This window comes from Calonectris borealis, chromosome 1, assembly GCF_964195595.1.
Source record: "Calonectris borealis chromosome 1, bCalBor7.hap1.2, whole genome shotgun sequence".
Lineage (NCBI taxonomy): Eukaryota > Metazoa > Chordata > Aves > Procellariiformes > Procellariidae > Calonectris > Calonectris borealis.
The window spans coordinates 81,938,642-82,226,999 of record NC_134312.1 but is presented as its reverse complement, the minus strand read 5'-3'; the positions used below and the strand labels follow the sequence as shown (position 1 = coordinate 82,226,999).

Sequence of the window (288,358 nt, the reverse complement as noted above, 5' to 3'; positions counted from 1 at the left end):
CGCTGCTGGCGGGGCGCCGAGCCGCGCCGTCCCGCGCAGGCCGCCGCGAAGGCTGCAGCCCCCCGGGGCCTGCCGCGGAGCCGGCGAGAGGCGCCCCCTTCGCCGCCCCTTCTGGAAGCACCGGCCCGCCGGAGCTCACGCAGCGCGCCCCCGGCGGGAGCGGCTCCCCGGCGCCCCGGGCCCCGACGGCGGCCCTCCCTGCGCACCCACACCTGTGCGCCGCGGGCCCGGCCCCGCGGAGGAGCGCAGCAGGCCCGCCGTCCCGCCTCGGGAGGGGCGAGCGCTCCCTTCCCCGGAGGTCCCTCCTCCCCGTCCCCCTCGGGTCCTAAAATGGTGGAGCCCTCCCTCCCCTTCTCCCCCCGCTCCCCGAGCCTGCCCGCCGCCCCGGCCCCGGGGGGCAGCCGCCCCTCCGGCCCGGCCCGGGCTCCGCGGGGATCCGGCGCCAGGCCCGCGCCTCACCCCGCCTCTCCCGGGAACACGGCAACGCCGCTCCCGCCGGGCCGGGCCGGGCCGCGCCGCCCCCGCCGGTCGCCCTTACCTGCGCCGGCCTCACATCGCCGGGCCGGGGCCAGCGCTGCCCCCCCCGGCGCCGCCGCGGCCCCCCGCCCTCGGCAGCCGGCCGCCGTCTCCCCGCCGCCCGCGGGGCCGCAGGTATGTCATGAGTGCCGAGCTCCCAGGTGAGCCGGGCACACCTACAGGAAGGCAGGCGGGCCGCCCTGATTGGCGTGCGGGGCGCAGCCCGGCCGGCAGCGGGCCGCGCTCCGACGGCGCGGGGCAGGGCGCAGCCGCCGCCGAAGGGCTAGCGCGGGACGCGGCGGCGGCTCCGGCTCCTGTCCTCGGCCCCTGTCCCCGGCGGGGCGCGGCCCTTCGCGCCCGCCTGCCCGTCCGAGCGTTAAGGTATTTTGCCTTTTTTTTTTTTTTTTTTTTTTTTTTAATGGCAAGGGGAGGCAATAACTGCGTCTCCCCCGGGTTTGGGGGTGAAAAGGAGCTTAGCGCTTGGTTGCTTTGCCTCCAGGGCAAAAGCAGAGCGGGTACACCTGCCCCACTGATCCCAGGTACCCGGACTGGCGCAAGAAACAGAAGGGCTTTTTTTTTTTTTTTTTTTCATTTTTCTTCATTACCTGAGTCTCTTGTTTTCCCGCTGATTAATGTAATTCCTTAACTTTGCAGGCGTGAACCCTCCTGCTTTGTATTTGCTCCCAACAGGCAGCCCGGGTTTTAAGGAAAAGCGCCGGGTGTCGGGAGAGTCGTCCTCGCTACACGTGGCGGGGCTTTGCCTCTGCAGCAGCAGACCTCGGAGATCTCAAGATTACGTCCGAGATCGTTAAATAAATGTAAATGAATTAAACACCTGGATTCAAAGGAAATTGAGCAGGATGTGGGTAGAAATACTCTGTAGGCTGTATTAAAAATCTGAATCCACAGCTACCATTCTCAGGCATCCTGTCTCTCCTAGGTACACAGGTAAATATCCTGAGGAGCCCTACCTGCATCAAAGCTTTCTCTGGTTGCTGTGCTCAGCTGTGGACTGAAAGGGGACAGCATAGCAGTTCCCAATAAAGGAAATTCTGTCCTTGTCTGCCAGCTTGACTGTAGCGATAGGGGCACACAGTCTGTAGCGAGACTTCCCCTATGTGGGAGAGTGGAACTGAGCCTGGCAGAGAAAAGACATGAATAAAGGGAAAGAAGAAAAGGGGAGGACAACTAAATGCAAGGCAACATGCGTTTGGGAGTAGCAGGAAAAAGGGAAACCCTAACACAGCTGATTATTGTGACCATGAAGAAAAAGGGACAAATTCAGAAGTTTTGGGGTTTTCATTCCTTGGCAAAATAAACAAAGTAGGTTGCTTGGTTCCTCATTGCCCCAGTTTTATTATTTGCAGCACAGATGCCTGGATTTGCTTAAAGGAGTACAGGATTTATGTGAGAATGAACTTTACTGCAGTATAGATCTTTGCTTGCAAAGAATGCAAGGTGAGCAAGGAATTATGCTAGACAGGTGACTGAGGAAGGAATTACCTATGTTATATTTTCTGTCTCCTCAAATTGATATCCAGTGCCATCTGTTTGCTGAGTCTTTTTTTTCCTAATCATTTTGTGAGGCTTGCAGGTGTGTATCCTCCAGGACGTGCTCCGAAGAGTTCAGCAAAAGAGAAGCAGGATTTTGTCCCAACCACCGGAGAAATCCTGTGCCCCACACCCAAGCAGTCCTCAACCCTCCCTTCCCTGCATGACTCGTGCAGGGTCTCCCAGACAGAAAAACTCCCCCCAGAAGCGGCACGCTGAAAGCTCTACCCAGCCAGTGACAAAATCGTACTCGTGCTTGCTACTGCTTTCTGATTCAATTAATACTTTCATTCACTTGTGTGGATGAATTATTTCACCATAGTGAATCAGCTTCTGCAATTGAGATTCCTATTCCGCATCACTGCATTTACAATCAACGGAGAGGAAAGGGATGCTTCAAATTCCCACAAGCCAAGAGACTGGGGAAATCAACTCTGGATCATGTGTCTCTGGGTTGGTGCTCAAACCTCTGGGACATTACATAAATAGGCGATGCCTCTTCCTGCTGCATTTTATAAGTTCCTAGCAGCTGGCAGCGGGCTGGAGTTGGGCATCCTCACTGGAAAATGGCACCTCTGTCATCCAGAAAAGGACAACTTATTGTCTGAGGAGGACTTAACCTTTACCCCTCTCCTTGGCACCTCTAGCAGCTGCAGAGGCAGTTTTCTGTTTGCTTTTGTGAATCACATCCTGAGGTACCTTGCTTTTGCTGCCCATTGCACAGAGAGTTTGAGTGCCTGACTTTTCTTCATGCATTACATAGGGTGAAGAAGTGCCTGAAGTCATAATGTGCAGCTCTCGGTATCAGAATATCTACATCCTTCTGTGGGCCAAGCTCTCCTTCCCTAACTTGGTGGGAACCGGACTCTTAACTTCTCTGCGGACCCATGCAAAATTACTGCAATGTCATTGAAGTGGTACTTCTGCTAGTGGCGTGGTGGGAAGGTCGATGAAGAATAGGTGTGCTATAGAATTGCTGAGGCTGGCCGGCACTTCTGGAGATTATCTAGCCCACCCCCTGGCTCAGAGCGGGGTCAGCTGGAGCAGGCTGCCCAGGACTGTGTCTAGTCTGGTTTTTAATACATCCATGAATGGAGACTCCACAATCTCTCTGGGCTATCTATCTGGTTTAACCACCAGTTTAACCACCCTCATGGTAAAAGAAAGGGTTTTCTTATGTTTAGAACATCTGCACATCTGGACCACTGCACAGAGGTCCTGTCCCACGCTGGGAGTACTTCCCCTTCTCCTTTAGGAAGGTGAGCTACAGTGAGTCCATGTTTTTTGGCCAGTGGATCCCACAGCGCAGGAGTCCTCTCCCAGCAGGATGAAAGTCAAGAGCCAGCATTAGTGGGACACAGGACAGAGAGCAGCACAGAGGTGTCCCAGGTGGATTGGGCTGCATCGTTTCTTATCTCAGCCCACCAAATGCTGGGCTGCATCAGCTAAGTACCTGGCATGACCCTTTCCGCTCCAATGAAAGACTCCTACTCCAAAGTAGCACCAGGATCAGGGTCCTCCTGTACCCTGATGTGCTCCTACTTCCTGCAGTGCCCTGTACTATCTGAGCACGCTGCGACCTTGGTGGGCTGAGAGGCAATTTGGACACTAGCCTCCCACTCACACTTCTTTTCCCTGTGTAGGCATCCTCCTCGTGAACATCCCATCCAGCTAGAGTCCTCTGTTGTCCTCACCACTCCATAGCAGACCTTATTCTGAGTTTAACTTCTACTATATGCAAAGCACATGGTTGTAAACGTAAAAAGCCAGGTAGACAGCAGGACAGAATCTGGTAGTTTTAGTAAGTCTTAGTTAAGCTGCTGACGTGTCAGAAGTACCACGGGGGATCTAAGGGTCTTCTTAAATTTAACTAAAATCATCTGGTGAGCCCTCACTCCTTGGAAAACCAAATAACTTCCCTGGGTGTGTTTAGCGGCTATATCTTCCTCCAAGCAGATGCAAACCTGTGTATAGGGCAAGAAAACCCCTTGTAAGAATGGAAGGAAACAGAACACTGAGCTTGGAAAATGAACCAAAGTAAGTTTATACAAGCAGCAAGTAAAACACCCATCCCCAGTGAGTCAGGTCCTGGCTGTTTCCTTTATTTCCTCCAAGGCTTGCTGTGAACATCCAGTGGTAACGGTCCTTCTGAAATTCAGTCATCTCTCTTCCTGCCCCTTATTTATAGCTTGCTATCAGCAGTTAGCAGAGTCCCAACATCATTGTGGATGAAAAGCTGGGCATGAGCCAGCAATGTGCGCTTGCAGCCCAGAAGGCCAACCGTATCCTGGGCTGCATCAAAAGAAGCGTGGCCAGCAGGCCGAGGGAGGTGATTCTGCCCCTCTACTCTGCTCTCATGAGACCCCACCTGGAGTACTGCGTCCAGCTCTGGGGCCCTCAGCACGGGAAAGACATGGACCCGTTGGAGCGGGTCCAGAGGAGGGCCACGAAAATGACCAGAGGGATGGAACACCTCTCCTATGAAGAAAGGCTGAGAGAGTTGGGGTTGTTCAGCCTGAGAAGAGAAGGCTTCGGGGAGACCTTATTGCAGCCTTGTAATGCTTAAAAGGGGGCTTATAAGAAAGATGGGATCAGACTTTTTAGCAGGGCCTATTGCGACAGGACAAGGGGGCATGGTTTTAAACTAAAAGAGGGTAGATTCAGACTAGATATAAGGAAGAACTTTTTTACAATGAGGGTGGTGAAACACTGGAACAGGTTTCCCAGGGAGGTGGTAGATGCCCCATCCCTGGAAACATTCAAGGTCAGGTTGGACGGGGCTCTGAGCAACCTGATCGAGTTGAAAATGTCCCTGCCCATGGCAGTGGGGTTGGACTAGATGACCTTTAGAGGTCCCTTCCAACCCAAACCATTCTATGATTCTATGATCCAGCACTGCATTTCCACAGGCCCCTCTCCAGCACACCGAGAGAAGCGCAGACTCTGCCAGACCTCAGCTCAGCTTTGGTACCACAGGTCCCGTGCTCTTGTTGGATTTGTAAGCGCTAGCACCTTGTAGAGCTACAGCAGATACTGGAGTAAAAGAGGAAAAAATGTCAGATTTGCACAGTTCACTCACGTTTTTGTTTTCGTCTTGGATACAGCTTTATTATTGACAGGGGTTTGGGCCTGTCTTCACCTGAGAATCTGCTCCAGTGACAGTCATGGGTGCAGTTATAATGGTGAACTCCTACTGTTGTCTGGCAGAGCCGTCACTTATCCCAGGAGTTCAAGAGACTATGGACTTCACATAGACAAGTACTGCTTTCTGGGATCTTTCCTGAAATTTGCTCCAGCATGTGTCCAGGAACAGGTGGCCATGCCAGAAAGGATTAGGAAAATACGGAACTGGCAAAGTCCTTCAGGTGATACGGCTAGAGACGCTTTCCTATGTGAAACTAGTTATAAAACCACATTGCTGATATGATCTGAGCTAGTAACAAAAGCCGTGAGACAATAACGTGTATTGTCAAAGAGCGTGTACATCCCGAGAAGAGCAGTCACAGACTGAAATGGGCTTCCCCCATTTCATTCTCACCTGCTTTCTCTCCTGGGAATTCCAACTAGCCTGCAGCCAACAAGTGACCTAGACACAACACTGTGTTTGCTCTTACAGAATAAAACCGGGAGCAAAATAATCCACTTAAATTATCTATCTTTATAATCCTTATTCAACCTCATCCATTTTTTTTCATACAATAAGCAGTAAGGACTCTTTGTCCAAATGCATACCTACATATGCGCCATGGAGTGATAGTTTTATGTCATGATGAACTATGTACCAGTTACTATGAAGGTCTACATTGGCAGGATGGATTAAGAATGAATGGGCCATTTAGTGTGTTGTACAAATTTCTTCCAAAATAATAGCAGTGGTCTTGCCTGATGTGCAAATTGGGCCATTGTCCTAAATGGGTTGCTTGCTAAACCCCACTTTCTTACAGGTGCTGCCAGGAAAATGTAAACAAATGGACAAGACTTCAGACTGACAGTCGGAGACAAAGGCTGCTCTTAGAGGCACGAGGGTAAGGGCTTGCTTGGAGAGTCCCTGCCTGTCAGCTGCATAACGTGGAGAAAGCGTATTTTTATTTGCACACATCCATTTAGTCTGACATTACCCAACAACTCGCTTGATTATAAGCTACCGCCTGTTTTAAAAGGCAAGAAGGTCGTTCTTACTTTGTGGACGTGGGCCTGGCGGAGCCAGAGGGGCTTTCCCAGTTACAGTCACAGTTGCAGCTCTTTCACTGCAACCCAGACTGGTGTCAAGGAAAATGACTGCTTATGCCAGGGCTTCAGAAATGTGTGGGCTTCACACGTGCAAACGCTGGTTTCCTTGGCCTTTCGTGATTTTGGTTGAATTGGAGCTAGGAATGGCCAGTCTCCAATAGAAAAAGTAGGCAAAATAGCCTCAGATGTTACTTTTTTTGCTGAGAGTGCAAATATTGTCAACTGAGCAGAAGGCAAGACAAACTACTGTGAACAGCTCATAGCATTAGGTACAAACCAAAGAAAGAAGAAGAAAAAAAATCCCCACAGCGTATTTCCTACACAGGATTTCATATGATTAGCTACAGCAAAACACAACCCAAAACTCCACATCTATTTCCTTATATACTGTTTTAAAAGACAGAAGGGAATAGCTTAAAGCTTAGTCCAATTCAATTAAACATCCTTTTATTCAAGATTAATAAAATATGGACTTCTTGCACAAGCAAGTAGCTCCTTTGAATAAATATTGGGGGAAGAAAAGGAGCTATAACTAAATGGGGTATAGTCTCTGGAGCAGTTATCCAACCTTTAACGATACATACTGTGGTCAAAGCGACCTGTGTCCTGCTCACCAATAGTATTTGGCAACTCAGGGACTGCATTTTCAGTGAAATAGTAGTAAGCTTTTACATTTCTAGGAAGATTTTCCTCAGCCAAAATTGCAAAAACTTATATTTGATATACCTAATGCAATATGACATCACACTCCTTCCTGTTGAATATATGGCTTTTCAAGCCCTATTCCCACCTGATTAATATACAGAGATCTATATGGAAGTGTCCCTGCAGCTAAATAACATGAGCTTGAGATATACTTTTTTTCCAAAATGTAAAGCTTGAACTAATGCAGGGAAAATAACAGCAATGAGGGCATTCCTTGGTACTTTACGCTGAATGTCGGTATAGGTGTCTTTCACTGAGTAAGACCGTTGCAGTAATTTCTGGCCTGTTGTCCACACACATCAAGAGGTCCATGGACTACCTGAAGAGGATTCACAAAAGGTAACTAAGAAATACAAAGCGATATCTGTAAACAAGGATCCTAAAACAAAAAACAGGTTAAAAAACAGTGCTACATATTGTTAAGATGCCTCCAAAAGGACAAAAACTCATTATGGAGAAAAACATTTGTATTGGGGAATGAGCAGTCAGACAAGGAGAAAGATAGGAAAGATTTTAATGGGCTTTGCCGCTACTCCATCATCAAAAGTGACAATTCCTGGTAATCCAGAATGCGCAACATTGGTCTTACTGTCCAGAAACACAACAAACAAATTTTGAAAAATCTTAATGAAAGCTGGTTATGCAAACATTTCCAAACAGCTGTTCTTTTACACCAATTGACATAGGCAATTTCTAGCTCAGTTACAATTTTAAGGAAATCTTCGAGCTTACGCTTTCTCCCCACTGAGATGCTACGTGCAAAGGATGCTCCAGTTATTGCTTGTTCCTGGCAGGTGCCTCTCACAGACTGAAATCCTCCGTTGCAGCTCCCAGGGAGGCTTTAGGAGGCAGCTCTCCGTTTCCTGCAGCGCTCTCAATTTCTGTGTTTGTGATTCTGAATGCTGCAAGAGGAATGCAAAGAGCTATTTTTTCCCCAAATCCTTTGGTGATCTCGGATACACGTGGCCTTCGAAGATCTGTGAGAACAGCTGAGAACATTGTGAGCTGCAGCGCAGGGGAGCAGCAGCTTCCTGAGGATATTGCGAAGTCTGGTCCAGGCGGTGAGGCTGCCGCGATGCCTCTGCAGCTGTCTGGCTGGAATCCCATTCTTAAGAACCCCATCTTGAGTATTACCTCCCCTGAATAGGCGACTAATTTGCTAACAGCTTTGCTCTTATCTGCTCTTCTTTTTCTGGGGCCCCATCCAGAGCTCTGGCTCGTGGCTGTAATTCATAGCCTTGATACCTTAAAGGTATCGTTTCCTCTCTTTACTCCTGCAGTACTCTCGATCCTACGGACGTTTAAGAATCAAATTCTCCCTGCAGGCTGGTGGGGTGGATGGCCTGTGAACTTGGCCTCTTGGGATGGAGGAAGTTAGTGCAGATCAGCACCAGCAAACAGGCAAAGGGGAATTTGCCAGTGTCATCTCCAGCCATCCTTCCTGTACCGTGGCAGCAGAGGGACAGGGAAGGCAGCTGCGCAGAAGGAAACTGCTTGAATTAGATGCAGCTAAATCCTTGTACAAAGCTGAATCAGAATCCTAATGCTATGTCTTGGTGCAGTAAATTGTTTCCCAGCCCACTCCATACACACCTCTCTCTCTTTCACATACACATGCAGATAACTGCTGGATTGGAGTCTCTAACAGCCTTGCCCTTTACCTGGACCTCACACGCTGATGTTTCCCCTCCTTCCTTAGGAGTGAGAAAAGGCCTAAACAGAGAGGATCAGTGACAATGGGTATTTTCTCCTTTTCTCTTTCCCCAGCATCCTTTGAGAAGCCCAGAAGAAGGCTACTGGACTCTTAAAATACTTCCACTCCATTTGCCAAGGCAAGAACTTAAGCAGGGTCTTCCTCTGTACTTTTCTCATATATATGGGCGTTCATGGCAATAACTTAAGTTAGGTGTGTGTGTATGACACTCAAAGCCCTCTGTAGAAAGGATGCTGACAACAAATAAATCAATTTGCTACCAGAACAACTAAGAAACTTCATTCCCCCTTTCTGCTCTCTTCAGATTCAGGCAGGCCAGTTATTGAAGAAGCATTTCTTCAGGTTTTTTCTCAGCTGTGAGCTCTAGAAATAAATTACTGTAAGGGAAAGGTGGAATACGGACAAAGCCCCACCACTGCAGGCAATCTTATTCTAGCCCATAGCGGCTCCAAGAGTGAACTATAGTTAGGACCTCAGCAAAATTGAGCATGGAGAGCAAAAATGAAAGGAGAAGCATGCTGCCTTCGAGGGGCTTGCCAAATAGTCCTCCGGTTCAACCTGAAAGGGAGGATCTTGCTGTGTGGGAGCTGGATACAGAAAGCACGGCACATGCATATGTGCAGGGTTTTACACATGCAGGCAGCTGCAGCACCTTAGCGTGTGCAGCACGGGTGGGAGGATGACATTTAGATGCCTTCCCCTGTGCTCAAAACAGCAGCGCTGCCTCTGCCCCAATTCCATCCTGCCCGTCCCTGCTCACTCGGAAACCACTGTGCTAGGAAGCTACTTCTTCCTAGCTGAGATCCTCATATGATAATGTCCATCTGAATGTTGTTGCTTGTGGTATAGGTCAGTAGTTATGACTCAGACCAGCCCTTCACTTTCCTTCCTCTTGTTGGCCAGACACAAAATGCAGCCCACAAACAAATTAATCTGTCCCATGCACCAATAAAGATGATTCCCTGTTAATTAACAAATTGCACACAGAAGTCCCTGGCTTGTATTAAGAGACTCTTGAACGGCTGTGAAATCAAGCACTTAATAGTTCAGAAATTCAGAATTCTCCCTGCGACCGGGATGTAGGGTTTGGAGGTTTTCTTTTGGCTTTTTTGGTGGATATAATTACGCATAATAGTGTAACTTTTAATGAGATAAGCGTAGTAATTTTTCATCAGCTTAGTTTTTGCAGAGGAGGACAAAGAAAAGCTGCAATGTGCCTTCCCCCACGTTCGGTGTCTCTGCACGAGACGAGTCCTTGAGGTGGGGCTCTCCGAGCCTGTGTAAGTAATGACGTAGTGCCCCCTGTCGGGAAGCTGTTCTGACGCTGTCTCCCGGCTGCCTCCAGCGGAGAGAACATTCACACGAATACCAGACTGTTATACATGCTCCTGTACGTCGGTGAAGGCTGCACAGCGTCACAGCAGCAGGTTTAAAAATCAGCTCACCTTTTCCTCCCTCAGATATTTTTTTGTTAGGCTCGGGGAAGCAGTTGCGCTGGTTAAGGCTTTCTGTGAGTGTTCAAGAAAGCTCTACCGTTTTATTACAGTTTCAGCTTTTTAAAAATAAAATCTCTGTGATTTTCGCCACAGAAGGAAACGAGAGCCCCTCGTTCAGCTCAAGGCACATGAGCCAAGCTGGGTCACGTCAGCAGGGAGATGTGTGGGGCTGCAGACGGCTGCTTACTCCGGGTCTGTGGATGGTGGAGATCAGCTTTAGCCCAAAGAAACAGTCCCTCGTCTTTGCCCGGACAGAGAGGGGTTGTTGGGCACAGGAAGCAAATCCTACCCTTCCTGTAGCGCAACAGTTATTTCTCCCATTCCAGACAGCAACAGGAGAAACCCCTCTCCTCTGGGCTTTGCTTGATCCCTCTTCCTCCCCTACCCTGCAGAAGCAGAGCCAAGGTTGGCCCTTTATCTCCCACTCCATCCTGCCATCCTCAACATCCAATCCTAACCATACATCGATGAACCTGCTCCAAAAATTGCAATGAGATTAATGCTATGGTTCTCCAAAACAGCTCCACTATGTTGGCCCAGGATAACGTAACTTGGCAGGGTCTGCCTGGACAGCACAGCCCTGGTCATAGACATCTTCTGTGGGACCAAACCCTTACTGTAACCCAACTCTCACCTAGTTTCTGATCCTTAATATCAGTGACCTTGTTAGGCCTTGAAAATGCATATGTTCTCGTCTGGCCCGTGCTAGCACAAGACCAAAGCGCAGCTAGGCCACCTATGGTGGCTTTCCTAAAGGCCCTAAACTTAACACGAATCCTATAATGGCGCACAAATTTAACAACAGAAAAGTGAGCACATGTTCCTGAAATCACCTCCGCAATGTTGGCCCGTTTTACACCAGGAGAGTATCCCCCCCCCACTTCCCTCAGTGATGGAAAATTAAACCTTTCCCATATGATGGGTTGTAAAGATGGATGTGAGTTTGCAGAGAAATACGACCATCCACACAGGGGTGAGGAAGTATTGTTTGTCTGGAGCTATGATGCTATTGTTGGAAGGGCAGACTGAAGCAGGATTGTTTCGTATGAGCAAAGGCACATTTTTCATGAAATAAGCTTTTGTCCTTACCACACAAAAACGGCCTTTTTTGTGATTCACACTGTGTGATATTTTCAGTTTTCTTTGCATTTAATTAAGAATGGCACAAGAGTAATACTGCAAGTAAAACATAAAAGCAGAATGATCCTATAAAAAGAGAGGTTTTTCTACCTTAGGAAAAAACCTCGCTACATTGCATTGAAGGCTTAGATTGTAAACTGGCCGAGTAGGGACCACATCCTTGTCCTGTGCTCGCAGTGCATTTGTCACAGGGAGAGTGTCCTCTGCCTCTTCTGAAATTTTCACATCTACTGGGACAGGTGAGTTGCAGTCCCCAAAGCATCTGAGAGAATAAAGAAACAAAGACCAAAAAGTTGTTTAAAGGTCAGCTTGTCACAACTATAAGTCGGTGGATATGAGATCTAGGTGTTTGACTTTTGCCAAGGGACAGAACAGTCAGGGAAACAAACCCTGTAAGGTCTTGTGTAGTCTAGGATCTGAAGTACTTACAGGTTACAGCTAACAGTGACTAATGAAGTGCAAATAATGATTCATAGTAACTCTGGAATACGTTGTACTATGCTTTCTCAGAACAGAACATGGATAAAGTTACCTTCTTTCTGTTTTGGGCAGGTGCTCCAGATGCTCAAGTTAACTACTAACCCAGCACCCAGATAGCTCTCTTAACACCCCAAAGATGTCGTTTGCTGTCCTGCTGACTCCACTCATCCTGCTCCTTTTCTTACCTCTTCTCTTTCTCTCTCACCACTTCAAGGCTTCCCTGGACCTCCTCCTCCTCCTGCAGGTCGCTGCGCGGGAGCAGAAGATAACAGAGGAGAAAGGTTGGTAGCAGGAAGGAGGTGCGATGAGGTATGACAGAACTAGTGCTAAAAGATCTTGCCAACATTTACCTGCTCAAGAAATGCAAGGCAATTTCTTTGACAGGAAAGATCAAAGTTTGCTATCCAAATGATATTTTGAATTTAAATGCTTGTATTTGTAGTAGTAAAATTAGGATTTGTAAAACTGTAGTAGTTTTTTAATCCAAATGCTAAACTTTTTATTTATCACCCATACATTTAATGACCCATACAATATTATGGGGTTTTTTTAAATTTTATTTTTGAAAAGGTTAGATGGACTTTTACTTTCCAAAGGCTGAGAAATAGCATGGCAGTCCATCCTTTACTGAGAGAGCACGGTGACATTTCGTTAACTTCTTACAACTTCCGGTGAAGCAGGTTTCACAACCTCCCTAGCTAATCTATTCCAGCACTGCCTTACTCAGAGAAAGTTTTTGCAACATCTAGCCTTTTTCTTTTTCCCTTCTTCTTTTCTTTCCTGAAAATTAAGCCAATTAGATCTTATCTTTGTCCTTCCAGCAATGTAATCGCTGCCTCTCTTAATAACAACCTCTCATGCACTGCAACTGCGTTATCATGTCCTGCCCTTCTTCCAGCCTTCCCCTCTAGACTCAACAAACCCAGTTCCCCCGCTTCTCCCCAGAGACTGTGTTCCCAACCTCCTATCGCTGCAGATGTGCTCCCATGCCCATGCTCCCTGCCTGGACCAGCCGGGCTGCTCGCTGTTCCTCCGCGTAGCTTCAGTGGTGGCTTCTCGCTTCTCTCCAGCCGCATGCTGCTGCCCCACAGCCCCCAGCCTGGGCACCCCCTTCCCCAGCCCCGGCGGCTCGCCCGCGGTGGGGGTTGGCTGGGATGCTTGCCGGGGCCAAGCGAGGGTGCTGCGTGGGCGCGGGGGCCCCTGCCGGGCCAGGTGCTGGGAGCACGGGTGCCAGGCCCCCGGGCCCTGCCGAGCGCAGGAACTGGCATGTGCTCTTCACTCCTTACCTCCCAGCCCTGCCAGGAAACCAGCGTCCTTGCTTTCTGGGGTTTGTCCTGAATTCCCAGGTTCAGGAAAATCACCAACTCTCTCCTCAGGTGCTCTCAGATCATAGGATCACAGAATGGCTTGGGTCGGAAGGGACCTTCAAAGATCATCTCGTCCAAGCCCCCTGCCATGGGCAGGGACACCTTCCACTAGACCAGGTTGCTCAAAGCCCCGTCCAACCTGGCCTTGAACACTTCCAGGGGTGGGACATCTACAGCTTCTCTGGGCAACCTGTTCCAGTGTCTCACCATCCTCATTGTAAAAAATGTATTCCTTATATCCAATCTAAACCTACCCTCTTTCAGCTTAAAACTGTTGCCCCTTGTCCTGTCACTACAGGTCCTGGCAAAAAGTCTCTCTCCATCTTTCTTATAAGCCCCCTCTACATATTGAAAGGCCACAATAAAGTCTCCCCAGAGCCTTCTCTTCTCCAGGCTGAACAACGCCAACTCTCTCAGCCTTTCTTCATAGGAGAAGTTAATTAATTTCTGATTAATTTCTGGTAATCTGCTTTGGAAATTCTCTTAGGAGGCAGAGTTCCCCACATTCTACGGGATGTGAGCATTTCAGGAACTCCTGGAGAGGAAGGGCTACCAAAAAACAGATGTAAGTCCTCTCCATCATTTTAGGAGCACCAGCTTCCAGGCTCGGTCGGAGTTATCTAGCCCCACATTTGGCTCTTGACAGTCCTTGTATCAGCTACTTCAGTGGACAGCAGTGGAAATCCTGGTCATGTGCAGTGTTACAGAACCAAATCCTTACAGTCTAAAGACCCCAAAGAGTATATAGCTCATTATTACCAATATTCCCACTAATACTTTATTACAAAAGTGGCACATTCTGCTGTTGGTTATTTCAGCCTGAAGAAAAGAAGCTTATTAGCACTCCATCCTCCCAGCAGCCCTTTCCCCCCAAATCATCCTTATGTCCCTCCCACGTTCCCAACAGATTCAGTGTCCCTAAACCAAATATTTTGACCTGCTGCCTGGAGAAGATATTACATAAACTGCCAAACAACGTGGATAAGCGCCAGTCTCTCCCTGCTGATCCTCCCATGGGGGTGCCAGTAAGAGTCCTCTGCTGTACCCAGCCACTGCTCTCTGGCTATAGGAGCATGCTCATCTTTGATTCCTCTACGTGCATGTTAAATTTGACTGAAATGAGCCACTTGGTTCCTAAGTGACTAATGGGGGACTGACAGTGCGATAAAAAAGCCTTATTTCCTCAAGAAACTACAGAAAAAAAATCCATGAGCCTGTCAAAAGCATATCATGAAATTGATCACCAAATCTGAAAATACATATTTTAATAAAGATCAATCAGAGCTTTTGAACTGTCTTCTGGTTTTGAAACTTCTGTGTCATTCTGAATATATCTAAGTGGAAAGAAAATTTAGGATGAGCAGACTGACCCTGTATTCATAGGGAAGAGGGGGTAGGAAACCACTTTTTAATTCTCTTTTCCCACTTCATCCAAAACCTCTTGGTTCTTGAGGGGAGGGGTGGGACAGAAGAGCTCTGCCCGCTTGCTGCAGCAGCTCTCATTGAATGCTTTTCTTGAGAAAGCTGGAAAAGGGCAAGCAAGCAATCGAAGGCACCAGGCAGAACTTTTGCTCGCCTTCCGTCAAGGGCCTGCTTCTGTGGGGAAGGTCCTGCAGAAACTGGGGTGCATTTGAGGCAGGCCATCTGGGTGAAGACTGGGCTGGTGTTTGTCTGCCCGCGTCTCAATAGCCACACTTCGGGTGTCCCCATCTGAGTTACGGTCCGGGCTCCCTTCATAGTCACTAGAGAGAGAAATGGACGCTGTTAGGGGGTGATTCATCTGACCTATTTTAGACGTCTACCTTAGGAATAGGTGAACCATGCCCTAGAAATGCTTCTTGAATACTTGAATAAGGGGCCTTTCTTGTTTTGTTCGATGACTTATTCTCAGTTTGTTATATGCAAGTTTTCTTGCTTTTAAGTAATATTTTTTAATTCTTTTCATTTTTAATACAGAGTTAATCTTTGCTCAAGATGAGGATGTGCTGATAAGACATCCCCTCTGAGAGCCGGGGTTTCAAAAACTCAGCAGTTTCACTCCTGTGTTTTTATAGTTTGTCTTCTGGAAGGGATGTGTGGAATAGAAACGACAAAGTATTAAGACCAAAGAAGACAGAAGCCCAGAGGGGAAAAAGATGAGCAAGTCAGAATCTGAAACAACATAGTTAGGAAACACAGATGATGTGGTTTCTGTGAAAAGCTTGTTTGTTCAGTTAGAGGGGAAGGGAATTTGTGTATGCATAGCTGCAGTTTAATTAACTGTAGGAATCCCTGTGTATATACAAAAACGCAGATTAATTTATTGGATAGACTATCCACTATTGTATTATTATACTGGATATTATATGATATAGGGATATACTATTATAGATTTTATGTGTGTGTGTGTGCGCGCGTGCGTGTGTATGTGCTGTTGTAGACTCCAAATGCATGTGCATAAGGTGGCAGAGGAGCTTGACAGAGAAGGGTCTGTGTATAGAAAATGGAAAGCGGTGGAATAAAAAATTTTTTTGTTACATCAAATGATCCACTAAGTCTGCGGTTTTTAAAGTTGCATTTCTAACCCTTCAGTATAGCTAAGAAATACTGGAAGATTGGATCTGGCTTCAGAAATCGTTCCCTAATGTAAAGATACCTTTCTGTAAAAGTTAAGGATGATTTTTTTCAGCTGCCTAAATTTTCCCTCTAGATCTCTTCCGCACCAGGGCAGAACGTGCAACAGGAGATCGGCAGCTGCTGTATTTTGAAATAAGTATGTAGGGATGCTACTGGGTGCTATTGCTCCTGCCCTGCTGAAGGTGTCAAGGGTTTGGTATTGCTTTCTCTGTCTTCTTGCTTTTTCTTGCTTATTCAATCAGCATAGGATCATGCAAGGAGCAATGTGGGAAGTGGTTTAACTAGGTGGGACATAGACCTGAGCTCTAATTCATGTTCCTATGTAAACATGGTTGTCTCCTAGCTATAGGCCAGGTTTAGAGGTTCTTCATCACAGACATTTTCTTCTCTCTATTGTATTTGCTTTCCCTCCCGTTGAGCCCTTGTCAAGAGCTACGAATGAGCTGCATTCATTGTTCTTTTTATATGTTGTGTGAAAGCTGTATTTTAAAGTATATGTCATATAAAATGTGTCTGTATAAAATGTGTTTATAAACTTTACTTATGAAAAGCTTAAAATAGACTGAGGTATAAAAGAACTTTCATTGGGCAGAAGACAGAACTTCATTTACAATGGATAAATGCATTGTTGTTACTCAAACTAAGCAGCATGCAAGCTATTCATGGAATGGCATTCATCTTTAATAAATATTTTACATAATACATGCAAGTTATTCATGGAATGGCATTCATTCTTAATAAGTGTTTTATATAATGCTGACCACTTGGGACAATCAGGAATTAAAGATTTGGTAACAGTGTGGTCTCTCATCTTCTTTTCCTCGCTTTTGATATCAGTGCTATAAAAGTGGTTGTAAGGTTTTTTACAGTTCCAGACCCGCTGAACATTTCCAGTGTATTGGTAGACTGCTGTATAATACATGCAAGCCTATTAATAGATCTTTGCTTTTCTTTTCATAGATTCCTCAGTACTAGTTTTCACCCCCCCCAAAAGTCAAAGGCTTGTAAATTGAAAATTTGCGGTGTATTTGTGATGACTTCTATTTTTGCGAATATGGGATGCTATTTTAAAACATAATGTAATTGGGAGTGCTTTCCTTGTTGCAGTTACTGATGGCAAATCACCCTGGTCCCTTCAGTAGTTCAAACATTAATCTTTGGGAAAAGTGAGTGTCAGAAGCCTGGTTATGAAGCCGTGGGGCCATTTATCGGCTGCGCTGACACTTAGCCTTTGCTGGAGGTAGGCGTGAGGCATAGCAAGCTTTGGCCAGGAGGAGCAGAAGATGTTTTGCATACTGAGTCATGGTATTAAATGTGCTTTTTACAATTATTTACAGTGAAATTCGTTGTAAGAATGAATCAGGTCATTGGTATTTAATCTGAACTAGAGTTGTGAAACTTCAAATGACTCTGCAGGAGATAGGTTGCTGTGATGACGTGTATCATCCAGGGCTGTATAGCTCTTCTAGGCAAAACATGTCCTCGTGGTTACGCCTTTTTTTGTATTTCTTCTTGCTTATGTAGAAAGCCTGTATGTGTAATAATTTGAAAAATGTGAAGGCTTTTAAAATTTCTTAAATAAAATTATTTATTTATAAAGAAATGTCTCAATGTAAATATACATATTTGATGATAATACATATTATTATAAATATAAATATATAAATGCGTAATTAGAAGACAATGTAATAGTCCATTCTCAAATGTTTTATGTCTGTAAGAGGAAGGAGTATTCTGAACTGAGTTTTTTGGTGGCTGGTTTTACGGTAGTATCATGTGCAACATTTTTGGTTTATACAGTAAGGCAGGGGAGGGAACACTTTCTTCTATTTTTAATTTTGTGTCTTAACGATACAGATAATTACAGTGGTTTCTCTTGTATTTTTCTCAGTTGATGGTACCTAATGCAGTCAATTCATGAAATATGTGTATTATGGTGGGATGAGACTTTTGCAGCGTGACATGGATCATCAGTATTTAAACTCTGACCTCTAGGTTTGATAAAAATCTTTTTAGATCAGGTGTTACCCACAATGATAATAATATGTAACACACAAAGCTGAGCTTTCACTCCTTCTACTATCAACTTTACAATTACAATGTGTTTAAAATATTTGTACTAAGGGTTTCTTGCTTTCAGAAAAAGTCTACATGCTGTTTGTTTGCAAAGGAAAATGTGAGACTTACAGCTGAAATCGACGTTTATGTACAAGGGCATTTTTTTCCTGTTTTATTTGTTTATTATTTGGTTTAGGTAACATTGCTTTATCTAAATCTTGTACATGATTTATTAGTGAATGTTAACTACTCAGTAATCCTAGTAGAGAAAGTATTGGCCAAGGAATTTAGACTTAGTTCTTCAGCTCAGAATATAGTATTATAAAGAGTTCACATTGGGTCCTTTTTAAATTAAATTACTTATTATTCTATAGAGCTTCCTAGCCAGTTTTCTTCCTTTTCTATTTAATTTTTTGGGGTTGTTTTGGTTTTTTTACCCCTTGCTGCTTGTCAACCCTGGATGCAATTCTGAGATCAAAAAAGCCAGTATTTGCACAGCTTTTTGATTTCCTGGGACAAAGTCTAAATATGTAAGTGGTGGCTTTGTTCACAGCTTCAGAGACTGGACTTTGCTGCTGCAGTCATGATTATAATAAAGGAAGGAAAACAGACCCAAATGCACCATGCAAACTAAGATGGTTTACGGTTGGACTCGATGATCTTAAAGGTCTTTTCCAACCTAAATGATTCTATGATTCTATGATCTATGATTCTATGACTGGTTGGGGGTGGGTTTCGGGGGTTTTTTTTGTTTTTTTTTTTTTCCCTTGGTTTTAAAATACGCTTCCCACCCCAGTTCTGCTTTTTCCATTACCTGTTGAAATTGGAGTGGTAACCTAAGCCTAGCAGAATGTTAAATTTCCTCTGCCAGGTGCCATGATGTTCCAGCTTTTGACCTGTGCAATACTGGAAAAGGCCACACGAGGGATATTGCAGCAAGGTCGTTGAGACGCTTCATCAAAGCTGTGTGGTACTGATGGCTGACACTGGGTCTGAAAGAGTCTAGGCAAAAGTCCACATGCAAGTCTAGCTAACTCATTAGACTTTAATTTTGTTATATGAGGACTTAATTAGGTCCCCTGTAATAATTCCAGAACCCTCACAAAAAGCTAAAGAATGACCCCACATAGTCATTAGAAGCCACAAAATACCTGTGTGAGTCAAAAAACCCTACCCAAGGAAGGGAAAACTCTTAATCTACAAGTAATTTCTAAACGAGTCCACATGAATGTGTGAAATCACTCCTTTGACCTTGGCGATCTCCGAGAAAAGTCACGGGTCTCTGCAGTTTCTCTTAGAATCATAGAATCATAGAATCATAGAATCATACAGGTTGGAAAAGACCTCTAAGATCATCGTGTCCAACCGTCAACCCAACACCACCATGCCCACTACACCATGTCCCTAAGGGCCTCATCTACACGTCTTTTAAATACCTCCAGGGATGGTGACTCCACCACTTCCCTGGGCAGCCTGTTCCAAGGCCTGACCACTCTTTCAGTAAAGAAATTTTTCCTAATGTTCAATCTAAACCTCCCTTGGCGCAACTTGAGGCCATTTCCTCTTGTCCTATCGCTAGTTACTTGGCAGAAGAGACCAACACCCACCTCGCTACAACCTCCTTTCAGGTAGTTGTAGAGCGCGATGAGGTCTCCCCTCAGCCTCCTCTTCTCCAGGCTAAACAACCCCAGTTCCCTCAGCCGCTCCCCATCAGACTTGTGCTCCAGGCCCTTCACCAGCTTCGTTGCCCTCCTCTGGACGCGCTCCAGCACCTCCATGTCCTTCTTGTAGTGAGGGGCCCAAAACTGAACACAGTATTCGAGGTGCGGCCTCACCAGTGCCGAGTACAGGGGCACGATCACCTCCCTGCTCCTGCTGGCCACACTATTTCTGATACAGGCCTTAGGCTAAGAAAAGAGGTGCTGCAGCTGATAGGAGGGTCTCTGCTAGCAGATGACAGACTGTTGGAAAAGTCGGCGAGCAGAACGCTGCGCACACACCGGCGCAGCAAGGAACAAGGCTAGCTGTCACGTATTTCTGGCACCAGCCAATTATTTTTTTTGTTGGAAGAACAGATACAGCCTTAGGCTAGTAAGGTATGTTTTAGGTGTGACTCCTAATCATGATTCTGTTCAAATCGACTTTATCTTTATTTCAAAATTTTTCAAATTTTATTTTAAATTGATAAGATAAATCAAGAGTTAAAACAGGGTTTTATTAGACTCAGTGCATTACCTAGGAAAACATGCAGGATTCAGCCAGCCTGCTTTCTCCTGCAATTAGACTTAAACCGATGGATCCTCCTCTGTGGCTTTAACAGCACCTGAACGTTTCTGGCCCTCCATGGAGGTGAATGAACATACTCAGTTTCTTTCCTCTGGCCTGAAAGTAATTCTGGGCTGGTTTGCCTTTGTCAGCCAGTCAACCTGGTTTCTTGGGGACCATTTTTCCCCCCTTTCTTTTCAGTATGTGTGACAGGGGCTGTGGCTCCATGTTAAGAGGTTCCCTTTTCCAGTTTCATCCCTTTCCTCACATCCCCCTGCCACATACCACAGCTGAATGCCTTCTTCGTTACAGGCACTCAATGGCAGGTGCGACTGGCCTGTTGTGAATAGTTCCCTATTGAACAACATGGGGGGAAAAATGGATGCTAACGTGTTGTTGCTTGGAGGTAGGAAGGATTGGTTGGGGCCAGGTAAGGACAGAAAGCTTGCTGCCAGAGCGATTGCGCCATAGAGTTCCACCTTCAGAAACACTAACATATGAAACAAAAAGATGCCTCATGTTTTCCCTTTTAGTCCCATTTTATGCCTGCTAAGTCCATAATAAATCACTTAAACAACAGGCGGTGCCTTTCGCATTGGTGCCTGCGATCAATCCAGCCCCCAAACAATTGCCATGCCAGTTTTCTGCTTTGGTTTCCCCCATCTATCTGTGACCGATCTTTTAGCGTGACATTTCCCTTCTGGTTCTGCCCAACCAAGCCTCGCAGCAGCCAGACCCCGGGCAAACAGTAGCATTCCTGCACTCTCAGCTACCCCCGTGCTTGCTGCAAGACCACTCTCCCAAGAGACAGGATGCATTTCTACACAGATAAATGACAGTATTCCTCATAATTGCCTCATTATCTTCCTGAGAAACTTTTTTCTTGACAGCAGACGAAATCATGGATTTTTGCATATCTTTTTTTCTGCAGTCTTAAAGTAAATGCTCTAGGAGATCAGGTGTTCTGCTGAACCATCATTGCTGTGGCATTTCTTCTTTGGCTGACAACTCTACATATTATTTTGAGTGGAATCTAGGCAGAAGTCGCTACTATTGCATGAAATGGTGGTGAAACACTGGAAGAGGTTGCCCAGGATGGTGGTAGATGCCCCATCCCCAGAAACATTCAAGGTCAGGTTGGACAGGGCTCTGAGCCACCTTATCTAGTTGAAGACGTCCATGCTCATTGCAGGGGGGTTGGACTAGATGACCTTTAGAGGTCCCTTCCAACCCAAACTATTCTATGATTCTATAAAGCCTTTCTGTACTTGTGCCTTTGGGTGGAGCAAAGTCTTCATCTAACAATATCCCCATCATTCCTTGCCCACAGCAGCAATTGCTCAGGAACCCTATAGAAGGAGCATACCATATACCCCAGTAAGTGATTTTAATTGACTAAGCAGAATTTTTGTTTCTGAATTGTTAATTATACTTTCCATTTTTAAACTATGCTTCAGAATTACTAACTGTCTTTCGGTAATGGTCAGTATTTAGCACGTGTCTCAGGCATGTTACTTAACCATTATATAATGCATCAGCAGGGGCTGGCTAATTGGAATTCACGCTTTTTTTTTTTTGTGGATTTTGATGTAGTATCATTAAATAGTACAGAATTACCAACTTTGTCCACAGAGTCCATCTCTGGACACATGCTCAGGTTCGGGCAGCTCTTTATTTTTCCCTCAACATTTTGCAGTGGAATACCTTCCCTCCTTCTTTTTTCTTTCAGTCTCTGCCTCTAAGACCATAGAGGTCTTTGTCATCTTCACCAGCTTTCTAGCACACATGGTCCGTTGCATATGTGTTGTGGTTTAACCTGGCAGGCAGCCAAATATCATGCAGCCGCTCGCTCACTCCCCCCTCCCGCCCCAGTGGGATGGGGAGAGAATCAGAAGGGTGAGAGTGAGAAAAACTCGTGGGTTGAGATAAAGACAGTTTAATAAAACAGAAAAGGGAAAATAATAATAACAATAACAACAACAACAACAACAACAATAATAATAATAAAATAATATACAAAATGAGTGATGCACAATGCAATTGCTCACCACGCGTGCTGACCGATAACCAAGTAACGATCGCTACTTCCTGGATCACGCCTACCATTCATATACTGAGCATGATGTCACATGGTATGGAATACCCCATTAGCCAGCTGGGCCGGCTGTCCTGGCTGTGCTCCCTTCCAACGCTTGTTTTGTTTTGGTTTTTTTTTCTTGAGCTAAATGTCCTTGACTAGCAGGGTACTTAGCAACAAGTGAAAACATCACTGTGTTATCAACATTCTTCTCATACTAAATCCAAAACACAGCACTAGGAACAAATTTAACTCTATCCCAGCCGAAACCAGGACAATATGCTCCATCTGACATGTTTTCACTTGAGTCACTCCTTCACCCGAGGTGTGGGTGCTGCAATACTGTACTCCAAACCGAGACACAGATGCTTTAATCCGGACTGCATGGCCAACTGTCTCAAACGGAAGCTAACATTCATGTTTAGAAACCAGGCAAAGTATTGCTAAATGAAGAAGGAAAGTAATTTCAATTTCTGCTGTGGGCTGAGGTCTTACCTTTATTTTAGCTCTTATTACGCTTGGGTTTTAATTAAACTTGTAGATAGGTCATGTTATTGAAAAAACAGTATTAAATTAAGCTTTTTGTATTTGTAAGAAATTTATCCTAAACCGTGTTTTGCCCCGGAAAATTACCAGCGCAGCAACCCCTCCCATCTCTCTCTTTCCTCTTTCTCTTTCTCTTTTCCGTGCCCCTGGGATGTCCCGTCCTGCCACAGCTCTGGCTGCTCTCCCCCACTGTCTCTTAGCCAAACCTGTGCAAGAGGAGGGACTTGGTCCTCCTGCTTCAGATGGTCCTCCTTGCCAGGGAGACATGGTTTCTGCCGTCTCTGTCTGCTGCCTGCTCTGCGGCTGGGACAGGAGGCTGCAGGCAACAGATGTTCAGACATGGGAACTTCCTTTCCCTAATTGAGTCCCCAATTCTAGGTGGAGGATGTACCAGCTCTCTGGTTTTAACCCGCTACTGTGAACACAAAAAGAAGATGCTTTTCCCACAGAAGGCAAGATCACTCCAGGGTAACGGTCCCCATCAACACAGGCAGAAATCAGCCCTGACTCCCCACCCCTTCCCTTGTCCTGTCTGTCAGAGCATGCCACTGGAGAAGGGCACAAGGAAGTAGGAGAGAGCATCCCCGCAGCAAAAGGCTCAGGGAAGAAGACAACAAAACCCAAAATCTATCCATGTTACATCAAACGGCTTGTGCCAAGAAAACAAACTTTCACGTCAGGGCAACTGCACGTGAGACAAAGCCAAGCTGCCACAACTCGGTAAGGACTTTTCTTTGTTTACCCAATCTGCAAGTGTGTACTGGATGGAAGAAGGGAGCAGGAAGAGAGGTTGAAGGAGTCAGGGCTACCCTGAGCCCCAGGGTACGAACGTGGAAACCACTGTTTTGCAGAGCTGAGAAGGTGCCACTGTTTTTTTGTGCCACAACACTTAGAGCATTTCAAAGCAAGCCACATGTTGCTTTAAAATGCCAGCAGATCATCTCTACAGCGTTTTCAAAAACACATTTTCCACAATTCTCAATAACTGCTCATGGCTGGTGTCCAAACAAACTACGAAGATGGCAAACTTTGACATTTAAGTGCACAGGCTGGCAAAACTACGAGCAGGTAACCAAGCTATGAGGAACCCTCGCTGCTATACATACCAGCAGACTTGTTTAGTCTCCCTGCATTTAGCTTCCCTTGATTCACTGAGAAAGGCACATGCTAAACCAGACACAATGCCATTTCGTTTCTGTGGCACAGACTTGTGAAGTTCCCTAGGCCTTGTTTCTTGCATAAGGAGTAAGACAGGTGAATGTAGAGAAGTTTAAATAATTGCTGCTGGGCATTTAAAGCAATCATTCGTGACTGCGGTTTCCCATTTGGTACCAGTGATGATTAAACTCGTCTAAGCCTCTCCTCCCCTCCCCTCAAACATTTTCCGCCTGTCATACTGACACAGCTGTTTGTGTGTCTGTACAGTGGATTGGATCAGGAACTGATCCGGCTAAAAATAACCGAGGGTAGAGTGGGGAACTATTACTCTTCAGCCACTGAAACGTTCCGCTCTGCGTCGTGATGCAGTTGTGCACACAGCTGCACTGGCACAGGGAGGAGAGCATGGGAGTAAATGACCACGAGGACACACAGAGGAGGAGATGAGGGACGCTCGTTTTGCTTTTGAAAGGAATGCAGGTGGAACCACAGCTTCAGTGGGTAGTACCCACCTGGCAGCTCCACTCCTCAAAGGTACTTAGCAAGAGATGAGCACCAATTCCAGCTGTGTAATGTACATTTGGAAAATAAAAAATTCATAAGCTGGTCCTCCTCCGGAAATATTTCTTATGTGCATAAAAAAGGTAGAGTTCTGTTTAATGCTTTTGTTCTGCTTTCTTTTAACTCGTCGCTGTTCCCCCAGGGCTGTTGTTTCATGACGTGGATTGCATGGTGGCAATACCAATTTAAGGAACCACTGAGCTCCTTGGATGTTTGTTACCACCCACCCCAGACTGCAATTTTCCCTCACTCGTGCCAAGCCTGCTGTTTGTGGAGCTGTGCTGAGCGCTGGATCAGGGAAGCAATCCAAGTTAAAAATAACCCAGCGGGTGGCTGGGGATGGCAGGAGCCTCAGCCATCCAATGTAATCTGCTGTCACAAGTTAGCGAGAGCTGTTTGCAATTGCAGGTAGTCACGAAAGCCCAGCTTCGGACATATCTATTTGCTACAAGAAATATGAAATTTTCAGCCAGTTGAAGGAGCCTTGTGAATGAGGATGCAGGAATCCTTCACCCGTGTTCATAAGGGACAAGAGAGCAAACTCACTGTGCACAGATGCCAGCACAAAACGTCTTCACACAAGCTTTACTTTAGCGGTCCTTCACATGGCGGTTTTGCAACAAAAGCTAATGGCAGTGTCCGCTATTCAGCTGATGTATGTTGTTTATTCTGTGGATTAGGGAGAAAGTTACCATGGTTTTTAATTTTAAAGTGCTGGAAGGGTACTGCGGCTATGGGGGCTGCGCCAGCACCAAGCAAGAGAATAGAAGAGTATTCTTCACAGAATAGCTTCGTGTTACAGAGAGAGGTACCAATTTGCAGATGTATTCCAGAAGAATACCTCTTCTTCTCAGCTCTGGAAAAAACAATACCACCACTGTGATGCACCAGCACTAACCTACATGATCACAGCAGCAGTGATGTGATTTTCACCTACTCATAGGCTTGCAGGGGAGCATCTGTAATTACTTACTCTCTCTTGTATTCCAAGCCATATCTGGGTTTCTTCTGGCTTCTCTCTTCAGTTCATGGTTCATGCCTCCTGGGTTGAGTATTTTTAAATACCAGTCATTTCCTTTTTCTCCCCCTCCTACTTGTGACTTGGCACTTCACTGCTTCCCTCCCCAGGAATGCCCCTGCTGGGAGCTGGCTGCTTTGAGCGCTGATGGCAATGAAGGTGAAGCATCAAGGGCTTCAGAGCCTGAGGAATTTCAGGATCTTCTCAGGTTACATTTCTTGAGAAAGGAATTCACTCTTTCTTTACATGCATTAGTGGCTCACTGAGGTGGAAGGTGCAGTTGAAACCCACAGTTTCGTTAGCAGCTATATCACATATTAGCCAAATGAAAGCAAGTGCCTGAGGCTTAAGGTAGGACGTGGCTGCCCTAAGACAAACTCTGAATGCGCTCTCACCAACCTCTGTGCTCAGAATAGGCCTGAGACATAACATCACTGTCAACCATGCCAGGCAACTCCTTAGATTTCAAGGGTCCAGAAGAAGTACCATCATATTTTGCCATCTTCTTTCAACCTTCTAAGAATGTGAGGACTCGTGTTCAGTGATTTTAATTCTTCTCTCTCTAGACTCAAGGAAAAATGTTCTGTTCTACCCCCCTGCCCCCTGCATTCCCATTGCTGCTTCCCTTCTTGTGATAATTGTTAAAAGATCTCTATTTTTTTTTTTTTTACAGTAAAGCAGCTTGTGGTTCCTGTTTGACCCTAGGTTCACATAAAGGTTTGATCATATGTCCAATGAACTGGGAAGATGTCTGCAATCTCTCTAATGCATACTATATGTAAACTCTGTTTTTCCTGTTTTGCTCAGTATTTGTGCCTGCCTGAAAGCATAGAGAGAAATCAAAGGTCACCTGTTAGAGAAATAAGGCAAGAAAAGAAAGCAGCTGACCAGCAAAAAGGCATCTTCTTAAGCACAACAGCCAGGTGCAGAGCTGTGGGAAGAAACATCTCAGACCCTGTCCTAGAAAAGAAGATCTTCTGCTAAGGCTGGGAAAAGGCAGATCAAATCACAAAGGCCTGTCAAAAGTTCTGCCTTCTGTAAAGACAGATCATTGTATGTGCTTTGGGGTGATTTGGGGTAAGCAAGGAGAGACTGCCCTTTTGTGAGGGAAAACATTGACAGATTAGGGACTGACACAGAGAAGCCTCCTCTGTGGTTCTGTGCTTAAAGATGGGAAAGCGCAAACACCTGAACCATAGCTACCTAGAGTTGAGCAGTATTTTGGTGATGGGCAGCCTGAGGTAGAGACGTAGCAGCCAATAGCCCAAAGCAACATATGACCAGCAGCAGGAGAATTGCAAGAGCTCTGGAAAACAGAAAAAAAGAAGTCCAGATATGAGGGAGCAATTACTTGGGGGGTCTGAAGAATGGTGACCCTTCTCCCATGCAGCTGTTACCACCTCCAAATCACCTCATCTTCCCAGCAGCTGCAGGAAATCCAAGTCCCCAGTCTTTCTTCCTAGTTGTTCATCCCATTTCAATCTCTTCTGCTTACCCTTTCCCTCACATAGTGGCCTGGTTCAACCCTTCAGCTTTGCGATGGCAAAATGCCTTGCGACACCTTTACTTTGGCCGTGTCGCCCTTCTTAATAATGCCGTGCCATTACCCTTACCCTTACCCATGCGCAGGGCAGGGAGATAGGCTTGCGCAGGCCAGTTGTGCTTGCAGTATTACCAGAGAAACCTTTCTGAGGAAGCTTTGTCAGGGGTCAGACCAGCTGCATTTCCAGGCAGAAGAACCTTACTTGGCCTGGCCTCCTGAGGGCTGTTGTGAGTTCTGCGAGTAGCTTTGCTTTTTCGGATGAAGGTTACTTTGGTCAATTCCTCGAGGCTGTGCAGCCAAGGTTTGCTGTGGTATGGTAGTTATTTTGAACTGCCTGTCCGTACGGCTGTTCAGACAAGTCTCTTCTAAGCAACGCCGACTTTTACATCCAATGGTGCTGTGCTTTGCACAGAGAGGGCCAAAGGGAAGGGAACAAAGGAGCTTGCACATCTTCACACTCTCTGCATCTGTGGGGATGTTTGGACCTGGTATGGCCTGCTTTAATCGATGCGTGCTTTCACTTACCCTTGAAGGGTTACTGTGCTCTGACCATGCTGTCCCACCCATCCCAACATGTCCCCCAGGCATAGTCAGCTAACCACAGCTACAGATACCTCCATAGCAAGCCTCGGGAAGAAAGAGGAAAATTTTGCTTCCCCTAAACAGTCTGGCTCCTTTGCTCTCTGGTTCCTAGGCTCTCACCTCAGAAGGAGTTCACGTGAATGAGTGTCCCAAACAGGCCAGGCTTATGAGAAGACAACCAGCCAGTTGCCAAAGTCCATCAAGACTGCAAAAGCAGTGTTATCAGGTGGATTCATGCATTTTCTACTAAGAAAGCCAGCAAGCACTTGAATGAGAAAAGGGAGGGGACAGTTGAGAGGTGGATCAGCCTACTTGTGAGATGAGCAGGTCTGGCATGGAAAGGCTGAAGGCCCTTCAGAGCTTGGGACACAAGGGCATAAGCAGCAAAGCAGATGCCTCTTTTGGCCTCTGTTTGCTCCAACTCTTCAAATATCCTGTATTTTCCTTTTTTTCAGAGATGGAGGCTCCTGCTGTTGCGTCTCTGGCTATTCAGACCAGTGTTGCTGGGGTAAAGGGGAAACAGGGCCAGAAAGAACAGAGTTTGCTATGTGTGCAGTTTTGTTTGTTTGATGTATCTCAAAAATTGCTTTAGAGATTACGCATTAAATACTTCTAAATTTTTATTAAACACGTAAAACACACCTCTTGTCCAAGATCAAAATAAATGCGTTTTCCCGGTCATAAACAATGAAGCAAAGAGGAATGTAAAAGAAGTTGTATTTCAGTCATCACTATTACATATACTTTGTCAGCAGGGCACTGGAAAACTGGATCCCATACAACTCAGGGGACAGAACTGGGGAGATAATCTCCTTAGAGCAGCTGCAGCTCTGCTAGAACCAGGTCCACCTACCAGCGGGACGGTGTGTCGCTGCAGAATAAGGTTCTGCCACTTTCTCTCGTAAAGGAATGGTAAGCACTGTGTGCCATCTTCTGGCTTTTCAGATTCATGCAGAAATGTTAGATGAAAATGAAGACCAATTCTAAGAATATCCCTCACCTTATCTGCATCGCACAGCAGCTGTGCTAAGTAATAGTCATCCCTCTGTGAAGGATGACACATGTATTTCCAAACCTGGTCCTGCCAGGGGCCAAGAAACTGATGCTCAGGAGGTCACTCTAGGGAAAAAGAAAGAAAAAAAGATGGGATAACAAAGATCACTGGAGTGAAAATTTTTATTTCAGAGACGTCATTCATCCATTTGTCTATCTTAGGTATTTCTAAAGTGCCATAGTCTCACTTAGTATCTAAGCACCATTAGCACAATAGGAATTTACAGTATTCTACAGAGCTCCCTCAGCTGGCAGGAGGATCTGGGCACCAGCTGGTGACCACGGCTCTGGGATAGAGTGTGCTAGGGATGGTCTGCTGGAATGACAGTAGCTAATTACCTTTTGCTTTTTCCAGTAGTCTCCCACTATGAGCCTGAGAGAGGAGACGACTGGTATAGAAGCCTGTGAGCTAGCTGCTGTGAAAGTAAACCTTCTGGTTCTTGACTTTTTGCACATGCCCATACCTCTGACTTCTGAATTTGGCTCGTGAGTTTCTGCTGCCCACAAAGCGATTAAATCCCTGGAAGAAGAGGAACATACCCTGAAACTTCTGCAACAGTGAAGGAAGGGTGGTGCCCAGATTCTCCTCTCCAGCTAGATGATCACAAACAGTAAAGGGCAGACAGGCTAGGGGAAGTGAATTATTTCAGCCAAGTGACACTGAACAGGGAAAACTAACAGTGGCTGTGGAAAGGAACTCCAGAAATGTGCTTACACTGGTGAGCAATCCAATCCTAGCCACAAAGACTAGTGCGCTGGCAATGTGCTGTGAACCCTAAGGCCACTTTGATTTGGCATACAGTTTTGAATAAGTTCATGAAGATCTTAGAAATAAATGCACGTCAATCCTTTTAATTTATAGAGCACTGTTAAATATACACAGCACTTCACAAAGCATGTAGAAAGGAAAAGAAATGCTCTGAGGACTGCTGCAAAGGCATATTCAGGGGCAGCTGGTTCTCAAACCAGAATCTCGATGTGAGAGGGCTTCCCTTTGAGCTGAGCTCAGCTATGTGCAGACCTGGGTTCAATTTCATTGATCTGCGACTCCGTTCAGCTTGCCAAAAGAAAAGTTGCATTCACAAGATGCCTTTCCCTGGCAAACAGGGCTTCTCAGCCAAACAGACAGTTTCAGTGCTGTAGATTTTCTTTAGGAAACTTAAAACTGGAATTGGACAGACACACACAAATTGATCAGTTCTACAGCCGGACCGCAACATAACCTTTGAATTCAGTTAAAAATGAGCCTACCAACTGAGAGCTGTAGTATCCCTTCTGAAAGTCTGCTAGCAAATGAAAATCTTGACGCTTCTGGAACCAACTAGATGACCATTAGTCACATTTCCAAACCACTTTCCAGAAGTGGAATAGAAATCAAGAAGTCATTGGTTTGAAGCTGTTCATAAAAAAAACCCAAACCAAACACTAAGCTAAAAGCAAAAATGTGCATTCGCAAACGAAGGCTTTGGTTCCTGTGTAAACAAAGCCCACCCCATTTCTGAGAGCTCCTTCTACTTCCCTGAGCAGCTGCACATAAAGGTGCCTTGTTCCTCTAGGAGCTGCAAACAATTTCATGCTCCCCCTACAGCTCCTTTTTATTAAACTATATGAACATTTTATCAGCAGTTGAGGCGCTTGCAGAAAGGATCCCTGCAATCCCTTGGAGAGAGCAAGTTCTACAGAGTAAGCCGTTCACAAGCATCCCTGGCCAGCAGCTGCCATGGATCTTCTTCGCATCTTTATTTCCTTCATCTCTTCGCCACCACAGCTCCTGTCCTTTCACTGGCTTCAGTCTCCATTCCTTTTTCCAGAGACCTACTGAAGCCATGGAGCCAGCTGCAGGATTAGTAAGGTACATTGCAAAACCAGCAATCTTTTCTAAGCTCCAGCAGTGCTGGATAAGCACACCAGTCGGTATTGTCACTAAAACGATCAGCAGCAAAACAGTCAAAAATATAAACAATGTAAAGTCTTGCACTGCAATTCCTTGTAGTTAAAACCATGAGGGGGGTACATCCTACAACTGCCACTGATATGTACCTGTGTAAAATGAGGGGGAGAGCACTACGAGGAAGTTGTTCCTCGCAACCATAGGGGCCACACATTTTTATATAGATATATAAATAAACCGACTCAATTCCAGATCTTATACACACACACAAAGTAATCAGTGTAAAACTGAATGTCCTGATGTGAAAATTCAGATGTTTTGGTAAAAAAACTATTTCTCCCAGCTTCTTATTGAGAAATGCTAGTATATACAGTATGTTTAGCGTTTCGAGAAGTACTGATACGGTGTAGTGTCACACAGCTGGCCATTTTGACCACTGCCATGGTGTGTGCACGCATGATCGCTTACATGAGAGTGTGAAGATACACTTAGTATAAAAGCTAGTTCATACATATAGATGTTATTTACACACACACACTGGTCAAAATGGGACTTAAGAAATACTGGTACGGAATCAGGTCAGTCATAGCACACTGCTGTTCTGTCCCATTTTGCAACACAGCTTACGCCATCCCACTTGAACCGTATCTGTGAATCTGAATTCTGCAGCACAAGGAGGCTACCAGTACAAACTCACGGCGACCTCCATACACCTGTCAAGTTGCGTACCACAGTCTTAGCAGCAGCAAGTATAATTCTGATTTTTTTTTTTTAAGCTGCCAGGTAGGTATGATAGTTTTCTACACCAGTTACCCACCAGTTCTGAGATTCCAGAACAGGCCATGTCCCTATCCTGCAGCTCCCTCGTTGCTAACATCTAAGAAGCATTTGCAGAAAACCTTTGCAGGCATGCCTGCCTTCTCTGGTTCAGGGTATGCCTACATGTTCCTTTTACAAGCAGACTCAAGTGGTCTTTGCCTGTGCTTCAAGCTGGCCTGCACGCTGTACATGCATAACACAGAGTCTGCAGCTTCTCAGCAGGACTTACTTAGCTTTGACCTTCCCAACTGCTGTGTGAGATGCAGAGCTGGCTTAGACCACAAATATGGTGAGCTTCCATAGACTTGTGCAGTATTATATAGGTCACAACATTTCAGCTGCGAGTGGAACAATGCCCCTTAAGGACCCCATCTCCCATCTTATTTCCCTTGACACGACCACACATGCATATGTTGCATGACCAAGCAGCTTCTTATCACGTGACCTGACGTTGTGCGTTCCCTCCTCAGGCTCCCAGGCAGACACCTCTCATGGGGAGGTGGGAGAAAACATCTGCACCTTGGCCACGTGGCAGATGGCATCCGATTCTAGTACCGGGGAAAGAGGATGGCAGGACTTTGGGATGCAGAACCACCCACCGCAACCACTGCTCACTTTCTGTCCACGCCCCAGGTGCGCTGGGAGGAGGAGGTGACTGAAAAGGACAACATGGGCCAAAGGCATTACTCTGGCCAGCTGCCTATAATCCAAGTGCCCTGGTGTAGTCACACCCTTGCCCATCTCCTTGTCCCTTAGGCACGTTTTGGTCAGGCCTGGACACAGAGCTGCATCCTAGATCACCCCCAGACCACACCTAGTGATGCTGCCTACCACACATGCACCCGCTGGTGTGAGACTAAGTAGGAGTTGCGACTGAAGCTCTTCCCACAGTGGGGGCACTTGAAAGGTTTCTCCCCCGTGTGGGTACGACGGTGACGGATGAGGGTAGAGTTGTCACTGAAGCAGGTACCACACTCGGCACACTTGTAGGGCTTCTCCCCAGTGTGGGTGCGACGGTGCTGGACAAGGTGCGAGCGCTGGCTGAAACTCTTTCCACAGTCAGGGCACAAGTATGGCTTCTCACCTGTGTGGACACGCCGGTGGATGACCAGCTTAGAGCTCTCGCTGAAGCACTTGTTGCAGTCAGCACACTTGTAGGGCTTCTCGCCTGTGTGGAGCCGCTGGTGGGCAATGAGGTTGGAGCTGTCGCTGAAGCGCTTCCCGCACTGGGGGCACTTGTAGGGTTTCTCGCCTGTGTGAAAGTTGGCGTGGCGGAGCAGGCCTGAGTTCTGGTAGAAGTTCCTCCCACACTTGGCACAGACATAAGGCCTCTCGCCAGTGTGGTTGCGCTGGTGCTGCACCAGGTGAGTGCTCTGGCTGAAGCTCTTCCCGCAGTCCTTGCATTGGTATGGCCGCTCACCCGTGTGGACACGCTGGTGCTGGATGAGGTGGGAGCGCCGGCTGAAGCTCTTGCCGCAGTCAGCACACATGTATGGCTTCTCCCCGGTGTGGATCCGCTGGTGGCGGATCAGGTCAGAGCTGCGGTTGAAGCTCTGCCCACACTCAATGCAGATGTAGGGTTTCTCTCCCATGAATGCTCGCTGGTGCACCACTGTCTCCTTCCGCTTCCGAAAGCCACAGCGAGAAGTCTTCTCCGGCCCCGTCTCTGAGGAGAGAAGGTCTGGCCTCGGACGGGACAATTCCTGGGTGCAGCCTGGAGAAGCTTCCCTCATGAAAAAGTCCGAAATGGCCCCGCAGGGTTCAGCTGCCTCCAGCCCGTCTTGCTGGAAATCCCCCTCATTTTCACTCATGCTCCCATCACCTGCTGGGACAGGAGAGTCCAGACACAACCAACACGTTTAGTCACGGCCCGCACCTCCTCTTCTCCACCTAGCCTGGGCACCGCAACCGCCCCACACGGCCCCCGGCCAGGTGCCGCGTCCTCCCGCCTAGTCCGCCCCAGCTCCGCCGCTTCTAGGAAAGAGGCGAAGGCGTCGGGACCGGCTCCATCCTCCCTCTCTCTCTGCCACCCGCCTGAGAGGCCGTCCCTGTCACCCCCGACCGACATGGGTGCCGGAGTGGGGACGCACCCCGCACCCGCCCCTACCGCACCCCTACCGTCCCTACCCGGCAGCTTCCCCCGAAGAGGCTGGGTGAGCCGGGCCGGGGCACGGGAGGCCGAGGCGCCGGGTCAGGGAAGGAGCTGCCGGCAGCAGGGGGAGAAGGCGGAGCGGGGAGGCCGGCAGGCAGCGGCGGGGCCTGGCGGCGGCGCCCGGCCGGCCCTCCCGACTCCCGCCGCCTATCCCCCGCGGGCAGCTCCGGCGGCGACGCTGCGGGAAAACCAACCCCCGCTCCCGCAGCTCAGCCCCCGGCCCCTCAGCTGCCCCCGCCCGGGGCCGGTGACCCGCCGTGCCCGCCTCACCTCCGCCCGGTGGCGCGGCCCCGGCCCCGGCCCGGCCCGGGCGGGGCGGAGGGGGCGCCGGGCGCAGCCCCGGCTGGGCGCGGCGCGGCCAGCGGCCGCGGGGAGGGGAAGTTCCCCCGCGCGGGGCCCGCCCCGCCGGCACTTCCTGCGGCTCCCGGGCGGCGGCCGGCCGGCCTCTATGGTTGTAACCCTTCCGGCCCCGGCCCGCCCTGCCCTCCGCTCCTCACCGCGGCGGCCAGAGGTTCCCTCCTGGCCGGGCGCGGGGCTGCAGGAGGCCCCGGCAGGCGAGGCCTGGCCCGGCGGCTGGGCTCGGCTCGGCTCGGCTCGGCCGCCGGTGGAGCCCCTCCTCGCCGGCGGCGTCTCCCGCCGGGCGCTCCCGGGCCGGGACGCACCTCGCAGCCTCTCCCGCTCCCCCAGGGGCGGCCGCCGCACTGCCGAGGCCTGCCCCGCCGCCGGCCTCACCCCGCTGCCCGCCCCGGCGGACTGCCCTTGCCCCAGCTCCTGGACCCGTTCAGGGACTTGGAAGGAAGGAGGAGAGGCTGGAGCGGGTCTCCGGCCAGGCGCCACGCCGACACGGGCCGCATAGCGGGGCCTGGGCACGGCCGGACCTAGCCGTAGGGGTGCAGCCCCGCTCGCTGGAAGCGCAGCCTCTGGGCTTCGTCGGGGACCTCGGGGCAGTGGGAAGCAAAAAGGACCGAGGTTTCGTGGGCCGCCTCAGTTGGCCGTCCTGCTCCCCTGCCCGGCCCCTGCCATGGCTTCCAGTTCTCGCAGTGCTGTCCCGCAGTCTCTCCTCTGCTGTGCAGCCTTCGCAGGCTTCCTCCCGCTGCCACGTTTTTCTGTTGCCTCAGTTGTTTCCTTCACCTAAGGCTCCCTGGTATGTCTTTGTATCACAACTGTCTCTGTTTCCTCCCTCACATTTCTTTATTCTGGCTCCAGAATAAAGAGAAGGCTCCTGGGAGAGCTTGTTGTGGCCTTTCAATATATAATGGGGGCTTATAAGACTTTTTACCAAGGCCTGTAGTGAGAGGACAAGGGACAACAGTTTTAAACTGAAAGAAGGTAGATTTAGATGGGACGTAAGGAATACATTTTTTACCATGAGGGTGGTGAGACACTGGAACAGGTTGCCCAGAGAGGTGGTAGATGCCCCATCCCTGGAAACATTCAAGGTCAGGCTGGACGGGGTTCTGAGCAACCTGATCGAGTTGAAGATGTCCCTGCTCATTGCAGAGCGGGGGGTTGGAATAGGTGATCTTTGGAGGTCCCCTCCAACCCAAAGCATGCTGTGGTTCTATGATTCCCAAATTCCAGCACCTGACATGTTCCCAAACTACTCTATAAATGGGGAACGGTGGCTGTTTTGATGAAAGGAAACTCAGAGCACATGGGAAAAAAATAAAAAAAAAATTGCATTTACTAAAAGGTGAAAAAGAAGCCTAGATTTTCATGAGACTTTCATGCAGTTGAGTCACATCATTTGGAAATAGTGAGTCAACCAAGAGGACATGACACACTTATTTTTGGCTCTGGATGCAAAGGTTTGCAGAACCTGAACTGATACTTGTCTTTGTGCTTAAATACTGACATGAATATTCCTTAAAAAATTGACTACAATTGTTACATAATTGGTGTTTAATACTAGCATTTTCCACAGTGGTTGAAAGCAGAAGAAACAAAAGACTTTTTTATGCTTTGGTGCCCTTGAACAAACTTACAGCTTTTCCTTCTGACCTGATACGGTGGGAAAACAGTTCTGTTGTCCCCACTGTGCTTGCTGAATTGTTTTCTGATTTGTTCCCAGTCCCTTTTAAATGGCTCTGTCTAGTAATTGTTATGCAGACCTTATACCCAAATGTTGCTTCGTTGAGATAAGTGTCATCGACCAGGAGATTTAGCCATTGGAAGAGAGAAACTAAGTTGTGTAAATAAGAAAATGTGTTCCATGAGATGGAAAAACAAGAGGAAGGATCAGTGAACTACATACCCGCAGAGTGTCTGGTATAGTCAGCTGGAGGAGGGGAAAACCTTTGCTAAAGTCTTTCACAGGGGCTGTGAAGGAGCATAGCTTAAAATCTTGAAAAATAAATTTTAAGGAGCAAGTGGTAAACGGGAAAAATGTGGTAGCGATTGTGTTCAGCCTGTTCTCTGCAAGCTGGAGATCTGGGACTCGGGATGTATACCTGGAACATAATCACAGGTAGGGAAGATGGAACCTGGGATCAAATTGTCAAGTAAGGCAGCTGTAGGAGCACAGCACAGAGGAATATTTACGTGCCGATGCAAAAGAAGGTGCTGATCCTAGTACAGGACAACATCAACCTCACAGAGGGTGGAGGCACAAAGGAAGTGGGTATGAAGAAGGCAGACAACCTATAGTTGTTTGGGAATGTGTTTTTTCTGTCTCTCAGGAGAAGTACTTCCATATCTTTGGAGTGGCATGGCTGAAGGAGATGGAAATGAAGCCAGTCGCTCGCTGGGTAAGGGAAAGCTGGGAAGATGGCCAGGGACGCATTGCTAAAAGCTTTGAAACATAATACTCACAGAGGTGAGCATCATCAGAATAACAGCAATAAAAGGCTGGAGGATGACAGCAGGATGGTTTGCTGTGAATAATTTATAGTAGTTTAATTCATACCAAAATAATTTATAATAAGGATTTTAATCATAGTTTAAATCACTGGGCAAATTTGCATTAAGTAAGCAATGTTAATCATATTTTGTAGGCATACTTTTTAAGGGTTCTCTTCACTAAAGGAAAGATTGATTCTCATTGTTTGCTGAACACTCAGAAATCTTAAACTAAGAGTAATCTTTTCACAAAGTAAGCCTTTTTTTGTTAGCGTCGAGAATACACTACATATACACACAAGTAGTTCTATAAGGTAACATGCATTTATTTATTTATTTAACCCACATAAATTTTCAATGTCATGATTTTGTAAACTGTTGAATTACACTTCCTGTTTATTAAATAATTCCTTTGTTTATTCCAGACTTGACAAGATGTTTGTGGAATTGGAATACTTGAAAAAAATAGAATTTTCAATTTGTCTTGTAAGTGAAATATGATGAATAGATCTAAGAAATGCTTTATGTTTAAAGTTGAGATATTTATTAAACAAAGCCGAAGAAACTGTGATGATAATTGTAATAAATCTCACAACTAATGATTATTAGGATGGGAAGGGGAAACTAAGCTTTCTGGCTTTAATATTGTCTAAGTTTGTGGTTGATTTTCTTTTAAGACTTTGGCAACAGGTATACTGTGCTTCAATTTATTTTTCAATGTAGTATAAGCCAAACTATTTTTATTGATTACTGTAAATCTGGGCTTTAAAATGGATGGCCATCTTTTTGTGTTTAATTTAAATAGGTTTAACTGGAGAAAAAATTACACTCAGATGTAAAAAGAAAAAACACAGGAAAATATTTCTAGTTAAAAAAACAGAACCACAAAGAAAATACTTATTAACAACTTGGCTGGCTGCTCTTGCCTTCACACCATTCCCTTCCCAGACTCTCTCCCACGTCAAGTGCTCCATGTCCTCCGATATGTTGACAAATAACATGCAGCCTTCTAGTTCCCAAACCAAACTGTCTTGTTACTAAGATAAAGTCTTACAGAAGGACTGGGTCACAGATACTGGCTTCTTGATAGCTTCCCAAGTTCTTCCTTCCTCTCCTCCTCTTTTGAAATGCTGTGCAGATTCCTGTCTCCTTTTAGCAATTCATACCGTGTCATGTGTACCAGTCTGCGGTGGTTTGCCACGGGTCCCGGGGTACGATCCGTCACAGGTTTGTGGCCATCCACTACATTCAGCTGTGGCTCTCCAGGTCTCACAGAGTGAAGAATAATGGTCTTCAAACCGGTTTCCCTTTTCTTATTTGTGTTGATGGAGAATTTCCTTCTGCCCACTGCAGTTCTCCTGGTTGTATTGGAAGGTGTCCTTTTGGTTCCCTGTAGACTTATATTTGGGATTTTGAAGTGAGGTGAGGGTTGAGGCTTTTTCAGCACTCTATTTTGTCATGGCTCTATCTGTTCAGATGTATTAGCTGGTTACTGCTACTACTTTGCTGTGGATTTATACCCACCTCTTGCCCTGTGTTGGTTTGCTGAAACTGCTGTGCTTGGTGGTTACTGAGGTAGCTATCTGTGCGTGGTGTTTTGGGTCTGTTGCTGCAGAAGGCACCCTAGCTGAGAAACCTCTATCTACCTTGTGGTATTAGTCTTTAAATCTGGATTAGTGATTGCTCCTCTTTAAACAAAACCATGTATCAGACACATAATTTGTACTTCACACAGAGGAGCAGGAACACTTGCTCCTTACCATAAGGTGGCATGAAAATTTTGGTCAGTATCATTCCATGCTGTTTGAACTGTGGAGTCCTCCACACAGTAATAATCTTGTCATCTACATTCTTGATGACCGAGAGTCTTTCTTATGCCTGGGTTCAGTTTTCCCATCCAGAGTTCAGCTGATACCGTTACGGGCAGGTGTAGCTAGTGAATGATTGCCAGCTGCGTAGATGTCTTATGTAGCTCAGGATGACAGAGTTAATTTTTGATCTCACAGGCAATGTACAGTTTGCACCGGATACGTTAGGTCATTTTTTTGTCAGTCCTTGTCCTTGTTCTTGCTCCGCTCCACTCTGCTCCTGGAATAAGGACCTGGAGCCTTACTGTGCGGAAGGTAAAATACCTCACAGTCTTAGACAAGTTATATTCACAATCTTAGACAAGTTACCTCTTCCCTGGGAGGTAAGCAAATGTGATTTTTACTAATACCTGACTGGGGAACAGAGACTAAGGTCTAGTTGCACCAGTCAACAAATGCTTAAACATTAGTGTCTTTGGCACTACACAGCTTATGCAAGGTGCCACTGGCAGAGCAGGGAAATGAAGCTGGCACTCCAGAGCCTGGAGGATGCATCCCAAAACACTTCTCTCATTTGTGGATATGAATGTTATTATTAGTGTATCAGTCTGTGCCTTTTCTATATGTGAGACTTGTAGCATACATCAACAGCGCTATAGTCCTGGGGAGCGAGTCCCAGGGCAGCGACACTGACATTTGCCCATCAGTAGGTACTGCTAAATGCCTCAACTGATTTGTTATCTAAACTGCGAGCAGATCCTAATGTAACTGAGCACCGGTGTACTGTGTACTGACAGGGCTGTAAGCAGGTCTGTGTGTTCAAATGTATTTGCATGTGACTACTGAAGTGTGTGTTGAGGCTTAGATTTATGAGCTTCTGTCTTCATTGGAGAATCTGGGACAGAATCCTACTCCCCTTTTTTGTTGAATAAATAAAGAGAAGGAATGGGTGGTGAAAGTCAGGCTTCATACAGTGTCCCTAGATACCTGTTTAGTGAAAGAACTCCCTCTCTCTCTCCTGTATTTTGGTCCCAATTCAGCCAGAAGAAATTGATTATCTAGGAATGAGCAAACTTTGAGAAACATTATCTGGAGAAGCAGGCCTTCTGAGGACTTCAGGCATGAAATGAGGATGCATCTGCTGGATTAAAGCTAACAGCACAACGCTATTTTTTTAATATATATATGTGTCACAACAGGTTTATCTTTGCAAGTAAGTTACATGCTCTAGTATGCAGGTGCAAATGAAGATATGTCACTATTTCAGATCAAGGCTTTGTTGGGCCAGGCTGTGGCTTCAACTCTGCATTATCATCTACCCCGTCCATGATTCTGTCTCCTGAGTCATCATGATGGCTACACCAAAATCAGTGGTAGTTTCCAATAATTCTCCTTTCATTCACTTTCTCTAAGCACAAAAGAAGAGGCTCTTTTGCTTACTCTGACCCTAAATCCATTTACTGGCTTCTTTACTGGGAGGGTGGCAAATCATTTTCTGGTCTTTATATTGCTTTTTACTCGTGCACCTTGTAAGTCAAACTATACTTTGGTCTCAGGACATACAGGGTAAACGTGGGATGCGAGTGGATTTCTGCTGAGAAGCCGAGGGATTCTAAGGGTTTTCGATCCCCAGGTGCCACTGAGATTTACCTGGGACATGAGACTTCGCCTAGATGCCTCTGAAGTTCCTGACAACACTCTCAATGCTGGGGAAATCCTACCCGGCTTTTCAGAATTCACCAATGTTTTCAGAACCCTCTGGCTTTTCAGGTGGGACATTTGAGAATTGTCCCATGGCTTCGGTGGTTTTTTCCTGCCAGACCTGGCAAGACTGAGAGCAATGTCTGCCTGCATTTCACTGAAACGCAGTTTCCTAGATTGCCCAGGTGGTGGCAGATTTGGAGGATATTAAATCAGTCTTTCCAACCTGTTTCGCGATGGAACTAAATTGTTTCCTACGTGGGTTAAAGATGCCCTCTTCTGAAATTGTTACTCTTTCATATCTCTAAAGCCATTTAAATGGCTTCCATTTAAAATGGAAAATCTCTGCTTTCGAGTATAATCAGTCCTTAACACAAGTGTTATCTGCCGTTATATTTCTTGTTAAATTTCTGCTCAATCAAAGTTTAATGACAGACTTGTTGGGGAAAGGCTTTTTATTAATTTGTCTACTTATTTAAACTAATGAAGTGCTTTTGATTTACAGAGTGTGTGTGTGGAATTAACTCCTGCGTCTGTTGTACCACGCAGAAAACCCACAGGTTGGCTGTTCCAAAGTTTCTGGTGGGTCAGAACTTGTTCCCAGAAGGAAGTGTCTCTCCATTGGTGCTGGGAACGCTCCCTGAGGCTTTTAAATGAGAACCCCCCACATAGCCACACAGTCTCCCTGCCTCACTCCTTGTTTCTTTCTGCATTTTCACCCTCTTCCTGCTACTAAAGTTTATTCAAGCCTGCAAGGTTCTGATATCTTTTATTTATTAGTATTTCCATAGATTTTAGGAGGGTACTAGCAAATTAAGTGCCACAGGGCTTTGAGCAGGTTGGGTGGGCAGAAAGGATGACTGTGATAGTTTGACTTCTTGCTTAATACATGCCAAGGAACTTCTTTGTATTAGCTCTTTCTTCAAACCGAGCAGCTAATCTGTTACTGCTGTAGTAATTGCCTGAGTAACAAATATGGGCTGAATATTTTGAGTATCTTTAGTTTTATGCAGTATTCCCTGGTTTATGCTTCTGTGAGTTGTGTTAGCCGTTTCACCCCAGCATCACCGGGAGCTTATGTTCTGCTGATGTTCACCATGGCTTTTGAAGTCTTCTCCTGAGTCTGTGCTTCCCATGATAGATTCTCCTATCCTGTAAGCATGGTTTACAATCACCAAAAATCAAATCCTTTGCATTTGAGAAACTCACTTCATTATTCTTCCTTGAAAAACAAGAAAATCCTCAAAACCAGGGAGCCTGCCAAACTCCAAAACACATCTACAATATAGTACCAAAACCAAAATGCATGGAGTAAAAATAAATGTGGTGAATCATGCTTTAATCCTAATCTTAAACTCCTTTAATGCTTTTCCAATTATTCGTACATTACAATTTTTCAAGTGTTTTTAAGTAGCGTTCTTGGCATCCTCAGTTATTCAAATAGCCATACTGTGTATAGCCATGCTTTGTGTAATTTCTTAGTTTCCTTGGGAATGTGGTGAGCCTTTTTTTTCCTGGATGATTTTAAAAAGCTGAAATTTGGGCCGTATTCAATTACAAAATGGAGAAAATATGCAATAAATCATGCTAGAGTTTATTATCTATGAAAATGCTTTCCATTTGAGGGAATTGCGTTAATGCTACTCTAGACTGCAAGTTGTTTGTGGCAGGAAACACCGTTTGATTTTGTATTTGTACAATACCAAAGTACAGTCATGTCTCGGTCCAGTACAAGGTCAGGAAGAAGCTATTGTAATATAAATATAGTACAATAGTAGTTCTCCACCTGCTGGTTTTCTTCGTACATTACATCTAAAATTAGACTGAACCACTGAATTTTAAGAGAGGAAAGAATTATTTTGGCCATAACTTCTGCTTCTTCATTTAAGGAAAGAAAGGACTGTACATAATACTCAAGCTGACAAATTTGTTATCCTCTGGTGACCTGAAAGATGCCACTGAGATCCTGGGCACCTGCACATTCCAAATAGCTCTCACTGCTGAGATGGAAAAGCAACCAGTTCGGCTTTTCATCGGGGAAGATGATGAGTTGCAACACAGTTTTGTCTCTGTTCTCTATTTAAGCTCTGTGTAAGCAAAGAGCAAATACACAGGTCTTTCCCTTGCCGTTGTTTTAAGCTTTATGTGGGTAGAAATACAACAGTTTGTAGGTTACAGCAGGAGAGTCTGTGGTGGTTGTACTTGGAGGATTATTATGGCCATAATTATTTGCAGGTCACTCTTGGATCGGTTCTCTGACAGATCAGTCATGATCTCTACTTACATGGTGGCTGCTTTATTTGTCCTGTAGTAGGTGTCGTGTTTCAGAAAGAAAGAAGGAGGAACTGTAGGGGAAGAAAAGGCTCCTCCAGAGGAAAGAAGGGTTATCAGCAAGATTTAGTCTTCCTTTGAACCTGTGCCTCGAGAGTAAGGTGAACTGGTGCCTCCTGGGAGAATTCTTTAATTTTTTCACTGAAGATGAGGGGAGTAAGAGATGTGGTAGGAAGGGAGTGGCATTTAATTCTTGTGGCCTTTGCAAACAAATACAATGATATTTTATGTTTTAACTTAATTTTTGAAGTTAGGCAATTATATTTGACTTTCAGGTGTAATTACAAGGAGTGTTTTTACAGCAAGTATTTCTTTTTCTAAAAACTATTTTAACAAAACTGAAATACTTTTTTTGGAATATATCAGCTTTAACAGACTTTAACCACCTTTTGGAAAGGAACAGCTGTCGAAAGCAAACAGAACATTCTGTTATAATGTGCGTGTGGAGAATATTTTGTTTCCCCATTAGAATGGAAAGATGCCCACCGTGTTCACTGAGCTCTTGATCTATGTGCACATGGTATGGAAATGAAGGTCAGTGAAAAAGAACTGAGGATATCGCTGGATAAAACAGAACTATGGGGCAATTTAAGCTGTGGAAGAGGCCAGCTTGTGGAAAAACTGCGGGTGAAGCTCAGTACGCAGAGAACCCGGGAAAGGAAGGAGCAGAGCAACAGAATCCTTTCTCCTGCCCTTCTCCGCTCCCAGCCTGCAGCATTGCAGTTGCAGCACGTGCAAGTCCGTAGACCACCACCCATCCAGGCATGTTTTGGAGGAAGCGTGTGCTGTTAGGGAGATGTGACTAATTCACGGCGCTCGGGGGAAGGGTGCGGAGCACAGCACCCAGCAGAGGGCGGTGATGCCTTCCAGCACGTTTCCTCACCCACGGGTCCTGCCTGCCGGCGAGGGAGCCCGAGGGCAGGGGAGGGGAGCAGGGGTGCCCCGAGGAGAGGCGCTGCTGGGTGGTTAGTTCCTGAAGCTCCATGTGAAAGGGTGACCACCATGTCCATCTGCCTGTCTGTCGTTTCAGGGCCCTCTCTTTGCCGTGGTAGCTGCTGCATGTTCTCCGTTGCGACAGGGCAGGTCTTCCTCTTTGCCTCCCTTTCTCACCTTGCCAAACTGCACCCCACCAGCCACAAAAGCCCGCGGAGAGAAGCTAGCACTTCTACCAGGGCAACACTGTCCATGCTCAAAGGGGGTGCGGAGCTTCGCTTACGCTCTGTGCCGTGCAGGTGCTGGCTAAAACAGCCGCCCTCTGACAGCCGCGCCACGGTGAGGGCTGGACGAACCCGACGAGTGACCGCGGGCAGAGTCCAATGTAATGGAACCACAGAGTCACCAGAGAGCACTCAACTCCCACCATGGGACAATGAAGGAAAAGCCCCCGCCGTATTGTGAGGGGGTGTCGATACCGAAGGGCAAACCCGAGGGGTGCCTGGTGAGCAGGCAGCAGCCAGGGCGCTGCCCCGCCGCGCCGAGCCCAGCGGCCGTTACCCCCGGCCCGCGGGGGCAGCGGCTCCCCACCTCTCGGCGGCGCCACCGGGGCAGGGCTCTCCGGGGGCCCGGGGCGGCTCGGCAGGCTAAAGTCGGGGGATCGGCAGCCCTGGCCGGGCGGCAAGCCCCGGGGGAGGCGGCCCCGAGGCTGCCGGGGCCGGGGAGCAGCCCTGGCGGTCCGCGCCCCGAGGCCGGGCCCGCCGCCCTGAGTCTCCCCCACCTCCCCCGGCCTTTCGGCCCCATGCAGGAGGGGCGGGGTGGGGCGCCCCGCTTCCCCGGTGCCAGTCGCTGCCTTCCCCTCGCCAGGGAGGGCCAGCAGCAGGCCCGGGGAGGAGCAAAGCCTGAGCCCCTGGTGCAGCAGCAGGCCCGGGAGCCCGCGGGAGGGAAGGTAGGGGCCCGGGGCAGCGGCGGGGAGGGGGTCGGGCTCACCCGGCGGCCCAAGAGCAGGCTTGGGGTGCTGCTCGGAGGCTTTCGGGGAGGGGTGGGGCGGCTCGGAGGGAAGGGGGAAGCTGTTAGCCGGCGGGGGTGTATTAAAGGTTGGGAAGAAGCGCGAGGTCTTGAGGCTGAGAGGAGCGGGATCTGTGCCAGGAGCCGATGCAGCCCTCGGGCAAGGCTTGTTGGTGTTGCAAGGGAGATTGAGGCTGGATAGCATTGCTTTTTATCACACTGGTCTCTTGATTAAGCTCTTCAGCTTGCAAGTCTCCAAACTTCAGGTCGTCCTAGCAAACCGTCATCGCTCTGTTAAGTGGTGTTCAATAGCACGTGCAGGTTTGCCCCTTTTAGGCAGCCAGTGGGCACTGCCAAAATGCACTGCACCTGTGCCTGCCCCTCCCCCCCGCTTCTCCTCCCATCTCTGTGAGGAAGTTTTCACACTCCAGGTCTCTTCTCCTCTCCTCTTTTAGATGGAGCCAGTAATAGAGTCCGTATTCTCTCTTCCACTTCTCCAGGAGCCTGGGAAAAGTGATATTGCAGGATATACAGGTGAGAAGTAAACTCTGCTAGTTGAATCACGGAGGGAGGCTTGAGGCTCCACCAAGTGGTGCTGGGGACGTTGGGTTCCTTCTTCTCAGCTGGCTGCTCTGTCCTGGGGTGCTAGGATGGTATGGCATGCTAGGCCGGGGCAAGGTGGTCAGTGGTATTTTGTGTTTCTTTCTGCTGTGGGTTTCTAGCAGCGGTTTTAAAATAAGAATACAGTTCATTCGGAGTGAAGGAAGGCCAGCACACTTCTCTTTTTCAGGCTTTTTCATGGCTGAGGAAGGTCTGAGGGAGTTGCACAGCTGCATCTGAAATGTGTGACTCCCCAGCAGTAGCTCTGGATGGGAATGGAGGGTTGTTTGGTTCCCATTTCACTGTTGGAGACCTGGGGTCTCTGCATGGGCCTCTGGGAATAATCAGCAGCTTTGCTGTAGAGCGAGGGAATGACTGCTCCTGCGAGAGGGAGTCTTCTTCATCCCTCTGGGAGAAAGCTACCTCTTGGGTGTAATTCCTTGATGTAAGAAATGAGCCTCCCTCCCCCAGTACGTATGTTTTTCTTTTATTGCTGCTATTTAGACCTTGGCAGTTGTGGCTGTGTAAATAAAGAGCATTTTGTGTCTTCAAGGGCACGTTACTTAAGAATTTTATTTCTTGGTGTCATAGAGGTAGGACTAAAATTGCACTGCAAGGTTTTACCTTGAATGTAGAAACCCTGTTTTTTTGTTAGTGGAATAATCAAACTTGACATGTTAAATGGAAGTATATGTAGTGTGAGTAACTGAGTATTTTAATGCTAAATCAGAGATGGTAATGCCTAAGTCCTCTACTTAGGTAGCAAACATCTTAAGATGTTTGCAAAAATGAAGCTCAGAGAAGTGTGTGTCAGGTGATACTTATAATTCTGTTAGTGCTGAACTGAGATAAATATAAAATTTACTCAGCAGAGTAACGTAACCAAAACTTACTGTGGGGTGCATGATCATACATACTCATTTGTGAAATAAATAGGTTGCATTCTTTAGGAAAGAAAGGGCCATGTTTGAATGTTTCCTGTGAGTTTCCTTGGAATGCAATTTATTTACCTTGAGAAAGACAAGACAAACTACAAGAAAATTAGGTGTCATGCTAGATCTAGATATGAAAGACATAGTAATAGTTAATTGGCAATTAGTTAATTTTTTATCAATAAAAATCTAACTTCTTTGAGTTCTGATGCATAAATGTACAGTATCCCTATAATAATTACAACTGTTCTTGTGATAATTAGGGAAAAAACTTGACGTGCTGACCTGTAAAAGAAGTAATTTAAAAATTTTCAGCAAATATTAACTAACACAAGTGAGAAACAACCTCCCTATTGATTTTGCCTAAGTTAAGGGGACTTTTTTTTGTGTTCAATCATCCCTACCCAAATGCACAGCTTTAAAACAGAGTTTTAATACTAATTTAGCAGGCTGGAAGGCTTTTGAGCAAAGTCTGCAGGAACAAATAGTTAAAAGTAGGTATTTGTGACAGGTAAGACATTTCAGCGTGTTCCTTTTCCTTCCTTCATTTTGGCAGTCGTCTTTTGCAATTCCCTGAGGGGAGGAAGAACAAGGAAATGGGGAGGGAAAGGAAGAGAAGAGGTAGATTTTTTTTACCTCTCTCTCCTTCCCTGTACCATTTTTTCTTTTCCTTGTCTTCTTGTCTCAATCTTCATCATTTCCCTTCCTCTTTGGAAAAGGGGAATCTGGTGCAAGTTGATGCTAGGCCTGAGAAATTCAGTTATTTTACAAGGAGCAGCTTAATCTGTCTTAGGGAAGGTGGAGTGTCAGATTGCTCTCTTGCTCCATCAGGGGACTGCATTTTGAGTGACAACGAGGAAGAGCGAGGCATCCCCAAAGACCTTAAGGAAGATGAACTGCCGCAGCTACCTGAAGCCCACAGCCGAGACTGGGGGGCAGCCAGTCTGCAAAGGCAGCAGAGGGCAGCCTGTAATAAACCCCCTCCCCAAAAAAGAGGCTCCAAGAAACTTGCCCTCATCGCTGATGGCCAGAAACTGCACACAGAAGATAAACCCTACAAGTGTGCAGAATGCGGGAAGGGCTTTAAGGGGAGCACCACGCTCCTGAACCACCTGCAAACCCACACGACAGAAAAAATGTTTGAGTGTGTAGAATGTGGGAAGAACTTTAGCAGGAAGGCCAACCTGCTGGTGCACCAGAGAATCCATACAGGAGAGAGGCCTTACAAGTGCAAGGAATGTGAGAAAACCTTTAGCCGTACCTCAAACCTTATCGCTCACCGCAAAACCCATGCCAAAAAGAAAGCCTCTTCCTGCACCACGTGCAGGAAAAGCTTCAGTGGAAGCACAGCTCTCTTCCAGCATCAGAGAGTCCATATGGATGAGAAGCCCTATAGGTGTACCGAGTGTGGAAATAGCTTCCGTCTGTGCTCAAACTTCATCAAACATCAACAGATTCATTTGACAGAGAGACCCAGTGAACACACAGCAGGTAACTGAATTAAGATCTGTTGAGTTTTATTTCAAGCTGTACAGACTCACAGGGGATGTATCAGATAGTGTGGTCTCCATTTTTTCCTAAACACTTCCCCCTCCTTGCTGTGGATATGAATGGGGTTTTTTTGTTTGTTTGTTTTTTCCCTTCCTATATACTATATTTATTTCTGTCATTTGAGGAAGTGCCTTGAAAATGCTGAAGTCGAAATTTAGGCTTTGCCATGAAGGCTGCCTGGGACCTTAGACTCTGCAAAGCTCTCAGATCCCACTAATTCGTGCTTCATAGTGTTGCTTGATGTCTAGCCCTACATCTTCAGAAGTGCTTACCCAACTAAATACTAAGCTTAGGGAAGTGGAAGGGATTTAGACTATGAATCAGGGCCTTGGTAATCTCTAGCAGCTAATTTTTGTTATATGTGGATGTTAAATGAGCAGCTTTTTGTTGTCTGCAGTGGGAAGTTTCTGCTAGCCACCCCTCTGTAATGCTCTTAGCATAGCATAAGCTGTCAGGCAAGGTAATTGTTTTAAAGTAGGGAGTTTTCTGGATTTTGCAATATTCCGTGTTCTTGTAATGACCAGAAACTCTGGGATAAAAACTGACATGGTGTGTTTTTTCTGTTGTTATACCTTTATATGGGCAGTCCCTTTATACTTGGTCAAAAATGTTTTAACTTTTAATCTTGGGTCTTGCCTAGCCACCCGTAGAATTGTTCTGGGTGTTGGGGTGTTGACCAGCAGATTGTGCAACAGCAGGGCAATTAAGAGATGAGGCCATATGAGAAAAAGGTGGTTTTGTGTGTGATGTTTTTCTGATTTTTTTGGTTTGGTTTGGTTTTCCTCCTGAAAAAAAAGAAGAGCCTTTCATCTTAACAATGGAAATAATAATGAAGTTATAATGAATAATAGTGAAGTTACAATGACATGGCAAAACTGAATTCCTAAGGCAGGGTTTGAGACCTCTCAGTCCATAGATACAGACAGGTGGCCTAGTAACTCTGCTAATGAGCCTGAAAGATGGGCCTTTACACTCCTAAGGCTTTTTTTCTTTTTTTTTCTTTGAGGGCTTTTAATAGTTTTTAGATGTAAGAGTTCATAATTCGTAGAAAAAAAAAAAAGATGTAGGCTCATTTTTACCTTGGCAGTTGGCCAATAATTAGTATCAGATCAACCTAATACTATACCTGCTTCAAAAGAAAGTGTGCAAACTTATTCTGGAGTAACTATTAGCTACTGCATCATTGTAATTGAAGCTCCATAATAAAATTGCTTTTATGATCAAACATATGCCACATTGGCCTTGCAATGTGTGGATTAGGAATGAAACTTGATTTCTGTATCTGATATAATTTCAAAGAAGAGGTTTACATATTTATAACTTAAGTGTATTTTTACTAAATCCCAGCTGTCCTATTCCTTAACAGCTCCTGTGCTCCAGCTTTCCTTGCTCCCCAACCCCTGCTCCCTGGCCCCCCCTCCCCCCTCCCCCCCCCCCCCCCAAAAAAAAAAGGTATGGGGGAAGCAAGAGGAAGGTACCTTGATTGTGATAAAACCCAAGTCTGTAATGTTTCAGGGGCTATATCTGCCTAGTCTTTGTTCTGTTTTGTCTTAGTTTGGCCCAACACGTGATTTGAATGAAGTTTTAAGTTTAAAATGTGGGTGAGAGGAAAGGTTGTTACTGAGCTGCCGTTTCGTTGTGTGAAAGCATATTTAAATGCTCACCTGGCAATTGGTGATAAAGTGGGCTCTTGACTTACGCTATCATCCTTTTAGATGCAAACCATTCTGAATTTACATCTCTGCATCATAAAGAGCAGCAAAGGTGTGGTGCAGATGAACGTGAGACAGATCACTTGAATCTTGTTCTTGAAGAGTGTAAGTATAAAAAGGCTTCTAAATTGCCATGTGAAGTATTTTTACATAGCAAGCATTAACATTCTTTTCTCTTTGTACAGTGAAGAAGATGAGGGAAAATATGGATATGCTGCTTCTGAATCAGCAGAGTCAGCTGCAGGTCCTGCAAGAAATTCAGAAACAACTGAATATACTCCTCCCAGGCAATGATCTCATTAATTCAAACGTCTACAGCTTAGGACTTCTGCTAGGACGGCAGGCAGCTGCAGCGGCGTCTCTGTCTTTTCCCCTTCTTAATCCCAGCAGCCTCCTCCCTGAAAATGCCAGTCTCTTATCCCAGTCATCTGCTCCACCCACCACTCATCTCCCAGACTCTCAATATCCTGCAGCGTCTTCTTGATCAGCTTTGTGCTGTAAATGTGTCCAATGTAAACAAATGTGACTACTGTTTTATACTGTTTTCTCACTCAAATGTGATCTCTGTGTCATAATGTTGAAATTGTAGTACCCATGAAGATGCTGACCACACACTCAGACTTGGAAAGATACATGCCTCAGGTGCGTCAGCAAACAGCAGTTGATCAAATCCACTGCCCATTCATTCGTTGCAGCATGCAGACATTTTGGCCAGTAATGTATTTTGTCAAGGCAGCTTGAGGGATTATCACCGGGGAGTGGTTAAGTGCAACATCCTTATAAGATAATGCATAAAACTTAAGCATATTTTTCTACCTGATATGTCTTTAATATGTACTTGGGCAACTGGACCTTTCCTAACAAGCTGAAGCTAATGTTAAAATCATCAGGGATGCTTTAAGCAGCTCCTGTTAAGTCTGATTTATATAGAGGTAAGCAACATGCTTATGTTAAGGTGTTCAATTTAATTGCACCTCTATTCCCACAATCCATTTGCAAAAGCTTTCTTCATTCAGGAAGGCTTTAAATGAGGTGACCTTAGCTGATTCTTAGGCCAGCATCACTACTAAAACTACAAAAAATATTTTCTGATTTTTGCTTAAAACAAACAGCCCACCCCGCACCCCCCCCAAAAAAAGAAAAAAACCACACCCACCACCCAACAAAATACCACCACTCGGGTCTACCTTGCTTACTAAGAGTTTATGAGGAAAAGCCAAATTGGTTTATATGACACTTGTTCTTTTGTTCGAAGGTGATCTCACTTGTCTCTGTTTTTAGATGTTCTGTCATATCCTATTTGGATTATTACATGTTGTTGACTGTTATGTATTAGTTCGTTGGGGGTGGGACTGGGGTAAATAATTAACATTTGGGGAGGAACACTGAGAAGCTCAGGTGCGCCATCTTGTGAAGTCTGGTGGGGGGAAAATGATATCCCCCCCCCCCCCCCCCCCGCAGGACTCTAACATGGGGCCTTTTAAGGCTAGTAAGTGCAGAGTTTTAAGAAGTGTTAGTCCTTTCTACCTCCTTGTTTCTATCAGTGACACAGGCTAGTAACAGTGTCAGAGCCTTTGAGCTTCAAAAGTGCAAAAAAGCTAACTGATTGACTTTTGAACAGCTGCTGGGATAAAGAAACTTCAGGGCTCACGCCTGTGCCAAACAGTCTTTCTCTTGAACTGACGTTGTGTTTGTGGGTTGTTGGTTTTGTGGTTTTTTTTTTATGATGTCTTGTTAAAAGGATGCACTGTTAGTAATTAATAAAAGATGATTTAGATTTTAAGAATGGGAAATGCTACTTCTCTTAACAAGTCATCTTGTTGGTGACAGTGCAGTGGTGTCAGATTCTGGCCCAAAGATAAAACTCTGTGGGATCAGGTATAACTCCTTCTGTGTGTGTGAATACAGACTCTGAAAATCACACACTCGTTTTTGTTATGTAGAATTTTTATTAGTCTTAACTCGGTAGTATATCATTTAAGCCAAGTTGAGAGGCCTTAAAGGGCATTCCTTCAATGTGAACTTGTACTGAAATGTTTGGGGTTTATTTTCCATCAGTTGAGCCTATCGGAGTCGTAGCTCTAGACTTAAGAGCTCCAATAAGAGTTCCTAACGTTCTATGGAAACTCTGGGGTACTGTTCATAATTTCTTGGATGTTTAATTTCATTTTGCCTAGAAGCAGAATCCCCTCTTCAAAGCAATGGTTAAAGTTTGTATTTTAGTGGTTTTTAAGATGTTAGTATTAAAACATTGCATTTTTGTTAGAAATAAATCTTTGCTGAGGTTCTGTCCTTTAGTGCTTAGACTTTGATACCTGAACTGGAGTTCAGTTAGTCTAATGTATGTGCCTTGCCTGGCTCCTTCTGCTTTTCTCCTTCTGTCTTCCCCTTTCGCTGCATCTAGGCATCTCCTTACATGTCTGTCTTTGGAAACTCCTGAAAAAGAAAACATGCCTAAGTCTGCCACTTCCACATATTAGACCAGGTAGGAGGAATCTCTTAATTGAGGGCTTAGGTAGGATTTTTGCCTGTCGGGAGGGAGTTTGCATATGATGTTTCTGTTTGTAGCTGGCAGGCTCAGGAGCAGTTTGTAGCAAACCTAAGGCAAGCTACATCCTTTTGTGTTGGTGTTCTCTAATGTGTTTGTTGGGCTCCATCTGAACTTGAGGATAAAGTCCTAAAATACCTCTGAACTGCAAGTGTACTGGTGACTGGAGGAAGTGTTGATATAGAGGAGCACAAGAAACCATCATACTTCCTATTTTTGGGTTACCTCTCTCTCCTACATAAGTGAGAGTGGACACTAGAAGTCTTTCTCCTCCTACCCCCCAAGCACTTAGGTGGTTCTGAAAAGCACCTCTGATGCTAAAAATACACCTATTCCTAGGTGGGGTGGGGCTGGGGGGCTTCTTGCCCATGTTGGGAGGTATCTGGAGTGCTTCTTGCCTCCTTTTCTTCCTTGCAGTGCTCTGGCATTGATGTAAAAGGGTGTGTGGGGCAATACCTGATAGTTTGCCAGGGATACTGGAGAGCTTTGCGGTCTCCAGGAATATGTAAGAGGATACCACAGATGCTCTCCTGGTGAACTGCGAGTCTGTGGTCTGTGCAGGTGTATTTGATGTTGTGGACTGGACAGCGTGTAGACAAGTGAAAGATAATCTGAAGGAGATGTGAGCTTCTCTGACAGCTGTCATGCCCTAGAGTTGGAGGTTTAGTATCTTAAATCGTGTCCATCTGCTTCTCTAAGGCACGTTAAAAAAATCAAGTGTCTGTACGCAAGGAAAGGGCTGGAATTCATTCCATGCTCAAAATGTTGGAGTTCTGCAGGCAGGAAAATATAGTCTTCTTTACAGTCTGCTTTTCAAAGGAAAAGTTTATTAATAAACATCCTGGTTTTAGCCATGTGAAGGAAGTGGGAGTCTAAGATCACGTTTATCTGTTTCCATTCCATTTTAAGTTATAGTAGCTCAGGAGCTTGGCACCAGTGAGAAATGTATTTGTAAAAACAAGTGCTCTCACTGCTTTAGCGCTGCTCGTCTGACAAACTGTAAATAGCTTGCTCAAGGACTATTAGAGGTGGGGATTTGATATTTTCCCTCACCTCAATTCTTCTGTGATTAACTTGTGTGACTCTGCTCCAGTCCTGCTTACCACTCCAGTCCTGCAATGATTTTTTTTGTTTTCCCTTAAGCTTTTGGTTTTTTTTTGTAAAAAATACCTGATAATTGCATGACATCAAGCAACAAATCAGTACAAATCAAAATTCAGTGCCTAGAAGGGGACAGTGCTGTTTCCAAGTCAAGTATCAGAGCAGAGTTGCCATATGTGTGAAGTCCTTAGAGAGTCAGTGGGCCCTGAGAAGAGGGGTGTTGTGTTGGAGTTTAGAGACACTCTTCTCTTGTCCAGAACTCCTCCTTGGTGAAGTCCACTGCCGTATCACCGATGACACTAGTACCTGCAAGAAGGAGCATGATCACCGATCAGGCCTGTGCTCAGTGAATAATCCCACTGTACGGGCAGTATGAATACTGTTGTCAGTGCAGCAGAGGAGCAGTACCTAGCTGACCTAAATGTGTCTCTGGCCCTGTTTTGTGCAGGAAGGTATAAAATAGGTAGACAAGAAGAATGAGAGGCTATGGGTAGGGTTGTAACAGATACAGAGAGATAAAGACAAGAAAAGTACCAAATATTGATAGTTTAAAAAAAAAATCCAACTAATTACGGGAAACAATGTCTTTCTATTTGTCTGGTCATCTGGTAGCTTTCTTCACTGTGGGACAGCTCAAGAACAATCTCTGCTCTCTGATGCTTATTCTGGACTATTTTGGGACTATTGTTGGCTTTTTATTAAGTCCCATTTGTAGAGTACCAGTAATGTATTAATCCTTCAATCCCATTATCAGTTTCCCTATCAGCAGGTGGACTTGCCACACCTCCTGCAATCTTAGCATGCTGTCTTCCTCCAGATATCTGGAATTTCAATCTTGAGTAAGTAAAGGTGATAGCAAGATCTTCAAGATTTGCTAGATTCTCTCTGGATGCAGAGCTGCCTAACGAGAAAAAATAGTAGGTTTAGCCCCAATGGTAACAGTTTTCTGTCATAAATTATTAAGAATTTAGTTTACAGCTTATTAACAGCACTCTCACTGATTTCATTCCTATAATCTGTTATTAAGATCAGTGGATAACTTTCACCAGCATTACACAATCCCTTGGTGACTTACCTGGAAATCAGAAATAAAGTTAACGCTAACCTCACATCATTGCATGTCTACATTTTACTTGTATTATGCAGACTGGATATATTTCACCATACTTAGTATCATGCTCACTAATAGTTTTCTGATGAAAGCAATGTTTTTGATAGGTGACTTTTAGATTTTTGCATCATCTGAAGAAGACAGCTTTGTTAGTCCACGTGAACTATACTCCAAGACAGACATGCCAAAGTAGGTACCAGATAATCTTGAGGGCCTTCTCAGTCTTAGTTTCTCTAAGATTCCTCAAGAACTGCAACACCTTTGTCTTCATCAGTGTCTGTCTTTAGGGATTCTTAGAGGGGTTTTGCTGCTGTCCTGAGGGTCTTTTTTTCTTGAGTTACCAGACTTGATTTCACCTTTATGAATGGGATGCAGGATATGCGTAAAAACTCCCCTAAATTTGGCAGAATCTAACCAGCATTTAACTATTGTAGGAGGAAGGTGATGCCTGTCTTCTGTAACTTACTATTCTTTATATATATTCTAGTTAGGTGTTACAGTGCTTTACTGCTGTTCCTATCACAGCAAAACTAGCGATTGGTTTGCCCCCTTTTTCTGAACTCTACAATTTCTTAGTAAAAATAGTACTTCTTGTTTTGAAGAGAAAGCCATTCTTTACGGATTTGTAAAAAATCATGACAAGTGTTTTCATGGGAAAACATGCATATTCTCTGTGTGCACAACAAGGCAAAGAAAGGAAGTGAGGGAAGAAATAGGAGAAGGCAGCATAGGAGGAGCAGCCTCAAGAAGCCTCAGCTGTATTGGGAGAAACAGAAGAGGAGATGTATATTGCCTCCAAACAGCTGAAAAAGGAAAGTATAAGGACTATAAAATACTTACCCAGTCAGTAATATGTACATTATACCTGCACTGCTAGCTCTGTGTAGGTAGCTTTTCTTCTTGATTCCTGCAGGAGAGTTCAAGCTATAGGAGGTAGCACTGTAAGAAAGCTGTGGTGCTTTCAGCCAGCATCCACTTCCCCTGTTCCTGGCAGCCCCTTCCCGGTTCCCTTAGCTGAGCAAACCACCCTAATGCGTGGCTGAGCTCTTGGGGTCCCACCAGTCCTCCCACAGGTCACTCGCCCCTCACGTCCTTCTCCTGCGGCATCGCAGCCTGGATGGTAGCCCACAGGTACCTCTTCCTACGTTGGGGCTGACTTGGAAACACACTTCAGTGGGCAAAACTCTTGATTATGAGAACAGGAACAGCTGGGAACAGAAATCCTCTGTGTGGGTGCAGAGCTCTGTGGTTTAACCCTGTTTCAGCCTGGGTATAAAAAAGCATGCAGAAAACACTTCCAGTGGAGGACAAGTAATCACAGTTTTCAGTGTTCATTGCAATATGCAAAGCACATCCTTTCTTCCTTAGGACTGTACAGGAAATCCTGAGGATCTAACTTGTGAGGGCGTTAGGCATGAAGCATGCAGAGCTGAGAGTTACTTTTAAAAAAAAGAAAATTAGGTGTTATAGTAGGCTATTGGCAGGATTTTATGCATTTAGTTAGTGCTTGGATGCATCTGTTTTTGTTTTTTCCTGCTGATTTGGTTTCTGTACTTGGAGACCTAGTATCCTCTGAATAGAGTTCTCTGGCAGCTGAAGAATTATTATTTCTAAATACCAACATAGTGAAGACAACTCTTTTGCATGCTTTTCCCTCCAGGTGTGTAGATCTTGTTAAAAATACTCTGTAGCTCCTCTTTCAATAATAAGGCTTAATTATTATTATTTAAGTATCTTCGAATGCAGACTTTAAAAATTTTAATTTCAGTACTCTGAGGGCAAGTATTGAAGAGCTATTTAAAAGACTTCCAAACAGACATCTTTTTTTTTCTTTTTGTTGAAGTCTACATATTCATAGAAATCAAAACTGTTAGAAACAATTTAATTTAATTTAATTCCTGTGGGAATGCCAAGAGGTTTCAAAATCCGAGTGATTTCTTCCAGCATGTCTCCCTGATGACTGAGCAATTGTCCTGGGATTTTGACGCCCTCTAGCTCAGAGATGCATATTCGGATGTTCTTGTCTTATGTCGGCCTCTTCTGGTCTGTCCAAATTTATTTTTTGATCCTCCTTCCCTGGTTATATCATCTTTCTTCCCATATCTCTCAGATTCCCTTCCTTGCTCCCCAGGGCAACTTTGGGGTCCTTATCTTCACTTACAAAGTAATAAGGTATTTTAATTCTTACTTACTCCTGAAGTCTATGGTTGCAGCAGCTGGAGGGGAGGGAAGGTGAGCTTGGATACAGATAGAATTCTTAGTCGGTGCAATTATCACAGCATAGAGGCAACTGAAGTGGGTTAATGCATTGCCCTGTCCGTCTCCTAGGAGGTAATTAGGTGCTAAATCCCATCTGGAAGGCAGTGAAGGCTAGATGCATCCTTGATGGAGGACCTGGGCTTCCTTTCTAATCTAGCTGCCTCTGTGCTTTGCAAATGGCTTTGCACCGTTTTGTATCAGCACAGCTGAAGTGGTACAGCTTCCTGGAGGAGAAAAGTCTGTACTGAGGCTATGTTGGAGCTGTCAGATGGCCTACATTGCTATTCAGTGGCTGAACAAGCCCCTTACGTCTCTGTTGCTCATTCTGAGAACTTGTCTTGCAAGGATTTGTTGACAGGCCTTTTTGTATGAGGCAGCTGAAGTCAGTGACAGAAGACTTTCATTTTTGCTGGCAGCATTCACACAGGATCCCAAATGGTGTAAAATATGCTCCATTTTGCTACTTCAGCTCTGCCCTTCAGCGGGGTTGCACGTGCATAGCTGTGGCGTGCTCCTAACAAGGCAACTTGTGGTGGCCAAGCTCTAGCTCATTGAGTAAGTGGCTACAGATTTTGCTTTTGCCCCGTTTCTGGAAGTACTTGGTCCCCGTATTTGCTTATTACTCCGGTTTACCATTAGTTTAGCTGATCCCTCTCTTCCGCTTCTCATCAGTTCCAAACCCACCTCTGTGTCACTTGCTTATTGCTGTGTTTGCCTTGCAGTATTTAGTCTGCAAGGTTTCCGGAACATGTTTAAACAGCAGTTCCAAATAAATAATTGTTGACCATAATAACATCCTCTGATAAGGTTTTGGGGCTGTTTTCTTCATCTTTTGTTCACGTGAAATTACTCCTATTATTATTTCTCCTTTTTATATACTGTTACGAATCCACGTATGATGAAATCTGTAAAAAGTAGTAAGAACTGCAAGATAAAAATTCATTCATTTACAGTAGCCTCTTGGAACCAGGCACAACTGAAAGAAAAGGGAACAAATAAATCAATAATCCGATAGCAAGGATTGTCCCTTGTAGTATCGCCCTGAAAGCAAATAGATCTTTTCCCAAAGAGCAATTAATATTTTAGCAACTGAAATCAGCATAGAAGCAGAGCTGAAGGAACTGCAAGCTTCAGTTACGGAAGTTTGGATAATCATTGGGAATCTAGAGCCTTAAACAGGAAGAGTAAATATCATCCCTGATAATAATTTTTCATGTGCAGGACATTCCTCTTGCTTGTGCGTGATGGGGGGTGTTTTGTTTTTGTGGGTTTCTTTGGGTGTGTGTGGGTTTTTGGGGTTTTTGTTTGTTTGTTTTGTGGTGGTGTTTGTTTTTTTTTTTTTCCCCAGGAATAGGTGGACCTTGAGAGTTTTAGGTAGGTCAAATAAAAATCTAATTATCTATCACAGTCAGTCAGGTTTAATTTCCTACACTTCTTTCATCTCTGAAGCCCGGCTGTTTATCAGCATCCATTGACTAAAAAAAATAGAAGGAAAAAATCCTTGCTTTCAGGCCTTTTCTAACAATAAAAAAAGCAAAACAGCACACAAATTCTGGTTTTATTCTTTTTCTGCTTATCTTTAAAGATATTTACTATTTCCACCATGTCACTTCACACAAGTATCATCTTTCAAGAGACTGTTACACTTTGCATCTGTAATTGTGTTTTGTCATCTTTCCTTTCCTGTGCATTAATGTTTCTATTTAAATGATCCCAGTACGCATTTCATGGTCAGTGCAAGTGCCTTGATAGTTAGGGCTCAGCTATTTCAAAAAGCAAAGCTATTTGAAGAACTTATTGTTTTGCCCATGTTTTAACAAGTTTCCTCGAGAACTTCTCCTTGAGTCTTTCCAGTGTTCCCATGTTGTGGAGCTCCAGTGTTTCCCTTTCAGTCCCTGTCTCCTTGTCTAACACATCTGATCTCAGTTTCCTTTCCCACCAACTCGTTTTCTGTCCCCACTGCCCTTTTTTCTTCCGTCTTGGTCACCCTGTTTCCCTCGCAGGTTCTGAATTTCAGATGTCTCGCCTGACTGCTATCAGTTGTTCAGCTTTCAATCACAGTTTATTTCCTTGCTGTCCGAGCTTCACCACATCAGTACTGCTACCTCCAAAGGCTTAAACTGAGAGGTGAGTAAGACATAGGCCTTTTGGGAAAGACAGCAGCCTAACTAGGCAGAGCAGGAGGGAGGTTGGCGGAGCAGGGAAAACAGTGGGGTGCTGTTTAGACTCAGCTGCAGCAGTGGATAACGTAGAGGACAGGTGATGATATGGTTATGCTCACCAGCAGCATCTTCAGCCTGAAGGACTGGTGGCACGTGCTGGCAGTGTGGCGGGACTGCCTCATCAAGTCCCCAAAATGACACTGATTTGGGAAGGGGAGGTGGAGCTGATTTGCTCAAGTGCAAGGCTGCAATTCAGGAGGACCTAGTGAGGCTAGAGGAATGGGTTAACAGGAACATCCTTAAATGAAAAAAATGCAAATGCAAAGTTTTGTACCGGGGGTGGACTAACCCCATGCAACAACAGGGGCCTGAGTGGCTGCGTAACAGCTCTGATGATAAGGACTTTGCCAGCCCTGGCAGCAGTGGAGGATAACAGCTTTCTGGGCCCTTTCAACACAAATGTAGTCATTATTCCTTTTTTATTTGGCACTTGTTAGACTTCATGTAGCATGCTGCATCCAGTTTGGGGGCCCTTAATACAAGTAATATATTAATAAACTTCTGTGAGTACAAGGGAGGTCCAAAAAGGCACTCAGCAAGTGACCTGTAAGGAGAGGTGGAGGGAACTGGGCTTGTTGAATTGGGGGAAGGGGTGGCTTTGGGGAAGGCATAGAAGAGACCTAATAGCAGCCTTCCACTACCTACAAAGTATTGAGAAGATGAAGTGAGAAACAATGGTCATAAATTGATACAGGGGACATTCCTACTGTATGCAATAAAAATAATATCTCACCAGGATATAACAAAGCATAGGAACAGGTTGCCTGGAGAGGTAGTGAAGTCTCCACCCTTCAAGGTTTTCAGGACCTCACTTGACAAAGCTCTGAGCAACCTTGTCTGAATTGAGTGTTGACCCTGCTTTGCATAGGAGTTTGGACTAGAAACCTCCTGAGATCCCTTCCAACCTGAATGATTTTGTTAGTCTGTGAAACGGAATGGGAAGTCCTCACCTGATAGCTATGGTATATCCATTATCATAGCATCTTGAGAACCTCTGTAAAATAGACTTGGAGAAGACATTGTCCAAACTCTAGGAGAGGAGCTGTTGCAGTGATCTATTAAGCTAGTACTGGCACAGCCATTAGTGGTGCTGGGATCCTTATCCAGAAGGTCATTGCCCAGACCTGGGCAGGGGTGTAATAACTCTGGGGCTATTGCTGGAAATGCTGTGGGCTACAGAAAATTCCCGACCGATCCAGCCACGCCAAGGAGGAGCATGCCCCTTCTCTGTTCTCCTGTGTTAGGGGATGGTGCACTACTAGCCCTAGAGGCTGAACATGTTTATGGAACATTAAGTGTCTGGGTGATTCAACAGCACAGATCCTGGGGACACACCTACTCTTAGAGGTAAGAAACTTCTAAGGTGTTCTGAAACGCAATTCAAAAAGACCTCTGGGACAGTGCTTTTTAGCTGGGTCCTGGTGGCTCATTGCATTTGTGAATAAAGGATTGTGGAGGGAGTCACAGTCCTTATTTCCCAGTCCCATAAGCCCATCTTTGCTCTGACAGCCTTTTTCTGCCCTGTGGAATCATGTCTGATCCTTGCAGACTTTCTCTTGCTTATGTACAAAATGGTGCCATGATACAGCTATATGTATATCCTGCAGTATATCCTGCAGCTGAGTAAATGGCGCCAAGTCCCTTCTGCTTTTAGTGGTAGCCACTCCTTGGTGCTACTCTAAACTAAGGTTATTGTTTTGTTCGACTTCTGGTTTTCAGGGCATTTTCCTTTATTTGTTAGGATTGTGTTTGCTTTGTGGAGGACGTGACTTTTTTATGGCAGTCTTGGGTGCTGCTCGTTGTTCCAGCTTTTCCAGGTCTCATTCTGCAGTGGCTAATTCCCTGTGTGCTTTAGAGTATCTAGGTATCCCATTCAAGGTTGCAGATACTACTTTGCAATAAAACTGGATTATTTTCCCTGGACTTCATAGTCTACGATAAAAATGTTAATGAGCTTGTTGCATTGGACACTACTGATTGTCAGTAGACCTTTATGCAGCATCTGAATCATAGAATCATTAAGGTTGGAAAAGACCTCTAAGATCATCGAGTCCAACTGTCAACCCAACACACCATGCCCACTACACCATGTCCCTAAGCGCCTCATCTACACGTCTTTTAAATACTTCCAGGGATGGTGACTCCACCACTTCCCTGGGCAGCCTGTTCCAAGGTCTGACCACTCTTTCAGTAAAGAAATTTCTCCTAATGTCCAATCTAAACCTTCCCTGGCGCAACTTGAGGCCATTTCCTCTCGTCCTATCGCTTGTTACTTGGGAGAAGAGACCAACACCCACCTCGCTACAACCTCCTTTCAGGTAGTTGTAGAGTGCGATGAGGTCTCCCTTGAGCCTCCTCTTCTCCAGGCTAAACAACCCCAGTTCCCTCAGCCGCTCCTCACAGGACTTGTGCTCCAGGCCCTTCACCAGCTTCGTTGCCCTTCTCTGGACACGCTCCAGCACCTCAATGTCCTTCTTGTGGTGAGGGGCCCAAAACTGAACACAGTATTTGAGGTGCAGCCTAATATTGACTCTTAGAGCAGCTCAAATAAATCACATTCCAGAAAAGTCTGTTCTTCCTTGCAGGGAAAAAGGGAAGCCTAGATTAACTAGCTTCAACATGTCTGAAGTTGGTGAAATGATTAATATTCCCAGTACCTAAATGAATCTAGCCTATAGGTATTGCAGTAATAAGTGTCATAGAAAAACAAATAAAGAAATTAATTATTTTGTTGGCTTAACAGAGTTTGAACTGTGTGGCATGATAGCTTGTAAGAGCACACATAAGTAATAGAGGCTCAAAACAGATCTTGAAGAGTTTCCCCATTCATCCATCAAGTTGACTGAAAAAAAACAACGGTTCTTCATGCAAAAATAGTATGCAAGTAATTAAAGAGCCTGTCATAATACATCAGTTCGATAGAAAGCTTTGATATGGCATTTTTTAATTTTAAATTCTTAAGTTTGGAAAATTAACAATGTTCATTTATATAAAATCCTTTCAAAACGATCTCTGAAATTAGCCTAATAAACCCCTATTAGATATCCGTGCAAGTATTTTTAATTTGAAAGACATCATTTTCACTAACTTAAGTAGGAGCCCTGTGTTCCAATTTAACAGGAATATTCTGTGTTCTAACCAACCCTGCCGTCCACAGTGCTTGCAGCCTTCCCACCTTATGGTCAACTGTGGTTTTAAAGAATATACTCTGTATCCCATCATTCAAATCATTAATGAATCTGTCGAATCTTTCTGGTCTGGGGTAACACATAATATAATTTCCCAGGTTAGCATTGAATTGCAAATAAGCATTGTGATTTTATGACAGGTTTTGCATTAATTTTATAGCATTCTCGCCTCAGAGAATATTCGTGAGAGTAATCATGTGAGATAGTACCAAAAACCTTTTAAAGCATAGACTATATGCCATTTTCAACTCCTCTGTTTTTAACAATGCCTCTCACTCTATTGTAAGAGAAAATTTTTGATATGATATAATTTGGCTTTGTAAATCTATACTGTCTGTTATTTTCCTTTTTAACTGGTATGTGACTGCGAAGTCTTGTTTCATTATTGTTCTTGCATTGAAGTCAGGCTCACTAAAAATAGTTCCCAGGTTCTTCCTTTTCCTTTCGTATTTCCTTTGGTCTATCTTTTACAATCTTACCCATCTTTCCTGAGCTCTCCATGACATCTACCTACCTCAGCCTACAGGTGACATTAAAAAATCTAACCTAAGTACTCTCTAACCTCTTCTCTATCTGCTCTAACTTGAGTTCTTACCCTTTTGTTGCTGACATTAATTGTGTTAATTGTGTAATTTCTGCAGTTCTTTCTAGCAAAGACACAGATCTTGATTTCTTCTGTTGATGCTTCCCCCATCTCACCGAACAGAGAGTCAGCTCTTCCTATAGTCTTTGTCTTCCAGTCAGTAATATTATAGAATGCTTTCACACTATTCTACTTTCTGGTTACATGACCTTTTGTTGCTTGGCCCTGTTTGTAGTTGCTGGGTTTTTTTGGTTTTTTTTGTTTTTTTTTTTTTTTTTCCACATTATCTTATGTAATCTGACCTACTTGTCACCTCCTGTGCGGTTCCTGTTCGTGATTTCAGACCAGTGGGGAAATTTGTGGCTTGTCAGATTTATTCTCTTCACCTTTTGTCCTTCCTCTAGTTTGAGATAGTGCATACTTGAGCACTTGATGTCATTTAAGAAACTGCTAATCTTCCCACTGCCTGTTCTCCAAGGATTTACTTGCCTTAGGATCTTACTGTCAGTTCTCTGAGACTGCAGATATCTAATTTCTGGAAATACAGTGCCCTTACTTTATTGTTCTCCCTCTTTCCATTGGTTCAGGCACATTCCAAGAATCACACAGCTCCTCTATAATGGTTATAGTGTAGGCTTAAAAGGGACAAATACTACAATCTTGCGGTGAGGGAAATGCAACTGATTTCATATGCCTTGGAAAGTGGCAAAAAAAAAAAAATTCCAGTAATTTTATGGTACAATGCTTAAAGACAACATACAACTGTCAGTCTAGCAAATACAGCATCTAGTAGCTAACTTCCGATACTTCACATGAAGATATAAAATCTTTCCATGTTCTAGTGGCTTAGTAATTATTATAGAAAGATGGAAATGAAATAATGTGTGTTGGATTCTTTTCTTTAGATATGTTTGCATTTTAAATATTTACTTAAAATATTTCCTGTGTTATTTCTCTGTATGAAAATACTTGTGTGTGCTACACCTGCTCTATTTTTCCATATCCTTATTTGTATATTCATTATCATGCAGCCAAGTGTTCAAACGACAGCATCTTTAAATATATTCCTCAGGCATTTACACAATGTTCTTATATTTAGAGTCACTCTACAGAGCATTTATAATAATATGTATAAAATGTTTTCCTCATATCTGTTTTATAGGGACCTTTTTAAAAAATACATAATCTTCTCAGTGGCAATTTTTTCCTTCTCCAGATATCTCTCTCTGTTTGTTTTCTATATGATCTGTAAGTACAAAAATAAAAAGTTAGAAAAGCAAATAGGTGGCAAAATAACCATTTCTACTAAATATACTTAAATTCTTTTCCTTTGCATTTTAAAGCCACCAAAGCAAGTCAACGTAATCATGTCTCATTATTTTAAGATTAAAATACATTGTTTATGTAATGGCCAATACTAGCATTGCCTGATATGTTCACAAACGTATACAAAGCCTGTATTATAAATGTGAAATACAGCCAGACTAAGAAATACAGAACTGTCAAATCTAAATTTTAAATAGATATTACCACAGATGGACAGAATGAACACCAACTTGTCAGTAATCTTGCTGCTTCTGCAGCTGCCAGGGTCTGAGCTGTCAACCTTTGGGTGTTCTCGCCTGCTCTTTGCGAAATATACCGTCCTTTTACCATCCTGAACTGGACAAACTAACTTCTTGGAAAGCTGCTTTCTGTCCAGCTGTTCTTAAATGCTTTCAAAATGCTTCAGAGAAAACCAAAAGTAGTCCAACTGCCTTTTGGTAAGGAAAAGCTACAGGAAAACTGCCCATCATAATTAATTTCCTTGCCCTTTTTATTTTGGCTTTTCTCAGTGTTCAGATCGCTGGCTCCCAAGGATAAACACTGAGATTGCTTTGAATTCCTAAGGTCTAGAATTTTGAATAAGGAAATTACAAACTTTTTTTTAAATGTTTCATGCTTCACCTTCCCACCTCACTTCATCGCTTTTTTTTGTTAAACGCTTTTAAGTCCTTAAAGATATAAAATGGTGTTTCTCATTCTTTAAAAAGTGTGGGGGTGGTTGTTTTTTTTGGTTGTTTGGGGTGTTTTTGGTTTTGTTCTTGTTTTTTTTTACATAGGGTGACACAAAGCCTCTGACCTTTAGAAATAGCAAAACTAATACTTCCATAGCAGAAAAATGTAGTCTTATTTTATTCAAAAATTAAAGCTAGGGAGATCAGTGTGTAATTGCTACTATACAAGGCAGCATTATCTTTAAATTAGGAATTACATCAAAATCAAACAAAATGTGAAATATTATCAATACATTTCTATAATTCTACAAGCTAAGTAACACATTAATTTCTCCAAAAATAAATACATGCTACTTTTTAAAAATCAGCTAGGCCTTTTAAATTATGATCATTGGCTATTCTGTTGGCATTGTTCACATTTTTGTGACAATGGTGATTTAGATTTTTTAAAAGCTTCTTCCCATCAGCTATGCACAGCTTTTTAAAAGAAGAAAAAGACGAGAAAAATTAAAACAAAAAAACAACAAAAAAAAGGCACAGTCACCAAATATTCTTGTCATAGAATTATGACAAAGAATTATGCCAAATTTTAAGATTCTGGAATGCATAAAGGACTGTCACATCAAGGACTTGATTCAGTTCACTCATTTCTCCTCTGCAGTATGAGGAGGATGGTGAGCAGCCTTTGCTTTGGTGGATATGCATTTTGTATAGCACAGAAACGTAATTCATTCACTGCTGAAGTCGGTGGGAATTCTGCCGTTAAAGTGTAACAGCTTTAAGTGTACATAAGCTTCTGATTACTTAGCTGCAATCTGGAGAAAAAATAGCTTAAAAAAAGGTAAATCTAAGTACCTTTCATTAGAAAGTTTGGAAGATCATTTTATATGTTTGCTTTTTATAGTAATCCCCTTTTCTACTGAGCAAGAGAATGTCTTAGAATATTACTGGGATTAAAAGAGGGCTCTTGCTTAATTCATTTTGTAAGATTGAATGATATCCTCTATTCCTTATCCTGTAGTAGTTCTCTGTATCACTAATGCTCATCAATCATTCTCTGTGTCAGCTGCTGCCCATTTTCTACCTTATCACAGGAAAAGACAACACGGCATTTTCCTATACCATGGCTTTCCTTAGCACCAATTCGGCCACGTCATCCATTTGCCATGTAGCTAAGAGCTAATGTAGGAAATGAGTGTAACTCATTGTGGGAGTTTATGGAAATGGGAAGGTGTTTTGCTGTTGGTTTTGTTGTTTTAATTTTTTAATGAATTCTCTAAGCAATTTGCTTTTACTGACTCACATTCATTCTTGCATGGATTTAATTCACTCATACTCTCACACACATGTACTCACAAACACCAAAATACATGTGTCCCAGGTGTGGCCTGGCCACAATCACATATGTGCAGCGTGAAGGCAAAGGGATGGCGGATATCAAGTTCTCGTCGCGTGTCTTGGGTTCTTCTTGAGCAGAAGTGAGGAACAGACTTCCGACTTGCCTTTTGTCCCCTGTAGCAGTGGATGTTTATCTGGGATCTTTTCTCTCATTATTTTGTATCACTTCCCATAAGTCATAGGCAAAATTCCTGAATTTCACCGTTCTCCTGTTTCCTTATGACATTTGATGGATCCAGTCCTGTTCTCTGTTTTCTTGTTACCTTATCTGTCGGTAAATTTGTTCCTCTTCTTTTTGCTATCTGTCATTTCCATGAGAGCACACAGATGGCGCTTTTTTATCAGAACACACTGAATGTAAAGAGAAGGCGTTTTAAGGAAGCAAAAAGTGACCTAAATTTAAACAAATACACACAATTTTTCAAGTAACTTTTTCTAGAAGCAGAATCACGGCTTTTTATCATGCATATTTCCTTCTTTTCATGAGATGGTGGCAGTTTTGGCATGTAGCCTCAGGAGTGATGGAATGATGTCAGCACAGAGACTTATATCTTCTACAAAAGGGAATGACAGGTCTTAATGTAGTGATGAGACATGCACACTCTTATCTGTTTATCTACATCATGTTGATCTTCTCTGTGAACCTGGCTGATTCCAACAAGTTCTTTCTTGCAGCTGCTTTGTGGACAATACAATATGATGGTGACTAGAGAAGAATATCATCACGTCAAAGCAGGTGGATTTCTTTCTCAACACCATTAAACAGCAGGGTGCTGGAAGCAGGAGAATTGGGGTGAATCCTAAGACATGTGAGACTCCTCCTTAAGGCATATGATCTGTTAAAATCTTACAGCTGATGGACAAGATAAACATCTACTGTTCTCATTTCTCTGGTAACTAAGAAGCTGAGAAAAGCCATGATGTCCTGGCATATAGAAAGAGTCATCTTAGTGGGGGACTTGTTAGGTTGATGATCACAATATTCTAGCTGATTTTCTGGACAACTAAACTGTGCAGTCTAGGTTCAGCATCCTGAACTGTGGCCTCCTCAGTCAACTTTCTCAGTGCAGGGCCATGTTCACAATCTGGTCCATTTTTCCTCCAAGGCTTTTTCCTGTCCTGAAGTATTTGGCGGTTATAAACTGGACCGACCCCTTTCCACTTCCATGGGCAAGTTGGATGTCATTCAGATAACCGGAACAGAGCAGAGCAGAGTGTGGAAGTGTTCCCACTCTCTTCAGTCACCTCTGTTCATCATGGTAAGTATTTCTGGAGGAGGATAAGAAGATGCAGATGTCCTCTCTCATTGCCACACAGCAATGACACAGGCCTAGCTGGGGAAAGTAGCTGCTTATTCAGGACAGGGGCTGACCAGCATTTACTGTCCAGTGGAGGAAGCCAGTTACCAAGATCATCTTCAACACAAAACCTGCTGAGAACTTGTCCTGGTTTCAGCTGGGATGGAGTTAATTTTCTTCCTAGTAGCTGGTATAGTGCTGTGTTTTGGATTTAGTATGAGAATAATGTTGATAACGCACTGATGTTTTAGTTGTTGCTAAGTAGTGCTTATGTTAGTCAAGGACTTTTCAGCTTCCCATGCTCTGCCAGGTGCACAAGAAGCTGGGAGACAGCACAGCCAGGACAGCTAACCCAAACTGGCCAACGGGGTATTCCATACCATATGACATCATGCTCAGTATATGAACAGGGGGGAGTTGGCCAGGGAGCAGCGATCGCTGCTCAGGGACTGGCTGGGCATCGGTTGGCGGGTGGTGAGCCATTGCATTGTGCATCACTTTTGTGTATTCTATCATCATCATTATTATTATTATTTTCCCTTCCTTTTCTATTCTATTAAACTGTCTTTATCTCAACGCACAAATTTTACTTTTTTTTCCCCAATTCTCTCCCCCATCCCACTGTGGAGTGGGGGAATAAGCAAGCGGCTGTATGGTGTTTGGCTGTCTGCTGGGTTAAACCACAACAGAACTCCACACAGAAAACCTAGACCCTTTGCTGAACCACTGGCAGCAGAAAATGACAGCAGTAGCCAAACTGCCATGTATGTCAGGACAGTCAGAGAAGATTGTTGTGGAGGGTTTACCCTCCACCCAACCACATTTGTGGTCACAAATGGGGGTTAAGTAGGCTCTGTAGTATAGACACTTGAAGAGGAGACCTGGAAATTCATGCATTGCAATTCCTCTGCTTCCATTCAAGTCTGATGTTTTGGCAGGTCACTGTAGGGCTTGAAGTGGGTGATTTTTAGACATGCTGAAATTTAGACATGCAACTGCCAATATGACATCCCTGCTCAGCAAATGCCTCATCTGGAAAATGCCTAAACTCTGTAGGAAACCCATTAAGCAGTTACTGAAAAGAATGAATAGGTAATAGCACAGTCTCATCACTCTAAGGTATCTGAAGCACTGAACCACCACGTTTTGAAAAATACCTCCATTCTTCCTACTTTCCTTCCTTGCTTTTCCTGTGAATCCCTGATGGTGGCATAATGACATAGCCTTTCTTTAGGAGTGAAATCCTATCCCATCCCATCCCTCATTGAGATCAGTTGTCAGGAGGTTGTGTAAAGTGAGTTCATTCTTGAAATGTCATTACAGCATCTTTGTTCGGGATTAATTCAGTCTTTAAAATAGGTAATGACATTGGGTGGTCCCCAGCATTGCTGAACTCCATCAGTTGCTTCTAATGTGCTTTATCAGTCCAGTAGGCATGGAGTAAAAGCAGCAGAGCAAGAGATGACAGCATGTTCTAAGAACAATTAAAACATTGCAAATTTTCTGCCTAGGGGGAGGATGATAAATTATGTACATCCACTTACCATGTTTGCCATAATTCAATTCATAATAATTCAGCTTTTTATTAGCGATTAGAGAATAAGAGCTGGGCTTTGCCCTGGAGCAGTCTTCTGGCAGTGAACTTGTGTTCTTACTGAGGTTTTCACCTGCAGGTAACAAAAGGCTGCTTTCTTTGCACCTTCACTTCACTGATATATGGGCAAGGTTTAATCCCAGCTGGCTGGCCACCCGCTGCTGTTTATCACCATCTTAAAAGAATTTCTATGTTCAGACTGATTTTTTTTTCCTGGTTTCTTTATAACATTAAACTATTTCTCTATTTTTTCATTCAATATTTTTATTAGATTATTTTGACTTTTCTAGACAATAATGAATATTTTTAAGTAATATTGTTTGAAACTTAGTTCTTTGGAATGCTTTTGTGTTTTTTTCTTTTTTTTTTTTTCCCCCCTGAACTTGTGTCGGTGAGTGAGTAGAATTAGTGCCCAGGTAAGGAACATTTGCTTCCAGCTTTTCTAGGGCCAGGGATTTAAGGATTGTTCCCTCTTGTTTAGCTGAATGAGAAATTGTGGACTTCGTGGATAAATCATGGATAACTGATTCTCTTTGCCAGGAGGAACAGGAAAATATTCTTCATGTTGTAACAAAATGAATTTTTGTTCTCTGTGAGGGAAATGGTTCTTCCATATATGAGATGGATTGAATGTAATTTTTACAATACTAGGCACATTAATTAAATTAATGAAAAAATAATAGTGCAACTATGTATACATGGACACTTAAGGCAGGAAAAGTGGGGAATGTAAGGATCTATTATATAGAAAATTCTGTGTGTAAAAAAGGCATATCCAAGGCAATATCCAAGGCATATGACTTTAATGATATTTTTATAGTGGTGACTGAACTAAGAGTAGTCTTACAGTTTCCATAAGTTTTACCAGAGAAATGTGGGGTTAGAATGGGTAATTTCTGCCAGGGAAATTTGATTTTTTATGTGGAATGCTGCAGGCTAAATGATACTATAGAAAGTAATTAACATACAAAGATCTTGCGGTTGTGCCACACAAAAAACTAGAAAAAGTTCAGTGCCAAAATCGGTGTGCTGAAGTGAATTCCACTGTTATCTAGGGATAAACTTGTAATTAATTGTTTCATTTTATAATGACACATATGCAGACATTCATGAAAATACATAATTTAATTGCACAGTTGAAAGGTGAGATTCTGACAATGACAAAATGCCCGTACAACGTGAGATTTAATGCCTGGTTCCCCAGAGTTGTGCCATTCAGCCAGGGCAAGTTCCATGCCCCTAGCCAGGGCTAGCCTGGCAGGAAAGCGAACATTTGGTTGTAGCATCCTCCGTTGGTACTGAGGGTGCGGTGCCATGCTGCCTCAGGTTTGGAGATTGTCCAAGCCATATCAGCCTGTAAAGTCATGTTACTTTGCAAATCTCCTAAGAATGATACTTAAATATGCACTGACGATATGCTGAAAAAAGTATCGTTCAGTCATTTTTTGCTAATGACAGTGATGACTGGATCTTGCAATATTTCTATGTCTCAGAGCCCAGTTAGGAAAATCTGATCTGTCTTCCCATGAGAACGCTATTTCTGTCTCTCTGAATTTGCCATGAGATCTAAGACTTTGCTCTGATATTTTGAGTCTAACTGGTGTAAAAAGGTGTGGGTAGTGAGTATCTTAACCTCTAACTTATGTTCCTGCATTTTTTTTTGTGTAACTATCTTGGTTCTTTACTTGATCATAGAAGACTGCCAGTGCGCACAGAGTCAGAGGGTTCATGCCCATTTTTGTTGCTGAGAAGTAAGTAAAAATGATATATGTGTCTAGTTTAGTAAAACTTCTCAACGCTTCAGTTCCATATTTATCATAGAACATAGCACTTCCAAATAAAATCCCAATTGCTGTAGTAAAACAAATCCTGACAACTTATCAGCAGAGAATTCTTGCTTTACATACCAAAACATACTTGCTATTTTGTATTGCTCGTTGGCTGGTTGTATACTGCTTTCTAAGGCTAAATACCTTGATTAGAAGAAATACTAATAGAAGCTAGTTTTAACTTGATGCATACTAGATCTAGTTAATTCTTTTGCTTTCATGTTCTTTATTTTGAGTCAGTAATCATGCAAATGAAGCCTAGGAAAAATATTTTTTTAAAAATTCTTTATAGAAATATTAGACTTACCTTAATGCCGAAGATTAAAAAATAAATAACAATAATATAGCTATTGCTTTTATTATCCCATCACTGGGATTGTCTTTTATCAAACATCTAAGCTCACATTCTCTCTCCCAGCTTTCTCCTTCCTTTTGCTGTTACTCATTAAAACTTTTCAGAATCTTGCTGATGGAGGGATTGCTTGGTCATGAATCAGGAAAATACCATCACTTTCTTAGTTTCATCTTGTTATCTCTCACTTTCACTTTTTTCTAAATAAATCTTAACTTATAGAACTTTAAAAATTCCCTTTCTTATGGTTTGATTTTTAAACATCAGCTGCTTCCATCCTAATCTTCAGCATCTTTCCATCCTCTTTTACCCACTGATGTACAGACCATCTGATCGCTTTGAGACCTAACAGGGTATATTTTGAGCTGTTACCACTGACCCTCAGAAGTAGTATTCATAACTGAAACCTAGAAATGGAATATACTGTAGTAATAACAAAAAATAAGTAGGATGTTGCTTCTTGTCGTGAATGAGTGGTTTTGAGGCCGCCTAAAGAAGCACCAGCAAAGGTATCAGCAAAAGGTGATTTTAATAGAAATTTATAAAAGCGCGACTTAACAGAATTCAATGGCAAGGTTCACTCTATTACTTATTACACGGATTAAGTATACACAGGGAAAACCGTGTCAGAATTGTGTTGGAATGATTTGTGCAGAGATTGAGGACAAAAAGGGTAAGGGAGACCCTCCCCGTTGAGTCACGAGGTTCAGAGAAGAGCCGGCTGGATCCAATCTTAGTCTCAGACTTGGACAATGGTTTATATCTAATAGGAGAAATATAAGGAATAGGGAAATCCTCCTGTTGAGTCACGAGATTCAGAGTAGACCCCCTTGCTTTCTAAACTCCTTCTCAGAGGGGAGTCTAGGTGCGGCTGGATCCACCCCTAGTCTCAGACCTGGTCGACGGTTTATGCCTAAGGGGTTATATGTGTTTAGCAGCGACCTGAAGTTCATGCATAGTTTTAAGGTAGATCACAGGATTTTAACAGCACTTAATCATTGACTAATTTAGCAGTTACAAGGTGAGGTAATCAAGTTTAGTACATCTACTAAAGTGACTTGATTACAGATTATGCTTATTACTGGTTATCTAAATCAATTCACACAAACACAAACACACAAATGATCTAGATCAATTCACAAAACTAAATAAACTTATAAAGGCCTACAGCCAGATGAAGGTACCTGTTAAAAATTCCCCTCGAGTCTGTGAAATACTCACGTTAAATGCCTTGGCATTTCTCAACGGGCGAAGGGTTGAGCCCTGAGGAGTGTCTCGGCCGAGGAGTGTTTCAGCTCGGGTCCCGGCGGTCCTCGGAATATCACAAACTCGAGAGTTTGCAAACCCTGAGAGGCGTTCCACTCAGAGGGAGACTCTGGGCGCAGCCCGCTGCGGTCCAGGAGAGCTCAGAGGGTCTCGCTTAGGACCACTGTTTATAGGTTTGCAAGATGATGGCTTTAGTCATCCGTGGCAATTCTCAGGATTCAGCAACAGTGGTGCCGTTCCACTTGAGTTAAGACTCAGATAGGGGTGTCAGGGAATGACGAATTATCCCTAATTTCGTCCCCCACCTGGGCTAGGTAACAGACGTTCTGGTACGGTCAGTGCTGTTCCCCCACTTCAGCCATGCAAGAGTCCTGGGAGCAGTCAAGGGACGCTTCACCGCCCAACTTATTACACAAAGGCCAAAGTTTATCGGGAGTTCCTGAGGTCATAGAGTGGCCCAGGGAAAAAGCCAGGGGGAGAGGAACGCACCACCACAATCCACCCCGTGACTAAAGTCAATCCATCTCTTTCTCACAGAGTGGCGGTGTGGTCGCCTCTTGCCTCTGTGCCTATAAACAGATCAATGCCATATTCCAATTACAATTTGAGGGAAATTTTTGGTTGGTCTACTTGATTGTTAGGGTTTTGTTAAATGTGATTGAGCAATGTTATATATGCGAGGAGGTTTTGGTAACAGCGCTATCTCTCTAGCTATCTTCCACACTGTAACATATAGAACAATGTTCAACAACAAGCACAATATAACAGAAATTAGTAAAATTACGACAGGGTGTAAAAGTCGATTCAAAGTCCCTGTTGCAGTTGGTGACCATGCAAATAAGGTGTCCCACCAGGGATGTTCTCTGTCCTTCTTTACTCTTTCTAGGACATAGTGTATCTTCTCTGCATCATGATGTATGGTAATTGGAGCTTTTTGTCTGTGATTTCGAATTCATTGTAGCACTTCACTCAGGTCTTCATGTTGCAACAGTTTTCTTACCAATGTAAGATCTATCCCAATGGGGGTAGGTAGTAAATCTTGATAAGATGTATAGTTTGTTTGTAGCAGTTGGTGGGTCGTGACAGGAGCTGAATCGTTAAAGTCATATCCCATAATTTTGGTAAGATTACAAATACAGATATTTGAGTGATTACATGTTTCCATAGTGGTGTTGTCTGTAAGTATAGAATTACAAAGAGTTCTCATACAAACACATCCATTTCCAACATATACAAGTACAGTTTCAGGGGTTTCATCAGGGTGTATTTCAAAATAATAAATATTTTGTTCAACAAATGTCATGGGCCTTAATGGTATTGCCTTCACAAATAAATCCTCGTTGTTCCCATACAACACATGCATCCACATCAATAGTTTGCCATTTATTTCCATTTTGTTGGGCCCGTACTCTATGTTCTAACAGATAGAGTACAGTTCCATTGTGATTTAATCCCAGCGCAATGATTTGGTATATGGTGTATACCGAAGCATTGCGTATAGTCAAGACAAATGCTGTCACTTTGGTGTCAGTGGGGTCATAAGTGAAATTAATTAGATGCCACCAGGATTGGAATGCCCTTTCAAATTTAGTTGCATTATCCCAGATTACCTTTTGAATTTCAGTGGGCAAGGTGCCCTCATCACCTTCCCTTATAATTGCTGCCACGGTAGATTGTGTCCACAGTTGAGCTTGGATGCAGCTAAGGGCTAGAGAAACATTATTTTGGGTTATGCCAAATGCACCTACAATTAGTTGGTGGTCCTTTTCACTAAGTCTTTCCCACTTGGGTAATATATTGGCTATAAGCCATTGACTAGTTCTTAGTTTTGTCAAAGAAGATCATAATGGGTGCTCTAATTTATGCAAATCACTTGTTGCCGAGCTTATCTTATTTACTAAAACTTCAGCGTCTATGCTGTTCAGTATTCTTAGTCCCATTCCCAGGATGCCAGTCATATCTCTCCTTGATCGTTTAGGAGAGGTGAGGGTTCGTCCATGCAGCCACGCTAACCATCCTGTATAAGATGTATCCAGGAATGGTGAGCAGGTGGGTTTAATTGCGGCGATATTAACTTGCATTGATAGTTCCACTCATTTAAGGGACCGTGATGGATTTAAATAGCACTTCTTGTTGTCCTATATTTTTAATTCTGTAGGAACCAATGTTATAAACATGAGGAGACAATTTGATAGGAGGTTGAGTTGGTGAATATGGTTGTTTGACATAAATTTTGAATTGAAAGCCTTGGCTGGAACGAGAGTTGGGGTCTGTCCAGAGACACATTACGAGTGCTGGATGGGATATAATAAAAGTATACCAACATTCAGGTTTAAATGAACAGGTATGTATGTTGTCTTTTCCTTCGATATTGCTTGTAACAATGTGTAAGGATGCTGTCATACATTTAGTGTGATTCTCAATTCGGCATCCTATCAAAATGATGTCTCCTTTGGTTCCCTTTAAGGATGGAGTTTGTTGATTTTTACTCTCATCTTTAGGGATCCATGTCCCGATCCGATGTCGGGAATGTCCCGATCCGAAGTCGGGGGAGGTTTCGATATGATCCCAAGAGCGAGATTAAGACACAAAACGAGATCAAATGCCGTATACCCAAAACAGCAACTTTTAATATCAAAAGTAGAAAATCAGTAGCGATAGGATAGAACAGAGTAAAAAGACAGAAGTCAAGCAGGTATTCAGGATAGATTTGCAAGAATAGTCCCCACCATGGATCCGTGGCATCCCGGGGGTCCAAGTCTCTCGGTGTTCCGGCGGTGGGCGGTCGCTCCGGGGTCCGCAGTGTTTCGGCAGGGTCGGCAATCGCACTGGGGTCCTCTTGGCAGTCCCTTTTATTCTCGTTCGAGGGCTGCAGTTTCCATGGCAATGACATGTCTCCGCATTCCTGAGTCTTGACTGTCCAAGCACGTGCCAGCCGGAGATCTTTCACACCTTACTAGCCGGAGATCTCTGTGGCCTTGCAGCCATTCTTATCATATTCAGCAGCCAAAGGAATCCTCGCCCAGATAAGCAGTCTTTGAGACAAAAGTTCTGTAATTCAGTCTTTCACAATCCACTCCTGCCTATGAAAGGTGATGTTATTGTGTAGTGCTATTACAAATAAATTTAGGTTAGGTGTAGGTACATCAACAAGTACATATGCGTCAACCCATGGCCACCCTGTCATACGCAAATTCCACATGTTGCACTCGACAATCATAAAATCAAACAATAGGTCTACACCATGTTTACCCTAGAAGCAAAATGCGAGTACAGGTTGTGTAAAAGTGAAATTGTACCAACAATTTGGTTCTGGAATTTTATAGCAAGATTTTTCGTTATTTCTGGGGTTAGAAAAATCAGTGTAATGTATTTTAATTTCGGTGGGTTTTCCGTGGGTAGATCCATTGATTGTTTGGCACCCTATTTTTATTTTTTCCACTGGTGTGGCTTGAAGAGCTAATATTTGATAAATGCTATTTTTATTGTGAGATATCTCAATTCCTTTTGGGTATAGTGTTTTCCATCTCCATTCATCCTTTAGATATGCCTCATTTCCATGTATAATCAAAACAGCAAGGTTCAGGTTTGCCTTATCTTTTGGTGGGATTCTAATGCTTCTGGTATAATTTAGTAATGCATGGTCCCAAGGATCTTTTGGCTGAGTTGGAAGGATTATACTTATTCCGATTAAGAGGCAAAGCAAAATTGGGTTAGGGGCATGCTGCTGTTGTTCCTTTTGCCATCGATATGGATTCATTTTCTCCTGTCAAAGAAAAGAAAGGAGATGTTTCGGTAGGGAAGGCCAAACGGGTTACCCCTTTTAGAAAGAAGGAAAAATCCATCTAGTGCTGATTCTGTGTTTCACACCACTGCTATCAGTAGCTTCCCAGGCAAGTGGGCCATGGGGTTTGGTTAGAGTCATAGGCACAATTCCAATTTGTGGTAAATTTACCGTAACAGGTTGTCCTGGCTGTAACTTTATGGGACATTTTCTTTCATCAGCAGGGGGAGTATTAGGCTTAGCTTTTGCAACGAATGCTCTGATTACAGGGCTCCCAGTGGGTCCATACCAATTATTTAACTGATGAAGTACTTTGGAAAGTTGAGTATCCCACTGGGGCTCGTGTGGCTTAAGGCTCTTTTTTAATAAGCCATTAGGTCTTTCTACTATCTCATTTGATTGAGGATAGTAGGGGGTATGGAATACCCATTGGATTTCTTCCTGCTTTTTCCATTCTTGCACTTCCTTACATTATCACTTTGGATAGTATCAGGAGTAGGTAGGTTTGAGAACCAAGAAGGTAGTCCTTGTACTGTATTTCGTCCATTGGCTTTTTGACACTTAGTCGCCATCAGCAAGCCGGAGACTATTTCTACTCCTGTGAGAATATTTCTAATCCTGCAGAAGATTTGAATTGCCCGATGTAATCAATTTGGCATGTAGACCATAAAATTTTTCCTTGATTGATATGTAGGGGTGGTGCTTTACCAGGGTGATCTGTTTTCAATTTTAGTCTGCATTGAGGGTATTCTATGAGAGTAACTTCACAAGTTTTCCTGTCTAGGGGACAACCCTTACTCTGTGCAGCAAAATAAAGTGCTTCTTTACCTGTATGACCTAATTTCTGATGTAGCCATTCTCCCAATTGATACCACTCAGAATGTAAGGAGTTTCCAATTCTTATCTTCCTAATCTTTGTCAATTCATCTACGTTATTGTTCCAGTTTGTGGCTGGCTTATTATCTTCGGTGTGAGCTTTCACCATCCCATCTTGAATGGAGTTTTTCTGGCTATATCTAATAATAGTTGCCAATCTTGAGTTCTCCAAACTGGAGATCTGTTTACTTCCCAATTTAGGATTTCCCATTGACAGAGCCATTGTGTGGCACCTGCCCATACGGCACAGGAGTCGACATAGATAACTTTTGCTCCGTCTTGTACTGCTAGGACAACTGCCCTTAATTCTCCTACTTGTGCACTACCTTCACCTTCTTCTATAATTTGTTTGCCAGTGTTGATGTTTAATGCAGCAGCTTTGTATTGCCATTTACCATCTATCCTTTTTGCTGGGGCATCAATAAACCAAATGTCTTCTGTGGTGTTCTCTCAGTGAGGGGAGGTGCATTTAAAATCAGTGAGGGTTTAAAAGGTTGTTGTAATGCCAATGGATCTGCATTTATAGGCATCTGTAATTTGGAAACTTTAGTATGTCCTTCAGTTAATTTTATCTCCTCTGCAATTCCTGTCAAATAGGTATACCATTTTCTAATTGTAGGCTTTTGTGCAACTCCTTCTAGGGGAGCAGTCCCCTTTAGAATTGTTTCTAGTAAATTGAATGGCCCTCTGGTTTGAACAGGTTGTTCCTGGAGTATTTTCTCAGCTTGTTTCACTGCTCTGACTAAAGACAATAGTCCCTTTTCCCACTTCCTATACCTCTGTTCTGTTTCTTTAAATGCAGTCGAGCTGAACAATAAAGGTCTTTTCGGTCTGTCAGGGCCAGTTGGAACAAGTTACAGTAAGTACCATGTTCAGCAAAACTCCATTGTGCTATAATAGGGTCGTGGGAGTGTACTGGTCCCAAGGACTGATATGTTTTTAATTCCTGTATTAGAGTTTTCACTGCTTCTTCATGTTCTGAATTCCATGTCCACTGTTTTCCCTTTCGTAAAAGTGAGTATAGTGGGCGAGCGATGACAGAGAATCCAAGTACATGTTTTCTCCAATATCCTAAAGTACCCATAAGCTGTTGTAATTTTTTCTTAGATTGGGGCATCTGCAATTTTTCTGTTTTACTTAGGGTGTCTGGTGGAATTGTTGCGTTACCTGCAATCCATCAAGTGCCTAAAAATTCTACTTTTTTACTCGGTCCCTGACATTTCTCCGGTGGGATTTCAACTTCTGCTTTATGTAGCGCTTGCCGTACTGCTGTTGCTGCTTCCCCTACCACTTCAGAGGAATCTCCTCCAATCAGAATATCGTCTATATATTGGTACAGTTTCACATTCTGAGGAAGTGAGACTGTTTGTAAAAGTTCAGCAAGCGCAGCATGAGCAATTGTGGGTGAATGTTTATACCCCTGTGGGAGTCTGTTAAAGGTGTATTCTATACCTTCCCAAGTAAAAGCAAATTTTTCTTTATGCTTTTCCTGCAAGAGGACTGTAAAGAACATGTCTTTTATAGCTAGGGCTGCCATCCATGGGTGTGCAGCTGCTTACAGCTTGGCTATTAAAACTGCAATATTGGGTACTGCAGCCATTAGTGGAGCTGTGTTGGCATTTAGGCACCGATAATCAATTGTTAATCGCCACCTCCTGTCCGGTTTTCGGACTGGCCAAATTGGTGAATTATAAGGGGAGTGGGTTCTGGAGATGATCTGTTGTTTTTCTAAATCAGCTATTACTTCAGAGATTCCAGCTCATGCTGCAGCAGAAATTGGATGCTGCGGGACGTTGGTGATTTTTGAGTCAGGGAGTGCAGGGGTTGCGCGGAGCAGGTGCACTATAGCCTCCCGCTTTGAATTAGGGTTAGGGTCAACATTTGAACCAAAGGACAATACGCTGCCATCCGGCAGATGCCAGGTTTGGCCATTCAAAACGTCGAAACCTAAAATATTTCCATTGTGATCTTTAACTGCAAAGCGAGTAGACGACATGCGCTTCTCACCCGGGAGCCATAAATTAACTTTTGCAGTTTGGCACATAACGCTTGCTCCGTTCACTCCAGTGACTTTAACTCTTTGCCGTCCAGGTCGTACACCCAGCTTCTCGGCATCTTGTTGTGTTAGTATTGAAATTTGTGCTCCTGTATCTATTAGAAATTTTACCAATTGCTGTCGAGGGCCAACTGGAATTAAAATGTACGGGCCATTATCATTTATCCATTGATAGGATTTCACTTGCTGGACAGGCAGGCCCGTTTGCCGTCCTGGCATTACTCGTTTTTTGATCTTGAATTTTGGGGAAGGAAAGGGCTTTCACTCTTTCTTGGAGCTGGTGATGGCATCTGAGTGTTTGGAGAGTTTTCTCTCTGATTGCTATCATTGTGTCTCTGAAACCCCTGAATTAGACTCTGGAAAATGCCAGCAGAGCGCCTTCGAATTGCAACCCTCGGAATGCCAATGCCAATGCTTGATTATATAGTTCTCTCCACCTCCGGGTTCTGGATTGCTGATCAATGGGTTCTAGTTCCTGAGAATTATTTTGGGGTGTTTGTCGAATTTGTCTGACATTACGACCTGAATTTTTGGTTCCACTAGGTAGATCACTCCATCCCATTTCTCGCCCATGATTTATGATGTCATGCATCAATGTTGCCCAGGTGGGGAGATTTCTGCGCACCAGGGCTTCTTCCTGGTCGTCAGCAACGTCCCCTATAGCCAATAGGGCATTGAAGTCTGTGTCTCTCCTAATTTCATCTCGTTTTGCAATGAGGTAAGGTTTCAGTATAGCAGGGGCTCCTTTAATTAATGGCTTTAGCATGTCATGATTTACAGTTGCTGTTATGGGAACATTAAGAGGGTTGCGCTCATGCATGGCCTGGATACAGGCAGCTTTGGTAACAGCTGTGGAGAGCTCGTTCAAGGATCTAATGGGTATTACTAGAGGCTCTCCTCTCTCCAATATATCTATTCTGCCAGCCCAGTATGCCACCCTACTTGTTATCGAGTGGGGATCGTTTGGGGGTTCAGGGCCAGAATTTAAAAAGACACCAGGACCCCAAAATCCATTGGCTTCGTTGCCATTTAGTAAGATTCTGTCTCCCCCAGTTAGACATACTCGCCATAAATATTCAGTTCCAGTTTCGCCTGGCTTACGGCTATAGCGTTCTTGCAAATTAGCCATCTGAATGCGATCAAACGGGGTCGTTATTCGGGTACGATCTCCTGCTCCACCCCGAGGTCCAGTTTCTTCTGTTTTTATAATGGGTCTGGCTTCATATTCAGGGGGATTTGAAGGAGATAAAGAATCATTTTCCCCCGGTTTGCTATCATTGGGGTCACCCCACAAGTTTCCATCCCATTCCTCAGGGGATACAATTAATTTCCTAATCTGTACAATGTCAGGGGGATTGGGAGCCCGCATAAGCATCGTCTCAACCTTTTCTTCCAACTTTTGGTTTCTCTCCTTTTCTTCCTGTAACTGTTTCTGCAGCTGCTCAATTTTCAAGGATAGTATTAATTCAGCTTTTTCCTTTTCTTCCTATAACTGACAAGTGGCTTCCAGGCAGGTGTCTAACATTTTGCAAATAATTCTTTTTCCTTTTCCATCTTTTATATGTCCCCTAGCTATTTTAGTTGGTTTTCCACAGCTTCCCAATCATGCCAATTATCACAGGCCCATTCATCCAAGAATTTGGGACTTTGACTTATTCCATGTTTTTGTAAGTAATCAGTGATACTACTTGCCATCCTGCTGACTACGCCAGTTTGTCACGAACAAGTGGTTTAGAGGCCGCCTAAAGAATCACCAGCAAAGGTATCAGCAAAAGGTGATTTTAATAGAAATTTATAAAAGCGCGACTTAACAGAATTCAATGGCAAGGTTCACTCTATTACTTATTACACGGATTAAGTATACACAGGGAAAACCGTGTCAGAATTGTGTTGGAATGATTTGTGCAGAGATTGAGGACAAAAAGGGTAAGGGAGACCCTCCCCGTTGAGTCACGAGGTTCAGAGAAGAGCCGGCTGGATCCAATCTTAGTCTCAGACTTGGACAATGGTTTATATCTAATAGGAGAAATATAAGGAATAGGGAAATCCTCCTGTTGAGTCACGAGGTTCAGAGTAGACCCCCTTGCTTTCTAAACTCCTTCTCAGAGGGGAGTCTAGGTGCGGCTGGATCCACCCCTAGTCTCAGACCTGGTCGACGGTTTATGCCTAAGGGGTTATATGTGTTTAGCAGCGACCTGAAGTTCCTGCATAGTTTTAAGGTAGATCACAGGATTTTAACAGCACTTAATCATTGACTAATTTAGCAGTTACAAGGTGAGGTAATCAAGTTTAGTACATCTACTAAAGTGACTTGATTACAGATTATGCTTATTACTGGTTATCTAAATCAATTCACACAAACACAAACACACAAATGATCTAGATCAATTCACAAAACTAAATAAACTTATAAAGGCCTACAGCCAGATGAAGGTACCTGTTAAAAATTCCCCTCGAGTCTGTGAAATACTCACGTTAAATGCCTTGGCATTTCTCAACGGGCGAAGGGTTGAGCCCCGAGGAGTGTCTCGGCCGAGGAGTGTTTCAGCTCGGGTCCCGGCGGTCCTCCGAATATCACAAACTCAAGAGTTTGCAAACCCTGAGAGGCGTCCCACTCAGAGGGAGACTCTGGGCGCAGCCCGCTGCGGTCCAGGAGAGCTCAGAGGGTCTCGCTTAGGACCACTGTTTATAGGTTTGCAAGATGATGGCTTTAGTCATCCGTGACAATTCTCAGGATTTCAGCAATAAGTAAGACTCAGATAGGGGTGTCAGGGAATGACGAATTATCCCTAATTTCGTCCCCCACCTGGGCTAGGTAACAGACGTTCTGGTACGGTCAGTGCTGTTCCCCCACTTCAGCCATGCAAGAGTCCTGGGAGCAGTCAAGGGACGCTTCACCGCCCAACTTATTACACAAAGGCCAAAGTTTATCGGGAGTTCCTGAGGTCATAGAGTGGCCCAGGGAAAAAGCCAGGGGGAGAGGAACGCACCACCACTCTTCTGCAGAAGTTCTCATTGGAATAAATTAAAACAAAACAATGATAAGCTGTAGTAAGTTTGGACAAAGCAACTGGAGTTGTTTCTAATAAAATGGCTTGCTTTAACTAATGGTATTGTACCTGTTAAATATTTGGCTGATAATTCCACAGTTCTTTTCATTTACCTGGTGGACCTAAACTTTCACTAGTACATTGAGAATATTTGTTCATATTTCATATTTATGGTAGTATTAGGCTACCAACCTAGAACTAAGCTTGTTGTAGTTTGGCTGTCCTTGTTTTATTTTGTTTTGTTTTGTTCATTTCTTTGTTTGTACCCTTCTTGCCCCAGTGGTAAGCAAAAACCTACATGAATTGACTTAGATCAAATAGATTTAAGCAAAATCCAGGCTGGCAATTCAGTGCCGTATAGGTAAGTATTCTCCCAGAGCCTTTAGACTTTGATAGGCTAGAAGTCCTAGCTTGAGGTTCAGTTTTACTTTGTCCATCTCTGCAAAGAGAAAATCAGAGCAGGTAATACTGCAGCCAGTGTAACATCAGAGAAGTTCTCAGAACCTCTGATGAGCAGGCTCCATCCACTAAGGAATTAAGCACAGTGTGATATATTGATTTTCAGGCTCTCTGACGAGAAAGTGTTTTGATCCCTCAAACATTGTAATGACATGTTACTTTACAGTAATAACTTACGCTGGTAAGGGAGATGCTGGATCACACAAAGATAGGTAATAATATAGAATAAGGTGATAGAGTAAAAGGACTATGTCTAAAATGTTTTTCTCTCTTTTATTTATCAAAATAATATAAACAGGACCAAAAATGATTACTGTATAAAGGTAAATGGTTAGAAGTGCAGTATTTTGATTTGAGGGGGAGGGTTAGTTATCCCCTGGTTGTGCATTATGAGCATATTTTAGAAAATGGAAAGCTTGTATTAAAGTCTGAAGGTTGGAAAGAATTTTTTGATAAAAGGGTTTTTCTTTCTAAGACTTGAAGTTAAAACCTTCTGAAAGAGAAATTTTGTCAATTCCTGAAAAAAAAAAATCCTCTAATGTTTCAGTTTCTGTTCTGCTATGGCTTGTATGAGTTCCTGAACTCAAATTCACATATAATTCAGCAAACTAAAGGAAAAAAGAAATTGAGTACATTTTACAAGTGATTCAAACCCCAGACTTGGGAAAGATTTTAACCTTATTTCTGATGCCATTTAGACATATGTTTTGACTCTTACCTTCCAGGGACACGGAACGACCTGGGTCTTTTTCTGGGACGGCTGTAAGTGACTGTGTAGAGCTCCACAAACGGAGGGCCCGTGCGTGGTGGGTATGAAAGGCACCCACGGTGAGGCCGTCTACGAGAGAGGCCAGGGCTGCGCTCCCCGGGGTGAGCGTGGAGGGGAGATGTGCCACACGGCCCCGAGCTGATCTGCTGGGCGGGGGGCACCAGGTGAGTCCGGAGCTGGAGCAGGGGGAGCAGAGCAGAGGGCTGGGCAGACCCGACCTGGCGCAGGTGCGGGCTGGCCGGGGAAAAGCCTTTTGTGTTTTTTGGGACCATTCTTGGGGTCAAGTCCTTATATGTTGGGAGAAATCCTCAGAGGCTGTGTAGCTGTTGGTCGTGTAGCATGGGAGTGAGCTTCATTTTCTCGGCTTTTCTGTTTCTCCTCTTTGCTGGCTTCTCCCTCTAGTGCCCCAGCTCATCCAGTCTGCCACACCATCTCCTTGCTCTCTGGTTGAACTGGTCACAAGGAAACTCTTCTGCTTGCACGGCTTTGCTGCTTGCACATCTTGGGCTGAGCCACCATCATCCCTTGTTGCAAAGGGTGTTTAATTGTCCTGAACCTGGCAGTCAATGTATGTCCATCTGTACATCTCTTTGTGCTTGTGGTTTGAGATGGGACTGGTAGGGCTTCCTCAACCTGCTCCTTCCCTCAAGAGAAAAAAGTTGCCCCCATGTCCTCAGCTACTCCCCACAATGTCCACTACCACTAGTGCAGCTGCTCATCTCCATCCCCACTAGCAGCTGGATCATAGTCTCAGACAGCCCCATGGTGGAGGGGCCAAAGCTGAACGTTACATCTCCTGGTTTCAGTGTGGTCCCCATCTCAAGGCCATGACTCTTGCCACTTTCACCGTTCTCCACTGCATCCCACTTTATTTTCCCAGAAAGAGACCTAACTTCCCTTACTGCTACTTTGCTCCCATGTTTTGTCCCCCTCTCCCTTCCCCTTGTTTAGTGAAAAATTGGGAAGGCTTCCCTGCCTTTTGTATTTATCTTTGAAGTAGTAGCTGTATTTCAGCCGTGCTTTGTTTCCCCTGGTTTTGATAGGCAAATACCACCCAGCTGGCTGCCTTTTGGGAGACTCTCGTCTAGTGGGAAGGGGCAGCTGCCCAGAGGCACACCAGCCGTTCACAAAGCAGCGTCGAGCCCTGTGAGGGGAGCTTTAATCTCAGCCTGCCCGAGGCTGGTCACACGCATGCCGATGAGTGCAGGCAGTGTTACTTTGGGAAGAGGCTCGATGCCTGTGGGGTGAGTGGTGGCGGGAGGGCCAAGGAGGGAGGCGAGGTGGGATGGTGCGTGTGTAGCTGTGCTGGCTGGGGAGGGATGCGTCTGCAGCGGTGGGGGGGGATGGTGCTTGCACCCACGAGCAGCTTTGCAGGGCGCTGTCGTCTCCTGTGGAAGAGAACAAGGGTTTGTGCTTGGCCCATAGCAGCTGAGCACAAGCTTCCCCATGAAGGACGTGAGGGTAGGAGGGGGAGGATAAGGGAGAAAAGGAGTCATATGGGGAAATGAGAGGGTTTGGCGCTGCCTAGGAGTTTAATTTATGATCGAAATGTTGGAGTACGGTGTGTGCTTTTCAACTTTGTAGATGACATCAGGCTGGCAGTGAGAGCTGAAACATAAGAGGGTATGATTAGAATTTGAAATGACCTTGATGAATTGGGAAGAATGCCCTGAAGACCTCGGAGATGATTCAATACAGAGATGCTCAGGCGTGGTGCTGAGGTGGAAATAATGAGCGGCACAGCTCCAGGAGGGGAGTTGAGGTAAGGAGGCCTTGCAGTGGCTCACAGGGGAGAGAGAGTATGTTACCAAGCTGGAAAGTGAGTGTGGTGGAAGGAGGGAAAAAACCACTGGAAAGGTGATTACAGTGTTTGGTGACTCAGGGTAACCTGAACTGAACTGAGGCTAACTGCTGTGCTTAGCTTTCATCTTATTTTCAATATATTGTCACCCCACGAGCTTTATTATGAAGATAAGTGGGGTGGTAGCTAAACTGAACATAAACAAAATCCTTTTGCAGGTGTTGATGCACCATGGATCAGGCTGTATCACAGAACTCAGCTTCATCAGGGTTTGTTAATTCTCACCGTATAAAAATCTGACTGGATTTACAAAACACAAACAAATTTTTCCCTCACAGCAAAGGAGAAACTTTAAGCCTCTGACGTCTTTTTCCATGGTAATGTAATTAAAAATATGAATCAAAACCTCAACAAATACAAAACCAATGCAAGATTACAATGTATTTTTCAAGACAGCATACTGGGAATGTGTGGCTCAGACTGCCCTGAAGCAGCCGTTTGACCGACTTGTCGGACTAGATACAAATAGATGTAATTTTCTTTAGAGCTGCTGCCTAGCTAGTTACTTACACATGTGAACATCTGCTAGGTCCCAAAATTGGCTTGTGAGGTTTGACTAAGGAGCTCCCCATCAGAGGATGCAGCCATATCTATGGAAAGTCACTCTTGCAATGCGATGAGTAACTTTGAGTGCTTTTGTACCGGGGGACTGTGGTATTTGGGAAATGCAAACCTGGCTACTTCCCAGACTATGGTTAGATGATGTGGAGCAGGGTCACAAATAAAAAGGGTGGCATGTCCTGCACAGCTCCCTGGAGGTTCCTCACTTCAGCTGCTGAGGCAGGCAGCTGGCTTTCTAAGACCCTAAGAAATCAAAGAGAGTAAGGGCTGGAGGGATAGGCTCCAGGAGCAGAGCAAGGGGTTTGGAGGACGTCTCTTCATCTTGTCTCTCTCTGTGGCACTGCAGGATATAAAGGTATCTGGACCCAAAGGAGAAACATGTGTTTTCTAGCTCCCCTTCCTTGGTCAGCTTGGATGGAGGACACGTCCAAGTTCCCCAGGAGTTCTGGGAGGAGATGTTCAGATGTGTTTGGGACATGACGATGCACAAAATTACAAATTGTTCTGTGCTCTGACTTGCTTATAAATGAGTTGGCTTTCATTTGAAAGCATTATACTTGGGTTAGTGCTCTGCCAAGCCAAGGCTAGGATTTACTGCCAATGGGGCTGAGGACACTTTTAGCACTAGGTGGTATAGCCAGAATCACACAGCGGGGTGGCCTTGTCTCCCATGGGGATTGTGCTTCCTTAATTAACCTATGTGGGAGCAGAGCTGTGCTTACCCGGCTGCTAGACTCGGGGTGGCTCATGTGAAGCATTGGCAGTGCGACTATGGGGCAGACAAAGTGTGTGTGTGGAGGTGCTCTATGGGTGGCTTCCCAAATTAATCATTACTTAGCATTACAAAACGCAGAACTTTAAAAGTTTTGTTTATGACACCTTGCTTACAAGTGTCACAGCTAATAAAAGGCCTGTTGTCCGGCTGGAGTTATAAACTGGCACGTGAAGTCAGTCTGTGTTACTTGAGTTTACTAATAAATGGAACTGTAAGTCATAAGTAATATGGTTGTGTATATCTGCTTTCTTTCACTGGAGCAAGATGAAAAATTTGTTTATTTCTCTCTTTTACTTTCTAACTTATCTTCCCTGGCCCTGCTTTTGTGTAATTGTTCTCCTGACTTGAGAATGTCAGATCCCCGACTTCAGCCTCACTTGCCTTTTCAAGCTAGTTTACCTTATTAGTCTGTTCACTGCTGAATTTGCCTGTGTTGACTTAATCCTTCTTAGTATTTTTCTTGGCATATCTTATCTGGCAGCCCTTTATTTATCAACAGAGTTTCCCCAGAGGTGTTAAGTGGTAACAAACTTTCCAGAGACCTCCATAGGCAACTGAGATTTCTCTTTTCCCAGACCAATTGTCACATCAACCTCTGCTGTGAGGGGAGCAACAAAATGTGCTAAAATAATTGGTAATTATGAATTGTGAAGACAGGACTAACTCAGGGAAAAACTTCCCCTTAAACTCAGTGTTGCATAAACAGTCATTGTTGAATAAGTTACTGCCATTCACGCTTCCAAGTAGCCAAACTTTTATTTATAACTCTACAATTACAAACTCTAGTTTTTACTATCTATAGTTGTAAATTTTTCTTTAGCTCCTCAAGTTCCAAAATGTCTTCATTTTTGAAGGCCTGAGGCAATGAGAAAGAATAAGATAGAGACATTTAAATCCACCTTCCTTTCTCTGCAAGATTGTGCCATACTATAGCTTTCTATTACTTTCTTGTCAATATTTAACTAGCAGAGGCACTGGGGTACTCACCCCTTTTTTGGGGGGCTTTTCAATGTCTTTTACAGCAAATACTGTCAGAAACAGTGACAAATGACAATGGCAAAGGACCAGCATTATAACTAGCAAAACATTTGCCTTGCGTACCTCAAATCTTGCCTGTTCTCTGATTACATTTACTGGCACAACCTCTTCCTGCAAAACTTTTTGCTATTTTTGCTGGCATTTTCGCCAGCCCTGATTTCTCTAACCAGTTTATATACACTTGGTCCAATTAATTATGTTGCACTTTGGCAGCAGCTTTCCCCAAGTACCTTCCTAAGCCAGTGGTTCCCAAGGGGTTGTTCTCTTGGGAGTGGTTATGAGCCCAACAGCTCATTTTTGGAGAGGAGGAGCTTGCAGTGAGAAGTGAATCAGAAATACAGAAGTCGGGTCACCAGCTGAGGTGGGAATTTCTGTTGAAAGCCCTCTGCAAAGCTCTCTGCATACCCTGTTCAGGGAAAATTGGGGAAAGGTGGATTTTGCTGAGCAGTGGTTTTAAAAGTCACTTTCTTCCCTGGCCCTGAATTGAGTTATGTGCAGACTGATCTCTGTGCAGGTAGACTGTCACTTGTATCCGTGTGCCTGCAATCCCCGTCAGTGGGCCTTCATCTATGATGTTCTTTTTTCACTCCCTCCTCTTCCTCAGTCGTACCCGAACACATATCGGGACATAGACAAGGCCAGTGGGTAGGGATGCAGAACAATGGCGTTAAGGTGATCTGGTGTGTTTTCCCCTGTTGTGTTTTGTTTTGGCAGCCTACGGAAATCACTACTAGGTGGCTTTTCAAAGGCAGCTTCAGAGCTATTGCCTTGATGCTGTCTTGCCTAATCTTCATTCTGGGTCATTTTTATAGAAGGTGCATTTCTTTGATGTGTACTTTTGATGTGGCTTTTACATCTGGGTCTGGGTGAAGCTCACGTGATTAGCGGCGTAGTTTGTGCTGTTCCCCTGGAAGGAGCATGTCACCTCTGAGATTGCAGTGCAGGGAATTACGGGAATTTGTATCATCAGGTCACTTCTGGCAAGAGCAGTAGACGAGCGTGTGCCCCTCTCACGGCTCTGAATGGGACATTCAGCTGACCTGCAGGCAGCCATCGCTTCCTTTGCTTTGGTATCCCGTTCAATAGGTAGGGCGTGAATGCCAGAAATCCACTTTATCACTGTGCCATAGCACTTTTCAGAGTCAAGTAATCCTGATTCAGGCAGTTATGAAGTGGGACCTGTGGGATCTATTCTTAATGAACAACAGTACCTTCTGGTTGTCCTTAGTTGAGGGAGATGGGGGCAATTGGCTGGGATCCTTTCCCTTGAGACCTGGTGCTTCTTCTGTCATTTAAGCTATGGTGTATCAGCTAAGGATTGGTTGTCCTACATTACATCATTTTCCTCCTCCCTGATTTGCTTCTCTTAGAAAATGAATAGTAATACAATTTCCCTAGATTATTTAATTGATTATTTGGCTTGGTAACACTATGTCATCAGAATGTCAGAAGAAAAGCTTTAAATATTGAAGTCTGCAGGTTGACCTTTAGTCTTTGTTCTTTAGAATGAATTTGAACTTTCTTGCTGATGGCTTTAATTCATTGATGCATCTTAATGGAAAATAATTGATTTTTTTTTTCTCCCTGAAGATCACATTTACATAAAAAAAAAAGGAAAATGATATTGTAAGAAAAGATTTGCTAACAAAATGAAAACAATGTCTTTGATGTATGCCCTGGGTTTCAGGATATGAAATAATTTTCATTGAGGAAAGGCTCATGATAATGCTGTGACTTTTTCTCTCATTAAACTCTTCGCTACATTGCAAGGAAGTGAGAGATTATTACTAGACATTATCTATTCTTGCTTTACCAAAGACCAACATCATGAGGTGCATTCTCTGTCCTTTGTTTTCAAAAGTAGTAGGGCTGAAAGGCTTATCCTCTGTTTGTTCTCTAAAAAACAAATAAACCCCAGAAACCAACAAACAAAAAGCCCTCAACATCCTTCTCTTTTTTTATTGGACTAGGACACATAGTAGAAATCTTACAAAGCGTAGAGCAAGACTGGCAAAACACCGTTCTGATGAAAGAGCATCATTATAAAGTTAATACCACGTGCCACTAGGACTGCCATTTACTTGAAAAGAAGAATGAAAAAATATTTCTTTCTAATCTGAATAGCATGGGTCAGATTTTGTTTTTCATGCTAAATTCTGTTAGGCAAGACTGGAATAAGGTTGTGGTGGCCATAGCAGTAGCAGGAAGCTGATCCAAAGGTCGAGACAAACACATGCCTTTTGTCTGGAGTCCTTCAGTGCAAACTGGGGCAGCTCCCCTCTTCTTTTTCTCCTTACGCCTACTTTTGCTTTAGCTTACATCAGCTATGGACCAACAAGTGGATATTCTCAAGGGGATTGAGAAATGTCAAGCTCAGCCCTCTTTCTTCTCCTCTCACAGTGAAGCTGTGATGAGCCAGTTTCCTTCTAATCTTAGCCCACAGACACCCAAGGGCCACTCTGGACCCTCTTCTCTTTCCTCCTCTTCTCTGATACAGAAGATACTCTTATCATAAAGAAATTGTAATCAAAATGTTTTGAGATGTGTGTGTGCGATGGGGAGAGAGAACAGATTGTGAGGAGGGAGGAAATTTGGGAGCTGCGTGACTTCTAGAAGAATGTGAAAAATGTGAAGTTGGGGTAGCAGAAGCATTGTTGGGGTTGGGGACAACAGAAGGAGAGACAAACTGGCTGTTTTGGCAAAGAGGTGCCTTTGAGAAATGTAACGGTGCGGATTTGGCCCTAGTGGTGGTGCGAGTCAAGTTCCCTTGCCTGCAGCAGTGGATTAGACCTGCAGAATTTGTTGCACCCACACTATATGTATACATACAAACACACACACGTATGCATGCACACACATATATGTGTGCATATATATACACACACACACACACGAGTGTTTTTATGTCTATTTAGCCTGTGTTGTTGAAAAGAGGTTGCTATCTGTATTTGCCAGCACTCTATGTGCTGTACGTTCCACAAGATCACTTCTACCACAGTGTTTAGGAGAAATCGGCCAACTGATGATGAGTAACAGGCTGCTTGCGTGGTTGTTTACATGGCAGGAAGAAAGACTTCTCATCTAGAATCAGTCATACGTGCTAAATACCACCTCAAGCTTCGTGCCTTTTTTTCAGGGTTGGTCTGGTTGCTTCTTGTTTTGCTTTTATTAGGGTATTCTTAGTTTTTCAATTAAAAAAAAAAAAGAGAAAAGCCTTTTGGAGAAATTTAAAGGAAAATATATTTGTGATTTGGTGAAATGAGTCCAAGATCACAAACTTTCTACAACAAATATGTTTTTTTGGAAAGGAGTTAGTAAAATGATTTCTGACTCGACAAAAACATTTTTATCAATAATATATAGTGAAACTATTTCATAGTGTGCTTTTTGATAAACAATTCTTTTGAAAACTAATGAATTTGTAGGGGTTTTTTTTATAATTTTATGATAACGAAATGCTTTCTTCTTGAATAGTGTTGGACAGAAACTGAAAAATACTAGTCCATTCACATCTACCACCTCCAAGTCTTGGTCCCCCATAGTCCCCTTGGAATTTAACAACAGACATTTTTGAAAGGCATTTTAACTTTTAGCATTCAAAATAATGTCTGGGGAAAAACCCTAAAGTTTTGGTCACTGCGTATGTATGATTTTAAAAATTAGGTAAGACATGGCTTACCTTTGTACTGCAATTAAGGTAGCTCTGGCTACATTTTCTGTTAAATTAGTTTCCCATTACATTCGCTGGCAGTGCATAGCAAGCCGCTATTTACAGCACGCTTGCACCTTGCTACCCTCCTGTTACACTTAATTGTAATGGCAATCAATGTTACAACTCCATTCCTCTCCCTTTCCAGAAACCCAGCTACATGGGGATTTGACTCTACGCAGATTAGTTCTGCCCTCTTCCCCTGCCTTCCAAAATTGTGTGTGTGTGTGTCTGTGTGCACTCGTATGTTCATCCATAGATACATCAATGCCAAATATCTTGACCAGTCCTGTCGTATACACATATGTATCTAGGAATATATACATTTATGTATTTATAAGATTAAAAGTTTCTGAAAATGAATTATTGCAAGGCATTGCAGTCACTAGAATTAAAATGGAAGTGCTGAAACACAGAACAATTACAGTTTGTGCTCAGCGCTCAGGGTGTCTGATCCCGCTGTGCTCCTGCTGAGCACTGGAAGAAGCTCAGATAATCTGCCTATCATGAATCGTCGTGAAGTGTTGGGGAATGAGCCAAGATCCAGCAGGCCAGCTAGAGGAGATGCGATGGACTGGTGGTAGGCTGTGCTCTGCATATGCATTTGAGAACGGAATTGCTGCAGCAGCCAAGGGAATGGAGGTGTTTTGATTTCAGGCTCTTCCAATGCAGATAGCTGGAAACATTTACTAGACTAAAGCTTTAATGTTAAAATATAAACACTTCCCCCCCTCCTCTTCCCCCCGCCCCCGAAGACTTGATAGCGGAGACCTCTGCGGGATGTGACATTCTCTGTGTCTACAAATACACTGACAGGGCGCCTGAACTCAGACCTTGAGACAGTGTTTTTGCTTTGGGCAGCTGGAGATTTTTGACTATCGAAGTTCCCAACTGTGAAGATTTTATTTCAGCAAGAAAGATTTTTTTTTTTCCCCCCAGAACTAGAAAAGGTAAGAACTGTTCTACTTGTAAAACAAACAAACAACTTTCTAGTTAGTCCTGCCATTTGTCAAGGTGATTTCATTATCTTGCTGTGCAGCTGCTTCCAAATGGCCTTGGAGACATCATTTGAAGTACAGTGAAGTATTTGTGATAGAGTCAGAATGTTCTTGGCAATCCTGAGAATTGCTAGATTAAGAGCTTACCCAACAGCCTGCAGTATTATTGTGTACAGTTCTTGGAAATGTATATAAACCATGATTATTTCCCACCCCCCACGCATGCCTATGCAATAACATCCTTAAACATTTCTTGCTGTATGGTAGGGTCTTGAAATAAAAGCATACCCTATTTCTCTGGACTTTAAAAGCTCTTTATGCCAGAAGAGCATTATGGTGTTAACACCAAGAGTAAATTAAAGTCCTTGCCTTGTAAAACTAAGAATTTGGGATAATATTCTCAGGTGCAAATGGTATGTTGTTCCGGAAGTTATTACCAATTTGTCTTTGCTGAAGACCTGTCCCTATCACTTTCTGGAGGACACTTATCAGAGATGGACCCTTCCAGGTCATACATATCTGGGTTAAAGCCTCACAGTCATTACTTTTAAAGTTTGGGATTTCCCCTCCGTGTTTTCCCTCTCCCTGCCCGTGCAGCGGGTCCTTGCGCTGGCAGCTGCCTGTAGGTGGGGCTGGCGTTCCACGCAGGCTGGGACACCGGCAGCTGTGGTACAGATGCGTACAGATGTGGTGCAGATGCAGCCTGTGCTGAACTGCAATGGCCAGAAATTAACCATCTCCTTTAGCAACTGAAGCGATGCAAAGTGGCCATAGTTTTAAAATATTTTGTTTTATTAAATGTTTAAAATAACATAAACATCATATTAACAATTTTATGGCTGAGGTTCTTATAATTTGTGAATTTACCATTTTATCTGATTTGAGAGCTCAAAAGATTACACCTTAGCATTAGAAACGTTGTAATTAAGATTTATAACAGTAAGTTGTCTCATAGCTAACAAGAGAATAGAAATAGCAGATAGAACCGTATAAATTTTTGACAGTGGGAGAGTACATATTTTACTATAAACTGGGGTCTGCCAAGATTGTGTAAGGACAGGAAACCTTTTATAAGCAGTTTCACGTTAATCTGAACAAACCAACTCAATTCATAGTTGACTTTTAAGCAATAGAGAAAAGTGGGATAGTACATCTTTAATTATTCCCCAAATACGCTCTTTTTTTTTTTTTTTTAAATTCTCTTAAGTAAGTCTGTGCCACCTTCATACTGATATTTAGCACCATGTAATGGGATATTCACCATTTAGCTTCTGGGGAATGTACAGTATGTTATTTACTCTGCGCTAGAATAAAGGGTCCAATTGTAATAAAAGTTCATCCTTGCTTTCTGCGGTAAAACGTCAATGCTGGAAGAGCAACAGCATGCTTTCGACCATGAAGCTGTAGCTTATTTACAAACAAAAGAACGCCCCCCTCCCTCTTTTCCCAGTTGCTTAGTCATGATGATGATTTAATTAATAGTACTACAGTTTAGGTTTCCTTTACACTGGAAACTCGGGTAGGTTTTAATCACTTCGTCTTAAACTGGATTGGAACAGTGCATACCAAACAAGAACAGCCTGGCATTTCAATATGAGCTCTGCTATTTTTACCATCTTTGTATGCTGTATGAGAAGACTGGTGGTGAAAGATGTAACCATACACACAGGCATATATAATCATGTTTTCTCAGAAAATGTAAAATAACAAATTTCTTGAGGAGGTGGGTAATATGCCAACAACCTGTAATATACCAGTATGTCTGTTACCACATCCCCCCGCCCCCCAAGAAAGAACTGTGTTTTCTTAACAAAGTTATTGGGATAGAGAGTGGAGGAGTAAGAAATTTTATTTTGTTGGTAACAGACATGCTGGAGATAAACAGCTTTGGTTGTCAGTCAAAAGGCAGTTTAAACTCAGATTAATTTTAGGGATTTGGGTTTTTTTGTTATCGCAATTTAATAAAAAAAAAAGATAATTCTTAATTGCAAGCTTATGCCCATTGCTCTTTGACAGCAAAATGATATTCAGTGTTTCATTGCTTTCGCACAGCAGTTCATAGCTATAGCCTACAGACTAATGTATATGCGTAGTATTAACAAAACAGTACATCGGGTTCAGCAGTGGTCCATGTTATTTCTGTAGCAGCACTGCAGGCTTCTGGCACCGTGAGGGGTAGATACACTGCAAGTTCATAGGGTACAAACAATTACAGAGGATAATCCCATTATACTGTCTTGGCAGATATTTTCTTTTGTGGCTGTGCAGAATGACTGTTAATATTGTTCTCTATGCTGCCTGTTGGTAGCTGGGGAAAGGACAGAGGAGCCTTTTAGTTGATACATTCTATTGCAAGAACCCAAACTGATAACAAAATGCTGATGGAGCTCTTCCCCCACTCCTTGGGAGGCAGAGTCCTCCAAGTTTGGCAGCTCATACCTGTCTGATCCCTTGAGTCTCCCTTTCCTGGTTGAGCTGGATGCTCTGTGCCTAGCAATGCTTCCGCTGTCTATGAGCAGAGGCTGCAGGAACGCTCCTCCTACTCCCCTCTCCTCCCCATAGCACTGACCATGCTACCTCTGTAGGGAAGAAAAAGCCTGAGTCCTGCTTCAACCTTACAGGTATTAAAAGCTCTAGCCTTCAGCCATGAGTAAGATCCACTCCTGAGTTGTTCACGTTAATTTGTGCACCGTCGCCACAGGACCTCCCATTTAACTTCATAACAACTGTATCTGGCTTTTCTTTTGTCAAAAGCTTGTGAGTATACATGACAGAGCAAGAGAGAGAATAGGGAAGAAAAGAAGTGGCTGTCACTCAGTATTTTCTTTTAGATATTTTCCCCAAGGCTTGGGTTTCTTCAGAGCACGTACAAATACACTGAGGAGCACACAGTAAAACATCAACGATAAGTCACTGCTTGAGGTGAGAACAAGTTCTTATGCCAGGTCCAGCTCTCCATGATGACAGTCATGACTGGCACCCAAAGGCCATTTGCCACGCGTCAGTCTCTGCATTGAGGTTTTTCTGAAATATTTCTGTGGTTCAGACAATCACCTGAAAACATCTCAAGCCACAGGAAAATGGATTAAAGATTCAAGTTTCACTGCATGTTATGTCTGTGTTAAGAAAAGCTAACAGCCTGATCCGCGCCCCAGGCAAGGCCAGAGCTCTGGAGCCAGCTGCTGGCAATGCTGTGTGGGCTACGAAAGGTCTCCAGAAGAGCATACACCATCTGCAACAGCCACGTTTCTGCAACATCCCAAGCAGCTCCTGCTGTTTTTTCAGGGCTGAGTAGTAGCTTCACTGTGGCTGTTACCTTCAGCAAAATGCTGAAGAGCTTTAAAACGTGATACCACCATTGTTCTGAGTGAAACCTGAAGTATTGTTTTGCACGTGCAGAAAACACGTATGCTCCGGATATGCTCAGGTGAGCAAAGATACATCTCAGACTTGTTGGGACAATACAGCCTGTGTAAACAACTGTGAATGCCGACAGGCATATGTGCGGAATGCACGGCATGACTAGCATTGGGGAAGGGAAGGCAGGACACTTTACTCATAGCACTGACTGATGTAGACCAGACATTGTAGGTGTAGCAGGTCTGCAGTATTTGACTCTTCTGTGAAACTCAAGTTTTTGTCTGTCATGTGCACAGCATAAGACTTATGATCCCCTTAGCTGTTGCTTCTCTTTGTACAAAAGGCAGGCACTTGAAAAGACTTTTAGGATATGAGTTAAAATTCTTTCCTACTTTTTTAATGGAAGTTAGTTTCAAAATAATCTGCAGTTTTGTTTTGTTTTCTTTTTTAGCCTTTCCTATGAGAAGACTGGAAGCTGGCTGATGACCTGATTATGTACTTGAGGGAATGCAGTCTTTCTAGAGGAATCCCTGCGGCAATCTGCCTCACCCCACCAAGGTAGCCACAGTCTCTGCATAGCCAAGTTAGGAAAGTATAATGCAGCTAACCTTCACCACATGCACTGCTACGGAAGCACTGTACATGAAATGTCTGGTCCCCAGCGCCCGAACCCATAGCTCCTAGTTTCCCAGGCAGTGACACCTTGCTAAGGTGCAATGCGCAGCATGCGCTGCCAGCTTTCTGAATTTGGAAAACACATAGCTAATGACCAGCATGGTTTCATTTTGAAAGTATGTTTTCAAGGCAAGAGCTTAAAAAATTTGCATCTTTGTAAACTGGGTGCTTGACCTAATTAAGCATAGATCAGAAGTAATGTGTGACAAACACAGGGGCCTTTGCTAGGGAATGCCAGAGCCCTGCCATTCGGGACACCATGTTTCTGGTCAGGTTCTGCTGCGGGCATCCTTTGGCAATTGCTTGAAACAAGACCTCTTGGGCATATGGGGGAAGATTAATTCCTTGCACCTTTAGAAAGACTTTTGAACTAGCTTGGAGGCCTAAGATATAAATATACTGTTATCATAACTCACTCTTGCCTTCACGGCCAAAAACAAGTATAATTTTTGAAGAATGCCAGCTTTGTAAATACTCTGCTATTCTCAGCTCTCAAAAGAGCAACTGTGTCATTTTTTTGTGGTGTAGCATTACTTTTTCAGACAGCTAGCATGACACGAGTAGAGAAATTGGATGCTGCATTGTTTCACAAACTAACTGCTTTAAAGTCCGGTAATCTTAAAGTGCTTATTCAGTGTTATCTCACTAAAAAATATTCCAGTATTAGATTTGAATTTGAAAATCTGATAGCATGATAAATTTGTTGCTGTTGCACTAAGGCCGTTGTTGCACCAGCTACTTTGAAGAAGGCTCTCTCTCTCGCTCTCTTCCCCCCCACAGGAATTCATACTTCACTAGGTGAAACAAGCCATGAGCGTCAGGAAGATCCTTGGGTTCCTTTCTAAACTGCAGTGTAGGACAAAATCCGTTACCTTCACAATGCATGACTGTTTTTACACAGAAGTCAATGAAACCTTTCCTATTCTCAATGAAAACAAGTTTCAGACTTTTTAATTCCTACTGACAGGAGTGGCAGCAGAACTGGCCTGATGGGATTTCCTCCATACATGTCTTCACACTTTCTTTGCCAGTGGAAGTGATCAACTGCAAAATGATTTAGCTGCAATGAAAGCGTGAAGGACATTATCGGGTTGTTTTTGAGCTACAGGGAGAGAGGTTTTTTGCAGACAAATCCAAGGGGGAAAAAAACCTATTCCTCAAAAATAATAAAGAGTTTCTGAATTCTCCTTCAATCTTTTAGGAAGTCTTATCTTCATTCTCAAAGTAAATACGGCATTTTTCAAGCCAAAAAAATGCTCCAAGCAAACGTGATAAATGCAAGAACAGGGCTTTTTAATAGACTGCGACCTTAACCACAGAGAGAAAAAATACCTCTCCATAAGAAAGCAGCTTGTGAGTAAGTAGAGTTAACACAGGTACATGAATTCTATGGGTGCCTTCAGTTATGGCTTGAAAGTATCAGTCCTCAGTAGCAATATAAGACAAGATCTGAAAACTGTTCAGTGTGTTCACTGGCCTAGTGTAACTTACTTTTTTCCCCTCAAAGTTTTGAAAAACTGAAAATGTGAAATCATGTTTTTCAGTAAGGTACCATTTCACTGAAGGAGAATGAAGGAATAGCCTCTTTAGAAAGACCTCTTACAAGTTAATTTCCTTGGCTGGGTCTTCTCCGATGGCATCCTTTTCTTCCAAGGTTGTATGCTTTAAATTTGCCTCTTCTGAGGAAGAAGATGGGATTAAGATAGCCTAGGTAGTACATGGGAAGACAATGACTTTGGTTAAGCCTTACTCTTGCACATCAGACTCTAGATGAACGGTTCCAGCTTGACCTGTTCCTAAAGCTTCAGTTATGGCTTTAAAAATTGGCCTGGTCCTACGGAAGAAAGACCACCATGTATTAAAGCATTAGTTAAAATTAGAAAGATGAACATGTAACAGTGCACAATAAACGCAGGCTGCTGTTGGAGGGAGAGGATTTTTCTGCTACTTTCAGACCCCGATGCCCATAGTTGCTGATTAGAGGAGATGGAGGTCCTTCTGGAAGAGGCTGGTTCCTGATGGACGGCTTCAGTGCCTGAGGGTGCTGGATGCCCTGAAGTAGGAAAGGAACTTGTAGCAGAGGCTCACCACAAAGTACCAGATGTTTCGAGCCATCTGTGACCTAGCAATGAAAATGCGCCAGATGATCACAAGGAGGGTGGTGTTGAATGCATATCGGATGTTCCTCAGCCTGAGAAAGAGAAAGAGGCATCTTATGGAGGACGACAAAAACAACAAAAAGCTTACCAGCTCGCTTCGTTTGCTACAGGTAATTTTGTAAGAAATCCTGTTTACAAGTGGCCCTTGGCCTTTTTGCCATTCCTGTTTTAGTGAAGACACTGTGCCTAAGATGTCCCTACCGTCTTGCCAAGGACTGTGTTGAAGTTAGGGTATAGTGAATAGTTAATGGGATAGGTGGAATACCTGTATTGCAAGTCTGTCTTGTTCTGTGTACTGTCATTTCAAGCCAGAACAGAAGTCATACTGAGAGTTTTTTCTTTATGATAGTCTAGGTCCAATACTTTCTGCTTTGATTTAGTATATTGGCTATTTTTTACTTTGCAGGATTTGTGGCAGGCTAGAGGACCTTTGCAGGAGCTGATGAATAAGGTTCTCCTGTTTGGATGAAACCTTGCCTTTAATGTTGGGAAATTACTCAATAATCATAAATGGTCTTCACTTTTGCAGTACTGCAGCATTGGGGTTTTGAAGAGGGCAGTTTACACCATATATTTAAATGGTATTATTGGGTCTGATTGGGTTAATCATCTTGTCCTCTTTCTGTCAGGCAAAAGTTTCTGCAGTTCTCTAATTGTCACTTTCCCAGTGTCTGACCAGAGGAAGAAAGCTTCATACCTTGTGTCCCCAAGACTGGTTTAATTTTTGTAAGAGTCTTTTTTTCTTTTTGGTAAACTTTATCACTGCACTATACCACACTGCCTATTTGGAGGCAGTTACTGGCCTGTTACAAAGGTTCTTAGAAATGACCCATGAACGAAGAACTTGTTTAGGATTCCTTGCTATGGCTTTTTTATGCTTTTAGTATTTACAGTGCACGAGAATGGTTTTCTTAAAGGAAACAACCAGGCTCTTACTCCAAGAGAGCTTCTCCTTCTCCTTTTGCCTGCACTTCTCAGAAGAAGGGCTAGAGAAGACAGGAAGAGCACAATCTTTAACTGAATAGAAGGGCAATCTCAAACTGCTCATTCAGACTCTCTTTAACTGTCACCAGGAATCGAATGTATAAGCTCTCCACTGATTTTGGAGAATTTTTGCCCAGTCCCCCCAAGGAATTAGAAACTTCAACTTTAAAATGAAATTTAAAATCATACAAATGCTTGAAGTTTTTATGCAATATCTTTGAATTGCTAAAAACTTCTAGGAGCTTCACAAAATCTAAATTTGACCGTTATTTTTCTATTGTATTTCTGAATGGCCAAGATCTTCTGCCTTCATGTATTCCTCTTATGTATTGTAACTTCATTACTTGGTCATCTGCTGGGAAGGCATAATACCTAGCTCCTGATTGTTAGTGTCATCAAAAGTCCTCTTTTTCTTAAAGAATGGAAAAATGAAATACTGACAACCCTCTGCCATAAGGAATAAGCTATGCTATATTTATCTCCATATTATTCAACAATAATTATTGCACTGTAAGTAGAATAATTTTTCTCAAAAGACATTCAAGGTAGCCAGGAGCTCTTGTCCTTGTTACTGGGTATGACTTACTTTCGTAAGTGCTGCTTTGCTGCTGGAATGCCAGCCATGTCCTCATTTAGCAAGTACTTCTTAGCACCTAGGCAGTAGCTTTCAATGTATTCTGACCAGTGCAGCTGACGCACATCAAAGTTGTATAACTGGGATTTAAAGACAAAGAGCAGAAGTTAAACGCTAGAGTTCAAAACAAGTTCACTTTAAGCATCAATCCTTCATTGACCTCCGTTCCCGACAAGGCCCTCTCTCTGAAATTCTTAAAGCCACCAAGTTTCCAAGAAGACATGGGCACTAACAGACTATATTTCACAGCTGTCGATTAATGTCTTACCCAGCTGGGAATCTGGCAAAGCAGAAATTTAGTGCTAGCTGGCAGAAAATAAAGGTAAGTTTGTCTTTCAGGTGGCAATTTTTGCATAAATACATGTATTTGTACACACACACACACACACAATATCGTGGAAGAAAAATGGCATTCCACTCAGGTAAATGGATTCATATGAAAACGTCCATGCAGTTTTTAACGTGTCACTAGAATTATGTGTAAATAAATGAATTGGACATTGAGTCAACAGGTGCCTCTGCATCAGTATTACTCTCTGCTGTGCTGCATTCTCTCTCAGGAGCTAGACGGACAGAAGTCCAAGAAATGGGTTACTCTGCTGTTTGGCATCAAAAAATCTCATTGCAGACCTAATTACCCCGGTTAATTTCAGATGCTTATACTGGAAAAATTGTTAGCAAGCTCTCAGGCAGTTGTCTGTCTATTAGAGCAAAGAAAGGATATTTAAAGAGGAAGAGGTTTTCTTGTAGAGAGGGTTTTTTTTAAATGAATGAGTGAAGTGAATCGCATTTCTTACATACAGGGTCTTAAAAGGGAAGATACTCAGAAAAATACCTTCCTTTCACCCCCATGCCAATCCAGGCCATTTGCTTTGGTGCAAGAGCTTTGGTATGAGACCAGCAATGACTTGAGCAGAGAGGGGTTAGCTAACTCTGTCAAATACAGGGGGTTAGCTACTGTGCAGATCCCGGTGTGTCTGTCAGATATGCACAGAGATGTGTGCTGCCCATAAACTGTCTAGCTTGAATACTGCTCACAATGCAGCAGTGGCAACACTGGGTGCGGTGCATCTCACAAAGTTCTCATAAGCAGCTTGGTAAGCCTGAAACTGTCTAGCTTGCACTAAGTCCTTGATGCTGTAATTTTGTGTTTATCTGCCTCAGAACTAGCTGCTCTCATACTATATATGTTCCCTCTACATCTGCTGTAGTCACGGCAGTGCCACTGCCCTTAGAAGTTAGAATTTGCTGCATGCACTCCCTCCCCAGACTAGGGAAGAAAACTCTTGATTCTACTACTGGGAGTCTGTGCAAGAATTTCATTATGTGAGGGAGACCAGTTTGATGTGAATGCCTAAGTATCTCTTTGCAAGGAGATACTGACCAAAGGTGCATTCAAGCTTATCACAAATCTACTCTTTGTATTCCTTCAGTCTTTCAGTTACAATCCCATTCTTGAGGAGTAGCATTTCAAACCTATAAAGACTACAGCAGAGCTTGACATCCTGCAAAGTAACTGCTCTCTGGGGACTTAAATAAAACAGGAACTTTTTTCATATTGTTCAGGGTAAGATACTATGTGTTAACTAAGTGAGTTTCCCTGTGCAGTGCCCATTAAAACCAATGTGGATGAAAATGTCAAAATCTTTCAAGTAATTCCCATCTAGATCACCCACCAAAAGCTAGACTGCCAGAAGAGATAAGGGAGAAAGTGATGTTGTAAAGGAGCTTTCTAGTTTTCCAAGAGCGAGACACTTAGAAAATTAGGATGAGAAGATATTGGGAATGCTACACAGTTTTTCAGTGATTAATTAATTACAATGAAACGCCCCATAGCACATGGCTTTGTATTACCATTGATACTGTCTTTCTGGGTACAGCACGTTAGTTAAGATGGTCATATCACCCCATGAAAGGGGATGCCTGAAATTCTCAGGGCCCAGAGCTGTGATGTGAAAACCAGAATTGACTTTTTCTTCTTAGAAAGAGAAATATCATGTGTCCATCAAAAAAGGAATGTCCTTAGCTTTCCTATCCACTGGGTATTCCAGTCTATGTAGCCAGCCACATGAAAGGTAGTAAAGTGATCACTGTTACATATGATGCCTTTAACTTCTTCAACTCAAAGGGCTGAGTACAGCTGGGTCATAAACTGAGGATATAAAGTTATGTTCCCTTTGTACAGCCCATTTTGTCTGTGGAAACAAATCTAGATTGTTTACAGGCTAAATAGAAACCTGAGAGCAAAAGGTAGAGAGGTGCCATGTTAACTGGAAAGGCTGCAGTGATTGACCTGTCTCAGAAGAAAGAGCAATACACCTCAGGAGAAAACATTCTCCTATAATAAATCGAAGGTTCCTGACAAGTTATTTAATAAAACAAGGAGAAGATAAATTATTTCAAGTTAAAGTCAATTCCAGTCATCTAGGCAGATGTCATTCATAAGCTCAACAGTACAGCAAAAATAATTGCTGCAGATGAACAGAACTGGAGTTTAGCAATCCATATTCAGCACATACTTACCTTTTTGTCCTCTGTGTTAAGGTGACTCATTAACATATTCATATTATCTGAAGACCAATCCCAGGACTGGGTGGAGAAATACTGCAGGAGCATCATAGACTTGTGCAGTCGATTGATGATCTTCATCATTCTGAAACAGAGGAGGAGCGTTAGAGGTGGATAGGAAGTTTGACCTTACGCGAAAGCTGTCGGTTTGCTCTGTAGGTGTTTTCACCAATCCAGATGACTAGGCATTGCAATTCCTGATGAGCACTGCACTGGTGCTCACCAGGCTGAGAACTTGCTCAGCGAGTCTAACTGCTCCAGCTGAGTCTTGAGCCTACAGCTAGCCAGCTTTTATTGCTGGCTGGAACATGGGTGCAAACATGCATATCCCAGAGCAGGACTGATGCCTAACTTACTGGCCTGAACTAATAAGGGTTGGTGGCCATATCTACATCATGTAGCACGTGTGAGGTGAAGAGCCCATCTGAACTAGTATAAAGTCAGCACAGCAGATTGCAAAATGACAAAGGTATATTGCTTGCCTTCCGAGGTGGATATTTCTCTTTCTACCACACAAATGCTCTTCTGTTCTCTGAGTTGGCTCCTGAAGCAAGGCTCTGATTTTTGGAGTTAGCTCCAGTACAGAAGTGACTGCATCTGGAGTATGGACAAGCTTTGAAGTCAATTGCTCAACTTCAGTTTTCAGCTAGCACCATAGAATGGTTTGGTTTGGAAGGGACCTTAAAGATCACCTAGTTCCAACCCCCCCTGCCATGGGCAGGGATACCATCCACTAAATCAGGTTGCTCAAAGCCTCATCCAACGTGGTCTTGAATGCTTCCAGGGAGGGGACATCCACAACTTCTCTGGGCAACCTGTTCCAGTGTCTCACCACCCTCATAGTGAAGAATTTCTTCCTAATATCTAATCTAAATCTACCCTCTTTCAGTTTAAAGCCATTATCCCCTGTCCTATCACTACACTCCCTGATAAAGAGTCCCTCCCCATCTTTCTTCTAGGCCCCCTTTAAGTACTGGAAGGCTGCTATAAGGTCTCCCCAGAGCCTTCTCCAGGCCAAAACACCCCAACTCTCTCAGCCTGTCTTCATAGGAGAGGTGCTCCAGCCCTCTGATCATCTTCATGGCCCTCCTCTGGACCCGTTCCAACAGGCCCATGTCCTTCTTATGCTGGGGGCCCCCAGAGCTGAACACAGTACTCCACGTGGGGTCTCACCAGAGCGGAGTAGAGGGCGAGAATCGCCTCCCTTGACCTGTTGGCCACGCTTCTTTTTATGCAGCCCAGGATATGGTTGGCTTTCTGGGCTGTGAGCGCACATTGCCAGCTCATATTCAGTTTTTCATCCACCAATACCCCCAAGTCCTTCACCGCAGGGCTGCTCTCAATCCACTCATCGCCCAGCCTGCATCCATGTTTGGGATTGCCCTGACCCAAGTGCAGGACCTTACACTTGGCCTTGTTGAGCTTCATGAGGCTTGCACAGTGGGCCAGCTGGTCAAGGTCCCTCTGGACAGCATCCCTTCCCTCTAGAGTATCAACCACACCACTCAGCTTGGTGGCATGCTTTTCATGTCTTTGGGCTGCTTTGATCGCTTTCTCTCAAAAAAAAATTGTTTTTCTTAAAGGCCATTCCTCTCTGTGTATAATATATTGGCAGTTTGGAATGGTTTTTGTGTCCTTCCTTCTTATACAGGAAGGGTTTGACAGCATGCACTCCTGGTTGATGACCTTGAAATCATCCAAGTCTTTGGTTTTTTTTGGGGGGGTTCGGTGGGGAATTGTTTGAACATCTTCCTGGAGCATGAGTGTACTGATAAAGATGAAAGTGCTTCAGGGGCACAGCTGCTTAACAGGGATTTTGGAAATGTAGGTTCAGGTCTCTCATGCATCTTGGTCTTTTTTTATTATTCTTTTTTTATATAAAAGGGGATGACAGTAATGCTGTCCTACCTTCCAGGATTATTTTATAGTTGTCCCAATGGTCATAAGTACAAAAGGCCTCTGGGAGGCAGTTGTTTTAAAGTGTGATGTACAGTGCTTGGTCAATTTTGAGAGAACACCACGTTCTCTCAGACTGGATAAGGGCAAGAGAAAGCATTAAAAGGCTGATTTTTGTGGAAAACAGAGCTGTTTTCATGAGAAATTTTGAGCTGCCCAGAGGGTAGCAAAGTCGCCGTGACAAATAAAAGGCAGCAGTCTGGGGAAGAATGGTGCCAGGCTGCCCTCTCTCCATGCAGATGTGACTGCCACAACGATAAGCACTAAGCACAGCAGAAAAAGACACAATGAGTACATCAATTCAGAGAATTGTGCAGCTTACCCAAAGCGAACTGAAAGAGCACTAAAACCTTACATAGGCATTCCTACTGAGAATTAAAGTGGCTTTTATTCTAGAAGCAAAGCAAACCATCAGATTAAGGGAACCTTCATTCTGAATAATTATGTGCACATTGATTGAATGCAGTTTATCTAAACTACTTCAAAATTACTTCAGATTAATCTTCCTGATTGTGCCTGTGTAAGGCAAGTACTATGGGGCTGCTGTGGTTTAACCCCAGCTGGCAACTAAGCCCCACACAGTCGCTCGCTCACTCCCCCCCCGGTGGGAAGGGGGAGAGAATCGGAAGAGTAAAAGTGAGAAAACTCGTGGGTTGAGATAAAGACAGTTTAATAGGGAAAGCAAAAGCTGCACAGGCAAGCAAAGCAAAACAAGGAATTCATTCACTGCTTCCCATCGGCAAGCAGGAGTTCAGCCATCCCCAGGAAAGCAGGGCTCCATCACACGTAACGGTTACTTGGGAAGACAAACGCCATCACTCCGAATGTCCCCCCCGCCTTCCTTCTTCTTCCCCCAGCTTCATATGCTGAGCATGACGTCATATGGTATGGAATATCCCTTTGGTCAGTCAGGGTCAGCTGTCCCAGCCGTGTCCCCTCCCAACTTCTTGTGCACCCCCAGCCTACTCGCTGGTGGGGTGGTGTGAGAAGCAGAAAAGGCCTTGACGCTGTGCAAGCACTGCTCAGCAGTAACTAAAAATCCCTGTGTTATCAACACTGTTTCCAGCACAAATCCAAAACATAGCCCCATATTAGCTACTATAAAGAAAACTAACTCTATGCCAGCCAAAACCAGCACAGGGGCAAAGCTCTGTGAACATTTTAATACCTTTTAGGAACTTGGGAAACAAAGTATATGGCTAGATTGCAAAGATCTGAAGTTGCCCCTCACATTGGCTCCCCAAAAGTCATCAATATCTTTAAAGTGCTGAGGGTTAATGGAATCCATCAGAAAAAAAATGATAGGAGAGTTAACTGTGTGTCCCTACTTTTGTTTTGAAAAATAGGCCTCCTGTCAATGTGGGCAGAATAAGCTCTGACTGTAGATCTACTCAAAGCAACATATCTGAGCAGCTAAAAGTAAGGGTCAAAAAGAGAAATGAAGCATCTAAAAAGGTATGTATGAAAACTGTGGTTCATGCTGACTGATTGAGGTCAAATGTTGTGACCACATTCAAAATATTTACTAATTTGGATGAAGGAATGGGCTACTGAAAAACATCAACCGATTAGAAACATGCTTTTCTGTAGCCGCTGAGAGGCTATGGCAAAGATTTCTTACAGGAAATCTCATTCTTCACTGTGTAGGAACTGAGAGGAAAAAAGCAAGTATTAGCTGTCACTGATAGCCTTATTAGCTACACTTCAGAAATGCATCTTGTCTTCTAGAAAACTGTTTACAGCAATGATTTCTTTATTTACTCCCATACTGAGTCTTGCATGAGCAGATTCTCAGATGTGACAGATTGCCCCAAGAGACTACTAATGATATAAAACACATTATTTTCTAAGTCATGGATGGATGTGCAGCAATAACAGTATGACATTTAGGGCAGTTTTGCTAGACATCTGGCAATTTATGTGAAATGAGCTAATACTTAAAGTAAGCTTCTCAGGAGAGGCAGTATATAAAAGTCTGAAGCTGAAGGAGATGACTTTTGTACCCACCCTTTGGTAGATGGGGTACTGCGTGTGATAACTACAGGAGGAATTACAACTGAGTTCCTCCGAACTACTCTGCAGTTCAAATTAGTGAAGGTCATAGGCTGGTCCTGAATAAAACAGTAGACTTGCAAAACCATAACCAGCTCCCAGATAACCTATTCCATATGATAACTCATCACCTTATGATGAGTTGAGTATGGATACAGTAGAGCACTGAAGCCTGAATCTTCATCCTGGCAATACACCAGCCAGGGATTTCCCTGCAAACAGCCGAAGCCAGCTTTCTAACTAACAGAGGAGCACAGAGCGGCTGACATCAACACAGTGCTGGCATACGGCTCCTGTGTTGCACAATAAATTCCCCTCTGTGGTGGCAGGGAGTAAAGGAGGACGTTGTCTGAGTTATGTTATTTACACCTGGACTCCTTCCACACAGGACACGTGTGCCTATGTTCCTCCAAGCCATGACACTGCCAAGGCTCAAATACCAATTGTAATGGTAAACTGTCCTTGTAAATACAATTCAGAATTTATTCATACTTAGAAACGTCCTAGATTTCAGTGTGCTGGGCCAGTGCTGGCAACTGCTAATTATGCATCTGATTTATGGGAAAAAAATATTAGAATGTTCTAAACCTTACCCGTCTCAAGTCCTTATGCAAGCTTGAGTCTTCACTCATGACAGATAGATGCAATCACATCAGAAAATTGCAATGGTGGAAATCTTGCTATACAGAGGACAATGTGACTACCAGTCCTCTTCTTCTGGCTTGGGAACCCCCGAGGTGTGTAAAGCTGAGTTTAAAAATGCGCTGTCCCCCAGGTACTGGAAAGAGTGGGAACCCTAGGTTATGCTTAGCTACGGCCATGCAGTTCCTTTTCTTTTTGAGCAATCTCCTCAAGACAAGGCCTGGAGATGGGAAGAAGACCAGGGACTCCAGGCTGAGGCAGCCAGTTCTCAGAACTTGTTAGAGATCTGCTCTCCATAACAGTGGCAGGTGTGCAGGAGGCTCAGGGAATGCGGTTTCTTACCTGGGCTTTCTCCCTGTAAGCCTCATGTACAGGTCGTAGAGTATGGCTGGTGCCTTGTGACTGACGGTTATCCAGTACTGGTTTATCAAATAGTTGGATGTCAAGTGAGCGTTGGGTGTTCGGAAGGCCTGCTCCAGCGGGTTCCTTTTGAAGGTGGACATGACACACTGCTCTGTAAGGGAATAGGCATTTTACTTAAAATCAGGCACTTAATTTCAGTTGAGTTGGGCACAACCGTACCAACATGCTGCAGTAAAGCCCAAGTTACAGTGCTTATCACGTTTAACCTCCAGTTCTGCAAACTACGTAACCAGGCGTTGGACAAGATCATCTCACGGTCCCTTCTGGCATTAAAATTGATGACTCCATCTATTGCCTCTTTGAAACACAATCTGACTCTAGACTTAATAGTGGCAGACAAAAACTTCCTTATCAACATGCCAAAACGTAATGGAGGAAAAGCAGGCAGTTGTAGCCTAAAACGCTTCAAACCAAGGAACTGCAGTTCTGCTTTCACCTGCAGTAGATGTAGAAAAAATTGGTAAGTGTTAACATAATGACATTTCTAAGAAATAATAACAAAAATTTCTAATTTCTAATGAAATTTTTAAAAGGGCTGGTGTCAATACTTACACACATAGGGTGCTGCTTCTAGAAAGACTTCGTTATATCCTTTCAAACCACATCTGACCCACAACACCAAATAACTCAGCCTGTTTTCAGAGGAGCTCTGGATGCACTAAAGCAGCAAATTGTCTTGCATTCTTAACTTGAGAACTAATGATAGGGTAGTAATCTTTCATTCCCTTTGTATGTTAAGGCACAAAATATGTTGGGCCTGATTCTGAGCTCTTGCAATGGCACAGTGCCACAGAAGTGGCATCTAGATGTGCATATCTGGGGCATTTATATATTGCAGAGGCTTAATAGAACTGCAGTAGTTGAATATAAGACTACCATCCTAGGGACTGATAAACAGATGGTGCTCCTATTCCTGAGTGCCAGTGAGCTCAACAAAGAAGAATATGTGGGCTTATTTTACTTTTTTAAAAATGAATTTGAGAGTTACAACATCAATCTGTGCTCATATTATAGTTTACTCTCTAAGCTTATGTTACAAATAGAAAATCAGATGAGAATTTACAAGTCACAAGAAACATCCAGATCATCCTTAGATAAGCAGATTCCAATCATAATATTTAGACAGTCCTCTTGGGTATCTGCAGTCAGCTCATTACTGCACTTCAGCTGGTGATTTTTGCTGTACTCGTCCTAAGTAACAGCAACTAGAGGAGACTTGTTAGCCACTTAGCTGCTAAGTTTAGACAACAAAGACTTTTAAAATAGTACAATTTAGTTTTAGTGCAAGTTCATTGTTAATTTTTGCGTCCCATACGCGGCAAGTTTAATGGCTGAAGACCAGTTCTCCTGAAACTCATCTTGCATCTGAATAGCTAGAACGGAGTGCCATCCCTCCTTATTCATGTAGCCACGCTGCAATGGTATGGTTATCTTGTGGTCATCCCGTGGGCTGCAGTATGGAAATCTTATCCTTTGCAGCATGTTCTCTCACTGATATAAATGAAAGGTGCAAGTGTCAGAACTGTTGCTATATAATCAGAGGTGAAATTTTCTAAAAGAAAAATTTCCTTCTGTCTTTTCTCTCTAAACCCCACAGGTTTCTCCCTCAAGCCCCAGCCTCTGCAGCAGAGGGTAAGAACATGGATTATTTTTTTAAAGAAACAGAGAGTTTATTTACTGTTGTAGCTGCGCTCACCACGTACAGGACCCACAGCAATTTAACGGGGAGCGGACCGGGTGGGCAGGGGAGAGGCTGCCTCCACGCTGTGAGCACCTGCCAAGAGCTTTCATACCACGAACGCGCTGAGCGCACGCATCTGCAGAAGAGCATTTGTGGAGGAGAAGCACAGCATCAGCCGCGCTGCCAGCCCCGGGAGTGCGATCCACACAGGGTGCCGATAAATATGTCAACAGCTTTGCCAGCTGAGGAGAAGCTACTCTTCCCAGTGGCAGATTTACCACCCTGATTGCCACCTGTCCCAACTGTGCTGGCAGAGCTGTACATACGCACGCTCTGGCAAAATGGCAAGGATTAGCAAAAAACTCCTATTTAAACTTTCCCATGTAGTTATGCCTGGCAGGGAGGGCTCACTTCTTTACTGAAGATTTGGAAAGGTGTTTACTCCTGGCAGGGGAGTGGCGATAAACAGTTTGGGATGGGCTACTGGGAAGGAAGCCACTGTCCCGGGCCAGCTCTTGGCAGAATTTGTGTCTGGCTAAGCAGTGCGTGAGGAGTTTCTTTCCTCTGGGTTAGCAGCATGGCCATTTACTATGATTATACTGTGACAAAGCCCTAGCTGGCTTAGAGATATCTGCTCCCAGTTTGGAGAGGGCTGTATGTTTGTGCCCATTCAAGTAGCTGATGCACAGGAGAGCAATCCCATGAACTCTGCTGCTTCTCTCTGTAAGGAAGTTTCTCCAAGAGACACTTTAAATCCAAGTTTACTTACAAACTCTCATCTGCTTATCAATATTTAAGTTTAGTTTCTTTTGGTCACTTGACTTCCTAATGGAAACCTATCAGCTTAACTGGGAGCCACTGATATTTTGGAATTGCGATAGTTTTGATATTGTCTGCAGCAGATGTTTATGGCTCTGTTTATTCAAATCCTGATGTTAATATACTGCAAATCTAATTTTCAGCTGTAAACTGGTTGAGAAGGTTTCCCTTTGGAAACACATAAAAGACAGTACTGCCTTTCTTTTCTCTTTGCATTTTTGGCATCTTTGGTCAGGATAGCAAGAAAGAACTATCAGTAAGAGGAAAATGCAGCCCTTGTCATTTCAGATCATCGGCCATACACCAAATTCACACAAATCAGCAACACCTTTATCGTGGTTACTTAAGGCTTGCAGAGGAAAACGCAGCTGTGGTAAAGCAGCTGCAGCATTATGCTGTGATACTACTCGGTGCGAGAAGCACATATGAGATGCAGATGAGATATCTGCTGAAAACTCAAGAAAAATTCTGAAAGCCAGGAATGAAACCGGTTTTGTTTTAAAAACCACATACAAAGGCAGTGAGACCAACCTGAAAGACTTACTGTAAGGAAGTCCAGTAAACACCAGTTTTGCATAACTTGGAACAGTTAATGCTATGGGCATTTTCTTTACGAACCTCCCTTACCCTGGCTTGCACTGACTCAGCACAATTGCACAATCTCCCAATTTCTGGAAAATGTTCAACTTTGCGAGTGCAGCAAGTCTCTTATGCTATAAGAGTTTGTTCTAGAGAGAGAGAGGAAGAATCAGACAGACAGACGGGTCAGGCAGGCAGAGAACCCCGAACCAGAAACACATCACCTCTCGGAGCTACTGGAACGACTTCGCGGGTGGGTGGTCTTTCCCTCCGACCACAGCACAAAACCACAGCAGCAAATTCTACAACTCAAAGGCAGATTTAGCAGGGGGAGAATCAGACACCAGTCTCGCCTAGGTAGACTGTCAAGGATAAATTGAAATTAAATTCTCCCATGCTGAACACCATTTTAAAGCCTGCTTTGAGGTTTAGTTTTGAGCAGAAATTGCAAAATGTACTTCACAAAGTCAGACCAGCAAGACTTACATTGCAGCCAAGCAGAATACGCTTCTTCAAATTAATACTCAGTTGTCTGACCACATTTTGGTAATAGCAGGGAAAATAACAGCAGTAATGGAAGACAATAAGAAAAAAAACCCAAGGCATAGCATTATTTAGAAAAGAAAGAAATCAGTTAAAGTCCCTTTTAACACTAGAGGTTTGTCTGTATCTGGAGATTGGTAGAATAAACTGGTCTGCAATGGATGTTTAAGCATAAGCTCTTAGGTAGACATGTATTTTTCAAATAATTCTCTTCTAGATTCTCTTTCTCCTCCCTCCCTCCAAGGTCATCACCTTTGTACTCAGAATGTTCCCATTGCAGTCACTTCTGTTCCCTACCCAGGGCATCTTCAGCCCACTCCTGTCTCAATTTCTCTGTTTGATCTTTCTCTCCTTTCCTCCTTTCCCCCCGAAAAATCCCTACTTTGTTGTGTTCGCCTGTCCTTCCTCCAGCTGGTCCCGGTGTAAGTCTCCCTTACCAGGTAGCCCAGGTCCTCCCCTCTGCAAATCCCCCGTTTGATTTGCACTAAAATGCTCAGTCCCACGCCAGATGACTCCCATTCCCCACCCTTGTTTCTCACCAGCTTCCAGTCTCGTTCTCACAACCCTCCGCCTGGATGACCAGTTACAGACCCTGTGCCAGTCCGGCCTCCCCAGACTCCTGGACAGACTCTCTTTCCCTCTGCCGATCCTGTCTCTCCTGTATGTTTGCATCAAACAGCTTCTTTCATGCTGGGGAAAAGGAAAAATTCTGAAAAAGCTGAAAAACCACTGGAGGTAGAGACCTGGCCTCAACTATTTAAACCTGAAAGGTTGGCAGAGCTAAACACAGTTGGAAACAGGCTTTCGAAAAGAGAAGGTGACAACTCGAGTAGCAGATGCTGCCCCACTGCGAAGGAGGGAACTGGTGGGTGAAGTTCAGTCCTCCCGTGCAGGGGCTGGACTACTCAGTGGTAGCTCTTATTTCAGAAAGATCATGGCTCTGAAAGGCCTGCTGGAAGTGCATGCCATGAGACTGGCTGCCTAGAAGCTAAGTAAGAGTGAGTAGACAGAGAAAGTAGTATGAATGGGTTGAGAAAGTCTGTCGTGTATATAAAGAAGATTTCAGAATTGTATGTATTTACCAAAAAGAAGTTGGTGGAAGACTGAATTGAGAATTCTAACTGGATGGCTGCAGTCGTAACATCCTAATGCGATAAACCCTTCCCAAACCCACTTCTTAAACCACGCAACATCTTTAAGGGCAAAATTTTGCTCTTCAGTACTCCATCCTAATTCCTGTTCATGAATCTATACCTAATACCCTTCTGCAGCCTGCTGCTCTCGGGAAAACTGTGGATACAGCATGCGGTAGAAAGAGCTCCACAGTGTCACCCAAGGAGAAAATTTTGCTTTCAGTCCCATCACACAGCTGAACTGCTTATGCAAGCTTCTGCTGCACCCAGATGATTTCATTGCTAAATCCACAGTTATGAGCAACACAACAGAGTAAGATCAGTTACAATGCACTAATACATTGTTGTTTTCATCAGTAAAATTACACTGAAAATGGGTTAAGAAAGGCAAACCTCAGGCAATAGTGCTGTGGTGGCTGTTGCCTAAAGTAGCAACCTGTGAAGAGTTTTGCATGTATTCCTGTGAAAAAGCCACAGAAGATCTGACTTCACATGTTATGGAGATTGGCTACATTCTCCAACAATCATCTATGAAGCCTCACCTTCTCTCAGACTGTGACAAACCACAATGTTAGATCTCTCATAAAAAAATACGTTAGGAACTTGGTGTGATTTTTCTCACCCCTCAGCCAGTTGCTGAAACCTCTTCCCTGCTAGATCACTTGATCAAATCTCATGGTAGGGCATTAGTAGGATTTTCAGATAAGCCTTGTTCTGAAAATGCAATTATGGTCTGATTCTCTGCTGACTTACAGTTTGCCACTTAAATAATGCAAAGACAAATGCAAAGCAAAGGCTGAGAGGCGAAACACCACAGTAGTGGTGGATACAGTGCCAGCATCCTGTATTTAAGGCACAAAGATACAAATTAATGTATAACAGAAAGTGAATCAGACCCCATACATCTGTCCATGAATGTACTGACTGTATGCAGTATTTATGCTGCTTAGCTTCAGCATGAGTTTTCCACTGTAAGGGTGTCAAGATTTGTCTCCCTTTCTTTCAGCCCTGCCTCGGAAGCACATCCACTTGAAGAAAAGTCAAAAATAATTTGAATTCTTCCACTGACAGAATTAATGATCAAAAGGCAAACTGTTCTTGAAGCACACCTGTCATTTCAAGGTTTGCCTTCTCAAGCCTACCCCAATTATTTCTGTTTAGAATTTTCTTCACCGAAAGAGGAAGAAAGGCTGCTCTGCTTCCTCAGTATACTGGTTTTCTGTGTTCTAAAAGTTAGAGCTTCCTTTATAAGAATACAAGATTCACTATCAAGGTTCTCCAGGTGATTTCAAAGCACAAAAAGAATCCCTAACCTAGCAACCCCAGCAATCAGAAGAGGAAGATGTCTTGTCACAGCTACGCAGAACATCTTCTCATAGAATTAAGGGACTGGTTCTCTATTCCTTTTTCCACCACTTTAATACCTCAGTGCAGCAAAGCACATACTTTGCTGGGTTGTTATGTGATTACGCCCACAATGAAAACTGAATAGACGCTTTCCTGAGCTGAATGCTCAGCACCAGGAGCCTCTGCTCACAGGACCCTCACTGACTGCCATTGGGCCTCCCACATGCAGTTTGAATAGCAGACGCTGAATGCCACCTAAATATAGGAAACCACCTTTGCAAAGCCTGGCCAAAGAATACTATTAACGTTTGACACATTCTAGGTTTAAATTAGACCTTACGTATTTCTCCCCAGAAGAAAGGGTTGATTCCACCTGTTGTGCAGTTGTACACCAACATGGTTTTTGGTCTGGAAAAGAGAAAGAAGTATTATTTTAAGGTGTGAAGGAAAGCACCCAAAGCTTTATTAATGGAGCATGAAATCTAACAGCCCAAAAACCAGTAACATCAGCTCGCAAAAAATGCAGAAGAGGTCATTTTTCATAAATATGAAAATATAGTATAAACCATGAAGTTTTAATACGATTCAGTCAAATTCTGGAGAGCATATGAAATTCATAAAGAGAGGTGGGGTTTAAGAAAAATCATCCATATATCACGTATCAAAAATTATAAAAACAATAAGGAAAGCATGCATACTGACAAATTTCTGGTTGGTTTTGGTTGGTCAAACAATTGACCCAAGTCAACCTCAGAGACACACTGTGTATTTTGCAATCATTTACTTAATGAGTATGATTTGTGTTACTTTGAAACTCCAGTTATCAGGGTGGTGATTACAAATCAATCCATTTCAACAAAATTCTCATTTTAATACCACATAAAGCTTGGTCGTTATTTGCGCATGGAACTAAACATAGATCATACTGGTTTTATTTCTTCCTTTGATAACGAGGCAAGAATTAGTCAAACAGCTTTTTTGATCTAAGCCTGCCTTGCTAAGGGTGCAAGTGATGCCATCAATACGGCATTTTTCTTACTCTGCATTAGCAGCTGGAGCCATCTGCCAAAATGCTAAAAGAAGTGAGAACTGGCCTTGAACAGGGCAGCTTGGGTGGAGGACACAGCACCTCAGAGCTCCTAGGGTGCCTGCGGTGCTCAGAGCCTTTCTCCACTGGAGGAGGCTGGCTACGAGGAACTTTTCTTTTCAAAACTCCTATGACTGAAGAGACGAGGTGATAGAACCCCTAAACCTGGGATAGGAAATCTCGCACAGTAATACTTGAAAACTGCATTTGGATACTGCACAGTTTTAATGGTGCTTTTTTTAATAATGCTTTGAAATCATGGCAATATACAGTATATTGTCATTATTACTAATCCTTAGCAGACTTCTAGGGATGGTTAGGACTAATAGACATGTATCAAGCTCTGAATCCATGATCGCCTGTAACACTTAATTACTGAGTAGAAGCCTAATAGGGTGCTAAACATAAAAATGCACAGTAGTGCTTAATGTGGGGAAACTCTGCATTATGGAAATCAATACGGCAACCCACTAAGGACTAAATCTGTAATATGTATCCTTATAGAAAATCCACCTGTAATATGTATCCTTATAGAAAATCCACCTTATAGAAAATCCACAACATACAGCCTGTTGCAAAGTGCACTGAAGTGAAAGCACAGGCTTCCACTTACTCCAGTGGGTCAGGCCCATTAAACGCCAATGAAGATGATTTCTCCATTTTCCCAGCTTCCGGAGAAGAGTCTCTCCCTGTTGATTTTTTTCCATTCTCCGCCCTCCAGCTGAGTCACTGACCTTGGTAGAGTATAGAGCTTCTACACTAGGTAATGAAGATTGCAATTCTCTTCTAAGTTTTAGAATCTAATTTCCCTCAGTAATGTCACCTGCCCTGAAGGATACTGACTTTCTAATTAGATGATTTGGGAAAAAAAAAAAATTTAAACCACACATGCTATTCTTCAGGACAGCATCTAAACCTGAAACTCTCTCAGAGAAATTAAATTTACAGAAGGCTCAGGCTCTTGTTTTTTTATTTACAGATTGCTAACCTTGGGGTTGTGCCCAGCTAGACAAAGCTTTAAATCAAGTTCTGTAATTGCTCCTTTAGCCTAATAATTATTTGTGTGGGAACCAGATTAAAAGCATGTATCTTTCGCCAATGAAAGGTTAGAAAAAATGGCACTTTTCCTACCATGGCCAGAGCCAGGAAGTCTACCTGCGTGCTGATATACTGCTCCTCAGCACGTCTTCATCTCCTTTTCCAGCTTTATGGACAGGCTGTAGCCCTCTTCATCTGGAGGCTCTCAGGGGGGTGTGTGTGTAAGGGGAAGCTGTATTTATTTTTCCCAGACCGTGCTGCTTTGTCTGTTGCTGATGGAGGGGGGCAAAACGATGAGAAAAATAAATCTGAAGAGCTGGTAAGCTGCCTTTTAAGATCCTTTTAGGATCCCCGTATTTAGGTTACAGTATGCAGCTCTTTTCTACCCTCAGCTCAGAGGGCTTACTCTGTCCTTCAAAGTAAAATATTTCTGCCTTTTATTTGCCTGGTATTGATTTCTCAGAGTTGCATAAACCTCCAGAATAATTCATGTGGTTTACTCTGTAGCACTTCCTAACTAAGGATTAAAGGTCAGAGCCAGAGAAAGAAAAGATCTTAAAACCTTAATGTCACTTATACATACCCTTCTCAACAGCACAAAGAATTTTTTTTTTTTTAAATTATTTCCCCCATCATATGAGTCCATACTATATTTATATCGTGCAGTGTTTTCCAAGGAAAATACACAGAGCATTTTCACCAAGGAAACTCTAGAAGCCACTTGAAAAGCGACTCAGTGTAGCTGCCTGAGAAAGGAGGCCTAAAAAACGGCTGCTGAGAAGCTGCAGTAAAGCTCTTGGACTTCAGAAAAGTGACTTCTAAAGGAGAGACTTATCAGCTGAGCTTACGTTGTACTGAGAAACAGGCCCCACCTGTAGCTTTAGCGATTTCCTAACTCTAAAGCCTGCCTTTATTGCTTCTGCTACACTCTTAGTCCTTGCCAATCCGGGGAAGAAAACATGAACCAGAAAATGAATCAACAAGGCTCTTGCACAGGTTTTCAATTAGCTTCTGGTTCCCTTTAAAGTCCTGGTGCAGGCAGTAAATGCCCAAGTCCGGCAGAAGCAGGAGTGCCTTCCCACCTGTGCACGGCAGTGTACCACCCGGCCGCAAGGGTGAGGTTGATGGCGACGTCTACTGGAATCATATCTGCCACCGCTTCGTTGTTGGCGATGACGGTCCGCAGAATCCCTTTGCCTGCCTGTGGGACAAAGGAAAACAGTCACGGATGTAAGGCCATGGTAAGATTTCATCAGCTTGGATTGAGGACAGACCGTCACGTTAGCACTTTTCAAGCCTGGTACCTGCTGCAGAAGATTATTTGGTTTCTGTGAAAACAAAGATAGATCCCACCTGGATCCCACTGTTCTGTGTTCTCAGAGGAAGTCTAAAACATGATGATATCTGTGCTGTGTATAACAAGAAAAGCTGTGGCTCTTAGTTAACTCAATATGAAATAAATATCTTAAAAAGAAACACATTTGAATTTACTGCAGTAAAATTCCCTATGACACCTGAAGTTCCATTTTCTTAAGTGACCCAGGCAGAGAGAGGTCTGAGTGTCCCTCAGAGACAATAGTCACTTTGGAAATGACATCAATAGGCTTTTTGAAAAGTTCACTCCCTTTCTTTTGGATGTGTTCACACCCTCCTGTTTTCCAAAGCTGTGTCTGTTAAGCACAAAAATACAGTCAAGACACGGCCCCTGCCTTGAAGAGCTCGCCACCCAACGAAACTCAGGAAATGAATGAGCGAAAATACAAAGTATTTTCAACATTTTCATTTTCAACTACTGACAACCAAAGAGAAGAGGTAAGCAAGAACAGAAGATTTTCATTTTGCTTTGGTTGGAAGTACATTTGTCAGGGGTCAGGCTCCCCAAAATATATATATTTAACCTGAATGCTTATCAAGGGGTTTTCCCGATGACCAATTAGTCTTTGGAGGTTCCACAGGAGAGACATGGCTGGAAGAGGCTTACATGAACAGATGGCATCAACATGGCAGAATTAATTGGACAGGACAATTCAGAAATACAGAAACGTGGAGGTGAAATGGGGTGAAGGAACTTAACCTAGTGTGTCAAATATGAGGGCTGAAGAGAGCAATTAAAAAAGGAAACCCCAACAGCAGAGTCAAGGTTGCAGTCAAGTTATCTAGTATGTGGGAAATAAAATGCAATGAATTTGAGTTTGAAGTAGAAGCTGAGGACGCAGTGAAAGAACTGGGAGGGTAAAAGAGCTAGTGAAGCAAGGAAGAAAAAAAAGCTCTTCTAATTTAGATCCATGTAAAACCAAAGGGAAGGACTGAGTGAAGGGGCAAAGGAATATGCTCTACAGATCCAAGAATATTAAAAGTCAGGGCAAAGGAATTTTATAGCAAGTTTTTCTTTTCTTCCAACCTGAGACTCCCATTTCATCATGAAATAGCTCTCCAGCTGTGAAAGATGAAGCTTTGCTACAGCAACTAGACAGGAATTGCCCAGTTGTGCAAAAACACTTGCCTGAAGTCTGGGGAGAAGAAAGATGTGATGAAAAAAAGCATTTAAGACTTGATATTAACTTGCAAAGCATATGCCATTGTCTACTGGTAATTGATGGATTTTCAGGGACACGGCATCCCCTGTTTGGGAGGTGTTTATCTGGGTTATTTTATTCTCTTTCGCTCCCCCTCCTTTCCCCTTCTATAGTCAGACGGTTTTGTTACATTTCACAGCTTGCAAGTAAGGGAATACCACTTATGACTGATTAATTTTCATGAGCAGTCACATCTCATCCTCGGTGCAGCTGGCAAAGGGATCGTAGACAGACAGACAGACTCAGAGGCAGCGATGTAAGCTTCCCCACATGACTCCAAACACCCTCCTCAAACCCACGGCCTGCAGTTAACCTCTGCTGCCTTAAGCTGAATCGCAGTTATGCTTAGACATTAAAACCTTAACTTGCAACATCACTATGTTTTTTTTTTTTTTGTTCCTACTAGTGATTTTTCAAGGGAAAAAAAGCAAAAAGAACCAAAGGAGGCAATCAAGCTCAGCTATGAATTTTCCACTGCTGTGAACACATGCCCACTAGAGACCACTGTGTGATCCACTATCACGTTTTCATAGGTACACTAAAGACCTTTTTGAGGTCAGGCTTCAAAACTAGGAAGTTTGATGGATGTGCTGCAAACATACCTGTATTCAGAACAGCTTGCGATGGTCATATGCATATGAATGAATTAGATATTTAATATATTGTGTATTTAATAAAGACTTCAGGTTTAAATGTTTTAATTTACTTTTTACATTGGAAATGGTTTGGTACTTTTTTATCAGGTATGGCTTGATTTCTATTTGTAGTTGCTGACATTTTTCTCTCTTTAGTGAAACAGAAGCTACTTTAGTGAAGCCTCTGAAACCATTTGGTGGTCTGAGTCACGTTTCTGGACAGCCTCCCAGCTGCAGCGCTTTGGGGCCAGCCACTGTCCAGAACATGAATTAAACCACGGTTCTGCCCTACAGTTTCACTGCCTTGCAGGGAGGAAGGTCTTTACGTGTAATATGGAACAGCGAGACAAAATGCCTCAATTACAGTCCAGCAGAAATGTAATTAATTTCACTTTGTTTTTCAATCAACAAAGCTTCTCCCCACAGCAGCTGGAGCAACTGTCGGTGAAACAAACATAATTAGACTATCAAAACCAACTTGAACTCCCATATTTCATGAATATTTAAAAGAAATATATCTGTCTGTGGAATGAAGTGATCAGACTCAAATATTATAGTGGTGACTGAGGGGGAAAAAAAAAAATCTTTGCAAGGTTTGGAGTTCAGATTCTGCCCAGATGATCCCAAAGATCATCTGAGCCAAATCTGAATCTGAGGGTTGTTCTCTGAATAGGATGAGCTTGGGCTAGAAGTTGAAAGTGAATGTTTTAGTATGGGGGGGACTTCAAAAAAACCCCCCACAAACACCAAAACATTTCCCTTTTGCTTTTTCCATCCTTAATTAAGGCTAATAAAGGTACTTGACTAATAAATACAGTTTGACTTGACTTTGAAATATAGTTGGCCGAGACAACTGGTTGTAATCACACAACTTCCAGGTAATCAAACTAACATATAACTCACATGTTCAAGGGTTAATTTTCAAACTACCAAACAGGATTTACCAATTCACCATATCCAAGCACATTAACTCAAAACATGTATTTATTTCCGCACCACTCCCAGAAGACCAAAAGTCTCTTAGGCTCCCTAATAATAAATACCTTTCACTTCCAGAAAACTAGTACCAGTCCAACTAAGTTCAGTAGCAACTGCAGGTAGTACAAGACAAATAGTGTCTGTCAGCACTGGCAGTCCCCCCTCGCTTCTCACATCAGAGTCTCTGCTCCTGACGGATGCCAGCCAACACCGCTGCCTGTGGGGCCAAAGAGCCGTGGGACATGGACAACGACCTCGTCTCTACACCCTGCCCCTGTTGTCATTGCTTTTTGTCTTTTTCTTGGTTCAGTCTCAATATAGGTACATATCAAATCATCATCTTTCATCTGTGAAGAGCTCAGTGCAGATGACATGAATTTCATTGTCTTTTATTTCCTGTATTGAAGAACCTCAGAGCTTCAGTCCAAAAAATACCACCTCTATTTCAAAATTATTTCAGTACAAGTCAAAGCTTTTATATAAAAGGGAAGTTATTTACTACAGTGGCCCTAGAATCTCAAAAACTTCACTTTCCATAGAGTTAATTTGGAGGTAAAGATACAGGCTGGCGTCTGTGTGTGAAACCTGGCCTAAGTGAAACCACCGTTACGTTTGCTGTTGCATTCAATAAGGCCAGAAATTTTTGCTTTGAAGAAAGAAAATATTAGTTACTGGTATGAGTGGCAAAGGATAAGCATGTAAAATATATGCAAGCTCCAGTGTAAGTTCCTAAAGCAGACACTATTAAAAAAGACTGACATATGGGCAAAATTTCCAAATACTTAACCATTAGGTGTTTTTTACTTGTTGACAGGTTAAAAGAAAAGAAACAAGGATGGGGAAAAATGCTTCTTAAATGACAAAAGATTTGATGAGCATGTTTTTATATGGCTGAAAGCATATGAATTTGGCCTGTGTTTTATAACGTACTGGCATACGATACATGTACGACAGCAACTTGCTGTAAATTGTTACTTAGGTAATTCACTTGTGGGGAGTAAACAACAATGCAATGGAAATCTTTTGTACAACATCCTTCTTGCAAGCTAACTCTAGACAAACTTTCGTGACAGACATTTTTAATGCTCCAAAGTCAACATAAAAAACTCATGGATATTATTACAAAAGTTAGAGCCTGTCACATGAAAATATAAGGAGTGGATCTAAAAAAATTAAGGAACTGTTAAACCTTTATCGTGATAATGACAAGACGTCTGCAAGAACACAGAAAACAGAACAAGATGCTGTGAGCAGAGCAGAGAGAGGCAATACAAGCTTTATGAGCAGTCAGCAATGAGTAAAAGGCTGATAGATAATTATTTTAAAGAAACTGTGAGATGAATAGGAGCTAATAGCACTTTGTGAACACAAATGATGCGTTTGAGGGCTTTTAAACGTCTCTGAAATGTGTAACTGGGGTTTCAGATAAAAGCATTAGCTGGGATATACCCAGTAATTTCGCTAGTCCTGTGGATTCCAGAAGTAACTGTAACAGTTTCTATTTACGCTCTACTTCAGGTACAAATGAGTTTTTTTAACAAGATGATATTTGGATTTTATTGTCCTCTCCTATGATTGTCGACTACTAATCCTTTTATATACTGCATCAGGCTGATTACAATGTAGTTTTTACAAAGCAATCAAGGTGGACAAATCATACGTGAACAAAAATACCTGCCCATAGCTATACAGCATTATGCATTGACAAATAGACCTAAGGCAGCGATTTTAGTTCAGAAAAAAATATAAGCCAGGAGAAACGGTATGCAACTTTACTGTTTTTGTATGTTAAATTGTAATGATTGTTTTCATATTACAGGGAATATCTTATTAAGTTATTATTCATCTTAGGGGTTTGTTCCTTGCCATTTTGCACAGTAGTTATTTACATCAGTGTTAAGCAAGAATATAGTGAATTATCTGTGGGACTGGCAGAGTCTGAGTTGATAGTTACATACATTATTTAGATGTACTCTGCACATGGAGAACTCCTGTACAAAGCAATGGCAAATGAGACCCCGAGTCTTTGTTATTATGGAGTGGTCACAAACTATAGCAGTGGACTTAGAAACAATACATATGAAGATAAATGAGAGTATAAGTAATGCTGCCTTGTAGCAGTAATCTGGCCTGTAAAATTAAGTTCTGTTACAAGATTCAGGCTTTGACATCTGAATTACCCCTAGTTTCAATGATGCATCTTTTGCCCTTTCTTTGAAAATTTGGCCAAATTTTCCAAAACTAAAAACTGCAATTCATGTTTAGTGAACCAGCAACATGAATACTTTCTCAATGTCCTTTTTTGAGCGGAGCATACAGACAGTCTTCTGGGTCCTACAAGCATACAGATGTATGGCAAGTGTGTGACATCTTTCTACCAGATTCAGAAAATGGCTATGATCCTTTTTTGCACACAATTTCTAAGTGGGGCTTTAGAGTAACTTTAAAGTTGCTATTTTAGGAACTCTAACTCCACTTTAAGGGGAGCTTAAATAGTAACTAGACATACCGCAACAAGTATTCCACTCGTCCCGTTGAAGCTGTCAATCCAACCCTGCAAAAAAGAAGAATGGTTACTATTTCTTTCAGCGACATGTTGCTTCCACCGGCTTCGAAATGGTGAAAGGGCTGCAATGCTGTGCTGTAGACAAAGAAGCAACGAGACAACAGTTAAGACGTATGCCAGCCTATCTGGGACAGCTGCCAGGAAGCTAACCAGTACGAAGTACCTAATTGATTTTAAATAGGGGATGCATTGTATGATACCTCATACTGTCTGCAATTTACCCATGAACGACAAAAACAAATTTTGTTTTTAGAAACTGCTTCTGTCCTATAATAACTTGGCTACAGGAATAAAGTCTGGCTTTAAACACTACGGTGTCTTGGTGCTGTCACACTTGCTGAAAACAGTGTCTGCGTTATACACCCTCCAACATACAACATGCAGATGTCACTGAGACCGATTTGATTACTCCAACTAATTTCTAAGGCAAGGCAGAAAAAAATACCACTCCCCTTTTGAATCCCATCCTACTGCAGGTCAGGGAAACTGGCACTTGTGGGAGCTGGAGTTAAGAGCAGTGATGAGCTGTCTGATTCGAAATGGGTTATGACACATAACAGAGTTGGCCTTGTCTTTCCAAGATGGGGAGCTTGGCCCAGGGCCTCGGCTATATCTCGGTCATCTTTGACACACTTTTTGCTGCATGAAAGCCAAAGGTGACTTTATGTCGCCTTTCCAATCTGGCTGCAATGTTAGGGCACGTTGTTCCTACTAGTATATTTAGCTTAGTGAATTATTTCAGTCTAAAATTTAATTACTGCATGGCTGACATTTGTATCTGCAACAGGCCCATACAAGTGTGAATCCAGTGAATTCAACAACTACCAACATAAGACAAAGATGCTAGGTAACTGCACATTACATTATCAAATCCTTTCAGGGACCACGTGAGGTCTAGGGTGCTCATCAGGACCTCATTAATAGGCTGACTAGACCATGGAAAGACTTGAACCAGAATGCATCAGGACTGTGACCGACCCTCAGATCTCACGTTTCCCCAGCTAGTACAGAAACTCCCCCGTGTGTCTGTCTGGGCACCATCCTCTGCGTGTAAGACTGTCAGTCGCAAGTCCAGCATTTTGTACTATTATTATCCCAGCTCTTCTTATTATTGCTTAAATATGTTCTTTTCACTTGCAGGCAAGAGTCTTTCCTGAAGATGCTGATGAAGGCTTGCTCTTCTACTCCAGCACAGGTCCTCCACCTCTTCCATGCACTTCCCTATGAACTGTGGCACCTGTTTCTCAAGCAGACACTGCTACAAGTAGGGACAGATTCCTGACAGTACTGCAGCTACAGCTGTATCACAGGGCTCTCAGTAGAGAATTGCTGTGTATTCATGCTTACTGGGAAAGGCTCATGCCAGCTAGCTCCCACGATGGATGGCCTGATGATAGCAATGTTCAAGTTTCCTTTCTCTTGCTGTATCAGGTATTCGGACAAGGCTTTGGTGTAGGTGTAAGTGTTGGGCCACTCTCCAAGCAGCTTGGGTGTGATGTCTTGAATGATAGATTCATCCAACCACCTACAGAAAACAAGGAGAACATCATTATCCGCCATGCAGAGAGAGAAAATACTGAGGCAAAAAAGACCAGTGAGACAGGAATTCTCACCTGAAACAAAGGATAAGCAAGTCAAAGCTATTTAAGACAAAGCAAGGAGCAACTGGTTTGGATTTAGAACAGCTCTCTGGGGGAAAGGTTACTTTTTTCTTCAAAGTGCAAAATAACCCTGGTGAGCCTCATGCTACAATGTCCAGCTCAACTTCAGGTATCTATACAATCTCATTCTAAAGCAATCTGTTGTGTGCTTTACGCTTCACTGCAATCTGGAACGTAGATATAGCCATGGTCTACAGACTGATGGAGCATTCCAACCTAGCACTCTCACTAGGTAGCGCTCATCCTTAGCCAACACAGTCCCTATATACTCCCAAGCATATTTCAGGAGATTCTTGGTAACCTTGAGTTACTGAGTCGAGTAGCATTACAAAGGTCTCAAAAGCTAGAACAACGTACTACAGAGATATTATTCCAGGAGCACAATTTACAATGATGTTAGGTGCTCCTTCCTACTGGTTTTCCACTGGCTTGTTCATGTAGGAAATTAAGAAACTGTCAGTGTTAGCTGCTTTAAAAAAAACCCCACCAAGGGTGTTTTTTTTTTTGTTAAGGTATTCAAGTATCTGATCTATCAGAAGTAGTTACATATATACTGTTAAAATAGTGTCCGTTACCACCGTGGTGCTGCAGCAAGGGCCTATGGCTCAGAGGCTCTTCCCTGGCACACCATCAAGACATCACTGGTCCTGCCAGCATTTGGGTCTAAAGGACAGGAACTGGCTGTACTTCCAGGGCCCTTGCACACTGCTGCCAATCCCCGACAGGCTTTCAGCAGCCTGGTGTTACACCACAGAATCACGGATTAACTCCTATAATCCAATTTGTAATTAAGTCAATGGACTTACAGTTCAGACTGAATGGGTGTGTCCTTCCCAGGGGCATTGCAAGGATACTGCTTCCTGCAGATCCTCGCTTCATCCCTCCTTATCTTGAATTTCAGAAACAGGTGGAGGTCAAGGGGAGAGGAATAAGGCGGAGACTGTTACACCTGGAGAATTACTTGATCATACCAACTTAAACATGCAAACACCTGATGGCTGGTGCGCACTTTTTCAGATGGCTCGCATCAGACACAGATGGAAATATTACAGGAAAACTATTGTACGAGAAAACACTGATTCACTGAAACTGTGAAACAGTTTGCAGGGGAGGGTTGAATTCAGTGAATCTCTCAGTTTTGGAATGAGTTAAAAAGAATCTGGCAGTTTTTAGTAAATAGAAACTATTTTTTTTTAAATAAAAAAAGCGTTACGGAGGCACAAATACTTTCCTTTGCAACCTTAGCCCCATGCTTCAGAAACAAGGCAGAAAATACGAAGTTGAACTACATACACAGAGGCTATAAGCAGCACACGATATTGACTTAATTTACAAAGCCTGTTTAGGCAGCCATTGAACCCAGTCTCCTCAGGGTCTCAGATAAATTGCCATTTGCCATTTTTTGAATCTGTTGAGTAATTAATTACCAGCCTACCAAAAGGAGATGTCTATTTCTGCAGAGCCTGGAGGAAGACTAGGTTCATTTGGGAACTCAGATTAAGCTGCATACAAGTCTCTTCTCCCTCCTCCTCCCTTTTTTTTTTTTTTTTTTTTTTTTAAATAATAGGGGCTTACAGGTTAGTGTTTCTCACAAAGCAAAGACAGGTGTAGAAGTACAAGGAGAAGCAATTTCCCCTTGCTCTCATTGTTCCAGACAACCCTTTCTGCATTACTTTAAGTGGTCATCAAGAGGACCACACTCCTGTCTGCCTCTCACCCTACCAGGTGATTTGATCTACCAGCATTACCATCACAGGAATGCTGAACTGATAGTTCAGTGAAGCAAACCATTCCTACTCCCCTGTGACCTACTTTGAAGATTTTGAAATGCTAAATCACAAAGCTACTGCTTTTGCTCACTGCTGCAATTGCCCCATAGAAACAAGAGATGCAAATTAAACAATGAGTAACATCCTCTTTCATCACATATATGCACCAAATTACTCTGCCATAGGAAAAAGTAACTTTCGTTGTTAATCACTTAGCATTAATAAGACACTCTCTTTCTTGTAAGTGATGACAGATCTGTATTTTCTGCAATAATGAAAACAGTTCTGCTTCAGCCCACACTTCACTGTGCGCTGTGTTCCTTACCTCAGCACACCCTTCAAAGCTGATTTCACTCAGCTTTAGATTAAGGCAAACCTTGCTTGATGTGGCAGATTATGTGTTTCCTCTATTGGCCTGGCAGCACTTAGAAGTGTGACTTTTGGTTTACACAGATTAGGCCTAAGGCTTTACTTGCAGGTTAAATATCAAAATACTGAAAAGCAGGGATATAATAGGAGGACAAGAACAGAAAAAGAAACAGCTGGGAGCCCAATTGGGATTTCAACTGAATAAAGAATCATAAGCATATAATGATGCCAAAAGCATCATTAAATGGATCTGTTACTGCATCCAGTTGTGTGATCATGCCTCTTAATGCACTTGCAGAAAAGCACTTTAAAACAAGGGTTGTTTATATTTCCTTGTCTCCTTTTTTCCCTCCCCCACCCTTTTGAAGGTAACATTCCAATATCTGTTCACCTCCTTTCTCTGAAACCTTCTGTACCCAGATATCCACATACTATTTCTTCCACTTATATAGTGAATAATAAAAGGTGCATCTCTCCCTTCTCCTTCCAACCCTGCTTTGTCTTCTCTCTGTCCAAGCAATCCCCTTCACAGTCTCTCAGAGTTTTCTCTATCCCATTCTGCCTGTATTATGTTGTCCCAACATCACAGGGACTTTCCCCATCCTGCTCCTCCACACACTCTGCAGCCCCATGCATCTCCTTCATATGTCGCCTTTGATTTGCAGAACACCTTCCAAATCAATGACCCTGAAGACAGTGATTTTCAATAAGGCCCACCTGATTTCAATGCTTTTGAAGGCAGCGGTTGTCTTTGCTGTGAGCAATTATAACGCTACCTGCAAACACTGCAAAGAAACAGATGCCATCCTCGCTGAGGGCATGCTGTGACTTCTGTCCCACTAAAAGTACCAGAAGTTTGTGAACTTCTGGAGTATAGGACATAGTAAAAATTCAAAAATCTAGTAGAAAAGAAAACCCATCTCTAATTATGTGACTAAGAAAAACAACCAAACATACAACCAAGATAAACATATCAAAGAACACACCTGAAAGCCCATCCTCTGTCATTCAGCCTTTCTTTCAAACATCTTCCTCCCTGCTGCACATGCAAACTACAATAAAAGAATTCTTAGTGTCTTATATGAAGCAGCTGAAGTTGCAACCTCTGGGGTAGCCACGCACTTCTACACATTTCTGATTAGCATTCAGTCCTTTGCTGGAGTCTTTTTTATCTGAGCCATCAACGCTAATTGCTTCCAAAGTTGCAAGTGATGGGAAGCTTTTCGGGGCAGTGAAATGTAATATTGATAGTGATGAACTCCAAAGGACGTCGTAAAAACTGAACCAGTGGGCAAAAAGGTGGCAGATTAGCTTCACCGTAAATAAAGGTAAGGCAATGCATTTAGGGAAAAGCAGTCTAAACTGGTCTTAGAGGTTGCTGAACTCAGAACTGGCTCTTGGAAGCATAGCTGACAGCTTTATGCAATTTCCGAGTCAATGAGTAGCAGCAGACAAAAAAGTCAATGAATGTTGGACATCATCAGGTACTGACAACAAGACCAATGGTGTCATTTTGAAGCTATTTAAATAAAACTTTGAGTGACCACACCTTGAGTACTGCATGCGGTTCTGTTTGGCCCCTGCACCTCAGGGAGGGAGTGGACTTAAAAAAAGGCAGAGAGGAAGGGCAACTAAAATCGTCAAGGAGGCAGATCAGTTGGCATATGAGGAGACAGTAAAAACGCCGGGACTCTTCAGGCTGCAGAAGAGAAGGTCCAGGGTGAATGCAATACAGATTTACAGAACTGCAGACATAGCGAATAGGGCAAATACTGCAGATACTGCAATGCTGCAACTACGGAACATGTAACAGAACTACTAGCATGACAGCTTGAGACAGGTAAAAGCAAGCTTGTCTTTATGCAGCAGTTAGTTAGTAAGCTTCTGGAAATTGCTGTCCCAGGGGGTTGAGAGGCAGAGTACCAGAAAGTTCAAAAAGGGATTAAACAAATTAATGAATTCAAAAATGGGTCAAAAACTAGTAGGATGTAACACCCCTCATACTACAGTTCTGGTTTCTGGGAGGCTGCAAGGGGAATGGATTGCAAGAAGTCTCCAGGCTTCTGTAGTTACCCTAAACAGCATCTCCCAGTGCCACTGCTGAGGGCAAGATATTGGGCCAGGCAGTCCATTGCTCTAATGCACTAGGGCATTTCTTTTGCTTTTATCACGCTCCACTTGCTGAATAAATAATAAATGATAGATGACTACTAGTTGGAAGTAAACTTATCCAAGAGTATGGGCTACTGGAAAAATTAAAAGAAGAAAACACTGATTTGTACTAAATTTTCTGGTTTTGGCAAACAATTTTTTGATATAAAACCTCAGCGGTTCTCCTGCTGCACATTAATTCATCTCATCTCCTATTACCCTAAATCAAGGAGAAGAAAGATTTTATACCAGCTCTTTGGGTTACTAGTTCACAGGTCAGTTGCTTATATCACACAAGTGGAATACCACTAGAAAATAAATTAAAAGAAAGTTACATTGTGGGAAAATTCTTCAAAGAGGAAGGTGTCCTGGGGCCTTTATCAGCAGATTTTGTTACTCTTTCTAATTATTCTTCATTTCGGTAAATTCAGTTAAACAAGCCTTTTTGTTGTTCCCTTGAAGTCCTGGATTCTCACATTGAACTCCTTCTAAAACAGCCTGTTTCTGACTCATCCCCATATAACTCCAGTTTAATACCACAGGATTGTTGAAGTAAGTGGAAACAACATTGGGAAGCTGAAGAGATAAAGACATGAATAAAAGGTATATGAAAAATTTCAGTTCTTACTAAGGTAGCAGCAGAGCTGAGTCTTACAGAAAGGAGCATCACAACTCCATTCCTGATAGCAATTGCACTCGTGCATAACTTAGTCAATGCTGGACTCTCAAGAAATCGCACAGCCTTTTTTAAAATGGTGTGTGAAAAAATTTAGAGGTAGCTGAAATCACGGGGTTATTAAGGGTGGTTTATGCCATTTTCTAAAATTTTTGTATTTGGAAAAGTATTGTTAAGCTCAACCAAATGTTTATAAAGTGTGACTTCAGCAGCTCTCCAGAAAAAAAGGCTCCAAAACAGAGTCTCTATTTCTTCTATTTTCAAAAAACCTCAGTAAAGCTAGTTTCAAGGGAAAATCCAGAAAGGACAGACTTACTGGATGGCATTCTGTGGAAAGTACCCCTCAAAACCACTCTCTCTTCCCTTGGTCTCACTCTTACTATGGCCAGCATTTCTTGCTGGCGTGGTGCATACAGACAAGCCCATGCAGCAATTACAGCAACTACGAACAGAAGTCCCACAGGACAGGTTATATGAACAGTTCGGAGGTCTTCTGAAGAATGAAGCAAAAGCAACGTCAGAAGAGGTGATGCAGTTCCTACTTACTCTACTAAATCGAAGAGCTTCTTGGGTTCAGCTGGGGGTGGGTAGATGACTTCGTCTATGCATTTCCGGACACAGTTTGCATAGGCGGTGGAGATGTGGATGAAGGCCTCGAGGCTCTGCATCTGCCGGGCCAGCTCGAGGAGCCGCTGCGTGCCCATTGCATTCAGTTGCAGGGCATGTCTAGAGAGGGCAGGGGAAAGAAACAAAATGCATTTCACTGGAAAGAATATAGCAAAGCTGAGCATTATCCAAACCCAAATAATGAAAAGGCAAGTAAGGGAAGAGAGGGGGTCACAGCAGAGCAGAAAGCTTCAGTGAAATGCCAGGGCCAAACCAGCTTTCAGAGCAATGCTGTTGGATTCGCTGTTCTGGCCACAGAATGCCTCTCAAATGTTTTTACTCAATTCAAAGGATCAGAGGTAACGTTTCACTAACATCTCTACATCTGACATATTGGTCACCCCTTTCTGGAACAAATATTTCCAACACACATGATCACTGAGGCGTTAGGGTTCCTAAGGTACTCATTCAACTTTCTCCTTAAGGGACCACTGCTAAACCAGATAAACACATGGTTTCAGTAAGCAGCAAAGTAAGCCCAAAGTCCTTGGGTCCAGAAAAACAGGTTCATACTGAAAGAAGACACAATTAGAGATAACAGCTTGAATTCCCAAGGAATGGAGAAGAGAACTGATAAGCATAAGAGAAAAAGAGTCCTCGTTAGCAAGGTTGACTTTGAAGCACCCAGCATAGCTAGAAGTTGTCCTAGAGACTATCTGCAATGGATCTCGGTGAACAGACGTTCAATTTTGTTGCACGCTTTGTACTGAAAGTAAGACACTTTCCTGCACAGAAGGGAAAAGGCTAAGCAATACGCAATCTGTTCAGCCCAGGAGTAGAAGCTTTCAACAACACGTACAAGATTATGAATAATGCTATTAAGTACAGTGTACACTAAAGAAATTAGTTACACAAACGTTGAAGAGAAATTGTAAATAGTCCAAATGAATGAAAACAGAAGCTAAGAGTATGATTAACGTTTGGATCACAATATCTACAGCCAGAGATCCTTATTTTTTTTTAGCGCACTGCTATTAGAGAATAGCATTTTCTATAGATTTTTATTTCCTCCTGCCCTTCTAGCAGGATGAATGCTTCTACTTCAGCTACCCTTCATATGAAAGCTACTCTTCCATGTACATTTCTATTCAATTGTATCCCTTCTGAGAGGGGGTGAACAGAATTGCGCTGAGAATACAGGCCCAGCACGGATTTCTGCTGAGACGTTCAGAGTTCCTTTAGCCTTCTAGGGGAATATCATCTAACAATGGTGATTTGTTACTCTTTATTTTTTCTATTTATATTAAAACTGCATCTACTAATCTTTCAATATAACACAGTTTCTCAGATTTCTGCCCTCAAGAGTTCCATCCGGAGAATTCCCGAATGTACTGCATGTTGATGCCAATAATTAATTTAGTTTCTCTGTTGCTGCTTTTCTAGTATCTTCATAGCACTGCTTTTGCACCTCCTTTATCTATCAGCTCTACATATTCTGTGGTAGGCTTTGGACTTCTGCCGTGTTCAAAAATTTTTTTTTTTTTGTGTCATTAGCAAGTTGCTGCTCAGAATTCTTATTTGAGCAGCAATATTGTGCTTTCACATTTAACTTGCTAGAACTTTTACAAAGCATATGATGTATTTTATTATTCAGACAGGAAAAATTTGATTTTAACAACTTCTCGTATTTTGCCGTTTAATCATACTGGATTTTCCTTGTTCTGTTAGAGAGATTTTGACAGGTCACATGCAATCAGCCTTTAAGTAGTTGCTACACTGCCTACAAGCAGATGACCATTTTAACTTTTTCTTTTAACTTCTTTCTAGCTATCCTTATTAAAACGGTAGTTTCCCTTTGATGTTACATGCTACTGCAATGTACTTTTATAGCACGTTCATTCACGTATTGATTTAAGAACATTTATGGCTATTAATGCAGTGTAGTTCTTTGCTACTTATATCTTGAGCCAGGTTCTACATATGGCTCGAGATTAAATCAAGAGCTGCTTCCTTTCTGGTGGGTTCTGTAATCAGTTGTTGCAAAAAGCAATTATTTATAGTGAACACAGTGGATATCTATTTAGCCTACATACAAGCAAATGAAGATTGACATTAATAATTGTGTTTTCTACTCTCATAGCTTTTTTCAAAACACTGTGAAGATCTGGCAATCCAGATCATCCACCACCGTTTGGTGACCTTTAGGATTTGCATAGAAGCACTTACACATCCAGTTTTAGTTCAGTGGCTTGTTTTTGCCATTCTTCCTTAATGGAAAGCCTGCCCGGACAGGCACTCCCAAGGGAGCTCCTTCAGAAATCAAGCATTTATTTTAAACAGTTAATTACACGGAGTCTTGGATATTTTAAAGCTTCTGATAGGCTATTTTCTTAAACAACATCTCATTTCCCTCTTCAGTTACTCAATGACAAAGGCAGGCAATTAACACTAGCTTTAGAGACAGACACAACATAGTTTCACTTCAAGCTGTCTCCAGCTAGTTCTGCCAAAACATATCCCTCTTGACCTAAAACACACTCTTCCCTATCCCAATTTTAGGTCATACTTTACTCCCTTACTATATCGCAACCCAAGCTTGCAGTACTTCCTTCTGTTCCCATGGAAATCTGCCAACATACTTCACTTTCGATGCGCATATGCACATGACATTTTCAGAGCATTTACATTGCACGTTCAGCGCAGAACCACATGTAGCATGAAAACGTAAATAGAGAATTACTACTGCAGCTATACAAGAGATGGACCGAATGGTGTGTTATGGGCTATTGCGCATTCTGAATCATGCTTAGCAAATACAGAAAGCAGGACATACTTCAGGGGTTCATCAAAGCGAACTGTTGCTGCACAGTGGAAGACAATATTGACCCGGGTCAGGAGCTCCTCCTCATCTTCAGCACTGATGGCCAGCTTGGGCTGAGTGAGTTCAGCATTAATAGGCTTAATCTTCTCGTGGAAATTAGGGCAATCTTCTCGGACCCTGTCAAAGACCTTGAAGCGCAAACAGAGAGAAGTCAGGTACAGAATTAGGCTACTGAAATCACTTTGATTAGTAGCCAGTCTGATTACATCAATCAATGAAATTGGCACAAAAGAGAATGCCTGGTTCTTTCAGACGGAGGACACAGGTGATATGACAAAATAGTTAATTCACTTGTTCCCTCCCATGGGAAAATCTCACAGGGGAAACAGAACAAAAATATAGGAGGTAATGCATTGCCCTGAAGAGATGAATGAATCTTTTCTGCATCACTCTTCCTGGGACAGCCACTAAAATTCCTGTACCTCCACATCTCCTGCAACCACTTGCTATTTGACCTCAAAAGCTGCCTGTAGGACCATAACAAGAGTTAAAGAGGAGGAGGGCAGAGTATGGAGTGGGAAAGCTTGTGAAGCATTAGACTCAAGCAATTTTCTTGATGGTTCTACAAAGGACTTGAGGAGAGGAGGGGAGCAGGGCACATTCTGGCTCCTCCTCTTCCTTTGCTGCTCCTTGCCGACTGTCACTCTTTGTTCATGTCAGATGAGTCCTGTGGGGAACTGCCTTTGGGATGGAGAGATGGGGAACCTCAATAACCCATAGTGCTAAGAGTGCTGACTGCCACCAGCAATTTTGCGTGACTGGACAAGTGTGCAGCTAGTTGGCCTCTCAAGCTGTCTTCCAACCCTTTTTTTCTATGACTATGACCCATAGCTCTTTCCAATACACATTTTCTGCCCAGTCTTCTGCAGAATGACAAGACTGCGCATCTGTCCACAAAAAAAGATCCCTACATTTCCATATACATTCTGACTGATGTCTTGTCCAAAACCAGCATTTGGCACTCTGCTTTGCCTAAGACAGCAGGTACCCTGAACAGCAAGACAACTGTGCACAACCCTTCTGAAAGGAAAAGGAAATCAATACTGCCATCACCTGAAAAGCACCTATGTAAAACCAGCAGTTTCCTCAGTCCCCATTTTTACTCTGTGAGTACCTCAGAGTCACTGATAACAATATAGCAGGTCTGGGTGCAGTTCTGCTTGCACCATGAAAGCAGACAGCTACTGCAGGTTCCACCTGGAGACCTTTTATTTGGTGAATCTCACAGGCAAAGGAGATGAAGCCTGAATTTCAGAATGCTATGTGCGTTTGCTGGAGTAAGATTTTAAAAAATCATCTTGAGTTTTAGAAGTGTCTGTTCTAAGGGTTCTGTATTGCTGGCCAGCATTATTGTATTTGAGCAATTTCAACTGAAATAATAGTAACAGTAAAGTCCAAAAAGCTCCTCCTTTTTGGGGGCAGAGTGACAACAAGAAGGATAGAAAGAATAAACAGAATAGAGAGGCTGCGGGATCTGAGGAGGTATATCTAGATTTCTAAGGATAACCACACTTCAAAAGTAACTAGCCTACTGGCAGGAACGCCTAAGTACTGGGACAGATTGCTGGTGGAAGCTATGGGCCACCGCCTTTGGGCGCATTTAAGAACTGTCTAGATACACGTTGCCAGGAGAGGGAGGGAATAGCTGAACCCACCTTGGGGCAGGAGGATGGGACAGTTGGCTCCTCAGTAGCTTTGTGTTTTTTGGCTGTTTCCTCTACTCTGTAGCTTACTCACCAGTAACACCGAGTTTGTAAATCTCCTTACTATCATGGTCTCTTGTTTTCCTAGAGGTTGTTCTGTCTTTGACTTGCCCAGTGCTTATGTAAGAGCAGGAATTGTGTGACATAAATTAAACATACTCAAAGAAAAAAACATATGAAAGATTAAATTGGTACTAATAGCAATAGTTTCTTGTTTGGGATTACCATCTTTCTGCTTATCTGACAACCAAATCTAGATAAACTTCGATGTTCTTAGGGATAAGGAAGTGGTAAGAAAATTATCAGCCTTCCCCGCTATGCAGCACACTGTGTACTTGACTTCATGTATTTTTCTTTAACACACAGCTGCACATCCTTCATAAATCTGAAACTTGAACAAGTTAACAAAAGTTAGGACATGAAAATGTAATTTAATTTCTCTCAGTTGCACGCAACTACATGCGTATTTCAGCAATGTAGTCTAGGCCAGAGAATAGATTTCTAGACAGAGAAAGCTAATCATGGACAAAAATGTTGGTGAGAGCCAGCCGGACTGTAGGAACTCAATTCATAGAATCATAGAAACATAAAATGGTTTGGTTTGGAAGGGACCTTAAAGATCACCTGGTTCCAACCCCCCTGCCATGGGCAGGGGGACGCCTTCCACTAGACCAGGTTGCTCAAAGCTCCATCCAACCTTGCCTTGAACACTTTCAGGAATGGGGCATCCCCAACTTCTCTGGGCAACCTGTTCCAGTGCCTCACCACCCTCATAGTGAAGAATTTCTTCCTTATATCTAATCTAAATCTACCCTCTTTCAGTTTAAAGGCATTACCCCTTGTCCTATCACTACATGTCCCTGTTAAAACTCCCTCTCCAGCTTTCCTGTAGGCCCCCTTCAGGTACTGGAAGGCTGCTATAAGGTCTCCCCGGAGCCCTCTCTTCTCCAGGCTGAACCACCCCAACTCTCTCAGCATGTCTTCATAAGAGAGGTGCTCCAGCCCTCTGATCATCTTCATGGCCCTCCTCTGGACTCGCTCAAACAGGTCCATGTCCTTCTTATGTTGGGGGCCCCAGAGCTGAACACTCTCCAGTACTCCAATTCCCAATGACTTATGTTCAGAACCGGGTACTAGCAGCATTAATGTCTGTGAAAAGCTTGTCTCCTAACAAGAGGATGCTGGAGTGGCTGTCCAAATATGCATCACCTCATGAGAGATCACAGACGAGCAAACCCTGATGAGATACAAAATGGAAAGATTTCTCAAAGAACCCTGTAAGACCAAAGCTATCTTTTTACGAGTTTTAGGAACAATTGTGCATTTGTTTGTTCTATTGCAAAGAGAGTATAAAACTCCACCCAACGGGAGTTATTTTATACTTGTTTTACTCCGCATAAATAAAGCAAAGGCAGAGAAAGAATGATTCAGCCCTTTCTTCATTTCAGTCACGGTATATAAAAAGAACAGTAGTATTTCTGCAGTGCCAGCCTTGCTCAAATTTGGACAGTTATATTCTACCTACATGCCATCTCCTCCTGACTTCCAACTGCAGACAATATCCCCTTCAATATTTCTATGCCTACTGCTAGGTATTGCCTACTACCACACGCCACTCAACAGCTCTAGTTTTTCACCCCCTCCAATGATTCACCGCATTTCTCTGCAGGATTAAGGCAATTTCTAAATGCAAGCTCACAAATCAGCATACTGCTTTGGAAACCTCCTGGATCACAAGAACATTCAGTTCATTGTCACCATTACATCAGATAACAGGAGCAGCTGTTTAATCAAAGTCTGCTGCCTCTTTTATGGCATCTGAAGATTTCAGTGCTTTACAGGAAAGTGCAAGAAGATTTAAAGACTACACAAATCCAGCTTATTTTATACTGTTTCCTATAGCTCAAGGAGTGCTTAGCGTAAAGACGATGCTTAGTCTGCAGTTAAACAATAATTGCATCTCTAAACTCTCATTAACTCACCCAGAACATACATAATAAATCCCAACAACTGCATGAGACCTAAGGATTGTTCTATCTTTTCTTTTTAAAAGCCATCTGCCAATACAAAATATATTCAATAGATAGAAGTGGGCTGGCGTGCTGTACTGTTGGAACCGCATGAAAACACTGGCCAAGTCAGCAATACTCCAGAAGTGACACATGAACTGCCACAGAATTATAGTGAGGAGAAAAGAAAGATGTTTGATTTCAAGTTGTCCAATATTAATTAAACTGAGGGAAATCAGTAACAACGTATTCTGCTTTCAGTGTCTTTTTGAGCATCCTAATGCATTCCAGGGTCAACACTGCTGCCCTGACCAAAATAGAATAAATGAACCTAATAGCGGCTATTTTCATTTTAATCCTCAAAATAGGATGCAAGTTCTGCATGGGCCGTGCTGTGCCTCAACAGAGGTGAGAATTTCACTCTGAAATTTCCTGAATTTTTCTTATGTTATAATCAGGCAATTCCCATTTATAATAATAATCTAATCTCTGTGATTTCAATTTACATTGTCAAGCATTTATGAAAACAGGACGTCTAGAATTTCTCCCAATGTTTTATTTAAGTGTGTTTGGTGGGCATCTCTTTCCCTATTCCTGCCCACTTGAGCTTTGACCTCCCTTCCCGAAGGACATCTGTAACACTGTGTTCTCTGCTCTTGCCTTATAGCATGTAATAGTTCAGAGAGATTTCTGCCCATCAATCTTTCAATCAGAATTTTTTTCATACCACAAAGATACAAAAACCTCAAAGAAAGGGCAAATTGCACATCTATGGAACAGCGCAGCTGAAAAATAAAGGAAACACTGAACAATGTAAAATGCCAAAGGCTTTGCTTCTTTCTCAGGAGACATTTTCAGTGAAGCAAATACAAAATAATGAAAAGTAGAGTGCCTAAGCCATGGTCTACTTTAAAAAGGAACTTGCATGAGTTTGGTCTTGTAACTGCCTTTCAAAGAAGCCTGGGTAGTCCTTCCTTTTTTGGACCTACCAGTCCTCACCCCTAAAAAACCAACTTACTGTAACAGGCACCATGCAGGATGGCACTTCAATGAGAAACACAGGTAGGAGAGGAAGAGGTTCTTCTGTTCGCTTGGTAACGTTATCTAACACTGTTCCTTGTGCTCTCCCCTGATGTGAAGGATTCATCTTCCAAAGTGCTGAACAAACATGTCCCAGCAATGCAAGCCATGGTGAAGGTGGACTACTGCTCTTCATCACAATATCAGCGGAGTCTGTAACGCGCTGTGCCTCCTTTCTGCAACAGAGTCCTCCTCAGCGACAGCACTCACAGCTCTCCCCCTGCCAGGTCAGGGCCAAACGCTTTGGTGACTGACCCAGAAAGCATCCAAGTTTTTAAGTGTGTGACCTAGAAAGGTAACCTTTCTGCCTCCTGTGGTACAAAACCAACAGTCAATCGAGGCATCCAAATTACACTATTTTAACCAGATGTTGCCAGCTTTTTTTTTTTTTTGTAAGACCAATAAAAAATGGGACACTCTGGTGCACAGTGGGGCCAGGTGTGTTTAATAGGTTGGGATATTAGGCTTCTCTAGGAGGATTAGCAAAAGATGGTAACTTACATTACAGTATGCACATTTCAAGGCATTACTGTATGAGAACATTTAAAATGAGAAAAATCAGAGAATTCCCACAAAATGAATCTCATATATGAGGAACTACTGAGAAGATTAAGGTTGAGAGAGTTCAATTAAAAAAAAAAAAAGGCAAAAAGCTTCCATCCTTTCAGATAAAGAAATGGAAGGGATTGCTTGGCATAATTCAGGAGAATATAAGCATGAATTGCTCCTGTAAAGGAAATATAATTTATTCTAAGCAAGACATAGGCCAAGGGGTAAAACAGCGTGGCAACAATTCCTTTAAAGAACAAGGTGTCCCATTGGGTGTGTGGAATAATTTTAAAAAGTCTCTCTTCTGAGCAGAGCGTTGGTGTATAAATGCTAGGAAACAGCCTATATATAGATACACAGAGTAACACCCTGGTGCATACAAGCCTCTGTGATTTCAATGGCAGTATTATAAATGGACATGAGTGACCACCACAAATCTAAACTACTGCAGGTACCAAAGTCATGAAAATAACTCTTTAAAAAACACCTGATCTCTGCAATTTTGTTCTGATTAAAGGGCTTATCCCAGTTGTGTTTGCCACTGATAAAATCTTCCAATACAGTCTTGAAGGAAGGAAGGTACATAAGTACTTTAAGAATTGCCATTGTAGCAAATTTGAGAAATAATTGGGCAGCTTCTTGACATAGAGTAATTAGCCTGCAATTAATTTTTAGCCTGGTACATTTCCAGCAATGAGCATCAGGATTGCTCAGTCAAGAGATGTGTGAAAATGCAGCTCAGGAAGCATTAATCGGGATAGAGCCTTTTTTTCCCCTTGTGCGTTCTCTGCCTCATTTCCTCTTCAGAAAGTTGCTTTTAAGTATGGTTCTTCTCAAGGCAAATAAACCATAATTCATCTAATCAGTTAGAAAGCATGCAGCAGAATGTTCCTCATTATAGGAAAACAAATGGCTTATGCTTCAATCTAGAGCTATTACTTTCCCCTGAGTAGAGCTAATGTAGTGGAAATACAGTACCCATGACCAACATCTAGTAAACAAAACAGCTGATTATTTAAAGATAAAGACTACTGAAACAAAGAGATGACAGACAGTAGATTTCAATATAGGTCAGCTAAGGCTAATATGTATAGCCAGCTACTTAGGATGTGGTTTCAAAGAGCCAATTTCCTTGAAAATTCAAAGCCTGCTGTTTTCTAGCAAGAATACTTGGTTTACGTGTCAGTTAATCTGGAACAGTAAAAGGAGCTCTTTCAGAGACAGGTGTTGTAGACAGGAGCATTAGGGACTTGACAGACATGGAAAAGCTTTCTGTGGACCCTAGTACCATCTTATAGGTGGGTGGACAAGTCACAGACAGAATATGGAGCTTTCTTACATTCATCACAGACGTTTCTTGTGCCCCTGTGTGGTACTTAGCCAGATATCACCATCAGCATTTGATGGTATGCTTGACATTTAAAATGGGAAGAACTTAAGTGCAGGGAAGGAGGATGGTAACACTTGGAGCTTTTCCTACAGGAACCATTTAACACGTTTCTTCCCATGCGTTTTCCAGAACTGTTTTCCTCCTCATCCCTCCTCCATAGCTATGCCCCAATGTGGGCACAGGTGGAAGGGGAATCAGTTGCCAAAGGATGGCAGGAGCACTTGGCTACGACCAGAGTCCCGTCCATCTCCCCTTCCTCAATTCCTGCCATGCAGAATTCACTGCTGATTACTTAGAGAATCACTGTATGTACTTGGAAATGTTAATAAATACAGAGTTATCCAGACATAGGATCTGAATCTGCTTTTCCATACCCATTGCCTTAATTACAGATCTTTGAAGTTTCACTGCCAGATTTGCTTGGGCACCAAGGGAACTTAAGGAGTGTTTGCTGAGTCCCCAGGGCTAACCAGCCAGGAGTAAAGGCTGTGTCAAACATAGATGCCTGCGTCTTGGAGACGTTTAAAGAAATGACCAAGAAAGACTTTGAAAGACATCTAAAGAAATGACGAAAAATTACTTTCCGTTTTTAAAGTACCTAAGAAAAATCAGATTGATTTTTAGGAGTCTATGGAGATTGGCATAGCAGCTAGACAGTGTGATCTCTAATTCATTCTCACTTATAATTACATTAAAACCTGTTATATATTGCAGGTGCAGAACTCTGAGATTCCTCCCCTCTGAAAAGATAAGTTTCATGTGTATAGTCATGCAGATGGTGTAGAGTGGGGTTTTGGGGAAGTGAGGGGACCACATCTAGGCAGCAGCTGCAAAGCGTGCTTTCAGATATGACTCCCTTTCACATGGAGCCTTAGTAGGGAGAGACAGGCCAGACAGAGCTACCCACAACTACACACCTGGCTGACCAGGTATGCCTGGCTCATTAGATCACACAGAAGGAAAGAAGACACATTTGCAGCCCTGCAAATGAGTGAGACGCAGTCCTGGATGCAGAAGAGTCACTCTCAGTTGTGAAGCTTCACAGGATGGAATGATGTGAAAAATGAGGTGGCCATCGCAGAGGAAATACAGCGTGATGGCATCCTCAGCCAGCTGCAAAACGGCTGACCCAGCACAACACAATCAGCATCAGCTCTGCGTAGCAGTCCTTTTTTATACAAACAATCCTATCCGCCGATGGCTGGAACTGGCTGAGCCCCGCAGAAGTCTTGGGGTCTGCCTGGCGTGTCTCTGTACATTAGACCACACAGACTGACACTCACAATATCAGTTTTTAGTGAAAAAAGAGCTCTGCCGAAAAGTCACTGAGGGATCCCCACGATGAGAGACATTCAGGCAACCTTATCTCAGCCAGACCCTGAGGGTACTTCTCCTTCTGCTACAATGCTGTTTCCAAAGAGGAGAACCAGGCACATTGGCTGTCACACAGACACAGCTGAGGCCAGCACAAAACCCGTATAATACAGAGTGCTGGTACGCAATTCAAAATTTTGTTTCAAGGACAGCTCCGTGGATGCATTTGGGGCCAACAACTGCTGTAAGTACATCTGGGAAAGTCTTGAGATACCCTGCACTGGACTTGGGACCTTCCAAAGAGCTCTTCCAAAGGAATGACTGCAGGAGTTGTGGGAACGTAGGGTGGATGTCCTGCACTTCCATACTCACTTATTTAAGATCCCTGACCTCTTCCTGAGGGATAAAGGAGAGAATGCCATCATGAAGAGGATCACAGGTAATGTGAGCACCAAAGTTCACCTTGATTAAAAGAGTAAGGTAAAAATCCTTTGATGTCACACACAACAGCAGTTGAACAAATCGAGACAAATGCATCAAATATTTAAAGCTACTCAAATAAAAAAAGAAAGGTTTTTAAAACATTGTAGTGAGATGGCACTCAAGTGTAGAGAGCTGAACATCTGGGAAACAAGTACAGTAGAAGAGTAAGTCACTCTTCTAGCATGAACCGCACTAGAAGATTCTGGAATGTAAGGAGCAGGCAGTCAGGAAATGGTAAGAGCTTTGAGCTTTTTGCTGAACCTCCACCACCCAAGAGAGACAATTAATTATGTGGAAATATCTATACCTGGACATTAAACCGTGCCAGGTTACGCCCTGGGCATTGGAACTCAATCATCTCTATTGTTCCACTGTTAGAAGGGTCTTAGCACAATTTTGGCCTGAACCAACTACCAGAAAGATGAAAAATCCCTGGTCACAAGTGAGGAGTTAGGCTGGGACAGGGGCTTTTCCCAGCAGATATCCCACATGTGGCCATGATGTTTTGGAAGGTAAGAAAGTTTAATGGCATGAATGCAAGCCATTTCCTGCCAGCTGGTCTCGGTGCCTGAAATTTATCCCAAGAACATTCAATTTATGGACGTTGTCAAACAGTACAGTCATTTAAACATGGAAGTTTTGCGTTTATCTAGGACAATTTCTCATTTCATCATTTTTCTTTTGTGTTCACGTCCGATACAAATATTTTGGCCTTCTTATTGCATTCCACATACATTTTTGTTATGTTCATCATGATAATGTAATTTTTTGATTGGTGCTTAAAAGAAAAGCACTAAGCCCAGGTACCACAGCCTGTCAAATATCTGCTTCCTTTCCTTGCTGTCACTTAACTATAATCATATTCTCATTGTAAGGCTACACGCAGCACACACAGTAAGTAAACAAACTGGAAAATTACTGGGAGATGGTCAAAAGGTAATGCATTTTATGAGACTAATAGGAAGAGCAGGGACACTACAAGAAGTGAAGGCACTTGTGAAAAAGAGACCAAGTCCAGTCAAGAAGAACACAGCTGAGATTCTAAGAAAACATCTAAGAAAGGATGACTTAACCATTATAAACCGATTTTCTGTAGTGTCACTATTCCAAGCAAGCAAGGAAGTAGAGAGTTACAAGTAATCCTTGATTTCCATCCAAGGAGCCTTCAGCTTAGGGAATTTAAAACTTCTTTAAGAAGATAGAACCATCTGTCCAAATTGTGTCCAGCTACTTACCACGCAGAGTGGCTCTGCAAGTATCACTCTTACTGGAGACCAGCTGTAATTAATGCTTCTGATTATGGCCAGTTCTCAGAAGAATCCATGGAAGCCCTTCAGAAATGGTTGCAGAAGCCCACATGCAAGCCTGACAGCTGGATTCACAGCTCAGACCTTCCCTCTGAATCCAACTTCTTTGCACGTTATACAAAATATGGACAGCTTTCTGTATTTGGTAGACCTCTTTTGACAGTGCTTGGATCAATTGGTTCTGCCCATAATAAACATTCTTAAAATTCACCTCTTCCTGTCATAGGTATAAAAAAAAATACAGGCAGTCCTACTGAACTGTGTCAAATTATTCTGATGTAAGGAAAAGGCAAATTTGGCCCATGAAGTCCATACCAGCCTTTTGGCATGTGTACTCCCTTTTCCACTAGCTTGGGTCTCATCAAGCAGGAGATGTAGTCTTGTTTCAGAATAAAGATACCTGTTGTTAGGAGGGCCATTTAACGTCAGCTTGTGATAGTAACACTTCTACCAGGAGCAGATGTCGCTCGCTTCCCGGTACAAAGATCAGAGCATTGCCACAGATGGCTCAGTTACACCATGTGAAAATTTTCTCCCCACCCTGCCGTTGCAGCTGTACCTGACCAGAATGCTCTGGCAGGGCTGATGGTGAGAGACAAGCCAGACGACGTTTCACGCACCCTGCAAGGCTTCTCCTCTTTAAGGCAGTAAAAGATAAGAATGAGTTTTGTTTGCAGTCAGGTAGGAGTTTCGCTTTCTTTTTCTTCTCCTTCTTCTTTTTCTTTTTAACAGTACAGAAATCCAGATATTTTAGTATGGAAGGAAACACACATGCATTTTAAAGAGGATCAGGAAAGCCATATCAAGTGTCCTTAAGCCAGGCTCAAGTTTTAGTTCTCTCTGGCATCTCTCAGACTGTTGAAGGGTAATCAACCATTACAAGCCCGACTTACTATCTCTGGCACTCCTATTAATTGTTCCAGCTAAAGCCATAATGTTAGAACTTTCTGATCAGAGGATCTGTGACTTAAGACATCTTTCACACTGACATGCAGTCTTCATCTCACTCATAAAATACCCCAAATACTGTACATGTATTAATAGAAAAGTTACTTTTCTCTGCAAGAATATTTTCAGCTCATACTCCTTCCAATGGAGACCAAGGAGGAGAATTCATGTAAGCTGAAATGGCATTCCTGTGTTCTGCATGCCCTGCCCTTGGCTTCTAGATCTAGATTTCACCAATTAATTTTATGCTACCCAGTTCATACAAGGCAGAAAAGTGAGCACTTGGGCTAATTATGCTTCAGGTGTCACAAATCACTTGCCCATGTGTCACCAGAATGAGCAACGTTTTCAAGTAAATTGAATAACAAGAAGTTGTTTGTACACAAAAGTCTCCCCATCTGTCTGAGTGGGGATTACCGTTAATGAGCCTGTGTCCTTGGCCCTAGTCCTACGAGGTTATAAATTACTTTAATGCTTTAATCTACCGGTGAAAAACCCTGGCTGAAGGAGTGGAGAAGAAACAAGCAGAACACACCACAACCAACTACCCGTACTGAAATGCACCTCTCATCCCACACAGGGGTTTCACTAATAAGAAATACACAATGTTCTGCAAATACTACTTGCATGAGGCTATACATCCTAACTATATATTTAATCAAGGGAAGTAAAACTCATCTTTACATTAAGTCTCCACCTGCTCTGCCATATTCAGTAGAGGCAGCCCACCGGTTTCCCAGATTTTCTGGGGAAAAAAACAACATACCAATGCTTAAAGATCTGCCCCGAACTACAGGGCCTGTAAAGCTAGCATCCATAGGGTATACAGCTTTCTGTAGATACTACCACAGAGTGATAAGTTGTAAGCAGGAGGTCCTGATGGAGCACCAAGCCTCACAACCAGGCAAGGCCTCTACTGGGGATGAGGAAAGTGATTAAACCAGTCCAAGGACAACAAGGCTGCAAAAGCATAAAACCAGAGTGTGAAAAACGTGTTCCTCTGGTGCTGTGGTACGCAGACTGCACAAGGTAAGAAACTGCTTGTGCTTAATTGGAACTAGGGAGAAGAGTTAAGGCTAAAATAAAATGATTTATCTTAGTGAGTGTATATGGTAAACGATATGATGCCAGTATGAACTGGATACTGGTAGGGGAGTTTTGCAGTGCAAAGTCTTGCGAAGTCACCTGTACCCAGGCAACCATATAAGTAACACCATACAAAGTCAAGATTGCCTAAGTAACAGCACTGAAAAAACCCACCAAACTTGGGTATGGATGCAGCAGAAATAGGACCAACTAGGAAAAAAGTACTGGGGACAGACTGTTTGTTTGAGAGGAGTTTGGATGGAGAAAGAGGGGTGCAAGAGTGCTGAAAAGACACATCCAGAAATAGAAAACTGGGAGCTAAGATATAAAATCAGGTACAGAATAAAGGGAGACAGGATTTTTTGTCAGTAGGAGTATGGACACCTACAGATGGTGATGAAGCTGACCTTTGAATCCAACTCCACAAGGACGCCAGAGGGACCCCCATTGGACAACCTGCTGGAGCCTCCATCACGTCTTTGTCTGAAAGACTTGGTGTGTAAGAATGGAAAAAGGAGAGATAGATTTGCATCTTAATTCTAAACAGTGGGAAGGGAAGGGAGATAGACTTGTAATTCAATAGTAGTTGGGTGTGATTCATAAGACTTAAGAATGAGAATTAGTAGCTTTATAGTTGTGTGTGATTAATTATCACTTAATTGTTCTATTAGCCTCTTAGTAGTGTGTTGCTTAATTTAAAAACATCATAGTCTCTTAATTCAGCCATGCGTCAAGCCTTCAACCTGAAGGGGAGAGTCAGACTCATAAAGCAACATTGGGCTACCACCTTTGGCTCACCAGCCCAAAAGACCAGCTTTATCCATTAATCAACAGGGGCTCCAGATGGATGCTCAGACTCCCACCCAACCAGTCTCTGCCTCCATCCTCCCACCAAATGACACCTGTAATTCACAGGCTCTAAAGCACTTCTAACAGAATAAGAAAACATTTATCTTTGTGTTTTCTGACTTTCTGTGCTCAGCTCCTGACACTTCTCTTTCTCACATTTCTATAAAAAAATGGCAAGTCTGCTGGTATATTACGATCTTAAAGAGTTTATGGAATGGCTTCACGGTGTCATCCCTGTCAACCTCAGGGAACCATGGCAGCATGAACAGGTCTTCCCACTGAACTCAACTGTGATGGAGGGGCTTTCTTACTCTCTTGGTCCCCTGCCTTCTCCCATGCGTTCCTTTTGCAGTACATTTTTCTGGTACTGCAATATCACTTACTTTCCACCTCTTTGGGACCCCAAGTACCACATGCAATTTGTGATCCCCTGAGCAGCTATATGGGGTGCCCAAGCAGGAAAATGGAAGTACTGCTGTGCTATAGTTGCAGAAAATGGTCTCTGAGGTAGCACATGCCCTAAAGGTGAACTTGTGTCTTGGATTCTCCAGTAGTATGTGAGCTAATGGCCAAGTATCTCATATATAGATTCCTTTAACTTCAGAGGTATGCTGTTTTCAGACTCATTTTTGCAGCAAAAGTGTTTTTAACTCACCAGGTTAGTGGGGCTCTGAGAAAAGAAGTACTGGGAGGAAAATCCTAGTCTGTGCAATTTTCCTTACATTGAACATTTTATGGCAGCTCATCCCTTTCAAATGAGAAGCATTCAGTTTTGGCATCTTCTCTCCAGGGATAATAGCACAGCTATTATCTCCCCATCATTTACTCAATTCATCACTCAGAGAATTGCAATTTTATCTAGTTCAGAGAGAGCAAAAATGTACGAAACCAAGAATATCTTCTTCCCTTTTACGCTGGAAGAGATGACTCTCCAAAACACTATGTTTCCTTCCCTCCCACAAGCCTAAAAGCATCTCCTGAAGAGGCTCAAATTATATAATAATATCAGATCATCACTCTCTGAACCAAGAGAAATAACAACTAATGAACAATTGCCACTGGCAATGCTGGGGCCATCTATGTCCTATGAGGTATGGAGATCAGCGATGTGCCATTATAGAAAAAGAAGCTCAGGAGATCATCTCCAAGATTAAAGCCCACTTCCGAAGGGATGCTAATCTACGTTGGGGTTGCAGCCATGGAGATATGCATTTCCTTGCATGTTGCTTACAAGACCTTGCCAGATTACAATATGATTTTACAAGGCCAGATGCCAATTCTGAAACATTACTGCAGGATGTTTTGTATGGGTAGCCTTTAGCTCTGCAGTTAAATATCAGTTATTGTAGCTAAGAATGGTTCAGAGCCCATATAGTAATTTATTTAAAAAACGGACATTTTTACTGTAATGCCAAAGGGAAGTAGAATGAAGTCTAAGACTGCTTAGTACTGCTTCTATTAAACCCAAGTGAAACTCTGCCTTGTCTGCTTCATATTTAGTAGCAGCAGTGGAGTATCTTGGACAACTGGTTTATAGGTCTGGTTGAGAATTTCCCACTACACTCCTGCCAGCTCTAAATTAAAAAGTTTGCTGTAGATACGGACTTTAAAGTAATCTCCCCCTGAACTGTGCTGGATCTGCAGGGCTAATAGACCTAAAATTGCATTTCAGTAAATACAGCGATCAAATGAGTCCTGAAAAAATACTGCCAAGTAAGAAGGGGCCACTTATTTAACCGCTTCCAGTTCTCGCACTGGTGAAATTGAGATGCTGTTTATCTAATTCCCAGCTGGTGGGATGGTTAAACACCCTGAAAATGAAACACCAACGTATCAAATGGTTGGCAAGGAGCTCTTAAGAGATTACTCATGGCTGAGCAAATAGTCCACAGTACTGGCTACTTCTTTTGTAGGGGAAAATCTCTTTCATGGGGAGAGACTTTAATGCACCCACTCAGCAACCTGCTGTCAGAAATCATTCTGTATTGGTCATGAAAGTCATTATCAGCACTGATAATTAAACCATGACCTTGAAGGAATAAGTATGTTTTTACTAACACTAGTGGACTGAAATGAGCTTAACTGAAGAATTTGTCCATTTTACCTGTAAGTATTGGTGGGCCTACAGGATGATGTTTTCTGAAATCTTTCTTTATGCAAACTACGACCTCTCCAGGGAGCTGCAGAGGGGCACTTCTAGCCTCACAGGCAGGCAATTACTATCGCACCTTTGCAGTTCCCACTGCTCTGCAGCAGGACACATCTGGGACAGACACGCAGCACAGTCTCCTGCTGCTTCAATTTCTCCCACATTTGAGGATCCACATAACAGGGCAGTTCCCTAGTGAATAGACCTGTGCTGCTGGTCATAGAAGGCAGCCCAGGCAAGGCAACCACATCTAAATCACTACCAATGGCTCAAAGGTACCTACCGATCATCCCAGGTATGGAGATACCATGTAAAAACTAGCCTTACGTTGACATCCCTCAATGGTTTCTGCCAGTGCAGAAACAAAAATTTCATTTTCATTCCGAGTTTCAGGTGCCTGGTTTTCTGCCCTCCTGTGCTCAATGATAAATACATCAGCATTTTAAAAAGAAACAGCTCAGAGAATCCTTTCCATAGGAGAGCTATTAAAAAGCAATTTCTTTACCAGGGAGAAATACCACTGTCAAGTATACAACAGGCAGCCTTGCTCCATAGTTCATTTTTGTGTTTATATTATGGTTATCTTTCATATTTCTATTCTTCAGCAAATCAGCTTGATAGATTCATTCTTTTTTGAGAGTTGGTCTTAGTCATTAGAGTCTGTTCACCAAGAACCATCTGTTCCCCAAGATTTCCCTCCCACACACCATGGTAGAATTACGCCTACAACGAATTTCTTCTATTAGGGAAGAAACGACTATAACAAGCTAGGTGACATGAGTCCCTAGGGAGACAACACAAGTACTCATGTCGTTTTTCATAATTATTATAAAGCGCTTACGTGCAATACCCATTACTCAAGGACTGATTCTGGAGGGTAAGTGAACCTGTCTACCCTCCCCTCCCAGAGTCAGAATTTAATCCTAGAAATGACACTCTAAGCCACGGTGGTATCATCACAAGCAACAAATGAGGAAATCTGTCCAAATTCTGTTTGTCGGTCACCTGAGAAACATTTAGGAGAGGAAACACTGTTTTTTGATTATCTTCCCCTTCATGCAGAATGGAGACAGCCTGATCACACAGCCTGCGTCAACGTTTGGTCAGTGCGGATGGGAACACCTCCACTGACACCACGTATTTCAGCTGAGGACATAGCTCTCATTTTTTTTTTTTCGTGTGAAAGTTCATATTGAAGGTTTCCCTGCACTAACATATCCGTGCTTCAGTTAGAGAGGGCAGCTGGCCCAGAGGTTAACACTTTGACCTGGGATTTAGATATAGATTTCCCAGCTTCACCTCCGGATTGCTGATTCCCACTCTCTTGCTACCAAAAGCTCAAGACCTGTGCAAGAAGCGGGGGTGGGGAGAAAGGGAATGAGGCAGTACCAGCCCTCCTTCCCCTTCCACAGCCCGCGCCCTGACTGCATTGAGTCTATTTACGTGTGAGTTAGGGGTGATGGCCCTCAACTTCCTTCCTCTGCCTCTGACCTTTTCGTGATCATGTGGGAGTCACCTAATCTGTCTGAGTCAGAACTCATCCCATCTACCTTACCTAAGTAAGTGTCTGGGAGAGTTCAATCAGATTAAACTGGAAGAGCTAATAGATCTATAATGAAGGTATCATCTCGCATCAAACCTGCTACATCTGCCAAATAACAACAATAAAGTGTAGCCCTTATCTTGGGGGCCTCACCCAAAGTGCAGGACGTAGACGGCAGCCGAGAAGCCAGACTGCAGCCCGCGCTACGCCTTCTTGCTTCACCGAATACCAGGATCAAGCGCACCCTGGGTGGCTGTCACCTTCACTTGCGTCACTCAAGCAAGAAGACAAATTGCAGTGGAGAAGTGAGTGAGTAAATACATGCCATGCCTTAACAGAAAGCAAACTGGGAAGGAGTGAGAAAACCAATTGCTCTTTTCAGATTAAAGGGAATGCTATCAAAGAAAGAGCATTTCTCTTGCACTTTACCTATACAGTATTTCCACTCAGTCCCTAAAGCGACCTGCTGAACCAACCCCCTGGAGGCGTGCTGCTGGCCTTGGAGAAAATCTAGTCTCTTTTAACAAAATGCTAAAGTCTTCAGAATAGAAATGGCATTTCTTGGCTCTTCCTCTTTTTTACAGCTCAGGAGCTCTGGCATCTTACCAAGGCACGGGCTCAGCTATGCCTTTGGAGCTGAAATCGATCTAGCCTGACTCTTAGAATGAAAACTAATGAAAAGAAAGGAAAAGGAGCGCTCAGTGAATTAAATGCAGCTCCTGTCAGAGGACAGGAGCACAAAACAAGGGGTAGGCAGAGAAATTATCCAGGAGCACAAGGATCATAGAATCATTAAGGTTGTAAAAGACCTCTAGATCATCGAGTCCAACCATCAGCTCAAGACCACCATGCCCACTAAACCATGTCCCTAAGGGCCTCATCTACACGTCTTTTAAATACTTCCAGGGATGGTGACTCAACCACTTCCCTGGGCAGCCTGTTCCAAGGCCTGACCACTCTTTCAGTAAAGAAATTTTTACTAACGTCCAATCTAAACTTCCCCTGGCGCAACTTGAGGCCATTTCCTCTTGTCCTATCACCAGTCACTTGGGAGAAGAGACCAACACCCACCATGCTACAACCTCCTTCCAGGTAGTTGTAAAGAGCGATAAGGTGTCCCCTCAACCTCCTCTTCTCCAGACTAAACAACCCCAGTTCCCTCAGCCGCTCCTCATCAGACTTGTGCTCCAGGCCCTTCACCAGCTTCGTTGCCCTTCTCTGGACACGCTCCAGCACCTCCATGTCCTTCTTGTAGTGAGGGGCCTAGAACTGAACACAGTATTCGAGGTGCGGCCTCACCAGTGCCGAGTACAGGGGCACGATCATCTCCCTACTCCTGCTGGCCATACTACTTCTGATACAGACCAGGATGCCATTGGCCTTCTTGGCCACCTGGGCACACTGCCGGCTCATGTTCAGCCGGCTGTCAACCAGCACCCCCAGGTCCTTTTCCTCTGGGCAGCTTTGCACTGCACTACTGTGCAGGAGCAGACCTGAGGTGTATTTGTTCTTAGCCCCCGTCTGACTACAGCTACAAGGAATATTTCAAAGAAAGATGCAAGCAGTCTGCATCAGGCAGCCAGGAAATCACATCTTCCCAGTTAGGTCTCATCCTGGTTTATAGGACGAAGGGATTGGTTTAAGTGTTTAAGTTACAACACTATATATATTTTATATATATATTTCTATATATATTTTACTTGCAACATATTTTTATCCATACAAATGTTTAGTACAGCTTGAAGCCTCATTTCATTACTTCAGTAATATATACAATTAATCTCAAAATCCAATTATTCTTTAGTAACAGTCTTTCCTTTTTCAGCATTGAACTTGCTTGTAGTTTCACTGAATGTCCCCTTTGCTGGGCACTGAATTTATCTTATTTTATATATATTTGATATATATTATAAATATATATTATATTTATTTATTTTTAGCATAGATATCTCTGGTTTCATGTTCTGCTGATTCTCCCGATGCCAGGGATTTGAACATCTACTAATGCATGAGCGATCTCTTGTCAGGCGCACAAAGCTGACTGCTTTCCTAGAGACCATCTGCATTCCAAGGAACTCCCTGTTTCCGTAGGCACATGGCCCACGGAAAGCAAATTTAAAGAGGACGGTCTCAAAGTTATGTGAGTGGCCGAGGAATGACACTGATTAAATGTCCCTGAACCTTCCAGATTAAATTTTAAGGCAGGAGGGACAGAAGAATAACTGAAGGTCTCCAGACATATCTTTTGGATTGCAAATAGTTTTTTTGATTAAATATTCCATTAATAACTAAGTATTACGTAGCCTTTTTCTCCAGTAAGTTCTTTATAAAGAAGAGCCATATAATTTTTCAGGGGAGGCAACAGACACGTAGATTTGAAGTGATTTACCCAAGGTCACATAACTAAGCAGCGGAAGAACTGGGAGGAGAACCTATTTTAAAGCCCTTTAAGAGGCGATACTCCTTCCTTAACTAAGTGCCTCTTTCCTGAGAGCGACCATTTGAGTGCCAAATTAACATTAAAATTATGGCACCTTCTCAAAGTCAAATTTATGTTTAAAAAAAAAATACAGCACACACATTTTAGGATTAGGAATATTATCTCCTTCTAACTGGAGCATAAGAAATTGTGTTTAATAAAGGCAGGATACATTGGGGTGAACGGTAACGAGCTTGGGTGACGGGCCTGTGAAAGAATCTATTCTTTTTGTAGGTACAGTGTGCTCTCCCCTGCCACTGTTCATTGTTTTTCTGTCCGACTGCCGGGAGACCACAGGCCCCCAGGGAGAAGGAAGGGGGAAGCACACGGGTGAGGCAGCGTAATGCCAGCCCCAGAGAGTACCAGCCCTACGGGAAACAATTAAAGGTGGTGTTAACTGGAGAATGCCTCCGCTTGCCTCCAAGCAGGCTGGGAAGATCACTCTTTCCAGCTCCAAGCTCACAAAGAAAGATGCTTTGCTCTTCATGCCTTTTTTCCCCTCCCATAAACTGGTTTTGATCCATTCTAATCAGGAGCTTGCGTTTATCTGGAGGAAAACTGCCTAGAGGTAGCAATCCTAACGCGTCCTGCAGAGTTAACATAGTTAGGAAATGTGAAAATTGCCACTTGGTGATCCAGGGGCTTCATCTAAACAAACTGAAAGCAGTGAAAAATCCTCAAAGGACATATCTGAGAGGGACCGAGGAGTGCTGATGTGTGACGAGGCAGACACTGGCAAATGAAATAAATACATATATAGCAACTAAGGTGAAAAAGCAAAAGACTCTCCTCTGCAATTCACAGATCAACACAGAGGCAGCTGTGTGAACTCTCATTTGATACAGTACAGATCCCAAATCAGTGCTGAAGCAGCAGCGTAATGGTGCACGAAAAACATTTACCGAAAGAATCTCAGACCTCAAAAGCACCTCTTCAAGAGCTTTTCATATTGCCCATTTTGTGTAAACGGATGGATAACATTCAATTGGATTAGGCTAAATGTATGTCACTGCTATAGACAGCAGCAGGGAACCAATGCCTTAGGATTGCTAGAGCTTGTGTTTTCATGTCGCCTTCAGCAGGAGGTTAATCTTTGCCCTTTAGCACAGACATAAGCAAGGCTTCAGTTTAGCCACACCTTCGGGCCTCTAGCATCAAAAATGTTTGCTCATTCTTGCAATAGTTGCTCAGCTCCCCCAGTCTTATGCTAAATAATGAATCAAGCACATTCTCTAAAATATCTTTTTGGAACCTCCCAAGGAAACTAACCATACATTTTATTTTGACAAATTACACACGAATGCATTTCTTCTGCATTCAGTCTAGAACAAAGGGTAATTTAACAGCATGTATTTCCATGTAAAAGTTGTGACTTCTACTTAAATTATTTGCTTTCTCTTACTGTCACTGGGGAAATGTTCACCTTTGAATCAAAGACAATATGCAGATTCACAGAAACACAGAAACATGCCCCCATTTATGTGCACCTATGTCAGGTTATTCACTGCTATTTAAAATACACAATGGCACACATGGAGAGTTACTATCATGTACAATTGGCTTTTCAGTTAAATTGAAAATTTAATATGACAGAATTTGGTTTTCAGCCTGGTTTCCAAGGAAACATTTCCAGCTACTATTGGTGGAGGTTACAGGTTGACTCTCAAGCCCACGATTTCCTTTGTTCCCCGTCCATCAGTTTGATTTCTTTTATCATCTGGTCTTCCCTACTGAAATACATGTTAACATAGGGGGAAGGGTTTCTTAACGCATGCAAAATAATCACTATTTCCCAAACAGCCTCCCCAAAAAAGAGACACTTAAAAAGCAGTAGCAATGATTAAAGGAGAATAAATTAAATTAATGTATTCGAATTAATTTCAAACGTGATATCCAGATTTGTATATGTTCAAGTCTGCGCAATGTTGATAAATATCTACTGGAGATAATCTACAATTTTACTATTTATCCCTAACAAGCAGATGGGCTCCCACATTGCCATTTCCAGGAGTACAAACGCATTCCGACAACAAAAACGAAACAAGGAAGAGCTTAAGAATATGTGTGCAGGTTTTTAACCAAATGTGCCAAAGGTGAGATTTTATAACCCATCAGGCTACCCTCATTTTCTACAATTACAGCATTAGGAGGAGACAAGGACCACAAAAGATCAATCACCAGTGTCATTGCTTTGTGAAGACACGGGGCAACACACACCGGGGTGCGTACGTAGGACAGAAAACAGGTCCCAGCCTCCCAGGCGGGCGCTGACCTGGGCCGGAGGCACCCTGCCTTGGCTGGGCCCTTCAGGCTTTGCTTCTGACCAAAAAAGTGGTTGGTACAGAGGGAGAGAGGGCAGCTGGATATCTTCATCCACGCAGAAATGAAGCCTTGCTTGTAATGCTTAATGAAATTACACAGACTCACAGATATATCATTGCTGCTGTTTCTACTTTTGTCCTTACTCATGCTCGCTCTTTCTTTATGCCGTGGCAAGGAAAAATACGGGGAATCGTGGTGGTTCCCCTCTGGTTCCCAGGACTCCCTCCTCTTCCCAGGACATTCACATGAGCCCATACTACAGTATTTTTGCTCCTATTTTACCTTTTTCCAAAACCTCTGTAGTGCCAGAAGGCTGGGTATGGCACTTTTTAAGCAGACTATTAATAATATCCTTCAGAGACTAGAGAAGATTTCTAGGAGCTATTCCCTCTCTGTAATACCCAGTTTCCCTCCTAAGCAATGTCAGTCATAAAATAAGGACATACAGGAGTGTGTTGGTTTTTTTAACAGCTATAGTTCATCTTTCCCTGACTGCAATATGCTCTTCTCTGTAAGTGCCTTGCACTGCAATTGCCCCTGCTCATGCTTTCTCTACTCCTCTCCTCTTTTCCTATCTAAATTGCGTACTAGTAAACATCTTCCTCTGCTGTGTATAGAGCACTTCTGCGTACATTTGATTAAAAAGCTCAGAATGTCTCTTCTTGGGCCATGCGTAATGACTCCAGTGTCCTTCCATCCTACTTTCTAGGATACCTTCAGCTCATGCACCTCGGAACGATCATGGCAACCAGGAGCAGAGATTAAGGACTATGCTTTACGTTAATAATTGGGTGATGAGCCAGGCATAATAGCCTCAAAATTGGAGCGAGACATGCCCTGCTTGTGTAAAATCACAACCACTGACGCTTCTATAAGCTGAATCTGACCTTGTGAAATGGCCGCCTTGATTCCTAGAGAGCAACACGTACTCTGTGAATTTTCCCTTTAGATGTTCATAATTTAAAAAACCAGTCTGCTATGACAATTTCCCTCAAACTTGTGATTTAATTTTCCATCCCTTCCCTCCTATTATGTATAAACAGATTTAGTTCCTTCCTCTGTGATCTATGCTGAAATTAGGAAAAGAATGGAAGGGGAGAAAGGATAACATTTATTTAATTTCTGCAAAAAGCTGATAAAGAAGTCTTCCTCTGAAGATGTGGTGCTAGACACTGAAGGAAATGCAAACAGAAATGATGGGTGCTCTCAGGCGGATGGCTGAGAAGGAGTGCAGGCTGGAGGTGCCAAGGGGGTACGCGATGTCGGCACTTTGTTTCACGGGACAGTGATTGAATGAGGACATCACTGTAACTTTGACAGCAGAGAGCCTGCAGCCGGAGGCAGCGCTGAAGGAAGGCTGCTGGTGACCTGGATGGGGACCACATCATGGCACCACTGTTCCCACCTTTTACCCTCCTGACCCGCATGGGCCCAGGAGACTGGGAGTTGACCAGTCCCACCCCGGCACTTCCCCAGTGCCACCCAGCCAGATCCCTGCCAGCAGCAGCTCCTGCAGCACAGCGTGCTGACGCTCCCAGCACCCTCACACGGGTGGTTATTGCTTTTTTGTTGTTGTTCCAGGATACTCCTCCCTTACTGTCCTTGTTACTGCTTTGTTTCGGTGGTAATAAACAGTATTTTATTACCCATGTCCTCTGCAGCAGGGGTCTGACGGTGCTGGAAAGGCACAAGAGACACAAATGCAGGAGGGCTGGACCACAGTGATGATGTGGGGTTAGACATTGCTCCCAGGACTTAAAGGCACATGGTCTTGGGGAAGACAAAAGCAAGGGAAAATGTCCGATGGACAGGATGGTCTATGGTTCACAGAGATGTTGCTTACAAACCCTTTCTCTTTTAACTGGCGTCCTAATCTTATTACTGGCAGTGCTTAATGCTTGATTTACCCCTGTTCACACAATGAGTTTTAAGTAATCTATATGGGTCTGGGGCTGATCTATCAAATTTTGACACAACATCATAGCAGCATAATTAAAAATGGAGGTCCTGATAAATTCTAACATTGCTCTAATTTTATTCGAGTGTGAATCCACTTAGACTGATCCAATTTAGATCACCTGGGATAAAGGTGAAACTTTTCCAATCACATCATCCGAACAGGAATGTCAGAACATCATAAGGGTTCACCTTCCTCTTCTGAACTTAACTAGGCGGAGGTATTACAATATTATGAAAAAAATGTGGATAAGATAAAGCAGTATAATCATTTGATACTAATCAACATTGAAATTGCTAGAGAAATAAGAAGCTGTCATTTTGCTTAAAGCCTGCAGCAAAATTTGCTCGGTTGATAGCAAGGTGAACATTACACAGATTCATTTATTTTATGCATTTCAGTTCTCAGCATGACATGCTTTTTATCCAGAGTTGTGAGTGTACTTGCAGTGTACCTCAGGAGATGGGAACACATCCATCAACAAATTCCACTGTAATTTATTTATGGTTAATGTTTTACAGCAAATTAACATTAAATACACTCCTTTTTGATAAGATAACAATCTGAGGGCAACACCTTCTCTTTCAAGGCTCCCAGCAAAATGATAACCTTTGAAACATGTCAGCTGCCTGATGTAAAAACTGAGAACTGTCTCCATCAGGCAATTTAACAACTGATCTATATCTTTATGAGTACAACTTCTCATGATAAAGATATATATTGCTTAAACCACTTCCAGAAAGACACAAGCAAAAGCGAAAAAGTTGTTCTAGGTCGCCACATGTGATGGCTCGCTCTCAACAGGAACACATAGTCAGCAGGCCCTGAACCTCAGCAAATTCACCTCTAATTTTTCCCCTTTCTGCACTTGCAATGATGTGGTAAAATGGCAAAGAATTTACTTACTCTTGACTATAGTTGCTGGGGTATATGGGAGGGACAGGTGACCTGACAATGCTGGGAGCTGAAGGAGATATGCGAAGAAGGAACTGAGCAGATGACGGCTGTAATGCTCTACAGATCATTAAACAGAAAATAGGAGTAGAGCTGGACACAGGATTTGGTTCATGGTTGACTTGGAAATGTAATGGTGCAGCCAGAATCGCTGATGTTAGAATGATGTTGTGATCAAAACCTTCCCTGGAGGCTTCTGGGGCTAGTGGAAAGTCGGGAAATGGGTTGCTAGGCCCCAAAGCAGCAAACCCTGCCTGTCAGAAAGAAATGGAAGAAGTAATAGGGGAAGGATGGAAAGAATTATAACCTTCCAAGCTTCAAAAGGAAGGCCTGAAAGCAAGAATTTTGGACGGATAACAAAATGATTTACTGCTTCCACGCCCTATTGAAGCTCAAGGTCTCTGCGCTGCTAAGAACGGTTACTGTCCTCTCACTCAATGTACTGTGCCCATGGAAAAATTTGACAGAGAAGAATCTAGGTACCGTTCCCTAGAGGCTCAGAGACTTTCCATTGATAAAACTTCAAAATCATGCAGGCACTACATTAACAATTATGAATTGCAGTAAGCTTGATTTATTCCTTATTTCTTTGGTATTCAGAATACAGTGTACAGAGTCCTGATGCCCTTTGGACGTCACTACAAAACTAGCACATTGACTTTGGTCACAGTTTGTATTTCTGCTCATGCTGAAACAGAGACAAGCAAAATCAGCACTCAGGATTTGCAGCAGACATCAAGCTTTTAAAGGATCAGATATACTGAGTTAAAAATATTAGAATGAGAGTAATATCTACAGAGAACATGCCACAATGTATTTTTAGCACATATAAGTCTTCACATACAATAATTTTTTTCCCTTCTGAACTTCCATGCCTTGATCTCTTGTGCGTCCTTTCTTAGTGTAAATCCTTCAAATGGATTATATTTAAAGAACTACTTATTTGATGCTTGGAAGAGATGCTAAAGCAATATTTTGGCACATATTTATAAAGTGATTAAAATCTTCTATTTATTCAACACAGATTAAAAAAAAAAGATGGTCATGTATTTTGATAATTGATATGAAAAGGTAAGGACTAGTACTTTAAATCAGTGGCAAGATAAGAATCAAAACCTGACTGTCCTTTCTTTAATGAACATAGCATAAGCCCTGTGCAGAGACAATCCCTTCCTTGAAGAACTATAAAATACCAAGCACTATTTTCACAGAGGAATCCTTGAGTAACTCAGAGAAGGCATGCTGTGGGTTTAGGACTTAGCTCTCAAAAAGATGCACCATTCTCCTAATATCACATATGGGGAGAGTGTGTGACACAGTAGGTAGTCAAGTGCTAATGATGGTAGTATTTTACTAAAAGTTACTAACTCCACCTCCATGTTCTTAGAAACTTAGGTAACATCCTTTGAACAGTGTACCTAGAAAGCTAAGCTGCATCTTAGGTATGAAGTTTGATAGAGAAACCAGCTGGCAAGAGCAAATTTGAATAAGTAGCCACATGAATGAGCTCTAAAACACACCCTGGTTTTCTTTGACTTTTGCAATGTGGAATTCTGTGGCTAGGTAAGAGTTTCTACCCACAGCATAGGAAAAGACATCACGGCTTAGTATTCTTTCATTGGCATATTCTTCTCCACGTCTCACACACCTGGAACATCTTTTCTAGTTTTAGGCATCCAAAAGCTAGGCATTCAGTCTAAACTGCTGCCCAGATTAGGCTAAAGACTAAAGACTAAATGCACGTGTACTTACCCTCATTCCTTATGGGAGCCTAAGTCCAACTCCACATTGCCACTGACAGTCCAAGCCTCTCCCCTGCCTTCCTGTCTGCTGCTACCAGTGTTTGATGGCCACATCAGGAGCTGACCTGGGACAGGCTGGAGTTACATCATCAGCCAGAGGGCAGCTTTTTGGGTTATTGCTGCCAGGTTTGGGGGCGGGTTTTTGTGCGGGGGATGGAGAGGGTTGCCTGTGGGTTTTCAGTCAGACCACTTGCTTACCTGATTTGTTACAGCTGTGTGTAAGGGCCAACAGCAGCATCGGGAAGCAGCCAGATCATGTGGCACGTGGTGAAACCATCCTTTTTGGTGGAGTCAGCAGGGACTCCGATGGGCTCAGGTCAATCATGAACCTGCACCCTTTAAGTAAATGCCTCTTTTAGAAGCTAAAGCTAGGGGAGATTAACCCTGCTCTTAATGGGTCTTTGGGTTAAAGCCACAAATCAGAACTCAAGAGACAGAAGCTCCCTTGCTTGCTTTCTGCTGACAGGCTGTGGAGCTCGACACAGGTCAATTAAACCTTGCTTCAGGAAAATGCCTAAGGAGGTATTTTATTTAAAGCAGGCTCATTGTAATGGGAACTCACTGCAAGTTTCATATTAGGTCGGCTTTTGCCACACTGGGTCTGGAAGCTGTACATCTGTTTTGTCCCTCATTAAAACAGGGAAAATAATATTGATTTATTTGACAGAAGGGGTAGACTGAAATTATGATTCATCTAGATATTTAAGTAGTTGTCCTGAAGGAAGAATATGAAGTTCTGATGTGTATCTTTCACATCTCTAAATTAAAGCAGATGCATACCCGCTTCACTGAATCAAAGCTTTAATTATACCAGACCTTTAATCACACCAGGCCTCCAGTATGCCATTGACACCTTTGGTTGGAAGTTACGTATTAGTATTGTTACTGGCACTGCATCTATTTTAATCCCTTTGCTGCCAGCCGCTCACTTGCTTCTCTATCACCAATTGCAGTAATTCCTGTGACTTAAAACACCCCGCCGGGATGTGCCTGACGCACTTGGAAGCGCTTATCTGACTAAGGTCTGTTTAGTGAGTGACCTCTCGCACACAGAAACTTCCTTGTATTGAACACCGCACATCAGCGGCGAGAGAGTAAGAGCCAAGAGATGTATAAAAAGACCAGGGAAAGCTACCAGCCCTCAGGAGCACAGAGATGCAGAACAGAGTTATTCCTCTGTTTCCCCTCTCCAGCTTCTTAAATCAGGTATTATTTATGAAAGCACAGCCAGCTATCAGCAGCCTAGCATAAAGAATGCAGTATAGCCTGGAGATATATTTTTTTAAGGTATTGAACAGGGCAGGTCCCCAGATAAACCCCTACGGAATTCTGCTTATAACTGGCTTCCAGGCAGAGCATGACCGATTAAACCCTTGCAGTCTGACTGTCCAGCCAGGTTTCTTTTCCCCATCTTGAATGTAACATCCCAGTCTGGATGTTGGCATACTGTTGGAGACTATGCTAAAAGCTTTGCTAATGTCAAGGTAAATGATACCTATGGCTTTCCCTTCATCCATAGATTGAGCCATTTTATCACAGAACACTATCAGGTTAGTCAAGGCAAGGATACCAAGGGTAAATCCATGCTGACTATTCTCAGTCACCACCTTCTCCTTTACATACCCAGAAATGTGCTCCAAGAACTCACTCCATGATTTTTCCAGGGACAGAAGGGAAAATGCCTCATCTACAGCTGCCTGAATTGTCCCTCTGGATCCTTCTGACAATGGGTGCAACATTTGCCTTTCTCCAGCCATAAGTGTCCTCTAGAATCTAGAGAGCCTGGAGGCTTCTCAAATTAATGAAATACATTGTTTTTCATACTCTCTTGTCCCTGCGACAAAGAAATTTGCTGCAAAATATACACACACACACACTTTCAATAAAGTCAACTTCCTGGGGATCATAGCAAGGACAGCAGCTTGGGAACTGCCCACATACAATGGGGAGTCAAACATCAGGGAGACAGTGTGCCTTCAAGCATGGATACAACACACTAGGTAACAGAGCAGATTTTTTTAAAAGGTTATTTCCTTTAAGCAAGCAACCTCCCCAAACAGAAATCTACACATAAAAGTGTTTTTCCTGCTGAAATTGGGTGTGGGTGCACATGCAATGCCAGAAGCAGTACAGTTGTATTCACCTGGTCTTGTGAAACATGACTTTATCACTTGGTTCAGGGGTCGTCACTGCAGAAAACAGTATGATAAAACCTTTTGTTACCCCACTGCACCCCTATTGTTCTTACAGCCTAGTTTACACTTGAATACCTTGAAAAATAAATGAATTACTTTTAAAAAGGTTTAAAGAGATCAGACTGAGATGGTTTACAGACAGGATCATGAAGCTTTTGAGTGAGGAGTCTAACTACGAGCTTACTGTGTGTGTTACACACCTTTCATAAACAAAATATTAGTTTAAACTTGAGACTACTACAGAGCCCTCTGGACACCTAATTTTTCAAGATGCTTTCACTATCAAAGACAGAACCTATATAACTTAATTCTTGCTTGAACCAAAGGGGAAATTTTCAAAGAAATGAAAACAAAAAAAATTGTCACCGACCAGAAATTTTTGCTGTAATTTTGAGCTCTAGTTCCACAATTTTAAAAATACAAATCTGAAATAGTTTTCAAAATAACAATATCCTTCTGAACGAAAAATGTGAATTGCTATTTTAGAAGAGGTCATCCCAAAATATTTTGGAGTTTGGGGTTTTTTTTCCCCTGTTTCTAGGGCCCTGGTGTTGAAGCTCCATCAAAGCAATCCAGGTAATTCAATACAACAGTGCATTTTGCTTGTCCTTATCCATGTTTTATTTGCCAAAAACCATTTGTGGGGACTTTTTTTTCCTTCCCTACTAGGAAAATACTGACTGTTCACCATAAAGATTTGCTTATATTTATGCAATACTTGTAGTATTATAAAATTGTAATGCATGGTAATGCCCAGCTTGGAGCCAGATTCAGGTTCCTGTTTTGCTGAGCTCAGTAGTAGTATGAAGGCTTGAAAACAGAGTTTAGGGTTTTGTAGATACAAAACCAAAATAAGAGACCTTGCCCCTAAACTAAGCTCTGGAACCCCACTTTTAAGACAAGATGGCAACAAAAGGAGACAGCTAGCAGAGAGGCAAGAGAGATGAGAAGAAAACACACGGTAATGCAGATCAGATGTACACACATAGTTAGCCAGTATCAAAGGTTTGTTTGGTTTTTAAACAAGCAACATGCCATTGTTTGTTTTTGTTATTACTATTTGCTATTTATATTGCAGCACTGTTCAGAATTCCCATCTGGAAAAAAGTGCACCAAGCTCAGTCCCTGCCTTTAAATCTTGGTGCAATCAGACATGGACAAATGCAAGTTACTAGAATCAGTAATTTCTCCTCCCAAATGCAGGCCTCTGGAAGACTGGAAGAAAAATGATGACTGTAGATTTTTGGTAAATTCTGCCATTCTAGCGACCAACCTTGTTTCTTGTTATCACAGGTACAATGTGCTGTGCATTGCGGCATACACCTGCCTTGGTCTCAGTCCAGAGCCTTTATCCTTTGTTAATTGCCCTTGGCGCATCCTCTGTCCCTCTGCTATTCTCCAGTTCTATGGTTTTATAATTATGCACTTTTTTAAGCATTTCAGTGTGCTGCCACTGTGGGAGCAGATTAGCACTGGCATCAGCTGGTTTCCCAGTTCTGATTTTTCCTTTCTGCACCTAACACTAAACAAGTTACCGATTCTCCAAGCTCAAGCTCTTGACCCTGCCGATTAATTTTTTGTCACATCTGAACTCTTCCAACACCACTGCCCATCGCACGCCTGCTGGGATATTTTAGGAATTGACAGGCAAACTAGTTACTTAATCCAGTGATTATCCCAAAGCTTAATGTATGAGAAGGAGATAATTCTAAATTTTCTCTCTCATCTAAATCATGCCAGTAAGTAATGAGCTATACGCTTGGCAAAACTCACCCAATTCAGTCTGTATCAACGCAAGGCAAGATTCTGTCAACTCCTCAGTGGCACCTGCTTCAACACAAGCTCCTTGAGTTTAAGATAAAACAGACCCAAACTGCAGCACTAGACTGACACACCAGTGAAAGACGCACTGACTTTCTTCAAAGAAAAAGTATACCGCAAGGCTTGTAAAACATTTGTCATCGCAATACCCAGACTCTTCTTCAGGTACCTCAGCATTACAGCCTCCACCAGCACGATCCATGTCAGTAACCACAGCAGCCGTAGGTTAGAAGCCACTGTCACTTTGCTTGCTGCAGGTTCCCAGCAGACTTGCAGGTATTTTAACTTTCTGTGGTAAGGTGATGTAAACACGCAGGACAATAAAAACATGGGAAATCACGTAATTCCATCTCAGGAGAAGTACAGGCACAAGCTGTGACAGCCAGGCAGGAACAGAGATGCATGAAACCCTGTCAAACTGCCACAAAGTCCCACCTGGCACGGCGTGGTGCTAGGTGCGGTGATGTAGGAAAACATTCAATCCCAAAACTACACCTTGGAAGCAGTCATCTTGCAGTTAGGATTTTTAAAGTGGAAGCTTATAGTAACTAAGCAAATATAGGATCAAAAATCAGTCTAATGATAATTTTCGACAGAGTGTGTAAGGCATGCCTTGATTTTAAAAATATTTAGCTAGATCAGTAACCCTTTCCCTATAGCAACTCCATATCAAACACAAGTCTGGTCACAAACAACAGGCTCTGGACAGCCACCTCCACGGTCCAGAGTGTGGCAATGAATCACCCGTGTTCACAGAATTAACAGGGTTCCCCTTCGCAAAATCTGACCAGCTTACTCTGAATGTTTGGCTGCAGTCAACCAGTTGCTGTTCGTAATCACACCATCATTCACATTTAACTACGAAGAGAAGAGCGGCTTTGCCACCGCAGTTTTTCTTTCAAGAAGCAAAATTAATTTACAACAGGCTAACACTAATAATACCCCCAGCCCTGGTTCCCTTGAAAGAAAACAAAAGGCCTAATACAAGCCCCCAGAAAATTACCAAAAACCAATTTTCATGCTTGGGTTCCTTGGCACGGTTCAGACAATTTGATTTGTGTATGCAATGATGCGAGTCAGAACTTCAAATTTTTTTAAAGCATTCTTCCTAATATACTTGGCAGTCCTAACGGGTTTGGTAAATGAAATAAAAACAAGAGGCTGGATTTGCTAGGGTAAACTGCAGTTGAAGGTGACCTTCAGCTAACCTTTAAGCTGTCTGTTGTTCTGGAAGATGAATTTTGGGGTCAATCGTTCGGTACATACTGCAGCAGTCAGTACCTGTACGAACGGCCTTATGAGCAGCTTCTGGCAATCACGGCATTCTGGTATACAGGGATACCCTGCGTCTGTTCTCACTCTTCCAGTCACAGCTCCGTGCCAGGGACTGGGAGAAGGATGATGCATAAGCCAGCGACTCTTCTTTGCAGGCAGGACGCCTAGAAGATCACATGCTCTGGACTGTGCATATCAAGATGTACCATTGTGCCACGGGTGGGAGCTCTCTCTTAGGGGTCCTAAGGCTCAGAATATTCCCCCCCGCCCCGCATCTCCCCAGTATTTTAACAACCTTGTTTGTAGAAAGTATTACCCAGTGATCAGGTCTGAAGGTTTTGACTACAAAGTCAAAACAGAAGACTAAAGACTCTACCCCACTATATCTAGGATTTCTCCTTAAACTGCAATGCTTTGTTTACAACAAACTTTATTTCTTTGCAAGGTCTTCTGACATGAAATTGGTTTTAGCTTCCATCTTCAGTCATAGTCTGCTGCCAGATAAGAAAAAACATAGGTAAGGAAGACCAGGGTTAAATTTAGGAAAACAAAAAAGCTTTCTTTAAGAAAAATTGGAAGAAGCAGCTGGGGATAGAATGTAATAAAATCGGACATGAAGGATGAAACATGACTTGACTTTGTATTTTGTTGAATGACCAAATAGCAAATTCTGTTCTTTGAATGCTGACTGATAGCTTCTTTACTGACCCATTTAGGAAAAGATAAGCCTCCATTCTTAACTATGATTTGCAAGCCAAGATGTTCCCAACAGAGGTTGCCTGAGGTTAGGTGTCCTTATTCAGCCCCAATTCAAAGCAGAGCTTTGGTACATGAGCAGCTCCGTCGGTGTCCAGAGTGGTTCTGAAGTGAAACAGCCCAAAAAGGATACGTGCCCACTCGCACACGTCAAGAGCCAAGTCACGGGCTCCAGCAAAATGACAAACGTTGTTTAAAAACATGTTTGCTGAAGGCCTTGTTGGTGAACGGGTCACTTGGCAAAAATGTGAACACAAAGCATGCTGTGCAGCTGCGTAAAAGCTCAGTTCTCCTGTGTGCCTGAGCAAAACCAGGATACAGGAGAAATCAGAGGGTTACAAAGGATGCCCAATAGGACTTCTCTAACAATGTTGCTCCACAGCCTTGATGCTGGCAAAAGCTGCTGGGAAATAGCTCTGATTTCTGTTACTGACGTAAACTTCCGAGCCTGTGGAGTGGAGATTTTCTCCTCAATGCTCTTTGTACTTTTCCTGTCCTCTTTAAAAATGCCATGCTGAACTCCTTACCCTCACTCTCCCCTGCGTCACGTTTCTTCCACACCTCTAATGCACACTCCCTCACTTCCTTGACTTTTACCACTTCGGATATGCAGACAGCAGTGGCAGCGATGCTGAAAGCTTTCTGCTGGCAAGGAGACCAGCATCCAAAAAGGGACAAATTTCTGGATGGAGGCATCTCTGACTAGCATAAAAGTGAATTTTGTGGATTAGAGAATCTAAATCTTCCCGTTATCGTAGATGCCCCCATCCCTGGACACACTCAAGGTCAGGCTGGATGGGGCTCTGAGCAACCTGATCGAGTTAAAGATGTGCCTGCTCATTGCAGGGTGGTTGGACTAGATGACCTTTAAAGGTGCCTTCCAACCCAAATCATTCTATGATACTACTTCCATTTCCAACTTCACATCAGGGTCAAGTTCAGACACAATCACATAGGCAAAAAAGTGGATGAGAGTCAGCAGTAACAATAAAACTGTTGCTTCTTGCTTTTGGTAGCTTTCAAACCCAGAAGCTGTCTAACTTGCTTATCCTCCAACGTAAATTTTAGGATGGAGTCAGACAGTATTGGTTTCCCACATATAGAAGAGTGATTAACTGCATTTGCATTCCTGTATCAAGCACTTCTTACTATGGTTAAATTGCTGTCATCTGAAGTTGAAATATTGGCAGTGAAATAAAACTCATACATGCATTTTTGCTATAAGAAACAAAATACCCAGAACAAAAAGAAAATCCAACACAATGACATATAATTGAAAGGACAACTGTAAGTTACTTATTTGGGCCCATCTTCTCTTTGAAATCTACCCTTCACAAGATACCAACCAAAGGTAAATGAAGATACCAAGAGAAATTCCACTAATTTCAGGAACTGGGCCTTGGCTGCAAACCAGAAAGTACATAGGCATAAATGCAAATTCAAGCAATGTTATGAAGATCCTTTAAAGATGTGACTCAACTGCAATTTTAGTTTGCTAACTCCCTAATGAGAATTCCCTCTTTCTGCTGTAAGACACCCTTGCACATTAAAGAAAAAATATTAAGTAGATACAGTCTACAAGTGACCCAAAATATCACTGCTGAAGCAGAACTAAAAATGCATTTCTTTTTCCATACAGTAGCAAATGCAGCATGACTGCAACCTCTAGGCTGTTACTGACAAGAGAAAATCTTATTTTTGAGGGTTTTTTAAATTGCATCATTCTAAACATTCTGCCTGCTCATTTGCTTCAATGGCTGAATCCTTCTTTATTTTGTCATTTATCAAATGGCAGAATTCTTCACTGATGGTGCAAACACCATCATTAATACACTAATCCCTTGGCATATCCACCATTAAATAAAACAAAAATGGCTAGCTTGAAAGAGGATGCCTTTATGCATGTGTGTGCATTTGCATTTGTGTGCAGAGTACAGTTTTGTGTTTACTGCATAAGAAGCTTGTCCATAATGTCCCTTGAATAAAATGAGGTCCCTGGCCATCAGAGTTCTCAAAGAACTGCATAAAATTAAGCATGGTACCTTTACAAATTTAGCAGAGTACTTGAATATTTATGTTTGAATTTGTGCATGTCTCTTGTTAGATATCTAATGTGAAACTGAGAGATCTCTCCTTTCTTTTCAGCTTTTTTTTGGTTGGTTTTTTTTGTTTGTTTGTTTGTTTTTTACTTTATTGCATTAGAAACACATGCATTAGCATACAATTGGCTAGAGAGATTCTTCTGGAACATTTATATTTGAGGGTCTGTATTCTCCCCTGGAAGTGTTGCTGTTTAGATCATGATCTACTTAACATCATGAAGTGATTATAAGTAAAAAAACAACCAACCAAAAAACCCTTTTGAAATCTGATGATTTATTCTGATTCCAGTCCAGGCCAAGGAAAAGTCATATGAAACCAAGAAGTAAATGTAAAAGTGAAGGCCAACCTCTACATATCATTCTGTAGGTGGTGGGTATTTGTGTAGAATAATGACTTGCAAGACAGAAACCATTAACTCCCTTGCTGTTGCAGCCGAGCAAGTAGGCACATAGAAAGCTGAGCTCCAGAAAGAGATCTTGCTAGACCTTTTGCACAAGACATATTTTCCGTGCATGCACCTAGCAAAGATCACACGCACCTTGTGATAAGAGGCTGGTAAGAGAGATGGGGTTCCTGCACAGCAGGGCTGCAAAGCAGCGCTCTGCTGAGGTGGCAGGTACCACCAGGCAGGTGGCATCTCGTCAGGCAGTGATGGAGGGCCACCATACTTCGTGCTGGGTTTGTCTTGCAAGTGCCTGAGCACCTGGACAAGTACCAGTGTTGCTGTCATTCTGATGGTCTCCGCAGATGTGCCATATCAACACCTGTAACAGCTGTTTCAACTGAAAGATGAGGAAACCGATGTGTCAGGTTTTGACACCAAAACATTTTAATTCATGAAATGAAAGACAAACACTCATGTAATTAATTATGAAGCATTTCTGCTTTCAAAAAATTACTCATTTGAGAATAATTTGCATTGATTCTACAGTTTCATTTAGCACTGTGTCCTTGTTTTTCATTTAGCAGTTTATGTCAATTAAACAATTTTAATTTCACTGTGATTTATTGTGCAACTATTGCAAGCAATGTATAATCAGAGTCAATTTTAAACTGCAGTATATTTAAAAAAAGAAACACAAGTTGACTTTACTACTGCAAATACCCCCAGGGGCCGAAGTACTGAAGACAGTTTGCAAAGCTGGAGCACTAAGCTGTGAACTCTCCTCGGCAGCGACAAATCTGAGGTTTGTATTCTGTGCCACCTAGCAGAGCTTGTGACCAGCGGACAAACGGCGGGCCCCAAGGCTTGTCTGTATTTCAGCTGTATCACTTGTTGTAATAAAAGACAAGACGTCACACGATTAGGTCATAGTCCCACCTAGAGCTTCATGGTACTGTGAGTTCTACTTTTAAGGGACAACATCAGCAGGAATCATTTTGATAATACCGGAGAACGGCATCTGTAAGTGACCAGAGCCTGATGTTTCAGGGAGACATTCAAGCAGGCATACAAGGAGAACCTTGTATGTGTAACAAGGGACCCAGCATCTCCCATGGGAAACGCCTTTGTGAAGGGTCTAGAGCGCAAGTCCTGTGAGGAGTGGCTGAGGGAACTGGGGTTTAGCCTGGAGAAAAGGAGGCTGAGGGGAGACCTCATCGCTCTCTACAACTACCTGGAAGGAGGTTGTAGCGAGGTGGGGGTCAGTCCCTTCTCCCAGGTAACAAGTGATAGGACGAGAGGAAATGGCCTCAAGTTGCGCCAGGGGAGGTTTAGATTGGATATTAGGAAAAATTTCTTCACCGAAAGGGGTGTCAAGCCTTGGAACAGGCTGCCAGGGAAGTGGTTGAGGCACCATCCCTGGAAGTACTTAAAAGATTTGTAGCTGTGGCGCTTAGGGACATGGTTTAGTGGTGGACTTGGCAGTTAGGTTTGCGGTTGGACTCGATGATCTTAAGAGTCTTTTCCAACTTAAATTATTCTATGATTCTATGACTCTATAACTTATTTGTGCTTCAAACACATACAGATAGAAAAAATATTATTTCAGTCTTGGCCTATGGCATATAAGATGCTCTGAAACGCCTGGTGACAGCCTTTTTCTGCCTCCATTGTTACTGTTAAGAGAATCTTCAGAGTGCTCTGGAAGTCAAATTTAATGGACGGGGTTTTGCTCCTAAGAAGGAAGCACTTCAGAACTGATTAGCCCAACACTTAGCTGCCAGCAGCACTGCCCAAATGATTAACCTTCCCTGCTACTTAGCATTGGTGAGGTCACATCTGAAGTGCGGTGTCCAGTGGTGGGATACCCAGCACAAGAGAGAGATGGACGTACTGGTGTGAGTCCAGTGAGGGGCCATGCAGATGATGAAGGGGCTGAATCACCTCTCCTACTACGAAAGGCTGAGAGATCTGGGACTGTTCAGCCTGGAGAAGAAAAGGTTCAGGGGGATCTTACCAATGTTTATAAATACCTGAGAGTAAGGGGTAAAGAAGAAGGTGGAGCCAGGCTCTTCTCAGGGGTATCCAGTGACAGGACAAGAGACAATGGGCAAAAAATGAAACACATGAAATTCTGCCTGAATATAAGAAAACACTGTTTCACTGTGAGGGTGATGCAGCACTGGCACAGGTTGCCCAGAGGGGTTGTGGATCTCCCTCCTTGGGGATATTCAAAACCCAGCTGGACATGGTCCTGGGCAACTGGCTCTATCTGACCTGCTCTGAGCAGGAGGTTGGACTAGACAATCTCCAGAGGTCCCTGCCAATGTCAGCAATTCTGTGATCCTGTGAAAAGGTGCAGAAAGAGGAGTGTGAAAACAAGCCAGAAAGGAAGAAGATTTGCATTTTCAAGTTCACAAAAAACTTGCTGAAACTGCAGTGAATAGAATTATTATTTTGAAATAATAAAGGACACTACAGAGGTTTTATCATATTCCCTACCGATTAAAATACGAGATGAAATCTGGGAATAGCTACTGTATTGTGACAGTATCAAAGATTGATCTTCATTAGAAGACAAGAAGGAGACTTTATTTTCCCCTGAAACTGGAGAACAGTACACCTCTTTCAGACCCTTGATATTAGTGACTGGGAGGAACAGAGAATTACTCAGGCCACAGGGATGTCTACGTGATGTCATGACACAGGTGGAGAGCAAGAGAGAAAAGGAAGAAGCAAAGGTTTCGAGCTTGTTCTGCAAAATAAAATATTAGTTCTGCATAACTTTCAGGACCTGCAGAGAAGACATAAGAGGATGGGCAGTTCTCATACTTAACCTCTTCTGTTCTGCAACATAATTAAGACTGAGGGGTAGAGAATAACCTCTGTGTAGTTCAACAGATATTCATCAACAAATTACCTTGCCTTTTCAATAAATGACCACAAAAAATTTAGAAGTAACATCTAAATGAAAGACAAAAGACTTCTTTTACAGACTGTCTTAAATGAGGCCTAAAAACTCCTCTCCCATACTCCTAAAAGCTAAGTGAAGATTAACATATTTAGCAAAATTTGGAATAAGCAGGAAAACATTGTCTGATCACCTTAATATAGGAGAAATGATGACTTCAACAGAGCTATAAGGGTTTCGGCTTTAAATCAGGCATAATCCTTTTTATAATTCAAAAGTCATGGTATTGATTCACTCCCGTGGGCTCGCTGATCACCCTAAACTACTTCTTCCCGTTCTGCTCATGACCTTACCAGGCTTTTCATTCAGACTTTTTGGACAAAGACCTGTGCTTGCATAGCTATGGCTCCTAAATGCCAACATAGGGCAAATTAAATTTATAACATATCAATACCAGAAAAGAAGGTTTCCTCTTCTCCCTCATCCCTAGTCCTCCATTACTTTTTTCCTCCCTCTAGCTCCTCAACCCCATTCTCTTCCAGATCCTTGCCTTGACTTTCACCAACAATAACGCCTTAATCCTCACACTTTCCTTCTGATGCTTTTTACAAACTCTTTTTTTCCAAATGTTATCTCTGATAGCCTCTGCAGACCTGCTGTCTTCTCTTTTTTCCTCTAATTGTTTCTTCAGGATCTCTTCCTAAGTTTTCATATTGCTGCAGCCTTTTATTAGTCCTTTCATCTTCTGTGTCTGTACTGTTTTTCCTGCATTACTAAGATTTCCACTGGTGTCACCATTATGTCATAAACTTATTCCTTTACTCTTCCGTTCCTGACCCACTTCTTTCTCTCTCTGCCATCTTTGAACTTAGCTGACGTCTCTCCTTTTGGATGTCTTGATGTTCATTGTAACTTCTCATAACCAAAACATAAGTCCTTTCTTTAGCAGTATCACCAACTCATTATTTAACTGCTTCCTCTCTCTGTCCCTGGATGTCTAATTTGCATCACAATCCTATCACCCACATTTTCTCTCCAGCTTCATTAAAAAAATGAGGGCTCATCTTTTGAGAATGGTATATAGATACCTCCCCACATTTTTTTCATGCCTGCTTTTGTATGTACACAGAACCTTCCAGAACAAGTTTATGGTCCTAAAAAAAGGAGTATGGACACAGCATTTTCAAATATGCAAGCATTTTCAAACTGACTGTTGATCTGAGGTGCTCCATTTTTAACATTTCTAAATTAAAGTATCCCAGAGGGATTCAGTCTGCAAAAGGGCACTGAGATGAATCAGACTCACCAGACACATTGGAAATTTTTAGCAAAGGAATACATTATATACAGAAAAGTAGAGTTATTATTATTTCTAATACTGTCATTAGTCACATATAAGTGAACAAAACACACACAGCAAAGAAGATTTACGGTTGTTCAAATCCATAACTCTGAATGTATCCCTGATCAACTTATGCAGTATATGGAGAAATTCTAAATTACTGTGCAGCATCCATGTATACTAAGTAGTGATGGAAATTGCATTATGACTAAGAAACTGTGCGATGAGCCTATTTTCTCTGGGAATTGCCTCAGTCACACAAAGACATTCTTTCTTCCTCAGCAGACTGAGGCCTGAATTTATGTGACTGATGCAATGGAGGACACAATTTCAACCACCACCTTTCTCTCCCCCTTCCTCTTATCATGGTTTCTCCGACATCTGAGTATGCATAAAAAAAAAAAATTAAAAAACCCTATCATTTCCAACTAGCTGCTCTTCTAGCACTTCTGCAGAATGCAGTCTGTGCTGACAGCTGTGGAAGTGCAAAGGAGAAACGAAGTTCTGCTGATGCTAATTGATAATAAGATGGGCCTTTGTGCTTCTCAGCTTCTCCATTAGCCTGCTGGTAGGCATGGCTTTGCACGCAGAACAGATAAAAGAGTAGACAGGGCTGCCAGATCTCCCAACTTAGCTGAAAGCTGACGGGTGAGATTCTACACCCTGAGTTATGACATGGGTTGGATGTCCATCAAATGAGGAGAAGCTGTCACCATACAAGGCTGCAGCTTTGGCGCAGCACCCAGAAAAGGCAATGCCGTTGCACTTTGCTTGTTCCAGATGCCCATGTTCCAGCAGAGCCTAGAGCCAAGGCGCAGCAGCAGCAGCAGGGCTGCAAACATCCAACAGCAGAAAGTGACACCAGGGACATGTGAGTGAGTCTTGAGCTCAGGACTAACGGTGGCTTCTTTTTTGTCCAGTGTGAAAGGTTATCTTGCTGGAAGCACCAGCTGTCTTGTTGGCCCTTCTTGTGCTGTAGGAAGCAGGCTATTAGCTGATAATATATAAAGCAAAACCTTACCAGCCTTCTTCAAACAAAAACACAAAAGAAGAGAAAGAAATTAAATGGAACAAGGCAGCAGATAGTGTTAGCTTCGGAAAGAGGCACAGGATGGTTCAAGACCGTTGCCTGCATTTGTGTCAGTTATATTACCACCCTTAAGATTTAGCTCCTCTCTACCACATGGTTTACAAATCATGGGGTCAAGTAAAAAACAAGTTTTGTTAAAATGACAGATTTGTTCCTTTGGTACACAAATACCAGAGTTATGTCTGATAATCTACTGACAAAAGCGAGGCAAATCTAAGTAAATAATAAAACAAAAAACATCTTCAGCTCTGTTTCACTCCAATTAGCAGTTTCCAGATCTCTTACTGAGCAAGTGGGATTCTGTTTCATCAACCAAAAAAACTCATTACTCTGTTCCGAGTACTTATCCATGCACTATTGCAGTGGTCACAGCACATTTAGGGGACACTGTTCCAGAGGGAGTGACACTGCGCTGGTTCGGCGTGGAGAAGCTTTACTGCTTATGGTGATGAGCAAGACGCATGAGAGCGAGGGAGTGGAGAAAGGGATAGTCAAGGGAGGTGGAAAAAGAGAAATCTGGCATGATCTGGTGAAATTTATAGGGCTAACAGAGCGTCTTGCTGTATATTTGCTGAAAAGCATAGCACACTTGACAAGGAAATATAGAAGAGGCAAAGGTGTCTGCTAACATTGGAATTCTGCTGTTTTCAGTGGTCAGTCCCATCATAATGTGTGGTTCCAGACAAAACTTTGCAGGGAAGAGAAGAAGGTCTATCTGTACCATCCACCGTAAATATAAGGGTTAACCACAGGGGTTAACTGTGGTTGGACAATATGAAAAAGCAGGAGCATTTCACAGTATTTCTGGTCACACCCAGCAATATCTGCTCCCCACTTTCAGCAGCCTCACAGCCTCCCCATTTTCTCTCTGAATTACCGGAGACATTAACAAGTCTTTTCCACTCCCCACTTTGACTGATCTTTCTAATTAGAAGCACTGAACAAATAGATCTGAGAAACAGCCTGGCAGCAGCGAGCAGCCTTGGTTCACTGCACGCAGGGCATGGAAAAAGCCCTGCTTTCCCTGGGACAACGTGAAAGCTACAACCAGTGACTCAGCGTCAGCCCAGCAACTGCTCTCCAGGGAATCTGAGACAAGCCCTCCAAGCATTCCTGCCTATTTCTGCACACGGATGGATCAGACAACAAAAAATACTCCTTGAAACAATTTCCTACCTCTGATAAAACATACACCTCCCATCAACTAACGAGTAAAACAGCGGTGTCAGGTTTTACCTTGTGATCCACATCTATGGACACGTCCAGGGTGAAGCCAATACTGAAATGTGGTTTTTTGTGTAACAGCTGTGCTGTGTGCCATGCAGACATGGCATTTCATTAAGCACAAGGTAATAGCTTGATTCCCTTAGGGACTCGCTGCTGGAAAATAGAACATCTCCTTTCATAAACAGGCAAGGTCACCATGCGCCACACATTCCACAATGCACACGTTCATTTTGGAGTTGATGCTGAGATAATTGAGTATCCGTTCATTATATGTTTCATATTAATGCAATAATGTATCTTCATGTAAAACTAATTTTACAAGGTCTGAGGAAAATCAGCATTATATTATATTTCAATGCCATCTGTTCAGCTACTCCAGAATACAGTGAAAGAATTCTGATTTGTGCCCAAATTATTTTTTATATTTTACTCTTCATGTTGGATTCAGAATTTGAAAAATTCCAGATAAGAAACATTTTAAAAGCACAAACTAAGGCATTTTGCCCCTTCACACTTCATCACCCTTTCGTAACTTACAATTGCTTTTTTATTTAATGAGAGTCATCTTCCAGCATATTCACACTGTGAACAAGACAGTTCATAAATGTGACGTCTCAAAGTTTAAACCCCTGTAGATATGATAGAAACCACAAAATTTTCACAGATTGTGCTAAGAGATATATGAAGAGAGATCAAAAATGATACACAATTTCTTTCAAAATATTAAGTATTACCAAAAATCAGGAGTCCCCAGAGGATGTTTCCTGAAGAACCTAAACATTATACAGTGCAACTAATTCCTGCCAATCTACTTCTCTACTTTCATCTTATTTCATCCCAAATACTATTTTTGTCTGTTTGTCTAGACTATCTAGAAGCTGGCAACCTGTTTTTCTCTATTCCTCTGGTTCCTGGGAAACTTCCCTTCTGGATGTGAAAATGAGAAATTCCAGAGGATAATATTGGGTCAAGGCATCATGTAAAAGAAGAGTTACTTTCAAAGTGAATGTGTGATCGGTCAGTAGAAAAGACATAGGATAGAATACGAAAGTAGAAATAAAGTATTTTCTCCTAAAACCAGATACAAATACTGTATTGCATTAAATCCAACAGTTTGTGGTGGAAAAGAAAAATTATGCAGCAGAGATTAGAAATTATATATGTACATATAAGGAAGAGAAGGGATTTTATTCTGAATTTTCCTGTGCGTACTCAAATATATGCAGTCTTCATCAGAGATTATGATCGGGAATGTCAAATGCAAATGTTGCCTGAAGACTTGGAATAAGCTTTTGCTGCATTTTTTATTTGTTATATAGCTCAGCGGTTTCCCAAAGTGGAGAACGCAAACCACAACTGTAAATGGAAAGTGTAGTCTCTAGATTGTGAATGACTGATTATGTGGCTTAAAGACATACAGCAAACTTAACTAGAAACAATCCACAAAAATGTTAAGAATAATGTTTCTTGCCCTCTTCATCTGCCATGGAATTAACAGTTACTGGAATTAACAGTTTCACTTCTAGGAAAAAAAAAAAACAAAGGCTGTCAACATTTTCACATGGAAATATCCTTTGAAGAGTTGGGTTTCTGCCTTAGGGAAGTATTTTTGCTTTATTTTAAAAAGAACAGCATCAAAAAGACACCTTCTTCTTTGAGGTGACTTGAATGAATTGTAAGCATATCCCTAGAGTTTTTTTTCTTTTCAAGGCTGCAGCAACCTAACTTAGAGATTTGCCTCCTCCTTTTTTTCATTTGAAACACGTTGAAGCAGGCTGTCAAAGGTTCAAGGAGAGGTTATCAAGTCCTGTTTGCTGTTGGCATGTCTAAAACTGCTGACACATGCTAGGAAAAAAAAGGGTACATTTAGTACAGCTGCGACAATAAAACAGCTACTAGCGAACCTCACCGAGAGCTAACACCACCACTAAGCTGTGCTGGGCAACTAAAGAGATAAGCCAGTAATATTCATACAGAAAATGCAAACAAAGCTTTAGAAGTCCTGAAAAATAGCTTGGTTTGCCATTTTCTTAGTAGGTTTAAAAAAAAGGCAAAAACCCATGCAAACACACCACATTTGGGATTTTGTTGTTTGATGATGAAAACCATTACCCACAGTCTTCAGTGACGAAAGCTGTAGAAACAGCTGAAAAATGTTCATTGAAAGGAAAAGTAATGAAAAATTGTGCACTTGACAGACTTGCAAAAAGCAACCAATGTGATGGTTTCCTTTTGTATCACTTACAAATTTTCCTAAACAGGAAAAGAACCTACCCTCTGTTGACACAAAAAAAATCAAACTCTGTTGTTGGACATACTTAAGATTTTCTAGCTTGTCATGGTTTAACCCCAGCCAGCAAATAAACCCCACGCAGCCGCTCGATCACCCCCCCCGCCCCCCGGTGGGATGGGGGAGAGAATCGGGAGGGCACAAGTAGGAAAACTCCCGGGTTGAGATAAAAACAGTTTAATAATTGAAATAAAACAAAGTAGAACAGTAATAATAACAATGAGAACAACAACAATAACAATACACAAAGCAGGCAATGCGCAATGCAACTGCTTGCCGACCGCGTGTCACAAACGGGGGGCGAGGCCCCCCCCCCCCCCCACCTGGTTTTTATACTGAGCATGATATCACGTGGTATAGAATACTCCATTGGCCAGCTGGGTCCACCACCCCGGCTGTGCTCCCCCCTCCCGGTGCAAGCATCACCCAGCAACAGCCAAAGCATCAATGGGCCATCAACGCTCCTTTCACACGAAACACAAAACACAGCACACCCCCAAGCTACTGGGAAGAAAGTTAAGCCTGTCCCAGCCGGAACCAGGACGTAGCTTGATGCCTCAAAACATTAGGAGGAAAAACGCAAACCTTCTGCCAGAACTACTTGTCTCTAAATAAAGTTATGTAAAGCCATATTTTACCTCTAACTCCAGTAGAACTAGGAGAACTTTTCCAGTCAAGCCTTGTTCAAAGTTTTAGACCAATATGCTAAAGGTACGTTGACCTTTCTTGGATTAATTCCAAGTAATTCCTTTCCTACTAGGGCCAGATCCGTTCCATCCCTTCATTTCACATCAGCTATGTACAAATTCACATTAGCAGTAAGCATTAGCTTGAACTCTGGCACTTATCATAGCTGGAGGAGTCTGAGCAAGTTCATGACCTCACCACTGGCCTAAGCTCCTGAGGACCTTGAGGTCCTCAGGCCAAGTCCACTCTAGGTAACTGGTCTAGCAGTGTCTCCTTACAAATCTTTACATTCAATACAGCAAAAGGCTTTGACATCCTACTTGACACTAGAGATCTGGTTTTCCTCACTGAAACAAGCCACAGGGGTGGAGGTCATACAGGTCTGTTCTTCAACTCACAGGGCTGTCTTCGCCTTTGTGTTCTGCTGCAAGCAACTTTGGAAAGCACCCTTTTCAAATGCAACAGTATTTTATCACTTCATAAGTAAGGTTAAACTGGAGCTGACATCAGAAGATGGCAGATGCCCTACTGTACTGCAGCAATGCACAGCCCATTGCCACTACACCTTGCCACTAGACTTTGTCTTATGAAATGAGTTTAATGCCCCAATAAGGGCAAGGAGTCAAGTGTGATAGGCTCACAGTTTTATTTTTGAATGTTCGAACATTATGTTTTGAAAGTGGATGAAGGAAAAGAGTTAGTCCATGACAGCAAAATGCTGCTCTTCTGGCAAAAAGGAAATTTGCTAAGGTAACATGTTTTTGAAAAAATTAATTCTCAACAAACAGCAATGCAGAAAAGAAGAAGAATTACATCACTGCAGTGCAAAACCCTGCATCACCTATCAAAATAAGACAGATCCAGGTTCATTCATGTACAAATTTTTTCTTTGTTTTACAGACAACAAAAATACACAACAGTTACAGTAGAAGATAGTATTTTGTTTTTCATGAATTGAGTATAACAGAAGTCCTCTGCTTCACCCAGCGAAATGGATTTCAGATTAGACTCTAGAATAAAATATAGAAACTTACCTTGCACTTCAACATGTTGGCCACTCTCTCTTGCATTGATTGTCCAGCCTTTGGCCTGACAAGTATATAAACTGCTTTTACATCAGGGCTGGAGCGCAGAAGCTTTTCCACCAGTACTTTGCCCATGAAACCTGTAGCTCCTGTGATAAGTACGGTCTTTCCATTGTAATAAGCTGAGACTGAAGACATGGTGCTTTCTTATTCTGTCCTTCCTTTAACTTCCTGAAGGAGGTACCTGAGAAGATGCAGAAATAAAGCTTTAAAGGCTTTTGAGTCAAGACACAGATCAGTTATTTGGGAATTACAGTCTGAGATAACCTTTCCCACTCAGCTATAGCAGCTCACATTAGATCAATCAATGGCAATTTTAAAGAGGATTTTTTAAATCCTTTATTATGAAAATAAACCACAAAAATTAAAAAGCTTAATCTGAGAAGCTTAAAAAATCAAGCTCAGCCTTATCCTCCATATTATACCATAGCTGCACCCAGCAGTCACAGTTTAGAACATAACTGTCGAAGACTCCTAGCAGTAGATGCTCACTGCAGTGTTGAACAGCTTTTATCTCATACACTGCGAAGTGGCAGCCATGAAGATATGCAGTTATCCATACAAGACAAAGTAGAAACAGATCTCCTCACAAACACTGCAGGTATAAATTAAAGTTTTTCACTTTAATTCCACTGTGCCAAGCAGTTCCTTTTCTTGTCAGCCATCACTTTGCAATGTGCTCAGCCTTTTCCTATTGTCTTGGCTTGGAATAAATGCATGAAGAAAACTCCTCTTCATGAAAGATACAGTGCAATGACGTTGCTCTGCAAGACTGTAATTCCATGCTCCTGTGTGTCGGTCATCACCCGTTATTGGATGTTAAGGCCAAAATTCATCCCACTTAACTCTAAGGAGCACAGATGTCATACGCTTTCTCTGGAGAGTTTAGGTTGTTTGAATTGCCCTTTGGAGATCCGTTGACTATATAAGGGGACTGACATGACTAGGCTCCCACATGAAGTGTCCCAGTTAAGTACTTTAATTAGATACAATGGTTTCAGGCCTACATGTCCCCAGCCATCCCGATTCAAACTCTAAGTTGATTAAATGACAAACATAGCTGGACTGAATCCTCCTAGAATAGCCCCTCTCTCTATTAGACTAACTGAAGGAAAAAAACCCTCCTATTTTTGAAGTGCTGCAGATCATAGCATGCACAAACCACTTCCATTGCAAGGAAAAGGCTCACGTTGAACATAAATAAATGTTTTGAAAAAAGCCTCCTAAATTTGAAACAAAAAGAAACAAGAATAGTAGAATGCTGTTAATCAAGTATTCAAGAACGAGGACAATGATCTTCAGGTACCCCAGAAAAACTTCTCTTCCTCCCGCAGAAGCTTCAGGGTCTCTATTGGCCATTCCACATTTCTCAACATGACATGAGTCAACTGCATGTTAATAAAAGGCAAATATACCAAAACAGAAATATAGCATTTGCTGCATTTTTGCAGTCAGGAAGTTTCCCTGTTCTCACGAACTCTTTTGCATTTCTGAAACCTAATAAACCATTCAGGGACAGCGAAGAGCAAAACCTGCAAGCCTTCATACAGAAACATCTTATGTAATGAGTCCTTGGCTTGGACCAACACACATGCACAACAGCAAAGAGTTTAAAGTACTGTAAGAACCTTAGCTACATGTGATGGTAGGTTAAATTCCCTTCACCGCATGGGACCACGAGAGAAATATAGCTTGTCTTACAGCCCATGCCTTCCAAGTATCTTACCCCAGAAAATCGACCACCACTACGTGAATCAAGAGAAGCACCACGGATCAACCCTTACAAGGTGTACCGTGTTCACTGCAACACTCAGAAGTGTGCTTAGCTGGACTGCGATCCCCAAGGCATTACCACTCACAACAGTGAAAAGCGATTCACAGTCTGTGTTAATGTGCTGTCACTATCTGGGTCTACAGCTGATGCATCTACCCAGACCCGACTTTGCATTCCTACCAATCTGCCAGTTTCCACAACCACTGTACTGCTACGTGGAAACATTGAATGCATATTTCTAACAGGCTATAGCCCAGAAACATAAACTAGGGACTCAAGCCCAACAAAATATTGTTCTTCTTTCCCAGTGCTGCCTGGGACTGCAGTACGTAGCATCAAACAAATCAAAATCCCCAAATTTCTTTATCCGTAACGAATCATCAGGTGTACCATCCAATTTAGAAAGTGGGTCAAGCATAAAAACTTCTGAAGGACACTATTTTACAAATTAATAGCTGTGGGTATTCTGGCTCAGTGAATTTGGGTATTAGCCTACTTTCAGATATGGCCTAGATCACAATTTAGATGAACGTAGCAGGCTCGTCTAGGCCTATTAAAAACCTGTTCTTATCAAAGAGCTGGTCACTTGGGAAGTTAAACAAACAGGTTAAACTATTAGATAATTAACTTTTTTGTAATAAAATGTTACATCTCATTCAGGTTCAGAAAAACTGAGTGATATGGGAGACAGGAACTTGCAGAACCTGGTCTGCAAGTCCAGAAGTAGATATTAATTTAGCCAGATGAAGATGGAGGTGACAAAAGACTTAAGAAATTTGGTACAACACATGCCCTGCAAGGCAGAAAAAATTAATGAGAGAAGTCCTTAGTCACTAGAGGCCATACAAATTCTACTGAGCATAAGGAAACAAAAAGATGAAATATAAGACCACTTCCAGTCACTGAGTACTTGCTTTGAACTTGTATTCAGAAGGTTGTATCTGCCTAATCTCACCTAATATTCTGCTAGAAAAATGGTACATTTATAAAGTACTTTACACCACAGACTTGGAGATTACCACCATGTTTAACAGGAATTACTCCCCTTCCCACACTTCAGTAGTACAGAACATTTCCAACCTGCATCACTAAACATTAGTACTTTGCATTATAGTTGTAGACTACTGCAAAAATAACTGTTAAGATTTCAGAATGTGGACATCAATTTACTATGTTGTTTCATTTGCGTTCTCTGTTTGAGTTATCCAAATGGGGCTTCATTTGTTTTGGCCAGACGTTCCATACCTACTAGAATAGTTTAAAAAAAAAAAAAAAAAAAAGAAAAGAAAAAATCACACTACTTTAAAATGTCCCTAAAATTAGTCATGCAGCCAGATTTCATTAAGTATTTCTGGAAAAATAACGCATAACTCACAGTTTTTCCCGCTGTAGTCTGAGACCATTTTAAAGATTTGTCTCAAAAAAGTCAGGAAAATAATTGCATCTCCCAAGCCATTCTGTATGATGAAAATGGAAGCACCAAACATAGCCACAGAAAAACTGAACTTCTAAGACAATCTACTGTTCCTCTTGATTATTGGCTTAACCCTATAGGGTTACAAGAAAAGGTAAGAAAAAACACATCCTTTCTATTTTCTATACTAAAGCAGTCCAAGTCAGGCAGCATATAGTTCGCAAGGCCAGTTTCAGAGTTGGATTCGGTTGCTCAGGGCCTCGTCCACAATAAAAAGCCATGAGGAATGAGATGGTGTTTACTTATTACAGGATCAGATTTGTGTCTCCTTGCAGTACTTTTTTTTCCCCTTTCCTAAGTTAGCTTTAGAAGAAAATACAATAATCTTGCACCCATCTGATGCTGTGCTAATTATCAGCAAAGAAAATCTGTTTATTTGTTTAATGTGCACAAAGAAATTGATGTTGTGAGATCATGACACAAAAGCCACAATGCTGCCATCTGCTATGTGCAGACAGATCCCTGAATCTCCACTGTCCAGGCAAATTTCAAGAGGCTTTCGCTAGGTTCCAAATTCAAAAACAGATTCCAGTTTATATTCAGGATATGCCCTTACAGAAATTGCTAAGATATTTTCCTTTCAACTTAGTCAGGGGATATTGACTTTTTTTTACTTTTCAGAACCATCTTTTTTTTTTTATATTTTTAAGAGTGTGATTTTATAACAGAATTTATTCTTCTCTGTTTTAATTGATTTTGCTTGGCCTTTGTAAAGAAAGTACTGAAGAAGTTATGGAGATTTTAAGGAACCAGAGGATTTCTAAGGTCAAAGGATGTGATCCAAGTAATGACTGACCCTTTAGATGTCTACTTCAAAATACAAAAAACTATATGCATTCCTTTTTGACTTTTTACACTCAGTCAAATGAAATAAAAATTGTTTCCTGCAGAAGCTTATACTTTGGTTTTCATTTTAAGGAATAAACAGTCAATACTGGGCATTAACTATTTCCCAGTCAATTAAGCTGCAAGGGATTAAGCGTCTGGTAAGAGAAAACTATTCGAAGTCTGAACCATGGTCAGCAATTGCAGTGAGTTGACCATGAGATGAAGAAGGATAAAGGCTATTTCAGAGCTTGAGGTTCCTGTCTCTTCCAAAACTGACTGGAGGTGAAAGCAACTCGGACGGTTTAGGCACTAATCAGAGCAGGAAAGCGATGTCTGATGCCATCTGAACTACTGAACTCAGCATCTTTGCAGCAGTATACATCTCACTGATGCTGACTTATCTCCAACCATAGTGTGAAAAAAACACCTTTTGGACAGCCAGCCAGGAATCACACTGAGCATCTCTGCAGACACAAGTACACAAGCTGCTTTAAGGGTAAAGCTGTTACTGATGCCTGTAACAGTCTCCTCTGGATCAGTCATAAAGGACGACCTACAGCGCTGCATTACAACAAAGCCACGGTCTTGTGCCAGGGGCATATGCCAAAGGACAAGCAAAGGGAAAGGTGGGAATCCTACTAACGTAATACTTTGCTCCTGCAAAATAAAACCCTCATATCCCCAACAGAAGAGTAAAGCAGAGCTTTCCCCCACCAAGAGCCGATAAAATTGCGCCGATATTTAACAAAACGACGAATACACTGTCCTCATCTTCCACATACTTCAATAATGCCGAATCTGCATTCAGCTTACAATGGTGTAATGCCAGGAGTTAGACTGCTATCACAGCCATAGCAATGGGAAGGGAAATGTATATAATGTAAATATACATCTAGATTCACCAACAGCCTCTCTGGCATCTCCTTCTACCTAGTCTGGTTTTGATGAGTTTTCTCATATCTGGTGCATTTTCACAACTTTACACAGGGATGTAATTTCTGTAAACAAGAGGGTCAGACTGCTCAGATGAGTCCTTTAGACATCATATTAAATGTAATGAACCAGCTTCAACTAAAATTACAATAAATGACAGACAACATTTTAAAAAAATAAATACAGACAGCAAGAATCCTTTAAGACAAAATAATTTTTGGCCACTTTCTGAAAATAATTTTTTAATCTTGGGTACAAATATCCAATCATACATAAGAGAGTTTTCTTTAATCAGGATTCTGGAGGAGTCATAATTAACCTGGGACATGCAGAGAAAGAAAAATTCCCGTGTCGCTTCAGAGTACTAGTACAGCTGAGGTCAGAAGAAGCAATATAAAGTGGTCACAGATTATTTCAATCTCATCAGTTTGCTTCCTCAATCTATTACTTATTTTATGAGTTTAAAATGGACTGAGCACTGGGGATGCCTGAACAATGTATCTTCATTTAATTCTTTCCTTTTTTTTTTTTTGCCCCAGGATATGTGACAGAGACTCCACGAACTATGCACGTAATTACAATATATAAAAACAATTCTTTCTGGTATGTACTCTTTACCTGAAAGCATTTGTGTATAATTTCTTGTTAGTTAATCATCAGCAAGTAAATAATCCCATGATTATGACTGTAGCACTTAGGAACAACCTCACCTTTTCACTTTGGTGGCCAGTAAAGGTGGATACTTGAACAACGAGCAGTTTTCCTCCAACACTAACGCATATACAACAATTGTATGGTTTGAAGCAAGTCGGTATAATCCAAGGAGAGCATGTGCATGGATGAAGAAGCGGGAATAGTGTTAAAAGTTCAATGCCTGCACACCACCTCCTACGGAGCAAAGTCCAGTCTGAAACAAAGCAACTTTCCAACCATCTGATTCCTTCAGTAACAGAACGCTTCATTCCATGCTTAAGGAATAAAAATTAAAAAGACAAAGGAAAACGCAATAAGCATCTACATGTTTCATTTATGTGCTTGCACTAGAAACATGGGATATAACAGCGTCCGTCAATACACAGTGAAGTCTCAGGCGTATGCAGGTGCATTAGTTGTGCATGCTCTGTCATTTGAGATGCTTTACATGGATATCAAGGTTTTGCTGAGCACCAAGCTCTGCTTCAGAGATTTCACAGATTATTTTTAGCCCCAGGACATCTGGAAGTAATAGAGCATGCTGTGGATCTTAGAGTCACAGAGCAGAGTCCCACACCATGCACGCTAGCAATAGCTGAAGTAGTGACTTGCTTTACATCACAGTGACTTAACTCCTGGCTTCTCGGTAACACCGGGAGAAAGCTACGTCACTCAGCTCCATTGACTTGATTTACTGGGGCAAACTCACAAAAGGATAGTTCCACTGCAATGACCGAGGTTTCGGCTGGGATTAACATGAATTAGTTCAGATTTGAGCCTTTATATTTAAAATATTTTCTGCATTTTCCGTAATAAGTAACAGTGACTCAGAATGGAAAAGGGCTGTAGTTCAACACTGCACAACATTTTTGACAGCAGCGCTGCCAGCATGAACAAGCAGATCGCACCAACAATGATGCGCTGAAGTTACATAAAATATTTTCAAAGGTCTTTAGACACATAAAGATTTGTGTAGTACATGATGTTGGGAAGAGATAGGGCAGATATCACTGGCAGAAAATGAAGCAGAGGATGTTAAAATGGCTGATCTAGGGACAAATTAAAAGATCCTTCTGGTTTGCTAAACTTCCATAGTTATTTAATAGCACTAACAACAATAACAAACTGGCAAAGATAAACCTTCTCTCACTTAGCTACAGAATTAAAAGGAAGGTCATAATCCATCCTTTGTACAGGCACTATAGATGCTAATACAGCTCAAAGAAATAAAATCCTGTGATTCAAAGATGGGCACATTTACAGCCAGACTGAACTCCTGATGATAATCCTCTTTACAAAAGAGATTTTGCTCCAAGCCATTTACACCAAATATAAACGTTGTTGCTAGCAGCCTGAAGGTTTTCTCCAGCTAATATATTTCCAATCATTTTTTGTTTGCCAACAGTACCAACTCAATTCCATAACAGCATACCCAAGTAGCGACAAGCAAGGAGAAACTCTCACTGCTCCCGGAAACCCTTCATGACTTGAAAAATGAGACCAATTTTGCAATCCATTTCAATTTATAACAGTTAAATCTAAAGAGACAGTGCAGTGTGACAGCATAATTAAGAGCTAGAGACAACGAGCAGCGTGCATAGCCTGATCCTGTGAACTGCTGAACGTTACACGACAGGCGGACAGAAGCTCTCGATCCTTTGGAAGCCACTGGGAGTTGTGGCTTCTGGGCTAGAGACCTCCCCACAGAACAAGACCTAGATGTAGGGCAAAAGCTTGAATTTCAAGATTTGGTCATTGCTTAAGCATTACCTGTACAGCTTCACAGATCAGCTGACTCTCCTAAGTAGTTCGAACTGTTCGACCGCCATTAAGAATTAGAGGAGAATGAATGAAGCATAAGGGCCACTGATGTAATGAAACCCAGGAGCAGCCTCTTGATTTTTCAGTGAAACCTGTTAGTCCCTCTCAGTCTCATTATGCTCTCTCTAAAACTGATGAAAACAAGCCTATAAGCGTTTTAGAGCTAAGATGGGGCAATTGTGCTAAGGACATACCTACATATGTGATATGGGATTTTAAAGAACAAATATTTCTCAGTAGCTTGAATATAGACGTATTCTGCCCTACCCCTGTTTAGTTAGCCTCCTGGTAGGAACAGCAGCTCCCAGAGACATCAAAGGAGCAGCTTCTGCAAGCTCCTTTCTGTATCACACAGGTCAACACCTGTACCCACTCCCCCTTTTTTTTTAGCAGCACTCACTTAGAGCTAGCCCTTGCAAAGCCATTGAGCAGGTTACAGGATCAAAGCTTAGGTGCTGTGCACAGATCAGGACTAGAAGAGAGTTTTTCTCTGCCTCAGCATAATTAAATGCAGACATCCTACATCAGAGCATTTCTGCAGGCAATCCTTACCCTCCTCTTTCCACCGGCCCACTCTTCACAGCCATTATCACCTTGCTCTTTCTCCTTTAGTTGTGACTGGGACCTCTACAACCAGCAGTACTCTCCTAAACCCCTAAATCAAACCCCTTGCCATTCCCATTGCACACCAATCACACTGCATCTTAGCATTGCAAAAGGGAGGTCTCTTGGTGATTAAGTCAAAGGTCTATGAATCTCTCTGTGATATCAGGGTGGTCTGGCACATTTATTTGCTTTTAGAGATCTCAGCTAATAACTTTGTATTGTATCCACTATGTATCCAGCATGTCTTAGCACAGTATTGGAAGATTTTCTGTCCTTTTCTGCCACTTGTTCTTGTCCCTTGTCAAAAATAGTGGCACTATCCTTTACGGCATTTGTGGGAAGAGTTGGATTTGGAGACACCAAGTTGGGCGGGAGTGTTGACCTGCTTGAGGGTAGAAAGGCTCCACAGAGGGACCTGGACAGGCTGGATCGATGGGCCGAGGCCAACTGTATGAGGTTCAACAAGGCCACGTGCCGGGTCCTGCACTTGGGTCACAACAACCCCAGGCAACGCTACAGGCTTGGGGAAGAGTGGCTGGAAAGCTGCCCAGAGGAAAAGGACCTGGGGGTGTTGGTCGACAGCTGACTGACCAACACCTGACACCTGGCCAGCTGCTGACACCTGGGCAGCAGTGTGCCCAGGTGGCCGAGAAAGCCAATGGCATCCTGGCTTGTATCAGAAATAGTGTGGCCAGCAGGAGTAGGGAGGTGATCGTGCCCCTGTACTCGGCACTGGTGCGGCTGCACCTCGAATACTGTGTCCAGTTTTGGGCCCCTCACTACAAGAAGGACATTGAGGTGCTGGAGCACATCTAAAGAAAAGCAACGAAGCTGGTGAAGGGTCTAGAGCACAAGTCCTATAAGGAGTGACTGAGGGAACTGGGGTTGTTTAGTCTGGAGAAAAGGAGGCTGAGGGGAGACCTTATCACGCTCTACAGCTACCTGAAAGGAGCTAGCTGGTCTCTTCTCCCAAGTAACAAAGTGATAGGACAAGAGGGAATAGTCTCAAGTTGCACGAGGGGAGGTTTAGATTGGATATTATATTCTTCACCAAAAGGGTTGTCAAACATTGGAACAGGCTGCCCAGGGAAGTGGTTGAGTCACCATCCCTGGAGATATTTAAAAGACATGTAGATGTGGCACTCAGGGACATGGTTTAGTGGTGGACTTGGCAGTGTTAGGTTAACAGTAGGACTCAATGATCTTAAATGTCTTTTCCAACCTAAATGATTCTATGATTCTGTGATTGATCCAATTTAAGAATACCTGCATACAATTTGAAGGTAACAGGAGGCTGAAGTGTTTTGGTGTTTTTTTCAAGCCCCACTTTTGGAACAATCCAACTAGCACAGCTGCTGTGATGGCCAACAGCAGCAGGACTGCTACCTCCCTGCTGATTTCTACATTCCAGCACTCATGGAAAACCACCCCTTAGTGGCCCCAAAATAGACTGCGTAACTAAAACCAAAACTATTTAAAATCTGCCTGCATTTCTGTAGCAAATGAAAAAAAAATAGTGATTGACAGTAGCAATGCAAATATTCATGTGATTACAGCAACCATGTTCTTCACAAAGGCACTGTCATGACATAAAGAAGAATGGTCTTCACTCAAAATTTTGAGTCAGCAGCAATATTGATCCAAGTAGAGCATTATCTGGTAAGTAAATCTATGTCATGTAATGATGGAGAGACTACCTTCTTGAGGGATTCCTCTTTTACTCCTAATTGTCCCTCTTCTACTGTCACTCCATCCAGCTCTCTTGCCAGGTAAATACATAAGCACAATGCTTAAAAGTCTTAATGAAATCAAATGGAACTGCATTTAAATGTTTTCATAACAAAACCTAAAAAAATGCAGAAAATAACAAAAAAAGAAACTGAGTACAGTGTACCAAGAACATGGTCAAAGTGATGACCCTCAAATGACTATGTTTTTAAAAAATGAACACTTGTCTAAGATATGCTACCTTCCTATTATTACAACTTTTTTTACAGCTATGTCCAGTAGAAGCTGCAAATAAAAAGATGAGTAGCTTTGTACTCCTGCGCAGATTTATCAGAACACATACATATTTTTGTTTGTTAAGCTCCAAAACAAATGCAAAATATTGAATAAATGACTGAATGACAATAGCTGCAAAAAAAAAAAAAAGCTGTAGGGATTCAAACACACACATGTTTACCCTCTCCAGTTTCTGATGACTTCAGAGTCCCCCATTCAATTCGCCTGGATTTTCCAAAGCATACAGGCTTTTACTGAAGAAGACTTTTCTTTAGTAATGTGTATGCATGTACTTGTGTTTGTACATGCACACATGCATAGAAAACCATTTTTAGGTTGTAGATGCAACAGTTTGTTAACTGCATTTCTCCTTGAGTCGCAACCATTTTTGGGTCGTCAAGACCACAACTATCTTTTACATGCTAATGGCTTTAGAATACCTCTTATTGTAAACTTTTACAAGCTGTTACAGAACAAATATTCCTTTTCCTCCATCCCTCCATAATGTCCAGATTTGCTAATACCTCCCCTATAAGACATAAGAAACTACTTATCAGCTGAGAAGCTCTTGACATGTTGTCAGTAAAACCTCTTGATGAGCTCAGATAATATAATAGTATGATGTAAGCTGCTTAACAGAAAAATGTGGTGACTATACTAAGTAGTCTAGCAGTCCTGTGACAGCAAGGTAAAATGAAATTTCACACTTTAGATCTCAGATCTAACAGAGTGGAAAAAATTACCTGCTGTGTTCGACCTCAGATTTAAGGTTAATTAAATAACTGTAATTATATTTCTTTCCAATAGAAAGCTAAGGTCAGCAGTCTGAGCATTTTTATATTCAGGCAGCAATTAAAAAGCGCAGCCTAGAGCCCTACTCTTGCCTTGGATGGAGTTGAAAGACAAAAATGCTTGGAATATTTCCCACCAAGAGGAGTCTTCTTAAAAGGATGACCAGATGGACGTGAGAGCCCATACTATCAATTTCATAGCAAAGCATATGTAAATATAGATACATGTTTTCAAAACCAAAGATTTAAGGTACCATCAAGTCTTTTTTTTATATTGAAACCTAAAAGAGAGCATTATCAATGGAAATACCGCACTTTTGCCTGTACATCTACCTCATCATTGCATCAAAACTCAGATAGGCTAAATATGACAAACAATTTTTTTTTTTTCTTAATTTCTCCCACATTTCTCTATTGTTCACGCTTAGAACATTTGATGACACCTGGCAATTCATCAGATAACAGCAGCAGTCTCATTTGTTCTGTCCGGCTACTGAAATAGGACAGAAACTATCCAGGCTTCTGCTATGCAAAATTCTCCCATCAAGTGAAGTTCTCCACAGACAGAGGAGGATCAAGCCCTTCAGGAATAGGGAAGAAATGCAGCCAAAGCTTATTTTGTTCCAGGAAGTCCACAGGGAATTTTACGCTGCTTAGTGCATGCTGCTAGCTGGCTTATTCTGCAGCAAGCCAGGACACCAGCAGCAGTGACCAGCTCTCCAATAATTCCCTGCATCCCCTGTTTTGTTGAAGACAATTCTGGCACCACCTGAATCTGAACCGCGATACACTGACATATTTGCTGCCAGAGCCCTCGGCACCAAAATAATGACCTCGCACAGGCAGCGTAAGGGTGCGTACTGAGGCAGCTACAGCAGCAGAGCTGCAGCTGCTTTACAGTTTGGCAGGGTGCTGCTGTGTCGTGACTCTCGCTGTGCAAATGTGATTGCCTGACAAACATCTCATTCTCCCTTTGGAAATGCACAGACACCACAGCGAGGAGAAACCAGCAAGCCGCTTCCTCCTACAAGGACCCACGCGTGGAGCATTGGGAGGAGGGCAATGGAGACACCAGTATGGGGCTCGCCTGCCTCTGAAGAGAGAGTAAGGAAACGCAACAGCAAAAAGAATTTAGACTTTATGTATATAATATGGAAAAAATATAAAGCATCCTAGTTCTTAAGACAGAAGTCAGTGAGACAGAAGGCATTTCAGAGAGATTCAGCGGTGTTTCTGCCTCCCATTACACCTCACCGTTCTGGGTAGACTTTTCCCCTGCTTTGTCTGACTGTCTCTGTGGGGATGCACTCCCGACCTCTTTAATCCTTGATCTATTGCTTCTAGCAAGACGAGAGAAGCATGGCGTTACAATGCACAGCTGATTGCCGCTGCTGCTGCTCCCGAGGCTGTCGGATAGCTTGGGGCCAGGGGATGAAAGCCTCAGAGGCTACAAGTGCACAGCGAGGCTACGAGTTTTGCCTCTGCCCCTTCTGACAGCAAGTGTCATCCTAACAGTTCGGGAGGTTTTTTCCTTGGGATCAACAAACACAGCATGTGGACAGCATGAGCAAGAAGGCCTCCTTCTCTGGAAACTTGAACAGGGCATACAGAAGAAGCCCAGTTAAGCCAGAAGCTTCACTAGCCATATGAAAACAAGCAGTGTGTATTAATAGGTAGCTCCAAGGTGGCTGCTAGGATTTTCCACAGACAGAGTAAACAAGCGTTTGATCGAAGTGGAAAACTGAAGGAAAATCTACTGAACGTGGGTAGGTTGAGGGTGAACACATCTTGGATGCTAACTGCTACCAACAGAAAGATGAGACTGCAAAATGTAGCTTCTTTTAAAAAAAAATAAGAAAAAGCAAGAGAGCAGCAAAGAGAAGAGTTTGTAGGACTCTCTCTGATTAGTATTTGAGTCAGTCTGTTTATGGAGGACTTCCATAAACAGCTTCTATCAGTAGGCCTACATCTCACAATGAACGGAGTGTGCAAACCCAAGAGACTTTCTGCCCAGGCTATGCCCAGAACTACCCACAGCAGCTTAAAACTTACAGTAGTTCTGTGATCTCTAAACGCACTGAGCCAAATTACTCTTGGGTGATATCCTAGCAATCGCCAATGCTGATGACGTGGCAACTGAACTCTTCCAAAAAATACTTTCCTTAAACTAAGAAGAGACCAATAGCTGAAAGAAATGAAAAACAACTTACAAGGGTCTCCTCACATGCCTTGGAAAATACATACTTCTCACCGAATTTGCCAACTGGCACGCTGTGGCTAGCTGGTAACGGAGTCTGCTAACTCGGGTGCTGATCAAAACTTGCGGAGAAGGTGGGCTTTTGTCAAGCAGGAGCTAGTTCAGTAGGAAACGGACTGAGCGCCTCTCATTTCTGGACATCTGACAACTTAGTCACTGCCAGTCCCTAAGAGATCTTTGTATGCAACAAGCCAATACCGTAATATTCTGAGATAAAGTTTAAAGGTGCAGTTCGTAAGAAAGTATCAACAAAACGCAGAAATCATGGTCTTATTTGCTCTTATAAATATATTAAAACTTCTTTTTCTACTCCCCATCAGCTCTTCCGTTACTTGAAACCCAGCTATGAGCAAGCAGAACTCATTTTATTAACAGTAAGAACATTTTCACAAAATCTTTCATAATTCAACTGATTGCACTCTTGATACTAAATATAACCTTTACATAATTTCTGAGAGTTTAGTTACTCTTCAGCTGGTGGACACAGCGTCACCTTCAGTAATGTGAAAAAAGAGACCAAAACAAAAGGTCAAATATAATGCAAAGAATCCTGTTCTGGGTGGGGAAGGAAGCAAGCTTGTTGCCATTTTGAAATCTTGATTATTCGATACTAATGTCAGCTAACAAATTGATAACTGCTTTGCAGGGAAATGGAGAGACTTGAACATTCTTCATTGCCTTATGCAGAAACAGTATTTTTAGTGCTTTATTAAGAAAAAATAAGATTAAGCAGCAGAATACTTCTCTGGCCACATCCTGTGTATGTATTACAGTGTATTACTGTACAGAATTATCTGGATGCTTTATGTTTTGCTACCTCCTGATCCTTATCAGATGGCTTTAAGGATTTCAGAGTCTTCCAATTAGTACATCTCTCCCTCTTCTATCAGGATAAACAGACTGAGAAAACAGAAATAAAACTAAAAAGCAAATGTTAAGCGAGCCTGAGTATGCTGTTTTAAAATACAGAGATAGATGCGATATTCTGAAACATATATACCTCCAGCAAAGACTGCAGATTTGCTGCATCCCAGGCCCTTTGGGATGGGAACTATGCCAGTGCAATAGTACCAGTCAGAACAGGTCTCTGATCACAGCTGAGTCACCTAGAAGTTACCGGAGTGGAAATATTTTTTCTGGATTTGTATATGTAAATCAATAATAGAGCAAACACAGTCATAGCAAACACAGCACAGCAGTGTTTATCCCTCCCTTATGCTGCTAAAAATTCTTTCTTTTATTGTATTAGTGTATTCGCTTATACCCTATTTTATGCACATTAACTAATGATCTCTGAAATGCCCCAGAGAAACAAAGTAGATGTGTACTTTATTATTCCCATGATTAGAAGCAAGGCAATTCACAGGGGCCGTTAATGAATTGGAGTTAATGATGCAGTGCCAAGCTGCCACTTTTTTGCTCTTTTTGTGAGTTGTGTTCAGTTCTTTGAAATTGTTTAGGTAATATTAGAACAAGGGTCAGAAGTAACTTCCATTTCACAAGCCAAAGAGCACAACAGCAAGAAAGACCATAAATGCTGTACAATACATAGATTTTATCAATGAAATAGTTGTTGCAGTACTGTAATTTCATTGGTATCATGTGCACACGTAAATAAAAAGTCTTTAGAAAAATTTTTGTTGTTTTTTTTTGTTTGTTTTGGTGAGTTTTGGTTTGTTGTTTGGTTTTTTTTGTCATGCAGTTATTCCTCTCACTCAAGAGCACACAGACCAAACTGTGGATTCAGGAGGGAAATGATAATTACATGTGGAAGAGCCAAACTAGAAGATCAAAATAATAACCTTCCAAATCAGATTTTCTCGCAAACTGCAAGGAAAATGCACTCCTTAAATCTCCTCACTCAGTTTCTGTGGAAGACAGGCAGCACAGTCTGCAGATTTCTCTCCCCAAAGTTCTCCAAGAAACACAAACATTTACTCTTCAGTTAAAGGGAAAAGAGCAGGAAGAGGAAACTAAAGAGAATTCCCTGGAGTTACTGAAAGCCACATTAAGGAACTTTGCTCAGCACATCAGCGGCTCTGAATAATGAGGCAGCAGAGAGCTTTGCAGCACTGGGAGCCTTTGAAACACACTTCTCCAGAAAGAAGAGACAATAAATGCAAATAGAAAATGCCTTTTGGCTGGCACATATTAGCACAGAGAAAAATTTTCCTCCCTTTCCACATACAGGGACTGATTTTTTCTTCTCCCCTTCTTCAATATTTAGATGACAAGCTGATGAGAGATGACAAGGCACATTTATAGAAGTTAAAAAAAATCTAGCATTGAATAAAACATAAGTGCGGCATCAGAAAAGGATGGTCAGGCTATACTAATGTCATCTAATACATCCTCTGTGCACTGAAACACAAGGAGGGAATGGAAAGAAGTAATTCAATGATGATTTGGTTCTAAATGTTCAAGAAAAGTTTGAGCTAAGTTTAAAGAACTTGAATAATCCTGTTGTAATCAGTGCCAGGTTCAAATTTGTGCACGTATTTTCCGGGACCACAAATTACCTCCTCACCCTTAAGAAGCTCTGCATTCAAAATTTACGTGCTCCTACACTGAATAAAGTTTTTTCATTACTTTTTTCTTTTCTTTTTTTTCAGTGACTGACTAGCAGTTAAAATCTTAATTATCTGGTAAAGAAAAATATCCACAAATTTTGCAATGCTGGCTTCACCCCCTCCCCTCAATCTCGTCCTACCGTGATTTGTAAGATAAAGAAATTCGTCCTACTTCCAGGGAATCCCACACAGTCCTCTTAAAGTCAACCTACAGTTTAAAGATTGGAATAATTTTAAATTAGGTTAGTTACAGACCCAGGAACACATCCTGAAAACGAGATACGTGCGCTGACTTCACACGGCTCATGAAGTTCAACCCTGTGGACCAGCACCCAGCGAGCCCTCTACCACCGCAACGACCCGTGCCCCTCAAAATGTCAAGTCGCACAGCCTACCCCGTGGTAGTGCCTCTGGGCTGATGGATACCTACCTGCCCTCAAAATGCACAAGACCACACCAAGTGGCAAATGGTATATTAGCGTAGCTTCGTGTAGCACAAAGAGGTACAGGAATACACATGCAAAGGCGTATGACGTGTTTCAGATGAAGTCAGGTATGTGCCCAGATTTTTCTGTGCAGCATCCGATCTACGTACGTGCTGAGCCTTACAGCTAGCTGTCTGTCAAAATGCAACCACTTTCTCTCTGGCAGCAGTCTTCTGTCAACATAGATGTGGCTACTGATGTTTCAAAAAGTTAGTAACAAAATATACATGAGATGAAATATCTCAAAAGAGATGCGAGTCAATTAATTACATTATGCTAGTATAAAACACTGCAGTAAATGCTGTTCTATTGTGCGCCAGTGATTTCAAATAGGTACAAATTAGGTACAAATACAGAGTGTTGGTGACTCTTGATTTTTTTTTCTCCCCAAGCCTTTTCCTCTCTTGTAGAGACAGGAAATGTTTATCTTCCAAGGTAAAGGTATTTAGCTGTGTTGTGACTACATAAGCATTAATGTTTGATCAAACATAACAATAGAAATAAAGGGCCATTGAGAACCCTTCTAAAAGGAAGGATTTATCCATATCATTTGAGAAAAAATAACTTATGACTCAATTCCTGTTTATGTTTTTTAATTGTATCTTCCAAGAAATTATGCTCTTTTTGAGTTTTGTATGACCTCATGGTCTTGCAGACAAAGCTCACAGTCCGAAGTTAAAAATATCAAGCAAACATTACTACTTCTGAAACGGAAACACTACCAAGATGCTTCGGTGCTTTTAGCTCCGTTGCACTAAGACACCCAAAGGAGGCTCAGCCTATCTTACATTTCTCCATTTTGTGTACTTAAAATGTTGAGATTCAGAATAAGCTCAACCACCCCGTTAATTAATTTGTGCCAAGCAGAACACAAAAGATTCGCATCTTAAGTCAGGTCGCTCAGGCCCCAGATCTTCGCAATGCATTGGAAGTCCCAGGCGGGTTCAAAGTCTGTCCTCAGCCCAAACCCCAGAGATGTTATGAAAATAAACGTCGAGTGACATGGTGTAACAACATATGTGCATGGCAGGCTACATCTCAAAAATAAACTGTTGTCAGTCCCTGCTTCTCCAAACTGTAGCCAAAAGGTACAATGTCCTCTTCAAGGTATCACCAATTACATTATTGTCCTGATTCTTCACGCACAAATTATTCACCTCCAAGTCTTGCAACAATTGTTGGATATTCATCGTCTCGGATTTTTTACCACTAATCTTTGGTCCAGATAAGAGTCCTATTAAGAAGGGTTGAAGCGAGTTCCATGCAGATTGCCAGGCTGGAAATTCATTGCCAAAGTACACAGCTTAACTGGGTGGGGACATAACACGTAGCATGTATCCGCACTAGGCTTGCCACAAGAAAGAAAAAAGTTGTATTATTAACAGCCAAAACACACACTGACCTTGCCAAAAAGTAGTCTTTGAGGCAAGACACTTCCTGCAATACAGAGATATTTACCAAAACGTGCACACAGACTAAGGCTCCCGCTCAATTACACCTCTTAGGGAAAAGAGTAGTAGAGAATAAACATGCCTACAGGTAGTATCAAGCATTTTTTCTCTCCAGTTTAAGAGCACAGAAGTGGTACCACTCCGTTGCTTGTGAAAGCAAAGCAAAACAAAACAGGAGAGGTGTTTCACTCTGCTCAAAATTTTATTTCTTGAAATCTCTGTAGCATAAAACCCTATTTTAGGAGAAACTTTTTTCCCCTGGTAGTGCAAAACAGCCCAAAACTCAGCATATTTAGCTTCCTGAGAATCTTTCCTGGCTGAGTCCTCACAGTCTACAGAGGCTCTCTGTTATAATTTTTGCCAATTCCTTTTCTTGACCCCTTCCCAATAGGATGACCAGAGAAAAAAGGTAACAGTCAGAGAAACGGTATGACCCAAGGATCCTCAGTTTATCAGAAGGGTGCTTGAAGCCACAGAAAACAATGCCCTGAGGCAGCCTTAATTTGCACTGGAAGCAATGTAGGTTTTGGAAGATTTAATGGTTTTACCACCACATCCATCCTCTTTGATATTGAACACATGCCAAGAAATCTGGATCCTAACAACTGAACGGCAGAGATGTCCTGCAAGAGATGCAGTCCTAAATAACCAGAGGGGAAAGAAATCATGCCTGTGAATAGAGTGAGTCTTTTGACAGAAGGAAGCTTAACCATAGATACAGTAGGGACGTGGTAAGTGATTCGTGCTTGGAGAAAAAAATTAATTTAGATGATACTTACTTGCAAATTATTTGATCTAGCTGAAATCTTCTAATAACACAGAGGACAAAAAGGTTGCTGTCAAGACATTTCACATACAAGTTGAGGGGCTGAAGAGGAAATGCAATATAGTGATCCTGTGTACCCAAAACTCAAACAGCATAAAGAGACCACCTCTAAAGAGACTGGATGATCCGTTTCTTACAAATAAAAGTCAGTCATTTTTTTTAGATTTTCAAGAACTTCAGAAAGCTTCAGCATTCAAATTCAGGTTAGAAAGTCATAGTGTTCAGCAGGAGAGAGAGAACTTAAATCGAGTATTTCATAGAACAAGTAGATCACCCTTAGAAACAGTGACAGAAAATGAAAACTAGTATCTATGATCTAAAAGACAAATGATGAACTGCAAGGGAAAGTAGAAGAAAGGCACCTTTGCACTGCCAGGCTTCCCAGCTGGCTGTGAGATGTCAAGTTTTTCAGGTGTCAAATGCTCCACAGAAGCTATTAGCGCCACTAATCACTATATAGCACAGGGGTGCCCATAGGTGATACTGAAGCTCTTACATCATCTTTACAGGAACAATTTTTTTATAGCAGATTGATCCTTCCAAAATTTACAACACCTGAAGTTTAACTCTGAGGCAGAGCCTGGGCCAATTAATTTGCTAACTCTGAACAATCATAAGCCTTAATTGCAACATTTTTCATTTCTGACAGTAAGACTGAAACAATCAATGCACTGCATTTCACAGGGGAAAACCATCGCTAATTCTCAACTGCTCTCTTCCATCAGTCTCTGGAGTTGTGCTGTGGCTAAACGCGGAGGTTTTGGCAGCAGCTTTAGTTTTTTTTAGAAATTCTTACCTTTAGTAACTCAGGCCATATTTTTCTTGCCCCTCCACTTGTGCAGGAAGAATTCTTGTGGGATCAAGTTGTGAGTTAAACAAATTCACCGGACTGGTTTACAACATGGCTTGAGAAAGAGTTGTGTCAGCACTGCTGAGGGTGTTGTGAGACAGTGGTGGGATGACAGGCAGGGGCAGGAAAAAGCAAGAATCCGTTTGTCTGGTACTGTTGCCAAGGCCTTCACCCTGTGAAACTCTGACCTCTCTGCAGAAGCATTTAATCTACCTTTTTTAGGAAGTACTCCAATTTTAAAATTTAGTGTTTTTAACAGTTACAAGCAATTTTCCCCAGGATTTGCATGAAGTCTCACCTCAATAATTTCAGGCCATCTCCAATTCCTTGTGGGTGCTTTGCCAATATCTGCTATTCCCCTTCAAAGCCCTTCTTTTCTTTCCCCTTATTTATGCTTCAGTCCAACCTGCAGTGTTGTCTTCTGAACTGGGAAGCTTATAATAGGAACAGATCCTCCACGGCCACCAAGCAAGAAGAAGTAAAACAAAACCCTGGTAGCCACCGTCAGCCTTAATCCACTTCTGTGAGCAAGTCCCAGGTGAGGAGATGGTAATGGAGAAGTGAGGACTGGGGGATCACTTAAAAGGGATAATCCCAGCCCAGCATGGAAGAGAACGTCTACCATCACTTACAGAGCAAAGATTTAGGAACATGGCTTACCTGAAAAAATCAGCTCTTACAGAAGTTTATCTGCATGCAATTAATTTAGTCAGGAAAGTCAGCCAAACTCTCCAGCAACACAGGAAACTCTGTAGCATAGGACGGGGACCAGCTGGTCCCTCCTTTCTATTTGCTATAAGGGAGGTACTCTAAGGTTTGCAGGAACTAGAAAAGCCATTAGTTATTTGGAAATAAAACACCTCTAAGACACACACAGTCATAGTATGCTATAAACACAGGAGAAGAACTGCAACAGCTACAGACAAGTTGACACAATAGCTAAGATGAGGCAACATGACCAATTTTTTATTTGACAGCTCTTTCTGGAAGATATAGCCCGTTCTTTGCACAACGGACTTAGCATTTTTGTTAATTTGCAGTTGAACGGAAAGATGAGTCACTTACAAAACAGCTTCATCATAACTCAGGTTTCAGTCTGTGGGAGCAGAACTGCTGTGCACGCAACACAATCTATTAAGACAATTTAGCACTCCTTTCCTAATGTCTAGGAAAAAGAGCCTCCTATTCCAGAGTTCATTATATCTTCATTATCACTGAAATAGCCTCATACGATGCTTTCATGTTCTTCTCCACATAACAGAGCAAACGGGTTTCAGGCTGTAGTTCTTCCTCATGCCCTATCCTAGAGCAAAACCAGTCAGTCCAGCAAGAAAGCAGAAGAAACTCAGAATAAAAATAAAAATTACTTTCTCTCCCCACAGAAGATACACGTATCTCAGCTGTATCCAACATACTTTCTTGAAAAGCTTGGTAAACTACAAGTGAAAGTATGCATGTTTTACTCATGTAACTTGTCCTCCTGCTTACAAAGGACAATATTGACACAGTCAAGACGCAGTAAAAGTGACAAGCTCTTTTTTATGTAAGGACCTTAAACCACAATCCTAAGCAAACAGACGGAGTAGCTACTAACCTCCTATTGAAACAAACCTCCCTTGACTCGCAGGGGACTGTGGGGAGAAAGATGGGAGGAGAAGGGCATGAACCACCTCGAAAAGAAAGGAGCCCAGTGATCTCCACCCTGGGTCTCCTGTTTGTGCCACCCATGGGCGCGGGGAACCTCCCGGCTCAGAGACCCGGGAAGGGCCCTTGTTTCCCACGGGGCTCCCGACCGCTGGCTGAATGCTGCCCGCCGAGCAAAGCTGAGTATCGAGGGACCAGCTCTGACCTGTATGCACTTCATTACGCCGTATCCACCCTAACTTCCACTTCTCGTTGAGGGAGTCACTTTAGCCCACAGGCTGAAAAATAATCAAATACCAGTTTGCTATCTTTGCAGCATGACACATGAAATGAGCTAATTGTTTTCTTCCCCATTATTGTGACTCCTGGAGCAGGTGTTTCATAGACTGCCCACAAAGAGAGAAATTTGCAAAAGTTACTACCAAGGCCTTTTCTCCCTCAAAATTACATAAAGACCATCCTGATTAAATACTATCCCACATGAATAAATATCCCTTTCATGGAAGTACTCATTGCAGGATAACAGCTGATGGCTGTTGTGCAGCCGATGGGTGAAGTACACACGCTGATCTGGAGATCTTCATGACACAGCTGAATTAAATCTGAACTTTATAAAGTGTTGCATAAATGTCCTGCTTCTCTCTCTATGAAATCTGCTTTTCATCTCAATAAGCTTCAATAAAGTATCTATTTTACCCTTCTTTTTCTACCTAGGCCACCACACGTGCCGCGGTTTTCCTCTGAGAGCACACACAGCTTCCTCAACTCGTTATACACAACATGCAAATATTCCACCATGTCACAACATACAATAACTTCGCTGATGCTACATTTACACAGGAAAGCCAGTTTGGGAATTGATGGGTAATTTTCTCTCTTTTTTTTTTTTCTTTATTTTACAAACATTTTTTCAGTCATTTTACTGAAATATTCAGATTATTTCCATCCAAAATGCCAAAGCAAAATGTTTTTCCTGGAGCCAAGGTCACTCAGAATCAACTGGGATCTGTCATTTTGTCAAATCTCGTCTCATTTTAACATTGATCTGCATCCACCTGTATTGCCATTATGCCAAATGACAGTTCCAGCTTATATAGCTCTTGCTCTCATTATCACTATCAGCTGGGCCTCTTGATGGACTGTACCTCCTAAGAGACACACACTCATGCAAACCCGGGCGTCTGCTGTGACCTCCACTCTGCTACAGCTCTTTGGATGCAGAGCAGGAGGCACAGAAATGTGATTCACCAGGACAAAAGTGCTTGGCCAGTGACCCCAGCTCGTAGTGATCAATGAGGACATCTCTGAATTGCCATTCCCAGGACTCATCAAAAGCAGTGCAGGAAGACATAATGTCAAATTGGTCTTTTAAAAAAAACCCACACCATCCTTTTGAAAACCAACGTTTTTCATAACGCTCCATTCTAGCACAAAAATGAGATTTTTTTTATTCCTACCCAGCATAAAGATAAATGCTGAAGTTAGCAGATTTCCCTGAGGGAAGGAAATACCGAGTTTTAAATCAGCTCTAATTATTCCTCCTCCTCATTCATCTCAATCAGTACTTGCTATGTATTCTACTATTAAATTTTTCCTCATATATCTTTCCCAGCCAAATCTCTTACTTAAGCTGTTCTTTAAAAACTCTCTCTGGTTCGCTGGCTGTTATCAGAGATATACGAGACAGAGCATCACGGCTCTCCCTCGTGGGAAAGCATCACGTCGTCTTTGCCTAAACAGGTCAAACTACATTGGGTTCATCTCCATTTCACTTTTTGTTCTCTGTAGCCTGGGCACTTCTCCTGCCCGGTTATCACCACGCTGCATCCGCCTTTTTCTCATCTCTCCTCCCTCCCTCTCACCACCATGCCACAAAGCCGAACTTCATTTTATTACCCGCTGTAAACCCTTAACTTCTTTGGAGAGCCTGCGTAGGAAGTAAAATTGTTTTAGGTTGCTCATAAAATCCGCTGCTCATTCTCTCAGAGCGGCGTCTCCTCTCTCATGGCAGATCATATACAAGTTACAGGGACGGGAGAACCTTAGGGCAGGAGATGCTCTGAGCACTGCACTCTCCTGGCACAGCACAATCACAGAAGTAAAATTAGCCAGAACTGCAAAGGCAGATTAAGCTAAAAGTTTTCACCTTGGAAGTAAAAAAAAAAAAACAACCAACAAAAAAATCTTCACAAGCCTTTTAAAACCATTCAGGTTTCCTACAACTCAAAAGTCAAATAAAATTCTCCATTTTGCAAGCTTTTTTAGATCAGCTTCACACAGAAGTGTCTACATTTAATATACAATATTTTACATTGCATATTTTTATACAATATATGAAAGTACACTTAACATAAGAAGTTTTTCTAATTACCTTCCTTTCTTGTTTCCCCATTTCCCCTTCCGTCTTCTCATTCCCTTTTGTTTATGCACTGTGTCAACTCACATATTACATTCCAGTATAATGGCAATCTTCCAAAAAAATCTTGTCCAGTTTGAGGAGAATAACTCAGGTAATTTGCAAAAAATGCCAAACCCTAATGCATGGGATCTGAGAATCTGGGGTTCCATCACTTTATTCTTTTGTTTCTTGCTCAATTACTGAAGTCCTGATGACCTGATAGATATGTGGATAGCAAACCATAACTTGAGTAGAGGAAATACTCTACATTTCTGCTAAGTCTGTGTAGAAAAAATAAATTTACAGTCTTTAATCGCAAGTTCTGCCCTCAGACCCATGCCTGTGTCTCATGGCAGAGTATGGGGAGCAAAGTCTTACCCCTGGTAGAGGAAGATGGAGTGAGGGACCTGGGCACAGCAGATCTACTCAAGTCTGTGGGACTTAAGGGGATGCGTCCAAGGGGGCTGAACGAGCTTGCCAATGTCATCAGGAGAAACTACTCTAGTATTTTGGGAAGGTCATGTAGGCTGAGAACAGACCCATGGACAGTAAAAGGCAAGTGTCAAGATCATCTTCAGGATGGGCAAGAAGAAAGAAACTTCCAGACGTGGAAGATAAACAATTCTATGTTTCTATAATTATTGATTACTATGATTATAACCACATTGCATATCATTTTTCCTTGGAAAAAGACAAGGAAGAAGAAAACAAACACATAAAAGGGGGAAGATTAGTTTCTTTGCTGTGCTGGCATTCAGTTTTGCTTGCTGTAAATGGTATGCTGACCTCTAGCAAATATCCCTCAGTGCAGGCCTTAGAAACAGTCTTCATTAACACTTGTGAAGATAATGAAAAAAAAAAAAGATCAAAACTCAATACAAATTATCCTGTAGTTTAGGCAAAAACAACTTAGACATTATAGATGGACACAAATGCAGCTAATTTTTCCAAGCTACATGAAGAACTCTTTCCAGAAAGAAATAAAAATACCTTCAAAAATACTGAATTTCATGGAGTTATGCAACTTCTCTATACATTTTTTCTTAGTGCACTAATTAAACACCTAGCTTCTTAGTACAACAAATCCTGGTTTTGGACAATAGATTACCATGGAGCCTAATAATTATTTTGGCCAGAGAGGTTTTCCTGGGATGTCTCAGTCTCCTGCCTCAACCTGCTCGCCAGAAAACAATTCCTTTTTGTCAAGGGAACACTGCCTGCTTAATGACAGGCTTATGAACACCCAAATGAAATATTTTTGTTTTTCCAGCATCATGAAAACCTCCAAATAGCTACCGAATGACTAAAACCAGGGAGTGTCTGAGCAGGGAGATTGATTCAGAAAGAAAAAGGCTTTGCCTTCCCTGTCTGGAAGCCACTGCCTGTGAGCTGGCTTGTTCTCTTCTTTTCACCCTGGGAGCAGATTTTTACATCTTTCTGAAGTGCTGTTTTATCAGAATGATAACCCAAAATGTACTATTACTACTCCTTTCCATGCAGGTTTCTGTGGGAAGCTTGGATGAGCAGTGGCTCCTTTGCACGCACAGCCAGTGCTCTGCCTTCTCCTGGCTCCTGTGTCAGTAGCTCTGCTTGCTCCCTCAAGGTCAGTAATGGGGAGAGCCCCCAAAATAAAAAAAAAAGACCACAAAAACTGACAGAAAGAGACTCTGACTCTCCTTGATGAATACTCCTATCCCTCCTCACTGAATATATGAGGAGGAAGAACTATTTGGCCCTTGACTCTGAGGTGCCTCAGATGCACGGGCAGAGTGACTACATTATACTACTTCACTGACACTGGCCCAAAAAGGGCCAAAAAGTGAGAAGGAAAGAGTACACAAAGTAAGAAACCAGGACCTCCAGGCAACAAACCACCCCAGAGGCCACCTGTGAAAGGCAGTTTCAGCTGAAGGAGATTCAAGGAAGTTTGCCTCCCCAGTTCTGCCTGAGCTTCTCACCGAGAGGCGGGAATGAAGGACCATCGCTCCTCACTCAACACAGATATTAAAAATGATAGATCTTTTACTGAAGCGGAAAAAAGAACAAACGGGATTTGGCAGAAAGGAAATCTTTTATATAAAGATAATACTACCTACAAAACTGCCAGGGAATACTGACGTCTAACTGCTAACAGAAGAAATAAATCCGGTTTTGCCTCACCTAGAGCAGAGAGATGATTAGAGATGACTGAGAGTTTCAGATACATACTATATAAATAAAAGAAGAGGTTTAATTGAAGATATTCTGATGTGTCAAAAAACAAAAGCAAAAAGGTATTGGTCAGGAAGTTTTTTTCTGAGTAGTCCTGAGATTTTTTTTTAAGGGAAAATATTTTCCTGACCAGTAAAAGATAAATAAAAAGATATTTTGTCTTTGCTTTGTGAAATATTTACAAGTTGTCTTGGTCTTTCTACTGGCCATCACACTTCTGCTGCTCTGGGCTTCTCTCTCCTTTTCTGCAGATCTCTTTCCATCTCCCCTGAGTGCTTTTTCCCTTAGCTCTGTAATATTCCACTTTTAAAATAGAGAAACTGCTGCTTCTCTAGAGCATTCCCAGGGGCAGCTATATGAGTTTCAATGAAATGCTGCTTCCTGGGTCATCAGCCTGACCTGACTTTTTTTTTCTTTCATTTTTTCTTTTCTTCATAAAGTCAAACCAGAAAAGATGCCACATTTAAAAGCCCTGTAAAGTGGGAAACCTGCATGGCTGAAACTCAGAACTCTTGGATTCTCAGCAAAAGAAGACTGCAGAGAAATGGTACCATAATAAATTATGAAAGCTGAGTTTCCAGGTAGCCTGAATAGCTCTGGTAGACTTTAATCAAATTACTCTAAAATGCACAAAATGCATCTTTGTGGTTAAGAAGTGCAACAGTATGCACTGGAATGAGATTTACATAAAAATTATTTCATATCAGTCCACAGCTTCAATTTTTCACCCTCTGACTTTCCCACATATCCTGAGGAATTGCATAGTTAAGGAGTATGGGAAGGTATGTCCATCTACTTTCAGAACTGTTAAAGGTGAAAGATAGCTGGCTGTATTTATTATAATATACACTGTAATAATTAATTTAACCTCATGATATGGGCTTTTACTTCAAGCATGGCCTCTGCTTGAGACTAACCCTACAACAGCAGGCTCTAATTCTATTCATTGCACATTTTCTGGACAACCTTACGCAAAGCCAAATCCACAAAAGCTTGTGATTTTTACTAACTTCTCCTATATTTTGTTCTTTTCTAATCCAAGCAATAAAAAGCAGTTTCCAGCTCAGTGCATCATTGTAAGATAGAGAACTAGTGTTGTATTTAATTTAGATTTAGGCACTGGGAAATTAAGGGATCTGATCAAAGATGCACAGAAATAGTCCAGGAGACAGTTGGAAACCAAATGGGAGAAAATGGAGCAGAAAAGATCTGCTACAGTGAATTTCATTCTTCTACAAGATCCATTCAGTGCCTAATAATTCAGGCTTATACAAAACGGTAGTCAAAGTAAATGTGCTCTTCTACATCTTTATTTCCAAACTACAGCTGTAAATGGGGTCCACGGAAGACACCTGAGATGAGAAAAGATACAAATTTCCAAAACTGTCTGTAGAATCAGCTCCACACTGGCTCCTCATAGTGACGCACACACACATCTGAATTAGGCAGCAGGTTTTGTTAGTATTTGTGATATTAATAAAGGAAGGAGCTTATTATTTCTTTCCATACATGTCCCAAATGCCCAGTGTATCCTTTTTTTTTTCTCTATGTGATTGAAGAAGGCCACCTTTGGTTAAAAGGCCAAATGGGCTTTGATTCCCTTACAGCTTCTATAAGAGGATGGAACCTGCCCTATTAGGAAAAATCTTAACATACATTTTCCAGGTACTGTAAATCCAGGCTTGTTGTTATCTGTTTACAGCCCAGACAGAAAACAGTGAGAGGATCTGTGAATTTGCAGCAGTAAGGAATGATACTGCAGAAAACAAAAACTTGTGGACAAAGACTGGGGATGATATCCTACTGGGGGGACGTGGTGTGAAACTGGGAGCTTTTGAGCAAAAAAAGTTCATGAAATGGTGTTCAAGAAATGTGGTCTTAAGGAGGGATTCCAGAGTAAGCTGGAGGAGGAACAAATCTGGAGTGAGAAGCAGAGGACAAGGAAGCGTTAACAAGGCAGACAGTTTAACACACCAGCTGTGTCCTTTGGGGAGCTGCGAATAGAGAGGGCAGAAGGCTTCAGAGCGAGAGAAGAGGAAAAGAGAAGGAGACTATGAGAGCAGCCAGAGGCTGCTGGGGACTAAACGAAGCTCAGGGGTTAAGGGAGGGTAAGTAAAGTCACTGACCTCTGAGGAGTCTTCAGAAAAAAAAGCATTTTTCTGGGCACTTGAAATACTGATCTTCTAATCGTACAAAGACCAGTCCTGCAAAGTTAATAAGCTCAAAAGGCGTCGTTAAGCATGCAGCTTCTTATCATTTTAGATCTCTTCGGAGGGAGGAAAATGAGAACAGGATGATGACATGACTCATGACTTTCCAATATTAGGTACAACAATTTTGTAATTGTAGAGGCTGAGACTTGTGTACCCTACTTCTTCTAACTCTGAAACTGAAATAGCCAAAATTGCCAATGCAGCCGGACAGGGTATGTACTGATTTGTCCACTCTTTCCCCAAAGCCACACGTCATTTGGAAAGGCAGCAATAGAGATCAGTGTTCAGCTGCAACCTACACTGAATAATTATAATCTGAAACAGAATTTCCTCACCTGTCCTTCTGGTTAACATGCCACAGTCAGACAGCATTACGCACACTTAAACCCAGCTGTCTAAAACAGCATTGTATCTGCAGCTCTTCCTACTCAGGGAGGCTGTTGGTACTCCCAGATACTCGGTATACAAACAGATTTCATCAAACTTAGCAGTGCCAAAAGAAAAACCTGTAGATACTAAAAAATAACATTAAAGCAAAGTGACATTGGAGCGATGTCCCCTTCAGATCACTCGCAGCACCAAACCTGTTGGTCGGCTGCCCCTCTCTCCAGTGAGGAACGAGATGAATTTAGGCGAGCATGGGGAAAGGAAGCTTGCTCCGCCGCGCAGCATTAAGCACTGATATTACACTGAGGCCGGGGAGGGGGAAGGGCGCATGGAAGGGTAAGGAGAGCGGGCTGTAAGGTGGGGAGATACATGACGGAGAGAAAATGAGAGTGGTTCAACAGCATTCATCTGGCAACGCAAGAAGGTTGAAAAGCCTGACGTTTACTGCCAGTGAAGCTGCTCCGGAGGCGCTGATCCCAAACTCCCCCACGCAGCACGTCCCCCACCCAGAGCTGAGCTCTGGGCAGGCCTAGGAGCGCTCCCGAGCCAATTGCTCCAACAAGTCCAAGCCTAGGCTTACTGTTGTGGTAATTCAGAATTCAAAAATGCATATAGGTATAAGTAAGAATTTGCTGGATAACCACATCTGGCAGAATCTGTGAAAAGCCTCAGACTGCCTTCACGTGTGTAATGAAGTTAGGACTAGAGAAACCAGGCTTTTTCTCTGTCACCAAGTGTATGTTAAAAATACTGGGTTTAATCTTTTGGCAGTATTAAGGGAACCTTTTTTTCTTAATGGCCAGATTCATTTAAGGTTTTATATGGGAACAGTTAAGTAGGGAGCTCTTCCAAAAATCTGATACAATATAAATATTTAATCCTTAAGTAAAACATTTGGACCTCGCTCCACTATTCTCAAGCCTAGCATCTACCATATACGCTTGTAGAAATGCAACAACAGGAGCTATAGAGTTCTGGCCCCATTCCTAAGTCATCAAAGGCACTCCTCTGCAGGCCAGGTGTTCAGCAAGCACATTCCCACACAGCAATACACACAGGAGGTTTCGAGCCCAGGACTCTCCATGCGCACCAGCAAAGGCTGCACTCACACACGGACATCCCTGGGATCAGATCTGCTGGTCAGAATTCACCGCAGACGTTCAGTCAGTGGTAGCACATTTAAGCCAGCGAGGTATCGCTTTTACTCCAGGCAAGGAGAGGACCGGTACTCTCAGAGATAGACAGCATATGTCTGCTTTTAAAGAAATACTTCAAATGTTGGAAAGCTTAAAAAATTTACTTACTTCAGAACGGTACAATATTTACCTTTCATCTGAGCATGTATTCTCAACCTTTCCTTGAATTTCTCTACTCCAAATATCACTGCAAAATAAAATACTCATTACCTCATTAAAATAATCCTCTTGCTGTGCTTAGAAAGGGATAGAAATAGGATAAAGGCCTGTCACTTTTACTTATTTCATAATTGGGTGCTTACTACATTTCTCATTGATTAAATTAGAACAACAGTAAAGGTACTTTAAGAAGTTTTCCACCCGCAAAATTGTTGATTTCTCTGACATGAAAGTTAAAGCCATTAAACACGGTGAGCTGGTCACACTCTCTGTTCAAAGGGGCTTTCCAAATTTGTCTGTGCAAAGGAACATCTGTTCAGGCAAGGCAGCTTTCCAAATCTGCTCATTTGTCTGGCTGCCCTAACAGCTACATTGTCATCCATCACCGGCCACCAAAGCTGCGGATGACCAGGAAGTTCAGGAGAGAAAAATGGTCTTATCTTGCCCACGGAAAATACTCAGCTGTAACTGAAAACATTAGCAATGCTTTCCCTCCCAGTCCCTTCCTGAGATTAACAGATGGTGAAATACGCAGAGACAGAAAAATCCTGTCTCCGATGCAGTCGGTGGTGAAGGACTGCTGCTTTCAACAGAACCAAGGATTTGCGCCGTATCTCCAAGCCACATGACATTTGTCACCACCACGAACTCCTCTTCGGTCTTTTGCAATATCCTGGAAAAAAAGATGTGGATTTGCCTGTTTTCAGTTGCAACAGTCATCTAATTGGGAGGCGATTTAAAATCTTTGTTGCCCAAGACGGTTCACGTGGCATTTGAAGGTGTTACTTCCTCCTCTTCAGCGAGGCCCTCCTTGATCCACTGCAAAGTGGTATTAACTGCACTTTCAGCAGGAGCCCATCCCAGCTGAGGTCTGGTCTTCTGCTGGTGCACGTCTTTGACTCTTCTCGTGCAGCGGACACGCTCATTTTGGCAAGCACCAGCTGCGCTCTTCAGAAATCTGATGTCACCGAAAGTGGCTGAATTGCTGTGATTCTCTACAGTGAATCGGCTGCGGCCCCTCACAGCATTGAGGTATGGCAAGTGCCGTGTAACTGTATGTGAGCAACCATCGTGTTAACCGTTGGGTCACTGGCCAGTTTTTAAATCTTTCACGCAAATAGAAATGTGACCATATGGTCTGTCCTCTTGCTGCTGGCAACCCTGCCTCCTCCTGTATCATCTGTGTAACCTACCTCCTCCTTTCCCAGCTATTAGGCCTTTTTATCTGCCCCAACTCAAAATGCAGAGGGATGTGGAGCAGAAGTCGCAGGAAGCAGCCAGGAGCCCTGGGTGACTGCAGAGCTGAGCCCACCAGGCAACAAGGAAAGCACAAAGCCCTCTGGCAGTGAAAAAGGAATATTCTAAAATATTTCTAGCATATAGAAAGAAAGGAAGGGAGAAGGGGGATGAAAACCGACCTTGCTTCTTCAACTGAATCAGCAGATTGCAGATAGAGAGGAGGGGCGTGTTTTCAAAACAATAAAATACAACCAGCACGTATCATTCCACGTCTACCATGCTTAACAGCACTCTTCATGCAATGCTCTTCTGTTATGCATAAAAAACAGATCCTTTGTTTTTTTAATAAAAAAACAAAACATCAGTGTAAGAAAACAACAAACCAACCTCAAAAGACAATCCCTTCTCCCCACAAGAGAACAAAAATGCCTAAAGGCTATTCCAGTATCGTCAATACTCTAAAGCCAGGATACGCTCATCAAAGCAAAACAGTTGGCTTTTTTGAGCTGTGTTTACCAAACCCTTACATTTGTAGCACCAGAACCACCAGCCAAGATTACATCCTGCTGAAATGACCACGGAGCAGACCTTGCAGCAGAGGACTGCAGCGATGCCCTGGTCTAGCTGTGACCAAGCTGCTTCCAGAACCGGGAGTGATAAAATCAGCTCCTGGCAGCGCTGCTCCTCGCTTAATTAACGTTGCTCCTGTAACCCCCGTGCAGTGCTGCCCGCTGAGACTTTTGAATGTATCTTTGAAGATCCAAGCTCATAACATCCCATGGCGCGGCTGTGACACAGAGAGAAGTACCAGCCTGAGGACTGCTCTTTGCATGGCCCTCCATTGCGCAGCACAGACATACCCTTAACTAACTAACCTCTTAGCTGTCTTTCCCCCCCCCCCCATCTTGATCTAGCAGCGATCTCCTTACACAAGGGACAGAGCATCTCAGCCAGCAAGTGCCACAAAAGTAACAGACCTGGAGCAAACTGATCCTCCTGAAGCCAGGCAGAGCAATGGATTTGGACGCGTGCACAGTCATTTTGGATATGTGTGAAAAATACCACGGCTGGAAAACACGCAGATGTGATTGGAAAGAGAGAACATAGATATGAATATGTGCAACTTTCAGGGCTGCAAAAGACTTAGAGCTGTGGGCAGCACCTTAGGATTTTGACTATTTTGTATCCAGGGAGATGGGTCTTTGCAACATGGAGACAATTTCTCTTCCTGACCAGGAAGACTCTTAATTTTTAATTTTTATTTTAGTCAAACCATAACTATGTTAACCTATGAAGGTATCAAAACGAACTCCATGCCTCTGCCACTTCCTGGGCCTACCTGTTGAATGTCAGCACGCCCTATTCACCAGCAACGCCAAAAAGCAAAGTTTCATAAAGACAGTTAAAAAAACCCAACACACACACACAACAAAAAATAACCCAAATCTTGTCAGATTCTGTCAGGAGTTTGCCAAGCAAATTGGGGCGGAGGGGTGGTGGTGTTTCCTCCCCTTTGCATTGTCAGGATAGATTTTGTCAGCAATTCAAAGAAAGTTTAAATAATGAAACTTCTTTTTGCTTAGTCACAGTTTTATTTGAATCTGGTAAATGTTCTGATGAGCAAAAGTATGTAACTGCACGGGTAAATTCTGCCCACTGAGAAGTCTTTCCACATGGGTACCAGTGTTTGCAGTGGCAATGGGATGGGAATGAAAGATTCTCACAAGAAAAACAAATGTAGCTCAGTTAGGAGAAATGTAGCTGGGAGAAAGATACAAATAAATAACATTAATACTAGAAGGGATTTGCAAACAACACAGTTTTACTCGGTGCTCCTGGTATTCAGAGAATGTTGGAAAACCTGCCCATTACCTTTCTCACAGTTCACGATATTTTTAGATTAAACTTTTTTTGGTCATTTTCTCATAACAAAATGAAAGCTAAAAGTTTTGTTTCATTTCTGGAATATATATTTAGGGGGAGTTTTCCCACCCTAAAAGCTGCATTCCAGTTAGCAGCAGTGTGAGTGGTGCCAGTGCGTTACGCCTAAGACAATGTCTATTTACCGTCATATCAAGGGCATGGTGACAGAGATGTTAAAGCTCGTCACAACAGGTCAGCCTCGTACTGAGGGCTCTCCCCAACTTGATTCACCTGGAAACAGGTATCTCAACTATTGAGTCAAACCTAGATGGATATGATCTGATTTTGGCTACAGAAATTAAAGTGCTTTAACCATTGCAAACTAATACTTTACCAAAATTGACCTAGGACCTTTTTCCTAGACTGGTCCATACAGAACTTTAACAGACTGCTCTCAGGAATCAGTGCCCTTCTGAAAATATAGCAGGAGGGATCCCAAGCAAAAGGGAGGCGGAGATAAAGATATAATGAAGTTTTGCAAGACAAAGGGTGTAGGAGCTGGAAGGCAGCTGTGATGCACTCTGTAATGAAACATCACTCAGGTGCAGGGAGTGAGCCATATGGTCTGATTCTCAGTTGGTAGACAAACGTGTTTCCAGCCCTAAGGGTTAGGACCATGTCCCAAAAACAGCTGGCTGGCTATATAGGAAGTTTTCCTAAGGTAAGGAGAATTTTCCCGGGGCTGACTGAAGGACAGAATTGGTGCTCCTTATCATCTGCTGGGATGAATTAGGTCTACAGGCTTGATTTAATGCAAAACTTGGGTGATGCATTTACTAGAGCAGCTATGGCATTGTCCTGGTGTGGAAGGAGGACAGACCAACCTGTGATGCTCCCACAAGACTAGGTATCTGCTCCTCAAGCAGAAACTGAGAAGCAAACCAGAGTAGATCATAGAGTAGATTCCAGAGAGTCACAATTTCACTTGCAAAGCCAAGACAGACAAGTATCTAAATCGTCACTGCAATCTTTGTAAAATAAATAGATATTCTCAAAAATATCTTAATTATGTGCTCTAGGTTAAATACTCCAGAGTGATGAAAAGAAGCTCAAAGGCTAGGGAGATGGAAGACCTTACTAAGCAGATGATCCTAAAATGTTGTGTTGGAAGAGGCCCCCATTGGACTACTCAGGACAGGTGGATATGGCAGATGAAAGGTTGCAACACGGAGCTACATCCATAGTCTTCAGCCTTTACACCCCTGATTTAGCCCCTTGATGTGCTCATCAGCGTACATTTTATTGTGTGAAACAGGCTGCTCATGCAGTGTTGTTTCCTTATGGTATATTAACTAGGTGTCAGACATGATATGTTGGAGAGAGCACAATATATACGCACCTTGAAACAGCAGCATCTGCACTGAGCTCAAGCATCTTAAATGTAAGAGTAATCTGATGCATCCACTGACTTTTACCCATATTTTGTTACGGAAGTTTATTAGGAAGTGCTGTTAGAGGCAAGCAAAAACTTTTGACTGAAAGTTTCTTGGTGAAAAAATGAAGATCTTGATGATGTCAATGTTTTTAGAGTTATGTCCTTTTGGTGTCAGTTTCATATAATTATTTGGGGGGGGGGATAAGCAGTTCTTCCATGTTTTGATTTTCACGCCCATCTGGGAAAGAGGAGGGCACATTATATTTGTGCCTTCAATTGTAGTCTAAGATCATGGAGACTCCAAAGATGCAACAATTTTAATAAAGTAAAGCTCTGCTAATCTTGACTCCAAGGATATTATCCTTAAATATTATTAACACAGCATAAATGCTGTCTATCTCCTATTGCACAGGTGGCTATAGGCACTTTTCCGCTCTTCTACATGCTCATTTTGGCTTGTACACTGCTGCCCATGGCTTAGCACACCAGAGGAAAAACTCATTTTTGGTGTATCCTTGACAAGATTGCTGAAAGATGAAGTACCCACTTCCAACTGTTATATCCAACATCTGGGAAGCATCTGCTGAGCCAAGTCTTGGCTGGCTATAGACCATCAGAATACAGGTCTCCCAACACTGTTTTCCTCACTTGGCATATAGGTCTTCACAACCTAGCTATGGTAACAAGAGGAGTATCACCACAGGAGGCTCCAGGAAGAAGAAAATGCTGGAAGCAGGTTCCCTAGTTGCCTTGCTTCACCATGTCATCATCCTGAAACACAGCTGGTGAAAAAACACCATTGCATGTGGAAACATGGAGCAAGGGAATGATTGTGGCACTGCCCTGAAAAGTACTAGTAAGGCACTGATACTACTCCAGAGGTCACATGCAGTGTATGAAACTTGCTTACTTTGCACGTATCTTACAGTATTTGTTACATCCTCCAGTGTTTCATAAGTGCCCCAAATTATGTTAGGAACTTTGCCTTATCATGGGCGTGTGCTGCTGCACCCACAGAAAGTGGATAGACAGAAAGGCAATTTTTTTCCAAGCAATCCCAAGACGGGTGGACTGAATCCACACATCAGCGTCTTCGTAATGTAGAGTTTAGAGCACACAGCCCAGTTATGATAGCCTGTCTTGCTGGAGTGCAAAGGTGAACAGTTGCTTCCTGACAGCTACATCTAGATCGCTTTCTCCCTTCGTGGCAAAGCAGGATAACCACTGCATCATATGAGGACGATGATTGCTGTTACAAGAGCTACCTTGAGGCTCTTGCCTCAAGGCACAGCTATTACCTTAATCGATGCTAGCATGCCTCGGTACTGCAGCGTGACCCCATGTCATGCACTTCACAAAAGGAAGGTAGTGTGCCATGGAGAGATGCAAGCAACCAGTAGGACAATATCAAAGCTGCAGATTAACATTTTTTGAGGCTGATAAAATGGGTGTGATGATAGCGGTTGATAAAGGGATACAGTGGTAAGACCATGCATAACACACAGTGATGCGTATGGAAGGGCGGAGGATGACAAGATGAAGGGTTTATCACTTTGTTATTGCTGTTGTCTGACATCAGGAGGAAGAAAGGGTGGAAGAATATGTTATTGATATCTGCATAGTCCCTCCCATTTTACACTCTCTGCAACCTTAATTCTTAATTACAGCCTTACTAACAGATTGATCAATGGGAAAGGAAGAAGAAAAATAGTTGGCAGGCAGAGTTTTTATACAAACACATATCTACTAATATTTTAAGAAAAAAGGGCAAAGAAAACAATGGAAAGATATGACAGCTAAACACACACAGTGTTCGTTAATCATAAATATGCTTTTTCCTAAGGAAGACCTTTAACTCGTAGTCTCTTCTTGGAGGAAAGAGAAACAACTTACAACTCCAGCTTTGGTCCTAATAATTTTTTCAGCGATTTAAGAAGCTTCCCTTCTAACAGTTCGGTATTCTCTGTGCATTTGGGCTTCAGTACCTAACAAATGGAGATATCTATGAATCAGGTGATTTAGGACTGTGATTTCTTTATAGACACATTTACTCCCTTCCAAGGGTGAAAAGGCGCAGTTCTCAGCCCAACTAAGAATCCACACAAATCTAAAAACCAAGGAGACAACATTACGGCTGGCAGAAAATGAATTAAATTTTTCTTTAGAGAAACAGTGTTTTTCATTCTCTTAATCTGTTTTGCAAAGTTTATTTGCTTGGTGCAGAAAGCTGATGAAGAAAACCTATTTTTCCAACTCGCACTGCTAAATTGCGGCCATGGGCCCAGAACCCATCACTTCAGTTTGCACCAACATAAACCAAGACGACAGTTCTTGACCAGAAGAGCCCGACTGTTTAAAGCAGTAGCTGGAAGGATGTTTTGACAGTGAAAGTATGCATATCTGAAAGGAAATATATTCCAATTAGCTCTACTTAACACCTCATAGCAGGAACAATGATTTCTGTATGGCAAGTTTTGTAATTAGTTGTGTTTACCTATTTGACACACCTACTGTGACACAGTATCACATGAGCTTTTATAATAGTTACTGGGAAAAAAAATCATACTTGTAAATACCATGTATTTGTAATCTTTTTTTGCTAGCAGGGAAACATGTATAGAAATGAAAAATGTGTTTAATATCTGCTATTCAATAAAAAAAAAAAGAGCCACAATCCAGAAATCTACAATACATAGGCTTCCACTTATTTTAGGACATTGTGGGGGGGAGCAAAGGAAAAACTTTCTGTAAATCTCGTTTATGAAAAATATGGCATTACATAAAAATGCAGGATCCAATCACAGCAGGATTCCTTCCATTTCTCAGATACCATTAAATGCTTCTACTCCTTGTACCTGGACAGGCCGAATTAGGAAGTCACATTAAGACTTATTTTTAAGAAAGATTTACGGCTTGTTAACAACTTCTAATTAAGCCTCCCACTCTTCTATGGTATTGCTATGAAACATCTTAAAACAGCATTCATCAAATGTCTCCAGCTGTCCCTGTCTGGCTGCTTTTTAGGTTTCATCTTTCACACAGGTACTCCAGCTACCATGGAAAGTAACTTCCTGAAGCTTAGCTATCAAGTTTAAAAAAAAGTAATCACTCATTTTTCCTTCCAGCTGGTGGGCAGACACGATAGGTGACTGAAACTGTTCGTTTCTTACCATCTCCAGCAACTAGATTTGTTACGTGCACATCCTGCACATTAATGACAATAAAACCCTAGGTAGTAGTCTTTGATCTGCGAAATCAGTGGCTCTGAAGAGTGAGCAAGGAAAGGAGCGGCTGCTCAGTCTTCTCTGCTGGAAATCACTCTTTGTATACCTTATGATAAAGATGTTCTCAGCCTGACACTATCGAATTAGCAGGCAACAAACACTCTTCTTCATGACATCTCTTTCTTGGTTTTCTGCCACTGATCCAGATGCCCTAGGTTGTGGCCAAAAACTACTCCTAAGGGGGTCTATGAATGACTGCCAAAATCTAGAGGTAGAAAGAATATATAGAGATGTATATATTTTAATTTTCACAAACCAGAAAAGGTTCAGAAACACTGCTTAGGCCAATTTGATCAATTTGCTGCTTGGGAAAGGAATGGGTTCTACTGTGTACTACACTAGGTATTGAGATTCAAAGGCAGGGAGAGTAACATCAGGTACCAATCTGAAGATTTGATAGATACTTTCTGTTCTTTCCCACACCATCCTAGCTTGGGGCACCATGAAACACATAAACCAGCCAGTAAATTGAGTAGACAAGAAGTCTGATGTTGTAACCTGATGTTGTAATTCAAGATTGCACTCGTATCAATCCTACATACTCTATCTAAACATAATCCCCCTTGAAGTTTTCATGTCAGCATTTATCAATAAGTACAAATGAAAATATTCTAATTTTCCTATTTTGGTAGATGCACAGTTTAGAGAGAAATATAAAATAAAACAAGAGTCCAAGATGAAACAAAAAAACCAACAAACAGCTACCATTAAATACAAACACAGTTATCTTTTCAGGCTCTCTGAGAGGGTAATACAACAACCTTGATGTATTACCACCACTGAGACACAAGATGAAGTTCCATGGGGTTCCTATAGTCACATGCAGTTTGCTTCTGTTGAGCCTGCCATGCTGGGGTGCTGCATACACATTAGGAACTACTGCTTTTTACCAGAAAGGTAAAATACCACGTTTAGCAGAAGCTGAGGCAATTCTTACTGCATAATGCTTGGGGCCAAAAAAAGTAAGATGTTCCTTCCCTTCTTTCCTTCTCCTTTCTATGGTGAAAATTCTTCAAAAGCCGATAAAAGAAGGCGTTCTTGTTGATCATCTCTTATGCTCACCAGTACAAAAAAAAATATTACGTAATAAATATAATAATAAAAAGATCTCAGCAAACAGAAGACACATAACAAAGATGAAACAGACCCAAATGAAAAAAAAATTGCATACACCCTTCCTAGTTTATTCACCTTTGACTTTTGTGGCAAGTACATTTCCATCCCTGAGACCTGCTAGAGAACAAAACATGTGGGAGGATAATGGGACAACTGAAGTTCTATCAGGATTTTTAAAAAAGAGAGACAAAGCAGTATGCCCCAGATTGCATGATCACTGCTAAAGAACAGACAAAAGTAGTAAGTCAGCCTGAATACACAGTCATGCTTGCATTGCAGTTAAGTGGTACATTTCTCCCTAATTCCAAAAACCATTAATCCTAACAACTGTTCAACTGAACCAAAAACCTGTAGAGTTAAAAACAAGGGTTAGCAGCCTAGAAGGGCTGTAAAAAAACTCCACCTTCTATCTTCTTATAGATGTTACACAAATCAGGAAAGAGGTGTTTAGCATACATGCAGGTGCACATATACATTGTATGGTCATGCTCTATTCAGTGCTAGTTTGCAGCATTACTACGCTCCTGTAGGTGGATAGTCAGTAATTCCTAAGCAAAGACTTTTCTTTTCTAATTATTTGTAATTACTATTTTTATCAGTATTCATACTCAAAAATGCTACTGTGTATTCACAGCAAGATGTAGGGAACGCCCAGCAGCTCTCAGCTGCAGTGCTCTTCCAGAGGCAAAACAACCCCTGCAACCCTTTAAAATAAAATAAAATAAAAAAAATAGACAACAATAACCAAAAAACTTTTAAAATTGTACCAAACACCTGCAATTTCAGTTTTTGACTCAGTCTGCCCCTCCCAAGAAAAACCCACAAATAGCTTAATACGCAGGTCAAGGATCCTCAGCAAGGACCCTCAAAGCTCTCCGCTCCATCACTCCAGGCTCAGACTCCAGGGCTGAGGTCAAAGCCTCCCCATGAGCTGCGGCTCCCAGGGTTTTGTCCCTCTCCCTCTCTATGACAAAGAGCCCAGTGTCTGAGGGGACACAATGCCAGCACTGCCCACCCAGCAACAACGTTCAGGCGCTGCGGATCCTTCGGAGGCAGGCAGAAATTGCCGGAGCAGGCAATTTGCAAAACTTGTTTAATTGGAATTTTTCCAACTAGATTTGATTATCAGATGTCCTTTTGCCATATATGTAAATGTATTGGCTTAGGTTGTAAAACACAGCACCTGGGTGCATGGCCAAATGTCAAAACAGTTTCAAAGGCACCATTTTGAATAACAGTGACTTTGAATTTAAGGCAGTTGTTTTGATTCTCCCTGGCACTTATGGGAAGCGGGTCTTGGTCAAATGAAATGTATGACAAGGAATCATCTGATGTTTATAAATTCAGAAATTGTTCAGAGTTAAAAATCGGAAAGGCAGCACGACAAACCAAGTTCCTATATTCTCTTCAAGCCAAACTGAAAACTGACCTTCCTAAGGAATTTTTCCTTCTGCACAGTTCCACTTAGAATTAGTAAGATACAAATTCCTAACTTTTCTATCTCTATTCAGAGCCCGACTTGTGAATTAGTTTTTAAAAGTAGCTGTAAAAAACTGTTCAGTTGTCTGAAAGGAAGTCTGCAAGAGATATGACTATGTTGCATAATGTTATTAGGTTTTAGCCGTTCTCATTAATCACAGAAATAATACAGTAGTGCTCAGCTTCAAACCCAGTTAGGAATTATGGAGCGGGTGCTGCCCTTTCGAATTTCCAAACGCACATTTACCAGGTCTTGTGGGCCTTTTACAGCCTGGTGAAGTTTTAATTGTAAAAGATACAGACATATAGCTTAGTGGAAGGGGCATCTTCAGTCTTTCTCTGTTTTCTTATCTTCTCAAAACCAGCTTTGAGAGGTAAGCACATGGATTTTGCAAAGCACTGCGCTCTCATCTTCAATCTATATCAGCTGTTCAGCTTTCAATAGCAGTTTGGTATTCGCCATGTCAGCAGAACTGCCCTCCAGGAGTTGCATCTCTAGCCAAACCTCAAAAGAAAGAATCACTTCTTGGCACAGGCAGCTCCTCCAAGCATGCTCTGCTTCCTGCCAACCACTTTCGGCTGAGCCTCAGCCTCCAGCACTCAGCGACAGAAGATGCTGCCAACAGGAGCACAACTGATGCTCTCGACCCTTCCAGTTCCTCCCTGGTCTCAGAGCTGTATCCAGAAATAGCTGCAAAGATCTGCAGTGACCTAGGAGAAGAGCAACTCATGCTCCAGTAGGATTTTTAGGGCTCTGATCAGCTGGAAGGCATCTTCTCGCAGTCCCTTGACTTTTGCCTTGGAGGGAAACGCTCAGTGGAAGCTGGTTGCTTTTAACACCCATTCCACATCGTTATCTGTGGTACCCGAAGTTTACTAACTCAACAAGCACGGTGCGGAATTCTTCTCTGTTGTCAAGCACCTGTTTGACTCGGATGACACTGAAGCATGTTTTGCATGCATGTGTAAAAGATTGGGATAAAAGTGATTTTGCTTTAATGCACTGCTTGGCAAGGGAAAAAAAACCAAAACCAAACCCAAAGCAAACCACATCCGAAACCAGGCTTAATTGTAAATTAGCAAGGACAGTTGAGTGGCAATTAGTGCTGCCACAAGGTAGGAGAGTCAATGGTCCACCAGAGACTCACCCAAGATACCTAATTTTGTAATTAATGAAACAGTTTTCTGAATTTTAGGGTACGGTGTGTATCACTCTTCCTGGAGTGAAACACAGATTTTGTTTTGTGGTTTTAGTTAGGCACATTGTTGACCACAATTAAACAACAAGAAATTATGCATATATATTTCCTCTACAATAACTTTTTTGAGAAGTCTTCCAAACTTCCCAACTGCCAGGTAAACAAATCAAGCACTGTAAGTAATTCAAGCATGCTATAGACTGTACCCTACATAACAGCATGCCACTTACTAGAGTAAAATCAAACCTAAAGAGAAAAACCTCATCATCAGGTTAACTGTTTCCACTGGAAGAACACAACAGAAGCAAAGGGATGAGCAGCTGCAAGCTTATCTCAGAAAGTCTGGTGAAGGCCTTGGGGTTTGAAATGGAAGGACGTTTCCAAGTCCATCTTGAACTTCTAAGGTTAGCACTAATAAAAGCTCACACCAGCAAAAGATGAGGAAAAAAAAAAAGAAAAAAAAGGCAATTCATATAGGGATAAAGCCCCAGGTCTGTTGAAATGGGTGCTGGTGGTCTATGGCTAGAGTAGTACTGAATTCCCAGAGGTTCAGCTGCTGTACCAAAATCATAGCATCCCTTAGCCAGCTTGGCAACACCTTCTTTCTCCTAGAAACGGTTGCCTTTTTATTATTTCTAGACAGACTGCCAATCATCTTTAAGACAGGTGACATTATACACAGCTGTGGTAAATGCTCCATAACTAACTGTTAGGATGGCTTTCCACTTCAAGTATTATTTTCTGCACTCATTTATTTAAAGGAAATAATGCACCTGAATTTCTTGCATCTCGAATCCATGCTACAGCAGATTTTTTTAAGCTTTCTATAAGCATGAGCAGTTTAAAAAAAATCATTACAGAAAGGACTGTTGTTAGGAAACCTCTTCAAAGCAATTATAGAGAAATTTCACAACACTCCTTTTTGGCACATACTTTCTCTTTGCTTGACTATCCTTCACAAGCTACAAATTGGTTTAATTTTACTGGCCTCGTATCTGAAAAATCATTGCTAGACTTTCAGAATGAATGAGCTAATAAAAGAATTACAAGGACATTACACATGCCATAACGTAGCAAGGAACACCCTCATTAAATCCATGATTTTGGAAAGTGTTCCTGTTCTGGACACTATCCAAAGCACATCTTTCACATGGAAACAAATGATAAAGTTCTAAAAGGTTATCACTTCAAAGAGATTTAGAACTATATGTACCTGTTTAGACAATAGGACCTTACCTGAATATGAATCACAGGTGTAGACAGAAGACACAGAATACTGAAAAGCTCCAGATGCTTAAGCATAAAATATTAATAAATAAAATATAATGCTGTCTTTATCTCCTATGATAATTCACACTTTGAATGAACTTCAGCATCTTTGCACTTTGCAATCAGATATAGACCACAAGTACCTGCACAAGTCTCATGAAAAGAACAACGTTGACACTCTAAATGGTGGTTGTTGTTGTGCATTCCCCCCTTTAGTCCTTTTTTTTTCCTGCTGATGAATGCCTGTCTGCTTTCTCTTAGAGGAAACTTGTCAGACAGCAAAAGCAAGATGTTCCAAAACATTTCATTTCACTTGGGCTGTGGCAAATAGTCAAAACAAAGATTACATCACTACATGCCAGTACAAATTTTCAGCTAAAAACCACTACACTCGATTTTTTTTTTAATGAAAAAGAAAATGCAAATGAATTGTTTTGTAAATCAAAACACAACATATTAGATGTGGAAGTTCTTGGAACAGAGAGAATAAACATTCCCTTCTCAAAAAAAAAAAAAAAAACGCCAAAAAAACCCACAACAAAACAAACCCCTCAGGAGATGCTTATACATAGGATTGCTAGATCTTTACTTTAAAGTTCACCATGACTGTGTTGAAACACCTGATTCTAGGAGCTGAAAGATTAATTAAGATGAAATCAGCAGCAGCTAAATGGTGCTTATTAGAAAATAAAATTGCACAATGCTTACAATCTCACACTAGAAGCCACATAGACTTAATCTGTTTTGAAAGTTAACCACCCAGGCCAAATTTGCTAAAAGGTGTTTAGACCTGTATTTCTTAAATCTGAAGTTTACAGATGATTGTTGCATGAGGCTGAGTAAAACTTGTTAAATTTCCCTTTCCATCTTTGCAACGTTCAAAAGACAAGCTCAAAATGGAAAATGAAGAAAACAAGGGGTTGCAAGAAGACTGATAAATTAAGATTCTTGCTCATGAGTGAACCAGCTGGCAACAACAAGCTCTCCTCATCCCCTTCTAACATAAAAGAAACCGAAGTCTAGGGTGCAAAAGAACACTTGACGGCATACCACCAAAAATTCAGTGTTATTTACAGTATTAGCTTTGAGCTAACACCAACAAGGCAAAGTACACTGTGCTCAAAGGAAACAAGGTGCTTAAGTTTCCCCAAACCAAACAAACCAGAAAGATCAAAATGAAAGCTATGCAGAGTTCAGCTGTCCCTTGTCACGATCTTCTTGGGTCGGCTGTGATTGTATTTTGCACCAAGGAATAACCCAGAAGATAAAATAAACTACATTTTTTGACATGTTTTGTACCCATAGCATAAAAATTTTTGCAATAAATGAATTGTTATGTGATTTCAATGGCTTCTTCCCTCAACTAAATAAAAAAACCCCAAAATTTTACCTGGCTCATAAGCAAAATGAATTGACAGCTTACGCATCGAGAAAGTTGCACAGTATTTAAGAACCAGTAGACATCATCCAACACAACATATATTGTTTTTAGCTATAGCTAAGTATCTGTTACAGACTATGTCCATATTATAGTATTCCTGTCCTTAGCAATACCAGAACAATCCTTGCAGTAGTGTTTTTGTCAAATAGCCAGTTCCTGGACTCCTTGGTTAGATGTGAATTCTGCTTTTATAGCACAATTACTGCAGCAAGAAGACTAAAGATCATGAATTCAAACAGATTTGCTCATTTGTCCTATTGTTTTCTTATTCAGTACTTTCTCATGGTTTTTGAGGACATGATTTATGTTTCCTGAATAGCCGAGCCTGGCAAAAGTGGTGCCACTTGAGGATAACGGAATCCAAGGAGAATCACCCCTGAAGTTAAATCAAAGTGTCTATGGGTCAGGCACAGAGGAAGGGTTCCAAGGTTATGTGCTCCCAACTTATCTGCTTGGTTTATAGGCTTCATTAAACAAAGCAAAATTTACAGTGGACAAATTTAAAAAGAAAAGTGACAGTTTACTGCCCAGTTGTATTTACGCAGCATTTGATACACTCCTTTAAGCTCGAAAATGAAGCATCTTCAACAACTTTAAAAACGCCTAGATTACTACAGTTGACAAGTTTAATACCTGAATGAAAACCATTTACTTGAGTCACTTAATCAAATTGCATCCAGCATTGTAATGCATTTGCCAGTTTGCAGCATACAGGAACTATTACCTACTGGCATTTGGAGGAAATGCAAAGCAGTTTTGAGGTACAGAATCCATCCATTTAACTAACAGGTAGGACAATACACTCCCTTTACTTAGGTTTTGAATTATTCTGGGTCATAAAAACAAGCTGACTGTCTTCACAGTTATGAGATTTAATAAGACAGTAGTCTCTAATAAAGAAAACCAAAGGAAGATTGCCTTCAAACTTTGCCAAATTGTGTTTCTGCAGTTCGTTGCACTTGCAGCGTGCAGGCTGACTCCATTTCATGGTAGAGACCACAGAAATGCAGATTGCTGGTCTAATAATGCTTTGTCGTTTGGGTTTTTGCTGTTGCTTGGCAGTTATGAAAACAATCCACTTGACAAGGTCAGAATTCAAGACCAAGAAATGTGGCGAGCAGAGCAAAAGTTACATACACAGCCCTATCTTCTGAAGTGTGAGCTAAGGGCTTAGAAAGAACATTGCCGTAGTCATGATATGAAAGTTGGAAGTATTGTATTCTCTAGTAGGAAACCAGAACAAACATTGACACTTGTTTGTTTCCCGAAATCATCATGCACTGTTGCACAAAAAAGATCTCTGTAGCCTGGTTATCAAGTTCTCTGCAAGTGTAGTTTTCTTAAACACCTTTTTTAACCACATGAAAAAAATAAACCAAAAATCTTCAGTCACCATAAACCAATGTAGATCATTCATTCTGCTGAACTTTCATTGCAGATCTAATCTATTACTCCTAAAAATAATTTTAAAAAAAATCACATCCAGGTTATTCCAACACCACACTCTGCACTAGCATAGAGAAAAGATGCAATACATCAGGGTCCTGTGATGCATGCATTAAGTTTTCAGGTCATTAAGAAAGTGAGCATTCAATGCCCAACATCACATAGGCAGGCTTTGCTGGGAGGCAGCACAGTCCAGTGTAATGATGCTTCCCCAGCTCCACCAACTCTCGCCATCAGGTGTAGCTGGAGGCGGAGAGAAGCCATCCACAAACACAGAATTTTAGGGAAGAGAGACCAATGAACTGAGTCTTACACGTAAAGCATGAGACTTGACAGACCTGTGTGATAAGTGGCTCACTGCCTTTGGGAACAACTTTTAGGTATGTTTTTGCACATTAAAAAGTTTTACCTACAAATGTCACGTTATACTTTGTAATCCCATGCTAGTGTTTACATAAAATTTCCATACGAACAGTGTTCCAGATATGGAGCTGACTATATGCTTATTATACGTATAAAGTCCATGCTGACTCCTGTGATAACTAGCTTGTAACCAGCTTAACTACAAGATCTAGAGACATTGGTGTGTTTCTGATGACTCTCAGATGTCCACACAGTGCTGCTGTTAATCACACAGCAACCAGCTTCGTTTTAAACATTTTCAGGTTCCAAAAAAACATCTGTGCAATGTGATGCTCCCTGATGATAAAGCGTTAGCCATACGCCGCACTCCCTCTCCTTCTCTCCAGAGACACAAGTGATTTTACTTCTACTCTACATGTTTTTATGGCATAACAACAGTCTCTTTCTTCGTTATGGTCTAGGACACCATGCATTAGGACACCAATCGAGAGGTACTACTGGGGCTCTCCCGCAGGGGCAGTTTCAGGAGAGGAGCAAGTAAGTTACAGCCTGAGATTTAGATGAGTCTGTTCTCAGTAACGCATTGAAAAGAGAGGGAAGGGGTGGGATCATATTAACAATGTCACTTTGGTACAAGGGGCCCAGGAACACGTCTTCTCACCTAAACTATGCAGACAAAGGTCCTGTATCCACGTCCCAGCTTGAGAGTCTTGAATCTTTCAAATAAAACCCAGCCCAAAGTCTAAGCACAAAGTGGAATTTAAAACAGCACAAACCAACAAGCCACATATTACAAGACAAACAGGAGCAAGAAATCCAGGTAATGTTACAATTTATTTCGAAGCTACGTGCCTATCGTTCGTTGCTGCAAATCCCGCTGGGATTTACCAGCTGAGCCACTCAGAGGTTTGAAGAAATAGAAGATCATATCCAAGGAATTCAAAAGAGAACTACAAAGCCCCAAACAGGTTTATGCATTTGTTTTCATAACAATGACCCCTCAGCTTCTAGGTCAAATAGTGATTACATGCTATTGCACTCCTACCTTAGCTGCTGTCACCCTGTATTTTTTAAGTGCATTTCATAAATACTCTTGCATAATGTATGGGGTTTAATCAGAGTTAGGTTTAAATATGCTAATTTCTAGGGGCTTGGGGGTTTATACGCATAGTCTAACAACCAGATTCAGATTCGCTGGCTCTAGTCAAATACAGTTCACATTCAGGCAGCATGACCAAGATGATAGGTAAAAGGCATATTAGGGACCCAAAGAGTCACCCAAATAGCAGGAGAGGTGGCACAGATGAACTAGCAAACCCAGCCAAACGCAGGCTGACGCCTGCTGAAGTGACTGAGCTGCTCCCAGCTCTGACTTACTCAAAGACACTTGCCTGGATGTAGTGCCAGACCAAATATAGCCCCAAGCTATTACAGCCTCCAGGATCCAGACCACACCACAGAAGAGCCTGAATTTTGCTGGTTGAACTTACTAGTCCCACTAAAGGCTGATGCCATGTGGATCAATACAGAACAACTGGAGATCTTCTGCATTTTGCCCCCCATCCCCTCTGTTCTTATGCCTCGTGGTACGGAAACCCCACAGCTGGCAGAAGGCTCTTGGCTCAGACTGCAGGGCAAAGCTGCAAAGCTGCTTTTGGGCTAGTACTAGCCCCGGGGGTTGAAGAGATGCATCAGCATGGCCCCGCAATGTGTTAGCAGACACAGGAGCCAGCACACCTCTGTGGCATGGTTTATCTGAAACTGAAAGCTGAGTAATGCGTTCTTCTGCGAGCACTATTGCACTATTTGTATTGCCTCTGCAATGCTGAAGCTCACAAGAAAACAGACATTTCTCAGCAAAGTTCTCACTGCCTAGGCCTAAATCATCTGGAAGCCCCAGTGAAGATGGCCAGAACAAATCTAACCTCTTGGTGCCAATTTGCTTCCCACACTCTCTATTTAGACAGCTCTTGTGCACACACTTACTCCCTGGTTGCTGCTTCTACTTCTGGATTGAAAACAAATATGAACATACACATCCTCCTATTACATGAATAATGAGATTTAAGTTTACACAAGAAATATTTGTCAGGAACATATTCTCTTTGAAATATATTTTCAAGATACTCCACATGTAAATTATTTCCTTTTTTCAGATTTGTCTCCTCAGAGATCTAGACTCGGTCCTAATTATCCTCTTGTGAAAATTTATCCAGCAGAGGCGGAGGCATTCCTACCAAAAATCTTTCCAGTAAAACTGCTGCAGCGAATGTAGATGCTTAAACTAAGCTGTAAGAAACGTATTAAATCCTGAGACAGAAAAACTGTGTCACATCTAGGAACAACTTCCTGAAAAACTGATAAAGGAAATTCCCTAAAAATAAAATTATTTTGTTGAAATGAAAATCAAGGTTTCGTGGGGGATGAATAGGAAAAGCAAGTATTTATTTCATTTGACATTAGGGTGTTCTTTGCTAAATATAGATATAATTTACCACGTATAAGATCAATGGCAACTTTTGTAATTACAGTCATGGTTTGGAGGGAAAAGTTGCTATAGCAATACCAACCACAGGAAGGAAATCCACATCTACTCAGAGCTTTATTTCTACATAGCATTATTTTTATGGCATAGCACTCTCGCAGAAAAAGGTGCAATAAATCAATAGCAATGCCTATTTTAATCACATAGGCGTAGTTTGGAAAAGTATTTCACAGAAACACACTGAGCAAGGAAATGAAAGACCATGACCACACGTTAAGTAATGTTTTGTCTGTTTTAGTTACTTGAGTGTTGTTCCTTGAATCAGCTTATATCAGCTAAAGTCAAGAGTTTAAATCTAGGCTTTCCCAAACCGACTCCTCGTGGGTTCAGAACATAAAATGTTGGGATTTTTTGGTTTTTTTTTTTTTCCTCCTGTTCGCTACGTAATCACAAGGAACCTAAATGAGATCTGATACCCCTAAACTGGTTTGACTCCCAGCAATCTGAGGTCTGCAGGGTTTCTTGGATCAGGTATTAAGCAAAAGAAATAAAACTGGTTTGGGACTGGAATCAGCCCTGAAGCGATATAGCCACACTTGCATGGCCCTACCCCTGATTGCAGCTGGCATTGGTCTTAATCTGGGAGTCAGATAAACCACAAAGGATGACCAACATATGACTGCAATACCTTTTCCTGGCCAGCCCCAAAGGAGGGCTGGTGCGCAGGGCACACCATGACGTTCCCACCCGCAGGCTTCCAGCAACGGGACTTTCGCTGTGGGTTTGGGGAACCGTTTCTTTCTTTCTTGTGCAAAGGTTGACCCCATTCTGTCTGTTTCCACTCCTACCTTGGATCATGGATAAAATCATACTCCCAATTATCCTGGCTTTTAGTTGACTATTTTTTCCCCTTTCCATGAGTTGGCTCCTCCAATTAAATCTTGCAGCACTCACAATTGCAGTCAGATTTAAGAGAAGGAATCAACTCAATTGAAAACAAACAAACAATCATCAACACTGATCTGTGAAAACAGATCTATTACGATCCTGACAGTTGATTCTCTCATGTCTCTTTCTTTCTTCCTTTCTCTTATTTTTGACAAATTAGTTTGAACAACAGATTTCTATGCATTTCTGCAGCTCCTAGCACATCTAGGAGGAGAGAAGGAATGGCTAAAATAGATGTAATTCTTAATAAATAATCTTAATTCAACTGAAATAAAAATTACTTGGATTCCTATGGTCATGTGAACATTGTGGTTTTCACAAAGGCATGTCAAAAGAGCAGAAAATTTGAAAATGGCTAAGCAATATAAAACCACATAATATCACATAGAGGTAAGGATGCCTTGTACATGGATACAATTCAAGCTGATGGTAGGGAGGAAATCTTTGTAGAAGAAGGTCTTCCATTGTCCACCATTCCACATCCACCACTATGGACATACAAATGCCACAACCTTACAAAATTCTTCCTCTGCATTGCACAGCCCTGCTGTCTTGGGCAAACTCTAACTTCTTTGAACTTAGAATCACAGAGAAGCTGGTTGGAAGGGACCTCTGCAGTCCACCAGTTCAACTCTCTGCTTGAAGAGGGACGGTCACCAATGCTGTATCAGGTCATCCACAGCTTGGTCCAGCTGAGTCTTGAAAGCCTCCAAGGAAAAATTCCACCACCTCTCTGGGTGACATGTTAAAAGTCCTGCGCTCCTCCCTGGTGAAAAACTTTTCTCCTAATGGCCAGTCTGAATTTCTCAAGCTGCAACTTGTGACAGTTGCCCCTTGTTTTTACGATCTGCCACTAAAAAGAGTTCAGCTCCATAGTCATTGTAACTCCTCTTCAAGCAGTTATAGGCTTCTGTGATATTGCCCCTTAGCCTCTTTTTTGGCCAGACTAAACCAGCCCAACTCCCTCAACCTCTCCTCATAGCTTATGGATCCCATGGCTCCAATCACCTTAAGAGTCCTCTGTTGCATCCTCTCTCCATTTTTTAAACATTTTCCTTTCTATTTAAGGAACCTCAAAACTGACTGGAGAACCACAGTACTCAACAGTGCTGAGGAGGACAGTAACTTCCCCTGATCTGCTGTCCATACTTTTAATATAGACCACTATGCCGTTTGCCTTACTTGCAATGAAAACACATCACTGGCTCATTTTCAACTTGGCAGCCACCATAATATCCCATTGCTTTCCCACAGATGTTCTGTTCAGCCAGTTGTTTCCCAGCCTGTACCGTTGCAGGGAGTTAATCTGCACAGGCACAGAATGTCACGATTATTCTCACTGAACTTCATGAGGTTTCTGTCGACCCAAAGCTCAAGTTTCTCAAGGTCCAGCTGAATTGAATTTCTACCATTTGGTGTATTAAACTCCCTCTCCTGCCAATTTAATGTGATCTACAACTCTTCTCAGGGTGCATTCTGTCTCACCATCTAGGTAATTACCAGAGAAGTAATACTACTGGTCCAATCCCTCACAGGCCACTTGTTATTTGTCTTTAATGAGACTCTGGGCTATTGAAGACTGCCCTTTGAACCCAGATATCCAGGCAATTTTCAAGCAATCTAACACTCTATATCTCCAGCCCATACTTCCACAGCTTCCTCAGTGAGAGATGATAACAAAAACCTCACTGAAGTCAAAGCCAGGAAATGCTGATGTCCCCTCATCTACATAGTTCGTTATTTAATTGCAAAAGGCTCTCAGGTTGGTCAAGTACAACATGCCCTTGGTACATCTTGGTCAACTGTTCTTGATTACCTTCTCATCCTTTACACATTTGGAAACAAATTCCCTGAGGACATGATTCATAATATTTCCAGGGAACGTGGTAAGGCTGACTGGCCTATAGTACCCTGGACTCTCCTTCTTACTCTTCTTAAAGATGAGTGTAATGGTAGCCTCTTCCTAGTCTTCAGGGACCTCTCTGCCATCTTTTTTCATAGATAACAGACTTGCAATTGCATCGCCCATGTGCTTCAGTATCCTAGCATAAATCCCATCCAACCCGATGGATTTGAATGTAACCAGCTTTTCTAAGTAGTTCTGAAGAGTAAAATGTTGTTTATTTCCTGTGCGGCACTGCTTAATTATGTTCTCTTAGGCAATCTTTGCTTTTGTACAAAATCGTATGTGGAATAGGAATTTATCATGCCTCCTGCTCAGTGGGCCACATTGCAAGACAGGTCATCTCTTGCCCACACACTCAATTCCACACTGCTTGGGCCCTGAGAACACAGTATTTATCCTCATCTCACCCTTATAAAATAGTAAAGTGCTCTATCCCCTAATCTTAATGAGCAGCCATCTGGCAAAAAGTACTTCTCACAAGTAGCCCATGATATTGGAAAGAAAAGAACCCAACTCTTCAGAGCACTAACCTCTAAATACTGATTCAGGGAGAAGAAGAGAAAGCTGAGAAATACCCACAGCACAAAGAGAAAACTTTTGACCATACTCTTAACATATCTCCAAAATAACTGAAGGAATGAAGAAAAAGAATAACTCGCCGTTCTGACACATGATCTTATACTTGCTCAACAGGACTAAAATTACTAGGTTTCATTCGGATTCTGCTAGGATGTGGTTCCTTCAGGGGAAGGAAGGACACCCAGTAAGACCCAGTAAGAGTCCCCTTCACTGACATTAGAGGTCTCACTGCTGTCTTGACAAACCTGCGAGGTAACCTTCCTGAATGCTCAGTGCACAGCTGCTACATACCCTTTCCTCTGAACCTACCAGGGATCTACAATCTGCTGCAGACTTGTCATTACCACTACCTGCTTCTGAGTTGAGAGACAAGAGGACCCAGATGTTCTCTAGGGCACTGCTTCCAGAGGTCTTCAGACAAATCCCACTCTGCTGTTCCCAACTCCTAGTGCTAAGTTAGACCAAAGAAGGCAAGCCATTTCCACCATACGCAGTTTTTAAACGCTACGCCCTACACTATGTGTTAATACAATGCATTTGTACTGTGTTAAACTCATATTCATTGTCCACAGTGAAGGGGAAACACAAGTGCAAAGCACTACCTTGCTCCTCTTCGCTCAGCATATGGCACTCCAGCAGACCTCTCTACCTGTGACTTGAAATCCACCACATACCCTTGCACCACGGATTATCACTCGTGTCCTTTGATATGCCCCCTTTGCTTTCAAGTGCTGATACCACAATATTACAAGGAAAATGCACATCTCCAATGTGTAAACACAAAGTACAGATACAAGAGGCTTACTATATCAATAAAATCAACATGTTCTGGCAGAAAACATTCTCAAGATGATAGAGACCACTCCACCTGTGGCCCAGAATATTTTGTTCTCATATCATGCAGTTCTGGTGGAGATATATTAATATAATTTTTATGTTTACCCTAAGACATCATAACATATGTTCCCTTGCTAACACTACACCAGATATTTATTTGCAATATATTAAAAGGCTGATTTGAACAATGAAGAAACGCTCAACACGAAAAAATGGCTTCTACAGTTGTAGGTTTACAATTTATGAACAGGAGGGCAAAGAAAACTGAAAGCTGATATACTTTATCTTAATTTTTCAGTCAGATTATTTCAGAATTTGCTTTTTAAAGAAAAGAAGGTACATTTTCAAGCTGGACAGAGTAATGAGCTTGATTGGAGAGCTCTCCTAATGATAGGGCAGTAGGAGAAAGTATGGAAAACACAGCATTTTAAAAAGATAAGGCAATGAAGTATGACCTTTTCATCACAGAATTACAGCTATTCTTAATGTATTTTCCTGGCCTTAATCTTCCTGAACCTTCAAAACAAGTGTCATATAGATCTAATACCTTTATTGGTGCAAGTAGAAAGATCTGGTTTGGTAAGATTTTTACACAACACTGTACAGAACAAAAAACAACTACCTAAGGGACACCCTAGTGAAAATTCTAGAATTAATTTAAAGGAAGCTGCTGCTGGCAGTTATGAGCACTTTAGATTAAAAGTATACCAGACAGAATATTTTGGGCATTATATTTTGCATGGAGAGGACACAGGTTGCACATAGCAGGTAAGAATTTCAAAGACGGAAAGACAGGCAAAAAGAGAAAAAAGGAGTGCAAGGAGGTGCCCATTTTAGTTTATAAATGAGTCAGCAGTATGGGGTGATATCTACACAAAGCTCTGAAAAAATACCTATAAGGACTTGCATGCATAACATGAAAAAGAATCCTATTGCCTTGATTACTTCTAACTATCAGACATAATAAATTTAGCTTACTCTTGTTACCCGCGAGACAAGATACAGCTTTCCTGCTATATTGCTAGGAAGGCTATGAGACCTACTTCCATAATTCCACTTTTTATTTGTATAGCACTTTAAGGGCTCACAGTCACAATCACATTAGTCACAGTAGGTGTAGGCGTATGTGGAAAATAAGAGAACTACTCTTTGAAGGCACCCTGTCATTTAATGAAAGATAGCTTTACTTTTACAGTATGGTGACTGTTTTAACATTTTGAACACATGAACCTCGATGAGAGACGAGTTCTTATGAAGGGCTCCAGATCATCTCCTTACTTCATCTCCCAGAACAAGAATTACGTAGGTTGCCATGGAAATTAAATGTTAGTGACAAGTAGAGTACTTTTTTTTTTTGATAAATGCAGATTATGTTGCTTCTGAAGGCAAGAATTTCCCCATGTTCAAGGATGCAATCTATGGTCAGTGATGGAAACTCTGGCATGGCATATTACTTTCTCATTTTTCAACATGACTACCCGATTTTTAAGGTGAACTACTGATAGTTAGATGTGCCAGCCTATAACCTGTAGGACTGAAAGTTTAAAATCATATTTAACTTCAAGAGCAAAGCAGAGGCAGTCACAAAGCAACCTGTCCTCCTACATATGTCACCATCCTGGTCTGGGGGAAATCTAGCCTTTCAGAAAAGCGTTCAGTATTAATGCAACTTCAGCCTGTTTATGATTCACCAGCAGAAAGGTGGCTATTGAAATACAACCGTTTATTACTTGAAAACCAAAGCTGCAGTAAATGTAACATTAACAGGCAAAGGTTTTCCGAGAGGAACCTGAGAAGTAAGACGCCCTCCAAGTGGTATAGTATAAGCAGCTAATGCATCTGCATGCTGTGATTGACTTGCTGTCAGAGCAGAGTTTAGTTTTGCATTTGTGGTTGGTTCAACAGTATCACTCTGTTGGTAGAGTCCAGAGACCTCATCTTTAAATATGGGATGTTATCACATCATCTTGGAAGCATATAGTTTCATCTGATCCCTGACTTGCTGGAAATTCTTTGCAGGCGAGTTCATCAGCAGTAAGCAATGCCTAATCAGTTCTTGAAAAACCTTGAGCTAGCCAAAGCAATAGGCTTTCCAGTGGTAGAGAATTCAGTGTTACCCTCTGCAGATAAACAACTGCTTCCATTGCGGTTGTATATGGTCCAATACAAATATTCAGCAGAAAAAAATGCTGGACCAAAAACACTTGATGCTCCATAGCAGGAACTGAATCTCTCTTCTCCGTGTTATCAACTCACTTCGTCCCTGTAGCAAACAGCAGCATGCAGGATTTGAGCCAGGTGCCTGTAAAGCATTCATTTTAGCATAAATACAAGACAGCTTCAGAACATGGTGGAGATGGGTTAAATTCTTTTCTGAGCCACAGGGATTAATACATAGCTAGCAGTTCGCCTGGCGCTACATAGCGATGAAAGGTCAGTGATAGGCCAAAATGAAGGTGAAGTGATACACCTCAGGCATGAAATCAGTCTTTAAGGACACAGTTAGACTCCTTATCTCCTCTGTCAGCTTAGTGATGGCAGAACTAGGCAAAGGAACAAAACAAAATGCCTGGGAGAGAACACAGTGATTAGGAAATAGGGGAGATGAAAAAAGTATTAACTGAGAAATGCATCAAGATCCAACATTTCCCACCAAATCAATATATTGTTTATGATGCCCTGAAACCTTGAATTCAAGTATAGTAGAAACCCACAGGCTACTTCGAGGATACATGGGACAAGGCAGCAGTCACCAAACATAAACATAAGAATGAAGAAAAATTAAAACTACAGCTAGACAGTGTTATGGCAAAAGTTACTGGTTACCTGCAGAACCCTGAAGGTTTTCCACTGAGTTGACAGGTTTGACTGCTGCATCAGGGCGCAAGATTTGATGGTTGTTTTGATATATACAACAGAGCATGGCGTAAACACCCTGGTGCCTCTGGGCTCCTTGCCCTCTCCTCTCTGCAACAGTGTCATCAAATTTATTTCAGATGCAAACAAGGGCACAAAAAAAAGCGCGGAGGGGATCACTGACATTTTGTTCCATACTAGGAGTGTATTAGCTTAGTCACTTTGCTCTGGAGTATCTAATAAAGATAGCAGCAATGGGGGCTTGAAGGTCATCACCGGTAGAAGACAGTGTCATTCAATGTCTGTAATGTCTTGATCTGGGATTTCATTTCTTCCTGCAGATCGCAACTGAAGGGCTCCATAGGAAAGTACAAGGAGAACCGCATCAAAGCAATAACGTACATTACTGGAGAAAGGATCATAGGGCATGTAAAGAACTAGGCTGAGAAGTTCCAGCTGCAATCACAGGAACAAAGTGGAATTTACTGCATGCATCGTTAGACTACGTGGCTATCAGAACTCCAGGTTTGCACAAACAGATCTTTTGTCAGAAAAGCAAGCAAATTGTTTCTTTGCAGTCTGCAGGATCAGAAAGAAGTAAAGCAGTGAGGTTGCAGTCATATGAAGTGAGGGTTAACTAAGGGTAGAAATCTGTCACATTCAATTTAGAAATGTGAATACATGAGAGTTTGGGTGTCTTACTAATGGCCTGGGGACCAGCAGTCTCAGCCTCTTCATCAATTTTTTGTCCAACAAAGGAGTTGGGTGCTTTACAGCAATGACATTCAATTCAATAGCCAAAGGAAGTCTAGAAGCTGTCCTGGACTGTGACGTTACCCCTGACTTAAAGCTAGAAGCAATGAATAAGCTCATGTCAGTGCATGCTATAGAAGTTTTGCTAAGGGCTCCTTCTGTAACAAAATTTCACCCTCAAAATTGTCCTTAAAATTAGGTTTAAACAGAATCATGCCATCCACTTCAGACCAGCTGACAACAAAAATAAGTCCCATTGACAGTACTGTGAGCATGTACATTATCAGAAAGTGTTTTACGTTGGGCAGGCAAGTCCTTTTTTCTCTCTCTTTCTCTCCCTCACAACAGATCACTTCTATAGGCCCCTACTTGAGCTATGGGCATATAATGGGGGAATTCCAGAAGAAACTTATTTATTTTTATACTTAAAGAGAAAGATTTTTAATAATAATGCCCAACAGGACTGCATGCTTGTGAATAAGCAGTGACAGGTGGTAAAAGCAGATGGTTTTGAAAAGATTTGCGGCAGTCCCTGGCTCCGCCGTCCCAGTGGCTCCGCAGGATACTGGCAGAGAAAGCAGTTCCCCTCCTCTTCTTCCCTCGCCTCACTCGAGAAAGCCAGCAGCAGCCGACCTCGCTGGCTGCCACGAAGCCAGGATAGCACCGGCAAAGCTCACTCACTCACGTTCTTCATCCCACCTCCAAACTGCTTCTGCCTCGCTGCAGAAGCCCAGCCCATTGCAAGCCATTGATACAGGCTAACCAGCTGGGTGATCATCCCACAGGAGCCACAAAACCAGCTCTGTGTTTGCTGGTCCCGTCCAGGAACAGAGTGGGCAGAGCTCCTGGTTTCAGCAGTCTAGCACTGCAGTTATTCACCACAGATCATGACCACTTTGCTTCTGGGAGTTGCTTCTGAACGTGTTACTTCTGACCACACCAGAGGAGGGTATCTAAGAGGGAGCATCACTGAACGCTCCAGTGCTGAAGCCAGGCACAAATACCTGCCTTCCAGCACAGACCTCTGCTGAAACCACTAGCACTTGTTTCTGAAGGCCTTGGTGATGAAGGAGACATCTCAGATGCTTCAACTCCGCACAACCCAACTTTCACTAGTGGTGAATAACCTTGTGTCATTAGTCATAGAGTGATACTGCAATTGGGAGCAAAGCTCAGAGAAGCACAATTCTTCATATAAAAACTCAAACAGAGAGAGCGGGCAAAAAAATTATTTCATATGTCAATGAGAGCAGTAACAGAAAAGTGTATTTCCAAATGAGTGTTGTGTGTTTGGCCAAAACAGTGCCAACTGATGCAGCTACAACCTTCTCCAAGTTACTGTTACTTGTGCTTAGGGAGCAAAGACTAATGAGGAGACAGCGCTAGCTTCAGGCTGCCATTTTCTGCACGTTGCATCAGCTGTAGCACACCACTAGTTCAAGTCAGTTGTAACTCTCTTTTGAGGTACCACAGTACACCTATAAAGATGACTCAGGCAATTTCATATACCACCAATGAATCCTTAAATGGTACCACCTCTGGCTACTATCAAACCCATCTGGATAGCCCATTGTTAACTCCACAGTACACCCAACTCAAAGAACCTTTTAGAAGACTGCTCTGCTTTGTTAATACCTACACATTTTGTGAATAAATTAAGAATCTCTCTTTTAGGATTTACTAAGGTGTGTTGTAGGAATTACCCTCCTGAAAAAGGCTGGTACCTTTTCTACATAGCATCTCTGCTTTTCAGATTTTCCAGAACCAGGTCTGATTGACTCAACATCAACATAACGCTAATTCTCGTTTTCCATTTCTTTAAACATATAAGTGTATGGCTTTGCAAGAATCTTTCCCTTATTGTTAATCTATAGCATTGTTTACAACATTGCGATCAATTTACATTTTCGTAATTTCACTCACAGTATCATGGTAGTTTCTGAAGGAATATTCTAGAGACAGTTGTGACACTACAATGTATTTATATTCAGTATCCCCTGAATAAGAAAAGACCCTCCTGAACCATCTACAGCAAAATAAATGCACATTCTTTACAGGGAATCAGGGAACCTTTCTTTCCTTCAATCAATGGGGTTTATGGTTGCTTTCAGGAAGATAAAACAAAAAAGGCAGCTGTCAATCCAGTTGGCCCCAATTTTATACAGCATTGGAGAAACAGTTCTGAAAACTCAGTTTGCTATCAAAAACTTGTATTTGTTTCCAGAGAACACCTCATGGTAAAATTGCCTCTCACGTTTGGGCACAATAAACTGTGGATCTGAGCTTGGATGAGGCAAGGCTGAAAGACAGCTTTAGAAATTAAATTGGAAGCATCTAGATTTGTGATCAGCCCTGCCATTCTTGCATGCATTAACCGGTCATGAAGTCTTGTATTTGTTCTGTTAACCCCACAGGACAACTTACTGCTTCTCAAAGCAGATATAGGTGATGGATACCGGCATACCGGGTTAAAAATGAAATGAAGTATGAGGAAAACCTATAATATGCATCTCTGACGGGCACAGCTGCTCCACAATTACTTTCAGCAAGGAGAAAACATTGGAGTTAAACACAATAGGGTATTTTTGTGGCACAAGGTATCTTTTTCTGTGAGCATGCATGGAAGAACAGAGCCCTATGCAACTTCCAGTCACTTGAAACTGCCTAAGCATAGGTGCACACAACAGAGAAACACACGCAGCTTGCAAAAGACAGCTAATACAAGCTTAGAACTGAACACAATTATAGTCGAATTACAGGTATTTTTGCCAAACCTTCAATATGCCTCCTGCTTTAACAACAACGAATGTAGCCAGAGATTTGAGGGAGAAGGGATTTCCAGTTTCCAATAATTACCAATAGAACATTAATTATATGCCTACACACAAGATCCTACTATTGACTATTTCACTGTGTAAAGACCTAATTAGCTGTAATTTTAACACTGTATATCACCCAGACAACTACATTTTCTAAAGGAAGCCTGAAAGCACTATTTAGATGAGAATTTAAAAAAAAAAAAACAAACCCACAGACAAAATGTCTGCCTCTGATGGTGTTAAAAAAACATGAGTTATAGGCTTACCATTCAAAAACTGGATGGAAAAAAATATAATAAAAGACAAAGCATCCGCTGTAGTACACGCTCTGCTGTGATAACAAATGAAAATGAACTTTTGCCAGACATGGCTGCGTAGAAAGAGTGCTGAGATGCTGCAAGTGCATGGTGGCACTACACAGCAGTCCACGGGGACTGATTCGCAGAAGTCCAGGAGACCTCACAAAAGAGAGCAAACCAGCAAAATGCTCCCCCATGACTGCTCCCTATGGCTCTGACCATCCCCTGCTGAGAAATTATTGTTGTTTATATCATCATAGCAACAAAGAACTCGTGCCACAAACCTGTGGCCATGTGCCAACATAGAGCAAAAAAGATAGACTGTAGCTGAAGTAGTCTGCAATCTAAATACTGGATAGGCAGACTTAGAAGCAACAGGAGTGGTGGTAAGGGTATAAATCAGGCAGAATTGATCCCAGAACCTGAATTCAGAGCTCTACATCCTGAGCAGAGGGAGGTAATTTTTTCGCATGCCAGAGTAAGGCCTCACCTTCTTCAAAAATATGGGTATTTAAAACAACTTTTTGTCCTTCAAGTTTCTTCTTTCACTGGGTTCATCAGGCCCTTGAAGAGTATGTCTACACAGGTGACTGGAGACAGACAGGTACCTCTCCTCACTCTCCAAATTGGTCAGATATATGCCAAACCCGATCCGGAAGCCATGCAGAAGTGTTAACACAGCACTGAGCGAGCTTGTTAGGCTGCAGGTCCATCATCTTTTTAATCTGGTCCAAATGGGACTCCTACCGAGCGCAATGAGGACCAGCCTGCTCTTCCCCCAACTGCACATCTCTGCTGACTCCTCGGTGCATTTTAGTCATGCATTGAGTCAGACCCTGGAACTTATCCAACTGAAAACCAGGCCAACAGCAACAAGAAGAGAGGATTTGCATTTGGCCACAAGTGATAGTACCAGCACAAGCGAGAGATCAGGAATGCATAGCCAGAGGTGAGGCAGGCAAGCTGACCCTTTGGCAGGAGCCCACATTTGTGGCAAATTAAAATCACTGCTGAACCACTGCCTTTGCCTTGCAGAGAGGCAAGTTTTGGTTAACTCCAGCACAGCTTCACCTTAATACAGGTGAACACCTCCTGGACAAGGACATTTGTGTAATAGCTTGTTGTGCCAGGGAAGTGAACGTGCTTCAGATGATACTTATTTCTAGGTACGTCTGGAGATGCCTAACTCTTTCCATGACCTACCACTAATAACTTAGATAATGTTAATCTCACTGGATAGCACTGCAATATTCAAACCTTCATTTCTTAAGTCTCCTTCGTGGACCCAGGACCCTTAGGGAATAAGAAAATAAGAATGCTATAATTTTTAATAGTAATAATGGGATAATAATGCAGCTAACATTATCTCCTGCAGCAATTATCCGCAACATTTTCCTACAAACACAGTAAAACCAAACAATATAATAAGATAAGCAATAGTCCCCAGATGAGTCAAGCACTCATCAGTAGAGTTTCCTCAATCCCACTGAGTTACTGTCCACTGCCCTTCAGCTTCTATGAACTACTCAGATCTGTGGTATCACCAAAAAAAAAAAAAAAAAAGGGTCTCTCCTCCCTTTCCCATTTCAAAACATGTATTTTTTTTCCTCCTTCCCTATGCCCTCATTTACATGATCTGTCCCTTGTATAGATCAAAATTACTTGTCATTGGGAATAAAACCTGGCAAATTGATTAGAATTAGGAGCTTCCTACGTGGAATGTAAGGAAAAAAAAAAAAGAAAAGTTTTTTTACAACGACAGTCTAATGCTGCAGACTGCCCCCTTGGAGCAAGGATCTACACTCTCCCACAGGACTTGAAATCGGCGGTATCCGAGGGATTTATGAAGATATCAGCCACTCACTCGTGTTCCTCTACCATACCACGCAGATCAAATGGTGGTCTCTGTGCCCTTGGTCATGTTACCCTTATTCCCTGCCACAGTCCTGCCCTGTCATTACCCATGTTCTCCATGCCAGCACCCTCACACCTCCCCAACCTCCCTCACCTGAGATCCAGGTCTGTCAGATCTGAACTGACTTTGGGGAAAGCATGGGAAATTTATCAGTCAGAGCTGATAACAGAGCCACAAACTTTGTGCCTCTATTCCCTACTACTTTTCTGGCAGTCTACCTCTAGATTCTTCTTTTTTTTCCCAAATGACATGCTACGGGTTTTATTTACTCAGGCTTTTCTTACATGGTCTTCAAGATGTTTTAAAACTACATTTCCCCACCACTAATCTAAACAAGCCTTAACAGGGATTAGAATTGAAACCCAAATTGGCAGAACTGAGGAATTTGCAGCTTTGTTACAGTATCAGATGCATCCTTGAACATCCTCTAAATATAGTAAAAGGCTGGCCTAAATCTGCTATTGCTTCATGTTTAATTCAGATACCTTTAAGCCCCCAATTTTCTATTCTCATCACCTATATATTGAAGTTTATGGTGACTTTAACTTAGACAAACACCCCAAAACACAGAGGAAATGTTTTAAAAACTTGTTTCTACAAAACTAGTTTATTGGAAGGTGAGAACACAATAGATCTGGAGATTAAAGCACTACATTAAAACAGGGATTTTTACAACTTCTCTAAAGCAACTATCAGTGTAATTTTTAAACTACGTAGTAGCTGAGTACGTTATGCAGTAATGAACAGAACTTGCACTTTCCTATTCAAGAAGGTAAGCAGGAAATGATGCTGCTTTTGATACAGTAGATGCAAATGAAAACAAAGTAGCAGATCTCTGAACTGCCATCAGCTTCTTATCAAGTGGAGATGACAGTTCCCAGAATGCCAGCACACGCAGAAAGTTACACTCTAAAGTAACGTGCCAAAGCAATGTGAGTTTTGTTATTAAAAGCTTCTGAAAGGCCATGCATTTTATTACACCTTTGGGATCACCTAACAGGTCAATTTTACACTTATTTTAATACAAATTCAAGTGAACCAGGATTAGAGCAGATATGGATTTTGCAGTACATTTTTCTAGCCTAATAATGACCTTCACAGATAGCAAAATCTCAGTCTAAACAAGATGCAAAGCTAGTCTTTTGACTGAATTTACGGTGCAATATTTCTAGGTGAAGCAACTCCCATTTAGTTTTACTGCTTCTCACTGCAAGATAATGGTTTGTCACTAGTTATTCGTCTCTCTCGTTATGCCCTTAAAAGGCTCCGAGGCAAACACATAAAAACAAATTGTTCTGAGTAACAACATTACTGTAAAGGACTGTATAAGACAAGACAAAGGTCACGTGTCTCTAGTTTCTAGAAAACCGAGGACATCCTCACAGGATCCTGTAACAAAATTGGAGTTAAATCTTTGTGGTGCTTTGTGGTGCCATGTGGGTGGGTGGGTGGGCAGCAGGGGTATCCAGTAATTTCCCGATCAAGAGACAGAAAACAGCACCAAGGCTAAGAATAAGGCGCCCTCCTCATACGACTAAAACTCTATTGCTGTCTAATACTACACTCTAAAAAAAAAAAAAACAAACACCGTATGGGCCTAATAGCAGGGAAAACGAAAAGGCAAGCCTCCCCTAAAATTATATTAGATCTTCCTATTTTTTTTATAGCATCGCACTGAAGATTACCCCTACCCGGAGCAAACCCTGCTGTGAGGCAGAGCAGGAGCCGGTCACCGCACTCCTCTCCCCATTCATAGGGCTGCGCTCCGGCTTCAACTTTCCCAAGGAGAAGCCGAAGCGCCGGCTGGGCTGGGGCCGCGCTCCCTCCCGGGGCACCGCCCAGCGCCGGGGGTCTCACCGCGCCAGGTCGGGGCTTGCCCCCGGGCCGCGGTACCTGCCTGGCACGACCCGGCCCGGGCCCCCCGGAGCCTCCCGCCACCGCGGCAGCCGCGGGCGCTGCAGCCGGCCCGGCCCCGCCGCCCCCGGCCGGCCGGCTGCCCCTGCCGCCTTCCTCGCCTCCGGGGCATCATCTCCTCCCAGCGTCACCTCCTCCTCCTCCTCTTCCTCTCCCCCACCCCCATTTTTTTTTCTTTCTGCTCCCCCCCCCCCCCCCCCCAGTGTCCCCCAGCGGGTTGTTACCTTCTATTACCGCTTCTCCGACCAATTCCTGTCTCCAAACCGCTGCCCCCACCTTCCCTAGCACACAAGCAACTCCGGGCAAAGAAAAGGAGGAGGAAAAAAGAAAAAGAAAGAAAGAAAGAAAAAAATCACGAACCTCTCCTCCCCCTCTGGGTCTGATACTATATATCCGGCCGGGGGAGGGAGGAGCAGCGCCTCAGCTCTGCCTTCCCCTCTGCCGCCGTCTCTCACCGAGCGGCTGCGGCCGCGCGTACCCGCGGAGGAGGCTGCCTGCCTGGGATGCGGACCAGCTCAGGCCGCCCGCGCTCGGCTCCTCTCCTCCGCCTTGCCCGGCCCTGCTTCCGTGCGGCCGAGCCCAGCCTAAACGGCAAGCGGCGTGGCTCTGCAGCGGGAGCCGCTAGGCACGCCAAGCACGCCGGGGGCGGGGGAGAGGAGCCATCCCCGGCAGGGCTCGGCCCCGTGCCCCCTGCCTCAGGCCGCTCCTTCTTCCCCGGTCCCCGCCGCTGCCGGCATCGCCCAGCAGCAGCCAGGCAAAGCCACATCTCGCTGCCCCCTCCCTGCGCAGCCTGCCTCCACCGCTCCCCCCGTTAGCCGTGCCGCAGGGTACCCGGGCACGCCGCAGCAGCCCTGGGAGGAAGTCGGCAGAGCAGGCGAGAAGAGGCTCCCTCCCGGAGGGCTCCGCTCCTTACCGGGGCGGCGGGGCTCCTCTGCCGGCGCGGCAGCCTCCGGGCTCCCCGGGGCGCTGGGGCCGGGGCGGCGGGCAGGGGGCGAGCGGCGGCTGCGGCGGCGGCTCCTCAGCGCCTCCCCGAGCCCCTTCCCTGCCCTCGTCCTCCCCCCGCCTCCGCCTGCCACCGAGAGCGGGCGGCCGGGGTTTGCGGGCGGGAAGGCTGGGCTGCAGCCCCTGCAGGCGCCCGGGAGGTGAAAGGAGGCGGCTGGGGAAGGGGGGGGAACAGAAAGCTTTCTAAACCCATGACGAAGGGGCCGGGCAAGTGGTCCCTCGGGTGTCCTCCGAGGTTATTACACCTCCTTCTCTCTTCAGCTTAAAGCAGAATTTACCTCTGTGTTTAAAATGGTCAGGAAAAATGTTGTACGCAGAAACAGAGTTATAAAATCGGCATATTAAGTTAATTACACGATTTGTCTTACAAGCATTAGGAAAAAAACGAGACATGCAGCATACCTACTCAGCCACAAATACCTACCTTTGCCACGAATATTAATTTTCTCACTTCAGCTGTAGAAGAGACACCCTTAGAAAGATCTTTTCAACCCAACGTGAGAATCAGCAAGATGTGGTGCTTTTATATCCTCTTATTACACTTACAGTATGTACAAACAGTAATTAATTTTACAAGGTTGTGTTTATCTAATTACTGTCTTCAATTTATTAGTGCTGAAAAAAAGCCGGCCCAAGAGAAGTTGGGTAAGATGCCCACTGATCACTGAATCAGTATCAGAGTTGTCAGCAGAACTCCATTCATAAAGGGATTACTACACAGATAGTTGCAGTTCTCCAGCCTCTAGCTCCTTTCTTGAGAAGCTTAAAGGCTACAGGTGCCTGCCATTTCCACGTGAGAGCTCCCTGCGCATGTCTGCACACCTGGGCAATAGTAGTTAAAGCCTAAGACTAGGTGGAGTCTCCAGAGCTTTCACATGTTCACCTCATTCTGACAGTACATGTCCCATTACTCTTAATGTGACACCTGGGCATAGGGCTTTAAGACCAATGTGCACCATAAAAATCCAAATTGCCCAGGATACAAGAGCTACGTCAACCGCTCTCCACACTACAACTACAGAGTTGGAGTAGGGTTATGTGCGGGGTCAGATAGAGCCGTTCAGGGAATTCATCCCACACAAAGGGACGGGATGTAGAGTACATTGACTTCATTGTTTGTATAGGTGTAAGAAAGGCTTCTGCCTTCACAAATAAGTAGATGCTGTTGCAATGGGTTGGAGCACTCAACAGCAGAGTAGAAGCTCTGGCTTCAATTTCATTTTTTCCTTTACAAGGAAAAACAACCTACAACTTCTTTTACGGCTGGACTTGATGATCTTAAGGGTCTTTTCCAACCTAAATGATTCTATGATTCTAGCAACGGAGTTTCGGATTCATTCATTAGAAATGTAGCGGGAGGGAACTTGGCAAGGAAAGAAACCACAGTAAGTGGTTCTTACCCAAGGAAGTCCCAGCTATTTGCAGAGAGTGAGTGATGGTTGCTGGGATAATTCTGCGAAAACAGGGGTTTGGTTGCCTACGTCTCAGGCATATTCTTTAACATAAACATCTGCCTTGACAGACTGGCCAGGCCTCTGTCTAAACTGAAAAAGCCATACCTGAACTGCCAGCTGAAGGCAACTACTTGGCACCAAAATGGGGAACAAGTAGACAAAGATGTGAATTAATAGAATAGGCAATCAGGGGTGGCTTCGTTCAAAGATCATGATCTTGCAGTCTGAAAAATAACCAGAGGAAAGTTTCTGGGAAGCACGGAATGAGGGAGAACTATTGCTAGCATTATCTTTCAGGACATTGAATAGGGAGCTTGATAAGCATCAGTTCTTGCAGAAACTCTTTCAAGAGACATTGCGTGGGGGACAAAGTACTTTCAAATCTACAAACCTATAGAAATTCCTTTGTGAAGTTTCAAAAAAGTAGGCAGGCTTGAAGAAAAGTTCCCAACTAAGAGCCAGTTAGGACATTAAAAACGTAGAGTGTCAGAGACAGTTCATGACAGCTTCCCAGAAATCTCTAGAAAAAAGTTGAGGGGATAATTTGGTTAAGGAGATGAAGAAACAAGAAAGAATCATTAAAACAGTGCCAACCTGAGAAGACTACCCTTTGAACCCATGAAGTGAAGGTAGTAATGCAGGTCTCAAATGTGTCAAAGGCTGGGGAAAATCTAGAGGCTTGGCTGAAAAAAATGCCTTTCAGGGAGTTAAAGTAGTACATCACAAATGCTTAAAAGGAGTAAAAAATGTAAGCTCTCCAGGGTAGTCTGCACTCAGGGAAAAATCAGAGATTAACCTTTATTGTTCTTTCTTGAGTAACTCTCTTGATTCCATTATTAATTGCAGTTACTGAGCTGGAGAAAGAGCTGTTGCAAGCCTGGGACTTTGATGCATATCACAAGGATGAGGCATGAGTTTGAAACCGACTTTGCTAGAGGTTGCATACACCTGAACTTCTATGTAAAGCAGTATAAGGAAGACATAAAAGTAGAAAAGTTAAATTTTACATCAGACTACCGTTGAACGATTTAAAAGTGCTTAAGGGAAGTTGCCTGACAAGGGTCCATGAAGCTAGTATTGGAAGAATCGGAACAGCAATTCCCTCACTTCCTTTGACAGTGTGCCCTAACTCTATGTCTAATGGATTACCGAAGGGCAGAAGATCAGGATGAGAGAGTTGAATGTTTGAAACACATACCTCAGTATCTTTAGGACAGATTAGCCTCAGTACAAAACCCCTCATCTTTTATGGATGATGAACTAAGGAACTTTAGAATTGCTTCACAGAAATTAGGGAAGGTTGAGCATTTTAATTCCTGAAAGGTTAGTCAATAATCTTTCTGTGGCAATTGCAGATCTGTACCAGACGCAATGATGCCTATGGTAACCTGTTGACATAGTCTTACCCAGTGTCTCATTTCAACACAAGCCAAAGCACAAACATCACCTGGTGAGGACTTGTGGTTCTTTCCCCCTTTATATACCAAATTCAGGAGTATGGTTTAGGTATGAAAAGTTTTAGTTTGAATAGCCTATGGATTCAAGATGAAGTGTACCTCTGTTGCAGGTTTAACAGTACATCCTGTCTCCTTGGAAAAAAGCCAAAACCCAAGAAACTCATTTTTCCTCGAGCTTGATTTACACACCTTTACATCATTAAAAAGTTAGAGACCTCAAGAGAATGTCAACAAAGACTTAGGAGCACAAAACCAAGGAAGCACTTAAACAGAGTAATAACTTAAATACCTAACAACAAACCTCGAGCCATTCAGGGGCCATTAGTGAAAGAATCCTATTCTAGCGAGGGTATAGTTTCATCTAAATGCAAGAGTGAAGTGCTTAATCTGCTCATTTATACAAGAAAATGAATTGCATACAATTTCTTAAGAAATTACTTTAATTTAAAGTCAAGTAACTGGCCCAGATGCAGTTTATCTGTGGAATATTTTAGTTTTACCAGAAAAAAAAACCCATAACAGCTGATTAGTTTAAAAGCCACTCTATGGCGCTGGTGTCTTTTAATAGATGAAGCACGAAAGAACTTTATTGCAGTTAAAATAAATATCACTGGCAATAACTCTGTATAGTGCCCACACTTGCCCAATATCGGTTTAGTACTCATCCTGAGTCTTAAAAGGCTGGATAGAACATTTGTGACCAGCTCTTGAAAAACGTTATTACTTACTTTGAGGTTAGCTGTTATCCTGAACATGGAATTACTGTTAGCCGCAAAAATCTTTTCAACAACTTCGGAAATAATAAGCACAGATATGGGGTTTTATTTGTTTGTTTGTTTGTTTATTCTAATACAGCAAAGCAGCTCTGCCTGAAGAAACAGTACAAAAGCCCAGAAGATCTATAAACTGGAAAAAAAATCCAGATCCTTAGGGCTATCAACATATCAGAAATCTAAGGGAATCTAAGGGTAAAGGTTCAGCAGCCATTTTAATATTACTGTTTATTTTTCTAGTAGAGATTGCTAAAGTTGTCTGGCTGCTGACATTTATTTTACCCCTGCTTTTCAGTTTCAATCAACCTCCTTCAACAACTTCTTTTAAGCTTGCCTTTTTCATGCCTCATTTCAACAGAGAAAAATACTTTTATGTTATTGAAAGCTTGAGGAAATCGAGTTGGATTATTCTGGAAAGTATGTATACTCTCAGATACGAGTACTTCACAGGCTGAATTAGGTGTTACAGACATGGACCTCAAAAACAGTAGAAATTCGGGTCTTCATCCTTAGTTTGTCAGGAAGATCTGATGCCCTTTACACCAAAGTATTAACATTTACGTTCCTACTCATTAATATCTATGTGAATCCTATTTGTTACATCTGAGTTCGTCCTGCCTCCCCTATCTGAGACCAGAGCTAAACAGAGGAGGCCTCAACTTTAACAAGAGCATCATCAAGGCGAGAAATGTAAACTTCTCTTCTTCCCAAGTTCAGCTACATGAGGGTATGAAGGTCCTCAGTTCAGACAAAGCCTTCTCCAACTCCTGGCTTTAGCTGCAGTGCTGACCAGCATCCCTGGTTTACCACAGACATGAGAATAACCACTTCGCCTTTTGATCCAGAGACAGAAAAGTGGTTTGCTTTATCTGGGCAAAGATATGTTCTAGTTTCCCCACTTGAGATCACGCTTCCAGATGCTGTCTTTCATTAGATCCTGTTGCCACCTAAGCATACACTACTCACATTAGGAAAGAGCTTAAAATGTTGCAGGCTTTACAGGTTTAACAACTATCTTATAGAGAGGTTCACTGCCTGCTAATTAGTAGATGGGGAAATCTGGGGTTCATGTCACATCCAGCAGCCTAAACCAAAACATCTCTTCATTCTCCTGGGGCACACTGTTAGCAAAGGCTCTCTTAACCAGGATCAAGATCTAGTCAAAGAACATCTCAAGAAGCATGTGAGAAAAATCAGGTAGGCAAGGATTAGATCACGTTGTAAAACTCTTTCTGTTCATTAAATACGCACAGGTCTTACTGTTCTAGCTCCTCATCGTGTTCATGGCACAATCCTCTGGGCAAGAAAGAGGCCACACAACTCTCAAATTTCACAGCCTGTGTGAAATACCCTTCACGCTTTCTCCAAGCAAATGGAAAAAAGACATTGTGATAACATTTCTGGTTTTATACTTGCTTGAGAAAGTGAGCTTTATCAGAGTAATGAATATGTTAGTGTTCACAAGAAATGATTCATAACATTTTTAAGAAATTATTTTCCTAAGGGCATTTGACGCTTGATTTTGTGGCCTCTCTTTTAGTTAAAAGGACTCATTTAAGAGTATCAAACATATGCAATGAGTACCGTTTTGAAAATATCCTTTAAGAGAATTCTGTGTCAGTCTTTACCTTGTGCTTCCATCAAGGTAAGTTTTAATGCCACCTTCCTCTCTCATGTCCAAATGATTTTCTTCAAAGAAGTCTTTTGAGTAAAATAGAACATGGAGAATAACTCAGAGGTAGGAGCAGGTCCAGCCACTGCTCCTGAAGTGTCTTTACGTGTGGCAGGGCGTCCATTCTTTTTTTAGGCCAGAACCTTATCCGATGCTAATCAATATAGCTCTGCCGATTCCCTTTTACCGGCGTAATAGAGAGAGAAGGAAGAAAGGCAGCTGGCAAGACGTTTGCAGTATAAAAACACAATTTACAGAGACTAGTGCTGCTGTCATAATCACACAGTTACTGAAGCAAGACCATCTCCTGCAGGAGCATCCTGGAGATGCTAAGAGCAATGCACATGTGCAGCCCCTCATGTACACACTGTTCAGCTTGAGCTCGCTAAGTTCACGACTGAGCTTTCCCAGCTGGCTATGGAGAATATTTTTAACCAAATGCTTAAAAGGCCATGCCTGAAATATTTATTCGAACTCAATTTTCTAGTCATGATTGATATAAATCACAAAGTTTATTGCTTGCTTAGAAAACTACAGCATCTGTAGTAGCACCGCCTTATTTTGAGATTGTATTTCTGACTAGAGTAAGGAACCCCGAGAGAGTATGTCAAGGTCTTAGATAGGGCTGTTCCACATGCACTATCCAGATGCTGATCAGCTCGAGAAGCAATAATAATGTCTTGTGGGAGTGTATAGGAAACAAGTATTACATGCTTCTTTAGGATAAGATGGACAAGGATGAACAGCATGAGAACAGTACGGAGTCAAAACATCTGCAGTTTCCTCTGAAGAGGACTGCAAATACTTTGATACACTGGGAAACTCATGCTACAGGTTCTCAAAACTCGCTCTTGAGCATCAATTTTTTTGTTGTTTTGTTTTCATTTTGCTAAAAGATAAGCTTTCTTTGGCTCCTTCCCAGACACCAGTGTGTCTCTGAATTCTTGCCAGTGAGAGCAATTCAATCTTTGTGAGGTACTCCGAGCAAAGAAACCATTTTCCATTATGCATCCAGAGGCAAAAAGAAATATAACAGAAAGCATACAAAATTAATTAACCTTGTTTTTTCCCCCAGAAATTTCTACCTGTAGCATTAAAAAGTTGCAGCTTGACCTATGCTATTTATATTGCTTTGAGGTTGAAGTTGCCCTGTTACCACTGCAATACAGGAAGGGAATTTCTGAGAGGAGCTGATTTTAGGTAATATATAATTCTACACTTATCTTTCACTTGCATTTTGATAATATACTGCTTATTCAGATGGAGATTCTGAACCACAGCTAGCAGGATCAGCTGCTCCAAGAGCACACGTATAAAACAGACTGCAGAGCAGCACAGAGATAGTTTAGCTGTCATGAAAAACCTAACTGTGGGTGGAGGCCTATGGGAATAAAAACAAAAGAATCAAATCCAATAACTGTTAAGTTTATTCTAAGCCCTGTGTGATGATGCCAGAAAATCATGTCTTTATTAACATAATTTTAACCAGCCACTCACTTCTACTTATGGCTGCCCAGCTTCATTGATCTGAGGGAGTGGATTGAAATTTCTTTTACATAATGCTTATTTAGCAATCAAATGTTAAATGAGCACCTGTTATCTCTACGGCTGCCAGTACACAGTTCTGATATTTCTGACTTAGCAAGCCACCTTGCCCTCTAATCTTTTCTCCAATATGGTTGTTACTCCGGATTTGGAAAGGGTATATCTTCTGCAACTTTTGTAAGACCCACGGTTACAACATGGCTAGTGTGCACACACATTACACAAAACTATCATCCCATCAGTTCTTAGAGTGCTGTTAATACAATTTTTATTAGGTCAGAGTCATGATCTGTGTTGCTGGGAGATGGCACAAATAAAGCAAAATGAAACAAATAAAGCTTGACTCAGGTCTTGTTCACCTGAATTTCTGCTTTGCTGCTGTCCGTGCAGGAGGCTGGAAGCACACTTGCAGAGTTGCCTGCACAGAGCTTCCAGCATGGTCTTCTTTCAAGGCTGTGGGGACTTCAGCCAACTTGCCTTCATACAAACACTCTCTGGGTTGTGGCTATGCTCCAGTTCTGCTGATGTGACAGCAGTCACACAGATGCACAGCCCCTCTTTCCTACCCATGCTGGGCCAGGATATGTCAGCTAATCTTCAGAGTTCACACACCCATCACTATACCCCACCTAATACCCATCGCTATACCCCACCTCACCTTTACGGTTGGACTCGATGATCTTAAAGGTCTTTTCCAAGCTAAATGATTCTGTGATTCTATAATATACACCGTGAGTGAAGCAAACTGAAACATAATGAAAGACGTGGTTTTTGAATCATCTTTTAGACAAATCCTAAAATTATTAATGGAGTAACCGACATTTGAAAAGTAATAAATGAGTCAAACTCCAAACAGAAGATTAATTCCCACATATTACAAACAAGTTTTTAAAAATCATTTTGCTACTGACATATACTTAGCTTTTTTTTTTTTTTTCCTGCTTGGAGGAGGGAGGGAATTAATTAATTTAAGTAATATTGCTTTTATATTCTTTATACAAGGAGTCCACATTTTGCAGTTTCACTTTTTTTCTGATAATTCTTTAACCTTCACTCAGGGTACAGGTGAAGATTAGGGACTCTGAGAAGAAACTTAAAAATTAAGCCTACAATTAATGTTTAAAAGTAAGAGATGATATTAACACATCTTGTAACCTGTCAGCCTGATTGAATTTGATTCAAACCTAGTGTTTATGATGAAGGAAAATCATAGCTATGCAATGGAAAGCTGCCAAGAGACTTTGGACAGGTTGATTTCTTAAATAGCAGTAATCTAACCCACTTACAACTTCCTCATGTGGTCATAATACCTGAGGAGATAGAGAAAATGGCAAGTTGTTGAGTGCAAATAAAAAAAAAGACAAATGTTGATTTTTAAAAAGAATCCTACTAGCTGCAGTGCATAGAAGTTTAAAGGTTAAAAGGTTTCAAGGAAATCAGAAGTTTGAAAGGTCAGACTAATGTACCATGATGTATTCCTGCTGGCCACACTATTTCTGATAAAAGCCAGGATGCTATTGGTCTTCTTGGCCACCTGGGCACACTGCTGGCCAGGTGTCAGCAGCTGGCCAGGTGTCAGGTGTTGGTCAGCCCGCTGTCGACCAACACCCCTAGGTCCTTTTCTTCCGGGCAGCTTTCCAGCCACTTTTCCCCAAGACCGTAGCGTTCCATGGGGTTGTTGTGACCCAAGTGCAGGACCCGGCACTTAGATCGTGCCCCTGTACTCGGCACTGGTGAGGCCACGCTTTGAATACTGTGTTCAGTTTTGGGCCCCTCACTACAAGAAAGACATTGAGGTGCTGGAGTGTGTCCAGAGAAGGGCAATGAAGGTGGTGAAGGGTCTAGAGCACAAGTCCTATGAGGAATCGCTGGGGGAACTGGGATTGTTTAGCCTGGAGAAGAGGAGGCTGAGGGGAGACCTCATCGCGCTCTACAACTGCCTGAAAGGAGGTTGTAGCGAGGTGGGTGTTGGTCTCTTCTCCCAAGTAACAAGCGATAGGACAAGAGGAAATGGCCTCAAGTTGCGCCAGGGAAGGTTTAGATTGGGTGTTAGGAAAAATTTCTTCAATGAAAGGGATATCAAGCATTGGACCAGGCTGCCCAGGGAAGTGGTTGAGTCACCATCCCTGGAAGTATTTAAAAGACGTGTAGATGAGGCGCTTAGGGACATGGTTTAGTGGTGGACTTGGTAGTGTTAGGTTAATGGTTGGATTCGATGATCTTAAAGGTCTTTTCCAATCTAAGTGATTCTATGATTCTATGAGTTGAAATTAGCTGCTGTTTTTCACCGATTCAGTGTCAGCACTGAATACTGAATAACCAGCAGTGAAACATCATAACACTGCAAAGAATTAATGAAATACCTCACGTATTCAGGTCAAATTATACCTAAACAAATAACACTCTGTGCGTGTCTGAAGTGTCTTACATCACAGAATGTCAAGCCACTTTGCATGAAGTGATTGATGCCAGCCAGAAATAGGCTTCTTGTCACATGAGCCTTAATCCTGCTTTTTTAACCATAGACTTTACAATGCTTGTACTGTAATCTTTCAACTTTTTAATAGGGATCCAAAGGTGGAATTGGTTATTTCCTGAATGGCTGATCTGTAAATCTCCAGGTGACAGACACATGTTAGCAGTTTTCTGCTATAGCATATTTTTTATTATTTCCCCAAATTATTTTGATCTTTATCCAAAAGAGTATGATCTGGAAATCAGGTTAATACTGCACAGAAACGTGAGGTGACAACACCCCAATATTTCCTGTGTTTCAGAAATGAAACTGAGCTTCAAAAACCTTACAGAAGTCAAGCCAAAAATCAGTTCAGGGGTATGCATTTACAAGGCTTTTTCATTTTATTGGATTTTCACATCCCTGAATACAATTAGATACATATTACAGGAATAAAGTTACTATAAGAGGACACCTAGTGGTATTTTGCAGAAAGTCAGAGACGTACACTAGATTTTCTGAAGGCACTCAATTCTTTATATATCGGAGATCATGCTATTCATTATTCCTTACTGATGTCTAGGTTATGATATGGAGTACCAGATATTCCTTGAGAATACCAGAGAAAGTGTCAGATACCTTGGCAAATAAACTAAAGAAAGCACAAACCCAGTTTTTTCATATAATTACTACAGAATACTGTATCATTCTGTCTGCACCTTTAGGGATGAAGCATTATTCCACAGCAAAAGGGCTTAGCATGTGAGGCCACTACGCACCATCAAGCAAGACCGAGTCTGGCTATAAGAAAGCCACGGAGAGCGAAGGCAAGACAGTCTAACCTGTAGTGAGCTACTGTGTGTGCTTCGTAGTTCCAGATTTGGAAAAGCAAGAGTGATGAAGCTGAAGGCAACTGTGCAGCAGTGTCATATTTAGACAAGGAGGTCTTTGGCCGTGATGTAGTCATCATCCACTTCAGTGCTGGGGCGTCTAGATAAACTGGATATATGAACAACTCAGAGAGTCAACTAAAGGAAGCCAACAGCAAGATACAACAGCACAAACAAGTAGATTATAGTCCAGTAAGCATACTGGCATCAAATCCGTGAGGTCTAGCAGGCCATGCAAGATGGTTTGAAAATCTCTTCTCAGTTACTTGTAATATTTGTAATGCCATTGTAAACCAAGGGACAAACAAGAGTAAATACTAGCACAAAAGACAGTTAAAGTGAATTGCAAAAAGAGAAGATACAGCAGATGTCTTGCTTGAAGCTTGTCAAGAAAGATAGTCTGGTGGAACTACCAGGGAGTGGGTCAGTAGGAACATCGTTCAAGGGCTAACTGCTCTTGCACATTTGAAGTACTGCTGCCAGCAAAGATACAAATCAGCATTAAAAAAATACAGATCCATATCAGAAATATGGAGTTCTACTACAATTTCATATACAAAAGAGAAAGTATTTAACATGTTCATTAATCTGATTTCCTGGCTCTCATTTCTGTGTCTCATTTGGTAGTATTAATTTCTTACAGGTGCAGATGTTTTGTCTTCGTGCAGTTTGATAGCACAGGCTCTTCCTTGAAATATTTTGTGTTCCTTACTGGCATTTCATCCTGATGTAATCATTGCCATAAACTGTCTTGGCATGAGTAGGGAGTTTCAGCATTTCTGAAAAAGGTTTCAAAGTGTGACAAACTCTTAGTCAACCACCAGAAGCAGGGTTAAAACCCAATTGTCCAGTAAATATTATTAATTACCGGGCTCCAAAACATCTATAAAGTTCTGAAACAAATGACTGTTACATGATCTACAGTACAGGGGCTCACCTATCCCTGACCATTAGCCCCCATCCGAGAAGCACGGGCTCTGTGATCTTGGCAAGCTTTGAAATAAGAATGTTTTTGTTGAGCTGTAGAATAGCATCCCATGCAAGATAAGAAAAGTAAAGGCCGAAGTGAAATTGAGACAGTGATAATGACTCAAGAGAAAAAATAACAACAATGGAAAGTGTCAGACCTCAAGATAAAACATCGTAAAGTCAGAAGGCAACTCAGCGAGAATAAGGACGATCCTGTTTAAATAGCACAGGCCAACAGTTTCCCACTGGATTGTCAGCTGCCTGGCCAGCAGACTCAAGAACTGCCTGCATGAGAGTGGTAGGCATACTAGTGCTTAGCCTAGTGTCACATTAGTTCTAGCTATCTACTATGAGTATTAGCCAATAAATAATTTATGTGTACCTAAAAGTATAATCCTGCTTGCAGGGACTCTGAACGTCCTAGAAGATGCTGAAATAAAAGCAACCAGTCAGCAAAGGTTACAGTAGGGTTGTGTTACAGAGAAAACAAATATTTTGTTCTTTCCTGTGGTCAAAAATGGTGATAAACTTGATGAATAAAGGACTGAAAATGGCAAGTTTTTGTTCTGGTTTAATAGCTTCCAGTTTTGTGACTTTGATTCTCAAGTAGCCTTCTCGAGAAGATTTATGTGATTCCTTTGGCTCTGGAGATGTCTATTCCCAGCATTTGCCTAATCTAATTCTTCAGTAAGAAGAAACAGAGAAAGGAACATGTTCGAGTAGATCACCATCCTTTTGTTATTGACACAAAAAAGAATCTAAACCAGTGAAAAGGTGTGTGTGTTTTAAGAGACACCCTGAAACAACACTGCTCATCATTTACTTTTCTTCAGTGGGGCAATGGCAATTGCCAGCTTACATCACATTCTACACAGTCAAATCTTTGGGCTGCCTGAAGAACTTAAGTAAATGAAACTCTTTAGTAGCAAATGATTGCACCTAAGGAGTCCAATTTTCAGGCAGCTTAAATTGCTCTGATGAACTTCCTTCATTCACTGTTTTCACTGCAGGAAAATATCCAGTCCTTGTGCAGATCACAGTAAACACAGCTGAACTAAGATAGCCACAGTTTAACAAAAATGAACCTTGAATTACTAATTATGAAGGACTGCAGAAATAATTTTTCAGAAAAAAAATTAAGATCAAAGGTTTTTCAGTTTTCAATTTTTCAGAATTCAATAGGCCTCTCAACTATTTTGGCTATTTTCTTTCAAAAAGTGCTCTGTTTTTGAATTGGCAAAAAATAAGATTACCATAATAAGAGGAAGAAACCATATCCAATCAACTGTGCAACTGAGACAAAGATCAGAAAGCTCAAGTACCAGTGGTAATTTGGGCAGTTGGACTAAGATGTTGAAGAGATGACTAGATGGTTCTGTTTTGTCTTTTTAATTACCACTCACCAGCTACACAGTGAGAGAAAGAATATATATGTAAAAACATTTCAGTCGTACACCTTGCATCACAGACACAACCTTCTGAGTTCAATGGGATAATAGCTACAGTTATCAATACTTCTTTCTCACATGCTACCCAGGATCTTTTTTTTCTTAATCTGGTAGCAATATTTTGTGTCATATCGATAAGTCATTATTTTGTCTTCAGAAAACATCATTGATAGCATACAATGATAGCTCCATTCCAAATCAGCTACTTCATTCTCTTCTATACTACTGTATTTAGTTACTACAGCATGGTTAGGTATTATGAATTAATGAAAGATCTAGCTTTTGATATTAAAAATTCATTTGTATTTGAACTGGTTGAACAATGAAATATACCTACAGAAAGGGGTGTTGTTCCTTAACAGATATCCATATAATTTATTTATTTACACTTGATGGCAATTTCTCTAGTGCTGCACAAAGTCTGGTTAAACTCTTATTTTCCAAAGTCAAATACACTTTGGGGGGGTGGGATGGGGAAGGAAGAAGGGAGAGATCCTGAGGGTAGTCAATACTCCATTAGGAATAAAGAATAACTATTTATTGAAGCATGAGGGTCAATGGCTTTAAAACTCATTTTGAGACATAAAGCAAGCAAGACAAGGTGATGTTATTCATTTCCATCGCAGGCCACCATGTGCACACATGAAATAACAGAGCACTGAGCCCAAAATAACTCAGAAAGTCATGTGTGTGAGGACTTTCAGCAATTCCATTGTCTACTAAATCCTACCATCTCTTCAGCTTCCAGTGATGCTGATCAAATTTGTGATGAGCTTTGTTACTCAAACCCTCATTTTGACGACGTTGTGTTAAAATGTTCTGCTATAACAGAAGTTGATAGGATGGCACATCGAGTCAAGATACGTCAAACCTTGACTAAGGTAACACAAGTCAGTTGTTAGTGGGTAACACAGCAAGGCACTGAGTAGCCATTCTCATATGGCAAGGAGGGAGAAATGCATCAGCCTCCTCTATACATAAATACTTTCTTACCAAGTGCTTTTTGGGCTATCAGGATGCATGGCTCTTGCAGAACATATACAGGACTGGAAACACATTTACTGATAATTGTGGTGCTTGTCAGGCTTTACCACTTGAACTACACAGGCATGGCCACAGGAGGTTTCTGAGTATGTAAATCTGGATTGAGTTTTAGCACTTAGAAATGTAAAAAATTCAAAGCAAACTAAAACAAAAAAAAACCCTCCAAACTGCATGTGTGATTTTGTAATTGTTTACTGAGAATGCCCACCCCATTCTTCTTACATAAAAAGAAGTTGTTTGTACATGTGAAAAAGAAGGAAAGCTTGAGAGGATGGTAAATTTGCTTGTCTATCATCATATGGAAAGACAGAGGAAATTAACTTTCAGAAATTACAGATAACAAGTATAGAAAGCAAAGAAACCAACAAAGTGATAAACTTGCACTGATTTCACTATTAACAAGGTTTAAAAAAAAAGACAAGGAAAAAGAATATTTGAAATGAAGTTTCAAGAAGTTTTGTTGTTGTTTGCAGCTCTTTTGAGTTTAGAATTCTGGACACCAGAGGCAATTTCAGCAATCCAGGCTTTTCACAGAATTACTTTTCCTAGTTCTGAATCAAGTCTGGGAAAAAAATCAGAATTCTTAGCAAAGATGAATGTATATACAAATTTCGGGAGGAGAGGCAGTACTGGAGCTGAATTATTCCATCATGTCCAAGGGGATTCTTGAGAAAAAAAAAATCACCAAAAACCCCAGGAAATGCTGTTTGTGTGGGAAGTAGGAAAGGCAAAGGCTTAAGACGCACAGGTGTGCTTCGGTAAAACAAGTGTATTATTGATTTTTACTGCAATAACAGCCAGAGACCTCAATGATGGGTCAAGGCTTTACTGGGTGAGGCACTGGACAAAGCAAGAGAAGAGTCTTTGCCCCACCAAGCTCATAGTCCCCTGGAAGACAGACTTTCTGCAGTAGTAAAATGCTGAAGTGGATTGCAAGCATGGGGTGTGGTGACATTCACAAGAGTTTATAGCAGTAAAGCTAGATGACATTTTACTGGGTGTAGGTGGCAAGATTTTGGTAGTGAGAGGACTGCAGGGGTGGCTTCTGTGAGAAGAGGACAGGGGCTGCCCTGTGCCGGACACAACCTGTTGGCTCCAATGGACCGTGACCATAGATGGATACAACATGAAGGAGTCTTCATTACAGCTGTGCTTATGTCAGCCTCTCTGCTGTCATTTACCTGCCTCCACTCTGAGTTCAGATACCTTGCTCTTCCCCGTAGGATGGGGGCATCCTTCCCCTTACCAGGCTGTAGCCAAACCCAAATGGTCCATGTTTTAGACTGCCCATCCTCCAGTGGGGAACATAGTAGGAGTTTAACTTTCTCTTGCATCAACTTGATTTCCAACTCCAACCACACTTTGCTCTGTGTGAGAGCATGGTTTGTACTCCACCCTTGCCTGTCCCACCTCGGTAAGCATGCATCTCTTTGGGACCTCTTCCAGAAAGCATGTTTAAAGCTATTCTTCAGAGTGGTCCCCCATTTGGCACCATGTCAGATCTGTATGTCTCCTCTTGGTGTGTTTCAGACCCAAGCAGAGCGCTTCTATAAATCTCCCGATACCTAAACCAACAGATCCTGTTGAAAAACCCCACTTTGCTGCTACTGAGAGAGAGGAGACAAGCTTACCTTCTTCTGTTGGACAGCCCTTACCACAGAAGAAGACTAATTGAGGAAAACTCTCTCTCTTTTGGGTGTTTTGAATAGAGAGGTAGAAAGTGGTCCAGCATCACAGCACAGCAAATTTGTCCTTGCATGAGACAGGGGTGTTTAGTACTGGGGCAAAGGTTTCTGTTTTGAGAGTGAAGTTCAACGGTTGCAACTGATACTACTACTTCATTTAAAGTATATAAGCATCTATTATTGAGGGAAATATGGTGTCTCTGTTAGATAGCTTTTTATAGCATTATGACGTATAAAAAGGTGTCAGGAGGATTTCAAGTAACATTCTCTACTGCCTTCCAAAATTTTCAAAAATTGTAAAAATTCTGAGTCTAAATTTATGCTTCTAAAATAATTTTAGCTTTCTTCCCAGTTTAGCACTGGACATCCAACAGCTGCCAATAGGAGTGAGTAGGTTTCAGTTGTGAGAACAAAATAGTTGATGTTTGAAAGACTGCATCCAAAGGAGTTTTGTTCTGCCTAATGGCCAAGGGGAAGATTTTCAAAGATCAGCATGTAAGCTGGAATCTAATAGGAATCAAGATACCAGTACAGATTTAATTTGGGTGGGAGAGGCTGAAGAGACCCATAGAAGCTGTTAGACCCTACCTGAGATGGCTGGTGGACTTCTGCATTATCTGACATGGGCAGAGTGCCCATGTCTTGTTCAGATCACAGCTAGGTCTAGCTTTCCAAAATATGGCGTAAAAATTGTCCCCCTTAAAATCTGCAATGTAAAAGGCCAAGAGCTCTCCTTCCTGAAGGTATGGGGTCTGATGCAAAAAGGAGGGTTATTTATCATCCAGCTTTGAAAGAAGTCTGAGAAAACAACTGCTTACCCCTCAGAAGGAAAATGCATTGCATGACTCAGCTTTCCTGTTTAGTTGCTGAGAGCAGTTTGGGTCTGAAGGCAACGACGCTAAAGTATGGAGCAAAAGAAAAAAATGGTTCTGAGCAGCCTTGCACACCGATGACAGGGTATCATTTAAACCTTTCTTGTAACAGTGGGGTGAAGAGCAGGGAATATGAATCTTCAGGACACATGCAATGTGTTTACACATTTGTTGGACCTCCAAAGTATTGAAAAGCATTGTTCGAATGCTCCTAATTGTTAGGCAGAAAGGAAGGGAAGTCCTAACGGAGGCAGGATGACAGCTTTCCACTCCGAAGGGGAAATTTACTTGGCAACAGTAGCCTCTCTTTTCCTGGACTCCTCACAGTCCTCATCCCTACCAGACATCTGGCATGGGCTTTGAAACGTCAGGTCACCATTACTCACTGTATTCCTAGCATGACAGTTTCTTCAGCAGAATTTTATATGGTTTCTGTGGCATTTTGTTATTGTTTCTTTTATGAATGTTAGTAAGATTTTCTTAAAGGGAACTGGGGAAAAAAAAAAAAGAAATTGAGCTTCTGAGGTAAACAGAAAGGAATAAAACAAAAAAAAAAAAAAGGAAAAAATAAATCAACCAAGAAAAATATCTCTAGATTTTATATAAAAAAATTCTAGCTTCATCTACTTAAAACTAGTATACTAAAAGATTATCCTGGCATCTTACACTAGAAATGTTAATATGGAAGAGTAGAGAATTAGTATTGTGTTGATAATGTAAGAAATATGAGTAACTGAGAGAAGGGTTGTTAAAATGTTTAAAATTAAGTTTGTCTTTCTTCAGTCGTACTACTTTCAAGTCTGAATTCACATGCATGAAATGATACCACCATTAAACACTTATCGTCACTATTGCTTCAGTAAAAATGTGAAGGTTCAGAGTACATTTGTGAAATCCTGCAGTCCGAGGAGAAAAGGAAGGAAAATCTAATACAATGCTCCTGGGACTTCTGAAGGAAAAAAAAAAGAGCATTCCTGCCATGTCTTGAAACTGCAGTGAAAATATATGCCTTCTCTATTCATCACTACAAAGTTCAAGCCGTATGAAAAAGGAATCTAAAACCTGCTGCATATAATATTTAAAGAAAAACAGCCTTTTACATCATAGTATAAAAAAGCAAAAATGCATATACAGAACAGTGGTTTGCAAGCATATGTTAGGTAATCATATGATGCAGCATTAAATATGTTTAGTAAGGATTCTGCTGTGTCAGTTCACTGGGGAAGAAGTGCTTCTCAAGCTTTCTGCTGTTTCCAAAGGAGCATTTCTTGCATTTCTCTGGTGATGTGCTGTCAGCGTTCAGGGCTGCAAAGTAATATTATCTTTGTGCTGTGATGAAAATACGCCCTTGGGGTTAGCATGCTCACATAGTGAATTGCTTCTAATATACCTTGTCCGACTATTAGCCAAAGCTTTGATCATTCTTGAGCACAGAAGAAGAACCTTTTGTATGGTGAGTGGGGAGGCAAAGTATCTAGTTGCTATTTTTGACTGTTGTACATTTGCTATGATCTCTTCGCTTTGTTTTATTTAAACCTCAGTTTCTCCCTCTGGAAAATGAATATATTAAAATATATCAGCCTCATAAATGTGACAGGAGGATTAATCAATTTACTTTTACAAAAATCCTCAAATGGAACATGAGAGAATAGGAATTTTTGAAATTGTTTACTCCCAGAATAATTTTTCTTCTTCAAATATATTACACCAGCTTTTAAGAAACTTTTTTTTAAGCTGCAGATAATTTAAAGCAGAGGAAAATTCTAAAAATACTCTCAATGTGTGAATATAGTCCCTCAAAGTTTATTTTCTTAGCTGTATTTACTAAAGCCAGAGCACTTTGGGAATGATGTAAAAATATACATGAAAACTTGCAGACATTTTTCTGACATATACTCTTCCTGACAAACAAAAACTGTGAACCTTTACAAGTGTATTAGCTAAAACTGTACAGCTAGGTACGAGTTCATGTGGATTTAAAGGTCTGTTCGATCAAGGTCTAAATTCTTTTTGAAAACATAGGTTGCTATAAATAAGCAAGACTACTGCTGTTTTGTAAGAATAAAATCTGTGCATACACCTAAGCAAGCAGACATCCAGCATTTTGCAAAAAGTGTGAAAAATCTTGTTTATATCATTCTTTCTGAAATTCAAAGGAATTTTCACAGGAGAGACAGTATACATATATGGACATGCATATGCCAGCAGGGCTCTAAGGAAAGCTAGGTAAAAATTATCTTATGATTTCAGTGGAAATATTAACAGAAGGTAAACCTTGGACATGATTTTTAGAACTCAGACTTTAAAATCATGCCTAGTGGTAGCTTTGGCAGCTTGAAAAAGGAGACAGCTCAACACAGAACTCAAAAAACCTGCCCCAAACTTATTATTAAATGGATTAAGACAAAAAAAAAAAAAATCTGTACATCAAGAAAAAAAATGAGGCTTGAAAAAGCCTCATTGGGTACAAGATGCCCAAATGTCTTGATAACAGGACCCAAAAAGAAATACCAGATAAAGATGCTGTTTCAATTCTTGCTGAGTTCAAGGGAACAGTTAACAGAGCGAGTTAAATACATCACTGTCAGCAATCATGTTTAGGCGTACGTTTTGGTGACCTCCAGCTACCACAAACTGCATCACATTCTCAGAGTCAAACTTAATATCTCGGGCTGGGGCACCTTCTGCCCTTAGAGCCCCATTCTTCCAGATTCTGTAAGGAAGGCATTTTTCTCCTCTAGATTAATATTTTAAGGGATATTTTTTTTTTTTTTTTTTTGTAATTGTTCTGCTTGTTGATGTGAGTTAGATTGCCTGGAAGCAGAGCTTTTGTGACTCAATCATTCGTATATTCTAAGCGGAGATGGGGAGAGGGGGAGGAAGTAGCATGAATAAAATATAAAAATAAAATGCATTGCTTTGTCTGACCTGCTTGAAATGCCGGATGAATGTCTCTTGGATTTAGTTCTTTTTTTCCCCTTGTCCATCTAACAAATAGTTTCGTAGCACTGTGTTGAACACAGTTTATTTTTACCACTAAAGCCTTGGATCCCGGTAGGGGTTATAAGTACTATGACATGAGTTTTAAAAGCTCAATACCATGAACATAAATCTTTTCAAGGAGGAAAGATTTCATGTGCATCACTCACTAATCTATTTAACTCTAAAGCACCTTCTCTAAATTGGAATATGTTTCCTATCCATTTCTTGAGCTATTGTGTTTAAATAAAAGCCTCCTCATGGTCCATTTAGTTTTACTACCTGTACTCCAACCACTAGACCACAAAACACAAAGACCTGGAAGTCATGATGCCTGCCTTCTGTACCCAGCTCTGCCATCCTCCTAGCAATCCCTGCTGTTTCAATTTCCTCAGCAGAAAGGGAAGGGGTGATAAAACTTTCAGATATTTAAAGCAATTTATACCAAGCTTGTGGTTGTTATTAAATTCCAAAATTTGGCTTGTATTTTATACCTTATCATACCAAATTCCAGTGCAGATCTCAGGACATTTTACAAGTGATAATTTATTGCAGCTCTTCTGTGAGAAAAAAGCCAGAATGGATCATATAAACCAGCTGTACAATAAGGAACTCTGCAGAGATTTATTAGTAGAGCCGACTGAAATTTGGATTTCTATTTTCTGATTAAGTTTTGAAATTTGTCTTTGTTCAAGTTGGGAATGAAAACCAGTTGTGGAACCAGTTTTCCTTTGTGTTTTTTTTTTGCAGAGCTCAGAAAATGTCATTGAAGAAAATTGCTTTAGGGAATTTGTCATTTTTAAAAGTGCAGTTTGAAATACAAAGTGTCAACCAGAACATTACTTTTTTAAAAAAGTATTGTTATTTAATTATTTTTCATTAGTAACAATAGCAACATTAGACCAATAGTACTGCTGAAGACCTAACCTGATGTGAAATAAAACAGTAGAAGTTTTTTTAAGCATTATGGGCAGTTGTCTCTTAATGATGACTGAGATTTCTTCTTCTTTAAATCAAATAATAGTAAATTAGACCAGTTGTTACTAGTATTACTACAGCATAAATGTGCAAGTGTTTAGAGGGGAAAAATGTATTTCACTTGGTACTAATTAGCTATTGTATCTAATTATCTTGTGAAGAAAAGGAATATTCCAATATTATAAAAAGACATTGAAATGATGCAATACATCATTAAGATACAAATCATGCAAAAATAAAACCCCATGCATAATCAACAAAGCTATTTCTGGACTGAATATTATCTGTGTTAGACAATTCTTTTGAAATATACACTTTTCCTCTTTATCTGGTTTGCTCAATCCTCTTGAACCACTCCATTCATTCTTCCCTTCCACTCCTTGCTCAGAAAGTTTCCTCAGCTGGGGTGCATGGCTTTCTCATCCCGATTCCCACATGTAATCGTCAAATACATCTTTCTAGGTAGGAAAGTAATAACATAAGGTGTCATCCAAGCTTCAGTCTGCAGCCACCTAATCTCATCTCTGAATCTCCATTCAGCCTCTCTTTATGCCTCTTACCATACTGACTTTGTAGGGAGATAATGCTGTCACACTACAGAGCACTGAGAAAAGAACAAGGTCATCTTCAACTATACATAGTTCAGGAAGAGTTCATATATGTTTAATACGTGTTGTAAAACATAACTAGTCAAGAGAACATCTTATGCAAGTGATTACAGTGTCCTATGTCTGATCTAAGTAAGGCCAAACAAAAGAGAAAACAAATGAGAAAAACCAAGTAAGTTAACCCTCCTCTCCCCGCCAATATTATTCATTAGATAAATAAAAATTTACATTTAGATAATCTGTGAGCAAGTTGTTCCTTTTCAGGAAAGGAGAGGGATGGGGCTGGGGGTGGTGTGTGTGTGCGCATTAAATTTCTGTGAAGTGCAGATCATGATTAGAGTGAACAATTGGGATAGTAAATGATATATTTAATCATCTTTTTTTTTCCCCCACAATGGGTAGCTTCAGACAGAGCAGATCTGTCTTCACATAGCCCTTCTACAGTTAATGAAAAAAAGGATGCTCCTCCAGAGACTGACACAGTGCATCAGTTCAGTCCTGAATAGCACGCTAGAGCAACTTCTCTCTTTTTCCTCAACTGCAAAGCCATAATCTCATCCTATAATCCACAGATACTTCTAAGGGTGCTGCAAGGTGTACCTAAGAGCAGCAAACCTTTTCACAGTATATTCGAATTCAGTTTACAGGATTTTGCACCTGCAGTGAAAAATTGTTAAAGACTGGAACTAAAAGAAATTGAAAATCACTGCTCTAGATGCAGTCTAATAAGATTGTTCTTGCGGATCGTATGTTCAGCTAGAGATTTTTACAGTCTCTTCACATCACAAACAGGCATTGTATTGGGTGAGCCAACACAACAGCAGTGCTGTCAACTGCAAAAAAAAAAAAAAAGAAAAAAGAGACTTTATTTATTTTGAATGTTTAAGTGCCTCTTCCTCAGAGGCCTTTTTGTTGTGGAGCTGTCTTTCATTTCCAGAGGCATCAGGGTAGAGTCTTGCATCCAGCTCAGTGAAGACATGCTCTTAAGACAGCATGAGCAGAGACTCAACTCTGACTTCTAGCACTCACCAGGAGCACCCAGTTTGCCAAAGAAACCTGATGCTCTTATGCTAGATATAAGATTATTGTCACAAATGCAGACCAGGCAGCGAATCTCTCCCACAGCCTTTACAAAAAGTGATCATAATCATCCAGAAGTGAGATCCCAGGGACTGACTGATCTGTCTGCCTTCGCTTAGTTGGATTAAGTGGAGGTGGTCAGACCTCCCCCAGAATCACCTAAGCATGGCAGATGGAGCATCACAGGAAAAAGGCAGGGAATTGCTTTCTACCAACACAGATTAAAGACTGCTCAGCTATACGTGGTATGCCCACTACTGCTAACTCCTCCAAACACCTAAGCAAAAGGAATTAACTTTAGAGCAAAAGCTGCTATGTCCCATGTCTCCCACCTAAAACTCCACAGAGACGTGGTATGCAATACCACACCAAGGGTCTGCATTTGCAACAGCTCCAGCCCCAACCCATACAGCAGAGGCTAGAGACGGGCAAGAGCAGAGAATAGGCAATGCAGTAGGCAGCACTTCATGTGATATGGCTCATGTTATTATTACTGGCTAACTACTAGTGATGAGGATCCTAATAAGTTTGGGGTTTTTAAAAATCAATTACAATCTTCATGGTACTTACAAAAAACCATATTATCCTGTCTTCTACTAATGAAACTGCTCAGCTCAGAATTAGGAACTAGCATGTGCTTGTAGGTGACATCTCATCAGGATTTGTCTGTGAGTTTTTACTATCATGATATAAGGAAGATATTTTTTTATGAGGGTGGTGAGACACTGGAACAGGTTGCCCAGAGAGGTGGTAGATGCCCCATGCCTGGAAATATTCAAGGTCAGGTTGGATGGGGCTCTGAGCAACCTGATCTAGTTGAAGATGTCCCTGCTCATTGCAGGGGCGGGTTGGACTAGATGACCTGTAAATGTCCCTTCCAACCCAAACTATTCTATGATTTTATGATTCTGTAGCTAAGTGAATATTCTTTGAGACAGCCAAGTCCCCGAAGTTTGCTTTGAAGTATGATACCAAATACCTTAGAGCTTACTACAAGGGAGATAAACTCTTAACTTGGACAATTTTGCTGGGCACTGTTGGAGCTCAATCCTCGTGTAAGTTAGGAATACCACAGACTGTCATTGCCCCCATTTTGGGAAACAGTTGTGTTAAATTTGTGGCTTGCTTCCAGGTATTATACAGAATGATTGCAAACAGCATCAGTTTTCACTTCCTATCCAGAGCTGATATGCCAGGTCAGCACTAGGAGAAGTGCTTTGTTAACACCTTCATACACAGGTGGAGGAAAGGGGGGTTACTTACCTTTAGGGCTACTTTACCTCCTGCATTAACATTGTCCAGCTGATACAAGTTCCTCATGTGCTGCCTCATGCCTTAGCATTTCCCCAGCTGTACCTAAGGGTCAGTGCAGCTGCTTTGCTTTGTTATTTGGGACAAACAAGACATTGCCGTTTTGCCCTGACAGGCCAGTTAGTGATTGGTGTGGAGCCACAGGGACCAGGGCCAGGCCACACTGGCTTTGTCTGACCTTGGAACCTCGGGGAAAGCTAACACCCACCAGGCATCATCTGGGAATCTCAGTTAACATAGGTACCAAGTAAGGAGACAGGGTTCAGCACACTCAGCCTCGCCTCTGTGCCCGGTAAGATCATGGAGCAGATCTTCCTGGAAGATATGTCGAAACATACGGAAGATAGGGAGGTGATTAGAAACATGGCTTCACCAAGGGCAAATTGTGCCCAACTAACCTAGTGGCCTTCTACAGCGGAGTGATTGCATCAGTGGACAAGAGAAGAGCTATGGATGTCATCTACCTAGACTTCTGTAAGGCCTTTCTTTGATATGGTCCCCCACAACATTTTTACCTCTAAATTGGAGAGATATGGGTTTGATGGATGGACTGTTAGGTGGATAAAGATTGGCTGGATGGCCATGTCCAAAAAGTTACAGTCAATAGCTCAATGTCCTGGTGGAAACCAGTAATGTGTGGTGCCCCTCAGGGGTCTGTACTGGGACTAATGCTATTTAAGATCTTCATCAGCAACATAGACTGTGGGATTGAATGTACCCTCAGCAAGTTTGCAGATGACACCAAGCTGAGTGGTGCAGCTGATTCACTAGAGGGAAAGGATGCCATCCGGAGGGACCTTGACGGGCTTGAGGAGTAGGCCCATGCAAACCTCATGAAGTTCAATAACGCCAAGTATAAGGTCCTGCACCTGGGTCAGGGTAATCCCCAGTATCAATACAGACTGAGGGATGAATTGAGAGCAGCCCTGCCAAGAAGGACTTGGGGATACTGGTGGATGTAAAATAGGACATGAACCGGCAATGTGCGCTCGCAGCCCAGAAGGCCAACCATATCCTGGGCTGCATCAAAAGAAGCGTGGCCAGCAGATCAAAGGAGGTGATTCTTCCCCTCTACTCTGCTCTCGTGAGACTCCACCTGGAGTACTGTGTCCAACTCTGGGGTCCCCAGCACAGGAAAGACATGGACCTGTTAGAGCGGGTCCAGAGAAGGGCCACAAAAATGATCAGAAGGATGGAAGACCTCTCCTATGGAGAAAGGATGAGAGAGTTGGGGTTGTTCAGCCTGGAGAAGAGAAGGCTCCGGGGAGACCTTATTGCAGTCTTTCAGTACTTAAGGAGGGCTTACAAGAAAGACAGAGAGAGACTCTTTACCAAGGCCTGTAGTGACAGAACAAGGAGCAATGGTTTTAAACTGAAAGAGGGTAGATTTAGATTGGACATAAGGAAGAAATTCTTCACTATGAGGGTGGTGAAACACTGGAACAGGGTGCCCATAGAAGTTGGGGATGCCCCATCATTGAAAGTGTTCAAAGTCAGGTTGGATGGGGTGTAGGGCATGATAAGACTTTGGCATGGTAACCAAGGTAATAATTCGCCTCCCCCATCTGAGTATGTGGAATCCCAAGTGCATCTTATCTTGTTGTCATGGTAACCCAGCATAGTTTGTTTCCCCCCTTCTGCACGGGCGCCAATGTGATGGCCAGCTGCAGATCTCGGAATTCTGACAACAGCATCTGCATTACATCAGCGAGTTTGCTAATGAGCAAAGCCAGACATTGAATATGTATGATATGTTAATCAGTGCAGGTTTTGTTACCCACCCCTGCAGTGCTTTCACTTGAGCTTCACCCCCCAAGAAGGGCTCCACTGCATCAGGTCACCATTTTTACTAACGTTGGTGTCCTGGGGCTGCCACTGTGGTAATGCCACGCTTTCAACAAAGCCAAAACATTCACTCGCTGAGTGTCATGTCTCATCCCTGAGGGATCTGCACGTGCTTTTTGCTTGTAACATGGGGCTTTGAGCAATCTGATCTAGTGAAAGATATCCCTGCCCATGGCAGGGGCGGGTTGGACTAGATGATCTTCAAAGGTTCCTTCCAACCCAAACCATTCTGTGATTCTATGACAAGGGGATTTTGTTGGAACTATTGTCAGAGTTTGGGAACTAAGGAAATGTGGACACAATAGTTTGGTGAAAGATGAAGAGGTGAAGAAAGCAAATTTTTCTCTATCAGGCACACACGTTAATTTTCTGAATGGCTAAATTGAGAAAAGTACTTCGCTGATAGCTCCTTTAACTTTCAAGGTGCAGCCAGCTTTGTTGAGGTTACCCAAGAATATGGAAAACAGAAACTGCTTCTACGTTTTGTTCCCGGGTTGTACAAACAGTGGGACACTTTATATTTTTCCTTGCACAGAACAATTCCTTTTGTATAAAACAGAATTATGCTTAGTGGGAAGCTAGCAATAGCTTCTCTTTATGACAGGCTCTCTGTCAAACCTCATTTTAACTGCTATCTTCCAGAAAAATCAGTACAATTCACAAACTCATATCCTTTTCTTCACTGAACATCTTTCCCATTTTTGCAGCAGTCACGCAGGGAGTGCTCCCTCTGCCTACAGGCTGTCATGATTTGCTGATTTGTCTCAGTTGCTCCATCCCTTCAGGACTCCTCTGGTCCCCCTTTTGTAGAGCCTTTTCCCTTGCATGTCTTCAGACAAATCTACCTCTTTTCTGCCAACCTGCAACTTCAATATCCCTGAAAAAAAAAAAAAATCCAGGTTCCTTCATGAATGACAGAACTAATGAGATGAGTTTCCTGTACCCTTAGTTTCAGAGTAGGGTTCTCTGGTGTTAAGAGTGCAAAATTTGAAGCTTATTTTACAGGTGTCCCCCCCCATGTTGATTCTTGTAGGAACTCACAGCTGTTCTTTCAGTGGGTTCCTGAGAGGCTGTCCTCACTCTTCCCAGCCATTTATTTCCACAGATTTCAGGCTCTTACTCCTCTGTCAGGTTTGGTTGACATGGACAGTGTGATCACCCCATTTTCCTGGTTGGTTTTGTTTGGTTTTTTTTTAAATCTCCACATTTGTCGGTGTACTTTTTCAGAGGCACATTTTTTATGGGCATAATAATAATACAGACTGATTTTGTGTAGAGAGGTTTTAAATTCAGTGTATGGCAGCATTCTGTTTGGTGCGGGGAGGCAAGAGGGCAAGTCAGGAATCTAAAAAACGTTGATTTCAACAAGAAATATATTTTCCCTGTTGAAAGTTGGAAAAAAAATGGAATTGCTCATACTATTTTTATTGCAAATGGTATTTTAATTTTAGGTTTTATTGCTTTAGAAAGCCTAGCAGAACAAACATGAGTTCTTCTGGGATTCAAGTCATTGTACTAAGCGCTCTATACAGACACAATTGTTCCATTTTATATTTCTGCTGAATAGCTGCTCCATATAAACAGAAAATTTCTGGCCGAATCCTTGCATCCGCCTCCCCAGAAGACAGTTAAGTAAAATCTAGGGCAGGAACCTAATCATTAAGTTGTTTATGCTGAAATACATACCTAATTCTAACGTTGCTTCAGGGGTGGCTGCTTGTTAATTCTGTGGGTTTTTTCGGTTGTGGAATTGGATTTGCTACTCTCTGTAATACCTGTATGGTATTGCAAATAAATACCTCATTGCAAATATTAAGGAGTAATTAGACAATGAGAATGCTAGACTGGATTGCAGCTGAGCACAGTGAATACTAGCACATGGTGACTTGTCTAATCATTATGGGAGGGACAATATTTTCATTTTAGCTTTTGAAATCATTGTTCCAGGATTAAAATTTCTCAGCCAAATATTTATGTTGCACTTTTTTGGAAAAACTTTGTAGAATTTGTACATCTTTTTTATGGAAGACATTTGCACATCTTTTTGTAGAAACAGAATACACATAAGCAATGGTATAACAACAACACCCTCTAAATTATTCAGAACTGTTATCAAAGGAGTACTGCTTCTGGAAAAGGATAGCATACATCTAGTAGGGCCTGCTCCCTGAACCATATGCAGCTAAATTCTGTGAAAGCTGCATCCACAGAACAACTGCATCACAAATACCCACATTCCACAGGCCGTAAAACATTTTAACACATCTAACCAAAACAAACAATTTACTACAAAAGATTCAAATCCACAAAAATAATGTTTCATGGAAAGAGAGCAAGAGACATTTTGGGTGTTGCGATGGTCCTCGGTCCTTTTAATACCGTAGAATTTTCCTCGATGAAGGTGTTCATCCAGGTGATGTCAACACTATCTCCCATAATATCCTCATGAACAAAGAATGTTGTGCGATTTGATATACTACTTACATAGAATTTGCTTAGCATAATTTGCTTAGCATTAGTAGCTACATTTGCTGAAGCCTTAGGCCGCAAGCTGTGAACTTTCACCCAGATGTGCTAAACTTTTACCTAGTTAAGTAAAAGAAGGCCCCAGAGATGGTTCGAGCTGGAAGGTAAGGAAGCAAGAAAGGCCGCTACAATCACCAGCTGATGGAGCAACCTTAGAGATAAGAGAAGAAACAGCCTGCCTAGAGGCAATGAAGGGACCCAATGAATAACGGGAAGACCCCAGACCCTAATATTACTACTGGTCAGTACTGTCACGTGAGGGGTGGGGAATTTAGATTGTAATGGTATAATTGCCCAGGGATTTCTTTGTTTGGGGTCCCTCTTCGGAGGCATCTAGTTCGAGCTGCTCCGCATGTCAAATAAATAAACCACTTATTTACACAGTGGATTGGCAACTCATCTTCTTCGAGGAGGAACCTAGGACTGAGCCCTTTTGATGGTGACATAATTCCTGGCAGGTGGCGTAATTTCCTCAACAAACCACAGACTAGGTCAGTGGACAGTGAAGTGAATTAAAAACTCATGAACTACTGAGTCAGTGGCACAAAGACCACCTGGAGGCCAGTCACTAGTGGTGTACCCTGGGGGTTGATACTGGGTCCAGTACTGCTCAACGTCTTCATTAATGGCCTGGATGATGGGGCAGAGTACACCCTCAGCAAGTTTGCAGATGTTGCAAAACTGGGAGGAGTGGCTGATGCACCAAATGATTATGCTAACGTCCGGAGGGACCTTAAGAGGCTGGAGAAATGGCCTGACAAGAATCTGATGAAGTTTAAGAAAGGGAATAGCAAAGTCCTGCACCTGAGCAGGAATGACCCCATGCACCAGTTCAGGCTGTGGACTGACCAAATGGAAAGCAGCTTTGCAGAAAAGGACTTGGGGGTCATGCTTGACAAGTTGAACATGAGCCAGCAATGTGCACTTCCAGCAATGGACGGCAACGATATCCTGGGCTGCATCAGGAGGAGTGTTGCCAGCAGGTGGAGGAGGTGATCTGTCCCCTCTACTCAGCACTGGTGAGGCCACATCTGGAATGCTGTGCCCAGTGCTTGGCTTCCCATCACAAAAAGACATGGATGAGTTGGAGCAAATCCAGTAGAGGGCCACAAAGATGATTAAGAGACTGGAGTATCTGTCATACAAGGAGAGGCTGAGAGAGCTGGGGTAGTCTAGCCTGAACACGAGCAGGCTCAGGGGGATCTTATCAATGTATAAATACCTGATAGGGTGATTGAAGGAAGTGAAACCAGACTCTTCTCAGGGGTGTCGAGTGATGGGCAAGAAGCAATGGACATAAATTGCAATATAAAAAAAAAGCTATTTAAACATAAGACAAAAACATTTTTACTGTGAGAGTGATTGAGCACTGACACAGATTTCCCAGAGAGGTTATGGAATCTCCATCCTTGGGGATATTCAAAACATGACTCAACATGTTCCTGGGCAACCTGGTCCAGCTGATCCTGGTTTGAGTAGGGGTTTAGACTAGATGATCTCCAGAGGTCCCTCCCAATATCAGTAGTTCTGTGATTCTGTGATTTAGATAAACTTGTAGGTAGGTAAAGTTTATGCGAGACATTTTATGCATTAATAAAAATAAACAGATACGGAGTTAATTTATAGCCATTCTACCAAGCTTATGTGGTATCATTAAGAGTTCATTGTAGCAATCATGAGCAAACAGCTTCTCAGCTCCACTCAAAATCTTAGAAAATTAGATGAAACTCACTGACTCATCTGTTTTTGAAACAAATAATGTAAAAAAAAATACTTGGAGGCAAAGCAGACAAAACCAGAACAACATACCAGGGCAGCTTAAGGGGAAAATACAGAACAATGGTTGCAATGACTAGGGTGAGCTCTATCATTGAAAATTCTCATCACTAGGATGTTGTTTAGTGAGACGTCGCTGGAACTTATTTTGTCACTTCAGTTGACTTCCCTGATGCGTTATATGATGGGCCAGATATTCAGCTGGTTTCTATGGCTGTACCTCCATTGATTCAATCTAAGTGCTCAGACTCATCGTAGCTTTTGAACCATCATTATTACTTCTGAAAGTTGAGGTATGCTGTGTTTAGAAGGAGGGGCAGGAAGGAAACACTGAAAACATTTACAGTGAATTTTAATATTTTCAGCCAGTCACACCAAGGGAATGACTTGAAAAGACACTATTTATTATCTTCATTTGCCTCTGAAATACTCTTTAGCTTGTTTCAGTCTCATTTCATCCTTTCTGAGATCGCATTTATTATTGTTTGCCTGTAAAATCCTTGGAGTCTTTCGATTGTAAAGAAGGAAGAACTAAATGTTGACATCTGATAATTGCTTCTTTCCTCTTGAAAGACATTTTAGCACATGAAGTAGTGGTTTGTTCACTGGACGGAAGATCAGTTGGGAACATGTTAAGCCTAAAGAAGGACATGCAACAGAGTATGAATAGAGCGCTCTCTCCCACAGAAACAGAAACACTAGCAGCAATAGCTAGTAGAGTCAGGGAGTCACAACAGAGTGTGCAAAGTGGAGAAATTTGGCTGACTGAGGAAAATGTGTGGATGACTCCTGCTGTTTCATTTACCACCTCAGACTGGAGCCAACAGTCATTCTGCTAGTCCCTCTTGCAGATCCCCACAGGACCACTCATTCCTCTGGTCCCTTCCCCTTTATTCCATTCTGAAGGCATTGAAAGGCATTCAAGGCATTTCCGCCTTGAAAATTATGAGGTGCATCACAGCAGGTTTTGGTGAGGGTGGTCCCTGCTCCATCTGTGTATGGTCTGCCTGATGGAAAGGGCATGCCAGATGTCCATTAGTTTACCTAGAATAATTCTGACCAGCCTCCAGGATGTCTGAAAATGCTGGATAAATGTCACAACTTCTCAAATTCCTGTCAGACATGATAAAACTTCAAGGGAACTAAGACATTTCCAGGACACTTGCTTGTCCCCATCTTTGATTTGCATATCAAAACACAAATAGACGAATGAAAATAGTGAGCAGAGACACCACTATAGCTTATTTTCACCTTTGCTTACCAGTGCCCTCCATTGTATCATGCCTGCTGCATTAAATGAATGAGAAAGTTCTGTGTAAGGGAAAAAAATCTGGCTACAGAGAAGTATAGAAGAACATCTGCTCAAGTCATTTTTGTGTGTGGATCCTTCCTTAAAAAAATAGAGAAAACATCTGCTTGGTTATAAATAGAAAATGAAAAAAAAAGAGAGAGAAGAAATTCCTTTTATTTTTCTTTCCTTTACTGCACAATTGTATCAAAAAGTTAAAGATGGTTAAGGAAATGCAAATAATAAACATCAGAGCCTAGATATGCGTCTATAGTACTTAGTCATTTAATTATTTCATTTTTAAGTCAATGTGAATTAGCTGTCTATTTTATGTTTGGGGTCCTGGACTCCAGTTCTGGTTTTCCTACCACACCACTGCCTGCCTTTCACTTTAGCAGACTCCTCAGCACCAGACCAGTGGTGAGGCTGGAAATGCTTCACAGATGGTGTCCTGACCTGAAAGTGCAGACCCTGGGTTTTCTCTAATTAGACATCGCATGGCTTCTCCTGTACAAATACCTCTAGCCCCGCTCTCCAGCCACAACCTACTGTGCCTTGAAACTGAACTGTGACACTGAAATCAAAGGTCCAGCTAGTCCACTGTCCTGTTTTTGACAGTGCCCCACAGTAAATGCTTTGGAAAAAAAGTCTTAGAGCAGAGCAAAGACAGAGCTAACCCTTACCCTGTCAAAATTTTGCAGCCTAGACCAGGAGGTATTTTAAGGGCTTCCTCAGTAGAAGGTTAAAGCTGGAGCATGCCAATTAAATTACTCTTTAGGAGTCTATTCTCAATGAACTTATCTAGTTTCCTTTTTAACCAAACTATAGTTTTGGCCTTTACAACATCCTGTGTCAATGCGTTCCACAATTTATGCTCTTTGTAAAGGAGCATTTCCTTCTGTTTGCTTTGGCCCTTGGGCCTGCTAATTTCCTTGGGTGTTCCCTACTTCTTGTACTATGAGAAATAGCAAATAATAATTTCTGAATTACCTCCTTTTCTGCCACCATTAGACAGGTATTTGTTGTGTAGCACCTCCATCTCCTTTCCCATTATCTCTTTTCCAGACTGAAAAAACCTATTCCGTATAGTTTCTAGACATATATCCTATGTTTTAGGTCTTTCTGTCATGACAACTGGAAGGCCGTCATGGGATGGCCACATATCACAGGCATTCCTTCGCATGGTACAAGTGGAGCTTTTCCTGTAAAACTCAACCATGGAGAGTGTCCATAGGAAGGCGTACAGAATGACTAAAGGTGAAAAGACACACAATAGTCCAAACAGGCCCAGTGGCCATGGAGGTCAGGTCCGGGTTTTGGGCCATCCTTCCTGCCACAGGCCAAACCCTCCAAGCAGCTCGCTCTATCCTCCCTCCATGCAGCCAGGAACTTATGCCCACCTCTCCACTACACTGCCACATTCCCCTTCTCTGCCGCAACCTCTACATCCTACACCTTCCAGATGGTGATATCATGAGCATGGAAGGAGACGTGTGGCCAGAAGTGCAAGCACTACTGTAAGACAGTAGTGATACAAGTTGTGCATATTGTGAGGATGCTGCTATCAAGGGCATCCAAATGCTACTTGAAGGAAGAACATCTTTTTGTTCTCTGACAGCTGATGCCCATATATTTTATTCTGCCCCCTGCCCCCCCAGTCCCTCTAACTTAACACTTCCTTGTGTACAGAAATTGCTCCCTCATAGCTTTTTCAGTAGTGACTTGGGAGCATCGGTCCAGTCATATTTCTGTTCAGGAGTCAAAGATACTCAGTTAGATCTTAGCACTATCTGATGGGTAATCCTATGAGTATCCAGTAGTTGCTATTAAAGTTTTCTCAGAAGGAAAGATAATGTCATCTCCTGCTCTGCCTGGCTCTGCATACCTCTCCCCCAGCCGGGGACCCTACCTGTGCACCACAAGCTGCTCCTTAAAAAAATAAGAATATCATCAGAAGTGTGAGCTTTCCCATAGGAATTTTGGATATATCACATTTATAAGGCCTCCATGGGATCTGGGCAAAATATACTTTTGGTCTGGACCTAGACAAATGCCACTGGAGCAGCGCTGCCCTACAGCCTAGCTGGATTTTTCACACGAGCCATCTGTCAGTGCTGTATAAATAAAGGACTGTGGATTCTAGTATTTAAGTGGCCTATACAATTCTTTGAGTGATGTCCACCCAGTATTATTACATGTACCTTCTCTCTATGGTACACAGATGCTAATGTTTATGTCAGCTGGTCTAAATTTTCTACTACCATTTATCAGGAAGTGAGCACTAAGCTGAATTTGGGAGCAGTTCCAAATTCAGCCAAGGCAGTTTATTTTCCAAAGAAAACACTGTTGACAATAGAATTGGGGTTTAGAGACTTCATCTTCTAAATGCACAGACAGATTAAAAAGTTGCTCCCTCAAATATGGAGCAGGTACATTAATTGGCCTCTACATACCATCCTAACAGAGTCTCTGTGTATTTGTGTACATTAGACTGTACTTTTTCTGTTGCTTTTGAAAAAGACTTGAGGTGAGGGATTTCAGCAGTTCACAAGGTTTAATGTTGCATGGCACAGTCTGATTTTTGCAGGTTTATATTGGCCAATATTTATTGAATTTTGTTGAAGAACTGTATTTTGTTTACATTCTGGCTGGGATTTTGAAATCCCTTCACCAGACACCCACAAATACCTTACTACTTCTAAAAGTACAGGTTGTACAAAGAAAAGCAATATGCAGCCTGTCAAAACCACGTTAAAGGGAACAGGCTGTTACTGAAACTCAGAAAGATCCAAGGAGCTCCCTGATCTTGCAATTTTGGCGGCACTGAGGGTCTTTGCAGTATCTGCTCAGCCTTGGTAATTTAGCACAGACTGTAGGAGAAAGACCATTCAGCTTTCTGAAGGCTCCAGGAGCACACAACGGCAAAGAAAGAGAAGGAAGGACGGGGCGAGACACCTCCTCGCCGCAGTAGCAGTGCTTGCTGTACATAGACGTTCGATACCTGACTCATGAAGAATGGCAAAGAGCCGTTCCTACCTCTCAAGGTACCTTGAATCTCTCAAGGAGCAAAATCACAGTCAAACAACAATAGGAAAAGAGCCTTGAAAACTTTTTCTTCTTTCTAAAAATAGCTCTCCCCCATGTGCCCCCTCCTCCGCCCTCCTCCCCATTTTTGGCAGGGAGCTAGCTGTAGCAAGTAATTAAAGAGGGACTTTCATGCTGGGACAAACATGCAGAAACGAAAACATTTTACATTTTTCTTTGCCAGTACATACATTTCTGAGTAAATATTATTAAAGATACTTGCATGAGCAACAGAGCTTCTTCTTTTGGAAGCCAAATGACTTTTTCGTTTTTTATTCTGCACTTAACAAGGTCATGTCTGATCACAGTTATACCAATACATTAATTATTCCCTGATAAAATTCTAAGGCAAGGCTTCATTTTACAATTATCCATGAAAGGTGGGAAGGAGATGACATTGTACAAGTCAGAAAGAGCATTTGTCAAATGTCAGTCGCTACAACATATTGCACGGAAGGGAAAACTGACTGACTTACACTTTTTTTAAGACTTGGCCTTGGCATTTTCATTTTTTATTTTAATCTCATCTTCATTTTGAGATAATAAAAATTTGGCACAAAAAAATACGGTTTTAGGAGACTTTTTAAAGCAGCATATAAGGCAAAAATCCTTTCCAGAAAGAATTTTGCTTGGACAAGGGAATCAGGACCAGTCCTGGTCGGACTTATGCCAAACCCCGTCAGAATCATTAGTCTCCTCGAAGGATTTCCTTTATTTTCATAATGTTAAAGCACATCCTAATCTTCCACTTTAGTTTACTGCTTTTTTTGTGATGGGAAATTGTCCTTACACAACAGCATCAACAGCCCTAATTTTGTAAATATCAACCTGCATAATCAAGGTTTATGTTTATAAAAGCATTTATACTTCCTCCTTTCTGTTAGGAGAGGAAAATTATATTTTATAATTAGGCAGTGGCAACAAACAAGATGTGTAATTGCGCTATTAGCATGTGTGAATTTAGAATAGGAAGCCCTGTGAAACTTTGCTTGGGAAAAAAATGTCCTGGGCTTGCACAGTAGGTGACTGTTAACTTGCCAGCCGTTGCTAGTCTCAAAATACCAAGACTTACCATATTAGTTCACTATCGGTCAGATTCATTCCTCCCTAAGCAGCGGACACTTAAGTGTTAGTTAAGTTTCACTGGAGCCTCTGACAGTGAAACATAGTGATCCCTAGGCTTTTTCCATGTGATCTCCTCATGCATGAACTCCTCTTCCAGATTTGCATAAGAGCAAAAGAAGACATAAAGGAAGAAAAATTAAAATATAATTAAAAGAAAACAGCATTAGAGTTTTTTATTTATGTATCTGCACATATATATTTGTGCAGGTGTTTATTCACAACAACAGGCAAAATCTTACCTTCACTGATTTTCACAATTAGCTTTACCAAAGGTGCAAATTCATTAACCCAGAGAGATTAAAATATCTTCCAAAACATTTCTTTATGGCCGAACTAAATTTCATATCCTTGAACACAGCACTTAAGATTAGAGAAACGGTTCTACTTAGTTGTCACCATTTAGTGCTGCACACCAAAATTATGGTTTCTATCTGTTTCTCTGATGGGGTCAGGTGTCCAGGGCATGAGCAAGGGAACATGGCAGTGCCCAGCCATGCAAGACGCCTTGAGCTGCTGCAGCTGCAACTCACAGAAGATCGTGGTGGCTAATGACACCACAAAGAATATGGACAAAACCTTGGTTTATCACAATATCATTCTGCAATATAAGAAGGTCTTATGTTATCATATTAAATAGAAGATTAAAATTTGGGATCATTTGAGCCTCAGTCAGTCAAAACATTTAAACCTACACTTTAAAACTTACTTCTGTTCCCATCAGGCAACACACTTTGCACATGGCTAGAGTTAGATAGACATTTAAATGGTTTGCCATGGCCTCCTTAGATAATTCATTAGCCAACTCATGGATCTCATCACCAGGTTCTAGCATAACGCTTGATAATAGGGACTTGACTGGGAATATACTGATTTATTCAAATCCACCTGATCTGCTCAGTTTCTTCAGGCACCCTGCCTTGCTAGCCATCTGACTGGCCCGAGGGCGTCAAGCAGTCAGAAAGCCTGTTAGCCCTAGCAGGAATGCTTAGGTCTCCCAAACAAAATATTCAAGAATTTTAATCATTTTGAAAAGAATTAGAATTTTGAATTTTTTATTCTAGCATGCAAAATATTTGAAAACCTGACGTTTTACATGACCTGGAAACTTCTGTATATCTGTATTTCAGAGATGGCATTGATTTAAGGAAGTGAAACGGTATGAATTCCCATTGTTTCAGCATTTTAGAGATAGCTAGTTTTCTATAGATTTTTTTCTTGGCCTTAGAAAGCACTTTAGCAAGTGTCCACAGGCTTTCTTCTTAGTCTTCATAAGTGCACATAAAATACTGTCTTATCCATAAAAGTATTTATCTTAAAAAATGTAGCAAATAGTAGGACATAGCAACTTCTGTTAAAAAAAAAGCAACCAGATGTAAATATTGAACCTCACTACCAAGAAGATACATGAGAAATTGGAGAGTGCCAGCCTCCTCTGTGAAATGAAAAAAGCTACAATAGACAGTAAAAAGGACATTCATTTGGTAACAAAAATGAGTGATCAACACTTTTGATCCCACTTATGCTATTATTCGGCTTTGTTCCATAAAGATCATTGGTCACTTAAAGCATCATCATCCCTGTTTTTATTTCGAGCGTCTAAGATAAACGCAGGTCCTTCACATTAAAATTCCTGGACACAGCCTCTTACGCAATAATTACACTGAGGTTCAGGCCTTTGGATGCTGCTACCTTGAATAAGCAAACTTAAGTTTGTTTAAGCTCTAGCTTAACCAAGTGAGTTTCAGAACATGGTCTGGAACCTGCATAAAAGTGGGTTCTGGTTAACCAGTGCGTACATTTGCAGTATGTGGCAATATGTCTTACTTCTGTTCAAAAGGCTTTTTGTTTGTTCATTAAAATTTAACAGTTTTGTGACTTTAGACATAAATATTCCAAAATTCCTGTCTTTTCTGACTTTAGAGAGATGCTTTTGAAGTCTTCCTCTTAGTGAAATATCAATAACTAATAAATGTCTCTTTCAGTTAAAACACATCGTCGTTAATAGCATACAGCCATTACAGCATTTTGTGCATACCGATGCAGGCATGAAGCCACCAACCTTAGAGCGTGGATTCATGACCAGCTTATGTGGTTTTAAATGTGTGATGCTCCCAAAAGGGTCAGTCCTGCCCTCCCTCCACTCACAAATACTGAGAAAAGAGTATTTATTGGGAGATTATTTTTCTGCACTCTCAGCTGACACATATGATCTGCTCGGGGTGGCTGGAGCTGTAAGTCTCCAGTGCAAACCCCAGAGGCAGACCATAACACCAGGAGCTGTGACAAAAACGGCCACTGTGAATTCAGCAGAGAATGAAGCATCCAAGAGCCCCCCGTCCGATCCCTCTGCGCAGCTTGGTGGGTAATTATCCCAGCTGTAAATCCAGTGAGCTCTCACTGAACTGGGTGGGTGGGTGGGTGGGTGGCAATCCCTGAACCCCAAAGAGAGTTTTGCTTTGGCTGTATCTGCAGTCCTTTGCCATGTGTGACCATATGAGCCTCCCTCGGCAGTACCTGCCTCGACACCCAACAGGAGGGAGCTGCCAGACAGCATGACCACTGCCGGTGGCACTTGCCCTGTGTGCTCTCTTGTAACTTCTCAGCCTCATCTGCAAATTCGCCACCAGCAGCGTGGGATGGCTTCAGGCCCAGTCAGGCCATCTGGCTCTCTTAGAGGCTTCAAATAAGTCCTGTAAGTCACGCATCAGCTTCGGGCCGGACTTCTGTGTGGGGGTAACTTCACGAATAGCATTCAGCCTTCCTCTGCTGGCTGGTTCACCTTGACAATCCGGGTGCACAGAGAATATGCCTTACCCTCAAACCTTTCAAATAAACAGCAGCAGTGGCTCTTGCTTGCAGTCAACATGTCAGACTCACACAGGTGCAAATGGCTTCAATGTCCAAGGTTAAGCTTAATTTGCTGAGTTGTCATGGGGTTGGTCAGGTTAAATGTTGTGATCTACCCAACACAAGCAACGTGTGGTTGGCTTGCCCGCTAACATTTAGTAGCTGTGTATACGTGCACACTCATACCCACCGCGCACAGATACAGGTTTCTTTTATGACTACGTTGCTCTCTACTTGGACTTCAACACATTTCTGGTGACTGTTTTATCCTGGTGAAAAACATACTTCTGAAGAACTACCACAGGAGGGCTCTCACGTTTAAGCTTTCCAGATACGAACGCCTGTGCGCATTGGCAATATGTGCAAGGGGCTTTATTTCCCTCACTCTTCCCTTTAGCGTCAGTGACATCTTGCTCAAGCAAGTCAGGGGACAAGCAGTTGTACTTTGAGCTGCTCAGAGGGGCTACTATGAGCAGTTAATGTCTAGGTCACGCTGAAGCTTGCCTTCCATGTCTTTCCCATCATATCATCGTTCTCCTGACCTGCAGCATTTCCCGACATTTCCAGGTTTAACTCCTTGGGAGATAAGTTGCATGATGTTCTTAAAGAAGTGCATGATAGAGGCCTGTAAAATGAGTTTGCCTAATTCACTTTCACTGGCCCAAGCAATTTCTCTGCCTCTGGCAAATCAAATGCTATTGCTTTATTCCCCCTGGTCTCCCCACCACATAGGACTAACCATGCTGATCACTCCGAAGTAGCCGAATGAAGCAGGAAGGAGTTCCAGAAATGCCGCAGCCCACTCGTCTGTTCAGTTTGTCCATAGGATAAGAGAGCTCAGCCACACCAAAGGCACTGGGCCAGGATCCCCATGGTAAGGGCTAGCTCCACAGGGTGATTTCATGAAACAGTTTCTCGTCCAAAGACATAAACACTAAATATCTACTTTGGAAAAGACCCATTTGTTTAAAGATTAGAAGACAAGAAGCAGAAGAGAGAGATGTGGAAATGTGAACTTTTGCCTGTTTTTTTTTTCTCTTTTTTTTCTTTTTCTTTATGAAAACTTCTAACACATCTTAAAACTTCTAACACAAGAGCTTTTTCATTTCTTTCTCACTAAGTCAGTTTTTCTCTAGAGTCAGCAAAACAAGCTCTGTTTATTAATGTGAGCTCGTCCCAAGATCTGGTTTTGCCAAGTCTTGAGCATTAGAAATCCCCTAAAAATCCTTTCCTTCTCATCCATCCTCCTAGCCTTCCTCTCCCACAACATACACAAGGCACTTCCTTCAGGTTTGCTCTGAGATCAGAGTTTCCTCAGGATGTTCAGCCTCAAAGCTTGAGAAACACTGCAACACATTAGTCACCTCCGTCACCACAGTTCCCAAATACACCAGCAAGCCAGACTTCCAGCTGATGCAATTCATCAGCGTTACCCTGTCAAGTTTCACTGGAGACCTGATCCATGGCATTCACTGCAACAAACGACTACACCACGGCCACTCGCCAGCCTAGTTTTGTGGGTAACTTGAGAGGGAACGTGACTAAACCAAAAGTGTGGGAAACTCAACCCTTATGTTTAGGGTCATCTGAATATTAAATTTTTGCTCAGAGTCAGATACAGATAAAAAGAAGGGGACATGTATGCCTGTTATTGAGATTTGTAGAAATATGAACAAGATAGTATTATTCCATAGGAATATCTATTTGCCTCTTGCGTCCCTCGTTATCTAGTGATAACATAAACATGTGCACAAAACATCAACATAAGGAGTACACACCAAATAAGATTTACTTTACCATAATCACGTGTGAGAACTCTGCATTAGATATAATTCACCCAAGAGGAATTAATTTTTTGTTTTGTTTACTTGTGTCTTCTCTGGATTTCCAGGTTTTGAATGACACTTGCAACAGGACAGTTTTTTCGGCAGATCTGCAGTGTCACGAAGCGGGGCAGCTCCTACACCTCACGGCACAGGCCAAAGGGTAGGGACTGTACGTGTTGCTTACGCAGTGATGATACTCATGTTCCTCTAAGTAACAATACATTCGCATTCACAGCACACGCCAAGAGATAACTCTAATGCTGTGGTAAAATAGTATCTAACTCCATTGTCACCTAAACCAGTACAAGCGAAGAGTGAAATCAGGAGAGATACATCAGGGTAAATCTAGTATGAGTGAATGGGGAATCATGTCCTTAAAAAATTCTGATCAGCTTCCTAATTGAAGCACAGCTGTGTTTTCTGTTCCTGTTTTCCTCACTGGATGTGCAAGTTAATATATTTCTAAATAATTTTCCAGAGAAGTTTTGTTTTGTTTTCCACTTTCACAGAATGGTCAAATGGATTTTCCTCAGACTTTCTCCCAGAAGCCATCGGCTGAGCTCCGTGGTGGAAAATTTCAGCCTAGAAAGTAGAACCTTTCAGAAACTCAGGAGCAAGGGAAAACACTGGACTTGGAGCAAAAACTGTTTTGCAGCCTTAACTACAATACTACGTCAGCTTCCATGTGGATGCTGTGATACAGACATAGCATTGATTTACACATGCAATTTTTGAAACTGAGGCAATCAGTGTTAGTTATTTTATTGACCAGTAACACAAGAAAAACAGAAGATGCACACAGCTGGGATATGCTACTGGCCTGATTTGACTCACCAGACTTTCTCAGGAAATGCTTGAGCATGTTTCATTCAGTAGGTGCAGCCGGCATGCCTGGACATAGCACACCTCTTCTATTTGATGTGGCTTCGTAGGGCTTGCACATCCTTTGTATCACATAGGCCTGTGGGCGCTCAGGGCAAAATGAAATTGGCTGATGTTTAAATGGCAAGCATATGCAGTGGCACCTTTCAAAAGTCCTCTGATACTATAAGAGCATACAAATCAGGGCCCCAATGACAAACTCATTTTTCACAGTTGTTAGCCCCCTGTCGTGGTTACACGACAGCACACAGGATGAGAAAGAGCACGTCCAAGGCAAGAAACTTCATAAACACTCATGGAATTTATTTCTCTGAAGGGACACCATCATTCATCTCCTGTGTGAGAATCAGGAGAGATCTAGCTTGTAGGGCAGGCAGCAAAATCATTGGGAGTCCTCCTAGTTGTGTGACATAGCCTTTCTGTTTTGCTTTTCACCATCTGTGAAACACTTCGGTTGATATGCAAGAGAGGGCTTGCTAACATAGCCTTAGCAATTCGATTGCAGCTCATACTGAGCACCTATGGTGGTTCGTATGAAAGAACTCTTTAGATTAATTGTGCAAGAGTAAGCGCACACAGAGTAGCAATTACTGTGTCCTCCCATGCCGTGTGCCAATTATTGCTCCCTTAGAGCACCAGCAGCAGCTCAGGAGAAGCCAATTTGCTGCTGATGCAGTTTGCAGCAGGAAAACTGCTAAACAGAACCAACTTAAAGGTGGGCTCTGGCCTCCTCAGGGGCCAGAGCTCCTGTGCTAGCTTACACTGGGGACCAGAAGATGTCAAGATGCTATTTAGCCTTTCAGGTTGGTGGAGTGTTTTTGGATTCTGAGTAGAAGGTGGTTATTTTTTGTAAGCTTTGATCTGCAGTGAAAAAAAGTTCTCCATTTTACATTACAAAGGGCAGAATATCTGACCATTCCTTTGAGAATAGGAGAGGAACTGATTCTTGCGTTAGCATAAATACTCAGAGAAGAGAAAATGTATGTTCCCTACTGTAGCTGCCAGTGGTTGCTCTTTCCTTCTCGTTTCCATTAGAGGGTGCTCTTGTTTCAAAAATTCCCCAACCGAGGGTTTCTGCCATCAAAGAGTTGCCTTTAAAGCAGGTCTTCAAGTTAGGTGGTCCAGTCTAGTTACTAAATGCTAAGCAAGGTAGGAGACAGCATGATTAAACAAGATAGCATTACTTATTTTCCCTGCTGTACAAGTCAGGAGCACTGCAGACATTAAAGATCAAGAGGCAGCAGCTGTGTAGAAACTGTTCTCCTTGGAGTCTCTCATTACACAGACCCTGCACAGAGCCTCACCATTGGGCTAAAACCCCTCTTCACAGTTTCGTTTTTTCTCTCTTTTAAAAGGGAAAAGGCAAAAGGACTGTTTACATTTGCATCTTAAAGTCCATTTAAACAAAAGCTTTCCACTTTGTACAGAAGATTGGAAAGAAGCTTAATCTGATATTTATAAGACTTTACAAGTAGGTGCATTTTAAACAACCCAAATAAAGCACAGACAAGCACAAGATAGGTTTTTCTACTGTCACATTGGCAACAATGACTCAATGCAAGCTATTCTCTGCTGGAAGAGGAGACGCTTGATCTCTGCAGCTGTCCCTCCCGATAGCCCACATATGATAGCCTCCTTCCCACAGAACCTTCCATCTAGAAGGCAGCAGAACATTACTTGGGGGAGATGCTGGTGCTTCGCAAAAGGCACAACACAGCCATTTGGTACATGCTTCCTGTGGCGACTCATTTCCATTCCTCTCTTCACTTCCATACTTCCCTTCACTGTTTCTGTAGGTCATGAGAATTGCCCTCAACAGCCCTCAATAGCTGGCCTTCCTCTTCACCCTAGCACCTGGTGTCACGAAGCCTGTAGCCCAGCTCATCGTGACAGTCCGTATGGATGCATTTTTTAAGTGCTCAGACTTGTATGATTTTAAAAGAAGATAGCGACAATAACAACAGGTTCCTGGAAGTACAGTGTTGGCTAAGCACTGTCAATATTTGAGAATTTTACAGCTAAACATGTCTGCATCTGCCTCAGAGAAGAGACAGTTGACCCTTCAGGCGTTGGGGAAGGCTCCCCCCCCCCCAAGATCCAGCTGCAGACGAAGGAGAAACAAAACTCTCCCACCGCTTCAGTTGCAGGCTGCTGCGTTTACAACTGACACTCCTGGCTATGATTTCTGCTAGCGTTTAGCAGCAGCTGTGCCCCCAGCTGGGAGCTTTCACTTTCTATTTTTAAAATCAGTGAAATCAGGAGCATATGGGGCCTATAATTTACCATGTATTTTTAATAATAAAATCCACTCAGCAGCGTATCAGACTGTAATTCTACCCTGGAGATGCTTTGCTCCCTAGAAGCTCCTTTATCAAGGCTTAATATACCTGATTATATTGGGTGTGTGACATTCTCTGCAATTTGTTATCATCAAAGTGTGCAGTATATCACACAAAAGTCTATACATACAGTGTTTGTTCCCCAGGATCAGGCTCAGAAGCAAATAAGTGACAATAGCTTCTCACTTTGGTGCATTATTGGAAATCATGCATGACAGCTGGTTATCTCCAAGATACCTTCTTATTCCTGTGTTATGACAATAGTTAGTGAATACGATATATTTGGATTCGTAGCACATTTGTGCGTGTAAGTGGTTTGTGCATTTAAGTGCATATATATTTTAAGCAAAGCTGTATTTTCAGGAGGCAACTATTTCCAGCTAGAAGACAAAACTAAATAGGAGAATGAGGAAGAGAAAGAATTTAAGTAGTATCTGGCTATGGGTGAGAAGAAAACTGAGATGGATGGCAAAGGAGTAATATAGGTGATATAATTTTTACTTGGTATAAACAAGCGCTTTTCTTCATTTCACTAGAGGTCTACAGCATAATCTGGATGTCCATCAGAACTAGGCCTACTCCTGACTTAGGCTGCTCTAATCTTTGCATTGAAAGGTTTTGGGATTTTTTTTGTTGAAGTCAGGAGAGTTATACTGATGTATAGCTGGTAAGAAATGCTAGAATGGCAAATCACGCAGTTCTTGAAAGTAAGGTCTTGAAAGAAACATGGCAGTTTCACAAATGTGCTTTTCAAGCACCTTTTCAAGCACCTTCAAGCAGGTCAGCAACTAACTATACAGCAACCCTTCTGGTGTTCCCATGTGTGTAAAGATTTTATTTTTTGCCAGAGGACCTTTTTATGTCAATTGCCTTCCATGTGTGAGCTTAAAAGGCCACCCAGAGCTTTCCACATTCTGTCTTATGCATGCTTAGAAGGCCTAAGTAAGCTTATGACATTCAGTTTATGAATGATCTCTGACTTTCAAAGAGTACTCATTTCTGATTTGTTTTACCTTATTATGATCTGGTGGAATCTGGTAACTCTTCAAGGTTTCCTCTGGGGACTATCCATCCTCCTTTAAAGTGCCAACATGGAGGAAACACATGTCCCTGAGATGCTACTGAACTGCAAAGGCACCAGCTCTTACACAGGCTTCTCTAAAATCTCTAAAATCCTAAAATCTAAGGATCTGTGAAATGATCGCTTTGACTTAGTGGCTTGAGGATGAATGAGATGGGCAATGAGTTCTGTTCTCAGGATTAGGATGTCCTGGCAAGACAGCTGGGGGAAGCTTGCTGAGCTGCTGCCTAGCTCAGAGGTATAAAGAGAAGCCAGCATCTAAGACAGAAAAGCCAGCACCTTTCAACAGCTCTAAATACATGTGAAATAAAATGATGTCAAATAGAAAAGCCTGGATCCTGTTGGCAAACACCAAGAATGGAACAAAACCAGTGAGAACAATGTGGGCAAAGCTAATGAGCTGAACACCCCTAGACCTTGGAGCCAGAATTGTTTCCCTAGGGGAATCTTCCTTGCTGTGAAGCTTCTATGAATGCAATTGCTGACTGGTTTAACCCAAAGGTTAACTGGTGTGAAATAAACAAATCTTCACGGCATCGTATTTGGCTTCTGCTCAGTCATCAAGTTCTGTTTGTGTCTTATTCACTTCTCCTCTCAAATAATTTCCGACTTCATTGTCTTGGTTTTTTTTTGTTAGTGGTTTTACCTTTTATACTCAGCCAGTTATCTGTAAAACTTACCACTAATGACTATCACTGTTTAGGGTGACACGAGTGCTCATCATCCACAGCCATCTTCTCAGCTGAACTTAGTAAACAAGGCTCTGGAGAACCAAGCAAATGCTTTAGGTTTTAGATCATTAGAATGTTCTCCTCTAGCACTATCTGATGTAGATACAATCGACTCACTTAAAAGACCGAACTGGAAACTGAAAAGTAGCTTGGCTAATAATGTGCCATACTTGAACCTGCTTTGGCAGTGGGATACATAAGATTACTTAATAGGGCTTTTCCACCTCTGGTTTCTAAATTCCCCATTGATTTCAGGAAATGGTGAGTCAATAGGTTAGCAGATACTTCTGTTTGTCTGTTTTGCTGGCTCCTTTATTTACTCTATATCTCTTGGTTACTCTGGGAATAAAATAAAACCCCAAAACATATGATACAAATAGGGAGACACAGAGGTCAAAGCCAAATGAGGTTAAATAAAAATTTCTTGTAACACAGTTCAGAAGGTAATGACTTCTGAGCTGCTCTTCAGGTTGTCTGGAGGATCTGGCTCAAAAATTATTTCTTCTTCCTGAATGGTTCAGAAACAGTTTTCATCCATGTCAGACACCTTCCATATCAAGACAGCAAATTGACTGGCTTTCAGACCACAAAGGCAACATCCCGCCCATAGCTGGACATGCATGAGGGTTGCCTGATTTTTATTAGTTAGGACAAGAAAGTGAAGGATTAGCAGTTAGAGTAAGAGTTAGTCAAAGTCCTGGGATGGTTTGTGTACAGAGATACACACAACCTTGCCAATGCATGAGAAGCTTTCTTGTGGTGTTTGAAGCCCGAAACTTTCCTACACAGAGGTTACCAACTGGTTTCATTTCTCTGACAAACACACACCTACTAGGAGCTAAGAAAAAAGTAACCTAGTTATTTTCACTTTTTGACCTGAGGTAGAAGTTCAGCTCATGTTCCTGGCATTGAATCAGTCTCAAAGCAGCCATCTTCTGTGTTGCATTTATAGTGATGTTCCAAGAATAAAAAAAGACAAAAGAGCCCACCCGTCTCATAAAACATGACTTTGAGATGATTGAACCCTCTGGTAAAACAGAGAAAGATGAATTGAGGTTGAATATTGGGACAGAGGCTTCCAAATGTCAGAATTGCTGGTGCAAAAGAAAGAAAGCGGACCAATGCACCCCTTTCTTATCTCCTCCTGTGCCAGGAGAGGCTACTGCTCTGATGAAGCAGTAGAAGGGCAGAGGTATTGAAGAGGCTGTGAGCAAAACTGTGAATGTGGAAGTCTGCAGCAGGCAAGGCAGCACACGGCAGAAGGTGCCAAGTCGCTCCTGTCAAGCTGGCACATCCACATGGTACAAAGCCTTTCTGTGATACTAGATCAGGTCCAGAAGTACAGCTCAGCAGCCTTACCTCTCCTGCTCGTTCCATGGCGCAGTGAAAATAAACCCATTGTGCCACTGAAGCTGAAATGCTGAGCCATTATTTTTCTTTCATAATGTCCGTTTCCAAGCTGGCTGTGTTTCTGTGCCAGGGATAATGTGGGTAACATTCACTGTGAAACACTGGCAGCGGGTCGTTTTCTAGGAGGCTTCTCTGCTCATTGGCAAAGAGAAAATACCTCCTTCACACCACCACGCATGCCCTACCAGAGGAACAAAGAACAGAGCAGTGCCTTCTCCAGACAAACACTTGCCAGGTCAGTCCTTTAAAGGGCCTGCAAGTCCCCGGGAGAAGCACTGCCTTGAACACCATATATATCCTAGCTTACAAGATGCACCCATGCATGGATGCACAGTCCTCCCACCAAGACTGTGTGCCTGCAGCCTCTTCTGAGCCCCTGTGCCAGGAGGAAACCGCTCCTGGGCTGCATGTCCAACAAGAGGCCCGAACAACACAGCGTGACCTCGCCAGGGAGCACCGACAATGCCACCGGCTGGTTGTAAACTGTGAAACTGGAAAGCAATATCCCTCTTTCTCCACATTACCACTTCCACCTCTGGCTCTGATGCCAGAGGTATCAGATGACCAGTGACTCTGATGACCAAAGTATCATCTGCTCAGAGGCCGGTCAGGGGAGGTCTGCAAAACAGAGCTCTGCTTCTCACAACAGAAGCTAAGGAGGGAGGGAGATACTCTGCATTAAGCCTGTTTAGAAAGATTAGAGAGTAAGGAATATTAGGATATTTTGTTTCCCACCTCCCTTTGTGCAAGTAAATGAGGTCTAAATGGCTCCTGAGAGGAGACAGAAGACCTCAAGTTAAGCACTTTCCAGAAAGTAGGCAAGCAAGCCCCCCTACCCACTCCTCTCCCCAAGTCTGCCTGTTAATGTAAATTTTCAGGAATTATCCTTTTAAGAGATAAAGGGGAGAGAAGGAACAGAGAATATGATTGTGCCTTGCAGCCAATTTGAGAGGGGAGCTACGCTGGGTTTGGCATAATGCCAATTTGCTGGCTCAAATTTCACCTGTAAAAGCCCTGTAGACATTAAAAAAGCATTCATTATCCACCCAGACACAAAAAACTCATTATGCTCTATTTTTCCAATCCTGCT

The 288,358-nt window shown here is 42.4% G+C and overlaps 2 protein-coding genes and 1 pseudogene across 5 annotated transcripts; all 3 read right to left on the bottom strand.

The window, feature by feature from the left end:
• Positions 1-28,225: 28,225 nt before the first annotated feature.
• LOC142087935 (uncharacterized) lies at positions 28,226-33,873 on the bottom strand. 3 transcript variants are annotated; one of them, XM_075162731.1, is made up of 4 exons: positions 33,809-33,873; positions 32,218-33,208; positions 29,016-29,196; positions 28,226-28,742 (listed from the first exon to the last, which is right to left on the bottom strand). In XM_075162731.1, exons 2-4 carry the CDS (start codon positions 33,195-33,197, stop codon positions 28,650-28,652), a joined length of 1,254 nt encoding a protein of 417 aa, XP_075018832.1. In that variant the 5' UTR covers positions 33,198-33,208; positions 33,809-33,873; the 3' UTR covers positions 28,226-28,649. The 3 variants fall into 3 exon arrangements, with proteins under 3 accessions (XP_075018832.1, XP_075018813.1, XP_075018822.1); XM_075162712.1 differs by lacking the exon at positions 28,226-28,742 and having other exon boundaries at positions 28,797-29,196; XM_075162721.1 differs by lacking the exon at positions 28,226-28,742 and having other exon boundaries at positions 28,797-29,196; positions 32,218-33,211; positions 33,809-33,867.
• Positions 33,874-65,623: 31,750 nt separating this feature from the next.
• LOC142081771 (uncharacterized) lies at positions 65,624-73,984 on the bottom strand (annotated as a pseudogene).
• An 18,421-nt stretch (positions 73,985-92,405) lies between these two features.
• Positions 92,406-240,872, bottom strand: FAR2 (fatty acyl-CoA reductase 2). Of its 2 annotated transcripts, none has more exons than XM_075162709.1 (12): positions 240,647-240,872; positions 177,220-177,454; positions 132,135-132,310; positions 129,242-129,421; positions 123,417-123,594; positions 122,013-122,057; positions 116,397-116,515; positions 113,530-113,597; positions 107,007-107,178; positions 101,970-102,099; positions 99,399-99,526; positions 92,406-97,860 (listed from the first exon to the last, which is right to left on the bottom strand). In XM_075162709.1, the coding sequence occupies exons 2-12, from the start codon at positions 177,406-177,408 to the stop codon at positions 97,698-97,700; spliced, it is 1,548 nt and encodes a 515-aa protein (XP_075018810.1). In that variant the 5' UTR covers positions 177,409-177,454; positions 240,647-240,872; the 3' UTR covers positions 92,406-97,697. The 2 variants fall into 2 exon arrangements, with proteins under 2 accessions (XP_075018810.1, XP_075018803.1); XM_075162702.1 differs by having other exon boundaries at positions 240,511-240,651.
• Positions 240,873-288,358: the final 47,486 nt, after the last annotated feature.

What these genes read in the sequence shown, in the direction of transcription:
- FAR2 (XM_075162709.1), bottom strand. Translation starts at nt 177,408, where the DNA reads ATGTCTTCAGTCTCAGCTTATTACAATGGAAAGACCGTACTTATCACA. An exon ending in CGAGTGGAATACTTGTTGCG is followed by an intron (nt 116,516 to 122,012) that starts GTATGTCTAGTT and finishes TTTGTCCCACAG; the next exon opens with GCAGGCAAAGGGATTCTGCG. An exon ending in GCAAAGCAGCACTTACGAAA is followed by an intron (nt 97,861 to 99,398) that starts GTAAGTCATACC and finishes TCTCTTTCTCAG; the next exon opens with GCTGAGGAACATCCGATATG.
- LOC142087935 (XM_075162712.1), bottom strand. Translation starts at nt 33,197, where the DNA reads ATGAGTGAAAATGAGGGGGATTTCCAGCAAGACGGGCTGGAGGCAGCT. An exon ending in CACCAGCGGGTGCATGTGTG is followed by an intron (nt 29,197 to 32,217) that starts GTAGGCAGCATC and finishes CTCTTCTTCCAG; the next exon opens with GGATTTAATCGCTTTGTGGG.